Source organism: Labeo rohita, chromosome 1 (assembly GCF_022985175.1).
Source record: "Labeo rohita strain BAU-BD-2019 chromosome 1, IGBB_LRoh.1.0, whole genome shotgun sequence".
NCBI lineage: Eukaryota > Metazoa > Chordata > Actinopteri > Cypriniformes > Cyprinidae > Labeo > Labeo rohita.
Window position 1 is genome coordinate 20,168,996 of NC_066869.1, and position 208,104 is coordinate 20,377,099.

The 208,104-nt window shown below is 36.2% G+C and overlaps 5 protein-coding genes across 6 annotated transcripts; 4 read left to right on the forward strand and 1 right to left on the reverse strand.

Moving 5' to 3' along the window:
* The first annotated feature begins 3,856 nt into the window (after positions 1-3,856).
* LOC127163016 (uncharacterized) lies at positions 3,857-8,811 on the forward strand. Its single transcript, XM_051106015.1, has 4 exons — positions 3,857-4,775; positions 5,973-6,288; positions 6,399-6,810; positions 7,188-8,811. The coding sequence occupies exons 3-4, from the start codon at positions 6,407-6,409 to the stop codon at positions 8,809-8,811; spliced, it is 2,028 nt and encodes a 675-aa protein (XP_050961972.1). The 5' UTR covers positions 3,857-4,775; positions 5,973-6,288; positions 6,399-6,406.
* Positions 8,812-10,548: 1,737 nt separating this feature from the next.
* Positions 10,549-20,093, forward strand: septin3 (septin 3). 2 transcript variants are annotated; one of them, XM_051110266.1, is made up of 11 exons: positions 10,549-10,646; positions 10,767-10,851; positions 12,809-13,048; positions 13,129-13,257; positions 14,820-14,901; positions 15,797-15,934; positions 16,236-16,353; positions 16,443-16,538; positions 16,632-16,728; positions 18,175-18,226; positions 18,780-20,093. In XM_051110266.1, exons 2-11 carry the CDS (start codon positions 10,827-10,829, stop codon positions 18,913-18,915), a joined length of 1,113 nt encoding a protein of 370 aa, XP_050966223.1. In that variant the 5' UTR covers positions 10,549-10,646; positions 10,767-10,826; the 3' UTR covers positions 18,916-20,093. The 2 variants fall into 2 exon arrangements, with proteins under 2 accessions (XP_050966223.1, XP_050966232.1); XM_051110275.1 differs by lacking the exons at positions 10,549-10,646; positions 10,767-10,851 and adding an exon at positions 10,869-11,465.
* A 24,059-nt stretch (positions 20,094-44,152) lies between these two features.
* Positions 44,153-59,889, forward strand: atf7ip (activating transcription factor 7 interacting protein). Its single transcript, XM_051106508.1, is given in 16 exon segments — positions 44,153-44,267; positions 44,604-44,684; positions 51,526-51,588; positions 52,302-52,888; positions 52,890-52,912; positions 53,880-54,055; positions 55,184-55,330; positions 55,447-55,521; positions 55,735-55,787; positions 56,312-56,370; positions 56,461-57,126; positions 57,289-57,323; positions 57,431-57,488; positions 57,840-57,929; positions 58,634-58,662; positions 58,897-59,889. Coding segments are annotated over 15 exon segments (2,601 nt in total). The 5' UTR covers positions 44,153-44,267; positions 44,604-44,618; the 3' UTR covers positions 59,371-59,889.
* Positions 59,890-69,129: 9,240 nt separating this feature from the next.
* On the forward strand, positions 69,130-194,703 carry grin2bb (glutamate receptor, ionotropic, N-methyl D-aspartate 2B, genome duplicate b). The gene is given in 17 exon segments (XM_051108973.1): positions 69,130-69,878; positions 71,642-72,258; positions 95,351-95,959; positions 143,055-143,198; positions 149,008-149,278; positions 150,288-150,480; positions 168,971-169,085; positions 169,331-169,539; positions 171,597-171,768; positions 174,063-174,216; positions 174,318-174,443; positions 175,781-176,010; positions 177,033-177,193; positions 182,151-182,250; positions 182,253-182,340; positions 186,220-186,458; positions 188,327-194,703. Coding segments are annotated over 16 exon segments (5,334 nt in total). The 5' UTR covers positions 69,130-69,878; positions 71,642-72,231; the 3' UTR covers positions 190,823-194,703.
* Positions 194,704-197,446: 2,743 nt separating this feature from the next.
* si:ch211-243a20.3 (uncharacterized protein LOC100151507 homolog) lies at positions 197,447-205,058 on the reverse strand. The gene is made up of 4 exons (XM_051122603.1): positions 204,928-205,058; positions 202,542-202,672; positions 201,195-201,324; positions 197,447-198,892 (listed from the first exon to the last, which is right to left on the reverse strand). The coding sequence occupies exons 2-4, from the start codon at positions 202,660-202,662 to the stop codon at positions 198,577-198,579; spliced, it is 567 nt and encodes a 188-aa protein (XP_050978560.1). The 5' UTR covers positions 202,663-202,672; positions 204,928-205,058; the 3' UTR covers positions 197,447-198,576.
* Between the last annotated feature and the right edge of the window lie 3,046 nt (positions 205,059-208,104).

A 208,104-nucleotide genomic window follows, 5' to 3' on the forward strand; every position in this document is an offset into this window, starting at 1 on the left:
CATTACATGTCCAGATCACCTCGCCAAATGATTTCGGTTATTTTAAAGGTCCTTATAGCCTAAAACATCAGTAACCAAAAGCTACAACGACACTGGCCAAGAAAATAAATATAGCGAACCATACGATAAAAACGACAGATAATTTACATGTTTCTGGAACAAAATTATGTTTTATCATGCACGGAAAGCACATACTCTGGTTTTCCCGCTCTCTCCCTCTTAACGCATACACATAAGACACGCGGAAACATACACCCGCTAACGCTGTTAGCTCTACTCTGACGATTTATCAGTAAAAAAGTAGACCAACTTAAAAGCTATGACATTGCACAAGCGAGGTAACAACGGCGCTGTTCTAGGAGAAAATGAACTAGAAGTTTCGCTATTAGTAGAGACGTACAGATTTGGAGGTAATTTAACGGCCTGTCAGCATTTATTCCCTACATATATACAGGGTTGCCAGGTTTCCACAACAAAATCCACCCAAATGCTGCTCAAAACTAGCCCAATATATAGCGTTTGAAGGGGGGTCCCCGTTAAAAATCACGTTTTTTTCGGGGTTCCCTTGGTAAATTTGTATTTCAGGGGCTAAATATGACGTTATTGGTGTCGCTTTAACCCTCGGCAACTGTGTTGAAGTAGGGCAATTCCGCGGGAAAACCACGGACCTGGTAACACTGCATATAAAACACACTTATTTGTTAGATTGTTTGTTACTAAAGAAAAATGGGTCTGAGAAAAGTTTTCAGTAAAATTTACTGCAGATGCTGGTTGGTTTGGTCACGAAATTCAGGCATTTTAAGATGACATTTTTAAGTATCCAAATATTTTCTGGGGCCAACATTTGTTTGCATCAGCTGTATTTGTGAATGTGCAGATTGCTGTGAATATGTGTTTCTGTGTTTAAATTCCTTCAGGCTTTGCTGAAAGCTGCACATTTTGCATTTGTCTTGTGCTCAAATGTAGGTCAGTGCTGCTCAGTTTTGCCTGACATTTGAGACTATCAATAGCATGATACTCTGAACACCAACAACTGTGAAATGGGAGCTATTGTGATGAGATTGTATGTGCTTGTGTTTATAGATCTGCTTTATGTATATTCAGTCAAGCATTGCTCACCTCAAGCTAGTAAGAGTCATACAGCAGCTCCCAAGTTTGTGTGTGTGCAAGAAAAATGGCTTCGGGAAGAAAACTATTCTGGGAAGTGTCATTCATGAAATGTCATTCATCTCCACAAAAGGAGATTTTAAAGGGGTAGTTCACCCAAATATTGTGATGAACAGGAAAAAGGATATTTTGAAGAATCTTGATGACCAAACAGTTTTGGCTCCCATTGACTTCCATTGTATTTTGTTGTTACCAACATTCTTCTGTTTCTCTATTAAATGGTTCGTTCACCCCCCCCAAAAAAAAAAAAAATCTATCATTAATTACTCACCCTCATGTTGTTCCAAACCTGTATGACCTTTATTTGTCTTAAGAACACAAATTAAGATATTTTTGATGCTGTGGATTTCATCAAAAATACCGTAATTTGTGTTCCAAAGATGAATGGAGGTCTTACAAGTTTGGAAAGACATAAGGGTGAGTAATTAATAACAGAATTGTAATTTTTGGGTGAACTATCCCTTTAAGTGAATATGAATAGTCTCATTATGAATAATGGCATGCCAAACTTGATTATGCATATGTTATAATGAGAGATCAAGAGAGCTATGTTGGCATAAAAAACATTTTTATGATCATTTTTGTTCTTTTTACAGCTTCAGTGTACAAGGTCGCCATTCACTAAAATGCAAAAGAGCAGCATGAACATTCTCTTAAATTTCTCCTTTTGTGTTCCACAGATGAAAGTAAGTCATACAGTTTAAAAACAACACGAGTGTGATATTTGAACCTCTTTGGGTATGTGAAAACATTTCTCCTAAAACCTCACTCTGATTTCCAGTGATACCTGCCAAATTCCTGTTTGACGTGAAAAGATTACGAATGTAAAAGCAACACTGAGAAGAAAGGGTTACAAAAAAAATTACGTAACTTCTGCTCTGACCCTTTCCTCGTCAGAGATGTCTCCATGGTTACCCCCCCTCCCAACTGGAATGGGATGGTACAGCTTTGACAAGGAGAGCACGAAAGCAAGGGTGCAAGAAAAGCCCTCATTCCATAGCATTGAATAAAATAAAATGTCTTTGTCCACATAGCTTCACCAGCTGCTGTCTGGCTTCGTTATTCATTATTTTAATTCGACGGTTCTACCTGCTCATCCTGGGTTTGAGACTTTAAACCCCGAACTACAGCGCCAGTTCACAGCCAATCAAGGAAAGACTGCAGGTATGTAGAAACACATGATACATATGTGCATGTGTGGAAGTTAAGTTTTACAGCATGCTGTATAAGTATGTTTCATTGTTAGTGTACTTCATCTTCATGGTAGTTCATTGAGAGAATGCAGCACTGTTAAGTATGAGTGACAGCACCGTTATATTTTGATATGGATTATGCAGCATTTCATGTACTGCATTGCACAGGTGCATTCTCGTTTAGAGAATAATACAACTGTCTCTCCGTTTCTCTGTTTTAAGATAACACGATGCCCTGGATGTTTCTGGACTGGTTCGTCCCCGTCTATCTGCTGGTCTCTGTCCTGGTCCTGGCTGGTTTCGGAGCATGTCTGTATTTTCTGGAGCCGGGTCTTCAGGATGCCCACAAGTGGAGCAACAAGTCACTAAGGCACCAGCCGCTGGCTCCCACAAGGCAAACACACTGCAGAGATGACGACAGCAACGCCTTGTTATGATGGGACATTTGAGACGTTTGTGCCAAATCATATATTGATGCCACTTTATCAAAGTCCATTGTCTTTTCACAGGGTTTCTGTCGTTATATGCAATGATCTGCAATCAGATTACAGAGCAAAACAGTATAATACATCGCAGAACTCAATTCATTTGTTAAACAAAAATTATTTGCATTCAATTTTGTAATTTAAAAAAAAATGAGATGTATTCACCGTACAATTTCAAGACTAACTATGAAAACTGCCTTTACTGTAGTGGTCCTCAAACTTAAATAAAATTAATATTCATCAATGCAAATACAATTAATAGTGATGCATTAAAATACAATTTTACCGAAACCACTGAATTATTATTTAATATATTAACCTTTTAACTGTCACTCCCATTTTTGAACACAGACATAAAAATGCACTATCCAGACTTAAATTCTTATAATTCATGAATGAAAACATTTTGTAATATGATTTTAATGTACATTTTGCGTGGTAATTCAACGTCTGATTTTAAAATGCCTTTCAGAGGATGAATTTTGAGATTTTAAGTTTTTAACTGATATATAATTTCGCGATAGGGAAAAAGGCAACGAAGAAAGTCTTTTTTGACAAAGGTCAGAACTCATGTTATGATGTAAATTTTTTTCAGTTGCACTCTTGACATATATTAATCTATTATTTTTCCTGCATAATTTGTAAAACACAAAAATATGGTAAAATATCTATTTAGGATTCTTGGACAATGTATATTTTGTCATGATTAGATTAGGATTTATTTGTAATATGGTGAAGTAAACTAAAAAAAAAATATTTATTTTACTGTTTCGGCCAGGTAATTTAGTCGCTGAAATTTTGGTGCATCACTAACAATTATTACTCATATTAATTAATATTAAACTTTAAAAAAAAAAAAAAACTAAAATCTCTTTTTGTTTCTGGTTTTCTAATTTTTGATTATAAAAATAGATTAAAGAACAGAATTTTTGTTATAATTATATTAGAAATACTGGAATATTTATCTTATATATTATACCTTACCATGCTTTGAAAATTGTGTTGGACAATGGGGGTCATTTGAGTCTAAAGGCTTGAGAACCACTGCTTTAATGGGATCATAGTATTATAGTAAACAGCTGTCAGTGATGCTTCCCACACAACCTCCCACAGAAGTCAGTGTCAGAGTAAATTTTGGTGACATTTGGTCAAACTGGAAGAACATCCTTGACACTATGTGAAGGGGTATTGTGTGAAAACACATAATATACAATGGACAAACAAGAGGGAATGTTTCCAGGTCATGACGGTCATGTTCCACATCGCATTTTAGAACATGCCTGAAAAATCTGGAAAACCCACGTCCCAGGATAAAAACAGTATACTGTGAATTAAAGAGTGTAGTAGGGAACTCAAGCTACTCTGCATGCTATTTGCCATATTAAAAACACACACTGTTCAATTTTTTTTTTTTTTTGTGGGCTGGTGTTCTTATCTGAGGCCCTGGATGTGTTTATTGGTAGTTATTTTCATGTGCCAATATTTGTGTCACTTGGTCTGTAACATCTAGATTCACACCGATTTCATCAACAAAATGCAACCGTCCCTTTAAATGTGAGTTAAAATCATGTTAAGCTGTTGGTTATAATCACACTCTGGACAATCATATGTAATAATGGTATTTGTAATAAAGTGGATCGATGTATCATCAATTGTAGCATGTTTTTTCCTCTTGGAAATGTTATATTATACAATAAACACAAACTGGACAAAAAATGCTTCTCTTCTGCATGTTTTCACTTGATTTTGGAGTTTTACAAATTCTGCCATTTAGCGAGTGTGATGTGAAGAGAGTGGGTGAATGAGACAGTGGAGCTTCAGATGAGAAGAATGGAGGGAATGTAAGTCTAGTTCCCACTATTTCCTGACGCACTCTTCCCCCTTCATTCTCTTGCTTCTCTCTTCCAGTAAACAGACCACAGGATCACAGGTCAGTCATATTATATATCAATTTCAGAATTTGATGTACTCACTGTATGTCTTAGTAGAATAACCAACCCGCTTTTCTGTGTATTCAGTGAAATATCTGACTTGGAATTAGGGGTGTCACAATAATTTGTGTATCGATTCTACAATTTTTCGAATGCTTCGATTCACTCTCGAATTGATTCTAAGCTTAGTTTTTAACAGCAGATGGCACTGCATTCTATAGAAACAGCCGTAGGGGAGAGAGGGGTAAGATGAGCCATTTTTTACTTATGTGGTTGTTAAGGGGAAATAAGTAATCCGGGATGTTTCCTATCTTTTTACATTATCAGAATGCATAATTATGGCTTCTTATAAAAAAGTGTTCCTGTGGCTCAATTTGCCCCAGGCTAGGGGTAAGTTGACCTGAGTCAGTGGGTAAGATGAACTAACTGACCATCTGACTGAATCTGATTCAAACCCATGTGACATTTTAAAGATAATTTACCTCTTTTAAAAACTAACTTAATAATCAAATTTCATTTTACAGTCACAATTCATTTTTTAAAGCTAACGTAAACAGACTGAAATTAACTGAATTAGAATGAAGGAATAACTCCTTGTAACTAATAAACATTTTAGTCAAAAGATTATTGGCATTGTAGCTTTTCTGCAAACAGACCATTAGGGACTACTGGTGAAAAGATATATTTGATTATGATGTGAAAAGCATCTTCTGGTCCTCAGATAAGGATTTAGTGCACTTGTACACATAATATCTATTTATCTATCTATCTATCTATATATACGTATATATATACGTATACGTATATGTATATATATATGATAAACTAAGGCAGTTTCATAATATTACATTAAAATACCAGTTCATACTTCAGAGATTACTTTAACTTCAGTGCCTTATGTTGAGATAAGTTAAAGTGCTGGTTCAACTTACCCCACAGCACTTGGCTTACTTTGCCTCATAGCTGGCATTTTGGAAAAAACTAGCTAGCTTACCAGTTCCAGGCTAATATTTAGCTAAATGATTTGCATGGTTTTATATGTTGCTAAATCACCTATACTTTATGCATCATAAATATTTTTAGCCCTGGATAAATTTGCTTTGATGTAACAGCTGTTACATCTGTAATGCTAAAATTCTACTTTGACAAGCCAAAAACAGGTTTTAAAGTAAAATATGTGTTTCTTCTTTTCACAGTCTGGCAGAAATTATGTGTGATTCCAAAATACATGGTCTCAAGATACAGGGGGGTACCCACTGGCTCAACTTACCCCACTCTGCCCTACTCTGCTTGCATCCAGTTCCTCACACACACAATTTAAACTTAAAATAACCATTCAAAAAGTTCGAAAATGCTGACGCGAATTACAAGAGTGTTCAGAGCAGGCTGTTTTTAGTAATATCGCATCATAAAACATAAAGGCCAAGGTACATTTAACCACTTAAACTACTCAGTTGAAGCATTCGGAAAATCTTCGAATCGATTTATCGTTACACCCCTACTTGGAATAAGGTTTTTCTTCTATTTTCCTTCATGGTTCTTTGTAATTTAACTACTTACTATATATTTTGTGTTACATGCTCATATATTTATTTTTATTTTTATTTTTTATATTCTTATAGGCTGTGCAATGAACTCAAGGGAGCTAGATCTAACTGGAAACACATTACCTGCAGGATCTCCCATCATCTCACCTTCTCTATCCTCAGCAAGACTCTCTCCATGTCTTATCCCTCCTTCTCCTTCCCCTTCCCGTCTCTCTCCGTGTCTTGTTACCTCAGAATCTTCTCCCTCTCATCTCTCACCTTTATCCACTTCTCCTTCTCGTCTCAGTCCATCTTCTCACTTTATTTCATCTTACTCTCCTGTTCGTCTGTCTCCCTGTCCCACATGTGACCCATCTACCTCACCAACTAGAGTGTCCCCCTGTCCTGTGCCTCTTTCCCCATCTGTTGTCTTAAAAAAGCCTATCCATATTTCCTCCTTCAATCAGAGCTTGGAACAAGAGAACCTGACTGATAGTTCTCCACAAAGGTATGTTTCTCTCAATCCAGACGTTTTTTTTAAACTTTTTGATGCCAAAGACCACAAAATTAGCAGAACCCGTTCAGCAATTTATTTATTCTGTACACAAAAAAAGTGATATAAAGCATTGTTTTTGTAAGATTCAATACTAATATACAATTATACATAAACTAAATAGTAAAAAAAATAAAAAGCGACCTAAGTAAATAAAAACGTTTATTTGTTATCATTCCCTATACCCCTTTCCCAATATACTACATTATCATGTGTCACTTCCAAATATTTAATTTTTATAGTATTTTACACTGTTGAAATTTTGTCTATTGAAAATGTTAATTTATTCATCATAATTAACGTTACCTTGTCCATTTTTGTCTGTTCTACAGCATCATCAATACAGTGGATACATCCCTAAATTCACCACAGCTGAAGTCAGTCAAGACCATTTCTCAAGTAGAGACAATTAGAGGACATTCTGCTGTTATGCGTGGCAAAACATGGCCAGCAGAAAGCAAAATGTCTAGATTCACACCCATTTTATCCACTGAGAGAAGTGTAAGATCAATCCCCATAACCAACACAAGGGGTCAAAAGAAGCAAACTGGCCTACAACAAGAACCATTCAGACCTCAACAGCAGAATAAACTAAAGCAAAATTCAAACATCTATTGCAGGGGAGCTACCAAGCCTTCAACATTTGAAAGCTTAAGCCCTAAAAACCTCAGACATGTTGAAAAAAGTCCATACAGACCACAAAATCTAGCTAGCTATCAAAAGAAGCGTCAATCCCAAGACCCTACGCTAGTTCGAATCCGCCTTGGATTGATTAAAACAGGCAGGATTATAAACTCTGGTGCTCAGTTTTCTAATCTGGAGAAGATCAAGGGAAGCTGTGAAGAGAACAACCCCAAAACTCAGAGAGATGGGCATCCTGCTGTTTCGGAGAAGTTAAAACAGCCTATTCCTTCAAAGGTAATGTTAGAGGCAGCCAAGCAGGTAATAAGACCCAACGTGGTGAGTGAGAGGAGCTGTGGGAAACCTCAAAACCACCCACAAGTTTCAGCTGAAGGAACAACACAGTCAGGACTTACAAATCCAATCTCATCACCTGAGGCTACCACACACCAAAAGGATATTTTTCAAGAACTGGAATACAGTGAACTGGTTTCGTCCAGCCCAGAGCTTCGAAACAGAGTTTCAGAGGACTCTTCGTACTCTTCCCAACTGAATCAAACCAGTGCCAGTGACAGCCAAGAGTCTAAACCAAAGGTTAGGCCTCAGTCTTCAGCTTCCGAGACAGACACCACCGTCATTACATCCCGTTACAGTAATACAGCAGATCAGTGCAGCCGGATGAGCTGCTTCCAGTTTCCTTTGAAGAATCACAGATCATCCACTGAATGCGGTCAGCTGAGTCGAATCTGTAGACCTGTGATCAAAAGAACATCTGACAGTAGACCGACATACTTCAAAACACCTCAGGCATGGAGAAGATCTTCCTCAAACCAAACATTGAACACAAGAAGGGATGTCAGCAATTTATCCCAAAATAGATGCAGCCTTTCGGATTCAGATTCTTCTAAATCCTCTTCAAGCGAAGTGACCTTGCATGAAGATTACAGATTCGCAAGAAGACACAGAGGCTTGCGGTTATACAAAAAGTGTGCTGTTAGCTGTCCAACTAAATTTGTTGGAGACAATCATGATTCAGCTGTTCACCCGGACCTCTCGGACAGCCCAAACACACACACAAATTCTGAAACAGTGAAATGTTCCTTGACTGGACGGATGCCGCAGTGTCCATTCACTCAACAAGAGTCCAAACACATACTTCATACAACAGATTGTGACAGATTTCAAGACATAGACTCCTCGCGGTTAACAGAGCAAGAAGACCCCCCACCATTACGGCCATCTGTAGTCGCAGACACGAAGAGCGGAGCTGACGTAGAGGCCTGTCTTGAAGAATCTGTGTCTACAGGTGGGTGCAACGATAAATTACTGAAATAGCATTAAAAAGACTGTATATAAAGCTGCATAAAGACATGAGGCATCCTAAATAGTAAGTACTGTATATACATAGTAGCATTATTTAGATTTAGTATATAAACAAGCATGTGAAGTATCATGTATCAAGAAGACTTTAACCTGTCATTAGCGATAAATGTTTGGGCGAGAATCACAGTCAGTACTTTTAGGGTTAGAAATTTAGAGATGATTTCTAATAAATATTTTACTTAGGTGCACAATATGACATTCCAATTTGATACCTCAAATCATGTGTTTACGGAACGTAAACACTGCAGCAACTACAAGCAATGTGCTAAAAATCACTCAGAACACTTAATATGCTAAAATGAATCAAAACATCATAGTAACCACATGCTAAAATCACTCAGAACACTGTAGAAATGGCATAATGTGCTAAAAACAACAGAGCAACGTGCTAAAAATCACCTAAGGAACTTAAAAATGACACAAAAAAACTTTAGCAACATGCTAAATAACACTTTAACATCCACTTAACATGTTAAAATGAATCAAAACATCATAGTAACCACATAACAACATGCTAAAATCACTAAACCCCCCCCCCCCCCAGGAACTGAATAACGTGCTAAAAACAACTGAGCAACATGCTAAAAATCACTCCAAACACTTTAGCAAGCACTTAACATGCTAAAATGATTTAAAACATCATAGTAACCACATTACAATATGTTAAAATCACTCAGAACAAACTAGAAACTGCATAACGTTCTAAAAACAACAGAGTAACATGCTAAAAATCACCTAAGGAACTTAAAAATGACACAAAACACTTTTGCAACATGCTAAAAAAATCACTCAGAACTCTTTAGCAACCACCTAACAAGTTAAAATGAATCAAAACACCATAGTAGCCACATAACAACATGCTAAAATCAGTTAGAACACCCTAGAAACTGCATAATGTGCTAAAAACAACAGAGCAACATGCTAAAAATCACCGTAGGAACTTAAAAATGACACAAAACACTTTAGCAACATGCTAAAAATCACTGAGAACACTTTAGCAACGAAATAGCAATGTGAATCACTTAGAAAGCCTTATAACACAGCAATGTGCTAAAAATAGCCCTGAGCACTTTAGCTAATGTTAGGAACATGCTAAAAATCACTTTAGCAACTACATAGCAATATGCTAAAAAAAACAAGCAACTATATAGCAATGAACCCAATGTGCTAACAACAACACCCCACAAAAAAAGAATAGGAATGTGCTAAAAATCACTAAAAACATGTGCATAGCAAAATGCTACAAATCACTCAGAACACCTTAACAATCGCATAACAACACGCTAAAATCACTCTGAACACCTTAGCAACTGAATTGCATTGACTTGGCACAAGTGAGTGCCACTTCCATTTTCATTGAAAACTCTTAAATGGAATTTGCTACTAGTCTGGAACTCTAATAATCCACATTAATGATCTCTAATAGTCAGTTACACTGAATTTCAAGAGAAAAGTAAAAATAGCTTGTGGTAAGTCAATGTTTTAAAATGCTCAATATGTATCCAGAGATCTGAACATTAGAAACCCTAATATGCATACAGTGTGTGGTGAATATTAGCCACTATATAGATGACATGACAAACTGTAAATGATATAGCATTCAAAATTGGGACTCCGCCTTATCATCAAGCACAGGCCTGTCTAAACGGAGTGAGATAACCCGGTTATGAGGTAAAACACACACTGAGGCTCAACGGCACTTCAGTGGCACTGTATACACCACAAACATTTCACATGTGAACGGTGCACATGAGACAGGCAGGCGCGGGACTACAAAGCCGTGAAGTGTGAGTAGTTTGCATGACATAAAATATGCAACGGCAAATTAATATTTTGTTTTGTATGTGGAATTATAAATTAAAGTTAATAATTAACCGACTTTATATGCATAATATGATGTATTTCAGGATATTCAATGAGGACAAAATGTCAGATGGAACAAGGTGGTTGGAAAATAAGCGGACTTGATGACGTCAGCAGAACGGGATAGTTGTCAGTTAATAGTTATTGGTTCTTTCTAAATAATTTTGCTCCATAAACATTGTATTTAAGAAATTATATATTATTTTATTTTATTATTATTGCTGTAGTCCACATGTCGCGTTGTTTTACACTAGTCACCACTCCTGTGACTAATCAGCAATGGCATCTGCGTGATACAACGTGCATCGCAACGTTTAATATAAATATCTGCACAAATGTAACCTACCGAAACAAACATAGCCAAACGGAAAGTTTTAAATAGCAGAGTGCCAAAAAAAAAAAAAAAAAAAAAAAAAATCACCTAGCGGCCCGAATCCCTAATTTCAGCTCGACCCGTGCACTGAGCATGCGCGCTGCATCACCCAGTCTCCCGTTAGTTTCCTTGGTAACGAAAAAAGGGTGGAGGAAGGAATGAGGTGCATCGAGCTGCGAATAGCAAGGCGAGAGACGGGGTGAAAGAAAGAGGGAGCGAGGAGCGAGGTACCTGAACACATGATCATTCCCTAACGTCTGTTCAACTACTGCCTTAGCCTACTTATACTTCAATAGACTGTAAAACAGCGAGAGGCAGAAAAAGACGAAAAATAAAACACATCCTTCGACCGCTACAAAAACACGAATCGGTAAGTGGGAAGAGTGTTTATTATACGAATCCTTTTGAGGAAAACATGAATCAATAGAACCAAACGGGAGGTGATGTGTGTATTCAGCAGTGTGTGTTTATGTTTGGTTTCCCGCCCTTTGAAACAGCTAGTAATGCTAGTGATACTAATTTATTCTCTAAATGAAAGACAAACATCATTGTCGCTTGTGAAGGAAACCTCTCACGTTATGTGTTGCTGTTTAAAAGGCGTCTTGGTGCGTGGGAAAGGTCCAGCCGTGGGTGATTAATCCGATAAAGAGATTTGTTGAGTGGCTTCTGTAATAATTCATTATTTGTTGCTTATTTTGGGTGGCATATGGTGTTCATATAGGCCGGCAACTCAGAGGACTAGGCTGGAAAATAGGAGCAATAGAACATAGCATACATAGGTTTTGTAAAGCAAATTATTCACTCACGTCTAATCTTTGTAGTTTTTCCTCAGTTAATCATGTTGTTTCTAAACAACAACATATTGTACATGCAAAACAGAGTAGGCTATAGGGGTAAGATGAGCCATTTTTTACTTACGTGGTCCTTTAGGCTAAAAGAAATGTGAAATAAAGGTATAGTTCACCTAAAAATGAAAATCATCATGTACTCACCATCCACTTCCAAACCTGTATGAGTTACTTTCTTGTGCTGAACACAAAAGAAGATATTTTGAAGAATGTTGGTAAACAAACAGTTGACGGTAGCCATTGACTTGTGTAGTAACAGTAGACTTATATGTGACCCTGGACCACAAAACCAGTCGTAAGGGTAATTTTTATAAAAACTGAGATTTATACATCATATGAAAGCTGATAGCTTTCCATTGATGTATGGTTTGTTAGGATAGGATATACAAATATTTGATAATCTGATATCTGAGGGTACTAAAAATATTAAGAAAATCGCCTTTAAGATTGTCCAAGTTCTTAGCAATGCATATTACTAATTAAAAATTAAGTTCTGATTTATTTACAGTAGGTAATTTACAAAGCGTCTTCATGGAACATGATCTTTATGTAATATCCTAATGATTTTTGGCATAAAAGAAAATTTGATCTTTTTGGCTAATGCTACAAATATACCTATGCTACTTAAAACTGGTTTTGTGGTCCAGGGTCACATATATGTAACAGAGTCATAGATATGCTGCTTCACAACAGAAAATAAAAACACAAAATCAAATTAGGTTGTCATCATAGTAATAATAAAATTAATTTTTCAAACTGTGCACAGTTTATTAGACTTAAGGGCTACACAGTGTGTTATTTACACTCAAATAACATCTAGCCTGATTAAATGTATTGATTGTTTATCATTTGCTCTTTCACACAGACATGTCAGAAATTGTGCCCCCTGAAGTGAGACCTAAACCTGCTGTCCCAGCTAAGCCCTCTCATGTGGTGCCACCATCTAGTGTTCCCTTTGTGCCTTCACCCCAAGGAACAGGGGGTGAAGGTCAAGGGTCAGGTCGAGGATCTGCATTGCTTGGATACATCGGAATAGACACCATCATTGAGCAGATGCGGAAGAAGACGATGAAGACAGGCTTTGACTTCAACATCATGGTGGTTGGTGGGTGGAAAGCAATTTGTTCACATTTACTTTTTGCTTTGATCACTTTCTTATTATTTCTCCTCCCTTTCTACCTCCAGGTCAGAGTGGTCTTGGGAAGTCTACTTTAGTGAATACTCTCTTTAAGTCACAGGTGAGCAGGAGGAGCACAGGCTGGAGTCGTGATGAGAAGATCCCAAAGACCGTTGAGATTAAATCTGTGTCTCATGGTAAGAGTTTGATCATGCGACTTCTAAACATTTAACTGTGTCTCATCATATCAAGGATTTACATTACTTGTTCAAAGCTTTTAAGCATTGGTTGCTAACGGACAGACCTTTTACTGGACAGAAATAGACATCATGGGCTAATTAAGAAAGCCTCATTTAGTGTCAGCTGATGTAATCAATACACCAGGGCCTGTAGCACAGTGGCATATGTGTTTGTGAGTAAGAAGTGTTTAGACTAGCATGTGTTGTGCCCAGGGCAAGCTGATGGTAAATCCCCTATAGGTAAGTCAACAGCTGGCAAACTAAATGATGTCAAATGTATCCAAATGGTGTTAAGGAAAAAGGCTAGGTATTTATTTTTTGTTGACAAATGTAGGTGTGAAATGGGTGTCGGGAGGAAATATTTGAAATCATCATGATGTCGTGTCAGGATAAACATGATTTAAAGAAATACTTAACCCAAAAAACTCACCTTCATGTCATTCTAAACCTGCATGACTTACTTTCTTCTGTGGAACACAGAATAAGAATTCTTAAAGAGACAGTTCACCCCAAAATTAAAATTCTGCCATCATTTTCTAAAACTTATATATAGGTGTGTGTACACCAAACGTATTTATTTGTGGAAGTAGATCACATAAAAAGTCAAAGATGCAAATACATGTGAATTTGGTCACGCAATTGTCATAAAAGCATGATTTTTATTAAGGCATTTATATTGTGCTTCCACTGAAAATCCAGGTCACCAAAATTCAAAAGATCCAAGACTTGCTTGAAATTGCTTGATTCATATGGATTTAGTTTACCATGCTTTTATGACCTTTTTGGATCTTCTGAGGTTTGGTTATTTGGGCTTTCAGAAACCTCTCAGGTTTTATTAAAAATATCTTAATTTCTGTTAAAAGATTAACCGAAATCTTATGGTTTGGAATGACATGAGCGTAAATGATGACAGAATTTTCATTTTTGGGTGAACTGTCTCTTTAAGAATTTTTCCACTGTTTTTGTCCATATGTGACCTTAAGTAGCACAAGTATATTTGTAGCAATAGCCAACAATACATTGTATGGGTCAAAATTATCTACAAAAATCATTAGGATATTAAGTAAAGATCATGTTCGATGAAAATATTTTGTAAAATTCCTACTGTAAATATATTAAAACCTAATCTATGATTAGTAATATGCATTGTTAAGAACTTCATTTGGACAACTTTAAAGGCGATTTTCTCAGTATTTAGATTTTTTTGCACCCTCAGATTCCAGATTTTCAAATAGATCAAATCTTGGCCAAATATTGTCCTATCCTAACAAACCATACATTAATAGAAAATTTATCTATTTAACTTTCACATGGTGTACAAATCTCAATTTAAAAAAATTGACCCCTATGACTGGTTTTGTGGTTCACGGTCACATATAATGAAAGGCAGCACTTTGACCCCATTTATTTTATAGACAAAAAGTGGTGTTATCTGATAAGATTTAACCATCCTGTCACAGAAACAATCACTGTTATCTAAAATGCTGTATCTGTAGCTGTTATAAATATTGATTTTGCAGTGATTGAGGAAGGAGGAGTGAAGATGAAGTTAACAGTCGTTGACACACCAGGTTTTGGAGACCAAATCAACAATGAAAATTGGTGAGTACTGTGTGATTTCTCTGTTAAAGCCAGAGGACTGACTGCTATTTTTAACCAATTTAGTTTTTGCAAAAGATCCAAAATGCCACTGCATCCTGCATCACTGAGGGAAACTGAGGACATGCATTTGTGTCAGCTGAAATAAATGGGGTCAGTTAGGTACTTCATTTCGGTTGCTACTAACTGGCATCAAAAACGTGTTCCAAGTGTGAGGGGCAGTGTTGTGACTTCCAGATTTACACTTAATTTGCACAGACAAGAATCAGATTGCTGGTAGGGATGCCAAATGCGAGTGTGGTTTGGCAGCACGCCCTCAGTGATCACATCCAAGGATCTCAGTTAAAGGGACGCAGTGTTTTTCTTTGTCATTCAAACGCCTTAGGGAAAATAGTGCTGCGATGGTTGGTGGGTGCTGTTGTATGCAGCTTTTTATTCATATAGAACCAAAGCTTAAAATCGACATTTCTTTTCATTATTCCAACGCCACCCATACTGCTGAGAGAAGCATTTAGATGAATATGTCAGTTTGTGCTGGGCGCTTTCATTTCAATAGGAAAATAAACACACAACAAAAATGACAACATTGAGAAAACAAAAGTTGATCTGATCTTAGCGATGTGCAGTTCGCCACAACAGCCAAGTCATGTCACAGTACTTTATACAATAGATTGCTTTAAAGTGTCAGTGTGGCTTGCTTTCAAGCAGAATTACAACTGACGGAATGAACGGAATGAACCGATTTTCTGGAACATTCACTCAAGCTGTTTCAAACTCTGAACTCCAAACAAACTGTTTGGTCTAGTCTGGTTTTTCATTTGCTGTTTCAAAGTTTCATGTGCCCTAGCATAGCTTTCAGCATGCAACATCATTGAATATTTTCCTTTTTTGTTCCTAGCTGGGAGCCCATATCCAAATACATCAATGAACAATATGAGAAATTTTTGAAGGAAGAAGTCAACATTGCTCGCAAGAAACGCATCCCTGATACCAGAGTACACTGCTGCTTGTACTTCATATCTCCAACTGGACACTCGTGAGTTAGAATTTTATAATAATGTTTTTCTTAAGCTCATTTACCATACTAGTATCAAATTCTATCAATATGTATTAAAGTTGTCCAATCTTGTCCAAACTGAAAATCTGGGCAAAAGTCATGTAGTGTATTCCAGCCTTAAGACAAGCCGCTGTGTTGATTTAAGACCATGTGCATGAGTGCTCCTCATTCAGCCAGCTATGCTTGACTGAGCTGCATTAGGCAAACTGTGAACCTCAGAAAGGCCATTGTGTCTGTAATAAAATCGGTCTATTAATTATATCTCTTTCCCCTTTCTCAGGCTTCGCCAGTTGGATATTGAGTTCATGAAACATCTGAGTCGTGTGGTCAACATCATTCCTGTCATTGCCAAGTCAGACACACTCACTCTTGATGAGAAAACTGAATTTAAACAGAGGGTGAGAACGAAAGACAGATTCGCATGGTGATTCAAAATCAAGTCAGTTTTTTTATGCAATCAATTACAGTTCACCATACTTCCCTGCAGGTGAGGAAGGAGCTGGAAGCGTGTGGGATTGAGTGTTATCCGCAGAAGGAGTTTGATGAAGACATGGAGGATAAGAGTGACAATGATAAGATCAGGGTAGGGGGAACTTCTCTTTCCATCTCTCTTATCTCATGTTACATCCCATGTGTTTTCATCTTATGTTTGTCACATTAAATCTATGGATTACAGGAGGCAATGCCCTTTGCTGTGGTAGGAAGTGATAAAGAGTACCAGGTCAATGGCAAACGAGTTTTGGGCAGGAAGACAGCCTGGGGAGTGGTGGAGGGTGAGTAGCAAAAATGTTTGCTGTGTTATTTCACAACTTTTTATGCAGATTTCTGTTTGTTTCACTGTGCCAAGCATGATTAAAATGTTTATGTTATTTTAGGTGGTTCTGTTATTATGACAAAATAGATAAGTGGAGTTATTGAAACTGATTTCTCAGGCAGGAGAAGCCATATCCTGGAGTAATTAATAAGAACTTTACGCAGATGGCTAACAAACCTATAATATTTGGGTCATTTTCTATATTCAGTGCATTTTCTGTCCTTGCAGCAAATCATCTTATGTTGCATTTAAAACATGCACTGAAATTGCTTCCAAGAGGATTATGCTTTGGGTTTATATGCATATTTGCACGAAATAATATGAACCTAAGGCATTTTAATCACTTTATCAAACTGATGACATGTTCTCCAGTTTTCTCACGTGCTATTTGTCACCTTTTGACTTTTTATAAAAAATTAAATCTTAAAATGTTACAAAAACAGACGTTTTCTGCATGTTTTCCACCCTGTTAGTATGTACTTACTGTAGGAAGCATTAAGTTTACTTTGACCAACCAAGACAATAGTCCCTTTCACACAGTACCAGTAAATTGCCGTAAAATTACCTGAACAACTTTACTGGTAAATACGAAAATGTGCTGTTCACACAGGAAATGACATTCCATGTTTTTACCAGTAAAGCACCATTCACACATCAGTTTCAAAATACCGGTAAATTCTGACATCATTTGTAAACATGGAGGAGTATATGTGATTAGTGTTTTTGTTGATGTTTTCATTTTTGTGTCAAATGTTCCCATTCATGCAGCTGCTTTTGGCCCAGAGACATTATATTAGATGACTTCAAACCGAACTACACAGTGTGGATTAAATGCGTCATCTGCGTCAAAATGTTATGAATGGCCCAGAGTAGACGTCTTACATAAGTGCGCTCTGAACTTGTTCTCACACTGGTAATCTTGTTCTGTCTTCACACAGAGCATATTACCAGTAATTAATACAGCAATTTTTCTGATTTTATCGATTAATTCGAATTTAATGTTTTGCCACAATGTTATTTTTTAGAAATTGCAGAATCCCGACAATACAATATGCCAGTGATAACAGTCAAGAGAAAAGAACGATCCAACAGCATGTTGGCGCACATGCCGATCTTAAAATATATCAATGACTTTGTTTTGTCTCAAGATGGACATCTGTAATGTTTATTTCCAGGGCACGTTTATTTAAATGACTTAAATATCTTAACTGAACTATGGCCTAACCCTGGCTTAGTCTAAACCCTATATGTTTGAAAGGGGCTAATGCCAATTTCAAGGTAACTTTGAGGTACTGTGTATAAAGAATGATGTATTTTACAGTAAGGCTTGTGTATTTGTACTTGTGTACAGTATATTGTGTTATTACATACTTTCTGACAAAAGATTTTTTTAACATCTCTGTAGTTGAAAACCCAAATCACTGCGAATTCTCCTTACTTCGTGATTTCATGATTAGGTGATGTATAAAACTTTATTTGATATACTTATTACTGTATTCACTACTGTTCAAAAGTTTGGAGTCAGTAAGATTTTTTGAAAGAGTGCTTTTATTCAGAAAGAAAATGCCAGTAAAGACAGTATTACAAAAGATTTTTATTTCCAGTGAATACTGTTAAAATATTAAGCAGTGTAACTATTTACAACTATGAAAATAAAAATAAATGTTTCTTGATCAACATATTGAAATGATTTCTGAAGAATCATGTGACACTGAAGACTGGCGTAATGATGCTGAAAATTCAGCCATCACAGGAATAAATTGAATTTTTAAATCTATAATATAAAAATAATTTTCAACAATATTACCGCTTTTACTGTATTTTTGATCAAATTCACTCTTGATCAGCATTAGAGGCTTCTTTCAAAAACATTTAGAAATCTTACTGTCTCCAAATGTTTAAGTAATCTATATAAATATATTTATTCAGTCATTTTTTTATTTATTCACATATCAATATTGCTCTCTTAATATAAAAATGACTCGAATAATAATGTAATCATATACTCAGGTCTCACCTCCAGGACCTGAAGGAGGTCACTCATAACATCCACTACGAGACATACCGTGCCAAGAGGCTCAACGATAACGGAGGTCTGCATCCCATCTCCTCCTCTGGCCAAGACACACAAGAAAGCAACCTGTGAGGAAACAAATGAGCGGCATAGTAAGGATGCGAGAGAAGACGAAGATTCATCTTGTAATAATTCAGCTGTGCATGCTCAGAAGATTTCATCGCTGTGGAGGTTTTGTCTTTATACTCCTTTTAACTCTTTGTGGAACTTGTCATCAATTCCCCAGTTGCTCACTCCGCTGACTTTAGTGAGCGAGTTTGCTCGTGATAATCTTGTTCAGGTCTAATATGATGGCAAATAGCCTTGTGCACAAGAATTTGTGAATGGAAATTGCCAAGTGTTGGCATATCACTTGTTCTGCCCTCTACTGGAACCTCTGTTACCCATTTGAGCAGTTTTCTATTGTAAGACGGGAGATTGCACTGCCACTGCTTTCTGCAGCTAAGTGGGCCTTATTTATTAAAACATTTAGCACACATAGTACCTACGCCAATTAAACATACTCAAGTTATGAGTAAGCCTACTAAATTTTAACATGCAAGTGTTTTAATAAGTATTTCATCTCTTTGGCCCTATAAGGGTACAGCAGTGTTTCTCTAAGTACTAACTTTTTACCTTTGCTGTGTAGCTCTGCCAAAACAAGACTCTAAAGTGACCACTGAAGTATATTCCTACAGATCATTCCAAACAAACCAGGATTTACAGTGGCAAATGTGTTTAAATAGCTTTCCAGCAGCCAATTAAACTTCAGGAAGAAACTGAAAGAGCACTGATTAAAAACAATCAGTGCCTTTAACAAATCAAGAGTTGTAGTTTCAAGGTTTTTCTTCAGTACATTTTGTATGGACACCCCATGTTTGTGTGAATGAGTATAAAAATGGTCAGCTTTCTTAACATTATTGCATATGGTAATAGTGATTTCTGTCTTTTTATGTGATGGAATTTTTATTTTCATTTCCCACGTGTGCCAGTATTTCCAATTGTGTGTGTATATGTGTAATTACTTCTGCATTACATCTCACAATATCATTTCACAGATTGATACATTATGTATGGAAGTCAACAGATAAATACTGATCCTAAATTAGTTCACCAATCATTTTTTCATATCACATTTACTTAATGCTGGTGTGGAATAATAAAGCACCTCTGAACAATAATTATGAAACATTATTTATATTGTATTTATGTTTTATTTATTATGATACTTATGGTTTAATTTAATAAACATGTTTGCCATAATTGCCTAAGAGTTTTTACGCCACGGTTTACCAGATGTCTTTTCCAAAACAGCAGTTTCGCTTTTATTATGTCAAGAGACTGTCATCTTTGCATTTCCCACATTTTGCCTGTAGAGGGAGCTGTACGACTAAAGAATAAATTGAGCTAGAGTATTCACAGAGTCCAGTGAGAGGCGCGATTCTGAATCGTCACAACACATTCGTCCACTCTACTCGGTTCACACCGCGTTTCACTAGTCCATCCGAATTCTCCTGTGTCGTATGTCTGGTGCCTGCCATCGTTTTTGAAACGCTGTAACCTGGCTTTGACTAAACGAAACCCCTTTTATAAGTGTACTCACAATCTACTTAGGTGAATCCTTTAAACTACCCCTCATTAATCTTGTACCAGAGCTCTTTGAGTGTGTTCTTTGCAGAACGCGCCTCACGCTGTGACACTTTAACAAGTTCTGAGGTACTGAGGCACTGAGGTAATTGATTTGAAGTTGGTTTTTATTTAGACATCGCTATTTATCGTGGCTTTTTAGACGATACAGCAATACCGTCATCTTTGTCTCCGCGTGGGGTTTCAGGGTCTTTGTGGCTTGCTTGGAAAAGAAGGCGGAGCCAAATGCCCTCCCTGCTCTGTTTTCTGAGAGAAGTACTTGTGTTAGTGAGTGTTGGTTAGGTTAGTCTAGTCTAGTGTACTAATGTAGTGTACTCTATACTCTATATATCTTAAATGAAGCTAAATTATTGATTCCAGCTGAAACTGTTTAGACCTTTAAGTGGAGAGGGAGAAGTAAGGTGTCTTAATTAGGTTTAGATATAACTCCTTTAATAAGTGACTTACTTAAATAATATTTCATTAGGGTAACACTGTGTACGCAAATACAGAACGTGTCTAGTGACGCTAATTATATACTGGTTACATAAAACGCTTCTCATCTTGTGAGCTCCCCAACAGTTCGCATGCGGTACTGCAGATAGTAGACATTTCAAACAGAAATTCACATGCTGCAAGTCATGACAACAAAATGGCTGACCTTCACGAGAACAAAGCCTCTTAATATAATGATCGCAATTTTCTATTTGCTATTCAAAAAATGAAAATATGTTTACATCTGAATCAATTTAAAATACATTATTTATTTTGACAACATATCAAATGTACTGGGTGTGTGCACTATGTGCATTTTAAAATCTTGTTTTTTTTTTAAACCTTAGTTACTTCTGTTTGGTTAAAAAAAAATGATCTGAAAAACAATATATAAGCCTGCATATGGGCAGACAAAAATCCTCCCACGGGTCAAAGCTCCCATCCCCCCCTAAAGTCTCCCTCCCCCCTCCGTCACGGTATTCATCCCCGTTAATATTTAGGAGCTGTTCCACCAAACAAAGAGCATAAGTAAAAATATAAGAGCTATTTAAGCTCTCATGGTGTTCTGTTATTTTAAAGGTTCCCAAATATGAACCAATATTTCCTGCACTGCTATTTAGCAATGCAACGGCTGCATAATAAACAGTGCGAAACATACAGCATGACCAGTACTCGGTTCTGAGTCGGTTCTTTTTTAAAACCGAACCAAAATATGCAGAACAACCCGATTTGCGTACGAATGACTCTCTTGAACCTGTTCTGAATCAAAAACACGTATGGATCAATCGGAGCGGTAACTCACTGAGGTAACTCAACCCACACAATTATGTTCGGTCCGATTCCTAATGAACCACTATTAGTAGCTACACATTAAATCAGTATACTTGTTGTTCATATGACAACGCTTATTATGAGCTTTGGTGTATCGTGGCAACTCACATTTATATTTAGAAAGGTGGTGCTATGTAGCAGTTCAGAAAGGATTTAAAACTGAGGACATGGATGTGAGAGTTTGTGTGAATGATGAAAACAAACTCGAGCTTGGTTGTTGAAAGACTCTGTAACGGTAGGCACATGCTATATGAGTAATTACAAAAATACAGCTAAATAATTAACTGATTATCATTAATACACTATACTAAACTCAGAAATATTCAACTGAGGAATGAGAACACGGTTGAACTGAGTCTGACTGTAATCTGTGATCTGCTGATGGACTTTAGAAACGACGTCAAATTTATTAACGGACATTTTGAGTCAACATTGTAAAAACGCTTTTCTGAAAACTGTTCCTACTGGTAGGAGGTGCTTAATTTTCGATTCTCCTGCTGTCCCGCGAAACGCGTGTCTCCTCCCCCTGTTGTTGTACCGTTGGAGAGGAGAAGAGAGCGCGAATCACCAAGCAAACTACACTGTAGAGTTGCTGTCGCTCCCACTGTAGCCTACAGTCAGTCACCTTGTGCAGTTTTCTGTATGACTGTATGTGATTCCGTTGCGTGACGATAAAGACGTTACCAACAGAATCCGCGTTTGCTGATGTGCTGTTTTTAAACTTATACAATACGAAACAGCGACCGTCGTAGTAACGAATTTTTGGAGATACCGGTTGTAAGACATTCCGACTCATCAAAACATTGGGTGAGTTTTCACACTTACTTAGGAAAAAAACGATTGTTTGTCTAAATAATATTTGTAACTTTAATACATTTTATTGTAATGAATGTATTGTTTATATACATTTTGTTATGCTGAATTTGGCATGTTTATATTTAGAATGTAATGCGGTGTACCTGTCACATAATTGAACATCAGGTGCAAACTCATTTACAAACTTTATCTAAAGAAATGAATTACACTATCTATGCTATTTATGTTGAATTTATGTAAGGTGAAATTTAACTTGAGTATACTTTTTTTGGGTTTGGTTTTCCAAAATGATAACTACAATGTAATTTCTATCAGACCTAGAAAAAATCACTTATATTTACAAATGTACAAAAATAAATAAATAATACATAAACATATAATGATTTAAAAAAAAAAGTCTACAGATGTATATATATATATATATATATATATATATATATATATATACACATTATTTATTTATTTATGTTGGCTAGCTGATATTGGTGTGAATGTAGCATTGTTTGCAAAAGTTTTGTCACTGATGTAGAATGTACTAATTGTGTCAGCCATGATTTATTTATTCCATTAGCGGACATGTCCAATGACACTGCTGACAAAATTCAGTATTATTTCTATGATCATGTGATCTCAAGATGTTGGGACCCATTAAATTAAAACATCTGTAATTAGTCTATGGAAACTTTTTTTTTTTTCCAAAGTCTTCATTTATGTGTAAACACTATAATTATATATATATAACATTACTATTTCTTTCTTTATGCTGAAAATTTTTAATGGGGGGATAACTTACTGAGACTGAGAAATACCTGTAAAATACCAGCAAAATTAATTACCTGTGAAAATTACCCGTAATTAAAACTGTAGAATTTTTGTGCCACTAGTACTGTCACAAAAAAGAAAAAGTAGAAAAAAAGGATTAAAAAATTGTTTTCAAACAGGTTTCCCTCAACACTCCCTCACGACTGCTATTGGTCAGTAAACAGACAGCCACACCCCACACTTACGTCATTGGTTGAGCCAGTGTTGCTACGTCAGGCTGGTTGGTATTCTCAAAACAGGGCGTTTTTTGTAGCACCAGAGTGTTTAAGAAACTAATTCTTTTTGTAGTGCCACCTATAAGAAACCAATACTATTTTAAATGAAAAGTATGTAATGAAATGTATGTTCTTTCAAAAAATCCTAAAATGTCACCTTTCTTCGGTGGTTGGAGCAGGACTACTTTTTGTCTAAACAGTTCAGAAATTAGCATTATTTTTGCAATTCCATTCGGTTCTGATTGTGGTGCAGAAATGACACACTTCATCTTTAAAGATTCAAGCAATCAGGCCTCCTTCAAGGACTGAATTGAGGATCCACTATAAACAAGTGAGCAATATGTCTTGCATTTTTCCAAGTACTGCATTTCATCATTATTTTATTTTGCTTGTGGTCATTAAGCCTAAATATAATATTAATAGCAAGTTGCATGTTGCATATCACTAAAGAAAAGCTCAAACAGAATAGGACGATGCTAGCAATGACATGGGCGTTGGTCTGATGATCAGGAAATGAATGAACTGATAAAAATGGGTACCCTGGATGCAGGTCACTTTGAGTTAAAGTGTTTGCCAAATTAGGCCAAAGTCCTTTAGATTCGGTAAATTAGGCCAGAGGCCTTTAAATGGTAATTAGGGAATTGTGTTAATCAAACAACAGTATTGACAAAAAAAAAAAAAGATCATATCACGAAAATGTTCCTTTCTGTACAAAGCAAAATCATATATGCATGAATAGAAGATTTGATTTGTGGTAGGCGATTTTTGCATACTGTACGCACAGCTCTTACATGCACATTGAATTATTGTGCATTAATTAGTTTGCCAAGTCGTTGTTTCACAGCCGAAAAAAAAAAAATTTTATGAGGGGCTTGCTTATAACTTTTGGAGAGAAATTACTCAGACACCAGACAGAGTTGAAAATTTCTAGTGCACGTGTTGACTGCCTATGTTCGCACATGGTGTTTCTTCGAGGACGTGACTCCCGTAAAGAAAACTGACATGCTGCGGCTGGTTTTGGCTTGTGCATTGCTCAAGAACATGGTGCACTGTTGCCCTAAATTTCCTTGAGGTTGATCACCTAAGTAGTAGACTGTGGGATTTGGACTTTGTCCCACTACATCACTTGGCGGGAAACATTCTGTGGACTAGTGAACATCGACATTTGAAGATGAGTAGAATAGTTTGCTGAATCATGTTATCAGGGATTAGACGGCAGTAAAACTATCTAGTTAGACTGGAACAGATCCATTATAAGAGATCATAGAAAAATCTTTGCTAACAACTGTTGATGTTTATCAGTTCTCCTCAGATAGTCCAGGCCTAGAGAGCGTGTTCACTTGAGTTCAGAACCCTGTGGAGCAACATCGAGATATAGTTGGAACAGTTAAGTTGAGCTGTTGATTCACCACCAGAGAGTACGACTGAATTATGGACAGCTATTGGAAATGCTTAATCTTTAATATCTATAACATGTTTGGCGCAGCATGTGGACGTCGTGTGCCACCAAGCTGAAGTGTCCTACTTCTCTTGTCTGTCTACTTGTTCCACAGCTTTTGTTTTTTAATAGTATAGCAATGCATTATTTTTCTGTTGTCTGGGGAAAAAGTCAGTTCTTACAATACATTATTAAACTATGTGCGTTTTTTTTAGTTCCACCCCTACAGATCTCATAAATGGTACAGCCCTTTCTGTCAGTAATTTTCCACTCACCCATTGACATTCACTAGGGGGGAGGGGAATTACTGTGTTAGTCTTGAGTCGCATGGTAGCTGTGCTGTTGCGCTATGAACTTTCTGGTATAATTTTACTTCTATGCTGTGTGACAGTCATACACATTTGTTGACAGATGTCAGGTCTGAGTGTACTTGATTAAAGTTAATTACAGATGCAAACTGTGCAGTGGCAAGTACAACGTGTTTAACTTGTGGTTCCATGAGTACATGGTTCTGTCCTCCCTTCCCTTTTAAGCCCTGTTAATAGCTACTGTTTTATCACAGGTCCTGGTTATGCTGTAATTTATATAAAAAAAAGAGAAATATATTAAAATATGTTATTTCTTAATTTTTTGTTTTTTTTACATCCATATGTTTTTATAGCATAAATAATGACTTGAAAGCACAAACTTTAATCTCAAATAAAAATACGCCTCTTCTAACATGTATTCTTACGAAAACAAACTCAAAAATTGAAAAATGAAAGGAAGGAGTAAGAGAGCTGATCACATCCTGAGTGAAGAAACTAGGACAGAACTGGCTAAAACCGGTTTACTTCCTGATTACACAGTGGCACTGTGAACAACAGCTGTGTCGCTAGTTATCAGTGACACATAAATCTTGTTACTGTTTCTGTAAGAGTCAAACTGTAAACTATTATTACAAACTATTTTGTGCGTTAAGCGATTTTTAAATTTGGGATGATTCATGATTCTTAATACTGTTGTTGACTATTAATAATTTAAAAAAGGTTTTAGTTTAAAGATTGGTCTTTACTCTCCACAAAATGTGAATCTTTCAAGATATCTCAAAATTCCAACATCGCAGTAAATGCTTAGCAAAACAATATGAAAAGAGATGGAAGGCAATGGAAGAAGTGCTTCTCATATTCTGAGTGTAGAGAATAGGACAGAACTGGCTGAAACCGGTTGTGGTAGCACAGCTTTACTTCCTGAATGCACAGCGGCACTGTGAACAACAAACATTTCAGGTCACTAGCTATTAGTTAGTTAGCGTAAATTTGTAACAATACAGCTATTTCGTGCATTAGGTGATTTCTCGATTCTTAATGCTGTTTGTTAATTTAAGCAGTTGTTTTAGGTTTTAAAGGTTAATAGCAGAACATGGATTTTGAATGAGTAAAAATAAATTGCAAATTGATATTTTGATTTTTTCAGTAAGTTTGCCTTCTAAAAGGTCTCAGGCTAGCTGAAAATACATAGTATGGGTCAGGGTGAATTTAGAGTTAGGATATTAAGTAAAGATCATGTTTCATGAAGATAGTTTGTACATTTCCTGCCCTAAATATATCAAAACTTAATTTTTGATTAGTAATATGCATTCTTAAGAACTTCACTTGGACAAGTTAAAAGGCGATTTTCTCAACATTTTGATTTTTTTCCACCCTCAGATTCCAGATTTTCATATAGTTGTATGTCAGCCAAATATTGTCCTATCCTAACAAACCATATATTAATGATAAGCTTATTTATTCCAAAAAACTGACCTTTATGACTGGTTTTGTGGTTCAGGGTCACATTTGTATCTTTATACAGACTGATGGTATTACGATTGTGTTATATGATCAAGGTTGTTTATCCATGTTGTAGATCAGGGTGAATTTAGAGGGCCACAAATGAAAATTTTGTCATCATTTAGGCCAGCTCATTTCTAAATTGTATCACAAGAGGGTGAGTAAATGACGGCAGCAGATTCCTTTTTGGATGGACTACATTATTTAATTCCACTTGATAAGAAAAATACACATAAAGCATCATTATCTCTGTGTATTGCTCATACAATAGTACTGCTAATAGTAGTTGGCTCAACACCAAATACTGGCTTCAGTATGATAACCCGCCACTGGTATCTCAATATAAATCGATAACTTGATACGAACAGGCAGTAGGTAGGCCATGGAATATGCATGATAGATTTGCGTGTTATATAACAGGAACATTTGCTTAACTAATAATTCAAATACACAAAGTATCAATCATGTAAAGGCAGATTCAGAGAAAGCCATATAAAATATGAGCAGTTGTGTTTCTAAATATATTCTAGAATAAAAAAAAACATAACGGAGCAGGAAAATAACTGTAATTAATTCACGTTGCTCACATGGATGGACACCGATTATAATAATGGGACAAAAAGCATAACTTTTTTTATTTAACGCGTGCCCCTTTTGTCAGTTTTACATGCTTGACACCTGTTGCAAGCATGTGCATGTAATCTGATATGGCCTTTGTAACATACAGGCCATTGTGTTCACAAAAATCTGTAGTCAATGCATATTTTCAGAGTGAAAAAGCGAGGAAGTCTATAGTGCTAAGAAAGATTACTGACAAAATTACCAATGGTTAGACAACACCTAAAATCTCCTGCGAAGCACATGGTACAGCCCTGTTCCTGCCACCCCTCCCCCATGCTTATATATATATCAGGTGGTGGCTCATGTTTGCCTTCCCCTGACTTCCTTAAATAAAATGGCTTATATATAAATATTACATATGTTTAAATCATTAGTATTTAAAAATTTCAACTGGATTTAGACAAAATTGGTTCAAAATGCTGGAGCTTTTGTTCTCATTGCCCATGAGGTATAGACACTCCCCTATGCACAGCTGCATAATGGTATAACCCGTCCTTTCCTTTAGTTCTTCCACTTCATCTCTTTTTCCGCATGAGGGGTGCTGATTACTATTCATGTATTTAACAACCAATGAGGTTTTTGCTAATTATTAGTACCTGAAGATTTTGGGTGGGAACTATATTATTTTCTCTACAAGACTGTTGTTTACAATGGGGTTTTATTTGTTGTGTCCAATCTTATCTGTGCGTATTTTGTTTATGGTTGCTGACCTAATTAAGCCCTTTTGAAGTTTAAAATTAATATATTAATCATACTTAATGTCTCTGTACGGTGCTCGGCTGCTTTCCAAAGCTCATTTTTGTATTTGCATGCCTGTGACCTTGCAGTTTAGCACCATGCTATGCTAGTTATGCCACAGGAACTATGCAGCAGTGTCATGTGTGCATCTCTTCCGTCATTTATATTGAAAGTGTTTGGTGGAACAAATGGTTTGATTCTGGCCATCTGTTTGTCCAACCAATTGTCTAACAACCAATTTAAGATGTTTAATGGTACCTTACAGACTTATTAGCTTGTTCTGGAAACCAGCAGCGTACAATAAAAACGTTACGGATTTTTTAATAGTTTTTTAACAAGAAACTAGGAATAGTGTGAGGGAATTATGCTTGTTCATCTGTGCCTCTGCTTGCACATCTGTAAGTCTGTGTGCGTTTGGTGTAGTTTGTGTGAACTCGCTACACACACGCACACACTGTGGCCCTAAACTGACAATATGAATCCAGCACTCATCTCATAGGGTAAGTGACAAATCCGTCAACTGCGCCATGTGTTATTTTTGCGCCAGCAGTGGCACCAGATGGAATTGCAAAATAACAACAAAACGTCTTTGCCATAGAATTTTACCACCCTTTCTGCCCTACTTCCTGACATTATTTGTGAAAACAAGTAGTCTTGCCCCAAACCTGTCATTTTTTAGATGACTATGTAGAGACTATATATTCTTCGCATAGGACATTGTGTGAATATCAAATCCATGACTAATGTTTAACATCTATGAGTCCAGTTTTCAATATGCACCTTAATTAAATGCAGTATTTCTGTGCTTTGATATTAGCACTAAACCTGTAACCATGATACGTTTTTAACCTCATTTATTGTAGCTGGAATTCATACTTCAATAGCGAGGCTTCTTTTCCTCTCGCATTATGTCCTCTGAGAACAAACATATCAGATTTCAGTTTTCTTTGCCTGCCTTCTGTCTTCATGCTACATCCTAGCTTTAAAATAAACAACTAATCTACATAAACTGGGCTAAATTGTCAGCTTCTCATTTCTCATTCTCATTTCTTCATTAAACCCAAGACTTGACTGTATTTTACAACAACGATCACCTGACTGTACCTTATAAGAACAGGAGAACTTTCCTCAACAATAGCTTTTTCACTTCATGTGTTTTTAAACAACTTTAAGTTACGCATTACATTAGCACTAAACAGACACAGATATTGTATAGAAACTCTCTTCTTAGGCATATAATTTCTTGGCTATTAGTTGTCTGCTCTGCTGGAACTACAGGAGAAGGTAAGGGAGTAGATATTGTTTTTTTATCCTTCCTAATCAATGAAAACTGCAGACTGCTGTTTAATGCTGTTTCCTGCGCCTGGCTTCCTCTGCCGATACAAGTTAGATTTTCTCCCCCTCTAGGTCCATGCAATGGTATCGTCCAGACTCTTCCAGTAATTTTCCGTTGTCTGCTCTGCTGAGTTATTTGGTAGCAAGAGGGTGGAGCTACACTGCAGTGTGACTGTGCTCTAGAACTAATTTCAGCTAGTTTGATATTTTGTGAAGTCTACATTATTTTCAAACAGGTTTCTATTTCAACGCTCTTGCAAAGCATGTCCACATTTGGACACATGTGATTCAAAGACATTTTTAATCAAGCTAATTCAAATAATAATAATAAAAAAACAATATTGTAATTATAATACACAGTAATTATATAGACAGAACTGTTTTTTTATTTAGGTGAATATGAGCGTCTGATAGAAGTATTAATAGTAATACCCCTGCAAAATTAATGGTACAATCCTACCCAGGCCCCTCCCTTACCCATCCCCCAGCCTGCTCAGTTTAGCACTAGATTTTTGATTTAAGGCTAGAGGAAGCTTGCAAGTTTAGCCTCCAAGCAGAAGGTGGTCTGCATTTGATGATAGCAGTGTAAGGTTCCAGTTCTTTGTCATCTTGTGTTTTTGTAAAATTTTGCATCTGTGTTATCATTAGACTCTTTGAGTGGATGTGTGGTTGGTTTCCATTGTAATTTTCTGTGAGTGGCTTGTTTGCAATCTGATAGCAGTAGCGGGAAAGTGCTATCATTTTGAAAACAGTTTTTTTTTTTTTTTGTTGTGTGTCGGGTGTGCTCAGTCCTGATCTTGGAGAACTTGCTTCAAGAAACGTTTACAGAAATTGAAATTACAGAACTTTTTCCTTGCCATCTCATGCCGTCGCTTGACTCGGTTTAAAAAAGGCCACATTGTGATCATTGTCAGGATGTGGGGTTCATTTGAATGTCCCCACCCTTGTGACGTACATAGCTGTCTTGGTTTATTAATAAAGAGAAAGTGCATGAGGTACTCCAAAACCGGAAGGGTTACTATTGTTACTGTATTTTGCGAAGATGTTGGGTAAGGTTCCCAAACAATTTGTTCCTGGTTGTAGAAAAACGATGTCTTTGCATGCCTTTCTAGGGTCCAAACCTTAGGAATAAGTGGCTGATATTATATTGGTAATATTTGCGTGAGTGGGGTTATTTGTATGTTTGGTGCGTTTTACCAGTGATTCACAGGTTCAACTGTGTTGCAGGTAAGTAAACAATTTCATTCTAATGTTTTAATTTGTTAAAGTTTGGTTAAAGAGCAATGTAGCGCTAAACACGCATTATGTGTAGCACTCATGTGCTTATCCTAGAAATGGAAAAACTGGTACCAGAAGTCTGGTATAAACACTTTGCAATTATAGTGCTAAGTAGGGCTGCAACGATTAATCGCAATCGATTTTGAGCGCGATTTTGGCGTAGCTTGTCAGTGATGTACGGCTCTGTGTATTACTTGCCGCTCCAGCTGATGGAGCTTTACTACTAATCAAAGTACCGGCTTCATTGACTAAACGCGCCTCACGACATTGTGCGATTAATCGTTGCAGCCCTAGTGCTAAGCCGGGTGCACACTGTACAACTTTGGGTGTCTTAGAGTTGTGCAAATCCTAAAAGATTCATCTGATCCTAGGCCAAAATCAGCAGTCTTCCATTGCTAGTTTGTCATATTCGCCAACAGCTGATTAATGATCATTGCGATTTTAAATTTTATCTCCTAATGAAATTAGCCCAGTGTCTGAGGTGTTTAGGCATAGTCCTGCAGTGAGGCTATCACCAATATCTTTTGCAGACTCCGTGCTGATTTAGTTCCGTAGCAAGTTTTAAAAAGTTTGCTTGCTTGTGGAAGAGCAACAACCCTTGGGGTTTTCAGTAAATAATATCACCACTTCAATAATCTGATCCTGTCTGACTTGAATGAATCTTTCAAAGGTGCAGTACTCAGTTAATGTATAGAGATTACTCAGCTGTCACTCATCAAACACAAGGAGTTGATTGTGAAGACTGCCTGTGTGGGTTGAAGATAACACCTTACTGAGGCCAAAAACTTACTGTACACGTAAATTCAGATGTGAACGCTTGCGATTCTTGCATTGTTGTGATGTTATCAGAGCTCAGTAATAAAGGCGGCAAGAGTTAGCTACCTTTAAATGACTGTGCCATTGACTGGATCTGTTTTCAGATATGTATTCAGTTAGCTATTAACAGGTCAACTTTAACTTACTTGCTAAGCAAGGTTGTTTTTACACTTATCATGACAGTAATTAACCTCATAGACAAAAAATGGCTGGAAGACGTTTACACCAGGGCTGAAATGATTAATCGGCTTTATCAACAACACTGACAATAAAAAATTGTTCACATATATTTATGTTGTTGAATAGTTTGATTTCATGGGATGTAATGTAAGGGCCTGCAGTTACGTGTCTTGACCAGTGTGGTGCTGTAGTGCTAAAGAGCCTGGCTGCAATTCAATAGAAGGAGACACGCTTATGAGAAGTTACAACAAAGCTTAACTATTAGAGTGTGGGAAGGTTTGACGAAACTACAAACAAAAAATGCTGTCATGCAAGAGTACTCATGCCATGAGTATCATGTCGAGGCCCAGATACTCACGTTGAAGAATTTTATTTATTTTTTGGTTCGGTTGGGGGTAATAAGTTTGATATAAGCAAGCAGCACTTTACTGTTAGCAAACGTCCTGACACTAATGTAATTACGTACTAGGGGTGCGACGATTAATCGTGTGTGGCGATTAATCGTTTGTGTATCGTTTCTGCGACTTATGCGAATACATCGCAATTCTGTCACGCTGCAACAGCTAAAGTCTGTCTACACTGGACGTGACAAAGCAACCGTTGCAAATCTTTTGAACTTTTTGTGAGTACGTCATCAATAGAATGAGGCATCAGTTTACAGTTGGGGATTTGTCGCACTGCGCCGCATCTAGTGTAGTATAGACAGCGTCACTGATTACAATGGGTTCTATAGTGTTTTTTTGTGCTGCTCGTGTCTGGTGTAGACTTGGTGTTGGAAACAGCTGTACTCTGCTTGCATCCAGTTCCTTACACATCACTTGAACCTAAAATAATCATTTATAAAGTTCGAAAAAGTTGAGGCGAATTACAAGAGTGTTCACAGTGGGCTGTGTTTACATTAATCTTGCATCATAAAAGCAGAAGTGCAAGTACATTTAACTACTTGCATTACTCAGCCGAACACACAAGCCTTCTTCGTGAGCATTTGAGTGTGCAGTTAAAAACTAACCTAGAGCGCCATCTGCTGTTTAAAACTAAGCTCAGAATCGATTTCAGAGAGTTGCGTTTTTGAGATTTCTGGATTCCCCCATTCATTTAGATAGGACTCGGTCTTGAATGAGCTGCCTGGAGGCGTTGGAAGTATGGCCGCCGAGTGAACAGACTTTCCTTGAAAGGGACTTTGGCCGTATGCACAATGGCTCCTTTTTGTGAGCATTTAAGTAGGGCTGGGAGTCGATTCTAAAAATGAGGAGTTGGGAATCGAGAGTCGATTTCAAAGGTTGGAATCGATCCCATCAAGGGTAATCGACTCCTCATTTATAGCCGTTTTTAGTTCAACCAAGCTTATCTATGGGCGCCTCTCAAACGTAAGGCAGCATCATGCGAAGGCTGCATATCTCGGCCGCTGCTGAACATTGATTCACGAAAATAAACTGAATGAAAAGAGTCTGTTCTGAGCTCGTTTGAGTTTGAGGATGCAGCCTTGCTCACTAATAGTGATTAGAAGTCTGATTCGTTTCCACAAGAAGGTTCTTTCTGATACATCGTTTTAATGAACCAGTTCAAAAACGATTCAGAAGTTATTTTACGGTGAAGCGGCCTTATATTGTCCACAGTTTTGAGCACTGCTCGACAAAATAGATCATGACGTGATCGAGGGTCTTGATCCTATTTCCATCTTAAAATTAAATGCTGTTTTTTTTTAAACTTTCTATCAGCCAATGATATTCTGAAAGAAAACGCGGAGAGCACAGATCAGTGGCCGAGAGCGCATCTGATTTGACAGATAAACCATGAGCTCTTATATCAGTGTTGTTGTTCTGGTAATTTTGTTTAATTGTACAGTTGTTTATTTTACGCAAAGCATACCGTTGAAGTACACATCATTAAGCTGAACTGTGCCTTGTTTAATTCATGCAATAAATGTATGTTCACACTGCGCTGTGGGCTATGGCTAATTTCATGTGCAGCGCAGACAAAATTACAATTTAAATACAGAAATGTATTTAAGCTTTTCTTAAAATAAAGCTTCATATTATGATAAGGCTAGATAAGACCTCTATATCCTACAAACATGGCGAAATTAGGTTCCTCCACTCTAAAAACAAAACAAAACAAGAATTGAAAACAACAGTGAGGAATCGATTCTTGGAATCAAATCTCAACAATTCCAGAACCAGGAATCGGACTCGATTCCAAAATTTCGGAATCAAAAAGTCCTACGTTTAAGTGCGCAGGTTAAAAACTAGCCTAGAGCGCCATCTGCTGTTTAAAACTAAGCTCCGAATCGATTTCAGAGAGAATCGTGACCCATTCGGAAAATTAAATCGAATCGATTTATCGTCGCACCTTTAATATGTACTGTGCACTTTCCTCTCAATGACAAAATAAACACAACAAACAGTTAGAATTACAACTTCATTTTCTGGTTTAAAGTAGCTCTATATGAATATGTATAAAATATTTTAACGAATTGCAAAAGCTAAATAATCTATCAAATCTTACTGATTAATCAGTGAAATAATCGACGATTAGTCGATTAATCTTTTCAATAGTCATTAGATTGCCTGATGACTGTTAGTTGCAGCCCTAGTTTACCCTAATGTCTGCTTCAGCGCCCCTTGTGGCAACACTGAGAATGTGACACTTTTTATGATTATATTTACTCTTTATTTAGGTGAGCTTTACATTAAATTGCTATGAGAATGTGGCTTTGTGATGCGTGATGAAAAATGAGAGGCAGTTGATCTGTCAAGCTGTTTTCATTTTTAATTAGTGAGCAAGCTTTCAGCAACAACAGTCAGTAGTTCTTTAGAGGATGAAGGTAGTGTTTACTAGGTAAAAAACACTGTTCCCTCTTGAAGTTGTGAGATCCTTAATGGTGGAACAGTATTACAAAATACAAATTTCAAAAAGAAACAATAAGGCCACAGATGACCTTGAGCTGAAGATAAAGAAATGGTAGTGCTAGATTAATTCAGTCTGTAGTCTAAACTAGACAATCTTTAAGATAAGACACTTTGTATGTTTTGTTTCTTCACAGTTAATTCACAGAAATACCACAGTTGCTAGTGTTGGCTTTGATAGCAGCTGAGCTGGTGGCCATTTTGTGTTATTGCAGTGCAAAGTATGAAATGGCAGAATGGGGGAGGGGCTCTTAAAAAGACTAAAGAGTCTGGCTCTCAGTGGTAGCTGCAGTGTGCATGCTTCGCTGCTGTTGTGCCGTGTTTGGTTCTAGTCATTCCATAGGCATTTTAAGCTCTAGTTCATGAAATGTGTTCCATTTCATGCATCTGTTTCACAATTTTGTTGGGTTTCAAAGTAATAACGTTTTATTGCTCAGAAAATGAGAACAATTGACCGTTCTAAAAGTGTAACATTTTATTATTAAATTTTATATGTAGAAGATCAGTTAGTTTATGGATCTTTTACCAGATGTTTTCAAATTCTGCCCGATACATGAGAGCTCTATGACAGCTAATGACTGAACTAGTCTAAACTGGTTTCAGCCAGTTTCTGCCAGTCATGCCTGTGAGTAGCTGGCTGAGCATACAGTAGCATTGAAAAATGCTGTTTTCTTGCACATTGTTCTTGCATCAGATTATTTTTTTTAGATTAAGTATTTAACCAACACCTCTCTCTGTTCTAATATATCTTGGATTTTATTATTGTCATGGATTAGCTCCAAATGCTTCTGCTCCCCTAAAATTTAGAAAATGGTATATTCCACTTCCAGACATGTTTCTTCAGTCTCTGTCAGGACTGGGGTGGGGGTTTGGTCATGTTAGCAGCAGATTTATTCATTTAGTTTTTTAACAGCTATGTCTCTAGGGAATTTTTATTATATGCTGTTTTAGAAATCTATATAGTAATTTTTAAGCTTTTAAGACTCTTGTAAACAAAATGCCAGTTGTTTTTATAATACACTAGCAAACATCCAAGCATTGACATTACATTTATATTTATTCATTTAACAAGTAATTTTATTGAGAGCAGCTTACAAATAAGAATAGCCAAATTAAATTTAAAAAAAAAAAAAAAAGAAGACAAGAATAGTGTAAGGTTACGGCAATAGCTAAAACTAGTACATGGGGAATAGAGAGCATAAATATTGTACTATTATTCTCCATAACCTGAAAAGCATTACAGTTGTTTCTTAATTTAGCAGCAGCTTTAATCTTCTAAAGTGTGTGCAATTTAATTTTACACCCTGATGAAATACAACCTTTTATTAATTGTTCCTCATCATAACTGCAGTATAATAAGTCCATGTTTTATTCAAGCGACAAAGGCGTTCCTAACAACTGACTGAAGTAATAGCTGCTGTTTGTTAACCTTAAATGTAGAAATGATAGAATAACACCTTTTTAATATTTATTCAATCAGCAATGTTTGGTCAGTTCTGTGTAAAATGAGGAGTGTCTATGCATATTTTTTCCTCTGTCATCTCATTCAGTTTAGACTGCAAGCTCATAGCTAGGCAAAAAATAAATAAATAAATTTTGTTGCTGTAGCGTTGTAGGTTCAGCATCGGTGTTGCTAATTAGCAGTGCGGGAAACACTGTGGCTACCTGTTTGTGCAGGGTCAAACATGCATTTGAGCATTCAACCCAAGAAGCAGCCAAAATGCATTACACCCTGAATGTTGCATGAGGAATTGCATTGGTACTATGGAAGCTTGATTCAAAATTTCATATGAATCCTCTTTGGCAATTTTGCATAGTCTGTCCTTCCATCAGACTTAAAACAATGTGTTGTATTCACAGTGTGGTGATTTTATTTATTTATTTTTTTGTAGCATTCCAACGCCCTGGTTGCTAATTGCAGAGATTTTAAATAGCTGTCATGTTCTTTCTTCCATTAAAAGGAAGTTTTGTGTCACCACACCCCTTTTTAAATAATAGTATGATCCGTGCCTGCCCTTCCTACTGTTTTGACTGTGCTCATTCTGCAGCAGTGGGGGAGGGGTGAGTCTTCTCACTTCCATGAGTTTACCCCCACAATTTAAGTACTTATTTCTCTTTTTCATCTTTTACTTAATTAGTGTTTTTAGACTTGGAAACGCAAGAGTTTGTTCAGTTGTGTAAAGGTCCCGCAGTCTATTCTGGTCACTGAGGGACCAGAGGTCGAGGTTTATTGTCTCAATCTGGTTTTGCAGGATACAGTAGGGTTCCCGAGGATATTGTTTATTGTACAGGGCAACGTGTTTTAAAGACATCTTTGTAAACATGGTAGAGTCCAAGATGTGCTCCCCTCCCCCTTCCACGTACTCTTTGTGTGCTCCTCAGGGAAGACATGCTTGAGTTCTCTCACGACTAATCACAAGCTACGCTTGAGAACCGCTGCGTTACTGATTGATTTTCACAATTAATGTATTTTTCGATCAACAAATCACGTGCGCATGTTCGTTACAATTGAGGGGCGTTGATTAGAGGAGTTGCTGATCATTTCTATGCTAATTGGTGAATATGTCAGACCTCTGAGTAAGTAGACCCCAGATGGAAATGACAAGTAGTTGACACCTGATTGGAACTCAGGCAGTTGTAACGTCCAAGTTGGAGTGCCTCCTCCCCGTATAATGGTATGCTCCAAACTCTCCCAGTAATTTTCCATTGTCTGCTCTGCTGAGTTACTTGGCAGCAAGAGGGTGGAGCTACACTAGAGTGTGACTGTGCTCTAGAACTAATTTCAGCTGGTTTGGTATTTTAAGACTTGATTTATATTGGAACAGTTCTCATTTTCAATTCTGTTTCACAGCATGTCCACTGTAAAGTTAATTTATTGAAGGGAAAAAGTGAAACCTGAATGAATAGATTAAATTTTTTTAAAACACTTTTTTATCTTTTCCAGTTATGTGTATGCACTATGCACATAGTGCCATTGTAAAGTGCGAAGTTAGTGTATTTATTGGTAGAAATTAGTACAATTAAATAGCGGAACCCCTGTAAAATCCATGGTACAGCCCTAGCTCTGCCCCTCCCCCACCTCTGCTTAGTTTCACTGCTAGGCTCCTGATCGCACGGAGGCTAGTCACGCTTGCAGATTTCTCCTCCAAGCAGAAGGTGGCCTGCATTTGAGGATAGCAGTGTAAGCTTCCAGCTCTCTGTCTTCCTGTCCATGTTCATGTCTTTGTCTTTTCTTTAGTGTCTTTCTGTAAAAGTATTTTATTTAACAATACAAAATATATGAAATGAACTAAATGTAAATTAACATGGTGAGTGGGGTGTTTACGATTTACTTGGAAGTTTTGCGATTTTTAAAGTGTTCACCAATGATGCATGTTTTGCTATGTTGTGATTTTGCTAGCATGAACTGAAAGCAGTTGATTTTGGCAGTTGTGTTTCAGGTGTACTTAATCTTGCTTTTGGAGATTTTTCCTTTCAGCAGCGGTTGGGCCCAACCCCCCTTAGCACACCTGCTGGCAATTTACAAGATCCTAAGGACCTTGATTAGCTGCCTAGTGTGCTTGTTCAGAGGCCGAAATAAACTCTAGTCTACACAAAGGAGTGTGTGGCATTGAGGGCCCTTGTGTTACACCTTGTCTATACTGAAAGTGGTACAGCTGCACTTCACTTTAAAATATTTGCTAACTATGGATCAATTAGCTGTAAACTCAAAACTAGTTTTTAGTAAAGTAACTATAAAATAAAACAATGATAATCATTAGCTGCATTTCCATTACCCTTTAAATTGAGCAAATTGAAAATACGACTAATACGTAAATTTTGCGAAAACACCCATTTATCGCAAAAATATCGTTTTTACGCTTGCATGAGGTAGTTTTTCAGGCAATTCGAAAAAGGGAATGCGGTGGACTGCGATGGAAACAACTTTTTCAGATTTACAGGTCAACTTGCGTACGGAAGACACATGATCATTCTTTAATATACTTTGACCTTAAAAAAACACCTCATGTGGGCGCTTACACAAGCATTGACTACACCATTATTTACAACGCACAAGTCTGCAGAGCTGATGACGCTCATTTTAGTTTCAGAAGCGGCTCTCTGCACTGCTTCTGTAAAGATAAATGCTTACGTCTCCTACAATTTAAAATTAATGATTAGCGCGGTGGCTTCAACATACATAAACCTATCAACATCTATCGGCATGACTTATCGCAAGAGGAAAAAATGAGTTGCATAACATCAGTTAATGGAAACGGCGTCATTTTGCAAATTTTTTTTAATCGACATTTATAAAACATAGCAAAAATTTTGCGCAAATCAGTAATGGAAAAGCACCTAGTGATACAAAATTTGATTTATTTTAAATGATGGGAGGAAAAAAATACACCTTGTTAGTATTCTTTTAGTATTCACCTTTTACTTCTTGTAAGAGTGGGCGTGGCCATTTGTAAATTGTATGGGTCTGGCTTCTAGTGTTGGGCGATATGCTTAATTTTCATATCGTCCTATCGGCAGCCTGTGAGATCGCCGATACTCGATATTATTGTGCTAATTTATTTAATTATTTAATTGCTTAGTTTCATTGCCAGCAAATTAACCAACACCAGCATAAGGTGTTACTGTGCCCCCCTTTGCCATCCTCTCGCCTCCTTGCTCCTTCCCTTTCAAAATCGAAGTAAAACTGGAAAAACAGCGTGCATAAAGCAATTGCATGCCTTCGAGAGTGTCAGCAACTGCACGCGATTAAAGATTGCATGCTTCCCACCCGAAACACACCTTCCCGCTCACTGTGATTTTTGCCTTTGTGTTTATACCAGCCACCTCGCGGCAAGTTTCTGAAGCTCCCCAGAAGCGGCGCTCTACACTGCATTGCTAAAGTGAGGTGCCTAGTCTATTTTTGATGGATAATAATAATAATCATGTTGCTGTCGTCAAAGGTATCTGCAACAGGTGATATCTCTGACTATTGTCAATACATGATACTATCGTCTGTCGGCACACCCCTACTGGCTTCCATTCTCGTCCACATCTAGATATTTTTTGCTGTACGTAATGGGTTGTTTTGCTGATTGGTATTGCAAATTGGTGTGTCTTACCATGTTATTTTATTGTATTATATTAATTATGAGCACATGGGTTTGTAGCGCAAACAGTTTTACCATTGACTGCATCTTGTTCTTCTCGTTATTTCCCTATAGCGGCTAATGAACCAGAAGACTCGCCCATAGGTGAAGTTCAGAAGTTCTTTAAATATTAAAATACAATTCATATTAATAAATAAATTATTTTTAAGATGGACAAGGGAACAAGTGACTGGAGTAGCTGTGTAGCTCGGCTTACGTAAAAATGGGGTTAAGTTTTGATGTGACGTGCCACTTGTAGGCAGTGTAGACAACATGTTAGGACATGCTTTTGGCTTTTTCGGATAACGGTATTTTTGATGCTGCATGACCAACAAAGCTGCTAATGTCTACAAACATTGCTGCTACTCCATAACTGTCACTCTCTGAGCACAAAGTGTTGAAGGTGAAAAACGCCTGTGTGGATTGAAGAGACTAGCCTTTAAAAAAAGCTTAAATGCAAAAGGATGAAGCAAAGCCAGAAGACTGAAGCATGATCTGATAACTCAGCCCACAACACATCACGCATCAATGGAAACCATCTTTGTTATCCAGAAGACAAAAGACCACCTCTGTCATGTGGCGTCACTTGTTGTGATGACAAGACTCGAATGACTCTGTTTCAACACATCCTCTTGATACAACCTTGATAATTCAGTATGGTTAAAAATTTCAATTAAATTTTAAAAGCAAGAAATTCCGCTCATGTGTGGAGGAAGTCCTGGACGTATCTTGATGTGAGGAACCAGACAAGTCTGATGTAAAGAAACAGTCTTGAAACTAAAGCCGCTTTATTTCAGTCATGTCTTCCTGTGATTTGTGCAACTTCAGTTGTTTAGCTTGACAGCAACTGAGCTGGTGGCCATGTTGTGTTATTGCAGTACAGAACTGTGAGTCTAAAATGGCAGAGAGGGGGAAGGGCTCTTAAAGAGATCTCGCTGTAAGTCTGGCTCTGAGAGTGCTGGCTGCAGTGTGCACGTTTGTTGTGCCATGTTTGGTTCCGGTCATTCTAGAAGGCTTTTAGGCTTTTAGGCTTTAATCCATAATGTTTTATATCGTTTTGTTTCATTTCATGCACTTTTATGATAATTCTGTTAATTTCTGAATGTAGTAATTCATTATACAAGAAGGAAATTCTACATTAGTTTATTCTAAAAGTAAATCTGGTAGCTTGATCCTCTAGTCAGTTTGCGTATGTTACCCAGTTTAGAAACCCAGTTTAGACCAACAAACGAGAGGGATCTAGGACACAACCCAGAGCTAAGCCAGTCGGAACTGGCTTCAGCTAGTTTCTGCAGGTCGCGTCTGTGATCAGCTGGCTGATTACAAGAGGAAAGCTGTTTTTTTCCTAAGGAAGTTATTGAATTTTTAGTTTCTAAGAAAACATAGGTTATGTCTGAACACATTTCATGTGTACAAACCCTCTCTAATACTACTTTAGTTTTTTTATATTTGGCATGGAGTAGCTCCTCCTAATGTTCATGCTGCCCTGTAATTTAAAAAATGGTATGTTCCATTAGGTATCAGCGTTTTTGCTTAGGTGTTTGTCTTCTCAGACAGGATAGGAGGAGGATCTTAGCAAATCTTGTTTTTCATGTTGGAAGCAAATAATTTTAGTGTCAGGGTTGTCTCAGCTGTCATTGTTATACGGTTGTAGGAATCTATTTTGAATAGTAAGAATTTCTGTTATATGTATATATTTTTATTGCGCATTTGCAAATACCACATTTACATAATATTTGTATTTGTTCATTTATAAGTGTTTCTTATGAGCAACTCGCAGTTATAAATAATTTAAGCACAAATGCTTAAGGAGACACCAGGAACATCAGCAGTCCCACAATACCAAATTTGAACAAATAAAATATACAAATAATATATCGATAATATATATATATATACCAATATTATCCCAAACCTTAAAAACACACTGTAGTTCTGGCATTTTTTTTTTTTTTTTTCCTCAAACTTCAGCAACAACTTTAGATGTTTAAAAAGGGAGATTTTCATTTTACACCCTGATGATAGACATTTTTTTTTTTTGGGGTTATCGCTTCAGTATATTATCTTTGTTGTGTTATTTCCAAGTGACTCATAAGAAAATACGTTTTGGATTGCTAACAGCATAACTGACCTAAATGGCTGATTTTAGTTAAAGTAGAGAGAGTAGACTGTGCACTGCTGTAGTTTCCCTTTTTATGTTTTTGTGTTGCTAGATCAGCAGTGTTCGAATTATTCATGGCTACGTTGTAGCACATACACTGTGGTTTCTTGTGGACAACAATGATCCCAGAAGCAACAATAATGAATGTCCTTTAAAAAAATTCCGCTGGCCACTTTTCAGAGGCAGAGATTTTTATGTTTGTGTTTTAACTTTACAAACCGTAAACTGTAATCACCTGGCTAATGTACAGTACTAGTCAGTGAGTGAATGAGCCGTCATCTGCTCCATTAACACTTACTAGTACTGAGTGCCAACACAGAACCTGCTATTGCATGTCATGTGAAGTCTTAGTCAATTCCTTGTTGATTCTGAGTTGGACATGACTAAGATGACAGTCAGTAAGCAAGTCAGATGTTAATTCATCGAGTGAGTCATTAGACTGATTCAACCCGATAAATCAGGTTTGAAACAAATGTTTGATTCATCTCAAAGAACTGGCACTTGTGGTAGAAAGGTCTCTTTAGAATATTTGCATTTTGCAATTCTTGGTCTTTCTCATCACATTCACTTCAGATTGTGAGCTCAAAACTCAGCTCAACTATAATTTTTCCTGCTGTCGTGCTGTAGATTCAGCAGCGTGTCGCTGCCTCTGATTAGCGGTGCAGAAAAATCTGTGGCTACTTATGCAGGGTAAAATAAGCATGTGGGGCTCACTCAAAAAACACCAAAGCGTTGGATACACTGTGTCCTGGTCTTGTATGAAGAACAAAACAGATATGAATTAGCATTTAGACAGAAATGTGGTGCCATTTATGAATTTGTACTGTTGAAATGGCTATATAGGCTCAGAACTCGCTCCTAACCTGAATTGCGGTAACCAATCTGACTAGCAATTCTGCAGCAGTACACTTATTAATTTATGATTGTATGTATATTTAGGTGGTTGTAACATGTTCTCCCTTGTATAGAAAATAACCATGAATTTTCACACCCCTCTTTTTAGAAGTGGTACATTCCTTGCTTATTACTTTCTACAGATTTGACTGCATGTTATGCAGCAGTGGGGGAGGGTAGAGTGTGCTCTCTCACTTCCATGATTTTTATCCCCACTAATATATGACAGCTTTTTTTATTATATACATAATTTTTGTGCCTTTTTTGCAAAGCGCAATTTAATAAAAAGCCTGCAGTTTGTGCCAAGACAAAAGTTTGTCTTGGCTTGTTCAATCATGCAGACTGTTCTGGTCACTGAGGACATTTTTGTTTCATGTCTTTTTTGAAAGATATAACAGTTAGGGTTTAGTAAATGGAAATAATAGTTTTTCTAGCGTAGAAGACAACATGTTTTATAAAAAGACAAACACAAACATGGTTGAGTCCAACTAATGCTCCCCTCCCCCTCCATGTACTCTTTGTGTGCTCCTTGAGGTAAGGTGCCTAGATGTGCTTGAGTCACGACTAATCACGGGCTACGCTTGAGAACCGCTACATTACAGGTTCATTTCCCAAATTATTCGTATTTTATATTTTTAAAAATTCACTGTTTGCGCTCTGAGTTGACTCTGATTGGAACACCTCACTGCTGTTTGGCAGACATAACCCTTTGATTAGTTAGACCTCAGATGGAAATGACCTGTAGTTAATGTCTGTTTGGAAATCGGACAGTTGTAACGTTCAAGTTAGCAGTGTCTCCCCCTCTCGGTCCGTATAATGGTACGACCCGTACTCTCCAGTAATTTTCCATTGTCTGCTCTGCCGTGTTACTGTGCAGCAAGAGGGTGGAGCTACACTGCAGTGTGACTGTGCTCTAGAACTAATTTCAGCTAGTTTATGTTGAGACCAAATGTATGTCTGAACAGTTTTCAGTCTCAACTCTGTTTCAAAACATGTCTACTTTAGTAAGAAAATCTAAAAGTAAATCCTGACTAAAAAAGGGGAATTGCTAAGAGAACAATCATGCTTCACTCCTTTAAAATCATGTGTGTGTGAGTGAGTGTGTGTGTATATACATAGTACAACTCATTTGTCAGTGTCACCGTATAATAGTGCATTTAATATTTATTAGCATAAATAAAAGTAGCACCCCTGTAAAACCCATGGTACAGCCCTATCTCTGCCCCTCCCCCACCTCTGCTCAGTTTTACTGCTAGGCTTTTGATCGCACGGAGGCTAGTCACGCTTGCAGATTTCTCCTCCAAGCAGAAGGTGGCCTGCATTTGAGGATAGCAGTGTAAGCTCCCAGCTCTCTGTCTTCCTGTCCTCTTGTTTCTTTTTTATTAGTTTCTTTCTGTGAATGTGTGGTTTGTTTTACTACATTGCACTAAATGTATCTACATGTGATTTATCGCAGTGAAAAGCGTGTTTGCAATTTTTATTTTCACTAGCGGAAAAGTGCAAGCATGTTTTAGCGTGGTCTAACATATTTCCTAAAAGTGCATGTTGGTTGTTCACAACATGTTTATTTGGGCAGATATAATGTGGTTCAGGGGTACTCAGTCCTGAGATTTTCCTGTCATCTGAATTTAGGTCCAACCCTCACTTTTAACTCACCTGTGGTAATTTACAGGTGATCCCGAGGAGCATGATTAGCTGGTTCAGGTCCTTTTTTGGAACCAATCAGAATCTTCAAAACCAAATCTGCACAGAGGTAAATCTTTAGTAGGATTGAGCACCCTTGTGGTAGAGCTAACATACCTAGGCCTTTTCTCTTAACAATATCACTGTTTTTATAATCTAACATTTCTGAAGTTTAATTTGTGTATGTAGTTAACTAAAATAAATAGATTAGCCATGTCTAGAGATGTTGTTGCTGTTCTATAACTGACTTGTCAAGCGCAAGGTGTCGAAGACAAGGAACACGTGGATTGAAGACATCTTATAAAAGCGAAGAACTTTGATGCACCAGAATGAAGCAAAACCAGAAGATTGATATCATAGTTCAAAGGAGCAACATCCAACTGACGTGTCAATTGAAAAACCCTTACACTGCCCAGAAGACAGAAGAAGTCAAGGCCACCTCTGTGTTATCACATCAGGTTGTGTGGGATCCAAAGCCTTGGGTAATAGAAGATTCCCTGATGAAATTTCGCAACCTTCATGAGGATGGACTGGAAGCCGGATTGGGAAAAAAAAATCAGGCTGCTAAAAGCAACTTCAGTATTAGAAACCAGAGAGAGTCAAACGCTCATTTAAATTTTATCGCCTATTCCGGTTTAGGTCACATGGATAGTGCAACCGTAGTTGTTTAGCTTGCCAGATACTGAGCTGGTGGCCATTTTATGTTACTGCAGTGCAGAGGTGCGAGTGTAAAATGGCAGAGCGGAGGAGGGGCTTTTAAAGCAGTCTCGCTGTAAGTCTGGCTCTGAGTTGTAGCTGCAGTGTGTGCACGCTTTACTGCTGAGTGCCGCGTTTGGTTGCTGTCCTTCTAGAGGAGTTTAAGCTCCATTGCCTGAAATGTTTTCCATTTCACGCACCTGAATGAATTTTTGTAAGGTTTTGAAAAGTTTAAATGGGGAAACTGAACATCAGCTAATTTACAAAAAATAAAATTGACAGCGTGATCCGCTGTTTAATTGCTTTACCAGAAACATAAGTGTTTTTAGACATGAAAGAGAGAGGGATCCATGAGATCTAAACTCGTTTCAGCCTGTTGCTGCCGGTCGTGTCTGTTATTAGCTGGCTGTGCATAAAGTAGTTGGTGGAAGCTGTTTTTGTACAAACAGTTGTTGTGATTGAGGGTTTCAGGATGGATTTGGGTTATTTTAATGCTGTTATTTCATCAGTGATACTTACTGTTGTAAATATTACATATTCCATTGCCAGTCGTATGCACTTGTACTTTCGCTAGATTGCGCATCTACTTAGGAAATCGCTATTAAAGCAGTAAAAAGGGTCAGTTTTTTGAAATTGAGATTCATACATCATAAGCTTTCCACTGATGTATGGTTTGTTAGGATAGGACAGTATTTGAATGAGATGCATCTATTTGAAAACCTGGAATCTGATGGTGCAAAAATCAAAACATTGAGAAAATCGCCTTTTAAAGTCTGAAAGAAGCTCTTAGCAATGCATACTACTAATTAAAATGAAGTTTTGGTATATTTACGGTGGAATATTTACAAAATATCTTCATGGAACGTCATCTTTACTTTATATCCTAATTATTTTTGGCATAAAAGAAAAAAACGAACATTTTAACCCATACAGTGTATTGTTGGCTATTGCTACAAATATACCCGTGCTACTTAAAACTGGTTTTGTGGTTCAGGGTCACAAATAGTGTTATAAAAAGCATAAAATGAACATGAAGGTGTGTGCCTGATGCTTTATGAAGTGTAGTTCATTTCTCAAAGCTTTAACAAATTAGTTTTTGTAATGAATATATAACAATGTGTGAACACAATATTTTAACTACAATCAAAATATAATTATAAAAATCTTAATTAGAATAAAACACAAGCATATAGTCATATATAGCCAAATGTAATAAGAAATTAAAATACCAGAATAGTTATATCAGTGTAAAATATGTAGCATAGAGCGCAATAAAAACGAGAGAGAATGAATCTAATTTTACACCCTGATAGCATAGTTTCTTTATTGTTCTCATCATAGCTGCAGTATTAAGCTCATATTTTTTTCTTCCCATGTGACTGAAAAGGCGCCACACTTCCTCCATATGAAAATGTACGGCTTTGAATTTATCAGATTAAAATCTTAGCGCTCAGCCGCATTCAAAGCCTTCATCAGACATTAGGAACATTGGTGTAAAATAACATGAATTTTTGAAGATTTGAATGATTTCAAGCAGTCACAGACATCCTTGTATTCAAAGTTCTGCATCTCCACACGCCTTTATTTATCGTATGATCCACGTTTGTTTTTTTTACCGTTACGACTGCACATTCTTCAGCAGTGGGGGAGACTGAGTGTTCTCACTGTGAGTTTTACCCCCAGTTAAAATGAAGAACGTCTTTCCCGTTTTACACCCTGTGTATGTGTTTGATTTCTCTCCATAGTTTCATGGAATGTGTTTGTAGTGTCTTCCAAAATTTAAAAACAGAAGGGCACTGTTTTCTGCTGTAGAAGTCCACACGTTTGCATGCATGGTAGATATCGAGCAACTCTTCCTTTTCCATTCACACCTGAAGTGAGATGACCAGACGTGCTTGCATTTTTTCACAATCATAGGATGAACCTGAGAAGTATTAGGTTCTTTTTGTGTGCATCATATCAATGCGCTTTTATTGATTGTGGATGGCGGCAAGTATGGGCACGAAAGGGACATTGACGAGCTTCATGCAGAAGACACCAAACAATGCCATTTCAAAGCCAAACGATCTTTTCTGTCCACTCTGAAAGTAAAAAGTTGCAATGCAACAAAATCACATCTGATCAGATTGTGGTTTTATCGGTTTGGACATTCTCTTGCAGTGTATTTGCACAGTACTGCTGAACGACAAGTCTCTAAGAAAACTAAGAAAAGCTTATGTTTTTAAGACTTCCATGCTGCGTTTTCTGTCAGCATCATTTTTCTTAATATCCTTGTGAATCTTGAGGGATTTGTCACATCAGATGTTTCTGAAAATGGGCGGAGATACCCTATGCAAAAAAATGGAAACGCGGTGTTGCTTGTCATGGCTAGGACAGAAGCGCAGATTAATGTGGAAGAGCGTTTCGGTCGTGTCGCGTTTGATTGGGAAACTGTGTCAGACCTCTGAGTATGTGAAAAGTCATCCGTATTTACTGTCTGTTAGGAACTCCGTCAGTGGCAACAAATGTCATGCGGGTTTTACGAGATTTGTAAAATCTGTTGTGCTTATATTTTTCTTTTTTGACTTAAGACTTGTGTTAAAATTGACAGTGGGCATATTAGGAACAGGAATTGATTTGTTTAGATAAGGAAGGCCTTCTGCTTTATATCATGGACTGAATGTAGGCTTTTTTTTATGCCATTCTTGTCACTTTTATTTATAGGCACAGTAGAGAGATGACAGGAAAAAATGGACAAAACAGGAGCTTGAAAAATGCCATGAGCCAGACTAGAACCTACATCGGCCTACACTACACTAATCGCTATGTCTAATAAAACATTGCTGGGTGACATTTTAGCCTGGTTTACTAGGAAAACAATGAATTGAACATTAAGGATTCACTTCCCCTTTAATCTTGCTTAGGGAATAACTCACAAGAAAATACAAAAATGAAGCAAAATAAATGCGTTTTTGTGAAAGCTAATCACAAATGTCTTCACAACGGTGTGAAATGTTCATGAGCTGAGACTGATTCAATGTGACTCGCCTGTTTTTGGAAAAAAGAATAGTCAGAAGTGACCCGTTATGCTTAATTGTCTGTCACTGTACATTTAAATGGTGAGCTTAGCTCATTTTGTTGTCAAAAGTTGCAGCCTTTTGACCTTTCACCTCATTATAATCCTGTTTTGTGCAATAGCACAGCTACTGCCAAAAGATGTTTGCTCTGTATAAAGATTCAAGCTACTGAGTTATTACTTGAGAAATGGACTTTGAAAACAGCATATAGACAAATTGTCACTTAATGTTTTTAAAATGCAGAGCAGATTCAGTTTCGCCGTACTCCCTCTTGTGTTGACATGTAGCGGTGCATGTGAGACACCCCTTTTCTCTTATAATGGTACGATCCACATCGCAGTAATTTTCCACCCTGTTTTCTCTGTGCCTGCAGCAGTGGGGGAGGGGGCAGGGTTTTTTTGCTTTTCAGCACATGGCTGTTTTTCTTTCTTGCTGCTGAGGTTTTTGTTCTTTATTTTACTCTTGTTTCTAAAGGTTTTTGGTTGAATGTCTTATTTTGGAACACTTTCTTCAATCGCAGGTTTTAGAGTACCGCTGGTCGATCACTGAGCTTCTCTGAGGTGATGAATCATCTCACAGTCTCAGCATGAGTCAAAAAGTGACCTTTTGTTTCATATAATGCTCTCCTGTTGGTTGTAACGCCACAATTGTGTGTAGCTACAGTGTTTTTTAAATTTTTATTCTGGTTACAGCCAACACCTTACAAAGAATGTGCTCCGCCTCTCCACACGAGATCCCTTCCCCCCTCCCGTTCTCTCTGTCTCTCTCTGTTCCTCTTTTCTGTGTTGTGTGCGCTTTGAGCTAGTCGGGAACTAGGCATGCTCCTGTTTTTGCGCTCACTACTAATCAAGGCCTACTCTTGAAGACTACACCTCAAGGTTGTTTTTGAGCGGTTTTGGTTCTTGGAGACTTTAATTTTTTTGAATTCACATTCATGTTTAGTAGTGTTTACTCAAGATTAACAGACTTTTTGGTGGATGTCTTTATTATTATTTTTTTTGATGAATTCTAAACGTTTTTTTCACGTTTCCGTTTTATCGTGGACGTTGACTTTTTACGTTTTTCTTTTGCGTTGCATTCGTTTTCGCTGTTAGTGCGAATTTTTACATTTTGACAGGATTGGGATCATCTGTTTTACGTTCGACTAGGAAATTTAATTAACGCTTTGGCTTTTCGTATTTTAAGCACTGATTGCGGAAATTCCGTAAACGAGCACGATTCGTTGCGATCTTTTTGTATTTAATACTTTTTTTTTTTGCTATGAATTTACTTATTTTAGATTTAACGGTTGCTTATTTTAGATTTAGATTTATTTTTTTTGTTAGCTTACCATTGAAGTGATTTCACCTATCAGGCAGGTTACCTTGTTTTTTAGACGAGGTGTGGCGTTTGTTGGTTTGTCGGACTGTTCTTTGCTAGCAATCCGCAAGAGGTTGTTTCTGAAACCGGCTTTGGTTGAAGGTGACCACAGATTCTGTGGATTTTGAGCCTCATGGGGAGGAGTACTGTAGAACTGAGCCTGGCTTTACACCGCAGCTCTGGCGACCATTTTGCAACGAGCGGCAACCTCAGCGTCTATGTTTACAGTCAGGGTGGGGGAGGGCCGCAGTGAGGCTGTGCGGTGTGAACAACACTAGAAGAACAAGCTTTCCAGAAGCTAGCAGCCATTTTTATAAAATGAATGTCCTTTTTATGGACACTCAACTGAGGAGATGGAGGAACACAGAGATGCATTTTATTACTGTTTAGTTTTTGTCAGACATTTCTCTGTTCTTTTCAGATTGATGGGTTGAAATGAAAATGTTACCTCAGTTTGTCCTCAGTTTCTCTTTAACTAACCTGACACCTTCATTAGTGTACAGTCTTATCACCTGTCTTGCTCCTGACACAGTAGTTTGTGGTGTTTAGGAAGGAAAATTAATCAAAGCTATAAAACCTTAGGTTGAATTGCGTAAAGTCTTTTTCGTTGTCGTCTTCCTCCGAGGAATGGCTGTTGACAGGAAGTTAAAGGTGTTGCGAATGGTCCATGAGGACGAGATTTTGGTATATATAGAAGCCACGTCATTCACACCTGCCAGGATGATTGTTAATGTAGCAGTGCAGCAATGCGGCGTCCTGTGGGTTTATGCTTGCAGCTGAATGCAAGATATTTTTATGGGATGTGTAGTAAAACAGAGAAGCTGAGATGAGTATATCTAAAGTTAATGTGAGGCGTTAGAATGAAATCAAGACGGATTAATTGTTCAGATCCAGGTGTTTTGATGCTAATAGCAAGATTCAACATTTTAAAACTAGCAATTTGTTCAACTCTTATTAATGGGAGTGCTGAGAAATACAGGAAGCTGCTTATTGTAATAATTATTTGAGTTAAGCTTCACTGTACTTTGATTTATCTCTGTTTGGTCTTGGCTGAGAGGTGTCATTTTCAGAACAGTTTTAGCGTTTGATGCCAAATGTGCCACTATTATTACTACCTGATTATTTTTTTGTGTATCACATCATGAGTTTATAATTAAAGAGTATGGCAGATGGCTATTCTTTGTGTACTATTTTAGTTTTGACAGTCTCTTAATGAGCCTGAAAGAGAACACCACGTACCGCAATGTATTTTTAAATACCTTTCCTTCTTTTTAGATTGCAAATAGGTTTTAATATTCCCTTGACTTGTTAAAATCACAAATCGCAATGTACTTCTGTATCACATAGTGTGTGATGCACTGATTCATTTCTGAAATAAGTCTCATCTACTTGTATTTACAGGATGTCATCAGCTTTAGCTGAAGTTTTCTTTAGCTGTTTGCTCAAGTTTTTTGGGTTTTGTAAAATTTTATTTTTACTCAGTGAGTTTATATTTTGTCTTAACATTTGGCTACATATTCAGCATGGATTGTAACCCATACACATAGAACTAAGAAAGTATTTTGATTAGATAACTAGATAATGTAGAATATGCCTATGCTCATGTGTTACGATAAAACTGCTAGGTTATGATTGCATAATATTAACATTATGAGAGCAACTTAATTAAAACATGAGGGAGCTGTGCTCAAAAGAAACTGAAGGATGTTTTTGAGTTGAAGAATTATTAGTTAAATACATAGTCATGCAAAACAATTAATTACATTTCAAAGCTAATATTAAATTTTTATTTTTGTTTAGGATCCTCAAGCGACTGGCTGCCAAATCCATGAACAGGAAAGTACGAGACCTCACAGAAGCCTGGTGAGACAAACTAATGTCTTTTTGTGATTTAACACTGAAACATAAGTACTAGTCTAGTTTAAGTACGATGGTAGCTTTGAAAATCTGCATTATATAATGAACTCCTCTTGTCGCTAGCAGATTCTGTAGAGTGCTGCTCTTATTGGCTGAGAATTGCACCAATCAGTTTGAGGGGGAGGACACAAAGTCTGCTCTCCCTCTCAGTATTCTGAAATCACATGCACTGCTGACTGTTACGGCCCTACCAACTCGCTAGTTATGTCAATTGAACTGAGGAAGGTTATTGGTTTTCGTTAGCTTCAACTACTTTCACTGCAGATGCCAGGCGGTTTGTGGACTTGTTAATCAGAGATGTGCTTCAGGTCAGAATGATAGTGTGGGTAAACAGAACTAAACAGTTTAGTACTTTTAGGTAGTTTTTTTTTTTTTTTTTTAGGTAGTAGTAGTTCAGCCAAAGTCTTAGGCCAGGGTTGTGGTTATGGTTTTGTTAAAGTTAAAGAAGGTTTTGTGATCGAGGCCAGAGAGAAAATTCTAGAAGAGCAGGAAATGGTGTTTAGATGAGTGACAGTGACACCTTGTGGTCACACAAATAAATTCACTTGTACTTGGTCAGATTAATCAGATGTGTTGAGTACCAGATGGAGTTTAGCTAACTAGCCTGTTTAGGATATCAAACACTTGTTTGACCATATCCTCCCACCGTTTTTCCACAGGTGAAAATGGAAGTAGCTGTACCAGAGGAACCTCAGAAGAAAATCTTTCGTGCACGGAAAACAATGAAGATGAGCGATCGGCAGCAACTGGAAGCTCTGCACAACACCTTGTCCACCACCACCACCTCCAGCTCCGCCTCTTACTCATCTTCCTCCCCACGACCGCAGACACCGCTGGTGAACGGCACCCACACCGAAAAGGAAAAAGAGAAGGTCAAGGAGAAAGACTTGAATCATAAAGAGGCCGACTTGATGTCACCTGTCGCCGATTCAGCCCAGTGTTCCCCTTCTCCGTCTTTCACCCTCTCTCGATCTCCCTCTCCACCCAACACGCAGTCTACCTCACCTTCTATGGATATTGACGACCCCCTTGTGGCCGCAGAAGAGAAAAAGGAGACCAGCAATAAAAGTTCCTCCTCTTCTCTTTCTGCTTCCCCCTCTGGGTTGAACTGTGATCCAGAGGTTAAGGAAGGATTTCTGTGCTTGAGCGAAGAGGATGAAGTCCAAACGGACAAAGATGAAAAGAAAGAAGGTAGTGAGGAGAAGATGAATGTAGATGAGGAGAAAGAGGACCAAAAAGACGAAAAAAGACACTTCTGAGGATGCAGGAGGTGAGAATGTCTAGGAACTCAGCCTGCCTGCAAACTACCGGTTGATCTTTAATTTCAGGAAGTTGAGAGATTAAATGTCACATTCGCATTTCCGTACAATTTATTTGCGGCGACTTTAAAAATGCTCATCTGTTAATTGGAGAAGTAAAATATGAGCTTTCCAGTTTTTCCTCAGATAATCCTGTAGTAGTTTTTTAAGGAATAAGAGATGAACTAGTGATTTTTGAGAGAATTACGAATTATTTTGTGGTCATTAAAGGGATAGTTTACCCAAAAATTACCGTTCCATGTCATTCCAAACCCTCTTTTGTTTGTCCTCAGAAAACAAATTTAGATATTTTTGATTAAATCCGAGGTTGAACCACTGATGTCCCTTGGACTATTTTGTCAAAGTTTTTTGGTACCTTTCTGGACCTTGAATGTGGAAGGACCCTTGCTGTCTATGGAGGGTCAGAAAGCTCTTGGATTTCATCAAAAATATCTTAATTTGTGTTCCGAAGACGAACAAAAGTCTAACGGGTTTGGAACGACATGAGGATGAGTAATCAATGACACAATTTTCATTTTTGGGTAAACTTTCCCTTTAAGTAGAAGAATAGTTTACCCAAAAATGAAAATTGCCACATTTACTTATACTCATGTTGTTCCAAACCTATATGACTTGCTTTCGTAGGTGGAACACAAATTTGGTGGAACATTTTAACTTTTTTTTCCCACAATGAATGTCAAAGCTAAACATTTTTCAGTATCTATTGTATTTTACTGTAGAAAAGTCAAACCGTTTTGGAACAATGAGGAAGAGTAAATTAAAAAAAAATCTTTTGAAGGTTTAACTATGCGGCTGTTGCTTTGGGATATTTGTTATAGCTCAATAGTCTTGACATGAAGTTTAGCATTTGAGCTAACGTTCTTTGCACTAGTAGCCCTACCGTAAAGCCTAAACGTTTCCTCTGCTTCTACTCAACAGCAGACAACAGTCCCTCTGCTGGTACAAAGAGATCACTGTCCGAAGAGAAAGATGAAGATGACAAAGAAATTGAGGAGAGAGATGGAAAACGAGCAAGGCTGGAGGGTGAGGAGCTGGAGGCCCAGCTAGAGCTGAAAATCACAGCCAATGGCGGGAGCCGGCATAAACTTGAGAAGGTTTGTTATTTATTTGTTTGTTTGGCTAAATCCATTTAAGTTCTTACCATATACAACACCACATTTTCATATAATTGAATGGGAAACAGAGATATGTGATTAAAAGGGATGGTTTACTAAAAACATTAACATTCTGTCAGCATTTACTCAATCTAAACATGTATGGGTTTCTTTGTTCTGTGGAACTTAATGTATTTTGAAGACTTTTGTTCATGTTTGAAAAACAAATGAAGGTTGTGTTCAGAAGAGAAGTGCTTTTATACAGTTGAGGTCAAAAGTTTACATCCCCCTTTCAGAATCTGTGAAATGTTATCAAACAAAATGCATGTCATTGTTTATTTAGTACTGACCTGAATAAGATATTTCACATAAGATTTTTACATACAGTCCACAAGAGGAAATAATAGTTGAATTTATGAAAATGACCACGTTCAAAAGTTTACATCCCCTTGATTCTTAATACAGTGTTCTTAGCTGAATGACCCACAGCTGTGGTTTTTGTTTAGTGATAGTTGTTCATGAGTCCCTCGTTTGTCCTGAACAGTTAAACTGCCTTAAATCCTTTAGGTTCCCCCAAATATTTTGGTTTTTCAGGATTTGTGTATTTGAACCCTTTTCAACAATTACTCTATGATTTTTGAGATCCATCTTTTCACACTGAGGACAACTGAAGGACTCATATGCAACTATTACAGAAGGTTCGAACGCTCACTAATGCTCCAGAAGCAAAATGTTGCATTAAGAGCCGAGGGGTGAAAACTTTTGAACAAAATGAAGATGTGCACATTTTTCTTATTTGCCTAAATATAATATTTTTTTCATTTAGTACTGCACATCAGAGGCTACAGAAGATAGTTGCATGTTTCCTGGAAGACAAAATCAGTTAATTTTACCTTCAAGTTTAAAAGGTTTTCACCTTTTTTGGATAAACTAACTCTTGAGTTTTGGGGGAAATTTTGGAAACTGTTTCTAAATTGTCATATTTCCTGGATATTGGTCTATAACACTCATGATAAACATCCAAAAGTCTTCTATAAGAACAGAGAAAATTTTGCGTAATTTCCAGGACTTTCCAGACTATCAGACGTGAGACATTATTAATTTTCTGTCTCTCTGTCTTCCTATTAGATGGTACAGCAGTTAGTCGAGGAACGGTTACGGGTGTTGCAGTTGACTGTGTTTGACCGAAGCATAAAAGAGCTGAAAGAGAGAGTGGAGAAGATTGACAATGCAACCAAACAACAGAATACAATGCAGCATATTAACACACTACAGGTGAGTTTTAAAGTTTTCAAAAATTTTATCAAATTGTACATCTACAATAGAAACAGTTAAAAGAATGGGACTTTAAAACTTGATACTGAACATCAATAAAACTGTTTTCATTTTAGGCTAAGATTTCCCGGCTGGCCAAAAAGTTTGGTGCTGCTAATCAGGCCACGGAGAACTCCAAGCGAACTCAAGAGGTAAGAGCAAGAATCACTGTTAAAAAAAAACATTTTATTGTTTTATTTGGTCAAATTGGCCAGATTATGCGAGTTATTAAGCCATGGTAAGCCATTAATGGTCCTTATCCATAAATATAATACCCTTTTCAGTGATTAATTGCAAGTACAATGGGCTTTTCGAATATTTATTTCTATTTTAAGGTAAAATGCGTTTTGTTTCTTTGTAATCAGGCTCAGGCTGCTGCTCAGGCTAACAATGCAACCAACATGACTACACCGCAACGGTAAACATATGACATCAACCTTTATTCATCTTCACAAGATCAAGTTCCCTTCCTTTATTCCAAAACATTATAGTCATTTGTTTTTTTTTTCAAAATTAAGTCTGGCCTATACTGCTGTTATGGGACAAAGTTGTCTGACTTTCAGTCCTCCTTTGTTGCCATTTACACAACGTATTTTCGCGTTTGAAAAACAAAAACGTTTTGTGTGCGAGATGCTGAAAAAGCTGCATGTTCAGTCATCTGAGTATCTAGCGATATTTTACATGGAAAACCAATAGAAAAGCAACATAATCGAATGCAAAAATGCATTGTGTGAATGGCACTTAAAACTTGACATCTAAACAGTTCATCATCCTTTTTCTGCATTGGTTGAGCTAGCTAGCCACAAAACCATTATAGGCACACTTACTCGCAGGATGATTTGGAAAAACGGCACATGTTAGTAATTCAAAAAGTTTTGGTAAATAATATTTGAAATGCTTATGTTGTTGCAATTACTGACGTACGATTTCTGTTTTTTGCAGTACTGTTAAAACAATGGATCCCAAACTGACCAGTCCAGCCTCTGGTTCTAATTCAACTGGTGAGCTTTTCATTCTTTTGTTTTTAATTTATATTAATTCTAGTTCTCATTTTAACTCTTAAAGTAACTTTTTCTTTCTTCGCCCCTCAGCAATTCCAGCCCAGCCGAAACCGCTGTCCACCCCGACTACGCCAAGCTCCTCCGCGCTAGCTTCTCCTGCACCCATTCTACAGATCATCTCCACAACAACAAGCTCTACTTCCTCATCCACTTCTTTGCCTGGCCAGTCTCAGACAGGCACCCTGCTACTAAAGACTGGACCCAGTACAGGGGTCATGACTAGCACCCCAGCAACTTCTGGGGGTCAGTCAGTGGCTATTCAGCCTCTTTTGATTCAGCTGCCTTTAGCGATGGCAAATGGGCAAAGTGGAGCGTTGGTTAATACCGCCAGTGGTGTTGGTTTAATACCGGTGTCATCGTTATCTACGGTTAGCAGCAACAATAAGGCAAAGACAACTACACCTGCTACCACATTCATCCTTCAGAAGCCAGCAGGCAGCGTTGTTTCGTCTTCCTCGACATCGGCAGCTCCGGCCGTGTCGTTAGCGAGAGCCGTGTATCCGGGTGGCACAGGGACTGTTAGTTCACCCAGCACAGGGATATCTGTGACAACAGCCCGAACACCTACGCAGAGTGCTGCTGTTGTGGGAGTGTCTACAGCGGCCTCTTCTCCAGGAACCACAGGACCTGCGGCAACAGGATCGGCGGCAGCTGCAGCGGGTCCACCTTCGGCTTCAGCGCTGGCCTCAAAGACAGGTATGAGAGAATGTCAGTCATGCCGACACTTTTTATAGTATTTATAGTATTGGCTAAATGTAAAGTGCTTTATTCTGTTTTGTAATTTGATGTTTTTTGAATATTTGAAAATCGTATTGATTGTTTCCTAATGTAGTCTCGTTAATCTCTCATTTTTAATAGATAATCAGGCCTCAACACCGAAAACACCCTCTCAGGTAAGCAATGAATCATTGTAAAACAACAAGATGCTTAAAATGTCATTGCAAATACTACTTTTGTAAAAAGTGCAGTTTTATACAAAATTCTATTCCTCTCTTTACAGACTGGGCGTCCCAAAGGTTCTGTGATAGATCTGACAGAAGATGATGACGATGTTCAAGGTAAAACACAGCTGCTCTTCATTCCTCTGTTTTAACGTGCCAGTCACATTAGCAAAATTTCACAGGTGTTAAAAAAAAAAAAAAAAAAAAAAAAAGGGTTAATTTTCTGTTGTTAATATGGTAGCATTGTATAAAGGAGGAACGCTCACGCAAAAGTCACTTTAAAAACAAGCAGCTTTCTGTTGGTGAGCTTGAATATAGGTGAAATCTGGAGAATGTTGTCACCCTCACACTTACTAGAATTGAAATTGAATTAAATTCAGTCTCACTGCTAAATTTTCTGACCTGTTTGTTAAGCTACTGGTTAGTTAGGTTTCCTAATACTTTTCTCTGTTTGCGGTTGCTGTCCAGTGACAGGAGTCCAGAAGGCCACTGTATCACCCATGTCTACCCAGCGTGCATCTGGGCCACCTCCTTTAGTCAGTTCTACCACTAATGCTGGTGAGTGAAAAGTAGACCTTTTTTTCCCCCTCTCATTTTATACTGCTTTTTAGGACTGTCGCTAATGATTATTTTGGTAATCGGTTGATTATTCTGATGATTAATTGAGTAATCGAATCATTGTAGTTAGTTTTTTTTTGTGGTAGTGAAAACAGTCCTATGGCTCATTTTTTTTTTCTACTTTTTAGGGCTGTTACTAATGATTACTTTGGTATTAGAGTAATCTTTCGATTATTCTGACGTTTAATTGAATAATATAATTGTTATATTTATTTTTATTTTGTAGTAGTAAAAATAGACCTAAACCTCTCTCCTTTTATTCTACATTTTATGGCTGTCACTAACGATTATTTTGGTAATTGATTTTTTTTTTTTTTTTTTTTTTGATAATAAAAGTAGACCTAAGCCTCTCTCTTTTTATTTTATTTTTAGGGGTTTCCCTAACAGTTGTTGTGGTAATCGAGAAATCGGTCGATTATTCTGATGATTAATCGAGTAATTAAATCATTATATTTATTTTTTGTGGTAATAAATATAGGTATATGCAAACAATAAATTTGCAAAAACGACAAACAAAAAAACAATAAAACAAAAAAAATTATTGGATTGGATATATTGGATTGTGACAGCCCTACTGCTTTTTGCCTGTGTCGTTCTAAAATTAAAAGCTGTAGACTGACATGTTTTATATTTTCCCTGTTCAGGAGCACGATCGGCACAACGTTCCTCTGTGGTGAGTGTGTTGCCTTAAAAAAAACAAAAAAAAAAAAACAAAACAAAACAAAAAAAAAAAAAAAAAACAAAAAACAAACAAACAAACAAACAAACAAACAAACAAAAAAAAATATATATATATATATATATATATATATATATATATAATAAATATATAAAGTCAGAAATGCTAAGTGAAATTACATGCTGTGCCCCCCATAATCTTTCTTACCTTCACTCTTTGTTCTCTCAGGATTCTCCATCTCTATCCCGTCCAAGCTCTTCTTCCTCCACCACTCTTCCACCATTACCACTGGCACCGTCGCCACCGTCACGTCTCCCACCCGAGGCCGCCCACACATCCCCTCCGCAGCAGCCCCAGCTTAAACTGGCCCGTGTCCAGAGCCAAAACGGGATCGTCCTGTCCTGGTGCGTTGCAGAAACGGACCGCAACTGCGCCGCTGTAGATACCTATCACCTGTACGCCTATCACCAGGACCACCAGGGGGCAGCATCGGGCACCGGTGCTTCGGCTCAGTCACTGTGGAAGAAAATCGGGGAGGTGAAGGCGCTGCCGCTGCCCATGGCGTGCACCTTGACCCAGTTTGTGTCCGGGTCGACATATTATTTTGCCGTCAGGGCCAAAGATGTGTACGGCCGCTTCGGTCCTTTCTGTGAACCGCAGTGCACTGATGTCATTAACCCAGCATCCCCTGCAGCATCCTAAGACGATTCCAAAAGGGTGGGATGGTACAAAAGGATGTGGCCGACGGAAGTTTGATGGGAGATTTGTAATTGTTACAAAATTGTTAACTATGCGCAGACCACTGGTTTAGTCTTGCCCTTTGTGTTAGGAATTGTAGGGAATTCAAATAGGTTGTCTAATGCAAATGGAAATACAAATAATCATCAGTGCATACAGACATGCGTACACTATTTGTTTCAACTTTATTTTACAATAAGGAGGGAACTATCGGACATACATTGTGCTTGAAATTGTATTTTCCTTGTGCAGAATGTTCAGAGTTAAGTATTGTTTTTGGATTTCTTTCTCTTTCTTTTTTTATTATTTTTTTTTTAATAAAACGATATTCAATACATTGCACAGTTGTTCCAATATAGGTCCCGGTCATTAGCTACAGGACAGGAAAGCTGAGGTGTTAAAGGTTTTGTAATGTTTTTTGTCTGGTACCCAGACACTCCAAAATGACACTCAATAAAAGTATTGATATATTTAAAAACGTCTCTCTTAAGTGTGAATTATTGAATGACATACAAGATCGCTGATATATGCTTTTAATTATCTACATGTTTCTTTACGTGACTTAAAATTTTTATTTGTTCTTTTCCAATTTCGAATAATGGAGGGGTAAGTTACAAGAAAGGTTAAAGTAGTTCACTTCCAGGACAAAAATGTACAGATAACATACTCACCTCCTTGTCATCCAAGATGTTCATGTCTTTCTTTCCTCTCCATATAATGGACTTCTATGGTGCCCCTGAGTTTGAACTTCCAAAATGCAGTTTAAATGCAGCATCAAAGGGCTCTAAATGATCCCAGCTGAGGAAGAAGGGTCTTATCTAGCTAAATGATCGGTTATTTTCAAAAAAAAAAAAAGTACAATTTATATACTTTAACCTCAAACACTCCTCTTGTCTCGGTCTGCGTGAACTGTTTTTTTTTCTGGTTCAAGACGTGGGGTGTGCCAAACTCCTATCTCATTTTCTCAAACTTCAAAATTGTCCTAAATCGCTGCAGAAGTACCGACCCAGTGTTTACTAAGTGAACATGCAAATGGCCTTCCCGAAAACAGGTAAAACGGCGATGTTGTAAGATGATTTTGAGGTTGGAGGGAAAAAACTGTATTGAACCAGAACAAACAGAGTCCACGCAGACCTAGACAAGATGAGCGTTTGAGGTTAAAAAGTATATAAATTGTATTTTATTTTTTTTTAAATAACCGATCATTTTGCTAGATAAGACCCTTATTCCTCGGCTGGAATCGTTTAGAGCCTTTTGAAGCTGCATTTAAACTGCATTTTGGAAGTTCGAACTCAGGGGCACCACAGATGTCCATTATATGGAGAGGAATCCTGAAATGTTGAAACGTAAGTTCTTTATGACTGAAGTATTGGATATGATTTCAGCACATGGCTATTTCCTACATGACTAATGAATCCCTGAGTTCCAGGAAAATTCAGAAAGCTACTACCACAACAATGCCACAGTCGCAACTTCGGAAAGCTGTTAGTACCACAAACGCACAGTTTGTAGGAGAGCTGCAAGGAAAATGGAGTGCAGATGGAGAAAAAAAAGCTTAATCACATTTTTTTCCAGGTATTGTTAAGCACTTGAAGGTTGCAAGGTCAGCATGTTAGCAAGCCCAGTAGAAAAAAACAGATTAATCAGAGGTATTTGGCACTGCAACAAGATTAACAAGACTATTATAGTGTAGTAGCTGTGTAATTTCCCTTCTAGACAAAGAAAAAGGAATAGAGAACGTTAGAAACATACTTGGAAATGCTTGGAATCTGCTGCCTCAGCTTCTTGGACTACATCATTTACTGATATAGGAAGGAATTCACAAAACTTACTGCAGCTTTAAATCCTTGTGTGTTTGATGGTCTTTTCCTGCCTGAGCGAGTGGATCCAAGATTCAGTGTGGACCAGACTTCATGCCATTAATCAGAAATCTGGATATTCAATACAACATTTCCAACATCCACCTCATAAATATTAAAAAGAAGGCTACAGAATCCTCTCAATTCATGATGTAGGAATGTTAGTTCAGAACTTGATTATTGCAATGTGCAAATAGCTGGAAGTCCAGCTGTCTTCATGAACATGTTACAGTTTATTCAGTTCAACCAGCTCTAAAAAATATCAAGATGCACTATTTTTCTTTTAATTCATCAGTGCGTTTTATTTACAAGTACATTCATTTATAATAAAAGCATTAAATACATTTGCCAACCAGAAGAGGCTGCTGTTGTCTCCACTCTAGGCTCTACTCTGTGTAAAGTTCCATTAAAATAATAAGTGCTACACAAGTAGAATTAAACTGAATGAAAATTAAACAAACCTGTAATGTCTACATAACGAGAATAATCCGAACAGCACTAGTATAGTTTGCACTGTGCGGATTTTATCTACATGTTCTTTCTACACTGGCCACAAGAGGGCAGTCCAAGACGAGCAATTACAAAATGCAGCGCAGACTTTAGATTTAACCACATACTCACTGCAAAATTACAGTAGGTCTATATTATTTGATATATTTCAGCAAAATTACATTCCTAATTTGATAACTGACAACTGTTTTAGAGACCATGTAAAGAGGAGTTGCTATTTAACTAAGAGCCTTATATTCGTTTCACAAACGTTTCGTAAGCAAACTACATGTGCAATGAATAAGTGGCTCATTTATGAAACAATGGTATCATTTTATGTTATGATAGTAGCTGTAGTAGAAGTTGTAGTATTTGAATGCTACCGGGAAAGTGTTTGGAATTTCAAAGTATTTAGTTCTAAAAATGAAACAGTTTTAGCTTTATTTCGTTCTAAACAAACTTAATGTTCGTTCTAAATTAAAGTTGAAGCAGCGTCAGAGAATGTGACGTATTGACGTTAAATTCAACGCTGAAATTGAGATTGGTACGAAGAACCGCGAAGATCAGAAATACGTTTGATTCTGAACACATTTCTACATTAGATTATTCATGAGAAGGAACGAAGGAACGCCCTCCGTATTATTTTATCCAATCGACGCCACAGATGTGGTGGAAATGACGTTGAGTGCGTTTTCTGCACACAACACCGCGGTAAGTTTAAAATCATTTTGAACCACTGTCATATACGGACCGAGTGTGTTTTTATATAAGGTTTATTTAAGTTTTTTTTGGACATCTATGACCTACCAGCTTCCTCAAGCCTGAGCTATCGTTAAACTAAACATATTCAAACAGCTTCTTCAAATTATGCACATTGTTACTGTAATTGTAAGCATTTGTTCACTTTGCCAGTTTTTCTGTTAACCTTGATGTGAAATTATTAAATAATTTCAATCAACAGATATTCAGTGGAGTATAAAAGTCTTAGACTATTGTTTCTTTAACGCTGGAAATAAACAAAACGTTGTCTGATTTGTAAACAAAGCAAAGTTATGATGTAAAATGAAGACATTTGAATTATTATTATGAAATTATTATTAAATCTATCTAGACTAGGTCAATCTAAATCCTTTGTAGAGTTGGTCATATTTCTTTACATTTACTGAAGCCTAAAAGATCTTTTTTTTTTTCTTGATCATTCTCAACATGATCAACAGATCAATTCAGATCAGACTTTCACTCAAAAAGATTTTAATTATTTATGAAAATCTTGCATTAAATGAGAACAAATCAAACATTTGCATTTGTGGTCTCAGACATTTGCACCCTAATCTACATCAAGTCTATTAATAATAATAAAAAAAAACATATATATATATATATATATATATATATATATATATATATATATATATATATATATATATATATATATATATAATATATATAGATATAGATATGGGATATATAATATATAAGTCAATAGTTAATTTGAACACATAAGCTGTCAAACAGTTGCACAGCTCAATTTTACAATTTTACAATACAATGTAAAATAGTAAGATGTATGAAGCACTGTTCACACAGATGTCAGTTTCAAACCAAGAACATTTCTGTTGGTCAGCGCTGCAATTTGCATGACCAACTTAAACATGAGAAAAATCTGCATGATGAACTCTTTCACCCTTACGTGAAACGCCAGATCACACAGATTGCTATTAAAATGACTGGATTTTGTTTGCAAGGTGTCATGAGAATTTTATAGAATTTTATAGAAACCAATATATTACATAAATGATTTATCTCCATAAAAGTTCATGTTAAAATAACTGAACTAATGTAAATCTGATTTCTCTGATTTTATTGCTTATAGCAAATCTCCCCATCATGTTTTGTGCATCTAGCATTCAAACTGGTCATGGGAGAGAAGTTACCCAAAATGACTAACGCAGCACATTATTCACAGTCTGCTATATGGCTGGTGATCTTGTTCTTTCACATTACCCTTCTTCTCATGGGAATTACACAAGTCCCATTGGTAAACAACAGCCATCTATTTCCCATCACTCACCGTCAAATAAAACATTCAATTAATGCTCATATCTCTCTCTTCACCATCTGTTTGGCAACATGACGACTATATGTGCCAGAATTGCTGTCTAACTCATAGAGAATACAGCTGCTAACTTGGCTGATCTAACAAAGTCTACCTAATCAAAACAGTGCAGTGGTAGAATGTCAAAAATATTAACCGGTCTGTTTTAAACTAAAAGACAAAAAACAAAAGTTTTCTCATGCTGAGAGCAGCAATTAATCAGATGTATGTCTATGTGGAAAATATATCATATATGGTGTTAAAAAGTCAACAACAGAGCGGATGAGGAGAGTTAATATTCTGTGTTTTTATTTGAGCTCCATTCGATAAGGCAAGTTACCGCAAAATATTCTTGCCATTTACTGTTTCTGTCAGGAACTATTTTTTTTTTTAGCGGAAGGACAGCATTTAACGAACTTGCTTATAAATACATGATTTTAATATTTTTATTGTGTGGTAACCGTTTTATAAAATCGTGTCTTGCCTTACAACACCCTTTAGCCGTGACAGTTGACAGTGATTTATATTTGTTTATCTTTATGTTTATTTAAAGTGTAATTTATAGTTTTTCCAATAGTTCATACAGTGAATCAGTTTGGTTTACACAGTGAGTATGTGTGTTTTTGTATGTTGAAATACAGGGGGAAAATAGTGAGACTGTATTTACTTAATTTATCACTGTTATTGCTGCTGCAATCAGTGTGGTTGAAAATACCCATGACAAAAAATGGTTGGGACATGTCCTTGCCATCCCCAATGCAAATCACGCCAATGATGCTGCCACTGTTGATTCAGTAATGTTCAAATTGTAAGTAGGCTACATGAATTCCAAACAGGGTTACTATACAGTGTCTCACAAAAGTGAGTACACCCCTCACATTTCAGCAGTCATTTTAGTATATCTTCTTAAGGGACAATATTGTAGAAATGAAACTTGGATATATTTACTGTCCCCTTAAATTAACTCAACATACAGCCATTATTGTCAAAACAGCTGGCAGCAAAAGTGAGTACACCCTAAGTGAACTTATCAAAACTGTGTCCAAAGTGTCAATATTTTGTGTTAGCACCATTGTTATCTAGCACTGCCTAAATCATTCTGGGCATTGAATTCACCAGAGCTGCACAGGTTGTTGCTGGGATCATCTTCAAATCCTCTACAATGACATCATGGAGCTGCTGGATGTTAGACACATGGTGCTTCTCCATCTTCCGGTCGAGGATGCCCCATAGGTGCTCAATAGAGTTCAGGTCAGATCACCTTTACCTGCACTTTCCTCAGCAAGACAATTGTCATCTTGGTTGTGTGTTTGGGGTCATTGTCATGTTGGCCCAGTTTCTGAAGGGAAGGCATCATGTTCTGCTTCAGAAATGTACAGTACATAATGGAATCCATGTTTCCCTCAATGAACTGCAGCTCCCCAGTACCAGCAGCATTCATGCAGCCCCAGAGCATGATGCTACCACCACCATGCTTGACTGCAGGAGAGACACATTTTTCTTGGTACTCCTCACCAGGGCATCAGCACACATGCTAGACACCATCATTTGCCAAACAAATTTATCTTAGTCTTATCAGACCATAGGACATGGTTCCAGTAATTCATGCTCTTGGACAGGTTGTCTTCAGCAGACTGTTTGTGGGCTTTCTTGTAAGCCAGCTTCAGAAGAGGCTTCCTTCTCGGATGACGCCACTGCAAACCGACTTGTTGCAGTGTGCAGAGTATGGTCTGAGCACTGACAAGCGGACCCTCTACTTCTGCAACCTCTAAAGCAATGCTAGCAGCACTCATGCATCTGTTTTTTGAAGCCAGGATCTGCACCTGACGCACAGAACAAGCACACAACTTTGTTGTTCCGCTTGCGAGGCCTGTTCCGAATGGAACCTTTCTTGGAAAACCTCTGTATGACCCTGGCCACAGTACTGTAACTCAGTACTGCACACAACAACAATTCTAACAACAATAACAACAAATCTTCAGAAAGGTCTTTGCCATGAGGTGCCTTGTTGAACATCCAGTGGTAAGTATGAGAAAACTGTACTCAAAGCACCAAATTTTAACTGCTCTAATGCAGGATACACAACTTTGTATGGTCCTGTCAAGCAGACAAAAACATGAACATGATGAATAGGACATGTGGCTTTGCATGGTTAAATGACATAGTGCTGTTATCATTTAGGGTGCACTTTTGTTGCCAGCCATTTTGACAATAATGACTGTATGTTGAGTTATTTTCAGGGGACAGTAAATATACTCTGCTATACAAGCTGCACATTGACTACTTTAAAATATATCCAAGTTTCATTTCTAGTGTTTTCCCTTGAGAAGATATACTAAAATGATTGCTGAAATGTGAGGGGTGTACTCACTTTTGTGATTTTGAGATACTGTAGCCTTTTATAGTACTTTAGAGTTAGTATTTACGATCCGTGGTTTGTATTTATAGGATAATTTAGGAATCTGTCATTGATGTGCAACCCTCTAATATAGTCCACCCATATCTCAGTTACGACCCTTGTGCTTCAGGCTTTAGGTGATAAAATGTATTTCTTAACCTTTTCAGTTGAAATGATAAACAATCCTAAAATCTTTAGACATGAATTGCACCATTTCCATGATCCCTCTGTAATTCTCCTTTTATTTTTGTCTATTTCGAAATGATCAACAGACAGCAACAGGCAGACAGACTGTGTGCGTTTTAAAAAAGGAGTGGAAGACAGGTGCCAAGAAACGGAGGATCAAAAGCACAAGTGATCAGTAGCTCCAGCCAAGAATCCAGAAAAAGAGAGAGTGAGCCCTTGAGAGAGCAGACATCTGAGAACCAGACATTCACATCTACACAGTAAACTCCGACTGATGACAGATGGAGTGCTGGTGCACCGGTACAAAATCTGTATCTGAGCAGGACTAGGCAATATTTGGAATTAAGAATTGGCTCAGTTTCAATTGATGAGTTGGAATTTTAATTGAATTGCACACATACCGAAGGACGTTAAAGTCTGTGTAAAGGCAATTCACATTAGAAATGTTGAAATGTATTGCTGAAAACACAAAGACTGTGAACTATGTAGTACTGAATTGTGGAGTTAGACCCTGCAAAAAACTAGTTTTATTTACTTGCCATGTTGTGATCATTCAAATTTGGCTGGGTGGTTAATAATCCATTTTTCTATGGTGTGACGAATTTATAACACATTTAGTATTGCTTTATACAGACTTTAAAGAGAGATTAGCAGTTTATTAAATTCAACATAGTCACAAAACAGAGATTTCTTTTCTGTTTTGAACAAAACATAAATAATTACATAATTTTAGATCATTTAGATTCTAAATGAAGTATATTTAGTATAATTATGCAGTATAAGTAAGGGATAATGTACATCCAGCCAGTTGTTGTCGCAGAATAAAGCTTGACAGATTTATCAGTATAAGTTGTATAAAATTAAAGGGCTTTATTTTGCAATAACAAGCTGGCTGGATGTACGTTATCCCGCTTATTACACAGCTACTTGCTACAAAACTAAATAATTATGCATAAAATATTGATTTGAGCAATAAGCAGTTGCTCGCAAATGGCAAGTTAAACTAGACAGCATTTCACCACATTAATAGTTATGGCGATAAAAGACTTTGATTTAAGACGAAAATGTTTTAAAATCTTGTTTGTTAGTTGTCTTACAATCCATTACAACTGATACAAAATGACAGCAGCTGCGTTTATATGAAACAAGAGAGCGTGTTTGTGATACCAGGATGACATAATTAAATAATTGTACACAGAATATTGATTTAAATTTTAATATTTTATTAGCCAACCAATCTCAAAGCTTCCACGAAGATAAAAATGTTCTTAGCAAACAAATAGTGCCAACTGCAGTTAACCAGATGAGCCTGTGTTATTAGTTTTTTTACCAGTTGTTATCAGGGAATAAAATACCTCAGAATATGGACACGGACCAGTCAAAATTGAGTTTTCTGTGTAGCTGTGTAATAATAAGAATTAGTAGTAGTATAATTTATATACTAATTTAGTTTACATTAAAGAATGATGAGAAAAATGTATCCTGGTTTTTTAATAAAGATGTCATATAACTGTTTATGCAGCAAATCAGCATATTATAATGATTTCTAATCATGCGATACTGAAAACTAAAGTAATGATGCTGAAAATTTAGCTTTGCATTTGTGGGAATAATTACAATTTTAAAATAGAAAACAGTTGTTTTTAAATTGAAATAATATTTTTAAATATCTCTGTTTTACCATTTTTTATCACATAAATCCAGCTTTGTCAAGCATAAGAGACTTTTTCAAACAAAACAAAATATCTATATGTGACCCTGGACCACAAAATCAGTCTTAAGAAGCACAGGTATATTTGTAGCAGTAACCAAAAATACGTTGTCTGAGTCAAAATTATCGATTTTCCTTTATTCAAAAAATCATCAGGATATTAAGTAAAGATCATGAATATAAAATCCACATATTTTTAGTATATATATTTTAAACTTTCATTAGTTGTCATAAATTGTACCATTGTATTTGATTAAAATACCCCATGTTGTATATATAATAACATTTTTGTTTATTAATACAGAAAAATTGCTTTACTACAAAACTACATATGTGACCCTGGGCCACAAAACCAGTCATAATGGTCAATTTTCTCTGAATAAATAAGCTTTCCATTGATATATGGTTTGTTAGGATAGCACAATATTTGGCCAAGATACAACTATTTGAAAATCTGGAATCTGAGGGTGCAAAAAAAAATCTAAATATTGAGAAAATCACCTTTAAAGAGTTCTTAGCAATGCATGTTACTAATCAAAAATTAAGTTTTAACATATTTACGGTAGGTAATTTACATAATACTTTTATGGAACATGTTTACTTAATATCCTAATGATTTTTGGCATTAAAAAAAATCTATAATTTTGACCCATACAATGTACTGTTGGCTATTGCAAATACACTTGTGCTACTTATGACTGGTTTTGTTGTCCAGGGTCACATATATTAAACAGCAAAGTTATATGAAATTCATAAGATATGTATAGGTACAACTATACGTTCTAAATCTAATTACAACTTTGCATCCTGTTTGCCTCTGTACAGTGATCCTGTAGAGGGCCCCCTCTCATTCTCCTTTCTCTGCCTCACTCCTACTCCACAGCGCTCTGTTCGTAAGGGAGGGTTGAGAGAGAACAAGCCAGTGAGAGAGTGAGAGAGAGAGAGAGAGAGAGAGAGAGAGAGAGAGAGAGAGAGCACAGTCTCGATGTGTGGAATTCTTGGGCAGACATTGCAACCATTACACCTCTTCCTACTGTTCTGCCTCAATCACTGTCTGTGGAAAAGGGCTATTACTTACTGCAAACGGAGGACTCCTTCTACAGAAGCCAAGAGAAAGAGAGGAAAAAAGAGTGAGAGAGAAAAAGAAAGAGAAGAACTAAAGCAACAACTGGACAGCAGGAATCAAACTGACTGCCTTCCCTGTTTAAAAGACAAGAAGAAAGACGGAAGGCACTGGAGTATTTGTTTTTTTCTTTCGTTTTGTTTTTTTCTTCTTTCTCATCGTGGTGCTGGGAGGCACATCATCTTTTCATTTATTCGCTCTCTCCATCATTTGCCTCCTGATCTATTTCTCCATCTATATGGTGTATAATTTTGTCTATTTATGACGAGACAGGAGAGAAGAGAAAGAAGGGGCAAGTTTTTGTTTTTCATTTTTTACTCTTTCGCTCATTTTTTACTATTTATGACCCCCTTCATTCCTTCACCTGTCCCTCCTTCCCATCACTCTCCTCTGATCATCCCCTCTTCCTCCCATCCCTCCCCTCATCCCAAAAGTCTGATGCTCCCTGAATGAAAGTTGCTTAGAATTGTGAAAGAGACTCAAAACCATCTCCACATCACCTTTTTTAATTCTTTTTCTTTCTCTCTTTTTTTAAACAGTTCTTTTAGTCCTCCACCATCTACCCTCACGTATCACTCTTTTTTTCCCTGGATGCTTTAATATTCCTCTAGGTAGGTTTAACGGCTCGTTTAGTGTCTGTCCGTTCTGTTTGTCTGTGTGTGTGTACTTGTGTGTTCCTTTTTTACATGTACATAAAACACACATCGACACACACATACACATACACACACACACACACACACACACACATGCATTAAACTAATGGACAGTCAGGTGTCAAGAATCACATATCATTTCTCCATGCCCATTTTTACCCTTCTCCAACTCTGTCCATCTTCCATTTTGACTTATGAACAGCAAGACATTTGATTCCTGTCATTCTTTCTTTTGTAACACACACACTTAAAACACACTTATACTTGAACTGCCCAGTCTGAAACATCCTCCATTCATCTCCAGTGTCCAGTGCAAGCATCTTGTGTCTTATTTTGTTTGAGAAATCATTGCAGACACGTTTCAGATGAGGTTCTGCTTCCGTTCTTTGACTGAGATGGGTGAGGTTGGCGTGACTGCTTAATTTGTGGTTCTTGGACACATTTTGAACTTGTGATTTGTGTTGTTGGCAGCTTCCTCTGAGCTGGTGAAAGATGAGACCTGAATTGTGAATAATAGATTATTATTTGCTCAAAATATTGATTAGGATTCAGTGCATCAGTCGTTTTTATCCCCCCTCTCGTCTCACCTGCTTACAAGCTCGAGTCCATTTGAGCTGTTGTGGTCACTTCTTCGTTTTATTGGGTGTTTAATTTTTCTGCTGTCGCTCGCCAGCTTTTTCTTTCATACTATACACCCATCTAACACCTTTCGGACAGGCTGTCAGTTCTCTTCATATCACAACCTTTGATTTTCTTTGTACTCATTGAGGGTCCCTGTTTTTAGCTGTCGTGCATGACCACTGTATGACCGTGAGCTCATTACAGAATGAAAACTTTTCACTCCCCACTGTAAGTTACGTATTTCCCCTAATTTATCCTCTTAGATTGCACTTCATTTTATACATTACTTTAATTCAGAACTGCATTCTTTGGTTTAATATTCTCTATTTTGATTTTGTAGTGTATTTTTACCTCTAAATATTACAAAAAGAGTCAAACAGGATTGCTTTTATTTTAAATGAGGGATGGCAATCCAAGAAGTGACGTTGTGTCATAACTCAAGATGGAAGGAAATCTGAACATCAACTTTTACCATTCATATTGATATTTTAATTTCTATGCATTGCATAGTTCATGTGCTTATGCTTCCTTCTTGGTGACTGGTTTGAAATCTCAATGAAAATTTTTAAAACCGTTGATTTTTTTTTTTTTTAAATAAAATCTTCTGTAGACATCCCGAATTCATCATCTCCATCAGAATTTTTTCTTATATATGGACTATCAAAAACAAAAGGAAAAAGCATCTCACTTGACTGTTATTGGGCGAAATGGACATATCAAAGGAAGGCGACCATCTTGTCTTATGTTTTTGAATGCTTGCACTCGCCCTCTGTCTTGTGTTTCACATTTTTGTAAACATTATCCAGATATTAATGATGAAATGCCACAGGACAGTTAGACTGGTAAGTAACATGATAAAAATATCACACATAAATGTATTTGTATGCATTTGTAAGTGTGTTACTGTGTGTTTGTGAAGCAAGCCTGTCCCTTCTATGGCTCTAAATAGACAAAACTTAATCAATTAAGCATTTAGTGTTGGAAAAAGAGGGAAAAAAAGGGAAATCTCACTCAAGCCATCATCAAATTTGATCTTTATTTCAACATCATTTGCTAGAAAACATGTACTGAAGATAATGTCTCTTCTCTTTCAATAGTATCAAGAGAAGGACCCAGGAAAGGACGTACATGGATACCTGAACCAATGACAATTTAAGACCAGACGTCATTCCTTCAGCTCTTTTACTACTGGGCGTCAAGCAGCTCCAGAATTTGTGGACTTGTTCATAGATAAAAATGGACTTTTAGACTCCTCAAGAAACATCTTCTTTTCACCTTTTTTTCTCTTTATATCCCATTTTGTAGCCAATGTAGGCTTTGTCCTAGACTTTGTCCTGGTTCATTTTCAATTTTAAGTGCATTTCTTAGATTTGATATAAGACTTAACTTTTCTCAAGCATTTACAGTCTTACTTGTCTTTTGTTTTGTCTTCATTTGTGAGCCAGGCGTCTTTCTTACTTTTCTTGAGTGACTTTTCTTAATAGTTTTGATTCAATAGACTATACCTGTGCTCAGTCATCCAGCCTGGATTTACAGTAGGGGACCAACACTTTCATCTACGGTCAGTCCTGCTTTTTCTTAGCAATCCTTCAAACTACTTCAGCGGTCAGTCACTCCTCCATCCAGGGCTATGAGAGGAAGAGACAAGTCCCAGCTCACATCAACATGCAGGAGTTGAGGAGAGAGAATGGGAGTTGGGCTGGCAATGTTCAAGGTAAGAGATGAACTCTGTTTTTGTTTCCTCTCTATTGTTTTTATCCTTGCTGTCTCTGGTTATGTTTGTAGCTTAGTACTTAATGAATAATGTACACTACCATTCAAAAGTTGGGATGTGGAAGATTGTTTTTCAAAGAAAGAAAAAATATGTATCATGGTTTCCACAAAAATATTAAGCAGCACAATTGTTTTCAACATAGTTAATAATAGGAAATGTTTCTTAAGCACCAAGTCTACGCATTAGAATGATTTCTGAAGGATCATGTGACACTGAAGACTGAAGCTGAAATTCAAGTTGGCCATCACAGGAATAAATCACACTTTTAAATATTTTAAAATATAAAAATGTTATTTGAAATTTTAATAATATTTCACAGTATTCACAGTAAAAAAAAAAAGAAAGTAAATATAGGGCACAATGTACTGTATTTTGATTTTGATTTGAATTTATTTAGATTTTTGTGCTTCATTGCATTGAGTTTTAGGGTTAATGGAAATGTCTGTAAAGTTAAAGGATTAGTTCACTCCTGAATTAAAATTTCCTGATAATTTACTCACCCCCATGTCATCCAAGATGTTCATGTCTTTCTTTCTTCAGTCGAAAAGAAATGAAGGTTTTTGAGGAAAACATTCCAGGATTTTTCTCCATATAGTGGATTCAATGAGGATCAGCAAGTTGAGGGTCCAAATTGCAGTTTCAGTGGAGCTTCAAAAGTCTCTACATGATCCCAGCCGAGGAATAAGGGTCCTATCTAGCGAAATGATTGGTCATTTTATAAAAATGTAAAATGTATATACTTTTTAATCACATCTTGCATTAGCTCTGTGATGGGCATCTGTGACCTTACGAATTAAGTAATCACAATGGAAAGGTCAGGTGTGATCAGTTCTTCATCTGTGTACTTCAAAAAGTAGAGGCGAATTTTTTATTTTTTTTTAATTTAATTTTCTCGTTTCTAACTTTAAAATAGTCCATCATCGTTGTTTTATCTTTTTTTGTAAAGGGTGTTTGACTTTCTTTGCACGTTTACTTTGTAAACATGGGGTTGGTACTACATCATGTGTGACTTTTTCAACTTGCCTATGTAATGTGTGAAGTCGAGCTAGTGCAAGACAAGCATTTTTGGTCAAAAAGTATAGAAATTAGATTTTTTTTTAGAAAATGATCAATGGTTTCACTAGATAAGACCAACACATTCTGGGTCCTCCACTGATTTAAATAAGAAACCTTTGGCGTCAAAATGCAGATGCGAAAGGCACTGGAAATTTTTTCGTTATGATTAAACTATATATTGGGTAATACATTACATTACGCTATTTATACATTTATGAGCATATAACCAAACCCCTTCCCCTAAACCTACCATTTGTCAATAAAATGGTAGGATATAACATGCAGGTACATCTACAGTCATTATTTATCTAAGAAATATTAATATTCAAAGTCTTCCGAGGCAAAACGCTTAATTTGTGAGAAGAATAAACGTGATTACTGTCTCCATCCGCCGTAAAGCTCAGATAATGTGTACACTGCAGTCTGTGTGCAAATTCAATAATTGGCACTAGAAGAAGTGTTACGTCAGCTTTGATTGTGACGGGATCATTTACAGCGATTAAAGGAGAAGTCCACTTCCAGAACAAAAATTTACAAATAATCATCCAAGATGTCAGCTGTAAAGAAATTGTTTTTTTGTTTTTTTTGAGGAAAACATTTCAGGATTTTTCTCCATATAATGGACTTGTATGGTGCCCTGATTTTGAACTTCCAAAATGCAGTTTAAATGTGGCTTCAAACGATCCCAGCTAAGGAAGAACGGTCTTATCTAGTGAAACGATCGGTTATTTTTATTAAACATATATATTTTGACGATTTTGAAGTTGAGGGAGAACATGAGATGGGAATTTTTCGACATAACCTAACTGTCATGAACCGGAAAAAAAAGTTCAGGCAGAGTGAGACAAGATGAGCATTTTACATTAAAAAGTATATAAATTGTATTATTTTTATGAAAATAACGATCGTTTGAAGCCAGATTTAAACTGCATTTTGGAAGTTCAAAATCGGGGCACCATAGCAGTCCATTATATGGAGAAAAATCCTGAAATGTTTTCCTCAAAAAATACAATTTCTTTACGACTGATGAAAAAAAGACATGAACATCTTGGATGACAAGGGGTGAGTACATTATCTGTCAATTTTTGTTCTGGAAGTGGACTTCTCCTTTAAAGGGGTCATCAGATGCTAAGTTCACTTTTACATGTTGTTTGAACATTAATGTGTGTTGGTAGTGTATGTACAAATCTACCCTATAATGATAAAAATCCATGCAGTTTTTTTTAATTAATCTGTAAAAATAATATCCCCTTTTCAAATCGAGCCATTCTCAGTTATGCCGTCACACCGACAGAGGTCGCTTCCACGATAGTTGATTGACATGAGCGTTTTACCTCAGATCAGTTGTAACAGTCTGCCCTTTTTGTTTCGATGCCGGAGCAGGGATGTAAATTAGACAAGAATATCTCAGATTGAGCGATTGAGGTGTTGTGTTGCTGGATGTAATAATGAACGAAGTGGTCGTCATTTACTTCCAACACCTGAGCCGCTGAAGATGCAGTAGATTACGTTTGTTTGTGAAGGGAATGCGCCTCCCGATCTACATATATCCGTCTATGTTCGTGCGAATCATTCATGATCCAGCTTCACTTACAGCAGAAGTCAGTACAAGGTTTTTTTTTTTAATGAATCTTTGTGATCGCCTTTCCTAATAATGTGCTAGTTAGCAAATTTAGCGGCTAAACGCAGCTAAATGCAGCTAAAGTAAACAGGCTCGTCACTCCACAGAGAGAAGAGAGGGGCGGGGCGAGCAGAGCTCATTTGCATTTAAAGCAGCTTCAACCAGACTGTGATGATTTTTGCAGAGCTTATTTTGGCAAGGTAAAAAGGGTGTTGTTTTACACAACCATTGGAAATTTTCAGCCCAGGGAATATTATAGACTTTTCATTAAGACCTTGAAGAATCATATCAACTTGTGGAAAATGGGCATCCGATGACCCCTTTAAAACCTTATGATTTACTCTTGTTCTTCGCCTAAAGATATTGTATGGCTTCAGAAGACTTGGAATGAAACACAATTTACCAAAACACCTTGAATGTCAAAAAGTGATGCCAAGGCGGTCCTGACCAAGTGTCAATATGTGACAAGTTGGGAGTGAGAACGTGTTGAACGCGTGGAGAAATATCCTGGAATCTTTTCCTAAAAATCCTTAATTTCTTTTTGACTGAAAATGTGCTTTTTGACATAGGGGTGAGTAAATTCTCAAGAAATATTCTGGAGTGAACTTATTAATGGATAATGTCCTGGCAAAAAATTACCAATTTTTGATCAAATAAATGTAGCGTCATCAATAGAGAAAATGCTTTTTGCCCACAGTATGGTGCTAATCTGTTCTGATCTGGCCAAACTGCTTGGTTTGACTTATCAACTGGCATCCATTTAATATCTTGATTAATTGCTTTTTTAAAACCAATATGGGGCAGGAATGTTACCAAAATTGGCAGTTCAGTCAAATGATGAGTCATGAAAGAGATGTTAAAATCATATCTAATTTTGCGTTCAGTTATTACAGTGGAAATGGAATTTGAGTACATTGCACCGTGGGATACAGTACACACACACAGCACTATGTATACTGTTGAATACTGCCCATTTTGAGATATATAGTAGGTTATACTTAACATATACACAAATTTTGCATAGAATACATACTATGTTCTGCAACAATATTTAAAAAATATTCTGAACATTGCCTACCGTTCTCAATCTTTGATGTGCACTTTTAAGCCTGCACGTTCTCTCTCTCTCTCTCATCGCCATTTTATCTTCTGTCACTTGCTCGTAGGCCTTAACGACAAGTCTGTTTTTTCTTCCAGGGCTATAATTTTCTGTTGTCTCAAAGAATGTGTGTGTTTGTGATACTCGGTGCACCATTGTCTTATTTTCGTGCAGGCATTCGCCCAAATTGCTCTTGGTCGTGCTGCCTTCTATCCAGTTTGAGTAATGTGCCTGTGGTCTGGGTCAGACATTGTAGCTAAGTGGGTTAATGAAAGAGAGAGTAGGAGCGATAAATACTGAGAAAGAGGGGGGTAAGAAAATAGGGTGAGAAACTGACAGAGAGGTCGAGCTGCCTTTCACTCTCCCGCTCTCTTTTCTCGGGCTGCTCCCAAAACGCTCCTGATAGCCGTTAGACTCCGTGTTGGGAAAACAAGAAAGTCGTTAGCGGATCTGAAAATATCTGATGACGCTTCCCCCTCGTATCGCCCTCTTAAGATGCGCCGCTTCTGATTAACGTGAGGTGACAGCGTTTTTTACTCACGTCAGTGGGGTCGAAGCAGCTGTCAATCAAGCTTGACGTTGATTGACGGGGACCAGAGGGATGAGGACAGTGTGGAATGTCTTTCAGAGTGAAGCATCACTCAGAGATTCTGTTGGTGTGGTAACGGAGCCTCTGTTGGCATGGCAACGGAACATAGGGACACGAGGGCATTCTAGACTTTCAATGATATAACTGCTACACAGAGATGGTGCGAATCTGATTTCGTGTCAGCCGTTGTTTCATAAATAATGATACTTACGCTGTAGACACCTTGCTCGTGTACACAAATTGTCTGACAATGTAGCGCTCCACATCGCGCTAGCGTGTGTACCGAATGAGCAAACAACGAGCCTTAATCTATCATCCTGAAAACTGGGGAAATTTGACTTGTATAAATGTTAGTTTTCCAACAACAAGGATAATAGTCAATAAAAGCCTCTCAGGGATGCAGGGTTGGATGATGAAACATGGTAGATGTGTAGTGTTGTTGGTGGTGCTTGTTTGCTTTGTAGTTTTGGAGTGGAGACACAGTCAATATAGAGGGCTAGAATATTGTGTGCTTTCCAGTAAAAGTCCACTTATTATATTTATTATATTATTATTATTATTATTATTATTATTTTTTAAATATGAATAATAATAATGAAATGTATTAATAATGAAATAATAAACACTATTATTAATAGCATATATTAAAATGTAATAAAACATTAATAAAAATATTTAATAATAATACTTTACTAATTTTATGTATTTTTCATAGAAGCAATAATAATAATAATAATAATAATGAAATGTATTAATGCAATAATAATCATTGTTATTAATAACATGTATTAATAATGTAATAAAATATTAATAAAATATTTAATAATAATAATATACTCATTTTATGTATTTTTCATAGAAGCAATAAAAATAATAATAGTAATGAAATGTATTAATGCAATAACAATCACTGTTATTAGTAACGTCTTAATAATTTAATAATATTTGTAAGAATATTTATTAATAATAATAATAATAATAATAATGAAATGTATTAATGCAGTAACAATCATTGTTATTAGTAAAGTATTAATAATGTAATAATATTAATAAGAAGAATATTTAATAATAATAATAATAATTTACACATTTTATTATGCATTTTTAAAAGAAGCAATATCTAGGTAAAATGTCTGAAATCTAACATGAATACAGTAAAATATATATAAAATATAAAATATTTACAACAAATTGGAAGGATCCTAATGTGGTAACTTCCAATATGATATGGAAGTTATGATATATATATATATATATATATTTTATTTTATTTTATTTTTTAGATTTTTGTTTGGTTTCAGATTGTCATTAATTATTAAATATCAATAACAGATAATAAAAGGATAGTTATGGAAGCCTGTTTCCACCACTGAATAAAAAATTTAAAAAGGTCATTGCGACTTTTTTTTTCAGAGTTGTGATATATTAACTGCGTTTATATCGTGCAATTCTGAAAAAAAGTCAGAATTGCGAATTTATATCTAGCAATTCTGACTTTATAACTCGCAATTGTGAATTTGTATCACACAGTTCTGAGGAAAAAAGTTAGAACTGCAAGATGTAAACGTGCAATTTCCACAAAAAGAGAGTTCGAATTGTGAGGTAAAAAGTTGGAATTACCTTTTTTAAAAAATTTTATTCATTGGCAGAAACGGGCTTCCATAGATAGAAGATATAATAGGTATATGCAGAAAACAACCAATAAACTGATAAACAACTGACTTATAAAGAAAAATAGCTCTTAACTCAACTAAGCGGAATGAAATTGAAAGCGTATTTAGATTTTTCTAGTTTTTCACTTGGGTACAGCAGCAAATTGTCAGACAAAACTGAAAAATGAAAGCAGGTTACAGAAGTCAAACTGTTGTCTGTTGAAGTGCGCAAACACATCTCTGTGAAAGTGTTTGTGGCGGCAGGAGAGATGGATTGACATGACATGGAGGTCATTATCCTGCACTGCATCTTTTCTCATCGGCTTTAACGGTGTTGACTAACAAATTAAGGGGATTTGGTTTCAGTGTGTGTAAGAGGCGCATTTAACAGAGTTCACCTATGTAATCGGGTCGAAGGCAGTATCTAATGGCACAGGTCAGTTTGCAGAAAGGCTGTGTGTGTTTTGATTTTCCCCCCTGTGGTGATGATTTACCAGTTTATCAATGTGCACCTGTTGTAATTCACACCTCCATCACCATAGGAGTGATTTTGGCTCTCGTCCCTCGTTCACTAAGATGGTTGAAGCTTAGCCTTAATCACAGCGCATGACTTTATTACGGATAGAGTTACAGTGACTTAATGAGCTCTTGTCCAGTCATGCACAGTGTCGTAAGTCTCTAAGATGAGTGATGTGCATATTTAATGGTGTAATTTCATTATGTCTTTCATTATGTCACTTAATGACATTCTGCTCCTTCCGAATGGAGGATATGGCCGAAAAAGTTGCCAGTAAGCGGATCTGTGCTGCAGACAACAGTCAAAATATCATTACACCAAGCATTGCAGTTCAATACCGTATTTTGCTTTGCTGTTATTTTTTGTGAAGTGTGAAATACTGGATATATCAGATTAGCTGTCACCTTAAAAACGTTTGGTCTGCATTTTCCAGCTGTCTGCCTTTACTGCAGCGGCGCTCAATCCTATTTCTGGAGATTTACTATGCTCTAACGTTTAATATAAAACTTTATTTAAACTCGTCGTAATAGATAGTAATGTTCTTTATGCCAAAAGGTCAAGATTTTACATGTTAGTATGGCCCAGATAACACCTACTGGTAGATACTGTAATCTTAGTGCATAAGCCTCATAAAAATTGCATTTTATTACATGTTAGTAAATGTTTTTTGCCAGAGGAGAACTCTTAAAAGTTTTAAACGTACTTCCATTTTTCGCTGTCTTCTGGCATTCATGTCACACCTCAGAATAGTAACATAGGAAAGAGAAAAGTTCTGGAAATATTATGTAACAGTTAATGTTATATAAATGTAATAAAAGTGTTTTCAAGTATTTTGTGTATATTTATCAGAGTCCGAAGTAAACAGGGGCTTGGGGCAAAAATGCCACCAAAATGAAAATCAAGATAAGGGGGCAACAAATGCTCATGCACAATTAAGCTAGATGTATTGTGTAATCACAATTACAGTGAAATGTGAATTACCAGCAATATAATCTTTGCATCAGATTTGTTTTGCAGCCTTTAGCATTATAACCAGTCACACCCTTTCTATTGAGCTTATGAATGCAATATCCAATCAGAAACACTTTGATTCGTGTCTGCGGAGAATGCAGGAGTTGTTGAGAGTGCGCATTAACTGACTGAATTCTCAGTCTGCATTCATGAGTTTTCTCGTCATAAACAACAAAGAGTAAAAAAGATTGATTTCGCATTGTAGACAGCTTTAGTCATTACAACAGCATTTTTTGCACATTTCATATCAAGGTCAGAAATTAAAGGATTAGTTTACTTCCAGTTTACTTCTTTGGTCGTAAAGAAATTAAGGTTTTTGAGGAGAATGTTATGGGATTTTTTTTTCCATATAGTGGACTTCAATGGTGCCCAATGGATTGAAGGTCCAAACTGCAGTTTCAATGCAGCTTCAAAGGGCTCTACACAATCCCAGCCGAGTAATAATTAAATAAATAATAATAAAAATTTATATGCTTTTTAACCACAAATGCCATGACATAGGGGTGAGTAAATTATCAGGAATTTTTTTATTCTGGATGTGAACTAAATGAATTTCCAGGGCGTTTTTTTTTTTTTTTTTTTGTAGTGGCAATTTTATAGTTCCCTCATCGACATTTATAATCATTGCTGCAATATCGAGAGGAATGATCAGCAATAATGATTTTGTTATAATATTGCAGCTTCACTTTAACATAAAAACAACACATATATTTAACAAGGTAATTATAAAATTGCCCTTCCACAAAGGAAAAAAATCTCCTTTAAAAATCTATTCCAGGGGGCAAATATTGCCCCTTAAAGGCACAATATGTACGATTTCTCAATTAAAATCTCTGAAAACCACTAGAACATTGTTTTATATTTTGTTGACTTGTGCACTTACATTATCTCAAATGTTTTCAAGAATTTTTAAATCCAGAGATACAGTTGAGGTCAAAAGTTTACATCCCCCTTTCAGAATCATTAAAAATGTTAATTAATTTACCAAAATAAGAGGGATCATATAAAATGCATGTTATTGTTTTTTTAGTACTGACCTGAATAAGATATTTCACATAAAAGATGTTTACATATAATCCACAATGATCTATACCTGAATGATCCACAGCTGTGTTTTTTCGTTTAGTGATAGTTATTAATGAGTCCCTTATTTGTCCTGAACAATTAAACTGCCCACTGTTCTTTAGAAACATTTATCAGGTCTCACAAATTCTTTGGTTTTTCAGCATTTTTGTGTATTTGAACCCTTTCCAACAATGACTGTATGATTTTGAGATCCATATTTTCACACTGAGGACAACTGAGGGACTCATATGCAACTATTACAGAAGGTTCAAACACTCACTGATGCTCCAGAAGGAAAAACCATGCATTAAGAGCTGGGGGTGAAAACTTTTGAACTGAATGGAGATGTGTATATTTTTTGTATTTTGCATAAATATATTTTTTCATTTAGTAATGCCCTTAAGAGACTACAGAAGATAGTTACATGTTTCCCAGATGACAAAATAAGTACAATTTACCCTAATCTTCAAATTCAAAACTTTTCAACCCCCGACTCCCCAAGTGTTTGAACCTTCTGTTATAGTTGTACATGAATCCCTCAGTTGTCCTCAGTGTAAAAAGATGGATCTCAAAATCACACAGTCATTGTTTGAAAGGGCTCAAATACACAAAAAATGATGGAAAACCAAAGAATTTGTGGGACCTGATGGATTTTTCTGAAGATTTTAACTGTTCAGGACAAACAAGGGACTTCTAAACAACTATCACTAAACAAAAAAAAAAAAAAAAAAAAAACACAGCTGTGGATTGTTCAGGTAACAATACAGTATTAAGAATCAAGGGGATGTAAACTTTTGAACCAGGCCTCTTTTTTTTTTTTTTTATAAATTCAACTATTATTTTCTCTTGTGGACTATATGTAAATATCTTTTATGTGAAATATCTCATTCAGGTCAGTACTAAATAAAAAAAATATGCATTTTGTATGATCATTCTTATTTTGGTAAAATAATTTAAAATTTTTAATGATTCTGAAAGGGGGATGTAAACTTTTGACCTCAACTGTATACAAAATTTTAACTAGTGGCCCAACCCAATCTCATGGCAGTTCATACATATTTTATGCGGTGGCTTTGTTAACATTCGCATGTATTTTACGAGGTGGCAATTTCGTACTAAAAACATGCAAAGAAGAAATGTTTAATTGCATACTGCTCAACGGGCAGACCAAACTATTAATGACACTGGAAATTGAATGACCAATATTTTTTTATTTATTTATTTTTTTTTACCTGTTTTTGACTAAGTGACCTGCTCATACCAGTAGTAGGAGTCCACATGATTGTATGAGTATTTAAAACACAATCCATGCCCTATAAAAGGATGCACATCACATCACAGGTCATGTTGGTATCTCAATCTGCTTCCACCTCTCTTCGATGTCCATTACCGAACACTACATGGTGTATTACAAAGCACTGAGGATTGGACGATTGAGTGATTTGGGATGGGGCTCATTGTTTCATGGTAACCATGTGCTGATATTCATTTGGCCTAAACAAGGAACAGCTTGGTAATTAATTACCCATGACCAATGGGCAGGGGGGGGGTGAGCCAATGCTTGCGTGTGATTGGTCAAAACAGAAGCAGGCCATCACCAAGCCCTCAGGGGAGGAAGTGATCTCTCACCCGAAAACCTGCTCAGCAGTGTGTTCGTGTCTGTCAGAGTGTGTACGCTCTGATACAGATGTTATGATCGCAGCCATTCATAACATCTACAGTGTTTGGCAATATATACAGTAGGTAGCACTGCTTTTCCTCCGCATCTGCTAACAAAAAAACTTTCCACGTAGAATCTCAGACATTTTGTGTGTATTTATAAGTGTGGGTATGTAAGTTGGGTTTGTGGGCCCATATGGATTTGCATATGTTAAGGCTGTGTTTTGTGTTTGTGCATGTATATGTGTCAAATGCTTGTGTGAACATATGTTTCTGTGTGCATATGCTAGTGGCGGTGTGTTTTTGAGTAATGCATGATTTCGTGATAGGGAAGAACACTTTTTGCATTTTAAACGCATCTCAAACTTTGATGTGTACACGCATTTATCTGTTATAGTTTAAAGCTGCCTTTAAAGCTACAACTGTGTAAATTCACGTCAAATACATTAGGTAACATAATTACAAAACATAGACATCTTTTTACATTTTGTACAATAGTTTTTTTGTTTGGTTAATCTGATTTGTTTCAAATTTTTATTTTCTAATTTTGAGCATTTAAATTCAAAAAAGTGAAAAGTAATTAAACAAATACACAGAAAAAAAAGAAAACAGATAAGATTTTATGCTCAACAAGGCTGCATTTGTTTGATTAAAAATACATTAAATATGGTAATATAGTGAAATAATATTTTACAGTTTAAAGTAACTGTTTTCTATTTTATAATATTTTAAAAAGTAATTTATCCCTGTGATCATTTCCTTCAGAAATCTTTCTAATGAGCTGATTTGTTGCTCGTGAAACATTTAGTCTTATTATAAATTGCGTAAAAAGTTATACTGCTTTTTTTCCTTTTCCCATCTTTTGATGAATATAGGTTTGAAAGAACAACATTTATTTGCTTTTTTTTGTCACTTTTGATCAATGTATTACATCCTTTTATTTATCCTCAATGAAAGTATTATTATTTTTTTTTTTGATGATGACAGCAGTTCTGTCATATTTTTTATATCCTGTCATTTTTGTACTTCAAAATAATTTTGATAAACCTTTTTGTACACTAAATTTAACGATATCAGGTTTAGTTTTTTTCAGGATTTTGGTGAATATAAGTTTAAAAGAACAGCATTTATTTTACTAATTTATTTTTACTGTAACTTTTGATCAGTTTATTAATATAAAATGAATAAAAATATTAGATTTGCTTTTTTAAAAATCAGCTTAGATTAAAAAAAAATTAATCCAATACTTTTATTTAGGATGAATAAAAGAAAAACAAATTATTCAAAAGTAACAGTAAAAAAATGAAAAGCAAATAAATGCTGTTGTTTTAAACTTACATTCATTAAAAAAAACTGACCCTGGTTTTCTTAAATTTATGTGTACAAAAAGGTTTATCAAGAAACAAAAAATTACTTTGAAGTAAAAATATACTTCGATACTTTCAGAATATGAAAAATATGACGGAACTGGTGTCATCTAAATTAATAGACTCCCCTGTTTCATTTCAAAATAATTTTGATAAACCTTTTTGTACACATAAATTTAACAAAATCAGGGTCAGGTTTTTTTCAGGATTTTTTTTGAATGAATATAAGTTTAAAAGAACAGCATTTATTTGCTTTTCATTTTTTACTGTCACTTTTGAATAATTTATTACATCCTTTTATTCATCCTGAATATATATATATATATTTATCTCTGACCTCAAACATTTTAATAGTAGTGCACATCAAATTAAACAGGGGAGTTTCTGATTTAGATGACAGCAGTTCTGTCATATTTTTCATATTCTCTCATTTCATACACAGAAATTGAACAAAATCAGGGTCAGGTTTTTAAAAGTTTACAAGTTTAAAAGAACAGCATTTATTTGCTGTATTTTTTTACTGTCACTTTTGATTAATTTATTGCATCCTTTCATTCATTCTGAATAAAAGTATTAGATTCCGTATTTTTTTTTATCTCTGACTTCAAACGTTTTAATGGTAGTGCACATCAAATTAAACAGAGGAGTTGTCTGATTTAGATGACACCAGTTGTCATATTTTTCATAATCTGTCATTTTTTTTCTACTTCAAAACAATTTTTCAAAATATCCTTTTGTACACAGAAATTTTGAGTTCACACTGTCACCTAAGACAGTCGTGTCTAACTGTCCTGATTTTACTCCTGTAACGTGTCTAAACAAACCCAATCCATCATGACATTCACAGTAAACAAAATGATTACCCCCCAAAAAAACTGTTTAATACCAGGAATCTTGATTTTAGCATCTGCGCCTCAGTTGCAATCAAAGCAAAGCGCTGCTGGCTGTTGTTTAAGCGTCATTATGAGGAGAGAGGACTTCAGTAAAGGTTACAGCTCAGAGGCAGTAGTTCATAAACACTGCTTAATGGAACCGCGCTCACACTGCTATGACAGATATACCTTAGAGACCGGAGTGTGTGCGAGGTGTGTGTTTGAGAACGTATGCTTGCGAGGAAGCCAAGAGAGAAGTGCTGGCTAAATGTCTAAGTATGAAAATGAGCTTAGTTAGCGGTAAATGCCAAGACGTTTCCCTGTGATAGCGTTATTTACGTGTATGTTGGTATGTGTGTGTGTTACATGTACCCTAGAGATTATTTGACGTAAAAAGGCAGGCCGGATACCTCTGTAGTGTTGAACTGGATTACTAGACAAGCCTAATCTCTTACTTTAAGTGTGTGAGTGCATGCGTGCATGTGTGCGTATGGTTTTGCTGTTACAAACCTCTGTCATATCTTTATGCTGAATTAAATAACGTTTTTGTGTGTTTCGGAATTGAATCAGCTGTCTCGGGTTTATCGGAATTCATTCTGTATAACTGCATCAATGAATGTTAATTCAGTTTCTGGTTGTTATCAAAGCTTTCCCTCCCGCTCTGAAACAGAGCTCGTTTGAGATGGGAGGGAGTCTGTGATGGGCTTTTGTACAAACATTTTGTTGAATACATAATTTATTACTTCGCCAGGAAGAACTGAGATGGAGGACGGCGTAGAAAAACGCCTTATCTGTGTTTCTCAAAGCAATGAAAGAAACAGATGTGTACAAATATACACACTTTCACATCCTCTCTCATCCTCTAAAATGTGCACAGTGCCAGGATACTTTTGAATCACCTGTCACACGTGTTGTGTAGTCTATACCTTTTGCTCGGTTTAATTGTGTCAGTTTTACTAGTAAGTCTTGTTTGGTTTGTTCTGGATTGCTGTGATCATATTGGTTTGGGTGTAGTTTTGATCATCGACTGCTTTTGAGATCAATAAGTCTTTCTAAATGGCATTTTAGCTGACACCAACAGACCAGCCCAGGCCTATTGGAAGCTTTCTGACCGTTGTAGCCAATCTGGGGCCCTTGGGGACCGTTCTCTCGTCTTAAGCCAATTGCCAATCAGGCCTTAGGCCGCACACAACTGTCTCACAGAAAATCAAGAGAGAGCAATCTATCTGAGCAGGCAGATGCATGGATATTATACAGCACCATGGGGAATGTGCGTGTATATGTAACATTTTTTGTCATCTGTGTCAGTTAAACTTAAGCTTTAGTAGCCATAACAGCAAATGTTGAGCGACTCTGGAATTTTTCACAACAAACACCCGTATACAGTGACAACAGCCATAGATAGATGCAGCTTGAGTATGCTAGGATGTATGTATGTATGTCTGGAAGCATTTTCTGAACAGCCAAATAGTTGGCAGTACAAAAACAGAGCAAGTGTTACAACGGATATGTGATCTGTTTATGTAATAGGCTCAAAGACAAAAAGGGGTTTTCAGGCATCAAAACAATAGTTTATTATGACTTTAATTCTCTTGGACATTAAAATGTGTCCTGTTTTTTTGAACAATACTAAAAAATATATATTTTTACATCCAAAAGACTTAATTTGAAGGGTTAGTTCACCCAAAAATGAAAATTAGCCCATTATTTACTCACCCTCCAGGCATCCTAGGTGTATATGACTTCTTTCTTTCAGACGAATGCAATCAGAGTTATAATAAAAATGATTCTGGCACGTCTAAGTTTTAGAACGGCATAGACAGGTGTTTTTCTTCATCAGTCCAAAACAAGTCCAATAAAGTGCATCCATCCATAATAAAAAGTGCCTCACACGGCTCCAGGGGGTGAATTAAGGCTTCCTGTAGTGAACTGATGAGTTTTTGTAAGAAAAATATCCATATTTAAAACGTAAAGCGCTAGCTGTCGCACACGGAAGCTGTCAAAACGAGGATTTGTAAAGAAAAATGTCAGAGGATTTCGATATAAACAAAGAGGAGACTGGTTTTTCTTTGTTAAAGTAAAGCAACTTTGCTTTCTTTGCTCCTGTAAACAAACATTGGTTTTCACCAATCATGAGACGCAAACGTCCTACGTCATCCGCCCGGAGCTGCTTCCATGTACAACTGTGAACGCAAGCTAGATTAAAGTGATTATTATGATTTAGATATAGATATTTTTCTTACAAAAACGCATTGTTTTGCTACAGGAGGCCTTTATTCACCACCCGGAGCTGTGTGAGACACTTTTTAATATGGATGGATGCACTTTATTGGACTTGTTTTGGACTGATGAAGACCCACCTATGCCATTCTAAAGCTTGGAAGTGCCAGGATAATTTTTAATATAACAGTTGTATTTGTCTGAATGTTTTCCACACCTCACAACATCTCCATTCACAGTCAGTGAATGCAGTGAACTTGTTTATTATATGTGCTGTGAATTTAGCACATGTTTGGGAATGTAACAGCCACAAGTTATTCTTCATTTTCACGGCAGGTGATTACAGCATTTCACTAGATTTGTAGCGAGATGCGTTTTTGTAAGCCTGTTTTCACTAAAGCTGGAGTTTTCCTTCAAAATAAAAGCTCTACTGCCATTTCCGTCAAAATAAAAGCTTAAAAGGGCAGTATGAATTGCTGACAGCTAATGTTACTCAAGTCCAAATTCAAAACAACTCTTTTAAGTGTAGAGGTTAGGAAATTTTAATTACTGTAGTGGAAAGCAAAAGTAATATACCTGCGGTGCAATTGTTTTGCAATATATGGCTATTACTGTCGTCGTCGTTGTTAATATTATTATTATTATTATTATTATATTTTAATTTGTTTGGCTTCCTAAAACACCAGTGTGAATGTGAATTAGACTTAGACAGTATACCACAAATAAAAAGAAGGTTGAGTCCCCTTTAAAGTTGAGGCACAAGTCAATTCACTGACTTTTTTCTGACTTTTCTGAAGTTTTCTTAGTCAAGAACATGGGATGAAGTGCTTAATTTTGAGCTCTTAAAGTGAATTAGATAGGAGAATTTAACTTTAAAATGTACAAAATGTTTAAACTTTTTTTTTTTTTTATCGGAATAAATATTGCATCGTGGACTTCATATAGCAATATTATTGTATTGTGAGATTAAGGATAATTGTAATTTAAAAGCTATACCAATTTGTTCCACTATACTGGAAAAAATACTAAAATAGTAATAGTAATAAATAAATAAATAGTAAATGAAAACCTCATTGGATGCCCTAATTTTAATTGAGGGCAGGATTTTCACCTAAGAAATGTTTAGCACCCCAAAAAACAGATTAACACAATGATATGTAATTAAGTTGGTTCAACTCAATTTCATCAAATACAGCTTAAATAAAATAAATGCATTTATAAAGTGTTTTGTCATTTAATTGGATGATAAATTATTAGATAGAAGTGTTTTGAATTTTGTTTACCCTTTATAAAGATAAGAGAGACAAAGCTTGGTTGAGATGTTTCTATTTAAAACTCAAATATAAAAATATAAGTGTATAAAAAAAAATCAAATATGAAACAGACATATAATACAGTTAATTACTGTAAAATAACCACAATATAAAAAGGAAGATAGGAAGGATACATTACTTGCATTTAGTATGCTTTCTGTGTATGCTTGTCTATGTATCGCTTTTGTACATTTAATTTGATGCAGACACCAAAATGGCACATCTCGTCTTTGACCCAATATATAAGAGCTGAAACAATGTGCAAATTACTAATGTCACTGTGAATGGCTAATCGTGCAAAACTGTTCACCCATTACGTCTGCAGTTTGGCCTCAATGGATCAAATTAGTGAAAATGGACAGAATAATTAACTGCAGAGCAAATAACCTACTCACTTGGATATTTGCACTTTTACAAAGAAATTACAAAACGGTTGCAATGAAATGACAAGAACAGTGACATGAAACACAAAACGGTCAAAGAGTGAGCTGAGGAACTACCAAAAACAAAGATTTCCAAAACAAAGATTCACATGTAATGTACTCACCCCCTTGTCATCCAAGATGTTCATGTCTTTCTTTCTTCAGTCATAAAGAAATTATTTTTTATGAGAAAAACATTTCTGCATTTTTCTCCATATAATGGACTGATATGGTGCCCCAAGTTTGAGCTTCCAAAATGCAGTTTAAATGTGGCTTCAAATGATCCCAAATGCGGTTGTAAACGATCCCAGCCGAGGAAGAAGGGTCTTATCTTATCTAGTTGAGGGAGAACATGAGATGGGAGTTTTTCGACATACCCTAACTGTCATGAACCGGAACAAAAACAGTCCATGCAGAGTAAGACAAGACGAGCATTTGACATTAAAAAGTATATAAATTGTATTATTTTTATTATTTTTATAACCGGTCATTATGCTAGATAAGACCCTTCTTTCTCGGCTCGATTTACAACCGCATTTGTGATCGTTTGAAGCCGCATTTAAACTGCATTTTGGAAGTCCAAAATCGGGGCACCATATCAGTCCATTATAATGGAGAAAAATGCTGAAATATTTTCCTCTAAAAACATAATTTCTTTACGATTGAAGAAAGACAGACATGAACATCTTGGATGACAAGGGGGTGAATAAATTATTTGTAAATTGTTATTCTGAAAGTGGAATAACAAATAAAATAGAAGTATATGCTATATATAAATTCTAGATTTGTAGTTTAATTTTCTGTTTAAAAACATATTTTACATTGGTTGTGCCATCGTTTTAAAAATAGTATGGTAATATAGGCATGTCAAATACATTGCAGTATTTGTTTCTTGTTTGTACTAAAAAGGCAAATGATGTTCCTTGTGCCTTTAACCCACTGTATAAACATCAAAAGAATCTTACCACTAAACGCAAAGAGAGAACTTTGCGTTTTCATTTCAGAAGTCTGCTACATACAGATAGTGTGTGTTTTACATGTGGATCAGCTGTATTTCAGTGCGAGCATTTCAGACGATCCTGTAACATACAGTTTGAAAAAACATTTGTGGAGCTGACATTGAGCCTTTAGCTCCTTAGGAGAAAATGTGTGGGAGGTGTGTGTGTGAATGTGTGTGTTTTTGATGCATTTATTTATTTATTTGTTGCAAGAGGCGGTGGAATCATGTATGTTCACAATTGGTATAAAATGGCTTTTTGAGCTGACTGTGAATAGGTGTTACTATGGACTTTAAGAGCACAAAATCTATATAACTGTGTCTGTATATAGCAGTCTCTGTTTTTGTGTGTGTGTGTGTGGAGGAAGGTTCATTTGAATAGTTGCTATGGAAACCAAGTGCTGTTAAAATGAGAGGCAGAGCCAAATAGAGCATCTTAGTCTCTCCTCCCTCTCTTGTTCACCCAGCTGCTGTCCTCCTAGTCTTCTATCTCCCTATCTAGTGCTTATCCTTCCGATCTGTGTGCTTCTCTTTGCTTACCTACTTTTAATGAGCTGATGATTAGAACGCTCTCTCTTTTTCGTCACCGCTCTCTTTCTGTCTCTGCTTCATTTGTTTAGTTGCCTAATTTTCTCGTTTTTTTGTTTTTTCCAATTTCGTTTCGCAGTTCATCTCTATACTTTTCCATTCCCCCTCAACCGATTTCTCTCTCTCTCTTTCTTCCTCCCACACTTTGTCCTCCTCCGTCTCTTCTCTCGTCTGCAGCAGAAGAGAGCTAATTCACAATTAGCATGTGTACCTGCAATTAGCACTGACAAACCTCCAATAATTAGCCTTGTAAAAGCAGTCTTCCTTTTTCAAGCGTGTTTGCTTTCTTTCAGAGCAATGCCTCACTTATGTTGTCCTTTCATCTTTTTGTCCTCCTCTTCACCCACCATGTTTTTCTTTCCCTATTTTTTTCTGTGCCTGTTCTTTAAAGAGTTAGCTGGCATGTCTTTCAGTCCCCCCAACATGTACTGTAATATAAAATGGTAAGATGTCATTAATGTTCACCAAGGGTATTTTTATTTTTTCAAACATAGTAAAAATAAATCAGTTTTGAAACATTATTGCAATTTATATTAGAAAATATATTAAAATGTGATTTATTCCTGTGATGCAAAGCTGAATTTTCAGCATCATTACTCCAGTCTTCAGTGTCACATGATCCTTGATGCTTGAGCAATGCTGCTTATTTTATCGATGTTGAAAATAGTTTAATATTTTGTGCAAACCATGATACATGTTTCAGGATTTTTGTTGAATAAAAAGTTAAGGAGGACAGCATTTATTTAAAATATTTTTTAGCATTATGCAGGGCTTTACCCTTTTCTTTTTAGGAGACCTTGGTGATTTTTGACTACTTAAAGTAATTTACTGAGGAATTTTGTTTTTACCTTTGTAATGGCATTTTTCTAACTTTATTAAAAAATGTCATCTTTTATGTCAAATTAAAAAAAAAAGTATATTTTACAGAAAAATAAAAAGTAGAATAAGAATAAGTTACCAATCAAATGAAATCAGTATTAACAAAATTAATTTGTACTACAGAGATGGCACAGAAGAACACAAATGTGGCTTCTAGGTTTATTTTTAGATGTTTAATGAGGCTCAGAGGTGGCATGAGTGCAATTCAGTTCATAAATTCATGTTGACATTAATGTTTTAAGTATAGAATTTTGAGTACAGAAATATTAAATGATTTAAATAACTGAAAAGATATATTAAAAATTAAGCTAAAACTGCCAGTAGGTGGCGGCAAGTCATTGATTTAATTACTGAATCATTCATTCATTTGATTTGTTCGAACGGCTGATTCATTCAGGAATAAAGCAAGTGACTGTTTTTATGAATGGGAAATTAATTCATTGACTCACTAGATTAGTTTAAAAACACGTTCATTCATGAACGTAACACCGCTGTGTTTGAATGGAGATGCGCAGCGGCTCAGCTGTGACTTTTTCAAACTATTTTTGACAAGTAAATCAGCAAAATCAGTCAATAGTGTTATAGTCAGATGTGTAAGTCACTTAATGTTAACTTCTTGTTTATTTAACTGTTGTATTAAATCAATATCTCATTTTCAAACTCCCTTAAAAATCATTAACAGCTGTGACTCATCAGTTTATCACAATCTCACAAAGTTGCATTATAATCAACGAAACTCTACAGTGCACAATTAATCTCTTATTTACACGCTCTCTACACTTTGTTTATGAAAGGATTCATGAGATATGTCTGTGAAACATTACTCAACGTTGCAAAAACACGTAAAAACCTTAAAAAAATGCGCTGATCTGGTCAGTCGCACATGGTGCTCCAAAATATTTTTTAATAGTCACACACGGCCGTTTTCGGTCGCACTGTAGAGACCAGTTATAAATGTCTTTACTGTCACTTTTGATCAGTTTAATGCATCTTTGTGGTATGAAAGTATTACATTTACCTGCCCAAAATGTTTGAATGGCAGTGTATGTCTGTGCAAACTTCCTGTTTTAGTACGTCTAGATGAGATGAAACTGCACTGATCAAGCAGTTTTGTGTTTTAGAAATGCAATCATTAACCAACAGATGCAAACATATTAGCAAATCACTAACTTGTTCCACACCTCTGCTAATGAAAATGGCTTTAAATAAGTGTTTCTCAAAGTCTTCACAGAAAGATAATTGGCAAATGTCAGTCACTTCGCGTGTATATGCGTGTTGTGTGTGAATGAATATGTTGTTTGCCAATAAATCAACTTGTACCTTACTCATCTAATTGCATTTGGTATTCAGTGTATGCACACTACTCTTGCTCTCTCTCTGTATACACATACTAGTCTTTCTCTTTCTCATTGTTACAGTCAAGGTCTTTTGAACTCTTACAGCTCATTTTTTAAGTGCATGTATTTGTGGGCCAGACTTTGTGTACACCGTAGGAACCAAATGTCCCCAAAGGGTCAGAAAATACCATTAGCTCAGTATGAAACAACTGATGTCAATGACAAGTCCCTAGGAGAATGAAAACCCAGAATGCATTGTGATGCATTCTCCAGCATTGGAAAAAAATGCAACAACAGTGTGCAACAGTTTGAGGACCAAACTGTAATCAGAAGTTAGGTAAATTTGAGCAAACTGGAGCAAAACCTCCATTTGGGATGTCATCCATGATCATGGCCGCCAAGGTGTGACAGATGCAACTGCTACCTTAGGTGTTTTAGGACATTTTAGGTACAAAGATTGTTAAGATGAGGACAAATTATGCTCTGCTATATGAAGCTTTAGACAAATTCTAAAACGTGTGTATTTTTAGAGGATAAAGAAAACCCATAATTGCATTGCATTGTCAATGATAAGTCTCCAGTATTAAAAAAAAACATCCATTTGGGCTCTCTAGAGATGTCATTTAAAGGAGTAGTTCACTTCCAGATCAAAGATTTACAGATAATATACTCACCCTCTTGTCATCCAAGATGTCCATGTCTTTTTTTTCTTCAGTCGGAAAGAAATTATGTTTTTTGAGGAAAACATTTCAGGATTTCTCTCCATATAGTGGACTTCTATGGAGTTTGAACTTCCAAAATGCAGTTTAAATGCAGCTTCAAAGGGCTCTAAACGATCCATTATTTTGTAAAAAAAAAAAAATTACAATTTACATACTTTTAAACCTCAAACGCTTGTCTTGTCTAGGTCTGTGTGAACCAGAGGTTGCGTTAGACTTTAACATTGTCTGTCATTTTGATGGACAGGGTTGTAAAAATTCCATCATAATGTATTATTGCTCTGCTGCCACACTGGAGCGCACTTGTCACCAACTGGACAGGGGTGGGAATTACAGCTACAATTTACAATAGATCATCCTCAGTGTAATCTGCCAAAGTGAAGGACGACCTTCAGATTTTTCCGTCACTGATAAAAAAAATTCCATCAATGACAGACACTTTTTATTTAACGCGACCTTTGGTCTGAACTCTGATGTGTTTTTTTTACAGTTTAATACAGTTAGGGTATGTCGAAAAACTCCCATCTCATGTTCTCCTCTAACTTCAAAATCATTCTGCATCGTTGTTTTACCTTTTTTTTGTAAAGGGCGTTTGTCCTTCTTTGCATGTTCACTTTGTAAAAACTGGGTCAGTACTTCTGAGGTTTTCGACATACCCTAACTGTCTTGAGTTTGCGCAAACCTACATAAGACAAGTGGTTGAGGTTAAAAAATAACTGATCGTTTCGCTAGATGAGAACCTTATTCCTCAGTTGGGATCGTTTAGAGCCCTTTGAAGCTGCATCTAAACTGCATTTTGAAAGTTCAAACTCAGGGGCACCATTGAAGTCCATTATATGGAAATTAATCCTGAAATGTTTTCCTCAAAAAACATAATTTCTTCAGGACTGAAGACTATGGGGGCGCAATTATTTCAATTACTTAAAATGGTTGCACTTGGTGAGCTACTGGTGCTACCTGTTGCTATTTTTACTGCAACACAACACAACTTTAAAATAAAATACTGATACAATGCCACATTGTGTGCCTTTTGGTTGTAATTTTCAGTCGAAGGGCAACAAGAGAAGCAATTTAAGTCTTCACTGCTTTCCTAGTGATAAGAAGATGAATGGAAAGATGCCTGTGGACGAAAAAACTTCCTAAAGATCTGCGTTTTTGTTCTCTCCACTTCAGCCCTGATGCCTTTGAAGCTTTTAGTAGACCACAGCTACTGAAATAGCTTAAAAACGGCAGAGACAAGAAACGCTAGATGCCATCCCGACAGGATGTAAAAATGGCGATGCTTGTCATGACGGAGGAGTTTCAGAGCGCGGATTTCACTCAATATCTGGGGGCGTTTAGACTCCTTGTGGGCAAAAATCAATGGTATGGCATTTGATTTAAGCCTACGCTTATATCAATCGCCACCTGTAAGCTTTTTCAGTAGCTGTGGTCATCGTATCAGTATTTTATTTTCTGAGTTGCATTGTGGTAAAAATAGCAACAGGTAGTGTTAGTTGCTCACCAAATGCAACACATCATAGTCCAAAATATGTATGAAACAATATGGGTTTTTGAAATAACATAAATCGGCTACATATTTCAGTAAGAGACATCATTTATGTTATATTAAGCCATACAAGTCTTAATACCCAGTGCTCCCTTTAAGGGTACAAATAATTCCACTACATTTTTATCAATCTAAAAAGGCTATAAAATGTACAGTTTGATTTGGGGTTTGTCCTACTAAGCTTAATTAGCTTTATATATAAATATTAGAAGTGTTTGTATGTCCTTACTTAGCGTATGTGTGTGTGAGTGCAGCAAACGACCTAATTTCCCAAGACTGCCTATGTTTCTGTGATTTCTGTCCAACATATGTCAATAATGAAGAGGACAAACCCTTGAAATGAGGACACATGCTCCTTTTTAAAACCACAGGTCTCTCGTCGGTTTGACTTCCGTACTGCAACTCAACTCTCACCAGTCAGATTTAAGTTCAGACCTTGTATATTTTGTGAATTCAGCTCCCAAACTGAAGTAGTCTCTCTTCTTTTTCTCTGTCTGCAGGGACTGTATCTTCACTCCTCCGCCATGCTTGTCAGCCTCCACCTCTCCTCTTCCCCTTTCTCCGACCGTCGCGTCCTGTCTTTCGTCTCCCTGGCTTCTTCCTCCAAACCGCCTCTCTCCCTGTCGCTCCTTCTCCTCTCTCTCTTCTTCTTCCCCACCTGCGAGTCTCGCCGTGGAGGCGGGATCGGGACACCCGTCGGGGGCATGAGCGGCGGCCAATCGATAATCAGCCCTCCTCATTATCCGCCACCAGGAGTCAATCCAGTGGGTCCTCCATTGCCACCAAAGTTTGCTCAAGGCCTTAGCATCGCAGTGATCCTTGTGGGGAACTCCAGCGAGGTGTCTCTCTCTGAAGGTCTGGAGAAAGAGGACTTCCTCCACGTGCCTCTCCCTCCCAAAGTCGAACTGGTCACGATGAACGAAACCGACCCCAAGAGTATCATAAACCGCATCTGTGCTCTGATGTCACGGAACTGGCTCCAGGGTGTGGTGTTTGGGGACGATACCGATCAGGAGGCCATCGCCCAGATATTGGACTTCATCTCGGCTCAGACGCACATCCCCATCCTGGGCATCCGTGGAGGCTCTTCCATGATCATGGCAGCCAAGGTATGACAAAAGCAACTGCTACCTACATATTTTAGGACAAGTTTTGCTGTCCTATAAGAAACTTTGGCCAGATTTTACACGTGAGAATCTGATCAATCTGAGTTTTTTTTTTTTTATAGGTGAGCATAAATGGTAGTAAATTAACTTTACACTTTACAATAAGAGCAAGGTAAGCCGCAAAAAAAGCCATTCATTGTGTCTTTAGTAAATACTGAAAGTAGTGTTTTAACACCGAAGGAGGGTTTGTGCTGGTGCAAGCTGTTGGTAAATCTGGGCCTATGTGAACTAACATGAACAATCACTGAAAAATTGTATTTTTTAAAAGGGACATCGGATGCAAAATGTTATGTGGTGTTTGCATATAAATGTGTTAGTATGAGGACACAATCACCCTACAATGATAAAAAATACTCCTTTTTTAATCCCAAACATTTATCTCAATTCTCTCAAAATTCTCTCAAAGTTGTCCCAATTTTCAAGCCGTTTTGATTTTCTGAGCAGTATGATGTCATATTGGTCAGGCCCCGCCCACTACTAGTAGTTGGATGTAAAAGTGAACGTAAAAGTCTTAATTTTTTCCAACATAAGAGCCACTGATGACGCAGTGGATTAGTTTTGTTTTTGATGATAATGTGCCACCAAATATTCAAAAATCAGCAGAGGGGGTGGAGTGAACAGTAGCTCATTATCATTTAAACAGACATGCACCGAAATGGCTCACTGTGAACGGAGCTGTTTTTGACAAAGTAAAAAGGGTGTTTTACTCGACCATTGAGGAATTTGAACCAAAGTATGTTACAGACATTTCATGAAGACCCTAAAGAATCATACCAACTTGTGGAAAATAAGCATCCGTTGTCCCTTTAACAACATTAAGAATTGTAACTTTATATATATATATATATATATATATAAATTAATTTTTTAACAAAATATTGGTTTGGGGTGAGTAATTAATTAATGTATTTAATTTGGACAAAAATTAAAACTTTTATTCAGCAAGAATGCGTTAAATGGATTAAAAGTGACGGTAAATACTTTGTAAATTGCAAATTCTATATCAAATCAGTGCTGTTCCTTTGAACTTTCTATTATTCAAAGAATCCTGGAAAAAAATGTATCATGGTTTCTAAAAAGATAAAAAAAAAATAGACTGGAGTAATGGCTGCTGAAAATGCAGCTTTGCCATCACAGTATGAATTACATAAAAATTATTGTTAAAATATATTGTAATACAGTTATTTGAAATATTAAAGATTATTTTGTAATATTTTACAATATTACTGGTTATACTGGTTATACTATTTGTTCAAATAAATGCAGCCTTGGTAAGCATAAGAACTTTACCCTAAACTTTTGAATGGTACAGTAGTAATATGTGACCCTGGATCACAAAACATCATAAGGGTACTTTTTTTAAATTAAAATTTATGCATCATCTGAAAGCTGAATAAATGAGCTTTCCTTTGATGATAAGCTTTTCTATTTGTCCGAGATACAACTATTTGAAATTCTGGAATCTGAAGGTGCAACAAATCTAAATACTGAGAAAATTTCCTTTAAAGTTGTCCAAATGAAGTTCTTACTAATCAAAAATTAAGTTTTGATATGGAAATTTACAAAATATCTTAATGGAACATGATCATTACTTAATGTCCTAATGATTTTTGGCATAAAAGAAAAATCGATAATTTTGACCCATAAAATGTATTTTTGGCTATGGCTACAAATATACCCGTGCTACTTATGACTATGTTTGTGGTCAAGGGTCACAATATGAAGTTTCTATAGAATATGCTTGTGCATGAGTTAAACTAGCCTGAAAAATACCATTATTTAACATGATTTGAGAAAATGCAGTTGAATTGTATTGCTGATATGTAATGTTATTGAAATGTAGTATGTCACTGAAATCTCCAGTTCTGAAGATTGAAGCCTTTCTCCATTCACGTCTATATGACCTATATTGTCTTCAACCATGATGGTCACCAGAGAACCAATCAATGAAGACACTGTGCTGTACTTATTGCACAAAACCTGTTACTTCTTGTGTCTTGCCGTAAGTTGCGTATGTAGAGCATTTCAGTGCATTTTTGATTAGGATGCTTTAAAAGCAGCAGCTTGCGAAGACAGTGGACTCACTAGGGTTTGGAACAGAGCCACACTGTCTATTCTTCTTCCCCTCAACGTCTTCCATTCTCACATGAATATTCATACACGTACATCCACATGTTCCTCTCTTTCTCTTTCTCTTCCGCCAAGGTCAGAGCTGTGTAGCAGGTGTACCAGACTTGTGCCTGCTGTTAAGTCAGTGGAGGTCCGAACTGCTGGAAACAGATGCGATGGAACGCATAGTGCTGCATACTGTCCGTGCCGTCGTTAACTACCTGCAATGTGCTTCATTAAGATGACTGTGTTTGAAAGAGGCGGAAGAAAGGGAGAGAAAATTAGAGGGAAAATAATGGCTATGCAGATTTGTTTTTCTTATTCTGGCCAATAAGAAAGAAGGTAATAAAAAAGATGAGACGGAGGGAGAAAAGTGCAGAAAGAGAAGGAAATGTCAGAGGGACTTTTTGTAAATGCCACACGGTGAAAAACAGGGAGTCAAGTACATTTATTTTGTCATCTTGGAGAAAAGAAAAAACAGAAGGGGACAATAACTGCAGACACTCGCAGTGTTAAATACACCGTGCAAATAAATATTACCTAAACTTTAACACAACATTCTCAAGCTTTTTGCAGCTGCATGCGTAATCACGGCTGTCCCAAGGAGACCTATTTTGAGCAGTTTTTGCAACTTAGTTCACCCGATGTTCTCAGGGTGTTTAGAGGGGCTGCCATTACGGCTGAAACCTGGTGGTAAATCAATGACCCCCATCCTGAACAGCCTTTGTTTTAATGGAACAGGCTCCATTATATTTATCAAGAGGCACACTATTCATCCAACTCACACTGCAGTATATTTTCGAGAAAAAGTTCACCGAACATGCAGCTCAGATCTGTATTCCTGATTGGTGCTTCTCTGATGTTTATTGCTGCAGATGTGTCAAGATCTTGGAACAGGAAATCGTGCTTGATATCAACTGAAAATTGAAAAGTGAACACAGGACGTGATGCTTTTTTCACTCAGGGCTCTTGAGTCAAAATTTAAAGGACCTGATCTTCATGCTTGAGATTAAGATTTCCAATCAATTAAAACATTTTTTATGAAGTGCTCTGAATATATTTACAATTAGTCATTATGTATTTCAAAATGAAGAAAATTTATAGAGATTAAACATTATTTTGACCAATGAGATGAATGAATAGACAAAAGGGGCTTTAGAAGTCAAATAGATTGTTTGTTTTAGTTTTTTATTAACTACAACTAAAACAAAAATGATTAAAAATGGTTTTCGCTAACTGAAATAAAGCTAAAATAAAATATAAATAGAGGAGATGGAATAATCTAAGCTTAAAGCATTCAATGAAAATGAAAAATGCTGCCTTGGCAGCCTACAAAGATAAAATAAGTTTCAGATAAAGTAGTAAAATAACTAAAACTAGAATAAAAATAAATTTAATTTAATTAAAAAAAAAAAAAAAAATATATATATATATATATATATATATATATAAATGACAAAAGCACATAACTTTACTAAAAAAAGTAACAATAAAACGATTACTAAAACATAAACAAAAACAATTAATTGCAAATATACAAATGTTTTATATTTTAATATTTAATGTTTTAATATCAAATATTACGCACAAACACGCACAGATATATATCTAAAATAAAAATTAAAATAATACTAATTAAAAATAAAAATTAAAAAAGTGACAGTACATAAACAAAATGTTTGCTAAAAGTAAATTGAAAATAAACAAATACTTTAATATTTAATGTTTTAATATCAAATATTACACACATGCACACACACACACACATATATATATAACTAAAATAAAAATACATTTAATGCTTATTATTAAAATTTTTTAAAAAACTGCAAAAAATATTTTATTTTATGCTTATCAATTTAATTTTAGTTTATACAGACACAAATGCTCATTCAAAATATTAATACATACTATAATATTATATAAACAAATTTCCCATGATGCCATAGTGTGACCTGAAGTAGGCTGTGTGTGCTAAAGTGGACTCGAGTTGACTTCAACCTATAAACTACAGTAACTAAATTTTTAATTAAGTGATTTTTACATCTCCCATTAATTTTAGATGTACATAGATCCGGTTTAAACGCATTGGGAATGTACAACTCGTCTGTCAGCAATCTCTTTGTTCTAGATCTATTTTTTGCCATATCTGCAGGCTGTTACAAATAGAGGAGCTCTTTTTAGTGTTGGTGTAGGGTTGTTAAAACATGCCACATCCTCTCGTAAGCCACTAAGGAGCTCGATAAGGGGCTAATTGAATTAGCGGAAACATTTTACCATGCTTGATGCCTTTCCATCCAACCACACATACATAAACGCGCTGCTATCTTCGTTTTACGACTCTTTTTCGTTCCCAAGAGCAGTGCAGTGGACGGAGATCTGAAGATTCACATTATATGTACGGCGAAATGACAAAAGAGAAATCAACTAGTATAAGTACGTAAGTCATTATGAGGAATATTAAGACTTGTTTCTAATTCTGTGACTTTACCCCTTGACACCCTAATCAGTTGGACTCCATCCACCCTGCTAACGCTAGGCGAGCGATGTGCCGGCTTATCCGTTCCGTGTGCTTTACCCAATGTTAATGGGGAGTCATAGGAGCGCTGGGATACTTAACGAGCGCAGTCGCACTGCTAATTTCATGCTTAATGGGAACACACGCCTCTCTCGCTGGCACATGGAAGCATTAGATGTGCATGTCGTATTTAGCTGGGACAGTTTAGACAGGGAGTGTGTTGTCAAACCGCTCATCAGATGCACCTGCCTGGCCGGTTCATGCAACACATTCACTCACGTGTAATTTGGGATATGCACACACATTGAAAGAGAGAGAGCACAGTGCAGTCATTTGTGCCTGTAATGTTTTTATATGCCACATCTGTCTGCTTTTTTTTTTTTTTTAATGTTTTATTTAATCAGTGTTGTGTGTGTTGTGAATCCGCATGAATGCATTTTTGCATTTGTGATAATTTGAGTCTGTTATTCTGCAACATTGATTCACAGCGGGTTTCAAAAGTCCACACTGAAAATCTGGAAAACATCTAACGTAATATACTAAAATTAAACTTAGAAATAAATGGAAAATATATGTGGAAAAATGTATTAAGAAAATATGTGTTTTTATTAGAAAAATATATTCAGTAATTTAAAATGATCATTGAAGATTTAATTTTAAAACCAGAAATATTCAGTAAGCAATTTCACTTGCAATATTTCTCGGCCATTAATCAAATAAGCAAATTTATGACACTATGTGAGCTCATCTTGAGTGGAACAGTTCTCCCAAAAAATAAAATGTATTCACCCTCAGGCCATCCAATATGTAGATGAGTTTGTTTCTTCATCAGAACAGATTTGGAGAAATGTAGCATTATAACATTTGCTCACCAATGGATCCACTGCAGTGAATGGGTGCCATCAGAATGAGAGTCCAACAGCTGAAAAAAACATCACATAATCCACAAGTAATCCATACCAGTCAATCAAAGCTCTGTGTCTGAGCTAACTAAATCCATAGAGTCCTCTATCCATAATATTGCTTTCTCCAGCAACGCTTTGAAGCATCTTAAAGATGGATTTGATTCTTACAAACATGCATCTTTTTGCTGCAGAAGACATTAATTGATGGACTGGAGTTGTGTATGTTTTCTCAGCTGTTTGGACTCTCATTCTGACGGCACCCATTCACTGCAGGGGATCCATTGGTGAGCAAGTGATGTAACGGTAAAATTCTCCAAATCAGTTCTGATTAAGAAAGAACTCATCTACATCTTAGAGGGTGAGCAAATTTTTATTATTGGGTGAGCTATTCCTTTAAAGCAAAATGTAGACTAACCAAATAAAAAAGAAAGAAAGAAAACGCTGAATTTTTTTATATAATGCAAAAAAATGCAAGTATTTTCACTGGTGGACTCACTAACGGATAGTGTTTTTAAAGCCTACACTATCAGTGTCAAACTGATACGATCAGTGTCTTGTTTCAAATGATCCTCCAGTCCACCTCTCCATAAATCTAGACGCTCTGCCGTAAAAAACCCTTGAGAAGTGTCTGTTATTGATTAAAAGCCTGTTGCTCTGTCAGCATCACAGGGGAAGCCGTGCAGCACTTTCACATTTGCACCTTGCAAGCGAACACTTGTGTGACCCATGTTTCAGTGTGCTGTTTCTCACCGTTTGAAAAGATGTGGTGTCAGAGTGTCATGAATATAGTAGTTATGACACATCGCTAATGTAGAAAAGCATTATAGTGCATGTCGACATCACATCCAGTGACTTTGACTCACTGTTTAAAATTGAAAGAAAACAGCAACCGTAATTGGTAGGGCTGCCCTCTACTAAAGATTTTTCTGGTCGACTAGTAGTCGTTCAGTTTAAGCATTAGTCGACTATTAGTTGCACATTTAATTATAAAACATAAATCATAATAATGAGCCTTTAATTGCCTACATAGACTAATAAGCACTCAAGTGCACGCAAAAAAAGCTTGGCAGATATAATAATTATGAATATGTCAAGGAAAAACAGCAAGGAGACTGCATTAACATTTTAATAATTTATTGATAAACTAGTGCTTTCTTTCTTTCTTCATCTTAAGAGATGAAGTCGGAAGTCAGCAGTAGTGATGTGCCTGTATGCACGTTCCATACAGATTACATAATCTGAGAATATTTGTTTTCTATTTGAATTGGTTCATTCAAAAGTAGACATTACACTCTCTAGATATATTTTTCATGTCTGTAAGGCAAGTATACACTGAGTTTCACAGTTTTGTGCTCAATTTCAAGAGACCGAGATGGCAGAAAGCACATCCTGTTTGCTTTCATTAGTTTACAAAAGCACAACGTTTCGTTGTTATTCTGAGTGCAAACAAATAAATGTAGAGTCTTTACATAAACGAACGATGTAATACTTTTATCTGTATGACCAAGTGACCGCACTTGCGCCTCCGTCTGTCATGTAGTGAGCACGCTACTATTCAGCTTCCACACAGACACTTGAATAGTGCACATTTTCTAGGTTAACATTAGATTGAGCTGCCATGTAAAGCTGCTACGTGTTTCAAATAAAAAGCAATATTTGAGGTCGATGAATGATAGGTGAGCGTTTGGATGTCCTGCCCGATGTACTGTATTACCACATAGACCACATAGACAGCAACTGTCCGTCACGGACTGCGTGACTTCGCCACTTCGTGTGGAATTTTTTTTTCTGAGACAGAGCGACTAATAAAATTTGTTTTTAAGCCTCTTCTTGTCGACTAACGGTTAGTCGGCTATTAGGGGGCAGCCTTAGTAAACAGTAATTTTATTATAAAACATAAATAAAATATATATTTTTTTAAATTTAGCATTCAATTTTTGAAGAACATTTTTCACTGACTGCATTTATTCAATTAAAAATACAATAAACCTCTCATATTGTGAAGTGTTTAATTATTACAATTTAAAATTGTCTATTTTAATATACTTTAAAATGTAATTTATTCCTGTGATGACAAAGCTGAATTTTCAGCATCATTATTCCAGGCTTTAGTGTCACGTGATTCTTCAGAAATCATTATAATATGCTGATTTGCTGCTCATGAAACATTTTCTTCCTATTTTATATTACACATTTTAGGTAATATAATCAGACTACTTTTTGATGCCTTATAGATTACTTTTAACCTTATTTGTTTATTACACTGATTAAAATAGGATAATCTTTTACCATATTGATATAAAAAATACTAAGAGTAAAAAAATATATTCCAATTATTGTAATTAACAACATGAAGTTCATTAAACATTACATTATGTCAAAGTTTCCCAAACTGGGGTTCGTAAAGGAACTGTATGATTACTGCAAGAGTTGAATAAAAAACAAATAATAAATTAAGTCATATAAATGTAACATAAATTGTTTTAATAAAACGTCAGTCAAAATAAAACACTTACTAAAAAATTAATATTTTTATTTGTTTACATGCATGTCATGTGACCATTAAACAACATTAGCAAACCATGAACATGTAAATGCAAATGTGATACTTAATTATTCAAATATTTATTTAAAAATTGATATAGTATGTATTTACATTTTAATGTGATTAATATGTAACCATGTAATCAATTTGATTACGAGTATTTTGAAATTTAATTTAATCTAATTGAATATGATTACATAAATTCAGATTATATATATGTAATAAATAGAAAGTTGAAAAGAACAGCTTTTATTTGAAATTGATTTTTTTTTTTTGTAACGATGTGAGTCTTTACTGTCACTTTTGATAAATGTAATGCTTCCTAGCGGAATAAAAGAATGGCATTTTATCACAAATTCTACTATTGTCATGGCAATTGGAGTAATTTGTGAATGTCTTAGTATTTGTCTCCTCTTTGCTGTAATGACAACAGCTGCATTTATGCCACAGTTTCTGGCAAAGTCTGACAAAGAATGAATTGAGAATGATCCAAAGAACATGGGACCATTCATTTCTAAGCATTTCTAGGTTTAAATTGGTGTTTGAATCGCAGATTTTCAGTGTGGTCTCAGACCAACACATTTCCAGAACCTTCAAACGCAGTGTTCAAAGCAGTTCTTTAGATCATTTCTGTGTGTGAATGCAAGAAAACACTGATCAAACCGCTGCCGAGCGAGTGAACGCGACTGGAAAAAAGCAAGAATGGCTGGAGAGAAGGAAGGATGAATATGACAGCTGGAGAGGGAGGTAGAAAAAGACTGGGAGTGGGAGAGGGAGAGGAAAGGAAGAGGGGACTGTTTTAAAATGAAACACGTGGGTGTGAAACAGAGGAAGAGGAAGGCACTCAACATGCAGTTACAACACGCTTACATCTAAATGGAGGCATTCAAAAAGACAAAGAACAGATTGAAACAGAAGAAACGTGACTTGGAGAAATGTGGCATTAAGGGATGATCACAGAAAGATGAAGAGGGTGAAAAAGAAGTGTTGTAGGACAGTTCGATCGAGAAAGCGAGCCTATAAAAGAGACAGTGTGGTTCCCAAGCACAGATGGGGGAGTGAAAGCCTGCATGTGAACGAATGAGAGAGATGTGTGACATGCCACAGGAGGTGGTGGTTAAATAGAGGGGATTGAGGAGAGTTTTCAACCCTGTCTTTTTCTTAATAATTACTTTTACACGCTCTCTCTCGCTTTCTGTCTTTCTCTACCCCACCCCAACCCCAAACACACTCTGTGGGCTGCATTGGTTGGCATGGCAACCGCTGCTACATACATTTCTATATATATGTAGAAGGAACGCGGGAGAGAAAGACAACGAGGGAGTCGGGAAAAGGCAGAGATTCAGAATGGGAACGTTTCAATTGCTCTGCACAAAAATTCAGTCGGTTTAGGGACATCGATATATCAGTTTATATGAAGTGGGAAGGGAAATTGTGCACCACCACGGTACTACATGAAATTTGGTCAGTGACGCACAGTGGAAAAAAAAAAAAAGTGGTTTTGTTTACTTGGTTTCTATGCCGTTCATGGGTTGAAAAAAGGGGTATGGATGCGTTATGATGACATATAGTATAAATAAAATCTTAATAGCTTAATATGATTTAAATATATATACACATGGGTGTATTTATGTATAGTTAATTCACAAAAAATGTACATTACTGTTCAAAGGTTTGGGGTTGGTAAGATTTTATAATGTTTTTAATGTTTTAATAATATTGTGAAAATTTCTTATAATTTGAAACGGATGTTTTCTGTTTTCAAATATTTTAAAATCTAAATGGTAAAGCTGAATTTTCAGCAGTCATTACTGCAGTTTTCAGTGTCACATGATCATTCAGAAAGCATTCAAATTATATAGTCACTTTTGATCAGTTTAATGCATTAAAAGTACTAATTTAAAGGCATCAAACTTTTAAACACTAATGTATATAATTATAGATATTTTAAATATACACAGGGTGTGTGAGTTTCAGAAAAGTGTGTAATAAGAATTATATAATTATATATATATATATATATATATATATATATAAATCTGTTAGAATTTCAAAAGAGAACATTTTCTTGTGATTTTCCACTAAAATAATAAAAAAATAATCTATTGTTTAACATTGGAAAGCAAGGAAAAAAACAACAAATAAAATGGTTGTATTATGGTTGTTATATACAATTTTCAATTTTTACATTTAAATTATTTTTTGCAGTACTTTATAGTTAAATAGTATATTGATATTTCTTTTTAGTTTCATTTTGAAATTTGATTTAAATATAATTTTAGTTTGATTAAAAAAAAAAATAATAATAATAAAAATAATAATAATTTGTTCTGCCTGCTTTATTTTAAATTAAATAATCCTCATACAATTTTTAATTTTCTCAAGTCACTTAATAATCATTATAAATCTATAAAAACTTAAATATTTAACATTAACATTTAATATATACATATGAAGGTATTATATGTATTTATAAATTATATTTAGTGCTGGGTAATGATTAATCGTGGTTAATCGCATCAAAAAATATATGTGTGTGCACTGTGTGTATTTATTATGTATATATAATGGCACACATATACAGTATATATTTTGAAAATATTTGCATGTATTTACATGTATATATTTCTATTCATATAATTTGTATTATATGTAAATATATTTATTATATTAAAAATTTGTTCTTAAATATATACATGGATGTGTGTATTTATATATACATAATAAATGTACACAGCACACACACATATATTATGTACACAAAAACTTTATTTTGGATGCAATTAATCATGATTAATCATTGCCCAGCACTAATTATATTCATTTAAATCTAATAATATTAAAATATATACATGAAGATACTTAATGTATGTATAAACATATGAATTAGACGTAATCTGTGCATCTCAATTTTTCCCGACGTTGCAGGATGCCAGACGAGCCACTTTTGCCGAATGAAGTGAACTGGTCAGTGTGTAGGGACTAGGGAGCAGTAAACACTCCATAGGGACCCTGTGAATTGGAACACAGGTTGTGAGTTATTGAAAGGGCAAAGCAAGCGTCAGAGGTTGCGGTCAGGCTAAGGGCTAAGAGCACATTAAATACACACTCTTCAAAGTTCCTGGCTCAGATGGGAGGGTATACGTCTGTGAAGTGGAGGGAATTGTACAGTGTGGTACATAATAAAAGTTAAGCATTATTTTTAAGCCTCAGTGTAGCCACAGCCACCCAGGAGTTATCATGGTTGAATACAAGTACTACAAGAACTTGTAAATGTAAATGTGGATTCCACAGATCCAGCAACCAAAAAAATAAATCAAATGAATAAATTGATGTGGCGACCTGATCATTTGTTAGAAGTGGTAACCTTGAGATTGTTGTGCAAAAAAAGATTGAATATAGCATTACACAGACCAAAATAAAATACTCACTGTTTCAAAATTATTACCACAAGACTTTAAAGGAAACCCTAGGTATTTAGACTTGTATGACTGAATATAACATTAATGATGTCTCTTGAAATATGTAGTAGAAAACCCATGAAAGATTTATGTTATTTTTAAAAATCCATATCGTTTAATGTATATTTTGGACTATGGGGGGGCGCCACTATTTTAATGATGTGAAATGGTTGCACTCCGTGTTGCACTACCTGTTGCTATTTTTACTGCAACACAGCTTGGAAAATAAAATACTGATACGATGCCACATTGTGCGGCTTTTGGCTGTAATTTTCAGTCGAAGGGCAAAAAAGAAGCAATGTAAGTCTTCACTGCTTTTCTGGTAACAAGAAGAGGAGAAAACAATGGGAAGATGCCTGTAGATGATTAAAACTTCCTAAAGACCCGTGTCTTGTTCTCTCCACTTTGGCCCTGATGCCTTTGAGGCTTTTAGTAGACCACATCTACTGAAAGACCTTACAAACTGCAGAGACGAGAAACGCTAGATGCCATCCTGACAGGATGTAAACATGCCGCCTCTTGTCATGATGCCGCAGCCACTGAAGGAGTTTCTCAGCGTGGATCACTCAATATCCAGAGCGTTTAGATTTATGATGTGGATTTTTCATGGGTTTCCTACTACATATTTCACTAAGAGACATCATTTGTTAAATTAGGCCATACAAGTCTTAATACCCGGGGGGGCCATGACACAGCAAATGGACATTAAAGAGCTAGCTAAAAATGCTGACTGTGTCGTCTCGAGTTGCCTGCGACCGGGCCAAAAAATTGCGCTTGAACACCACAATGGCCAGCTAGCACAAACCTTCTTTGCCTGCGTCAACGAAAAAAACTATCTTTACCAGCAGGTGGCAGTAGTCTATACTTGCTGTTCAAAATGGAACCAGCCCTTGCTTACAGTTTTGAATAATCATGTTGATCATTTAGTCTTCTCTTTCTTCATTCTAAACGGCCATGTTGTTACAAAAATATTTGCGTATTGGGATACTCAGGTAAAATGAAGATGTAAAATTAGAACAGCCTTCTGTGTGCCCCCTTGACTTCGCCATTCGTTCGCTTTCATCTCTTTGGCTTTTCTTCTTGTGGGCTGGTTCACTAAGCTGAACAGACAATCAGAGCATTCAACATGCTCAATCGACCAAAAAGCCGCCGACGGGCTCTGACTAGTGTCAACGGTGCAGAACACACCGCAGAAACTGAGCTGACAGACGCTCAGCGACAGCCGACCGTTGGCCATAACACACTTTTAAAACTCTGTTTTGTGAAGTTTACTGCCTTGCCTTGTGTACTTCCATTGTAACTACCTTACTGCAGCCTCTTACTGGTCTTGTTTTGAGGTACAAGTCCAAATTATACGTATCTGTTGTTATCGACATAGGCCACAAAATGCTGTGAATACAGCTTAACTTGAACCCAAAACATTCAAATTTAAGTTGAAATTGTTTTGCTACTTTGCCACTTCGTATCAGCAATTTAAATTGCATACACCAATATTTTTGTCATGTCTCCAACATAGGCTAATAAAGTCAGTTTTCTGTGCTGTGTAGCCAGTGAAATGCATTGTCTTTCAGCCCGAATACATATTCTGCATTGGGGAGATAGAGACGGCGCTATTGTTCTCTGTGATTAGGCTGTTGATTAGATCCTGTCCATAAGCCCCTGGTATTAAACCGTCATCATTGTTTCCCAGCTGTTGCAGTGGGGAGCAATAAGGCGCTTGTGAGCGCTGAGAGGTAGAGGCCAAAATTGACGAGCGGGTTACTTATTCATCCCTTCATTCTCACCCCGTGGAGTCAGCTGTATTGGAGGCGAGTGTCGATGTGCACGTATGAACCGTTGCTAGTGAGCTTGAGTGTAATCCTCAGATGGGCTGGTGGTGTTAGACTTGTGCGTGCTGTAAGCGAGAGTGCACGGATACACAGACAAACAAGCACACGCACTGGGGTTTGCTAGGCTATAGTGTTCTGCCGATCAGTTTTATGGAGATAAAGCCTGGAAGTCTCACGAAAACCCTCTGCTGCACTCAGGTGCTGAGCAGCGCCTCACCAGAGCTCATGCAGTCTCTCTCTGTCTCCTGAATGATTTTCTGTTTCTTAATTTAGCTTTTCCCCTCTTTCTGCTGGCTCTTATCGCAGCATTTATGAATGTCCCATGACTTGAGGAACAAAAACCTTTTTTAAAAGACAGAGGAAGGTATAAGGACAAAAAATGGGTCTGATTCAAAACTGTTCAGTCACTTTCACATTGAATTGTTCTCTGAATTGTGTCTCTGATTCTAGTTTCATTTAAGCTTGTCTTTTCTGCCCTCATCTTTTGTCTCATCTATTTGGTTTGCATCTCCATCTTGTCTCTTCTCTCTTTGTCTCACCTGGTCTCTACTGTTCTCATCTTTGCTCATCTCAACACTTCTTTTTTCTTCTCTTTGCCACTCTTATTGGATCATCTTGACTCTGCTCTTTTTCTCTCTTCTTGTCTCACATTGTCTTGTCTGTCTTATTTTGTCTTGTCCACTTTTCTTATCTTGTTTGTCTCGACTCTTCTGTCTTGCCTTGTCTTTTCTCATTTCTCATCTTGTCTTGTCTTTTCATGTCTCATCTTGACTTCCCTCTTGTCTCTTCTTAGCTCGTCTTGTGTTGTTTCTTCTCTCAGCTTGCCTTCTCTCTGGTTCAGTTTTTTTGTATTGTCCCATCGCCTCTCTTCTCGTCGCATTTCGGCTTTTCATTTCTCAGCTTGTGTTTCTCCAATTTTCCTGTCTCGTCTCGTCTCTTCTCTCCTTGTCTCACAGTATCTCTACAATTCTATTTTTTGCTTGGCTTAACTCTTGTTTCTTCCTTTGCCTCTCTTCTTGGATCATCTTGATTCTTGCTCTTTTCTCACATTGTCTCTTCTGAAGTCTCTTCTCTGTTTGTCTTATTTTGTCTTGTATGCTTATCTTGTTTTGTTTAAACTATTCTGTGTTTGTTTTGCATTTCCTAGTGTCTTCTTTTTTGTTTCTGCTCTGCTCTTCCTCTCACCCCTCGTCATTTTTTCTCTTGTCTTGTTTCATCATGTCTTGACTCTTATCTTTGCTTCTTGTCTTATTTTATCCTCATCTAACCTTTTCTCACCTGGTCTCTTCTCCACTTTTCTTGTATGGTCTTATCTTGACTCTAGGCTACTCATTTATTTCTTGTTTTTCTTCTCCTCTTTGACTTCTCCATTCTTCATCTCATTTTGATCTTCTCTGCTTCTGGTTTTGCTTAATTTAGTCTTCTCCACTTTTCTTGTATGGTCTCATCTTGACACTCTGCTACTTATTTTATTCTCGTTTTTCTTCTCTTCTCAAACTTCTCCATTGTCCTTGTTTTCTCCAATTTTCCTCTTGTTTATCTTGTCTCTAGTTTTGTTTAATTATGTCTCTTTTGTTCTCCCCTCTTCATTTCTGTTCTTGTCTCATCTCATGTTTTCTCCAGTAGTATTGTCTCATCTTGCTTCATATTGATTTTTGTATTTTCTCATTTCTCTTCTTCCTCCGCTTGGTCTCTTCTCCGCTTTTTAGGTATTGTCTCATCTTGACTCTTCTATTTGTTTCTTGTTTAATTTCGTCTTGTCTCATTTGTCACCTTATCTTGTCTGTTCATGTCTCTTCTTGTGTTTTTTTCACTTGCCTCATCTTGACTTTTCTCCTTATGTCCTTTCTTTGCTGCTCATCTTGTATTGTTGTTTCTCCTCTCAGCTTGCCTTCTCTCTGGTCCAGTTTTATTGTATTGTCTCATTGTCTCTTTTCGTCTCAACTTATGCTTCTCCACTTTTCTTGTCTCGTCTTGTCTCTTCTCTCATTGTCTCACTTTATCTCTACCATTCTCTTTTTTGCTTGTCTTAACACTTGTGCCTTCTCTTTGCCTCTCTTCTTGGATCATCTTGACTCTGCTGTTCTGTTTTCTCCTTGTCTCACATTGTCTCTTTTGTTCTCTTGTCTGTTTGTCTTATTTGATCTTGTCCACTTTTCTTGTTTTGTTTTGTCTCAACTTTTCTGTCTTTGACTTGCCTTTCCTTGTCATCTCCTCGTTTCTACTCTGCACTTCTTGTCTTACCTAGTCTTTTCTCTTGTCTTGTTTCATCACTTCTCATCCAGCCTTATCTCACCTTGTCTCTTCTCTGCGTTTTTCTCTGCAACTTTATTTGTCCCTTGTTTATCCTTTTTACTTCTCCATTCTTCTTGTATTCTCCAGTTTTCATCGTTTCAGATCTTCTTTTTGCTTCTTGTTTTAATATAGTCTCCTCTCTTCTTCCCTCTTCTTTTCTGTTCTTGTCTCATCTCATGTTTTCTCCAGTAGTCTTGTCTCATCTTGCTTCGTGTTTCTTTTCTTACCTCACCTCATCTCCACTTTTTAGGTATTGTCTCGTGTTGACTCTTCTGTTTGTTTTTTGTTAATTTTTGTTTTAATTTAGTCTTTTCATTTCTCATCTCATCTTCTCTCTTCATGTCTTATCTTGTGTTTCCTTCACTTCTTTTGACTTGACTTTCCTCCTTATGTACAGTTTTTTTTGCATTGTGTCATCATTTCTCTTCTCATCTTGTTTCGCCTCTTCTCGTCCCAACTTGTGTTTCTCCACTTTTCTTGTCTCATCTTGATTCATTTCTTTGCTTCTGTTCTTGCATCATATTGTATCTTATCATACTGTATCATATAACGAATCATATAAATTCTCTTCTCTTCTCTTCTCTTCTCTTCTCTTCTCTTCTCTTCTCTTCTCTTCTCTTCTCTTCTCTTCTCTTCTCTTCTCTTCTCTTCTCTTCTCTTCTCTTCTCTTCTCTTCTCTTCTCTTCTCCTCTACTCGTTTATTCTCTCATCTTTTCTCCACTGGTCCTTTGTAGTTGACAGGCTCCTAGAATTCTTTATTCACCCTTATTATACAAAAGCACCATGGATGCATAGATAATGCAGAACCTCTCTCTCTTTCTTGGTGTCTAACTCTTTCTCTTTTTTATCATTTGGTGCTTCTTGATGTCACTTGGAAGTGCTACAGTGCCGTCCTTTGTGGGTGTGTGTGTATGTGTGTGTAAGGCTCTCCTCGGAGATCACAGGAGTCCAAGTGTGAGAGTGTCTGAGAGATCAAAGGCAGAAATATGAAGACACCAGGCATGCCAAAGATCACAAGGTCTGTTCGCGCATATGTGTGTGTGTTCTACCTTTCTGCGATATAAAGATCACATCAGGTTGTGAGTGTGATTTATGTCATTGTGACAGTCACACCAGATACTTTACACAAATCTAAATGTGCTCATGTGGTATTGGGTGACTTTGGTTTTGAAAGGTCCTGTCAGTTTCTGACTCTGTTTGTTTATGTTTGTTAGGGCACCGTAAGATCAAAGTGCTTCTGTCGAAGCGTGTGTGTGCGTGTGTCACCGTTTAGCTCCGTGCTCTTTTGTTCAGGGTGAGAGAGAGGCAGCTGCTTAATTGGACAGACAGTTCTCTCATCTCACACACACACACACATACACGGACACACACACAGTCACGCAGTCTGGCACTGACAGAATAACACTTCACTTTCACCACCAGAGAATAACATTTACACACACACACAGAAATCCACACTGACCACACAGAATATGCAATCAGACCAGACAAAACAACACACTTAATAGCAATAAACTAAGCCCCAAAACACACTCTCGTTCATTGCACACGCAAATACAAAAAGCAGGTATATAATAAAGCAAAAATCTGTGAGATGCTGTGCATTACATTGTTTTATACCACAGTTAATGGCTGTTATTAGGCACAGCATGAACCAGTTTGCTTTTATAAAATGAAATCAGAAGTATGAAAAAAAAACAGTTCATTTCAGTTCAGATTCAGATTGTTGTACATTACAGTTCAGAAATATTTATATACACTACCTTTTAAAAGTTTTTTTCTTAAAGAAATTAATACTTTTATTCAGAAAGGATGCATTAAAGTAATCAAAAGTGACAGTACAGACATTTTATGTTAACTTTTATCTATTTATCCATCAGGGTTGTTTCCTCCGAGGAGGCAAGAAAGGCAGCGTCTCCTCAAAATACTGGATGAAGAAAAAATCCTAGTACAGAAATAAAACAATGCCAATATTACAAAATGTTACATTAAAAAGTGTATAAATCACTCATTTTACTAAAGAGACATTGGCCAACAACGACACCAGCAGTTACAGTGGGAGTCTGCATCCCTCTCACCTCCCCTGAGCCCGTTCACTTTTAACAGACCCCCTAAAGTGTACGGTGAGTTTTGTGGAGGGTAATTGAGAATGAATGGGGGAAAGTCATGTGAGAGGAGGCAATGCCTTCATCGCGATATGATTGGATATGACTGGTTGTTTTCAGCTGTGGTTGGTTTATGCGATAAATCCCACCTCTTGTTTTCGTGCACGTTCCGTGTTCGCGAATCAGTCTGAATGAACAATATTTGGTGTTAATGGGAAGACTAATTAAAAAAGCTAAGTAAGCAACTCACACACTTAGATATAACCACTTTGTTACAATAAAAATAAGACTTAAAATGGCATGAAAACGTCATCAGTGGGAGTTTTTAGTGAGTAATCAGATTAGTCTGTGACCAATATTTACTAAGCTTTGATGAAAAATAGTTAAAAGTTAACTATTAAAAAGAATAGCTGAACATAAGTTCACAAATAAAATATATTGTTCAAATTTTTACTGCCTTGAGTTACGGTAAGTCAAAAGGTTACATACACCTTGCAGAATCTGCAAAATGTTAATTATTTTTTTAGTACTGACCTGAATAAGATATTTCACATAAAAGACGTTTACATATAGTCCACAAGAGAAAATAAGTTAAATTTATAAAAATGACCCGTTCAAAAGTTTATTGTGATAAGTGATTCTTAATACTGTCTTGTTACCTGAATGATCCACAGCTGTTTTTTTTTTTTTTTTTTTTTTTTTTTTTTGCTGATAGTTGTTCATGAGTCCCTTGTTTGTCCTGAACAGTTAAACTGCCCACTGTTCTTTAAAAAAATTATTTGGTTTTTCAGCATTTTTGTGTATTTGAACCCTCTCCAACAATGATCAATCTTTTCACACCGAGGACAACTGAGAGACTCATATGCAACTATTACAGAAGGTTCAAATGCTCACTGATGCTCCAGAAGGAAAAATGATGCATTAAGAGTTAGGGGGTGAAAACTTTAGAACAGAGTGAAGATGTGTAAATATCTTTTTTTCCCCATTTAGTACTGCCCTTCAGAAGCTACAGAAGATACTTACATGTTTCCCTGAAGACAGAATAATCAGTAGAAGGTTTTGTGTCATACAATTTACATTTTGATTTCACCATCAATCCCCATTTTCAAGCCAAGAACTGCAGTAATGTACCCCCATTTTGTTTATTAATCTACAAACTGCACTGTAAGCACACAGTGTTGTTGAAGTGTGATTGACGGCTCAGTTGTAAAGACCCACCACACAGGCTCGCCTGGATAAGGATGTTAGGCGTGGGAACTTGTCGTTGTGTTGGCTGAGGGACAGTGGCGTGATAAATGACATAACCGTGTCTCAGCTGTTGTTTTCATATGCGCTCTGTTCCTTCTGAATTATATTCATATATGCATAAAACACAATACGAATGCACGCAGAGGCATTGCTGCGGTCAACCTGACGCTGAGGTCATACATGGCAGCACAGCATTAAAGAACAAACCTTATAAATATGTAACATCAATACTGCTGTCAGCAACACGCATTATGTGCATCTATTGCACAACATTAGGGAGTTTGTCATGTCTGTACAAATGTGTATGCAATTATTTCCTCTGTGGAACACAAAAGAAGATATTTTGAAGAATGTTCCCACTGTCCATATAATAAAAGTCAATGGGGTCCAAAATAACATTGAACCCAAATAAAACAGACTTTATTTTTTTGGTGTTAAACAGAAGAAAGAAATGCATACAGGTTTGGTTACAGATTTTAACTTGTTAATCATTTTAATGCAAACGTACAATGAAAAAGCAACCAGTCTATCATTGGGCTTCAGTAAGCAACACTGGAAATCACATAGCAATGCCCTGGCAACCGCCCATAACAGCCTGGCATCGTGTCGGTGAGATTTTCATTGGCAAGCGCCATCCTTTTCTCCAGAAACGTGCAGTTTTGAATTGCTCCTTGTTTATTTCTCTTTATTTTTGTCTGGGGGTTTTGTATGCGTGTTTGTCTGTTAGCATTTGAATGTGCATATATGTGTTTCAGATTGTGTTTGTGTCTGTGAGTGTGTGGGGAGTATTTTTTCACTCTAATGGCATCTTTAGCTAGAACGTAACGATGGAAACCACGTTGCCACGGAAACACTGCATGTCTCTTTGAATTAGAAATCTCTCCATATACACACCCTTCCTTCTCTCTCTCTCTCTCTCTCTCTCCCTCCTGTTACTGTTACTGACAGTGCAGCTGTCCCTAGTCAGGAAGTGTCAGAGCAGAAAGATATTCAAATTCAAATAAAAAATATAGCGTAGAGAGATAAACTGAGAGGAAGAGATGGACTTCCTTGAAGGGAAAGTTAAAGAAATAATTATCTCCCGCAAAAAAAAAGAAAAGAAAGAAACTGAAGTGCCGAGATAAGGAGAGTAGCAGAGGATAACAGCTGTAAGAAGAGGGTTAGCGAGAGAGGAAGAGAGATTGGTTATGCCGTGCTAAACGCTGCAGGCGTTAAGTAACACTGTACAGCTCAGACAGTTTTGCTTAGATCAGAATTAACATCATATTACTGCTACTAGAATAATAATCATAAATACTTGGTAAAGTGATACATATTTTATCAAAATTAAAGCAGGAAAATAACTGTGGTAAAAGAAAATAAACATGTTAAATTAATAACAGTTAAAAAATGATTTTACTTACTTTACTTACTTTATCAAAATTAAAGCAAACATAATTGTGGTAAAAGAAAATAAATGTGTTAAATGAATAACAATTCAGAATTAGGGAGAATAAATTTATTTTAAAAAATGATAAATTTTTTACAAATCTTCTGATATTTCTAATTTTATTTACTGCTTCTATAATTAATTAATAATAATAATAACAACAACTATACTACTATTAATAATAATAACAATAATAATAATAAATACTTTTATTAACTGAAAGATTTTTATCAACATTAAAGAAAGAAAATAATTGTGGTAAAAGAAAACAATTGTTAAAGTAATAATAATAATGCAAAATTAGGGAGAATACACTAAAGTATTTTTCATTTTTTACAATTCTGCTAATCTTGCTTATTTTACTTACTGCTTCTATATTATTATTATTAGTGTTATTATTAATAATAATAATATTAATAAATACTTTGATAAACTGATACATTTTAATCAAAATTAAAGCAATAATTGTGGTAAAAAAAATTAATTTGTTAAATTAATAATTAAAAATTCGGGAGAATTTTTATAAAATACTTTTTTCATTTTTTACAACTCTAATCTTTCTAAGTTTACTTACTGCAAAGATGATTATGATAATAATAATAATAATAATAATAAAAATACTTGTGCATATTTAAACTATTTAAACAAATATAAACTGATACATATTTAATCAAAATTAAAGCAAGAAAATAATTGTGATTAAAAAAAACAAAAAGTTTAAAAATTAAAAACAGTTAAAAATTAGGAAGGCTAAATTTATAAAATACTTTTCTTTTTTTTCTTTTCTTTTTTTTTTTTTTAACTAATCTAATCTAATTTTACTAACCGCTTCTATAAAATACTACTACTACTACTACTACTAAATACTTTGATAAATTGATACATTTTTATCAAAATTAAAGCAAGAATTAATTAATAGATTAATAAATTAATAGCAATTTAAAAAACTACTACTACTTATTTTACTGAAATAATATTTAAAATTTACAAAATGTAAATAAAATAAAAATGTAAATAATGGTGCTTGTTTTTTTTTTTTTTTTTGGTATTTATTTTTTTGGGGGTATTTATGTTGAGTATTGGTACCGTAAAATAAAATACTAATACTAATATTGTTTTACCGTAAAATTTTTAATTTCACATTTTTTTATTTAATGTGTTACTTATTATTTCTTTGTAATTATTTGTGAACTTTACTAGCAATTTCTGAGTGAAAATTTTTCCTAGGTTTTTATTTTTTTTTTTTACACCAGTTTTTCAGTGTTCTATTATTTAAAAAATATAATATTTCCAGAGTTTTATTTCCAGATCTGTGACCTACTAAAAACTGATGTAGCAAAAATGATCTTAGGTTATCGCATCAATATTCCTTAAAAAAATCAGGATTTGACGACCGTAAAGGATGATTTGGTGGATTTTTTTGTGGGCACCAAATAAATGCTTTTAAACCAAAAGAAGATCTTTCAAATCAATCGATAATTGTGTACTTAATGGGTAGCCAGTACAAAAAATCTAAAAAAGGTTTGATGTTGTAGCTAATGTGTACTACAGCGAGAGAGAGAGAGAGAGAGAGAGAGAGAGATTTGGAGAGGAAACTAGCATGTAAGAGGGTGGAGTGAGAAAGGTGGGGAATGAGGGGGAGGAATAACGAGTAAGTGACAAGGAAGGGAATGACGGAAGCGAGATGAATCGAAGAAGAGAAGTTGGGAGGTGGAGGAAAATTTTGTGTGAAATACTAAGCGCAGGGCTGCCTGAGATGGAGAGACGGAGAACGGCAGACAGAGAAAGCGAGTTGTCATAAACGAGGGATTGGAAGAGAAAGTATAGCCTATGCCGAAGAGAGAGGGTTGGGCTGGCAGATATATAAATGGGAAGAGCAAGAAGAGATGAGGATACTTGAGATGAAAGAAAAGAAAACGAGAGATGGCGAATGTAGTACAGTCCACAAATACAGTGGCAGGGTTATGAACTGAATGACGTTTATTTTACACGGTGCTTGACTCTCACTGGACACACACACACAGACAAACTCCCTCATGTAACACACTCATTATAGAAAGAAACATTCTGACTCACACACTCTCCTCATAAATTGGAGGCATTTTTCCATATTCAGGCACAGCGCTGTATAAAGCTTGTATTCATTACTCTAATGAAGCTTAATGAAAGCATCGCCTTTACTAGCAAACACCAAAGATCACAACAGAACAACCTGTTCTCTAGAGCTGCCGTTCATGTACGCGTGCACGTAACAACACCCCAGTCAATACAATATTGTGGGTTCACGTGGATGTCTTCGGAGAAAACAGCTCAGATGTAAACAATCCTGAAGATCTATACTTAAAAACTGACTTTCAATGGTGTAATCAAATGTAGTAAGGTTGATTCAGTTATATTAAATACTTTGACTAAAAAATAAAAAATTGAAAAAATTGTTAATGCATGTTGTTTTTGTTTTTACAAAAATGACACACTGCCATTCAGAGGTTTGAGCTCAGTATGATTTTAGCTTATTTTGTTTATTGAAGCAAGGATTCATTCAATTGATTAAGAGTTTAAAACAATTAAGACTTATTTTACTTATTTTTACATTTCTGTCCTTTTTGATCAGGTACCAGTCAAAAGTTTTTGAACAGTAAGATTTTAATGTTTTTTTAAAGAAGTCTCTTCTGCTCACCAAGCCTTCATTTGGTCCAAGGTACGGAAAAACAGCAACATTCTGAAATATTTTTACTATTTAAAATAACTGCATTCAATTTGAATATATTTTAAAATATAATTTATTCCTGCAATTTCAAAGCATCTTTACTCCAGCTACATGATCCTTCAGAAAATAGACTAATATTCTGATTTGCTGCTCAAAAAGTTATATTATTATAAATATTATTATTTATTATTATGTTGAAAACAGCTGAGTAGATTTTTTTTTCAGGTTTCTTTGATGAATAGAAAGGGACAGTGGAACAGCATTTATCTGAAGAGAGGAACAGCATTTATCTGAAATAGAAATCTTTTGTAACATTATAAATGTCTTTATCATCACAATTACAAATGTTTTTTTGAACAGTAAATCAACTTATTAGAATGATTTTTGAAGGATCATGTGACACTGAAGACTGGAGTAATGATGCTGAAAATTCATGGGAATAAAATAGAAAGCAGTTATTTTAAATAGTAAAAAAAACTTTCACAATATTACTGCTTTGCTGTATTTTGGATCAAATAAATGCAGGCTTTTACTGTTCAAAAACTTTCGACAGGTAGTGTAAATGCAGCCTTCGTAAACGTGTTTAAAGAATAAGTTTTATTTTAAAATATGTATTATGTGGATTTTTAATTGAGTCAACAGACTGACTTTGATTATTGATGATCAAATTTTCTATGATTTTTTGGGGTTTATTTTTTTCTATTAACTGCTGAACTTGCCTAGGTTCCCGAACAGTACTGTAACATATGTAAGATAAGATACAGTTGTTAAATCAATGTTTATTGCATATTTATTGGTTGTCAGTGTATTATAAAGGTACAAAACAGATCACCTCAGTAGGTTGGTATATTAACAAGTATATTAATTCATGAAATGCGGGGTTTTACTGTAAATTTAAGTTAAATCTATAAAACCAAACTCATCGACGGCACTTCAATTTTGAAGCAAACTTTGGCCTGTTTGTTGATTAGATTAACTATCTTGGACTGCTGTCTTGAACTGAATGTGATGTGTTTGGTGTATAACCACCTTCAAGTGTAAAAATAGGCTGAAATTTTCAGACTTTTGAGCAATTTATTATCAGTGTATCTATTTACACTAAGTGCAAATAGCATGCTTCGTTGGCAGAGGCTATTTATACTAACTTCACACCAACATGTGATCGAGGTAGTCAACACTACAAAAGATGATTGTCAAACAACAGCTTCAGTGGCTTAGATGATAAAGCGCATGCTGTAGTAATTTTTGACGCAGTTGACATGGGTTTGAATCTGCGTTTTGCCAAACTTTTTTTCCCTCCCTTTTCAAATCTCATATAACATTGGACGGGCATTTGTTTACAATAAGAATGAAGGAAATAATTGAAAAGTTGAAAATAAAGTGTCGGGTAGGGTTAGGGTAGGTGTATTTACATAGCGTAAATAGAATAGTGCAAATAGCCACTGCCATTTATTGTTTTTTGTTAAGTTGTCATATTAATTATAATTCAAATGAATTTTGTTATACTGACCACAATAAGATTGTTAATAATTGCTGAGAAGGTGCATGTATTTTGTTTTTACTTTTCCGGTTACACATATCGTCTCAGTTTTCTGTATTTCTCCTGTATTTTGCTTTTACACCATTTTCAATTTTCTCTCCTCTTTATCTCCTCTCTTGCTACCTTGAGATTATTTAGGCAGTTTAAAGACCCTCGATACATACTAATGCAGCTTGCGCGCATGCACACACCACACCCTGGTGCTTTTGATAAAGATCAAGCATTGAGCTTTCAGCAGAGAATTCATGGTGCGTGTGCGTGTGTGTATTTTGGCTCTTTCACACGGCTTACATGTGTCAATAAGTGACTAATTGCCTTTATCCTCTGTGTTACTAATGAGCTCTATTAACTGAAAAGAGCTGAGAATTTAATTACCATACGGGGTTGAAGGGTATGAAAAATATCAACTCTGCCTCTATACTGTCCCCCTTTCCTCTCCACTTTCACTTGCCTTTTTTGTACGCGTTCTCTTTCACATTTTCTATCAATCTCTTTCCTGCTGTCTCCGCCATTTGCGGTCTGTGTATTCAGCTGAGCCACAATTGACCAGCTTGACGTATTGACATAAAGCATGCATTTTAATGAGATGATCAGATATCATTGCCCTGCCTCCTTTTTCCCTTCATCTTTGACTACAAATATTTAAAGTCAATAAAAAAAATCAAAAACCACCCTATTTACATTTTGCGTTTAATACAAGTGAAGTTGAATTGACAGCATTTGTAGCATAATGCTGATTATTAATCCAAACATTATTTAGGCTTGTGTCTTGCTTTCTTTAGAAAATGTGAAGCACTCAAATGGAAGTAAATCGGGTACATTTAATTTTAAAAAGCACTTTATAAAACCATTTTTGCAGTCATTTTATGGCTTTAGATGAATCTTGTCAAGGCAACAAACTGAATATAATTTAAAGGGGTCATCGGATGCAAAGTTCACTTTTACATGTTGTTTGAACATTAATGTGTGTTGGCAATGTATGTACACATCTACTCTATAATGATAAACATCCATGCAGTAGTTTTTAATTAATCTGTAAAAATAATATTCCCTTTTTCAAATTGAGCCATTCTCAGATAACTGTAGGTGTGCTGTCACACCAACAGAGGCCGCTCCCACGATAGTTGATTGGCATGAGCGTCTTACCTCAGACCCGTCCTAAATCAGCTGTAACAGTCTGACCTACATTGTTTTGATGCCGGAGCAGGGATGTAAGTTAGACAAGAATATCTCAGATTGAGCGATTGAGGTGTTGTGTTGCTGGATGTAATAATGAACATAGTGGTCATCATTTACTCCCGATATTTGAGCCGCTGAAGATGCAGTGGATTGTGTTTGTTTGTGAAGTTGAAGTGTGTTTCGTTTCATGGCTAAACGCACTAAATGCGGCTAAAGTAAACAATCGAGCACAGCTTGTCATTCCACAGAGAGAAGGGAGGGGTGGGACGAGCAGAGCTCATTTGCATTTAAAGGAACAACCCATCAGAATGAGTTGATTTTTGCAGAGCTCATTTTGACAAGGTAGATTAACTTCGGTGGACTTGAACTTGAAAAATGTGTGTATTGACGTCATTTCGCGGTTGAAACAAGATGCCTTCTGAAGTTCATTCATGTTTATTTTGTGCTTAAAATAGTAAAGAAGAAGAGATCATCGGTTCACGTCCCGCTTGAACTGAGGCGCTACAGCGATTTGTCACGACACTTTAAAGAGTCATAAAACTGTATTTATTGTTTGAATTAAAAAAAAAAAAATACAAAATGTAAAAGCTGAGACCTTGTTTTATACCTAAAGTAACCTGCTTTGTCTTGTTTGTCGTTGCGTTGTCAGTTTTCTCTTTGATCCGCAACGTATTTTGAGAGAACACGATGTGTAGTGTGAGAACGCCATGGTTTGTCAGACGTAGCAATAGGAACGAAGGGGGACGGGTCTTTGCGAAAAGGGTCAGTTGTCTCACTAGCCATTTCAAAATGTGCATATTGAAATTGTGAACTGAAAATATGCCTAATGGAAACACGTCAATTTTGCAAAAACTCCCAAATATTGCAAAAAAAGTCTTGAAAATGTAACTACAACATGATTCAAGTAATTTTTTCTTTATTAACCCTCTAGTTAAAGAAAATTCTATTCCAAGTGCACCACACATGAAATTGTAAACATGATGTAAATTACTCAAAAATGCCCTGTAATTGTACTTTTAGTATACTAAACTGGTATATTCAAAGTCTGCTAAACTGGAACAACTAATTTTTTAATTACACTTTAATTGTGCGGAAATATACTTAAGTATATTTAATTGTGCTAAGGTAAAACTATTGCAGGTATACTTCTGGTACACTTTAAATACTTTACATTTAAAGACCAATATTATTTAAAGATCAAACAATCCTCATTTATAGTGACATTAAAACGTTTTTTTTTTTTGTTAATATTAAGAAATGTGCACAAGTTGTACTCCAAATAAAGTTTAATTACAATTTTTATATCAGTAAGTCTCAGGCGATGTATCATTAAATATGTTAAAAGACTTGAACTATACTTAATATAAAATAAATGCATTTTAAATCTTTTTTACTAGGGTTGTACTGAACCTAACATATTATTTTAATGCATATTTCACAGTTATTTCATCAAAAAAGGCTTTTAGGTCTCGTTTGGGCATTGTTTTAGCATACTGTACTTGCATTTGTTCTAGCGCCATTTTGGTCCGAGATCAAATCCATTTCAGTGAGTTTTACTCATACATGCATCACATTACGCAAGTAAATCAGGCTGTGAATGGCAATTCATGCTGGCTTAAAAAAAAAAATCCAAGTGGGAACATTGATTTGAGCGGCTTGAGTATTCTGGCTATGTGTAAAGAGCTCTTTGTGATTAGAATACGGGTTAAGCCTAATTTTAGAGAGCGAGGATTGATCTGTTTTGATTACGAATTCATTGGATGAAAAAAGGATAAAAGATAAAAAGAGAGAACATAAAAGAAACAGTGAATCGAAGAAAGCAAAAAAAGGAATGTGAAATTGTGCTTTTTCCCGCTTATCCTTTCATTTCTCTAAAGTTGGCTGTTGAAAACTGGCGGTATCACATATGCTGATAATGGTGTTTAAAACTCAGACCGCACACGCGTGCGTGACATTCATTATCCGAGAGTTCGGATGCTAAGCGATGTTGGCCGTTGCTTCGGAAGATAAAGTGTTTTTTTGCGCCGTTGTGCGAGTTTGCATATTTCCGCAGGTCTTTTTAATATAAAGTGCTCAGAGCATGTGGTGTGTGTCTTAGGATGATGAAGTGTTTAGAGTCGAAGTGTGTGTTTGCGCGTGTCTTCGGAAGATGAAGTGTTTTTAGTCCCCCCTGTTATTACAGTCTATTTCAGTCTGACTGAGCCTCATACATCTATGTCACAGTAAGGGAGCACAACTGTGTGTGTGTGTGTATGCATGTGTATGGGGTGAGTGTTTTTCTGATGAGGTGAGTCATGTCTGTTTTCATTTTTATTGTGTGTGTGAGTTTGTTCCTTCCGGTTACGAATGTCTTTGTGTTAGTGTGTCTAGGAGTGACTGTAGGTTTCCATGCTGTTAGTGTATCCGAAATGACACTCTGCATTTATTTATATGTCTAGGAAGCTGTGCTTTGTAGATTATAGGTGTTCTTAAATGTGTTTATCCATAATGTTTTTCGGCTGCTTTATGCAAATGTGCTATGCATCTTGCGTGAGGACATGGCACCGAACGTTGCCGAGACACGCTTTGCTTGTGGAGGAGCTTGAATAACGTAGCGATTTGCATAACCACGCTCGCATGTGTTCAAAGGCAGAGGTCAGGAACACTAGCCTAGGGGTTGCTTTAGTACCACTGGGAAAGTGCGCTTAGATTCTGTGTAAGCTGGTGATAACAGATCCTCATGGCCATTGTGCATGTTTTGTTCTGTTTCCACAGATGAGACGCACAGAAATACAATGCTTTGATTAAATCAGTCATCACCTGAGGAGAAAGCTGGAATGGGAATTCAAGAGTATTATCAGTTTATATACAAACCATCGTTGCTTCAAATCCGGATGTCTGAGCAAAAACGCACACAAATTAGTAATAGCGTCTTTATTTCAACCGGCCAGTGTGGGATTTGTTCATATATTAGCGTTAGCGACATGAATGAAGAGATTTGGGTTTCAATTATTCATACTTCATTTCCTGCTGCCCACATTAATAGTGAAACTCGGGGCTTGAAAAGGCCTTGGCATATTAGAATTGTTAGTCGCGCAAATATTGCGAGTTCATTATCGCGCTTGAGTTATTAGTGCGACCGATAATTATAACGGACAACAAAGTCTTGGGTTTTTAATACAGAAATAAATGGGTGGTAATTTAGGAATATTACACATGAATTTAGAGTAAAAGATTAAATAGTTGAAAATTGGCCATGGGGAGAGAGAATTAGAGAGATAGGGTTTTTTTAATGAAGGAAAGGCGATGTATTCTCTTTTTGCGCCATGCCAAGCCTACTTAGTGAGCCAAGAGAAGCATAACTGCTGCTTCTTTATGAGATGCAGGAAGTCTCATTAAATGCAGCAGGAGTGACTCCTCTTGGTCCGCTGCAGATGCTCTCAGCAAACGGGGCTGAGACCTTACACTTCATTTAGACACGGAGGGCAACCGGCTTTTAAAACTATAGATGTTAAACTATGTAAACGTCACTGTGTTATTTTGGGAGGTACAATTAAAGTGAGGGGGACAGAACGTGCAGCAAAAATGTCTGATCTCCACTGTGTTTTCTCCTTCTCCTAACTTTATTTGTGGCAAACTAGTTTCATCTTAGGACTGGTTCATGCTCTTTTGGAGATAATAAAGTCCAGAATCAACTAAATAAAATAAAAACCTTCATTTCTTTTAACAAAGCTTTTATATTACACCAAAGTTTGGGGTGGGAAAGATTTTTTAAAGTTGATGTTCACCAAGTCTGCATTTATTTGACAAAAATGCAGTAAAACTACCACTATCTATTGCAATATATTTTAAAATGTAATTTATTTCTGTGATGCAAAGCTGAATTTTCAGCAGTCATCAGTCTTCAGTGTTATATGATCTTTCAGATATCATTCTAATATGCTGATTTACTGTATAGTTGTAGCAATAGCCAAAAATACATTGTATGGGTTAAAATGATCGATTTTGCTTTTATGCCAAAAATCATTAGGAAAGTAAAGATTATGTTCCATGAAGATATTTTGTAAATTTCCTACCTTAAATATATCAAAACTTAATTTTTGATTAGTAATATGCATTACTAAGAACTTCATTTTGACAACTTTAAAGGAGATTTTCTCAGTATTTGTTTTTTTTTTCAGATTCTAGATTTTCAAGTAGCTGTATCTCGGCCAAATATTGACCATTATGACTGGTTTTGTGGTCCAGGGTCACGTTTAAATATACAAATGTGTACATTTTTCTTCAGGATTCTTTCAACAGAAAGTTCAAGCATTTCAACAGCATTTGAAACGGACCCCTTTGTATAATTAGGCCCCGAGCACCAGTGGTGCAAGGACCCTGTTGGAATTGCTCAGTTTCTTCTTCTTATACTTCTCCAAAATGAATTACATTTTTGAGGGCATAAACATGCTTGAAATCTCATGAAACTTTGTGCACACGCCCCAGAAGTAGCGAAAATTTACATCCGATATGGGTTTCAGAAGTGGGTGTGGCAAAATGGCTTGATAGCGCCACCTATAAAATTTCAACAAAGTGCCCCTTGAGCTGCATTTCACATACATGTATGAAATTTGATAGATACATGTAACACACCAATACCTACAAAAAAGTCCCTCGGTATGAAGTCCGAAACCCAACAGGAAGTCTTCTATTTTGAATTTTCCCTGCAAGTTTGCCATTTTCAGACATTTTTTTAAACAAATTCCTCCTAGAGATTTAGTCAGACCAACACCAAATTTGGTGAGTGTAATGTAAAGCACTTTGTGACATTAAATAGCAAAGACCTTTCGTTTTTTGTTGACGGGCGTGTCTGTGTCTGACACATTTCGATGTTTCGCCATGAAAAAGGAAATATAATTCAGGCATACAATGTCCGATGTGTCCCAAACTTCACATTTGATAAGACTTATAACCTGAAGAGATCTACATGCCCATATACAGTTATAGTCATAGCACCACCTGCTGGCAACAGGAAGTGGCATGTTTTACGCAGTAAAAAACTCCTCCTAGAGATTTAATGACATCAACATTATATTTTATTCTTGATCTTGAGTTTTTGTTAAGGGGCGTGTCCATGGTGGCCTAACAAAATTTGATGTTTTGTAGCCATACAAAGTCCAATCTGCCCCAAACTCAATAAGAGTCCTGACCTGAACACATCTAAAGGCCAATATTCAGTTATAATCACAGCGCCACCTGTTGGAGACAGTACATGCCATGCTTTTCACAAACTCAAACATACCATGTTCAATCTGCACCAAACTTCATATGTTTGATAAAAGTCCTGGCCTGAAGACATATACATGCCAATATTCAGTATTAGTCATAGCGCCTCCAGCTCGCTGGAGGAAGTTTGCTTGCAGCTTGCAGCTTTAATTATAATTGTCTTTCTGTCACTTTTGATCAATTTAATGCATCCTTGCTGAATAAAAGTATTAATTTCTTTAAACTGTCAGTAAAACCACGTACAGATATTTATGCCAAAGTAAGAGAAGATAACAGTCTTTGTCATTATTTTGTCATTGGTATTAAAAAAACAAAAAGATACACATTACAAATGCACATAATATTAAAATTAAACAAGTAGTGCTTTGTTTTTCAGGTACAGTGGGTGTCTTTAGCAGTAGCATTCAAGAAATTGAATGAACAAATAAAAAAATAAAACACTATATACACTTCAAGGTATAAATTATACTTTGATTTTTATTAAAGCAACTGTATTAAAGTTCTTTAGCCGAGAGCAGTGATTTTTCTCTTTCTGTGTTTTCTTTTATTAACAATAAAAAGATTGTCATGTCTGTCATCACTCTCAAGTTGTTTTAAAGCTAAATGAGTTACATTCTTCAAAATATCTTTTGTGTTCAGCACAAGAAATAAAGGGTGAACTATCCCTTTAATGACAAGCGGCAACATGTTTAGTGCTATTAGTCTGCTGTCCCTTGTAGACCTGCACGCATCTAATATACAAGCACGCACCTGTTTTTCTCTCAACTGTTTACTTCTACTGTAAACATAACTATGTTTATATGTAAATCTTGTGTGTTTTGACAGTATTAGTACAGTCAGATGCAAAAGATAACTTTTAACAAAAGAGTTATGAAAGTCACTGTCTTAGATGTTTACTAAATGGTGACTTTTGCTAATTGTTAATACAGACAATATTCTACTCCTGTAGATTTATACTTGCTAATTAATATGTTTGTCAATCTCAAACACTAACTGTGGGACATATCCAATGTTTCATCATTTTCACAGTGATAATTAACCCCATCATCATTATCATCATTAATTTAATTAGCCACATCCTGATATTTGTCTTTATCATAGCTACCTGCACAAAAATCAGCATCGACTGATGTCACAAATACACTCTGATACACAATAACCTACACAATAGCATTCATTTTATAGTTTCTTGAGCAACATGTCTTCATGTATATAGTAGTGTTGCACTTGGATAAAATACATGGCATAATAATAGTCACATATGTGTACAGTATGTGGGTGCGGGAATTGTAGTACGTGTAGTAGCCGGTGTAAATGGCTGTGTTTGTTTCATTCGTGGAACGGGTTTCGAATGTTCCTCCCTTCCTCTCAGACACGGAGAGGAGGGAAATCGCTTAGTTGTCCCCTCAGAACAATTGGTTTTGTTCGGGGAGAGATAGAAATGATGAGGGGTTTGGAAGAAGGTAGAGATGTGAGGGAGGAACGCGTGTTATTGACTTTCCTGAAGAAATAGACATAAAGGAGGGAAGCAAAAGAGAAGATAAAGTCCAGGTTGGAAGACAGAGGGGGGAGGTAATAGACAACAGAGAGAGACGGGCTGACAGCGCTGGTGACAAGACGAATAAGACATGATGCAGCCAAGACTGATAATGGAAGAGAAAGTTTCAACAATTAATGAGCCTGGTAGCACATCTCATTTTCTCTGGAAGAAAAACAGCAAGAATGAGGGATCAGAGAAGTGAGGAGGGGGTGAAAGTCTTTGCTCTCATTTCCCTTAGAGGGGCCTTGAGGCAGGAAAAACTTGAAAAAGAACGAAAAGGGGAAAGAAAATGAGGTCATTGTGTTTCTGACATAGAAACTTAGGCCATTGCCTATGGCTAATACATGGGCGTTATCTTGCTAAGTTATTAACTAGACAACAGTTTGCATCCCTGAGTGTCGTTTATGTTATTATGCTGAAACAAAGACCTGAATATTTCTTCTAGGTATGCAACTATTCAGTTAATCTGTCAGGTATTTCTTAAAAGTATTAAACGTTTACCTTTTATCAGTTGCACAAACATAAATGTATACACATAAATTTATATCTTACATATATGTATTATATTTACATTATTTTTAAAATATATAATATTACATTTTTATACAATTTTCTTTAAATAAATACTAAAATATCAATATTTTAAATGCTAAAAATGAATTTAGGCAACAAAACATTATGACAGAATGAATAATATACAGTATGAAAAATGTATATTCATCCCGATTTGCTTTTTAAGGTTATATTTAAGAGGAATATTAAATTATTAGTCATTTTAAAGATTAACTTTAAGTGCATGTTAAATGAGCATGCATATATCCCCTGTTGACCAATGAACAGAAAAACAATGCAAGCCAGCAATATAGTCATGCATATCAAAATTTCCAACTATCAATCATTATAACTTGAGTATATCATTGCAATATTATTATTATTATTAGTAGTAGTAGTAGTAGTAGTAGTAGTAATAGAATTTAATATTTAGATTTTTTTTTACTTTTGTAGTTTCAGTCTTAATTTAAGTTGAAGTTTTAATAATTTTGTTGTTTTGTTATTTTTATTTGTTGTTTTAGGGATTTTTTTTTTTTTCAAAAGTCTAAAGTTTTTATCATTTTTAATTACATTTTTGTTATTTTAGGACATCAAGTTAAATGAAAATGGAAAATGTTCTAACTAAAATAGAAAAAACAGATTAACAAATATATTTTTATGGTTTAATAAAAAATGTTAATGTGACTTTTTAATCTAAGTTTTTTCTCAGAATTGTGAGATATAAACTTAAAGTTGCAAGTTTTAAAGTTCAATTTTGAGGGGAAAAAAAGACTGAGATGTTCTCAAAAGTTTATATCTCACAATTCTGACTTAAAGGAGAAGTCCACATCCAGAACAACAATTTACAGATAATGTACTCATCCCTTGTCATCCAGGATGTTCATGTCTTTTTTTCTTCAGTCGTAAAGAAATTGTTTTCAGCATTTTTCTCCATATAATGGACTGATATGGTGCCCCAAGTTTGAACTTCCAAAATGCAAATTAAATGCAGCTTCAAATGCTCCCAAATGCGGTTGTAAATGATCCCAGCCGAGGATGAAGGGTCTTATCTAGCGAAATGATCGGTTATTTTCATAAAAATAATACAGTTTATTTACTTTTTAATCTCAAATGCTCGTCTTGTCTTACTCTGCCTGAACTGTCTGTTTTTCAGGTTCATGACAGTTGTGACAGTTATGTATGTCGAAAAACTCCCATCTCATGTTCTCCCTTAACTTCAAAATCGTACTATATCACTATTTTGAAATGATTTTTGAAGTTGAAGGAGAAAATACAATTGTAGTTTTTCGACACACCCTTAACTGTCTTAAGCCAGAATACACAGAGTTCAGGCAGAGCAAGACAAGATGAGCATTTGAGATGAAAAAGTATTTAAACTGTATTTTTTTTAATGAAAATAACCAGTCGTTTCGCTAGGTAAGACCCTTCTTTCTCGGCTGGGATTGTTATAACCGCATTGGGATCGTTTGAAGCTGCATTTAAACTGCATTTAGGAAGTTCAAACTCAGGGCACCATATCAGTCCATTATATGCAGAAAAGTCCTGAAATATTTTCCTCAAAAAACACTATTTCTATACGATTGAAGAAAGAAAGACATGAACATCTTGAATGACAAGGGGATGAGTACATTAGTGGACTTCTCCTTTAATAACTCGCAATTATGTGTTATAAACTCAGAATTGTGAGATATAAACTTGCAATTCTGAGAAATAAAGAATTCTGACTTTATAATTCCCAGAATTGAGTGTTTATATCTTGCAATTCTGAGGAAAAAAAAAAATAATTGCGAGATGTAAACTAGCAATTGTGAGATAAAAAGTGGACCTTCATACACAGCTCTCGATAAATGATTTGGTATATATCATGCGTCGTCTACCGTTTTACACTATTTCATAGTTGCTCTTTTCATTTCTGCAAAGTGACTTCACTAAACAAGGTTCTCTGTGGATTCTCTGAAAATATTGATTTTACCAATAAGCTGTTTCAGCGCTAGTTCCTTACATATCAGTAGGTACGTGACCAGCTTTTTAAACCGCTATTTACTGTGTCGCTTTGACAGAGTGTAATCTCCATCAAAAGGCTTTACATTCAACAGCTTACGCAATGATTCATCTTGTATGCGGGCTAGAGAACTGCGCTCAGGAGAGAGAAGTAGCGGCGTCGTGCCACACGCATTAGTACATTATCAATATCCACTCTGGCTGTAATAGAAATGAATGCGAGGGGAGTTTTAGTGCTTTTACGGTACTGTTTACCTCCATGATGTTGATTAGCGCAGATGCACCTTGGGCTCACGGCACTATTGAGACAAGGTGTCTAGACGTCACTCACACCTATGGCTGAATTCGTTCTCGCTTTATCCTCGAAATTCAGGGCCTCGGGTAGAGAGAAGAGAGTGAAAGAAAAAGGGAGACGAGATACACAGGGAGAAAAATAGGAATTATCTCTGCTGGACGGAAATAGCCCCGTGTTTCAATCAAAGACAGGCTTTTTAAAAAATTAGATTTAAGAGCGCCGACGGGAGGGGGCTGTATAATGGGAATTAAGGTTGTTTCACGTTAATTATGCGTCATATGTGACATGTAATTAATTCAGTGTGTGTTTGATTAGAGACTGAAGGAAGGAGGCCCTTAAAAAAGATATGATGATCAAGCACAATGTGTTGATGGTCCAGAATAACATGAAAATAATTATTTCTGTGAAGATTAGAGGAGAAACAGAAAGGCATAAGAAAGCAAGAATAATTGGGTAATTCTGTGAAACCAGTGCCTTTTTGCTTTCAAAAAGAATATTTTAAGGTGAACTTGAATTGTTTTTTTTTAAGATTTAATACATTCTGTCATTCTGCGTAATGACAAAGATCTTTATTTACCAGTCAAAAGTTTTTGAACAGTAAGATTTTCAATGTTTTTTAAAGAATTTTCTTCTGCTCACCAAGCCTGCATTTATTTGGTCCAAAATACAGCAAAAGCAGTAACACTGTGAAATATTTTTCTATTTGAAATAACTGCTTTCTATATGAATATATTTTAAAATGTAGTTTATTCCTGTGATCAAAGCTACATTTTCAGCATCATTACTCCAGTCTTCAGAAATTATAGAAATAAATACTTTCATTTAGCATGGATGCTTTAAATTGATCGAAAGTGATTTATAATGTTACGAAAGATTTCTATTTCAGATAAACGTTGTTCTTCTGAACTTTCTATTCATCAAAGAAACCTGAAAAAATTCTACTAAGCTGTTTTCAACATAATAATAATAATAATGGTAATAATAATAATAATAATAAAGATTTTTTAAGTGTCAAATCAAAATATTAGAATGATTTCTGAAGAATCATGTGACTGGAGTAATGCTGCTAAAAATTCAGCTTTGAAATGACAAAAACAAATTACATTTTAAAATATATTCAAATAGAAATCAGTTATTTTAAATAGTAAAAACATTTCAGAATTTTGCTGTTTTTTCTGTCCTTTGGAACAAATAAATGCAGGTCTTTAAAAAACATTAAAAATCCTGTTCAAAAACTTTTGACTGCTAGTGTATATGTGTATGTGTGTGTGTGTGTATATACTATATTTAGATATATTTATGTATAATATAACATTTATAATACTAATATAATATTACATTTAGTAAGTTACAAATAAAACACTAAAATCAGTAGTTTTAAATGCTACAAGTGAATTGTGTGGAAACAGTTTTTACTCAAAAATTGCTAGTAAATTTAATAAAAAAAGAGAAACAGGAAGTAACAGTGAGAGTGATCTTTTCTTAGAAGGATCAGATCTTCTTTTAAAAAAATGTTTCTTTATATAAGAAAATGATTTAAAAAATTCATATTAAATATATGTATGTTTAGTATTTATACTTTGTCAGTGTAAATAAAAAGTGTATATATTAGCACATACTAAATGCTTGAATCCACTATTCATTGTTTACATTTTTACACAACTGTACATGAGGGACACAGATGGCACTTGTTTTGTAGAATGACCCAGGCAGAGAGATGCCTGGCTGTGGGTGAGAATAAGGGAATAAAATAGTGTGCTCATAGAAGTGTAAAAGCAGAAAAACACAAATACACTATAGCAAGAACAAAAAATAAAGCCAGCACAGCCCAAAGAATAAAACACAGTATGATGTTTATTTGTGCTGGAGCTATAGCAGCATGGGAACTTGTGTGCTAAATGAACAGCTGGACATGCAGTGGAGCCTATTGATTGCTTATAGTGCATATCGCCTGGGGAAATAAGGTGTTTTTAAATAAGAAATAAGATACAGAAAAAGTAAGAATGCTGTTACTTCAGCAACAGAGTGGACTGTATGTGTATTTCAGTGATTTGTGCTTTCACATATGTTTTTGCACAAATGTGTGTTCTCCTGATGCAGTGTTTATAGAAAAGCTGTTCTAACACTCATTCTTGTCAAAAACAGGCTTTTCTAGACACTCTGAGTTGTTTTTCAGGCCGATATTAAAGAAAGATGCTCAGTTGATTTTACAGATCCACCATAATTCACAAACTCCATTAAAACATCAGCCTAATTATGTGAAACACTCACAACAAAAGCAGAAGATTGAGCGGGGTGAATTGTGACGGCCCAGCGTCGCTCTAATCCTTTGATGGCTCGGGTTGTTATGAGCAAGACTCTCTTTTATTGTCGTTTCTCTCTCTTCCTCTGTCTCGTGCTTCCCTCCCTCTCTCTCTCCTTCTTTCTCCGCTTTCCGTTCTTTCTCTAAAACCCCTTGCGTGACTTATGAGTCATCACATCCCTTCCTACAGTACAACCCAAGCTGTGCTCTGTATTACTGTATTACAGTGCTTCGATCTATCTATCTATCTATCTATCTATCTATCTATCTATCTATCTATCTATCTATCTATCTATCTATCTATCTATCTATCTATCTATCTATCTATCTATCAATCTATCTATCTATCTATCTATCTATCTATCTATCTATCTATCTATCTATCTATCTATCTATCTGTCATCGTTCTATCTATTGTTCTATCGTTCTATCAGTCTATCAGTCTATCTATCTATCTATCTATCTATCTATCTATCTATCTATCTATCTATCTATCTATCTATCTATCTGTCATCGTTCTATCTATTGTTCTATCTATCATTCTATCTGTCGTTCTATCAGTCTATCAGTCTATGAATTGTTTTATCTATCATCTATCTATCTATCTATCTATCTATCTATCTATCTATCTATCTATCTATCTATCTATCTATCTATCTATCTATCTATCTATCTATCGTTCTATCGTTCTATAGTTCTATCATTCTATCGTTCTATCTATCATTGTATCAGTCTATGAATTGTTCTATCGTTCTATCATTCTACTGTTCTATCTATCTATCTATCTGTCTATCTATCTATCTATCTATCTATCTATCGTTCTATCTATCGTTCTATCTATCGTTCTATCGTTCTATCTATCGTTCTATAGTTCTATCGTACTATCATTCTATCTATCATTCTATCAGTCTATGGATTGTTCTATCATTCTACTGTTCTATCTGACTGTCTATCTATCTATCTATCTATCTATCTATCTATCTATCTATCTATCTATCGTCTCTATCATCGTTCTATCATTCTATCTATCATTCTATCTGTCATTCTATGTTCTATCAGTCTATGAATTGTTCTATCATTCTACTGTTCTATCTATCTGTCTATCTATCTATCAGTCTATCTATCATCTATCTATCTATCTATCTATCTATCTATCTATCTATCTATCTATCATCGTTCTATCTATCGTTCTATCTATCATTCTATCTGTTATTCTATCATCTATCTATCTATCAGTCTATGAATTGTTTTATCTATCATCCATCTATCTATCTATCTATCTATCTATCTATCTATCTATCTATCTGTCGTTCTGTCGTTCTATAGTTCTATCATTCTATCGTTCTATCTATCATTGTATCAGTCTATGAATTGTTCTATCTATCGTTCTATCATTCTACTGTTCTATCTATCTATCTATCTATCTATCTATCTATCTATCTATCGTTCTATCTATCGTTCTATCGTTCTATCGTTCTATCTATCGTTCTATAGTTCTATCGTACTATCATTCTATCTATCATTCTATCAGTCTATGGATTGTTCTGTCATTCTACTGTTCTATCTGACTGTCTATCTATCTATCTATCTATCTATCTATCTATCTATCTATCTATCTATCATCGTTCTATCATTCTATCTATCATTCTATCTGTCGTTCTATCAGTCTGTCAGTCTATGAATTGTTCTATCTATTATTCTATCATCTATCTATCTATCTATCTATCTATCTATCGTTCTATCAGTCTATCAGTCTATCATTCTATCTATCTATCATCGTTCTATCTATCATTCTATCTGTCGTTCTATCAGTCTATCAGTCTATGAATTGTTTTATCTATCTATCTATCTATCTATCTATCTATCTATCTATCATTCTATCGTTCTATCGTACTATCATTCTATCTATCATTCTATCAGTCTATGGATTGTTCTATCATTCTACTGTTCTATCTGACTGTCTATCTATCTATCTATCTATCTATCTATCATTCTATCGTTCTATCATTCTGTCGTTCTATCTATCATTGTATCAATCTATGAATTGTTCTATCTATCGTACTATCATTCTACTGTTCTCTCTCTCTCTCTATCTATCTATGTATCTATCTATCTATCTATCTATCTATCTATCTATCTATCTATCGTCTATCGTCTATCTATTTATCTGTCTCTGTCTGTCTATTGTTCTGTTAGTCTGGCTAAGGTTCTATCATTCTATTGTTCTATCTTTCTATCTGTTTACTGTAAGTAACTTTAAGTGTACATCTATTATATATAAAGGTTCACTTTTAGTGTACAATAATTTTATTTTGTCAAGAGGTTTGTACATAATTCAGATGTCTCTTTTCAATTATTCTGTGCAATTGTTTTTGCTTACTACAACATTTTTTCTCTCTTTGATCTTAAGTGTACCTGTACGCTTTAATTTCGATAAATGTTTTATCTCCTGCGATCAAGGTTGTGCTCTTTTTCTCTGTAGTTTATAAGTCGGACAGCTCTGTGATTGCTGCCAGGCTTAACAAGCCAGCAGCAGTAGAGACTGTTAATGCTGCGAGTGACCTTCTGTAGAGCGCGTCTCCGTCTCCCTCTCTGCGGCTCAGCACGAGCTCTGTTTGGCTGTGCTAATGCCACTGGTGTTCTGAAGGCTTGAATCTAAACTATCTTGTCAACACAGTTGTAGAGGAGAGGAGCTGTCTTCAGCATCGGAGGTAATGGTACATCAGCTTTCGCCAGAAGATACAGTGAAGTCAAATTAAGAATTCTGGACTCTTGACTCTCATTTTATCTCGCTCGCTTTCTTTCTCTCCTCCTTTTCATTTCTCTCTTTCTACTTTCTCTCTTCGTGTCTGTTCTTTTTCTCATCTAATTTTTATTATTCAAACCTATCTCTGAGTCTGTGTTAAGAAATAGATTTTGGAGCACTACTTGCTGGAAGGGCCTCTTTCTATTGTTGTAGAAAATCACAGAAGGTGCTCTCTGGTTGAGTTTCAATCAGTATTGAGTATAGAAAAATGATTGTTCGAGATACTACTTCTGATACAAACCTTAAAAAGCCTTTATTTTAATTTAATGCATTTCTGGAAAAGAACTTTCCTTGGAATGTTCCAGGCTATGAACAGACTGCGGGTGTATGCTAACAATGTGCCATATCAGAATAATCATATTCAGCAGTTGTAAAGTAACTGAATGTTGACATTACTGTTACAAAACAAATGATGAGCTGGTTCTTTTTAGTGAATCAAAAACAGTCTAACTAGCATAGTCTGATTCCCAAGCGAATTATTTGATTGAGTTTTCACCGCATTTTGTCTAGTATTAACAGTCTTATATCAGCCAGAGAGGCAGTTGGAGGAAGGCAGGGAAGAGTAGAAAGCCAGAGATGATTAAACAGGACATCGGATGCAAAATTAACTTTTACATAGTGTTTGCATATAAATGTGTCTTAGCAGTGTGGACACAACCATTCTACAATGATAAAAATCCATTCACTCCTTTTTTTAATCCCCCAAAAAACCTTAACAGTCTCAATTATCAAGTCGTTTTGACTTTCTGAGCAGTATGACATCATATTGCTCAAGCCCCGCCCACGACCGCTGACGGACAGTCCCTTATTAACATATTTCCACACTCAGCCAGTTGTACACTGTCCGCCATTTTCTCCGTGCTCAAGCAGCTGTAGCGACAAAAATGTCTCGTGAGCAATGCAGGTGTTTTGTAGTTGGCAATTTGTACATATTTTACAGGGTGGCTAATTTGTACAAATTTGTGTGGGTGGCCACCCTTAAACCTGCCCCACCCTTAAACCTGTAAGGTCGTACAAATTTGGACGAATTAGCCACTTCATAAAATGCATATGAATTGGTCATGAGGTAGCATTGATTTGGATGTAAAAGTAAACATGAGACTCTTCATTTTCTCCCAACATCAGAGCCGCTGAGGACACAGTGGATTAGTTTTGCTTTTGATGGTAATGCACCAGTGGAGAGGGGCGGGGTGAGCAGTAGCTCATTATCTTTTAAAGAGCCATGCACCAAAACGGGTTGCTGTGAACAGAGCTGTTTTTGACAAGGTAAAAGGGTGTTGTTTTACACAACCATTGAGGAATTTTAACCAAAGTATTTTGCAGACATTTCATAAAGACCAAGTTGTGGAAAACACTTTAAATGAACTCAGGGCTCTGCGGTGTGACCAGTTCATTTGCATTTGCAACTGAAAACTACAGCGTGCAACTATGAAAAAATATTTAGGACTACCATGTGCGACTGACCCGATCAGCATATTTGTGTTTGCGATGAGGGGAGTTTCCACGTGTTTTTGCTATGTTGAGTAATGTTTCTCAGACATATCTCACGAATCCTTTCGTAAACAAAGTGTAGACAGGGTATAAATAAGAGATTCATTGTGCAGTGTAGAGAGCTTTGTTGATTATAATAGAACCTTGTGAGATCGTGATGGACTAAGATGATTGACAGCTTTTAATGATTATTCAGAGAGTTTGTAAATGTGATATTGATATAATACAACAGTTTAATAAACAAGAAACTAATATTAGGTGAATTACTTTTTCTGACTAAAACAGTGTTGCCTGTAAATAGTTTAAAACAAGTCACAACTGAGCTGCTGCACATCGCCATTCAAACACAGCGTCGTTTCATTTAGGAATAAATGTGTTTTTAAAGGAATCTAGTGAGTCAGTGAATCAATTACCCATTCATAAAGACAGTCACTTGCTTTGTTCCTGAATGAATCAGCCGTTCTAATGAATCAAATGAATGAATGATTTAGTAATAAAATCAGTGACTTGCCACCACCTACTGGCCGTTTTAGTATCATTTTTAAAGTAGCTTTCAGTTATTTAAATCATTTCATTTCTATTTTAAAATTTTTATATTTAAAACATTAATTTCAACATGAATTTATGAATTTGATTGCACTCATGCCACGTCTGAGCCTCATTAAGCATCTAAAAATATACTTATAGCCACTTTTGAGTTCTTCTGTGCCACCTCTGTAGCACAAATTAATTTTGTTAATACTGATTTCATTTAATTAGTAACTTATTCTTCTTATTGTGCTTGTTCTTATACTTTGGCTTTAATTAGACATTTTAAAAAGCTTAAAAACAAGTTTTCTAATTTGCCATAAAAGATAACATACTTTTAATAAAGTTAGAAAAATGCCATTACAAAGGGAAAAAACAAAATTCTCCTGTAAATCACTTTAAGGAGTCAAATATCACCTTGTAATGGGAAGGCTAATTTTTGACCAGATATTTTGATTATTGATTTGAAAGTGCTCCTGAAATTTTTGGTTGCGTCTGTTTTAATGCTCAGTCAAACTTCATCTGACCAGCACAAATCCAGTGGTTATGAATGGTTATAACTGGTTATGATTAAATGCTAATTATTATAAATAACTGAACATAAAAGAAAAAAATAAAACACAACACAAATGTATGGTTGCTCTTTTGAAGCAGCACGCACACATCTTTCTGGCTGCTAAGTGCCTCTTATTTCCAAACAATCTAATACTTGATCCATCATGGCAGATCATCTGATGAATCACTTGAATTTAGATGCATGCTCTCCTAAACAGATCTGATTCTTCTTTCCTCAATCTCCCCTTCCTCTCTTAATGACATGCTGTTCTGGTGCGGTATGGTCGATGGCAGGAGCTCAGCTGTTATCCCCTCCCAGCAGTCAAGAGTTAGTGGGAAACTTATTTTATGCCTCTGCCTCTCATTCGAATATTAAAGATACTTTGCTTATAAACTGCCTCTGCAGGACACAAGTCTCCATTATTGAAGAAGAAGGGAGGAAGGTAGCGAGAGGATAGTAATGGAAGGTCTGGACTGGCTCCCTGCTGCTCGTGCGGGGCTGTATTGAGTACAGTGGATGACTAGGTTGGCCTCTTCATTGTGTTAAACAGGCGACAGAGGAACGGCAGTCTGCTAATTCACTTGCATGGAGAGTGCATGTGTCTGTGATCGCTCATTTTGAGATGAATAGACTCAGAACGGATGAAGAGGAGGAGCAGAGCGAGGGAGATTGATGACAGGGAGGGGGTGAGGAGCAGAAGTGTAGAACGACGGATTAGAGAGGAATGATCCGGAAAACAAATCTGACACATGGTATCCTATATATTATGTGTGTGTGTGTTAAATGTAAAGTTGAAATGGGAGGCTGTGTGTGTCATTTCACATGTGCATCACAGTGAAGGTGTATCTGAAGTTTACGGAGTGTAAACTGCTGTTGTTGGTCGTTTTTGTAAGGAGAATGACAACTTAGAATCTGTTGACTCTGAAAATTCTGAAAAGAAATTGTTGGTAAAATAAGCATGATAGATAGAACCTTGATAGATTTCTCTCCTGTTTGGGATGAAGTAGAATTATAAACTGTATTATTATTATTTTATTATATTATTATATTCTATTTGTACAGTTTATTCTGACATCACAGGAGTTGCTCAAGGTGATGAAACTATAAGGTGCTTCCCAGAATACAAATGCAATGCGGATATAAAACTGGTATACTGGTAATTTTTTTTAAAGAGGAAAATAATTACATGATTGATAATTTTAATTAATTGCAAATTAATTGCATATCAGAACTGGCTGAGAAGTTGCCCACAAAATATTGAAAGCCATTATTGTGTTAAAAAAAAAAAAAAAGTAGATTTAGAATAGTATTAATTTTGTCAGCAGTTTTTACATTTAGTCTTAGTCTTTTAAATTAGTCTTAGTCTGGTGTCAAATGCACTTTTTAGTTTCATGTATATTCAACCTTGGCCTGTTTTTGTCGACTAAACATTGCATTTTAGTCTAGTTTTAGTCAATGAAATCTTAGTTACATTTTCATCCTGTTGTATAATGGTTAAACTGCTAAAAATTATTTTTGCTCAAAATTCTAATCGTAATGACTGTTGTCATTTGAGAATTGTTTTGCATTTCAGGTTACATTCATTGCACTTTCACCAACAAGCGCAAATCAATAGAATGTCGACTCATATACATGGTTTATTATACTTCATCTATTGTATTTAAGGCTATTTATCATATAAAAACTATTCATTAATATGAAAGACTTATTTATTCTCTATCTAAATTTTAAACCTGCGCATGGTTGCCAGATTGCATAAATTAAGCAAAACATCAAGCAGTAAATATATTCTTTTAATAGAGAAGTTCTGATTTGGGGATTTGAACTCTTGATATCTGGCAACCACACATACGAAAGCTTGCGTAGTAGTTGCACGTACAGCAATCTGCAGTAATATTTTGTCTTCTTTTTTTTGACGAAAACAAAGAGAGATTTCGGTAACGTTTTTATTTTTTTAAATACATTTTGGTCTTGTCTGTTATTGTCAATGATATTGCATGTTGATAAAGTCGCAGTTATCGTTTAGTTTACATTAACGAAATTAACGCTATATAAAATGTATTACACAAACTTACAACAGGCTACAACAACTATGTTTTTTTTTTTTTTTCAGAAACTGGATCTGAATGTTTAGATATATCTACAAACTATTCATAGCAGCTCAGAGGTGGCATGAATGCATTTACACTGCAATTACATAATTACATTGCATAAATAATGACATGGGTTTTAAATGTGTGTTAAAGCATTTTTATTAGTATGAAAATATGTTTTTTAATGAAATTATACTCTAAATAACAAACCAAACCTGGCTTTTTCCATAACACAGTAACTAAATCATTGTGTTAAATCAACAGCCCTAACGTGTGTGTGTGTGTGTGTAGCTAGCTAGATATTTGTATATTATATAATATTTTAAAAGAAATGTTTTCTCTTTTAATGTACTTATTTTTTGTACTTATTATAACATGTAATGTATTCCTGAGATGGCAAAGCTGAATTTTCAAGAAACATTTCTTCTTCTTACCAATGTTAAAAACCGTTGTGATACAAATTTTTACAGTTTTCTCTGATGAATAGAAAGTTAAATAGAACAGCTTTTTAATTCAAACAGAAATCTTTTGTTACATTATGAACATCTTTACTGTCATTTTTGATCAGTGTAATTCTTGCTTGCTGAGCAAAAGTGCTAATTTCTTTCCAAAAAGAAAAAGAAATCTTCCTGACCCCATGATTGGAGTCCCACCTCTCCTGATGGGATCAACTCCAAAAGGAAAGAGAAAGAATTAAGCCAGGAAATTAATATTAGGGGCACGTAAATGAACAGAAGTCAGAAAATTAAAGAGGCACACACACACAGGCAAATCAGGCATGCATTAAACATTTAGTGAAAATCTACAAAACAAAAATAAATACATACGTAAAACATCATACTACAGCCGTTAGATTAACCCTAAAGCCCCCCACAGCCCCATCAGCGTTGTTACCTCATTAAAGCCGAATCAAGGTAACGGATCAGTCCATCTCGGACCCCAGGGGAGTGGCTTTGATGTTGAGTAGAGCATGGAGACCTGAAAGAGAGAGAGACAGAGAGACTGTGAGATTTCGGCATGCGGCATGACTAACATGGCAAACGCCCACGACCGACTTCACACATGAGTGCACACACAGAACAATCATTTACAGGCATGTACAGACCTATACATCATTGTGCATGCATTCATGTGCACTGTCATACATGTGTGCGTGGCTTTAAAACATTTTGGCTTATTTGCTACTGACGGCTCACACACACACAAATCTGTGTATGCTTATTAGATGTGAAAAGTTAATTGACGTGCTTATTATAAACATTTGAAATCTGCAAATCATTCATTACCAATGCACCGTAGACTTTTGTTTTGACATTTGAACTGTCTGGGATGTAACATTTGTTTCAGGAGTGGAGTGGTCATTTAGATGTTAAGGGAGCAAAATGTGTCTGTTCGAATGCTTTGATGCAGTGGACGTTTGATCTTGTGAACTGCGGTTCATATTTCTCTACCTTCTTTCTACTGATCCTTGTTCCCTTTATCCAAAATGTAACAATTTACTGTGGTGAAGAGAAAAAAAAAGATACTTAACTTTGAGTTTGTCAGTTTGTCTTTGTAATGGGCTGGAGTCAAGAAGTATACAAGAAAAGTTGAGCTTGGTTTAAAAAAAATGATTGAGCAAGCAAATTCTCATCTCTTTCTTTGACATACTGTATATAATGTACTGTTGAAACCCGGTATGGACTATACTTATAACCTAATGTGATTTGCCGTGATTCTTCTGTTCTCATGAATGCATTTTTCTTCCTTTTTTGCAGGATGACCATTCCATGTTCTTCCAGTTTGGTCCCTCTATAGAGCAGCAAGCCTCTGTCATGCTTAACATAATGGAGGAATATGACTGGTACATATTCTCCATCGTCACCACCTACTACCCTGGATACCAGGACTTTGTCAATCGGGTAAGAAGCTGTCGCTATTCACTTTTTCCTAATTCAATTCCATTTTAATTTCAGGTTAACTGTTATTTAAAGTAGCTCTAGTAGTAATACACTGTATGTCAGGTAAACGTTAAGGTCTTCATCCAAGCCTGTCTATGCGCATGATTCAGGTAACCTATTTCAGGTAACCTAGGATAGTTCACCCAAAAATGAAAATTACCCCATGATTTACTCACCCTCAATCCATCCTAGGTGTATATTACTTTCTTCTTTCAGATGAGTACAGTTGGAATTATATAAAAAATGTCCTGGCGCTTCCAAGCTTTATAATGGCAGTGAATGGGTGTTTAGATTTTGAAGTCCAATAAAGTACATAAAAAAGTACTCCACACAGCTCAGTCCTACATCATCCGCTTGAAAGCCACTTTCTTGTGAACGCACTTATAATAGTTAGCGGAAGCTAGAGATTATGGTTTATAAAGTTTTAAATATGGATATTTATCTTACACAAAGCATTGATTCACTTCAGAAGGCCTTTATTAAACCTGCAGCTGTGTGGAGCACTTTTTATGATGGATGGATGCACTTCAAAATCTCAACAGCCATTCACTGCCATTATAAAGCTTGGAAGAGCCAGGACATTTTTTAATATAACTTAGATTGTATTTTTCTTTGGGTGAACTATCACTTTAAGCTTAGAAGACTGAAGGACCTCATCAAACATAGTTTATATTTAGCTAAATATATATTTACATAAAAACTACCATTCAAAGTTTGGAGTTGTTGTTTTTTTGTTGCAAAAAGTCTCTTATGCTCACCAAGACTTGCACAGTGATTTTTTAAAATGTAAATTACTGTGATTTTACATATATATATATATATTTTTTTAAGTATTATTATTATTATTATTGAAAACAGCTGTGTTGCTTAATATTTTTATGAAAACCATGAAAAATATGTTAGATTTATGTATAAAATGTTTATATTTATATATATAATATTAATTATATACAAGTATAAATATATATATATACATACAAATATTTTTTAAATATATACATATGTGTATTTATGTGTACATAATAAATATACACAGTACAGGCACGTATAGGATGCGAACATAACGTTTTATTTTGCAGCCCTAGTATCCTTGCTGAATAAAAGTATTAATTTCTTGAAAAAAAAACCAACTAAATCTTACCAGCCCTGAACTTTTGAACAGTATTGTATGTATGTGTATTGTTGTTGTTATTACATGTATTAATTATTTTAAAGTTATATTTAACACTGACAGTTTTAACAATTGTTCCCTGAATTTTATTTCTGAAGAAATTTGGAGTGGTGCAGAGAAGCATTGGTGTGTGATGTTCTGCATGTTTTTAGCATGTTGCTGTATGGTTACTAGAGTGGTCACCAGGGCTTCCTAGATGATTTCTACTGTATTTTGAGTGGTTGAGAGAAACACATCTCTGTTTAAATGGCTCACGTTCATAATCCCACCAAACAATCCATTCAGAGCCTGCTATTGTTTATCAAATCACTGAAATGCATCATCAGGGTGTATAAACACTCACCTATCCAGAGCTGCACCAATTTGACCAAATTGAGATGGGGATCTCGCGAAACCCCAGACTGCTGTTTGCTTCACTGCCCCTAATTCTGGAAACTCTAGCTGGTTCGGTTCACACCCTAATACCGACGTTCTAACTCCCGCTGGGGCGCCAGCCGCTGCAGTTCGAGTCTCTTTCATCATCAGGAGTTTGCCAATGCTCCTTTCGCAACTAATGCTCTCTTCCTCTCTTCTATCTTCTGTATTCTGGGGCTCCTGTCAAAACTAATACACCCGTCCTCTCCCCTATTTCAGTATACGTCGCTCCTATAGAAACTAATGCTACCTTTCTCAATTTTGTCTTATTGTTTTTAATTTCAGGACATAGTTACTCAGAAATAAAAATTGTGTCATTTACTGACCCTCATGTCATTCTCAGCCCGTGTGACAACAAAAAAAAGGCTGTGCGTGAGATAGAAAAGTCAAACGGGTTTGGAATGACGTTTGTGAGTAAACGTGACGTGTGTGATGACTAGTGGAATTTTCCCTGTAACCATCTTTCTGTTCATTCATCACACGTTTCTCATGTGCCTTTAGCCTTGTATACAAGCCCTATAATAGTAGTGTTGACCCTTTTAATTCATGCCAGTGAAACAGACTAAGGTTATTATTGTTAACTAAAATTAGAACTGTTAAAAACATTTTGTTAATTGAAACAGAGCTGAAATAAAACATAAATTTTAAATGAAAAGAAGCAAGAAAAAGAAATGTTGCTTTGGTAACTAAATGAAGCACTAAAATGACTAATTGAAAAAAACAAAACTAATCTAAAATTGCAGTTAAAATATAAATAAATAACTTAAACCAATTTAAAAACTAATAAAAACGACAAAGGCATTACTAAAATGACTAAAAATTAAAATAAATTGAAAATGTAACAATACATTTTTAAATAAAAACTGTAATAGTATATAAATAACACCACTTTAGGAATTTTTCTTATAGTACTGTACATTGCCTCCACTGGGAAGCAACGACTTCGACTTGTTGTCACAGACCTCCTAAATTTATGTCTGGCCCAGAGTGCTGTGGATAAAGTTCTTAAATACACCTTGCAATGGTCAGGACTGTGTTCTTTGACTTCTGCTGTACTTTCAGTAATTCTCCAAATCAGGAGCAACCTCAGGGCGATGCAAGCAGAGCCCAGCAGAGGTCCAGAGGATGCTCTGCTTATTGAGGAGGCTTATGCAGCAGGTTCTTGATGTTCTTGCAGGTGTATAGCAGGCAGGTGTTTGATGTTCTACCAGTGAGACTAGTGCCAGGGCTTTGTGTTGTTGTCTGCTGGGGGAGGAACACTGGTTCAGGCGATTCTAAAAGCTTGAACAAATTGTGTCCAGTGCTGTTACTCTTCTCTCCAGCCACACTGACATCTGTTTTCTTGTGCCTCCTATTTGTGGCCCTTCATCTTCTGCAGCATCCGGGGTTGCTGCAGTACCGGTGCTATTTTATTCTCGTATGTAAATCACAGTGGAATGTATCAGGAAAATATCAGATATCAGCCAACTGATTTTTTGGTAACACTTTACAATAAGGTGTCATTTGTTAACATTAGTTATTGTATTAACGAACATGAACAAACAATGAACAATACATTTTTACAGTATTTATTAATCTTTGTTAATGTTAGTTAATAAAAATACAGTTGTTCATTGTTAGTTCATGTTAGTTCACAGTGCATTAACTAATGTTAACAAACACAACTTGTGATTTTAAAGAAATAGTTCACTTCCAGTACAAAAATGGACAGATAATGTACTCACCCCCCTTGTCATCCAAGATGTTCATGTCTTTCTTTCTTTAGTTGTAAAAAAAATATGTTTTTTGAGGAAAACATTTCAGGAATGTTCTCCATATAATGGACTTTGAACTTCCAAAATGCAGTTTAAATGTTCACTTTGTAAACACTCGGCCAGTACGTCTGCAGTGATTTAGGATGATTTTGAAGTCGGAGGAGAAAATGAGAAGGGATTTTTTTGTATTGTATGTACTGTATTGAACCGGAGTGCACAGAGTACGCATGCGCATCACAGAGCTAGACAAGATGATCATTTGTGGTTAAATAACTAATCGTTTTGCTAGATAAGACCCTTCTTCCTCGACTGGGATCATTTAGAGCCCTTTGAAGCTGCATTTAAACTGCATTTTGGAAATTCGAACTTGGGGGCACCATTAAAGTCCACTATATGGAGAACATTCCTGAAATGTTTCCCTCAAAAAACATAATTTCCTTACAACTGAAGAAAGAAAGACATTGGATGAAAAGGGGGTGAGTAAATTATCTGATTTTTTTTTTCTGGAAGTGAACTAATCCTTTAATAATGCATTAGTAAATGTTGAAATTAACATTTAACTAAAATTAATAAATGCTGTAGTAGTATTGTTTACTCTTAGTTCATGTTAACTAAAGTAGTTAACTAGTGTTAACTACTTTACTCACTCACTAGTTAACTAATACTTTACTCACTAGTTAACTAATGTTAACTAGTGAATCCTTATTGTGAAGTATTACTGTTTTTTTTTTTTTTTTTTTTTTTTAAATTAATTATTGTCTCACTAATCTTTATACAAACTATTAAAAATAATTTTCTGTAACTAAAATGAAATAAAATCTTACAAATTAGATGAAAAAATGAAAGGGATAGTAATAAAAAAAGTCATTTACTCACCCTCAGGTTGTCCAAAACCTGTATGATTTTATTTCTTCTGTTGAACACAGATGTGGGTAATCACATAATTGCTGGTCCCCATTGACTTCCATTGTATGGGAAAAAGAAAATATGATGGACGTCAATGGTTTGATTACCAACAAACCAAATATCTTCTTTTGTGTTAAACAGAAGAAATAAATTCATACAGGTTTAGAGCAACATGACGGTAAGTAAATGATCACAAAAATGTCATTTTTAGGTGAACTGTCACTTTAAGAAATGTAAGAAACTTTAAAAAAATAAATAAAAAAGAAGTGTAAAAAAACCCAATACTAATACAAATGACAAAAACATTGAACAAAAAATTACTGAAACTCAAACTAAAATAAAAACTAATAATATCGAAATACAACCCAGTTCAAAATTAATTAATAAATACATTTTTCTAATTGAGAATGAATCGCTGTATGATTGGATATGACTGGTTAAGTTCGGCTGTGATAGGTTCATGCGATAAACCCTGCATCTTGTGTTCATGCACATTCCACATTCGGTCTGAATGAACAATATAATGGCATCAATGGGAAGACAAGTTTACAAAAGTAAACAATTCACACACTTAGATATAGCAACTTCAAAACAAGACAAAGTAAGTCAAAAATAAGATTTAAAATGGCATGAAAACATAATCTGTGCGAGTTTTTAATGAGTAATCAGCTTGGTGAAATTTAAAGTAAATCTCTGTGTCTGTGACCAATAAAAATCGAATAGAATTATAAAAAATAGAATTATTTTAGTGTAAGTAATGTTTATTTAACCAAAAAAGTGACTGGGACATGAATTTACACTTGCTTAAAAAAACACTCCATCGCACACCACTAAAATGTAGTGATTATTCAGTATTGTGGAATTAAATTGCAATAGTATCAGTGTACCAGGGTGTACCACACTGATCACAGTCATTTTTCGTAGGTTTACCCCTGTGGTACCGAATGCTCACACTACACCTGACTGGATGTGTGTAATGATACTGTCAGTGCAATTTGCAAGTCTGTCAAATTGGCTGGAAATATTGGGCAATACAGAAATATGCATCATCAGAATTGTGGATACAATAATTTCATCTTCCTCTAGTTCTGACTGCAGTAGATTATAATGGAAAGCATCTCAGTGGACTTGTGTTTGAACAATTTGTTATGAGGAAATGCAGTTTAATTTCACTCTGTCTCCTCAGACAGAACAGAGCAGAGCAGTGCATTTGAAATGTGGGTTAGGTTTGCTTCTTTACAAATCATAGAGATCAAAAAAACGTTTGCTGGGCTAGTATCTGGAAGAGGTGCATGATGGGAATTTCACTTTTTATGATTAATGTTTTCATTTATTCCTTTAAATGAAAATTTAGCTTTCCCTATCTGTTTCTGTTTGTCTTTTCGGCAGTTTTCTTTTTAAGCTCTCTCTTCTCTTTATATCTGAAGAACAAAAGCGAACAGTTTTGGGAGAGCTGGAGGCAGCACGAGGGTGTTACAGGACATGCCGTTTCTCATCTTTCTTTGTCTGTTCTGCCTTCATCCAGATCCGGAGTACCATCGAGAACAGTTTTGTTGGCTGGGAGCTGGAAGAGGTGCTGCTGTTGGACATGTCAGTAGACGATGGCGACTCAAAGATCCAGAACCAGATGAAGAAGCTCCAAAGTCCTGTTATACTATTGTACTGCACTAAAGAAGAAGCCATGACCATTTTTGAGGTGGCACATTCTGTCGGCCTCACTGGTTATGGTTACACCTGGATCGTACCATCTCTGGTGACAGGGGATGCAGATAATGTACCCAGCGTCTTTCCAACAGGTGAGAAAAGGATTGGATTAAAAAGAGATTGAATTATAGTAAAAAAATCGTATTCGTAAATAATTCTTAGTTGTAAATAAATATTATTGAAACATTTTTTATGGGAAAAAACTAATTATGCTTGGAAATTTCACACTGAATTCAGCGTTACATGCCATTTCTTTGTTATTGTTTTTGAAATTTAATATCAATTTCTAAGTAAAACTTGTCTTTACGTTATTTTTGTCAGTGTATCAAAATATTTCAGATGATCTAATCTTTGTAAAATCTCAAAATAATATACATTTTTTATACTGTACATTATTATGTTGTGATACCTAAAATCACTTGTAAATGCTACAAACGATTGATTTTAGTGAAATTTTAGTTTTTAGACTACTAATTTTCATATAAACCCTTTTTTTGTGATTATCGGCCATCAGTAATGAACAACATATCACTATTGGCCAGTATTATTACTGTTAACTAAAACCACAACTGTAACTATTAAAAATTTTTTTTTTTTATAATTAATATTATTTTTTTTTTTATAATTAAAAAACATATATATATATATAGATATATATATATATATATATACGCTTTGGCAACTAACTGAAATAAGAAAGTGAAATATATAACTGAAAAAAATTGTAGGAAAAAAAGAAATAAATATATATATATATATATATATAATTTTAATAATTTTAATACCAAAAAAAAGATAACATGAGAAATATTTCCTTGGCAGCTAGATGAAATAAATAAATAGAAATTTTAATAAAATGAGAAATATTACTAACTAACTAACTTGTGATAAAATTACTAAAACTACCACAACTGTTAAAAATAGTTTTTGGTAGTTAAAATTCAGAAAAGAAATAAATAAATAAAAATACAACCGAAATAAAAAAATAAATGAAAGCTATATAAACATATAAAAAAAACCCTACACAAATATATCAGATGATAGTCTGAAACATTTTAGATGATTGTTTTAAATACTGAATCTGCACTTTCTTTATCTCAGGTTTGATCTCTGTTTCCTACGATGAGTGGGACTACGGACTGGAGGCTCGAGTGCGTGATGCTGTAGCCATAATCGCCATGGCAACCTCCACAATGATGCTGGATCGGGGTCCTCACACGCTGCTTAAGTCTGGATGCCACGGTGCACCTGACAAGAAAGGCAGCAAGTCAGGAAACCCCAACGAGGTGCTGAGGTGAGTCAGGCTTAGCAGGGTGCCAGGGTTCAAACACTGACATCTGGGGTCTGCAATCATACACGTACACAGGCAGTCTTGCTGGCATACACACACTTACAACACCTGCTCAGGAGGGTTTCTGAACTAATGGAGTGTTTTGAAAAGGGTAAAGAGCCCTAGACAGGTGCACAAACATACTGTACACACATACATACACATTATGGTTGGCCTTAGATGCTGTAGGAGACAGATCTATAAAATACTAGTTGTGTTAAAGGAGAAGTCCACTTCCAAAACAAAGATTCACATATAATGTACTCACCCCCTTGTCATCCTAGATGTTCTTTCTTCAGTTGTAAAGAAATTGTTTTTTGTGGGAAACGTTTCAGGATTTTTCTCCATATAATGGACTGATATGGTGCCCCGATTCTGAACTTTCAAAATGCAGCTTAAATGCGGCTTCAAACGATCCCAAATGCGGGTGTAAACGATCCCAGCCAAGAAAGAAGGGTCTTATCTAGCAAAACAATTGTTTATTTTCATTAAAAAAAAATACAATTTAAATACTTTTTAGTCTCAAACGTTCATCTTGCATTTCTCTCCCTGAACTCTGTGTATTCTGCCTCAAGACAGTTAGGGTATGTCAAAAAACTCTGATCGTATTTTCTCCCTCAACTTAAAAAATCATTTAAAAGTCATCCTACATCACTGCAAAAGTACCGACCCAGTCTTTGCAAAGTGAACATGCAAAGAAGATCAAACACACTTAAGAAAACAGGTAAAACAGTGATATAGGACGATTTTGAAGTTGAGGGAGAACATGAGATGGGAGTTTTTTGACATACACTACCTACCATTAACCAGAAAAAAACAGTTCAGGCAGAGTAAGACAAGACGAGCGTTTGGCATTAAAAAGTATATAAATGTTATTATTTTTATTAAAATAACCAATCTTTATGCTAGATAAGACCCTTCTTTCTCGGCTCAAATCGTTTACAATCACATTTGTGTTTAAAAAAAATGTTATTCTTTTGCACTCTATTCATCAAAGAATCCTGAAAAACATCATGATTTCCACAAAAATATTAAGCATTTTCATTTCACATTCATTTCATTTTAATTCATAATAATAAGAAATGTTTCTTAAGGAGCAAATCAGCATTTTAGATTAATTTCTGGATCATATGTCACTTAAGACAGATAATTCAGCTTTTCCACCACAGGAACAAATCAGATTTTAAAATATATTAAAATAGAAAGTTACTTTAAATTGTTAGAATTTTATATATATATATATATAAATACAGTATTCCTGTCTTCCTGTTTTTTTTTTTTTTTGATTTTATAAAATTGAGCTTTGATGAGCATGAGAAACTTCTTTCGTAAATCTTATCGACTGTAAACTTTTAAATGGTGGTGTATTTTTAAAAAATACATAAGCTTGTTTTATGTTTTTACCTATTTAAAAGATAAGTTACCCAAAAATGAAAATTCATGTCATTCCAAACCCGTAAGACCTTTGTTTATCTTCGACACACAAATTAAGATATTTTTAATAAAATTGAGAGCTTTCTGACAATAGACAGCTTCTGCATAGACAGCAACACAACTACCACATTCAAGGCCCAGAAAGGTAATAAGGACATTGTTAAAATAGTGCATGTGACATCAGTAGTTCAACCTTAATTTTATGAAGCTACGGAAATACTTTTGCTGTGCGCATAGAAAACAAAAATTCTCATTTTGGGTGAACTATCTCTTTAAGTTTTGGTTTAGCCAGCTTTCAGTGAACTATTGTGCTAAAACATGTTTATGTTAAATATATATTATTATATAGGCTAATTAATCCATTGAATACAATTATCGGAATGCTATCAGCATGGTTGGTTCTTGGTTGAAAAAAAAAAATTAAGTCACTTACTATGCTGTTTCTAATTTTTGCTGGTTCTAATTTTGTTTTGGAGGTGCACTGGGTGTACATCATATACAGCACAAAACTATGTGTTTAGAAAATATGTACATAATTAATCATACTTACAGACTGTGATGCAGAGGCACAAGATGGTTCAAATGAAAGTAGGTACATCTGGGTATTTTGAACTAACAATGAAGTTTAGAGGTATACTGCTGTGTCACTGTAAAATTAATTTTAACCACTGACTTTTCACATCCTCATCCTTCGGGAGTACATACAAGGACGTTTTGCTTTTGCAGTGGAAAAAACAGTATCTTCTAGACATGAACCATACTCTTCTCATCTACAGCTACAGTTTTTGAGGCCATCCCTAAATACATGTTGTTTGTGGGGAGCCAGTGAAGAGCATTATACAAATGTAGTTTGAGTCGGTTCTTTCTTTTACCTTAATTTGCCTTGCACTTTTAGACTTTTATTTAGTTGAAACATAAAAATGATGGAAATAGAGTGCAAAAATACTTCCTTTTATAATGATTCTAGATTTATTTGCAAATTCATGCATTTGAAAGGCATGTTACTACCAAGGGGTGTCTGATGGTCCGTCTCGCCTGGCCATTCGTGATTGGATCAGCCGACTGGATCCTAATAGCGGGTGTAAAGAGAGTCCTAGATTGAACAACTTTCTATTATAGCCGTACTGTACCCATAGCATCTCCTGAAGACAGAGCGAGAGTGACAAATGGACAACAAAAGAGAAAAAGAGAGTACATTACTGGTAATGCGGGTCTGCTGTAGCTCCTCGCCGAAGCGTCTGGCACAGAGCACCTTTCACTTTTCTTTCCCCATTATGTCTCCTCTGACATTCAGCCTGCGCCCACGTGTCTGTACCGGCCCGGCTGTTATTTTCATCTTAGAAACATAAATATCCATCGTAATACAGAAGTGAGCTTTTCATCTGAACTGCTCTGTTCTCTCTTGTACTGTTATTTGACATTTAGTATTGAGGGGCATTGATTCCTAAGTATTAATTAGCGTTTAGGCTCGGTCACACTCTCTTTTAGCCAGTCATTTGATCTGCTGGTGAGGAGTTAATTGAATGCTCGAGGCAGAGCAGGATTAGGAAGCCGAATGGAACAACAGTGGGAGCCTGGCCTCTCTCTCTCTCTCTCTCTCTCTTTCTATCTTTTCTGCGTCTACTTTTCTCTCTTTCTTTCTGTCTGCCTGTCCCCTCCCTTGATTAACTCTCACGCACATGCAAACATAAGGCAGAGGAAGATAATTGTCACACTTTCGGGTTTTTGCTCATTGATCCAGCGAACATTTAGCCCAGAGCTTTACAATTTTGCCACAAACATTGTTGACACATCAGCAATCATTACCTGCGTCAATTAAATCTATTACCTTATTGAACTGGATACCATTACACACAATTGCGTCGTTACCTTCAGTCATCTAGACTCAGTAATTGTAGGCTTACTAATGTATTAAACTTTAAACCCCAGAGACAATCTTGAAATGCAACAGTAACAAATTAAAATCTACCTCTCATCCAGACTTTAATATGAACAGTTGTGGCACACGTATGCTGGGCTCCCTCTGTGTATTATTCAGGTGCCAATTTCGGCAGACAACAGACAGTTGGACTCACCTTGTTTAGAGGAGACTGTTACAGTTGTGTATTGTATACCGTATAGACCACTGCAGATTTGTTTGATACCATATCAGGCCCAAAAACAGCTAGATTTTAAATTATGTATGATTTAATTTATTTTAAACGCAGTTATGACAATATATATTGCATTATACTTTTAATTAATAGATAGATCACCCCAAATATTTTGACAAACTTGTATCAGCATATGTGACCCTGGACCACAAAACCAGTCTTAAGTCGCTGGGGTATATTTGTAGCAACAGCCAAAAATACATTGTATTTTAATTTGTATAAAAATTACTGATTTTTATTTTATGCAAAAAATCATTAGGAAATTAAGTAAAAATCATGTTCCATTAAGATATTTTGTAAATTTCCTACTGTAAATATACCAAAACTTTATTTTTGATTAGTAATATGCATTGTTAAGAACTTCATCTGAACAACTTTAAAGGTGATTTTCTCAGTATTTTTGATTTTTTTGCACCCTCAGATTCCAGATTTTCAAATTGTTGTATCTTGGCCAAACATTATCCTGTTATAACAGGATGAACTATTGTAAATTGTAGCTGTAATTCCCACCCCTGTCTAGTTGGTGGTGAGTGCGCTCCAGTGTAGCAGCAGAGCACAGGATCCAGAACAAAAAACAAAACTGTCACAAATCTTTTGCTATGTGTTTGATTACACACAGGCGAAAAGCTACAGCGATCTATCACACCACATTAAAGAGCGCCAAAATGGCACTTATTGCTTGAATTTCCCAATGAAATGGACAGAATTTAAAATATGAGACTTTGTTTCATATCAAAAGTAACAAAGAGCTCAGCCTATTGCGCACTATGTACTGTTTATTCATCAACTGAAAACAGCATAGACCAAAAGATCGTGTGGGATTTAAGAATCAAAACTGGTTCATTAAAATGAGAATCTATTAAAATCGAGAAATCAGTTTTTACCCAGCTGTAGCGTATTTTGTTGTTTTTAAACACTGCACTGTCGTGGTGTAGGTTCATGATAAAAATGAAAATGTGAACAAAAATAAATGCAATTAAATTTGGTATTATAACTAAAATTTGACAATTTAAATGACGGGTAATAATGTGACGGAATTTTTACGACCCTGCCTATCAAAATGACAGAAAATGTGAAAGTCTAGCGCAACCTCTGGCTGAAACTCATCTTTGCATCACAGGAATACATTACATTTTAAAATATATGAACTAGAAAACATACAGTGGAAATAAAAAAAATCGCTGTAAAAAATGACCATGAATTTAACGATAAAAGACTGTAAAAATGCTACAGTAATATCCTGTTAAATGGTTAACGGTAAATTCTCCTACTATATACAATGAAAAACCGTATTGGACATTAAATGTAATTTTACGGTAGTAAAACGTTTTCCGAAGTGAAAAAGAATGTCAAATTTACAGTGAATAACCATAAATTGACATTCCCAGAATTCCCTGCATTACATTTCAAATTTGATGTTTTTTTGTTGAAATAGCTGTTTCTTCTTAGATTTTTCTTGTCAGTTTTGTACATTAGAGTTGTATGTTACATCTAATGTTGTTAAATTAAAGGTTTTTGCATTGTTTCAGTTTTGAGTGATGAAGATTAACAATATCAAGAATTTTTTAGATTGTTCTCTAATCTTGATCTCCACTATATAGTAATAATATTTTACAGTATTACTGTTTTTACTTTATTTTTAATCACGGAAATGCAGCCTTAGTGAGCGTAAAAGACTTCTTTCAAAAACATTTTAAAAAACTTTCCGAAACACTTAAACATATTTTGCAGCATTTATTGTTAAAACATTATTTATAGTACTTACTGAGCATTACAGTTATTCCTGCTCTCCCCTACAAGTTCTTCATTCATCTCTGCTCTTTTATGGTTTGCTTCTGTTTACTTCCGTCTGATTAGTTCTCGATCAAAGATTCTTTTTCATTTTCGTTTTAAACCCTTATTTTATACAGTTGTCTGTAAAGCGCTGCGGGCTGGTTAGCAGTGAAACATTCAACAAATCTCCGATCGCTCAATTCTGCCATCTCTGAAAACACTTTAAAATATTCAATGCTAATTTTAGAAGCTGTTTTCTAAAACATGTATGTAAAGGAGCACTTAATTCCAGCGCTTGGACGCGGACCAGTCAATAACGCATTGCATACAAATGCGCCATCGATCATTAATAAAACACTATAGTTAAGGTTTGATTTAAATGCTAAATGAAACATTTATAATGTAAAAAAGTTTGTTTGTTTAGATGAGGGAAACAAGTTATTAAGAGGAAAAAAAACACTTTTATGTAATTTGTGAATGGTGGATTTACAACAATTACCCAGCAGACATAGTATCTGGAAGAACAAGATGGTTGTACTTGTGTAATTAAGACGGCGGATGTGTTAGGCTAGCCTTTAGAGTCGCTGAAGTGGATTTTTGAATTGGATGATGAGAAGATAAGGACACTAATATCTTATGAACACTGGAGAACACACAAAAAAAGATGGAACATAAGGAGAAAAAGTAGCCGCAAATACAAAATGGAGAAAATAGTTTTGCTTAGAGTCCTCTGGGAGTGCAGGCTCCTCAATCACCTGCAGTGCACACCTGGGACCTCACATATGCGTGCGCACGCTCACACAGAAAGCTTTTGAATGACAGCGTTATGAGGTGGGCTGAATGAGAAGCATCGGACCCTGTAACCCCTCGAGGAGTCTAATGATCCGTTTCCACTATAATGGAGACGATTTAAATGGCATTCCAAGATTCTATATTATCATTCTGGAACACCCACCATGCTCTGCAGTGGATGTGTCAGCGATGATGGAGGGCTTTTCAGCTGGATGGGTCATGATCTGTGATGGTTAAGGGCCTGAGACAGCCTCTAGGGGTTCCTCTGAAGGTCAACTGAAGGTTTGGGCATGGTTGTAGAAGGTTAGATGAGATACATGTACGCTGTAAAGGTTGAGAGGGGGGTTAAATGAGGTTACGTGTACTTAACTCGGATAAATTGATTGCAAGGACGTGTGGGTTTTTCTTGCAAAAAAATTGATTTTATTCAGGTCATGCTTTCATTTTAATGATTAATTTAATCAATTTAATGGTTCTTCTGTTCTGAATCTTGATTTTATTGTTGTGAAGACAGTTTCCCACATATTTATAGATCTTTGGAATGTGTCCACATAAAATATCATTAAATATAAAAGCTTATTGATGTTCTAAAACCCTTTAGCATTTTTCATCCTAGTTATTTCCTAGTTCACTCTTTTCCTAAATAGACTAAGTAGCCTTTGATAATTGTCAAATGTTTTGCATTTTTAAAAAGATAAGCTGTGGTAATGAGGTTGAAAGTTACTGAATTATATAACTTTTAGATATTTATAATTCATATAATTAACAGTAAAAAACAGCAACTGTGGTTTTACAAATTGAACTTAAATTTACAGTAAAAAACAAAACAAAACAAACAAAAAAACTTCATAAACTAAAATAAAGTAAATATACCAAATTACTAAAATGTGTTTTTTAAAGAACCCACCAAAATAAAAGCTTGCTAATTTTAGGTCTAAAAATGTTAATAATTCATAGAAAAAAAAAAAAAAGAAAATGTACATATTAACATATTTTTTAAATGTACTATAAAGTAAATAAACTGTAAAATACATTTTTATTTAATATTTTATATTAAAATGTAATAGCATTATCACACTGTTTATTATTTCATTAAAAAAAACTAAATAAATAAAGTGCAATAATACTATTATTAATTATTTTTATAGTTATGTTTAATGGATCACACTATGTGCAGTGTGAGCACCAAATCAAATCTCCAGAATGAAAAAAATGATGTGCTCCCCTATATATGGTCTTCCCAATCTAGAATATATTACATTCTTGCTTGAATCTGTCTACATTTGTTGGTGTGTGTCTGTGTGTGTGTGATGTTGTGTTTTCCCTTGCATGTGTGATTGTGTGGCTTGTCTCTCTGATGCTTTGACTCCTCTGAGGTGCTTAAGGCTTGTGAAGCTGCCAGGCTTTTATTCTCCACTTCAGTTAATTGTAGCCCCTCAGGCTGCGGCTCTCAGGTTCACTGGGTGGCCAGCGGACCTGATGCCCAGAAAGTTTAATAAGGTGGTTGTGGACGTTTTTATTATACTTGTGGGTATTGCAGAAAGACGCTGACAATAACTCCTCAGAAGTAGGTCAAGATATCATTTGTACACTGGTGAACCCCTTCGGTCTTTCACTCTATCTTCTTTCTGTCTATCTTTCCATTTTCTATTCACTGTCACACTCTTCGTTTCCGTCTCCATTTATTGTTTGCTTTCTCAGAATGCAAAATGCAAAATGAACAGTGTGCCTTTTCAAAATATTTTTAAAGCTTACATGCAGCTCAATTCCCAAAGGTGTGTTTGTGTGCCTTTACACTAAAAGGAAGTGTGTGTTCTATGTATCAGTGTGTGTTTTAGGTCTATCCATTAGAGTGTGTGAGTGTCGGTGTATCGCTGTGTTACAAGGCCCACAGGTTTCCCTGGGGAAGGGGTTTGATCATTACATGGTGTCCTGTGTAAGTAAAGGTAATTAATCTGGTTCACCCAGGAGCCTCTAACTTGCTTTAATTAAAAATGCATACATAAACACACACGCACTTTTAGAAAAACCTATACACACCTCCCCAACCCCCATCCACTTTCATGTATATAGATCGCACTGTGGGTGGCTCAGAATACGGGATACCAAAAGTATGGTTAATCTGAAATCCTGTTTAGGTTAACTCATCGTGATGTTATAATACCTTATGCGTTATAAATCCTCTGCAGATTATTGTCGCCCCTCTGTTGATGATGCATTAAAATAATCCAGCGCTGGTGGGCAAACACTGTAATTACTTCCAGACTCATAACAGTCATGCCTCCCTCCCTTAAGACGAGTGACGTGCGGTGGTCTTCTGAAATGAGAAGGCAGAGCCCCCTCTTGGCAGGACTTTTAGTCAAATGTAGTGTAAATTCATGCTACATTTGATGCTTACGAATTTGAAGGCAAATGAAACACCATTTACCTGACACTGTCAACAAACAAGTCCCATATACAGTCATGGCCAAAAATATCAGCGCCCTTGCAATTCTGTCAGAAAATGCAACACTTCTCTCAGAAAACTGTTCCAGTTGCAAATGTTTTGGTATTCACATGCTTATTGTTTTTGTTTGCACTGCAACAACACAAAAAAAAAAAAAAAAAAAAGAAAAGTCAAACTTGACACAGAACTCAAAAATGGACTGGACAAAATTATTGGCACCTTGTCAAAATTTTAAGAAATAATTGCTTTTCAAGCATGTGATGCTCCTGTAATTTGTATGTAGACACATCTGTGGCAAGTAACAGGTGTGGGCAATATAGTAATCACACTTGCAACCAGGAAGTTCCAATGCAAACAAAAAAAATAAACATGTGAGTACCAAAACATTTGCAACTGCAGCAATTTTCTGAGAGAAGGGTTGCATTTTCTGACAGAATTGCATGGGTGCCGACATTTTTGGCCATGACTGTACTCACCCTCAAGTTGTTCCACATCTGTATGAATTTCTTCCAGCTGTTAAACACACAAATACACACAAAACAGTTGACGGTAGCCATTGACTTACATAGTATGAAGAAAAAAACACAATGGAAGTCAATGGCTACCGTCAACTGTTTGGTTACAGACATTCTTAAAAATATATTTTTTGTGTGTTCAACAGAAAAAGGAATCATAGAGGTTTGTACAAGTGGAGGATGAGTAAATGATGACAGAATTTTCATTTTTGGGTGAACTGTCCCTTTAAATGGACAGTTCACCCACTGAACAGTAAATGGTCACAGAATTTAAATTTTCGAGTCATATCAAGTCTCATTAAAATGTGTTGATGCTTTTTACATCACTTCAAAAGCAATTTTACAATAATGAAGTAAAAGCGTATTTTATGTGTCATTTGTTTATTATTAATAGTCACATTATTTTCAGACCATTAGTCAGCTAATTCTCTATGAACACAGTTGGTGTCATGAAGGTTGCTGACACGGAGGTGCAGTATTAAATTAACTGTGTTGAGTGCTTGCTAAAAAAACGGCTCATTTAAAGTAATTTCAATTTCAAGTTCATTTCAATTCGGATGTGACCAGAAGTGATGTCTGAGTGGGTGAGTTGTTTACTTCATAATTAGTCTGTCGAATTCCAATGGTTTGACCCTGTCAGGCCAATTTGTGGGCTGTTTGTGAACATGATGAGCGGGTGTTATCTTATTGACACAGTAATCAGCCAATCATATCACACATTTGAATTTCTTGTCCAATCACATTGCATCTTCCATTTACTTCAAACTGAAGATCACATACTCAGCCTTATGTATGACCTTAATTTAAAAAAATCTAGCACAAATCTAGTCAAATTTAGGTGCAGTTTTGCTGTTGAATTCAAAATCATGTTTAAACCTGCAACTGTACCACTAGCCCTAGACTTCGTATACTTATGTAAAGAACTACCAAGTTGTTAAAAACAGTTTTTTTATTTGGTCATGCCTTATCTCGCCCAAGGCACCAAGTGATCCCATCAAAAACAATATGTGCAAGACATCCGTGTGCTCAGGGGAGGCAAAAGATACACTGCCTCCTTTTGAAACTTTACATCTGAAAATGTATATCTGATTTGGGTTTCAGAAGTGGCTGTGGCAAAATGTGTCAATAGCGCCACCTATAAAATTTCAACAAAGTGCCCCTTGAGCTGTTTCACATACATGTATGAAATTCGGTAGACACATGTAACACACCAATACCTATAAAAAAAGTTCTCCGGTACAAAGTCCGAAACCCAACAGGAAGTCTGTTATTTTGAATTTTCTCTGCAAGTTTTGTGCTGTTTTTGCATTTCCAGGCGTTGTATTTAAACTAACTCCTCACAGAGATTTAAACAGATCAACACCAGATTTGGTCAGTGTAATCTAAAGCCCTTTGTGACGTTAAATTGTGAAGATCTTGAGTTTTCGTTGAAGGGCATGTCCGTGACTGCCTGACAAACTTTGATGTTTCGCCATGAAAAAGGAAGTTGTTGTAATTTAGGCATACAATGACCAATCAGCACCAAAATTCACATGTTTGATAAGAGTCCCGTCCCATGACCATATTCACTTATAGTCATAGCGCCACCTGCTAGCAACAGGAAGTGGCATGTTTTATGTTCTAAGGAACTCCACGTAAAGATTTAATGACATCAACGTTATATTTAGTCAGTTTACTCTAAAGACCTTTGCAATGTTAAATTGAGAAGATCTTGGGTTTTCGTTGAAGGGTGTGTCCGTGGCGGCCTGACAAAGTTTGCTGTTTCACCATGTAAAAGGAGGTTGTTATGACTTGTTATAACTACGATGTCCAATCTGCCCCAAACTTCACCCGTTCGATTAGAGTTCTGGCCTGAACACATCTGAAGGCCAATGTTAGGTTATAATCATAGCGCCACCTGCTGGCAACAGGAAATGTCATGTTTTACACCATCTAAAACATACTATGTTTAATCTGCACCAAACTTCATATGTTTGATAAAAGTTCTGGCCTGAAGACATCTAAATGTCAATATTCAGTTAGTCATAGCACCACCAGCTGGCAGCAGGAAATTTGGCACATATAAATGACTTTGATATATTGATATATTCCTCCTATATTTACCACTTTAAATGCATATTGCTCACCAGAAATTGTTCTTTTTCTCCTAATACCGTTGACTATAGCGATTCCACATTACAGTATAATTGAGAGCTATCAATTGTAACATTTATTAGACTTTAAAAAATAACTTTTAATTGAAGTGAACTTAAAACAGTTTTCACATAAATCCATTATTTTCCTGTACCCTTCAGCAAGTCAGACTTGCTGTACCCTTCAGCAAGTCAGAAAATGTAATAAAGTTATCAAACATTTAATTCTAAATTAAATATAGATGACTGCTTAAAGTTAAAAAAGTTATTGATTTCCTCTTTTGTCTTTTGTTCTTTGATTAACAGACATCACAGCATCTGGGTCATTAGGTTATTTAGCTGCTATTACTTTAAGAGCTGCTGCTGCCGAACACGGCTTGGATCAGACACGCATGCACGTAGTTTCATTCGCGCTTTAATATGAAGTGATACAGACTGTATTTGTGCGTACAATTGAAGCGCATGCTACGAGCACAGTGTAACGGCTGACAGGACAGGTAAATTGTTTTTTACTGACATATGGCCTGACAACATCTCATCTGTCCGCAGTTCACTGTTGTTCTGCTGAAGTTCCTATGACTAGCGCCTGTCGCTGAGGCGAAGTGGAGTGTGCGTCTCCTATTTGATTTGGTTGCAAAACGTTTTTGTTTCTAAATAAACGCTAAATTCTTGTCAAGAAAAAAAAGACAGAAACAGCAGTTGTAAGTGGGGTAGCCAACCATAGCTCCGCCCCTGAGTTAACTACGTTAAATATTTTTTTACGCCGTTAAACTTGAAAAATAAATCACCTTCATTAACGCGCTAATTTTGTTTTATTGTTAGCAATAACAACTGCTCCTTGGAGAAAACACCCTTGCTCTAGACATTAATGAAATAATCATACACAGTCCTTACACTCCCTCAAGTTTTCGATGGTTGTTAAAGCTGTTCCCTGTTGACCTGGGAGGCTATTTCACAGCCTTGACAAGTATCATGAAATAGCACGGTGTCAAACCAGGAGATGTTATGTCAGGTCCAAAATTAAACATGAGAGGAAACCCTTGAATGCGAGATCTAGTAATTCATGGATCCTTGAACGGCTGTGCTTTTAAATGGGTGTGCGGTAAATCTGAAGATGAGTTTTCTAATGTCAGATCAATGCTAGAACTGAAAAATGTTGGATATGATAAATCTGGTTGGCTGTCATGTCCAATATCGATCTGTTTGTATTTATAGCGACAGATAAATGGGTCTCTGCTGCATCATGCATCTCGCTGTAAGTACAAAAGATGCTACCTCTCTCTCCATGTCTCTGCCTCCTTTCTCCCTCACTCTCTCGGGTGAGATTACTGTTCCCATGGCAACACAGCAGATTGCTTGGAGATTGCTATGGTTGTGGGCACCATGGCAACGCATTTTATATGCTGGTGGGTCTCTCTCTCCCTCTCTCTTTCACACACATCCTCTCACTTTCATTCTATCTGTTGGCAGTTTGGGGTTGTACGTACCTTCTTGTGTCAGGAATCAGCACAGACTGCCCTAACACGCCCATTTGGGAATTGATGGTGTGCAAGTCTATGAGACTGTAGATTAAACGGAGCAGATGTGCATACAGCTACTGCATTAACTACTGCGGTTTGTATATGTCAGTTTTTAGTAGTGTTAATGTGACAAAAGTACTATAGCAGTCCCTTGATACTTTGGAATATATCATGGTATTTGAATACATGTCTGAAAGTCCCAGTTAACAAATCATAGGTCATGTTTGACTGGTTAGCGTGATTCAGTTAGCCCCTGCTAGTGGGCATACAATGTATTTTTCGAAAGTAGCTATAAATATATGGTATTGCAGGGTGAACTGAGGTAGAAGGAAAAAATTAAAGGTCCAAATACAGAGCCTTGATGGACCCCATGGTTGAGGGGGAGGAAATGAGGCTTTTTTGCTAATTTTGTATGATCTGTTCAAGTAGCAAATAAGTCTGTAAATTTATAAGCTATTCAAAAGTAGCTATGTTTTCTGACTCAATCCATTTTTGTAAACAAAAATAGTCTAAATTGCAAGTATTTGATTTAAAGGGCTTAGTGTTGTTGTTGTTTTTCATGAACTTCCCAAGATTTCAAGTCACGAACTATACTTTTGGAGGCACCTGTAACAGGTGAGCTACTGTGATATATACCATGATACCAAAAATATCATGGTATTTAAATACACCTCTGAAAACAGTCCCAATTTAACAAATCATGAGTCATGTTTGACTGGTTAGCATGATTCAGTTAGCCCCTGCTAGTGGACATACAATGTATTTTTCGAAAGTAGCTATAAATATATGGTATTGCAGGGTGAACTGAGGTAGATGGAAAAAATTAAAGGTCCAAATACAGAGCCTTGATGGACCCCATGGTTGAGGGGCAGGAAATTAGGCTTTTTTTGCCAACTTTGTATGATCTGTTTAAGGAGCAAATAAGCCAGTAAATTTATAACCTATTCAAAAGTAGCTATGTTTTCTGACTAAGTCCATTTTTGCAAACAAATATAGTTTAAATTGCAAGTATTTGATTTAAAGGGCTTAGTGTTGTTCTTGTTGTTGTTTTTTCGTGAACCTCCCAAGATTTCAAGTCACAAACTATACTTTTGGAGGCACCTGTGACAGGCAAGCTACTGCGATATGTACCATGGTACCAAAAATATCATGGTATTTAAATACATGTCTGAAAACAGTCCCAATTTAACAAATCATGAGTCATGTTCGACTGGTTAGCATGATTCCGTTATCCACTCCTGGTACTGTAACTACATTATTCAGTAGGCATACAATGTATTTTCAATTGACATCTATTTGAAAGAAGCTATAATTATATGGAAAAATTAAAGGTCCAAATACCGAGCCTTGATGGACTCCATGGTTGAAGGGCAGGAAATGAGTTACGGGTTAACAAATCACGGGTAATTTTTGACTGGTTAGCATGATTCAGTTAGCCCCTGCTAGTGGGCATACAGTGTATTTTTCGAAAGTAGCTATAAATATATGGTATTGCAGGGTGAACTGAGGTAGATGGAAAAAATGAAAGGTCCAAATACTGAGCCTTGATGGAGTCCATGGTTGACGGGCAGGAAATGAGGCTTTTTGCTAAATTTGTATGATCTGTTCAAGTAGCGAATAAGACTATTCAAGCTATTCAAAAGTAGCTATGTTTTCAGTCAATTTTTGTAAACAAATATAGTCTAAATTGCAAGTATTTGATTTGAAGAGCTCAGTGTTGTTTTTCATGAACCTTCCAAGATTTCAAGTCACATACTATACTTTTGGAGGGACCTGTGCCAGATAAGCTACTGTGCAATATATACCATGCTACCAAATATCATGGTATTTAAATACATGTCTGAAAACTGTCCCAATTTAACAAATCATGAGTCATGTTGGGCTGATTAGCATGATTCCATTAACCGCTACCGGTGCTGTAATTACACCATTCAGTTAGCATACAGTGTATTTTTCAATTGACATCTATTCGAAAGTAGCTATGATTAAATGGCATTGCAGGGTGAACTGAAGGAGATGGAAAATACTAAAGGTCCAAATACCGAGCCTTTGATGAACTCCATGGTTGAGGGGCAGGAAATTCGGCTTTTTTGCCAACTTTGTATGATCTGTTGAAGAAGCAAACAAGCCAGTGAATTTATAAGCTATTCAGAAATAGCTGTTTTCTGACTGAGTCCATTTTTTAATACAAATATAGTCTAAATTGCAAGTATTTGGTGCGAAGCGCTTAGTGTTGTTCCTCATATACCTCATATACAGTACTATACTTTTCGAGGCTCCAGTGCCAGACGAGCTACTGCTATTGATATGCTGATGGTTAGATATCTCCAGATTTTTTGATGTTAGCTTCTGTGTAGATGTACAACGTTGTTTCACAGTCTTACTCTGCTGTATTGTACATGCATGAGACATGCTATTTGTTTGGTCATTCCGCTTTCTAGCCTCTCTGTTTGCATATTCCTTGTTCATTCTCTCTTGTTTAGAGCAGATATTTATTTCTTGTGTGGTGAGTTTTCATGAGGCCGACTGTTGTCATGGCGACAACAGCCCACAGATGGAGGCAAGAGAGCGAGGAGTGCAGCAGAGAGTTTTCACTGGCTCTGACACAAAACTTGTTGACACACATACATGATACTCACGCTATGATGAAAATCTGCGTGCGTATCGGCGCTCAAGGGCACAAACACACATGCGCACCTGACTACAGACTGATTTACAGTCACTGTCTAAATTGGGTCAGTTCTTCTACGTCATAAATTTTACACCCAGATGGAAGAAAAAGGAAATGACTTGTCTATGTGATTCTGCTCCATGATATTTTACTGCTGATGTCTTTTATTACTCTGGGAATATTTATGTTTTGTGTTTGACATAGTAGGGCGGATTAATGAAAAAGTGTACCCATCTAAGCATCTTTCCTTATTTATCTGTAGGGAACACTGGGGTTGGTTGTCATACATAATATTGGTCAGGGTAGGTTTATTTGAATGAAAATCAATTTCTGAACATCTTGGCTACAGAAAAGCTTTTAAACATTTCCACTCTCACTGACAAAGAAAAACGGGTACAATTCAGCACAGATTTATTATAAAAAAAAAATTGTGAAATAGCAAAAGTGTAAAAGGTGTCATTAGTTAACATAAGTTAATGTGCTAACTAACATGATTGAACAAAGAACAACACATTTATTACATTAATAAATGCTGAAATTAACATTAACTAAGATTAATAAATGCTGTAGAAGTATTGTTCATTCTTAGTTCATCTTAACTAATGCAGTTAACTAATGTTAGGTAATGAACCTTACTGTAAATTGTTAAATATATATATATATATATATATATATATAAATTGTATCTTACAACATTTAATTATTATGAAGGAAAAACTCATTTTGATCACTTTTTAGCATTTTGGTTACATTTGGTATAAATCAGTAAATAAAACTAAATAAACAAATCAACACAACTATAATTCACTATAACATATTAATAAGTATATATTAATATAAAAATATAAAAATATTTGATTCTTGTCAAAATCAGTTTTTTTTTTTTTTTTTTTTTTTTTTTTTACATTTTATTGTTTTTACTTGTTGACTAAACAACTATACTAAAAATATGGGTCACACTTTAGTTTGGGGATAAATTCTCACTATTAACTACCTATTAACTACTACTTTTGCTTTAATAAACTCCTAATTTGCTGCTTATTAATAAGGTAGTTGTTAAGTTTAGGTGTACTGTGTAAGATTAAAGGATCTACAATATGGTCATGTAGAATAAGGCATTAATATGTGCTTAATAAATACTAATAAACAGTCAATATGCATGCTAGTAAGCAAGTAGTTAATAGTGAGAATTGGTCTCTTAACCTTAAGCGTTACCAAAATATGATATTGAAATTTTAGTTTGGAGCACTTACTACAGCTACACATGGTCTTCCATAACAAGTATTGTATAATGTTACTGATGGGTTATATTATTGTCTTTGTCTTTATATTTATATTCATATATGATAAATATTCATTTCTTTTTCATCTTGTTATGAACTCATATATACATATCACGTAAGTGCCAAATGCTGGAACTGTGGCCGAGAATACTAAGAAGTCAAGTGCTAAGTTAGATCTCAAGGGCAACAAGAAGAACAACACAATATAAGAATGCTAAAACATTGTTGATGCAGTTCAAATGTCTAAGTGCTAGATGAGGTCAGTAAAGACAAGTCACTAGACTCAGACAGTCCATTAAGTACTGCCCAAATTTGTCTGTGGAGTAGGTTAGTGACACGAAAGAGGTTAATTACAACAGAGGTTAATTACAACTCGACCGAAAGCATTTTGCATGAACTCGAAGGGGTTATTTGAGTAAATCTGGTGGGCCAGTGAGGGAGGAATCAAATTTACACTCTGATTAGATGGCAATGCAGGGTGAACCGATGTAGATGGGAAAAAAATTAAAGGACCAAATACCGAGCCGTGTAGAACTCCGGGGTTGAGGGTTAGTAAATGAGGAACTTTGTGTGATCAGTAGCAAATAAAACAGTGAATTAGTTAACACTGTCAGCACTGAAATGAACAGTTTGTGGTTGACCATGTCAAAAGCTATCCAAGGCAGTGTAGTCAAGATGCTCTGGTTCTTAAGGTTGCGTGACAAGGATTAATTCCTAAGTGATGGAGGTCAAGCATGCTGTTTTTGGAAAAAAGTTGACATTTGGATTAAACTGTTCTCCATGCGGTGCTTGCTGTCTCATCCACAGCATCCATTACAAGCAAACAAAGCCAAACTGTTTCAAGATGCAGCAAACTGGTTTATAATTCTAACACTGAAATGTGCTACTTTCAAGTAAAAATTTGTTGCTAATATGTTCTTGGATGACCAACTGAAGGCTATGAGTTCTGGATCTTTAAGGTGACCCGGGACCACAAAACCAGTCATAAGGGTCAATTTTTTGAAATTGAGATTTATGCATCATCTGAAATCTGAATAAATAAGCTTTCCATTGATGTGTGGTTTGTTAGGATAAGACAATAATAATCTGAGGGTGCAAAAAATCACCTTAAAAGGTGTCCATATGAAGTTCTTAGCAGTGCATGTTACTAATCAGAAATTTAGTTTCAATATATTTAGGGTAGGAAATTTACAAAATATCTTCATGGAACACAATCTTTACTTAATATCCTAATGATTTTTGGCATAAACATAGAATCAATCATTTTAACCCATACAGTGTATTTTTGGCTATTTCTACAAATATACCCATGCTACTTATGGCTGGTTTTGTGGTCCAGGGTCACATATTTTATTGGGCGCATGACTATTGTATTTTGTTAAAGTGAAAGCCATACCAGCTTCTCAAGACTCTCCAGCTGGGTGGATTTAAAAGTCATAATAGTGACCAGGAGGCTGCCAGATTCACATTTGCTATTGTGAATATAATTTGCTATAGCCTCTAGCAACAAGCCTGCTTTCCTGCATTATAAATGTGTGTGGACATATGCGGATAGTGTGCAGAAAGCCATACACTAGGTACACCGGAAAGCCATGTAAAATGCTGACATTGAAGGATCCTGTAAATTGCTTCGACTTGTTCAGAAAATATATGTGGTCTAAGCGAGGAAGGTGCCTTTGTGTTGATAACCACCAGATGTGTATGGTCTGATGTATTCGCTTTGTTTTCTCTTCAGGTACCTCATGAATGTGACATTTGAAGGGCGTAACCTCTCCTTCAGTGAGGATGGTTTTCAGATGCACCCAAAGTTGGTTATTATACTGTTAAATAAGGAGAGGCAGTATGAAAGGGTGGGTATCTCTCCTCATTTCTCTCTTTTGCCTCTTGATTTCTCTTACCTCGCGACTGCGCAGTTCCCTGATGTAATTATCAACCTTCATTTACTCTTTATCTTAATTCAAGATTTCAGCCGTCCTCAAATTTAGCCCGCACTAATCCAATCGCAGCCACTTCAACCTCAACACCCTCTCATTATCTCACTCGTTATCCTTCTCTCATCTTCTGCTCTCATCTTGCCCTCTTTGCACTTTAACAGGTTGGTAAATGGGAGAACGGGTCTCTGGCAATGAAGTACCACGTGTGGCCTCGGTTCGAGCTCTACTCGGATGCTGAGGAGCGGGAGGACGACCACCTGTCCATTGTTACGCTGGAGGAGGCTCCGTTTGTTATTGTGGAGGATGTCGACCCGCTCAGTGGCACCTGCATGAGGAATACAGTGCCGTGCAGAAAACAGCTCAAACTCCAGTGAGAATCCAATAGGAACAGTAGTGATAATCAGAAAAACTGAAAAAATGAAAATATGAGTCAAAATGTAATTTAAACAGGAATAAATCTGAAATAAACAGTAGGTTGTAGGATTTGTAAAAAAAAATACTACGATATACTAAATGACCGAACACCAAGATCTTTGGAAATTCAAGTAGTGCACTGCACAGTTGAGGTCAAAAGTTTACACACACCTTGCGGAATTTGCAAAATGTTAATTATTTGACCAAAATAAGAGGGGTCATACAAAATGCATGTTATTTTTTATTTAGTACTGACCTAAATAAGATAATAAGATCACATAAAAGACATTTACATATAGTCCCCAAGAGAAAATAATAGTTGAATTTATAAAAATGACCCCGTTCAAAAGTTTACATATACTTGATTCTTAATACTGTTTTGTAACCTGAATGATCCACAGCTTTTTTTTTTTTTTTTTAAGTGATAATTGTTCATGAGTCCCTTGTTTGTCCCGAACAGTTAAACTGCCCAATGTTCTTCAGGAAAATCCTTCAGGTCCAACAGCATTTTTGTGTATTTGAACCCTTTCCTACAATAACTGTATGATTTTGGAATCCATCTTTTCACACTGAGGACAACTGAAAGACTCATATGCAACTATTATAGAAAGTTCAAACGCTCACTGATGCTCCAGAAGGGAAAAAGATGCATTAAAAGTTAGGGGGGGTGAAAACTTTTGAACAGAATGAAGATGTGTACATTATTCTTATTTTGCCTAAATATAATTTTTTTCATTTAGTACCGCCCTTCAGAAGCTACAAAAGATACTTACATGTTTCCCAGAAGACAAAATAAGTTAAATTTACCCTGATCTTCAATTTCACCCCCAGGCTCTTAATGCATTGTTTCCTTCTGAAGCATCAGTGAGCATTTGAACCTTCTGTAATAGTTGCATATGAGTCCCTCAGTTGTCCTCAGTGTGAAAAGATGGATCTCAAAACCATACAGTCATTGTTGGAAAGGGTTTAAATACACAAAAATGCTGGGAAACCAAAGAATTTGTGGGACCTTAACAATTTTTCCGAAGAACATCAGGCAGTTTAACTGTTTAGGACTCAAAGGACTCATGAACTATCACTAAACAAAAAAAAAAAAAAAAAAAAAACAGTTGTGGATCATTCAGGTACCAACACCTTATTAAGAATCAAGTGTATGTAAACTTTTTGAACGGGGTAATTTTTATAAATTCAACTACTATTTTCTCTTGTGGACTATATGTAAACATCTTTCATGTGAAATATCTTACTCAGGTCAGTTCTAAATAAAAAAATAACACGCATTTGGTATGATCCCTCTTATTTTGGTAAAATAATTAACATTTGGCAGATTCTGGAAGGTGTATGTAAACTTTTGACCTCAACTGTACATCTGTGAAGACTTGCTTAACCATATCCAAGATGAATGAAGCTAGGTGAAATATCTTAAATCTGAAATCAATATGAGACCAGTCATTAATCTTGACTCCCAAAATGCTGATTTGTCTCATGAGAGCACTAAGTATTCAGTTTTTAAATTCATTGTGCTTTGTCACTGTCAAGACTAGATTATATCATGTAGTAAGAAAGTGTGGTGTGTATGGCACTGCACTGATAATGTAAAACAGATTTATTTATGGATTAAACTGGTATCCCATGTCTATTTTTAATATTGATTATAAAATATCTGTTAAATTAGTGTTAAATTCATTTAGCGTTCTTGTAATAAATTATTGCTAAAACGCTCATTTAATGTGAGAAATGATCCGAGATTAATGTGAATTTTGACAAATTTAAGTCTTCTTGTTCCGATGTAGTCAATGCAACAGTCAGTGCAGTGGTCATTAGTCATTTTGATGTTATGTTGACTCACTGATTGATTTCTTCAGACGCAGATTTATTATAAAATGGTATTTTGATTAAGAATTGATGAACAGCTAAGGCAAAACTTGTTAAACGCCATCTTCACTATTTAGAAAAATAACTTCCTGTGCTAACATTAATCTTCTCAACTTCTGCCTGTTTTCCTATATTTAGAAATCTGACAGGAGATTCAGGGATCTACATTAAACGCTGTTGCAAGGGCTTCTGTATAGACATCCTCAAAAAGATCGCCAAGTCTGTGAAATTCACCTACGATCTCTACCTGGTGACCAACGGGAAGCATGGCAAAAAGATCAACGGCACATGGAATGGCATGGTCGGAGAGGTTAGTTTCAAAATGCTTTCAGTAAGGGAAACTACTGGTTCTCATTAAACACATAGAGTTTGGGTTGAATATAAGGTGAATGTATGCTACAGGAAGCCTTTGACTACATCAGGGTTACTCAAGGGGCCACAAAGCCGGATCTCTTTTACCTTGAGGGCTGCACTCATAATTTTTATAGTGTCTTTCTAATTTCTCATTCAAGAGTTTGCTGGATCATACACTTTTGTTCTTCGTGTTGTACCATACCTCTGCATATGATTGATAAGAATTGCATATACAACTGTATGCTTTGTATTTTTTACACTGCAGTTATGTTTATTACAGTACATTAAAAAATTATATTTTGCTCACAACAGTTGAAATGCATATTTCTGCACCCATTTGTGGTGACTCATTTTTGAGTACCGTGTATATATGTATATATATATATATGTATGTATGTATGTATGTATCTTTTGGAAATGTTTGCGAGCCAGACTCAAACTCGCATTGCATGAATGCCATTGACTCCAGAGTTGTTTTAGTATCATTGATGGACTATTATAATTTTTGTTAATAATTTGAATGATTAAATTTACATTTTAAATTTATATGTATATATATATATATATATATATATATATTTAATTTTAGTTACAATCTTATTAATTTTGTGTTTTTGTTATTTTCCTTTTTTAAGTGTCTGTAGATTTATTAACTTAAATTTGTGGTTTATTTCATTTACTTTTTAAAAGTTATTTTGGATTTTCTTTTATGTCTGTGCTTATTCTGGTAACACTTTACAGTAAGGTTCATTAGTTAGCATTAGTTAACGACATTTGTTGACATTAACTAAGAATAAACAATACTTCTAGAGCATTGCATTTATTAATCTTAGTTAATGTTAATTTTAGCATTTACTAATGCATTATTAAAATCACAAGTTATGTTTGTTAAAATTAGTTAATGCACTGTGAACACGAACAATGAACGACTGTATTTTTAATAACTAACATTAACCAAGGTTGATAAGTAGTGTAATAATTAACAAATTGTTCATTGTTTGCTGATGTTAGTTAATACATTAACTAAAGTTAACAAATGACACCTTTTTGTAAAGTGTTGCCTTTATTTTATTTCAAGTAAGGAAAATGTTCTTTCTTATAGTTTTAGTTTTAGTTAACCATAATAACCACTTGGACACAGTTCTGGAGCATCTATGGATTTCTGATTATATATTATTTTCAAAAAATGAAAATCTGAAAAGTATCTCTCATGACAAGAACAGATGAAAGAGAGAGAAAATGTGAGCAAGTGAGTTTGCACAAGCCCAAGGGAAAATACAGCTGGTGCATTAATTCAGATGAGAAATAATACGAGTTACCGGATCATATGTAAATCCACAGTTGGAATGGATGTTATGCAGTTCCCTTTCGGTCCTAGTCATATGAATACTCCACATTTGGAGCCGCAGACTCTTGGTAGCTTGCTTTATGTTTACTTAATGTCTTTACGAGATCTGATGCTCCAAGATATGCTCATGTTCAGTGATAGATGCAAGAATGCAACACACATGCAAGCAAATATGTAAAATGCAGTTTCATATTTTGAAAAAAACAAAGAAAATGGGATATAGAATTGCACTACTTAACATGCAGCCCGCAGGGCTTTCTTGCGGCCTGCATGTTACCATGGTAAATCCACAGTGTAATTTAAAAAATCTGACACCAAGCGGAAATCTATAGTCCACTCTGCAAACTGTGCCACAGATGAGTGCTTACAGTACAGATTCATTGATTATAATGGGAGTGATTTAGTTTGGTACATGTTTGTGCAAGTGTAGAACACTCAGTAGCCTTATTAATATAAGAGAAGCACTATAAAAATTAGTGTGCGGTCCTTGAGGCAAAAGAGATTTGGCTTTGTGGCCCCTTGAGTAGTCAAAGCCTTCCTGTAGCATACATTCACCTTATTAACTCTGTTTTGTCCCATTTTCCTATATCACCGGAGGCTCCTTATATGTAACTCTAAATATACCTGGACAAGTGATGGGTTTGGGGAAGTGGTGATTAGGGAAAGGTTGAAAAGAAGGAGAAATGGCTATTAAAAGCCATTGCGACCCACTGTAGGAAGTAACCTGATTTCTGGCTTCCTTGGTCTTATAGTCTTGGTTTTCTCATTGACTAGTTCCCATTTTATCTGTCTTTCACCTTTTTATTTCTCACACTGTTGCTTTTTTACCCTCTCTGGTGTGGCATGCCTAGACTAGTCCAGGTTCGGTGTAACTGCGTATAACACCTTTTCCTTATTTCTAGGTGGTGTTGAAGAATGCCCACATGGCTGTGGGGTCCCTGACCATTAATGAAGAGAGGTCAGAGGTCATCGACTTCTCTGTGCCCTTCATAGAGACTGGGATTAGTGTCATGGTCTCTCGTAGCAATGGCACAGTGTCGCCTTCTGCCTTTTTAGGTAAGTGCTAAATAGACGCTGTAATGGCATTCAAGAAAAAATTCCCAATTCAAGTGCACCCTTCATTAATAATTTCTTTTTCCTTCTGTGTTTGCTCTCAGAGCCCTTCAGCGCTGATGTCTGGGTAATGATGTTCGTTATGCTGTTGATAGTTTCAGCCGTGGCTGTTTTCGTTTTCGAGTACTTCAGTCCTGTTGGCTATAATCGCTGCTTGGCAGATGGACGAGGTGTGCACACACGCTTTTAGAAACACACACACATAAATCTATAGCCTTTATACATAGCACCAATATGCATTATATATATTGTTTTATACACTGCATTTCATTACAATATAATCTTTTTTATTTAATATATATTCTGTTCATAACTATGCTTTCAACTTAAATCATGGTGTTTTATGTATGCTTTTTGAATTTAAATATTCATATACACTACCAGTCAAAAGTTTTTGAACAAGATAAGATTTTTCATGTTTTTTAAAGAAGTCTCTTCTGCTCACCAAGCCTGCAGTTATTTGATCCAAAGTACAGCAAAAACAGTACAATTATGAAATATTTTTACTATTTAAAATAACTGTATTCTATTTGAATTTTTTTTTATGTAATTTATTCCTGTGATTTCAAAGCTGAATTTTTAGCATCATTACTCCAGTCACATGGTCCTTCAGAAATCATTCTAATATTCTGATTTGCTGCTCAGAAACATGTATTATTATTAGTATGTTGAAAACAGCTGAGTAGAATTTTTTTCAGGTATTCTCAAAAAAATAAATAAATAAAAAAATTATACTGACTCAAAGCTTTTGAATGGTAGTGTATAATGTTACAAAAGCTTTTTTTTAAGATAAATGCTGATCTTTGGATCTTTCTATTCATCAAAGAATCCTGAAAAAATGAAATAATAATAATAATAATAAATCTGCATATTGAAATGATTTCTAAAGGATCATTTGACACTGAAGACTGGAGTAATGATGCAAAAAATTTTGCAGGAATAAATTACATTTTAAAACATATTCAAATAGAAAAGAGTTATTTTGAAAAGCAAAAAATATTTCAAAATTTTACTGTTTTTGCTGTACTTTGGATCAAATAAATGGCGTCTTGAGCAAAATAGATTTAGAAAAAAAAAAAACCCATTAAAAATCGTGTGTGTGTATATATGTATCCTCTGAGGAAACACCCCTGATATCTAAAAAATAAATCTAAATTATTATAAATTTGCTCTTTATTTATAAATGTATAAATTTGTCAATGTGTATATATATATATATATATATATATATATATATAGTATAGAGTACATTTTTTAGATGCAGTGTCGTCTTTTAGTTTTGGCCATTATATCCATCTTTCCATGTTGTATTGGCTGATTTCGTGCTCGGCAATGTACTGCTTCTCTGAGTATTGATTTATTTGATTGAAATCAAAACTGAATAGTTAATTTATGGCGATTTATTATGGATTTTCTTCCTCTGCCCTTTTACTCCTCTCTGATTCCTATTAAATTATAATGTAATAACTCTCTATTTCAATTTCTCTACCTCTTTACACACCATCAGAGCCTGGCGGTCCCTCCTTCACCATCGGAAAAGCTATTTGGCTACTTTGGGGTTTGGTCTTCAATAACTCTGTGCCCGTACAGAACCCCAAAGGCACTACTAGCAAGATCATGGTCTCGGTCTGGGCCTTCTTCGCTGTGATTTTCCTTGCCAGCTACACTGCCAACCTGGCCGCATTTATGATTCAAGAGGAATATGTGGACCAGGTGACTGGCCTGAGTGATAAAAAGGTAACAGAGTTTATTGGTCAAATTCAGCTGCATGTGCAAAAAAGCAAGGCATGGGCATCTGAAAACGGTTATTAAAAGGTCAAAAGATTAGAGGACATAAAAAGCTGTTTTTTTTGTCAAAAACTGCCTTGAACTGAACGTGACTAGACTTAATACACCAAACTCTACTTTATCCTTGGTGTTTAACAGCTAAGGTTAATTCGCACAGACTAGCCAATAAATGATGCAATATTTAAGGTGAACTCTGTAATTTTTTTGATGTTATAAAATGTTCTTTCGTCTCAGTTTAATGTGCAAAGACAGCTAAAAGTAAGCCGTTTGTGGGTTTTCTTTTGCTCTGCTGCTTAAAATATGTTGCTTTGTTTGTTTAACCAATCTGACATGTCGACTTCTGGCCCAACCAATGACATGAGTTTAGGGGCGGGACTTTGTTAGTGAAACCTGTCTGACTGGAAATGATGATTTTAAAAGGAATTTATAAAAAACCTTCCCACTTCATGCTTTTAACACTAAATCATTTTTAAATTAATGCATGCTTACATGACAATTTTGCATATGACATCCTAATACTACTGTTTATGATCCTCCAATGAATGATGACATATTTGAGCAACCACATGCTGACTGGTTTTGTGGTAATTTGTTTATTTTTTCGTGCCATCTTTGCGTGGAAAAAAATTGGGCTAATGTGAATTATCCAACCGCTATGAAACAGAAAACACGATTTGACTCTGAGAGGGTGCTGTAGCTTGTTTAATAATTGATGTGGTGAGATTTTGTTTTTTACTCTAAGTCATGCTTTACTTTTTATGTCTAGCGAAGCTTTGAGTGTCTAGAGAACATAGTTTGTGTGTTTACACTAGAAATAGTTCTATTATGAATGGTGGGAAAAAAAAGATCTGTTGTATCTTTAAAGGTTTTTTGAAATGACACCTCTCTGCACACTTTGTCCCTTGAGTGTTCATTGACAATGTGGACACTGCTGAGTTATATATATATATATATTTCTCTCTCTTATCTAGTTTCAACATCCGAATGACTTCTCCCCTCCATTCCGCTTTGGTACTGTGCCCAATGGCAGCACAGAGAGAAACATAAGGAACAACTACAAAGAGATGCACACCTATATGACCAGCTTTCACCAGAAGAACGTAAACGAGGCCCTCCACAGCCTGAAGACGGGGTGAGAACGAAAAAAGAGAGAGATGATATCTGCATGAAAAGAATATAAAGGGTGGGAAGACAGGGAGATGAAAAGCTTGTAGGACAGCAGTAAGTACAGTGTGTGAGTAAGTGGGTGGGTGGATGAACTCTGGATTGATAATAGCATCAAAATGAGGCATCCTGGTGGGACTTTGTTTGGAGATGCTGATTGGTGAAAGGCTGATTCGATGCGAGACTGCCTTCTGCAGTCCTTCATTTTCAGTACTAATAGTTGACATTTTAAAGGAGCACTCAGTATTTTTTTCTGTTCATATTGTGCTGATTGATATGTATGGAAGCCTGTTTCAGCTACTGAATAAGTAATAAGAAAAGGTAATTGTAACTTTTTATCTTACTATTTTAATTGAGAAACAAAAACAAAAACTCGCAATTCAGCAACTCAGAATTGCAAGTTTATTTCTCAGAAATGGGAGAAAAAAGAATTTTGAGTTTTTATCTTGCAATTCTGACTCTGAATTGACACAATTCTAAGAAAAAAAGTCAGAACTGTGAATTTATTTCTCGCAATTCTGCCTTTATAACTCGCAACTGCGAGTTTATATATTCTGAGATAAAAAAAAAAGTAAAAAAAAAAAAAAGTCGCAATAACCTTTATTTTTTATTCAGTGGCGGAAACTGGCTTCCATAGATATGACTGTCATGTTAGACTAACTAAAATTGTTAATAGAATATAGTTAACAGCTTTTAGCTGGTCATGTGATCTCGACATGGCAGCTCACTGGATGCAACCGCCTTTATGTAAAAACTGTAAAATCTACTTAAAAGCATTTAATAGGAGTCATTTTTAAACAGTTTTAAACAGTTTTTTTTTAAATGCTATTTTTTTCTGTTTAACAAGATTTATTGGTAACACTTTACTAGGGCTGGACGATTTTATCGATTCTGCGATATAAATCGATATTTTTTTTTTCAAAGAAAGTATCGATTTTTTAGCCGCGAGTATCGATACATACGTCCCATTCAAATCCCCTGTGTTGTTTACCCCCGTTCGCGTTGCAGGAAGAGCGATTTGGTCAGCCAGCCGCTAGTGTTGCTGTAGAGCAAGTTACCTGTACTAACTTTACACAGACGCAGATGTCTACCTCTTCCTGTTTACCAAGTCAGAGCGAGGATATTCAGAGAATGGCGGCGAATATAAATCCAGCACCCGCCTGCTTAAAAGCAGATGTGTGGGAGCACTTTGGTTTTAAAAAAAAAGAAGGAAAGCAACGACTTGGATAAAAGCATCGCGGTTTGTAAGCTATGTGGCACTAACGTTAAATATTCCGGCAATACCACAAATTTACGAGCACACCTAAAACGTCACCACCTGGACAAGTTTATGCTTACGGAGGACCCAAAGCAGCAGCGGCTTGTAAGCTTGTAAGCTACAGTTTGCACTGTTTCAATAAATGGAACTAATTTTCTCAACACATCTTTGATTAATTTTGTCCAGCATTTATTTTGCAAGCTGTCTGATGTTTTTTGAGTTTATTTCAATTAATTCAATCCAAGTAAATGAAACACTCACAAGATGTCACCAAAATCACTCTGTCTCTTTTAAATCTATCAGAAAATGATGTAAGCGTATCGAATTATATAGAATCGTATTGAATTATACCGAATCGTATCGTTGGCTAAATATCGTGATATATATCGTATCGTGAGATTAGTGTATCACTACAGCCCTACACTTTACCATAAGGTTCTATTTGTTAACATTAGTTGACTACATTAGTTAAATGGCCATGAAACCTCCTGTTTCAGCACTGGTTATTTCTCACCTCGGTTTTAAAAAATGCTGCAAAAGTGGGCATGGTGCACTGCGGAGCGGAGGGGGAAGAGGGGAGAAAGTCAACTTCGTAGTTGTTCAGATGGTTCAGACAGTTTCATTTCGCTCCCATTGAGTTAACAACACAAATAAATACACAGCCATTTGCACTCTGCATCGAAAACATATATATATATATATATATATATATATATAAAAGCGCTGTTGCACTTCTATTACCTTTTAAGGCGTATTTTGTGCCATTTATAATCCTTTTGATGGGTTGCGTCAGGGAGTTGTAAAAACTGCTATTACACTCACTCCATGAATGAACTGCATTTGTGCCAAACTATTACAAAGCAAACAAAAACAATCACTCTGCTTTGATCCATGAACGTTTATCTCAGTTAATATACGCAATCTCTCAGTCTGAGGCCTCTATCTTACCAAATCAACACAGGATAATCAACATAGGATAAGAACATGCAGCCTGATGAATATTTATGAAACACAGACGCGTCATCGAAGTACTATTGTCCTGTCAGGGTTTGAACTCTGTGTTCTGTGTTTTCCCCCCAGCCTTAGTTCCTGTATGCCCATATTTGTTTTTCCTGTTCCTGTTCCCATTGTGTCCTAATTGATTTCCAGGTGTGTCTCATCTCCCCCACCCATTAAGTTGTATACTTAAAGAGTGTTTTGTTCAGAGTTTCTTTGTCTGCTGTTAAATGTCTTTTGTTGTCTGTTCCTCTGTGCCTCCTGAGTTTTAGTTTGTGTCACTGGATTAGTTTCATTAAAGACTGTCTTGTTTATTATTATTCTACGTCTATACGTGTCTTCACTCCAACACACCATGACAGAACAGTGGACCTAAAAAGATGAACTGGGCTGAGGACTTTTTTCTTGAGTTCTGGCAGGAGGGAAGATCTTTGGAGCAGTATGTGGAGGAGTTCCTGAGCCTCTTACATCTGGTGAGATGGAACGACTCCATGATCAACGCTTGCTTCCGGATGGGACTAGATAACGATCATTTGTTTTGCTTTCTGACTCCTGACGATTGGCGCAGACCTGTAGCGGATTTTATTAATTATGTCCTTGATCTAAGTAATTCTGAGTTTTTTGTTGATGTGGAGGATCCTAAACCTCCTCCCATCCGGAAGCATGTGCATGCTCCATCTCACCACCAGCCAGCACCCTCCACATACAGCTCCAACGAGCCCCCTCCCTCCATTCCTCCCACACTTCCCCGTGTCCTCCGAAGTTCCTCCCTCATCTTCAGCCCAGAACTGCCGGCCAAAAAGGAGTTTATGGACATCGTTATGGCACTCCCACAGGAGTTTTCGGCATCTATTCTCTTTCCTGCATCTCCTAAATCTCCTATGTCTCTGCTGGGCCTGTCCAGCCCTCCTGAGTCTCCCGTGTCTCCGTTGGTCCCGTCCAGTTCTCCTTCGTCTCCTATGTCTCCGCTGCTCCCATCCAGCTCTCCTTCAGCTCTCCTTCGTCTCCGCTGGTCCCATTCAGCTCTCCTTCATCTCCGCTGCTCCCATCCAGCTCTCCTTCGTCTCCTTCATCTCCGCTGCTCCCATCCAGCTCTCCTTCGTCTCCTACATCTCCGCTGGTCCCATCCAGGACTCCTTCGTCTCCTACGTCCCCGCTGGTCCTGTCCAGGACTCCTTCGTCTCCGCTGGTCCCGTCCAGCCCTCCAGTCCCCGCTCCTCCTGAATGCCCTCCAGAGTCCGCTTCTCCTGAACTTTTCTGGGCCTGTAGTACCCTAATTTCCCCAAAGAAAAATTGGGGGTGGGGGGGGGTGGCATATGCCTGAACTGCCTACTCTGTCATGGCTTCCCGAACTGCCTGCTCCGCCATGGCCTCATGAACTGTCTGCTCCACCATGATCCCCCGAGTTCCCTGATCTGCCCTGGATGCCTTCCATGTCTCCCTCGGGTTCCAGCTTCCAGGCCCATCCCCACGCCATGGGATGCGCCTTCCCGGAGGGGGGAGTACTGTCAGGGTTTGGACTCTGTGTTCCGTGTTTTTCCCCCAGCATTAGTTCCTATATGCCCTTCTTTGGTTTTCCTGTTCCTGTTCCCATTGTGTCCTAATTGATTTCCAGGTGTGTTTTAGTTTTTTAGTGCCTCCTGAGTTTTAGTTCGTTTCATTGGTTTAGTTTTATTAAAGACTGTCTCGTTTATTATTATTCTATGTCTATACGTCTCTTCACTTCAACGCACCGTGACAAGTCCATTGCCACGTCACTAACTGTGACGTCAGCGCAATGTAGATTTTAAAACCGGAAGATGAAAATAGCGCAAAAAGCTCAAAATTAACCAGTTTTCTTCAACAATTAAAAGTACCAGATGATAACATTGTTATCTATGATGTGCAACACTAACACTAATACAGTTGTGGCTATCTGTTGATATTATTTAATAGACTTAAGCTAACATAAGCCAACAATGAACAGTTGTATATTTATAATAACAAGAAAGCGTAATGAATACTGTAACAAATGTATTGCTCATGTAATGCTTTAACATTAACTAATGAGACCTTAAAATTATGAATCATGACTTATTAATTTTTTTTTTAAACAACAGACATATCTTGCAGCAAGTCATTTTATATTTTTCAACATTTTTAAATACCTTTTTGACTTCTTAAGTTGGTTTTAAGTGGTTTTCAGATTGACAAATTCATTTGTAAGTACAAATTCCATGTAGTCTCTCATTTAAGATAAAAGCATAATAATGCTATTTAAATTATGTCCTGATGTCCTGACTGATTACCATAAGAAATAATTAACTGAAATAAAGTAAAATATATATTTCAAAGAATATTTTATTTCAGCTAGTTATCAAGGCAACATTATGAATTTTGTTGAAGCTGAAAGAGAAAAATAACTAAACTATATAAATAAATAACTGAATAAAACTTAATAAAAACTACACAGACAAAAAAAAAAAAAAAAAAAAACACAAACTAATAAAAGTGACAATTAAATCACTAAAACTTTTAATTTAACTTTGAATTTAAATTTAAATGAAAACAGTAAAACTAAAAATACAATTATAAACATTAAAAAAAGTATATTAGTGATACTAAAATAAAGTTGAATGTTTGACAAGGAGGAACATTTTAACATATTACTTCTCTTCCTTCCCCTGTGTAGTAAATTGGATGCATTCATCTACGATGCAGCGGTCTTGAACTACATGGCCGGACGTGATGAGGGCTGTAAACTGGTAACCATCGGCAGTGGTTATATCTTTGCGCTACTACAGGGTATGGCATTGCCATTCAGAAAGACTCAGGCTGGAAGAGGGCAGTGGACCTTGCCATTCTGCAGCTCTTTGGAGATGGTAAAGACTGTCTGAATGCTTTTCTTTTCTTTTTTTTTTTTCCCTCAAATTGTTATTTCATTGGATGATTGTAATGAATTAGCCACCAGTTTTAATCTGCATGAATTAATTCAAGATGAAAGATATTTAGGGGTAATTCACAATGAAGCTGCATTATCTGTGTTCTTTTAGCATCTGATTCATTAAAAAAAAATCTGTGAGTCTGGTAACCCTGCAGACACACCTAAAAATTCAACAGAGCGAATTACACGATGCAAGGCTATTAAAGACTTGGTTAAATGGACTGTGGGTGGTTAGTGAATAAGACAGGTTTTTGCGACAAAATGCTGTTCACAAAAGTGACGCGAATGTGTAAATTCACAGCTTGAGATGTTTACTTCATTCACTTCTTCTTTAAATGATTCTCAATGTGCCCTCAAGGCAAACAGTTTTGAAGAATACCTGGCAAGAGATGACAAGTGACTACACTGTCTATTAGAACGCCAACAAGCATGCCACACAAAATGGCATTAGATGTGTGAAAATATGGCATCCTGTTTTTCAAAGCTTCCTTTGTGTGAGATTCACATTCTGTTAAAGCATAATAAAGTGAATATCGAATTAATGTATCCATCAAATCAAGGATTCATCTCATTATATGCTCTGTAGTAATATAAATTACTATAGTTTTCACAGGTGACACAGATTGCACAGGTGATGCAAAGCTAAGGGTGTTTTAGGTTTTACATTAGTCTATTCTCAAAATGGATACAACTTTGCGTTTATGGTTACTGTATAAAATACAGTTTATAGTTGCATTAAATATGGAGGGACAAATGTGGAAATATGAATGTACAAATGAAAGTGGTTGATGAGAATGTGAGATTTGCCAATATGAAACTGCAGAAATTTACAGTAGCAATTTAATATATTTATATAAAAAAATACTTTTATTCAGCAAGGATGCATTAAATTGATCAGATGTAGCAGTGAAGACATTTATAACAAGAATTATATTTCAAATAAGAATCCTGCAAAAAAATATCACTGCTTCCACAGAAATATTAAGCAACATAACTGTTTTCAGCATTGCTAATAATAAGGCCTGCTAAAAAAATTAGTTTAACCTTCACAGGAATTGATTACATTTTAAGATCTGTATTATTGAATTCTAGGACTGCCCTCGACTAAATATTTCTCTGGATGACTAGTGGTCATTCGAATATTAGTCGCACGTTTATTAATAAACCCTTTAAATCATAATAATGAGCCTTTAATTGCCTACATAGCCTAATAAGCGCTCAAGCGCATGCAAAAAAAAACAAAAAAAACTTGGCACAGTGTTTGGCAGATATATTTTTCATGTCCATAAGGCAAGTACACACAGAGTTTCGAAGTTTCGTACTCAAGTTCACAGAGACTGAGATGGCAGAAAATGTATGCTTTCATTAATTTACAAAAACGCAACATTTCGTTGTTATTGTGAGTGCACACAAATAAACGTAGAGTCTTCACAGATTCGAAAGATGTATTACTTTAATCTGTATGGGCAAAAATGAGTATTTTAAGAGCAAGTGACCACACCGGCGCATCCATCTGTCGTGCAGTGAGCGCACTACTGTTCAGCTTCCACACACAGACACTTGAATAGGCATCTTTTTCTAGGTTAACATTAGATTGAGCGGCCATGTAAAGTTGCTACCACATACATCTTTCAGATGAAAAGCCATATTTGAGGTTGTTGAATGATAGGTGAGCCTTTGGATATCCTGCCCGATGTATTATATTACCACATCGACCAGCTATTAACGATCTGTCCGTCACGCACAGCGTGACTTAACCACTTCCTGTGCAATTTTTTTTTCCTGGGACTAAACGTCCAATTACATTTTGTTTGACCAAGCCTCTTCTCATTGACTAACGGTTAATCCACTATTGTGGGGCAGCCCTATTAAATTTGTATTTGTAATTAGTATACTATATAGTATACTAAGTAACTATAATAGCTGAACTCTACCAGCAATAAATGTACAGCATTGAAAAGTGTTTATCTCCACCTCTTTAATTCAGTTTGATTCAAGCGCTTTCCTAGTGATCCAGATCCAGGGGCCATTTCTAGAAATCATCCTCTCTTTCCCAAACAGCATCTGAGATGACAAGCTGTTTGGAACACATCCAAAGACACATGCAGAACATGCCCTATGCACCCCACACACGCATAAACAGTGGCAATAATTTGAGACACTTAGGATGACATTTGGTAAGGAGATCTTATAGATGCTGTATATTGGCACAGTCATAGAAGATTCTATCAGACTGGCTTGTAGACACATTTATATAATATATATTCCATACTTACAGGGTTACTCCACCCCAAAATGAAAATGTTGTCATTAATCACTTACCCCCATGTCGTTCCAAACCAGTAAAAGCTTAGTTTGTCACCATGGCACCATTTTGGAGAATATACGCTGGGCGCAAAATGCGTATGCTGTTCTGTCAGCTGCGCCACACGGATACGCTGTTTTTGCTCAAATTAAAGCATAAAGAAACATAGAAAACATATCCTTGTAATGCGGCTGACACAGAAAAGTGTATGCAGTTTTGTGTCCAGTGTATATTCTCCAAAATGGCGCTATGGTGGCAAATTTTCTTTGCGTACAAAAAGTATTCTCGTCACGCCATAAAAAATTCAGATTGAACCACTGATGACAGATGGACTATTTTGACGATGTCTTTCATACTTTTCTAGGCCTTGACAGTGGTATTTACTTGGCAATCAATGGGACTGTCAAAGGCCTCCCGGTTTTCATCCAAAATATCTTAAATTGTATTCCGAAGATGAACAAACCTTTTATTGGTTTGGAACAACATGGGGATAAGTGATTAACAAAATTTTCATTTTGGGGTGGAGTAACCCTTTAATGATTCCTCACGCATACATGGGTATGTCATGCAAGCAGGATGTGTTAGATTTGATTAGTGGCAAGGTGAGTGTTCCTATGCATATTGACAAGCACCTTGGTTTGGCACACTGACAGCAGTATGGAATGGGAAAGGTACAGTTGGGTGTATCACATGTTGTTATATAAGCCAGCATATGATCCAGGAGCAGGAATAGAGTCCTATTTGCAAGTGTCAAGGGGGCGCTTGTGTTATCTCAAAAGTACACTGCGAAGGCATCAACTGTGTGACATATACATGTAGGTACACATGAATGCACCGGCACAGCATGTGAACACCTTCACATTCACATTCACCCTCACATAGGTGTTGGGTTTTTGACGGATTTGAACGCTGAAGTCACCAACTATAGTTCCCAGTGTGGCATAAAACTGCACCACTGAATGGATGGATCCTTTTTCATGTTTTTTTTTAGTGTGAATTATTGAGTATATGAGAATTATATTTGTGTATATCTGCATTTGTCCCTAAAGACAGACCTGCAGAACACCGAATGGCATTTTGGAGTTTGATCCTATCCCTCCTATGCGGGCTGTCAGGCCCCTCAGGGCCCTTATTAGAGCTGGGAACCAAATCTCAAGTGACTCCCATGAGCAATCATTAATGTGGGGAGAGTGCCAGTGTGTACAAGTTGGATTAATCCGTCATGACAAATGTTACACTTCGCAGGGACCGTAATTTGTTTACTGTGCACAGTTTTGTGGGGGCTCTAAATAAACGCAGCGCTGAAACGCACTGAAAGTGTCACGGATAGACAAACGTGAACAGACACGTCTGCTAACAGTAAAGCTCGAGAGCACTCGAATCCCACAGATGCACAAAACACACAGCTGGAGAGGCGGAAATAAAAATTCAAAGATGCACTAACAATCGCTCTCGTTCTAACCCACATTCAAATGTTAGAAAGTGCAATCTTTTTTTTCTCCTTTTTTGTAGGTGAGATGGAGGAACTTGAGGCCCTGTGGCTGACTGGCATCTGCCACAATGAGAAAAATGAGGTGATGAGCAGTCAGCTGGATGTAGACAACATGGCAGGTGTGTTCTACATGCTGGGAGCTGCAATGGCCCTGTCCCTTATCACATTCATCGCAGAGCACCTCTTCTACTGGCAACTGCGATTCTGCTTCATGGGTGTGTGCTCGGGCAAGCCCGGCATCACCTTCTCCATCAGCAGGGTAAGTGACAGGTTGACTTTTGAACCTTTGATCTGCAGGGAAACAACCACCAAGGTTGACTGAACTATTATTCTGGAGCCAACAGCCTATTGAGTTTGTGAAGGTTTGGAGATTAAGAGCACAGACTGCTAATCATTTTCTTTAATTCTGATGTGTTATGGGAATGGGTGAAAATACTTTTCAGTGCCCGTTTGCACATATGCAACTTTATAAATCAGCCCCCTGATTTTGAGCTAACAGGGCAAAGCAGCAGTCTCTCATTCTAGACATTCGGACATCAAATCATGCCTCAACTGATTTGAACTGGTGCCATGACCCACATAATGGCGGGTATGAGCACAGAGAGAGTAAATATCAGTTTCTGTGACCAAACTGGCGAGTGACTCAAACATAAACCTGGGTTTACCTGAGTTCACAAATAATCAAGGCTAAATCATATCTAGGCTACAAGGAAACCAATTTTTTTTACTAGATATATTTCCTTTTGAGATGCATGTTTGAACACTGGATAAAGCAGTGTTGCTGTGGTGGGGGTAAGAAGAATCTAAAATGAATGGGGGGGGGGGCAACATACAAAATGGAAGAGAAAGGCACCTCTCGAGAAAGAAGGAAAGAGAAAGAGAAATGAGATAACACTGAATGGAGAATATGTTCCAACCAAATCGGATTGAAGGGTCAGGAGATGAATGAGAATAAGAGTCACAGTGGGAAGGATGACCTGAGTTAAAAAAGACAGAAGGTAGGGAAGATAAGAAGAATATAAAGAAAAGAGAAAAAAAATACACAAGAGTGGACAGACACTAAGCGTGACTAAGAGTGAGACAGGAAACATTTCTGACATGTTGCCTCACTAGAGGGATGGATCACCAGTAGAAGAGTAACCTTTAGCCTTTGAAATGTTTTGAAGAGAATTCTATTTGTTCCACATGTGTTTTATGTATTGTTTGTTATGAAATGGTTCTCATGGTTAATATATTAAAAAATAAATAAATAAAAGACATTCCGTTATAGTGCATCGCAACATTTATAGGTCTTGATATAAATGGAGGCACCCAGCGGTTTAAAAGATAATGAAGTAATTTTACTTCCAGCCAGTTTTACAATAACACATTTGCAATTAAGAAATGAGTTTGATAAAATACAGCCAAAACTACATAGATAAATGGATTAAAATGCAGTAAATCTGCATCACTGGTGAATGAGCTGGAGAGGTTTATTAGAATATTGTGTAATTAATTTGTCACGGCAGCGATGAAGGAGAGACACAGAGGAGTAGACACAGTGGTGTCAGCTGAATTTTAATCACATTGATTGAAGACATTGATAGGCAGTCAAAACCACAGAGTTACTGCAACCCTGTCACCATGTCATTATTAATCAGAACCTCTATTGCCCCTGCTGTTTCTTTTTCTTGAACATATTTTGTTCTATTTTTCTCTTTTTTTTATCCCTGTCTCCCTCATTTTGCTTTCTCTGCTCTTGTACACAATGTCAAAAGGTTAAAGAGAATGATGAAAAAACTTGAAAAAACTAAGGAAATCCCTAGAAATAGAAATAATATTTTAATGTGTAATTAATTGTTCTCCATCATGCTTTATAAAACTGATCTACACCAAATACAGTAGAAGACTATCAGAACAGTAATTAAAAAATAATTTAAAAACATAAAAACTAAAAAAGAAAAACTAAGAGATTTGACTTGAAGGGACTTCAGAAAAGGCTAAGCCTATCGATTTGACATGAGCCTGGTATTAGAATTGTGAATATTAGAAATGTTTGCTGCTAATTAAACAATAATCTAATCCCACATTGTTTGTTCCTTCTCCTTTCCTTTATTTTTGCTTTCTCTCATTTTATCTGTCCAACAGGGCATCTACAGTTGCATCCATGGTGTTCAGATTGAAGAGAACAAATCAGCCCTTAACTCACCATCAGCCACTATGAACATGAACATGAACAACACCCACTCCAACATTCTCCGTTTGTTGCGTACTGCCAAAAACATGACCTCAGTGCCTGGGGTCAATGGTTCACCTCGCAGCGCATTGGACTACAGCCATCGTGAGTCAGCCGTTTATGACATCAGTGAACACCGGCGTAGCCTAGCAGGCCACTCAGACTGCAAGCCTCCACCGTACCTGCCAGAGGACAACATGTTCAGCGACTATGTAAGCGAGGTGGAGAGGACTTTTGGGAATTTGCACCTGAAGGACAGCAACCTGTACCAGGATCATTACCTACACCACCATGGGGGCACGGGATCCGAACTGGCTCTTGGTATGTCGGGTCCCCTGCCTAACCGACCTCGTAGCTTAGGGAGTGCCAGTTCATTGGAGGGTGGGTACGATTGTGACAGCTTAGGGGGAGGGGTAGCGCCCATCTTTACCACCCAGCCACGGCAGTCGCTGACACATCGGAACAGGGAGAAGTTTGACCTGATTGCGGGTCACCCGACCCAGTCGAGCTTCAAGTCCGGCCTGCCAGATCTGTATGGAAAGTTCTCCTTCAAGGGCGGGGCATCCAGTTCAGGGTTTATTGCAGGACACGACAGGTATTGCGGGGGAGGTGGGGTGGGTTCAGGAGGGGACGACGGAAACATTCGATCCGACGTGTCCGATATTTCCACTCACACCGTGACCTACGGGAACCTCGAGGGGCATGGCAAGCGGCGCAAGCAGTACAGGGACAGCCTAAAAAAGAGACCCGCTTCTGCCAAGTCTCGGCGTGAGCAGGATGAGATTGAGCTTGGCTTCAGGAGACGCCCCCACCACACAATCCACCATCATCACCACCATCATCCAGCAACGCAAGCACACCGCTCAGCCACCCCACCCGTGGAGCGCAAGAGCCAGAGAGGTGGTAACAGCACCTCCTATCTGTTCAGAGACAAAGAGAATTTGAGGGACTTCTATGTGGACCAGTTTCGAGCCAAGGAAGGGGCATCCCCATGGGAGCATTTGGATTTAAGTGATGCTCCAGGAATGGGTGGAGGAGTGGGACTGGGTGGAGGCGGTTGTGGTGGAGTAGTTAGTAGCGGTGGTGCTGGGGGAGCGTGCACTAGTTTGGTTCCCATGGAAGATTTCCTGAAAGGTAAATCCAAGAAGACAGAATGTAAGGGTGGAATGGGAGGAGGATCGCCTGGGCAACAGGGCCATGCATGCTGGGAAAAGGGCATCGGAGGGGTGGGAGGGTTGGCTGGAGGGGATTGGGAATGTCGCAATTGCCACAGCGGAGGGGTTGGAAGTGGAGGAAGCAAGCCAGTTTGCATGCATGGGGGTGGCGGGGCTGGGGGCTATCCGGCTGCCGGGGGAGTTGGGGGAACCGGTGGAGGGAGTGGACAAATCTCAAGCCGCCCTAGCTCAGCCACCTGCAAGCGGTGTGACTCGTGCAAGAAACCGGGCAACCTGTATGACATCAGTGAGGACAACCACCTCCTCTTGGATCAAACTGGGGGCAAGCACCCTCTGGAGAGCGGAAAGGGAGGGGGAGGCACAGGGGCCCAAACCCAGGTACAGAGGCGGAAATTTGGCCCAGGTGGTAAGGTTTTGCGCAGGCAGCACTCTTATGACACTTTTGTAGAGCTGCAGAAGGAAGGGGCGGGCAGGATGGGTGGGTTCGGAGGCAGTGGCGGAGCGTCTATGCTTCCTCCACCCCGAAGCGTGAGCCTAAAAGACAAAGACCGCTACATGGAGGGCACGAGCCCCTACGCCCAGATGTTTGAGCAGTATGCGGGAGGGGAGCGGGAGACATCATATTTTGGGGACAGAGGGAAGGGTGGGGGTTCATCATTTAGCTTATTCCGTGGGGGTGAAGGTGGGTTGCACCGTCGCTCCGTGGGTGAGAGAGACATGAGGGACAGGGATAGAGGCATGATGGGAGGAGGTGTGGGCGGTACCCGAGGGGTCGGGACTTACTCCTTGTCTAAATCTCTCTACCCAGATAAGGTGAACCAGAACCCATTCATCCCAACCTTCGGCGACGACCAGTGTCTATTACACGGTGCCAAATCATACTACGTCAAAAAGCAGCAGGCACAGCCGCAGCAGCAACAGACGCCACAACAGCAGCAGCAGCAGCAACAGCTCCTCAACAACAGTCGGTCTGACTTCCGGGGCTCCATGGGGGTGACTACCTATTTGCCTGCGTCCGCAACATCTGGGGTGCTGTCCAATGTGACCCCTCGGTTCCCCAAGGAGCTATGTCTGGGCGGGCCTCTTGGCAACCACCACGGTGGAGGACCTAGCAACAACAAGCTGCTGTCAGCAAGGGATGGGTTAGGAATGGGTCAAGGACAGAGACCGTTTAATGGCTCGAGCAATGGACATGTTTACGAGAAGCTCTCCAGTATAGAGTCTGATGTCTGAAGAGGGGAGTCAGAAAATGTAGAAAAGAAGCCAACGGACGTGTGGAATGATGACTGAGAGAAAACTGAAAAGGCAGCATGTAATTAGTTTCTTCATGCTCACAAAAAGAGGAGGAAACCGCGTGTGAGGAACTGACTCATGCTTTCATTAAGTTATGCGGATCATGCGCTGCCAAGCATACGTATGTACATAGAAAGAGGGGACCTGCCCACTGTCGAAAAGTTGAGATTAGGGGGAAAAATCGGTTTATTCCTCTCTTTTATTCTCTTGGGTTTTTTGTATATCCCACTATTTCCCTGCTCCTAACATCAAAATAGTGGCCAATCCAGATGGAGACAACCGTGTACAATCCTTTGTACAATTGTGGATGGAAATCAGTTACTCTTTTTAAGCAACAGGGTAAAACTTACAATAATTGTATTGATAATGTTCTTGATAATAATATTATTATATATTATTACAATGTTTATGATGTTCCATTTGGGCTTGGTTTCTGGATGTTTTATGCTGTTATATATTTGTACTGTAGTTTCAGTTCTTAGTTAACAAACCACTTTGCGGGAGGCTTTTTTGATTTGTCAACTGAGCTTATTTGATTGTTAATTGAGTTGTAGACAAACTTGGATTCCATTAAGGTTCTTTATTATTGGTTATTCAAGTTTATTTTAACAGTATGGAGTGCTGTAAAATGTGTGTACAAGGCATGATTTGCAAAGTACTTCAGCTGTACTTGAGATATCATTGTGAAGGAAATGTATTATCACCTTATTTTATAGTTTTCCGTTTGTTAGGACAATATTGGTTTAATACACAGCACGTTATGTGCCTTACCAAGACTTACAGAATACCTGATTTACAGGTCACATTGCCATGGTAACTTTCTGGTCACTGCACACAGACTTGTCAACGGAGGATTCATATTATTCTGGATGGTACAAGCACTGATATGGAATATCCAGCACTGAGGAGACATAAAGTAGGCTAAATGTGTTTATAGTATTAATCTTGAGAACTAGGTTCTAAAGAAAACCAGATACATTATTATTCTAACAACTTCTAATACTAGGAACATAGGATATTTGAGGTTTGCACAACATTGTACAGTACACAGTATCCTCTCTAAGAGTTGAGACGTGGGGCGTTACATTTGTATGGTGTTATCTATAACATAGAAACAAAAATCAATTAATTCATGATTTTTTTTTTCTCCACCGTCCCCCATGTCTGAGCAAGTCTTTGATCAAGCAGCAAAATAACAACTGTGTCATGGATTTGTTTCTTCTTAGAATGCAGTTAGTATTGGATATGCTTATCTGTACTTTCCTTAGGGAGACACCAGTGCACAGTATGTAGGGTTTTGCAAGATTCTCAGCAAATACTTGCATTTTATGTAAATATTCATTTTTTCCACTCTGTACAGTGAATAGACAGAAAGGATGTAACTCTACAGATTTATGTTTTACCATATTGGTTAGATGATATTTTAAGATTTTCATTAAAGGTTAACAATCCAACTTTGCTGCAAAATGTATCAGTTAAAAATCAACAGATGGACAAACATTAAGATTTTTTTTTCTATATCCTCCCTACTGTTATTCAGGCTAATACAATCCTTTACTGCACCTGTACAGCAGAAGTGAAATTTTGTAGATATTTTAGTTTATGCCAGTCAGAGTGCTTTTTTTTTTTTTTTAAATAACTTAAGACATGATAATGGTGGGGATGACTCCAGTTATTTCCCCTATCCATTTGACGTTAATTTGCAGTTTTAATACCCACTTATATGAAGTAGAGGTATTTCTCAGGAATTTTGGATGGGCACAGGCAAAAACAAACATATCATTTAACTAAATTGCCTAATTACTTAAATCAGTAAACCAGTGAACTCATTTAATTGGATAAATGAGAGCCATGTGAGGTTCATTGCAAGTATTTATGACTTTTTTTAGCGTTTTTGAAACCACAAATGAACTCGTGACAGGGCAGTCAGAAGACATTGTCTCTTTTTTGAACTTTCGACCCACAGCTTAGATAAAATCCTTTACTTGAAGTTTGTTGTGTTTATTACAGATTTTCTTTCTACATTTTCTTTGTGAATGAACTGTTAGCCAAACAGATCTCCACTTTAAGCACAATATTTATAATATTTGGTTTATAATTGATGTATAGCTATCGATTTGTGAATTTTTATCTTAACTTTTTGCCACATTCTTTTTTGACTCAGTCGTCTTTGTGTGAGAGTTTGTGTTTAAGATGAGCATGCATGTCTTTTACTTATTTATTGCCATATCTTTAGTGTTTCACACATTTATGTCTTTTTAGATATCATGCCTGCTCTTTGTGGGTGCAATATGTTGATAAACTGCGCATCATACAGGTTCGGGTCGTACAATAGATGTGGTGATTCAAATGAATTGATAAGATCTTTGAAAATGGATATGTATGGAATAATAACTCATTAAGGAAATTAACCGGCAATCCCAAACTTGGGTGACATTGCTAGATTTCGTCAGGAACATTGCCATTAGTTTAGTATAATTTTTAAAAACCATTCTTGTGTCCATGTAAGGCTAATTTTGTCACACAAGATTTTTTCACTTGCTCTCACAATACCTTCTTTGCATGATACCATTTTTTTAAAGTACCCTTAAGATTTTTACGCTTGGTCTACTTTTCTCATTTTAGTTTTATTTAGTAAATCCTTTACAGATATCTCATAAGATATCAGTGTGGCATTGCTTTAAGAGCTATAGATATGGTTACAGACTTAGACCACTGCATTTCCTGTCAATCTGTGTTTGTACCGGAGAGAGTCGAGCCTATAGTTTTCAGTAGTAGTACTATGTAGAAGTAGTATTGTGTGCCTGGGTGTGTGAGTGTCAGGGACAGATGCCTTTGCTCTTCCTGAAAAGCTTTCCAGTTTTATCTTTCATTTTGATTTTCACTTTAAAGATGTGGCCTTGTAAAAGCACGCTAATATCATTTGATAAACACAGGTTAAGTGTGAGACGACATTTGCAGCAGATGATACAAGGGAGGTGGGCTGATAATATGGGCGGACAAGGACGGGAGGGACAGTAGCCAGTGTTCGGTGTTATTTCAGTATTTTATTTCCCTTTTCATTCATCCTCGTTTGAACTAATCTCTTTCTTTACGACTGGTAGGATAAGACTACAGTAGTTTGACGCCATTGGTTTGTCATTTTAATGCCCTCCCCAGTTAAGGTACGTCACATATGATTGTACGTGTATCTGAAATCATATGCTTGATTACCTCTGTATGTGAGTGCGCGCAGGTGTTTGCGTGTGCACATTTGTCTGTGCACGTGTGTGTGTGAGAGTGTGTGTGAAAAGGAAACAGAGCACAGTGCAATGGTTATCTATTATGTCTGCTGTAAATAATTCTGTCCCCTTTCCATAGCCTTTTAATATATGGAGACGAATATTTAAAATTTGAGATACATTTTTGTCTGGAAGATTTTTTATAGCCACATGGGGAAAAGTTATTAGACCACTGGACCAGGAGCACAGTGCCATTCTAATAGCATCCGAGAACCAGAATTCAAGACAAAATTTACACCTCTGTTGTCTTCAATTCTGTCTTTCTTGTATTTTAACCACTTATTTTAAATGTTACTTATGGATCAGAACTGTACAGATTCTGTAAATACGACAACAATGGTTTCTTTTTTCTGTTTTTGTATAGAGAGAGATTACATGTGTTAAGACTACAATAATAATTTAATGAGACATTTCACAATACTTAAGCTATTGAGAATACAGACACAGTGTGAAAATAAGTGCTAAGATATATTCTTCTGTCTCTTTGTACAAAACAGTGTTGACTAAAAACAAAATAAATGGGAGATATCTCAAGCCTCATAGTCCCTCTGTGTGTTTCCATACATCTCCAGCAGCAAAAAAAAAAAAAATCTGAGGGGAAATGGTGACACTCCTTTTTTTCTGTGCCATCGTGAGCCAAAAATGAATCTCACTCTCACTCAAATTGTGAAATGTGTTTTTTATGTATGTGCAGATTTAAGCTTAGGTTTGCTTCGTGACATAATGTACACGAAACGTGAATGAGAGCTTCTCAGCCGCTGGTGTTGCCCTGGATACCTCTGGTTCACCGCATCATGAACAAACTGCGAGAAAATACTGATGTCACTGAACTTACCTCTCATTTCTGTATCTATTGATTCATGTCAAACATATTCTGATTATCGATTCCTGTATGAAACTGCTGTTCCTAATCCTGAGAATGTCATACATGCTGTTTATTTTTAAAGTAATAGCTGTTTATTTTAAAACCATTTGCAATTCAATATTTCACAAACCTACTCTTTCTATTCCTGTCTCACTCCCCCACTCTCTTTTTCATTCCCCTTTCTCTCTCTCTCTCTTTCTTTCTCTCACATGCTTCCTTCAAGCAGCCAATCACAGAATACATTGCAACACATGTAACTATTTCTTGACAATTAACTGTTACCTAGCAACTGGACCTTTAGAGAAAGAAAGAAACTGAGAGAGAGAGAGAGAGTGACGGAGAGAGGAAGATAGAGACAGGAATAAGAAAGATTTGTGTAGTATACTGTGTCTTGGTTTGGGTGCTACAACATATTACACAGAAACAGCAAGTACAGATGATACGCAACACCCACACTTGTCCATGGCGACAGGGAGAAAAAAGACGAAGAGAGCTAAACGTAAGCAGGGAAGTTGAAGGAAGGCGTGACAGGTACATACATACAGGAAGTCGTGAGTGGAAAGATTCACGAAAGTAGTTAACAAGGCACGACGAGTCGCAGCCGTCAGGTTCGTTTAAAAAAGGACGGATAACGGACGCTTGTTTACGTCAGACGAAGTTTATGTTCATACGTACCAATATTCCCTCACACCTCCTCACCAGAAGACTGAAATATAAGCAAACATCCCCTCTTGAAGTCTGAAGTGATGTTGGTTCGTCTGTAAGTCCTGCGTTGACCAAAAACAGTGGCCCACAGACTTCAAACGTTCCTGTCAAAGTAACGCGCGTTGAACTAACCGTCGCAACACTGCCACCATGTGGCCGGAGTTACATAACGCTCCAGATTCAATCTCGCTCACATCTGAAGAGGTAGTCTAGCTATGGTTTGTATTTTCAGCTGTTAAAACTACACCACTATGATACTTTTTGTTACGTAAGAGCACAAAAAGTCGATAATCTGTTCTAGATAGAGTGCGTTGTGTTACAAAGCAATTGTGTCCCTCATTGCAGATGTTCATAATTAGTGTTCAGTATTGTTTGAGGGAATGGATGTCATTAGTGAGTAGCATACTGCTGTTCTCTATTAGAGAGTGTGAAAGGGCATATGTGAGTGATATTTAGTATTTTATATGCAGCAGGATTTAATGTGTGGTATATAATAGGACTCAGCTCTCTTATACACAGGAACATTATTTTAATACAAAATTTGGAAGCCTGGGAGAAATGATGCCAGCCGGCTGACATCATTTATGAAAAGCATGTGAAGGGAGATGGTTGGCACGCATAGAGCGTAATATGATGATAATTTAATAATAACCACATGCTAACGTCTGCATACATACAGGCGCACGTGTATAACGGTGGCTACGTAAAGTTAAAGTCAAAAGTTTACATACACCTTGCAGAATCTGCAAGTTGTTAATTATTTTAGCAAAATAAGAGAGACCATATAAAATGCATGTTATTTTTTATTTAGTACTGACCAGAAAAAGATATTTCACATAAGATGTTTACATATAGACTGCAAGATAAAACACTAGTTGATTTTTATAAAAATGACCCCGTTTTAAAGTTTACATACACTTGATTCTTAATACTGTGTTGTGACCTGAATGATCCACAGCTGTGTTTGTTTAGTGATAGTTGTTCATGAGTCCCTTGTTTTTCCTGAACAGTTAAACTGTCTGCTGTTTTTCAGAAAAATCTATCAGGTCCCACAAATTCTTTGGTTTTTCAGCATTTTTGTGTATTTGAACCATTTCCTGCAAAGACTGTATGATTTTGAGATCCATCTTTTCACATTGAGGACTCATATGCAACTACTACAGAAGGTTCAAGCACTCACTGATGCTTCAGAAGGAAACATGAGGCATTAAGAGCAAAAACCTTTTGAATTTGAAGATCAGGGTAAATTTTGACTTCTGGGAAACATGTAAATATCTTCTGTAGATTCTGAACGGCAGTAAATGAAAGAAAATATGATATTTAGGCAAAATAAGAAAAATGTACACATCTTCATTCTGTTCAAAAGTTTATACCCCTGGGTCTTAATGCATCGTGTTTCCTTCAGAAGGATCAGTGAGCGTTTGAACGAGCGTGATAGTTGCATATGAGTCCCTCAGTTGTCCTCAGTGTGAAAAGATGGACCTCAAAATCAATAGAAATACACAAAAATGCTGAAAAACCTGAAGTGGGACCTGAAGGATTTTTCTGAAGAACAGCAGGCAGTTTAACTGTGCAGGACAAACAAGGGACTCATGAACAACTATCACTATCTATAACTATCACAATAAAAAAAAAGGATTATTCAAGTAACAACACAGTATTAAGAATCAAGTGTATGTAAACTTTTGAACAGGGTCATTTTTATAAATTCAACTATTATTTTCACTTGTGGTCTATATGGAAACGTCTTTTATTTGAAATATCGTATTCAGGTCAGCACTAAATAGAAAATATGCATTTTGCATGGTCCCTCTTATTTTGGTACAATAATTAACATTTTGCAGATTCTGCCACCAGAAAAAGTAAAAAGAAAATCTCCTTAATCCCCTTGAACCATACTAATCAAAGTATACTGTAAAAAGATTGTAATTTTAATGATAAAAGACTGTTAAAATACTACAGTGGAAACGTATTCATTGGTAAACAGTAAGTTTCCTTACTATATACAGTGAAAAATTGCAATAGACATTTCATGTAATTTTGCGGTAAAATACAGCTTTTGAAAGTGAAAAAGAACCACAGCTGCCAGTTTTTAATAGGAAATTTTACAGATTTTTTTTTTTCTTTAGCCGTAAAACAGACATTTTATATTTTACTGGATATTTCTTTCCTATTAAGAACTGTGCCAACCAAACACAAAAATACATAACATAATTGAACATAAATAAGAAAATTAAGTGTCTGGTTTTGTTTACACAGAACTAAGGATTTAATTTGTAATTGTAATATGTTCCATCAGAGATATTCAACATTCAAGAATTAATATTGTGTATATTGTGTCAGCCAACCCCTACATTCAGTTCAATACTTGAGGACAATTAAAAAAATGAATAATTAATCATAAAAAGAAGCAAAGACAGAATTATATTTTAAAGTATTAAAATTTATTCACCTGATTTTATTCCTGTCACACACGTCTTTGGATATGATTCAACTGAAGATTCTCCACAGAAAATAAAAACTGATTGTATATGGCTTTATTGTTGTTTAGCCTTGTTTTGGAAAGAGCTGGAGTAATCTGTTTTTACTCTCAAGTAACTTTTTTTCATTTGGTATTATCCTGCTGGGAAGGTTTTCCACAATCAACATTCCCAGCATTTGCTTTTCTGCCAGGGAACTTTAATCGCACCTTTGAGACCCAAACGTGAAGGAGTACAGACAAAAGAAAATGAATGCACACTTTTATAGTATACTAACATTTCTTATCCCCAATATAAAGGACATTTCCTGAATAACATTAATACATTCGATTATAATATTTTCAAATCTTTTTATCTATCCCTCTACCTCTCACTCTCGCTCGCTTTAACCCTTCCATTTTCATTCCTGAACACTTTCACGCGTCTGGTTTTCACCCCCTTGTTTACAGGACGGACCACTCGAACCATGTACCGCCGTGGATACTTCGCTTGACTCGGTCCCACAGTCAGAGGAGCCGTTTCCTTGCCATCCCCTCCTTCCTCCCCCTCCTCACGGTAACCATGATGACGGAGGAAGGGTTCCAGGGTTGCTAGGCGATTGTTAAGATCTGTGATGCGCCTCTGTAAGTGGGAGACTTCTCTGAAGAGATCATTTAGGGACTCCGAGAGAGGACGAACCCTGTGAAGAAGGAGAGAGTGTGAAATGGGGCGAGATAGAAGAGCCTTCTATGTTTGTATGTATGTGCAAAAACATCTGTAGGCTTACGAGAGCAGAAAGAGTGTATAATCGCTTTTCTGAGTTTCTTTTGTAAGGGTTTGGCACACACTTAACACACAAAAAAGTCAGTGTATTAAGTCAGACCTCCAGAACAGACCCTATAAATATGTTAATAATGCAGTATTGATGCGAATAAGGAGATTTCACATGTTTTAGCATACTAAAATGTGGGTCCAGAAAGTCAAAAAACATACATTCACAGGACGTAGTTGAATATGACAAGGCTGAGCTTCTGGTCCTCCTAGCCAAGACCTGCCTCACAAAAACTCAAAAGGTCACACCGCCATTGCCTCCAGGTGTGTTAAAACGCTCTGTGCCACAGGATGATGAGTCCTTTGTACACCACATTATGACAACTGTCCAATCCTGCTGCTTCACGGATAATAACAAAAGAAAAACAAAGCCTTTTCTCCACAATTTACTCTTCTCTGTGGCTTATCTGGTCTCTAACATTTTGAAAGCTAGACTACTGCAAATTTCTCCTGGCAATTGCCATACAGTTTCTCAAACGCATCCAAAATGCTGCCATCTGGCAACGCGTTGTTGTTCTATGCTTTTTGCGCGTATGTTTCTATGTAAACACACATTATATGTACGTAACAGTATATGACCATTGTGCTACTTTTTCAGCCATACTGACTTGCTCAAGAGCGCCTCTTTTTAAAAGTCGCGTCAGGTTAAAGTACGTTCTAAACCCCGCGTTTTTTTCGAGAGGGTGCTCACTGCAGAGCCAAATGGGAGGAGCTGGAGCTCCAGCTCCCCCTTGCTGGAGGTAATAGGTGGAGATAGACACCTAACCACACCCTAACCCTACCCCTTACCCTATCCTAAACCTAACTCCACCCATTAGTTCACACAGAGGTGAAGCTGGACCTCCAGAGAGGGGGAGCTGGAGGCCATTCGGCTCTGCAGTGAGCAGTACTTGTTCTTTTCTCGAAGTTCGAGTCTTCAAACACAAAAACAAGAACGTACGTTTCAAATACAAGTATCCTTTAGCTTCAGCGTTTCAATGGCGGACATACGTCTGTTGAACCTTTCTCACGAGCACATTTGTTGTTAGTTTAGTTTAGTTTAGCTTACAGTTTTTGTTCTTGGTGCTTGAGGCTAAGCTTCGCATGCTTTATCATCATCAGCTGATCTGATCTGATCTCGTAATTGCAATTTGATTCATACACGTAATTCTTAAATCGCTTTGGGATGCCTTATGAAGCAAAAATATATGGGAATATAGCCTACTGGAAAATATAATGCAAACGATTAAATAATACATTACCATATATGAGCAAATTGTTTTTTTGTTCCTTCAGCATTCTGCAATATATGCATGGACAAAGTATGTTTAGCTTATATATTGCTACTAATAAGCAATGCAGATTACTGCACTAAATTTTTCCATGTAATAGCTTTCTTGAAACAATTTCATTTTCATGAGTTAATGCAATATATTCATAAACTTTTATCTCACTTTATAGTTTGCATATACATTTCATGTACAGTATGAAAAGATTTGTAGTGGTATATAAGAAAAAAGTTTTTGGACAAGATATGTAATGTATAAAGTAATGAATATAAAATTACATAGGCTACATTACATCACTAAATGTATTGCCACATTTTCAGTATATGAATATTATATATATATATTTCAGTTCATTGTAATATATTAACATAATATTGTATTCTGTATAGTTGTTAATATACATTAAATAATTTAATATATTGATCGTTAAGGAAATATTTTCTTTGTGTTAGTATAACCTCTGCATTTATGCATTGCATAAATGTAATTTGATCTAATATAAATGTTACACAGATTTATATATACTAAGGAAACCTTTCAAGTGTTGTTTCGATGCTTGTAGCTTAGAATCAGCTTCATGAAAACAATCTGCTTAGGGCTAGAGTGTAAGTCTGTTAAACTGCCGACTTCAGAATAACAAACCCTCAAAGGACGGTGCATCTTTCTAGTTCATATAAAACAGTCCTACAAGCAGCAAGCAACTTTTTTTTTCTTTTTTTGTAAGACAAGAAAGTTTTAGTGAACATAGCAAAGAGAAATAAAGTTGGTTTAAAATATTTTAAGTGTTGTACCAAAATGCATGTTATAAAAACATTAATTGCTTTACTTGTTTTGTACTTTAACACCATAGTACAAAGTCTTTTCAATGAATTTGTACAGGTATTAGGAAAGACAGCGTGTTACCTGGAGTAGTCTGGCAGAAGGGCATTGGGTTGTGAGTGTAAGAGAGTCTTGATATCTTTGAATATGCGTTTGCCCCAGGCGTCCAACACTCGAGTCACGCTGCGTATGTTAGCCACGTTCACATTCTCCGCTGCCGTGAGGGCAAAGACAATGAGGTTAGTCTCTAATAAGGCAGGCAACCACATGATGAGGCTGTCTGATACTTCAGAATGGTTTTAATCAGGTTTCTTTCACCGCACTACAGGGCTTTAACTTTAAAGGGTGGAATTAGGAGATATCTATTTGTGTTTTAGCTAGGTTGAGAGAAAAGGGTATGAGTTTGTTGGTGTACATTGGTCGATGTGATTTGTATTTTGATATTATCTCCATGAAATCTGGGCCAATCCAGACTGATTTACTTTTTCACATAGGCCAACACACCAATGATTGAAGCTGTTTTTGGGACGCATTTAGGAAAAGGGTTTACAAGACACCTAATATTCAGTAACATTATGAAGTGACCGCACTGACACTATCGAATGAGAACTAAACGTGAAGTAAATTTATCTGGATAATAACAATTGTGTTCTGTAGAGTTGCTTTATAGCTGAAATTTATTTCATTTTGATGAACTCTGCAGCATTGATTACACCGCTGTTATTAAACTGAATGAATCAACACTAAACTGACTTAAGGTATAATGGCATTATTGCCTACTGCAGAGCTGCTTTATTATTGATTTGAGCTTGTTTCATAATTTGATTCACTATTATTGAACTGAATTGAATCAGTACTGAACAGAATTGAGCTGAATAATGACACTTATAGAGCTGCTTTATACAGTTGAATTGAATTGGCTTCATAACTAATTAGCTTTGCAACATTCACACTGTTACTGAACAAAACGGAATTAATATTAAACAGTATTGTCTTTTTATGGCTGCTTTATAGCTAAAATTGTATTCATTTCATAATTGAAAAACTTTGCCAGATTAATGCTGTTATTTATTTATTTATTTATTACTGTGAATCTGCTTTGAAATGATCTGTATTGTATAAAGCACTATATAAATAAATGTGACTTGATTTTGACATGCAACTTTTCAACAAGCAAAGTACTAGGCCTGCCCAGTATCAATTCAAATTTCATCATATTCACTAAAAATGGGCTTTTATTAAAATAATTCTGCTCACCTAACACTACTTGCATGTTTATTTATTAAATATTAGGCTAAATTGATATTACTTTCAGCTATAAGAAAGCAGTCTCACCTCGGTTTAACACATTTTACCATTCTTAGCACACTTAATTGTGCACAATTTTACAGATTTTGTAATATTATTATGTTTTTTTTTTTTTTTTTTTACCTCCCTCTCTGTAGTTCCAGTTCCCATAATCCACTTCATTGCTCATCCCAAGGCATGGAGACAAAAACGCCATGACCACAATAGGCACCATGAGTATCATCTTTGCCGTCAAAACGGTCATGGTGAAGTGACTGAGGTTTAAAGGAGAGAAAGGGAGAAATATCAGAAAGTTAAACAAGTAAGAACAGTCCTAATGTAAGGCAAGAGATTTCAACCTTTACCCTGCCAATACATCTGGCACACGGGAGAGCACTTTGTGTTTTTTTTTCCAGGACAAACAGCCAGATGTGTTTTAGGGGTCGATGATACTGTGGAAAATTTCAGTGCAGAGGCCTGAATTTTTATATGATCATCTGTTTCATCATTTCTATATTGTTTGTACATTTCTCCTTATGGTACAGGGCTCTTTTTTGTTGTTGTCCTTTTTTTAAAGAATTTTTAAAATTAGAATTTAGTATTGAAGTTAAGGCTGGAATACACTACACGATTTTTGCGCGGTTTTCCGCTGATTTGCACTCTGCAGGGTTGCCAAAAGTTAGAGAGTCTGCAGAATTACTGGCATAAAGTTGGCTTGACATTGGACGTTAGATATTCGCAAATTTAGGGACCGTCTCTAAAGTTACATACGACATTAGTATACACTTTTCTAACTTCAATAGCATTTATAGCGAATGGCTTACAGTCACACAACCAACTGTAAAGTGTTCATGTAGGTGTCAACTATAATGCACACATTTTACATTTTTTATATTTATTAAAATAAACTGTAAATCATATGTTAAAAATGCGATTTTTCACTACTGGATAGGCTCAAAAGCAACATTTTCCGTAATTTAGAACTCAGTAGCACTTGAGGAGAATCACTTATGGTCACAAAAACAACTATGAAATGTTCATGTAGGTGTCAACTATAATGCACACCTTTTACATTTTTGATATTTATTGAAATAAACTGTAAATCAAAATTTTTTCTCCGTGACTATTACAAAGTCTGTAAGTGTACGAGACCCAGTATTTTAAGATGTGTTCAGCTTTTAAAAGTCGTGTAGTGTGTTCCAGAGGCACAAATCCCATATATGAGTCATTCTATAATTGTGGGTACATCTCATGTCCATTAAGTATATTTTTTATATATATTTTCAACAATGTCAAGTTATATGTTGAAAAAGCCATATCTTTTGTTCAAAAATGATGTTCATATCATTTTTTAAAGTTGCTCATTCTACTCTGCATTTAAGCATGAAAACGACCTCAAATATAAATTAATTTAAATAATTTTTATTAAGTTTTATTTACCAAACATTATTATTACATTGACAACCATTAAAACTGTTACTCTCAAGATCATTAATTATTTCTACTTTTATCATGGCATATAAACACAGTAAAAAATCTCAATGTTATTATGCAAATTTCCACTCAGCATTGGGTTAAGCACCTTCTTCTCTGATCGTTTGAAAAAGGAAAAATTATTAATTTATTTTATGGGTTTCATGCCTTCTTTTGTGCCGTATCCATGGAAAGTGCCTCATGCTCTTCACTTCCCAAGAACAATCACGCAAGTGTCGGGTATTTCCACTCTAATAAATGACTGCGATCAGATCACAGAATGACTCGAGTTCATTCACGAACACAGAAGGGAGATGGGCGACGGGTTGATTGTCTTGTGACCGGCCTAACTGATAGCAAACTCAATTAGCTTATTTGAAAGAAAATCTCCTTTGTGCTGGAACCACAAGGGCCAAAGCCACGGAGAGCTCTCTGAAGTAAGACTACTATAAAAAGGCAGAACTCAAAAGATGATCATTAGACTAAAACGACTACATTTCAGAGAAATGCTGCAGGAAAGCAATGAGAAACTGGAGTGACTCCACACTGAGAAGGAGTCCAGAGGGGACAGAGAGCTTTACATAATATTGAACTTGGAGATCATAGTAATTGACTTTGCAGAGTGAGTCACTAAAGAGGCATTTCTTAAAATGGCTCCATGTCGTGGCGTAGCAGATATCTGGATGTGCTCAGGAGCTCGAAAATCACAGGATTAATGTTTGATCAGGACACTTCTGTCAGATTTTACCAATTTCACACATTTTTTTTCAAATCATGCAGGCTTAAAAATGCAGAGAGAAAGAAATTACATGCAATAGGAATATCAATCACACACTTACAACAGATATAAACAAATCCACTAACATTTGGATTTATTGATTCCGTACACTTGCTGTAAAATTGATTTTTGATGCTTTATGAGGTCTAGACAAACCCCACTGCTATATATGAAGGCTTTATCCAGCAAATAGAGGGGAAATAGAAGGGTAGTAAAAAAAAGGAAATATTTTTACTTTTAAAGATTTAAATTTCACTGAAGTGTTACTAAGTTACTTACTTTTTCAGGAAATGAGATGTGGCTTTTTTTTCTCTATTTGTCCTCCTCTCCTCTGCTGTAATATTGCCGTCCTGTCCACTTCTCCTCTCTGAACAGTGTGTTGAAGTCTGTTGACAGTCAGTGTGCAAACACTAAACTTATGTCTGGCCTGCATAAAAACTATGATGCTGTGCACATTCACCTCTCTCTCTTTCCTCTGTCTTATTCTTTCCCCTCCCTTCGACTTTTTTTTCATACTTTTTTTTCTCTCTCCCACTTTCCTTTTCTCTCGCATCTCCTTTCGTTCTTTCTCTCCTTCTCTCCTTCTCTGTCTCTTTCGCCCCCCTCTCCATCTGTTGGGCTCTGTCTTCTCATTCCCAAACTATCACTCTTTTCCAGATGTGCACCTTTTCTGTAGATTTTTGTAAATGTTTTTCTCCCTTCAATCATTTGCCCTTTTTCTCTTATAGTGAGACACACTCACACACAAACAACAGACCTTATAATAAATAGTGATGACCTTTCATAGACATAATGGTTTTAATAATAAGATCATAATGCCTTAAAACTAAAATCTCCTGACATTTTGAAGCATTCTAAGCATTTCAAACATTATAAGTGTTTCAGATAGTGATAACCACTTTAAATGTCCTCATCAGTCAGTTTTTGACCCGTTTTACTTTGTGTGTGTGTGTGTGTGTATAGCCAAATCTGGATGCACACAGGATCTAGCAGGTTAGCAGAGCAGTCAGTCTCATAAATCAGGTCTCACATGATTTCTGTTATTTAATCAAAAGGCTCTTTAACATCGCTGAGCAAGAAATGCATCAACTTGCATGTGCCTTTCAGTCGGAATGCTCTTTATTAAAAACACTGCATTTGTAATTCAGTCTCTGTCTCACAGTATTATTTCCATGGTTACAGTGGGCGAATTTTTGTGGGCCACTACAATAAACGTCTGAATTAAACCTAGATAAAACAATGTTCAGACTTATATCTGTCTTATTTTATATACATATATATATATATATATATATATACTGCTTATTTTATATACATACATCGTATGTTTCTTATGTCAATATATATATATCTATCTCTCTCTCTCTCTCTCTCTCTTTCTCTCTCTATATCTATCTATATATATATATATATATATATATATATATATTGATATAAGAAACATACGATGTAGACTTATTCATATTTTTGAATTTAATGCAAGAAGACCATTTTTTGAAATTTCACAGTCAATAGAAGATCTTGTACAGACACTTCAAAAGACAAACTAGAGGTTCCTGTAAGGAAATGACCAACAAATTTAGATGCCTATTCTATTTTATGGTCATTTATATCCAGCAGTCATTTATCTTCTTTCAGTTTTTCTTCCAAAGTTTTTCTTTCTCACAAAAAATAGCTTGAAATCAACCTTTTCCTTAATACTATTGTAGTTCTTTACTATCATGCCCATGTGTTGATTTCGACTCTTATTGTGCAGAAATAAAAAGATGAAAGAGATTATGGGACGGAAATACTTTTATTCCCTGGTATCCAGATGTTATATTTGTTGTACATTCTCTCGCTCTCACCCTGGTCTGTTTTTGTGGTATGTGAGGTCAGTTTTGCCTGGCTTATATGAGTATGTGAGTATTCCTTACTTCAGCTCAGAATTCAGTCACAAGGCACTCATGCACCTGTTTCTCATTAAACAAGGCAGTTTGTCACCTTTAACTGAATTCCTTACTCTTCTTTTTACCTCGCTCTCCATATATCTCCCTATCTCAGTCTCTTTATCTTTATTAGTTGGAGCTTGCCCATTCAACTATTTCAAATATGTAAGGTGTGTGAAACCCATATTAATGTCTGTATTTTGATCTTATGTGAATCGTCTTTACATCTTTTTTTACATCTTTTAACACTTAAACGTATGTATATACAGTAGTCAACATTTGAAGTGGATCAAAAAAGTTAATCAAAGTTGTCCTATAAGACAAGAACAGGTATTGTTTTGGTTTTAGGACAACTGTGATGCTAGGTTTCGATCCACTTCAAATGTTGAATATATATATTTCTGTTGCCTATATACAATAATATTTACTTTGAAGTCATACTAAACAAAGGAAAAAGTGGAAAAGATTTTGTACTGCTGTTTTTGATTTAGCCTATCTTTCCTGGCGCTAATTAGGCCTATTTCAGTGACAGTGATGTAATCATTACGTAATTCATTTTTGATGATTTTGGAACTTTATTTGACGTCAATCTGGCGCTCGCCCACAAAGTATCGTGTGCTCTTCTGCTGCCACCTGGTGGTCAGAGTTGACTATTTTAAAATCCCATTACTGAACTTGCATACAGGTTATGGGTTGATTGGGTTTGTTTTGTTAAAACACACACGCACACACACACACACACACACTCATACTGATATTCTCATCTTTATGGGGACACTCCATAGGTGTAATGGTTTTTTTATTGCAAAACTGTATTGTCTGTCCCCTTACCCTAACCCTACCCCTCACACAAAACCTTCTGCATTTTTACATTTTTAAAAAGCTTAATTATGCATGATTTATAAGCTTGTTCCCTCACCAGGACCAAAAAAGGAAAAGAAAAACCCCACAAAGTCAAAATTTACTCCTATTAATATCCTTGTGAACACATTTGGCTCCCATACACTCTTAAAAATAAAGGTGCTTCATGATGCCATAGAAGAAATGTTTTTGTTTTAAAGGTTCCATAAAGAACCTTTAACATCTGAAGAACCTTTCTGTTTCTAAAAAGGTTCTTTGTAGTGAAGGAAGGTTTTTTAGATTATAGAAAGGTAAGAAAGAGATGGTTCTTTAAAGAACCTTTGACTGAATGGTTCTTCTATGGCATTGCTGTGAAGAACCTTTATTTTTAAGAGTGTAACGTATTCCATATACTGATGACTGTGCTGTTTTTTATAATAAAATGATGTAAAATAACTGTTGCAATGGTGCAAAATAACAACAAAAATAGCAGTGTACAGTGAGAGAACTGCAAAATTTTGTCAAAATTGCAACACCATTTCAAACAAACACTACCAGTCAAAAGGTTTTGAACAGTAAAACCGTAATATTTTTTTTTTAAAGAATTCTCTTCTGATCATCAAGCCTGCATTTATTTGATACAAAGTACAGCAAATATGTCTGCTATTTAAAATAACTGTTTTCTATT

Excerpts from the sequence above, each read along its gene's own strand:
- LOC127163016 (XM_051106015.1), top strand. The coding sequence starts at position 6,407 with ATGAACTCAAGGGAGCTAGATCTAACTGGAAACACATTACCTGCAGGA. Across the intron at positions 6,811-7,187 it reads ACTGATAGTTCTCCACAAAG|CATCATCAATACAGTGGATA; the intron begins GTATGTTTCTCT and ends TCTGTTCTACAG.
- septin3 (XM_051110266.1), top strand. The coding sequence starts at position 10,827 with ATGACGTCAGCAGAACGGGATAGTT. Across the intron at positions 10,852-12,808 it reads GTCAGCAGAACGGGATAGTT|ACATGTCAGAAATTGTGCCC; the intron begins GTCAGTTAATAG and ends TCTTTCACACAG. Across the intron at positions 18,227-18,779 it reads CTTCGTGATTTCATGATTAG|GTCTCACCTCCAGGACCTGA; the intron begins GTGATGTATAAA and ends TCATATACTCAG.
- si:ch211-243a20.3 (XM_051122603.1), bottom strand. The coding sequence starts at position 202,662 with ATGACCGTTTTGACGGCAAAGATGATACTCATGGTGCCTATTGTGGTC. Across the intron at positions 201,325-202,541 it reads CTGGAACTACAGAGAGGGAG|CGGAGAATGTGAACGTGGCT; the intron begins GTAAAAAAAAAA and ends CCCTCACGGCAG. Across the intron at positions 198,893-201,194 it reads CTTCTGCCAGACTACTCCAG|GGTTCGTCCTCTCTCGGAGT; the intron begins GTAACACGCTGT and ends CCTTCTTCACAG.